This window comes from Artibeus jamaicensis, unplaced genomic scaffold, assembly GCF_021234435.1.
Source record: "Artibeus jamaicensis isolate MK-2021 breed Jamaican fruit bat unplaced genomic scaffold, CSHL_Jam_final scaffold_3307, whole genome shotgun sequence".
In the NCBI taxonomy this organism is placed as follows: Eukaryota; Metazoa; Chordata; class Mammalia; order Chiroptera; family Phyllostomidae; genus Artibeus; species Artibeus jamaicensis.
In genome coordinates this window covers 5581924-5870281 of record NW_026522040.1, presented here as the reverse complement: position 1 = coordinate 5870281, position 288358 = coordinate 5581924, and the positions used below count along the sequence as shown (strand labels likewise).

At 44.9% G+C, this 288358-nt stretch overlaps 4 protein-coding genes and 1 long non-coding RNA gene across 6 annotated transcripts in view; 2 read left to right on the top strand and 3 right to left on the bottom strand.

The window, feature by feature from the left end:
• Positions 1–3307, top strand: part of LOC128626148 (uncharacterized) — a 4042-nt gene extending 735 nt beyond the window's left edge. Inside the window, exons 2-3 of the long non-coding RNA XR_008390072.1 lie at positions 994–1124; positions 3291–3307. This is a non-coding gene — a long non-coding RNA (uncharacterized LOC128626148). The remainder of the gene's footprint in view (positions 1–993; positions 1125–3290) is intronic.
• Positions 3308–47635: 44328 nt separating this feature from the next.
• MEST (mesoderm specific transcript) lies at positions 47636–60556 on the top strand. Of its 2 annotated transcripts, XM_053657085.1 has the most exons (13): positions 47637–47874; positions 48812–48931; positions 51065–51219; positions 53242–53321; positions 53702–53779; positions 53905–54041; positions 54213–54271; positions 55276–55316; positions 55868–55938; positions 56182–56283; positions 57330–57406; positions 58208–58271; positions 59158–60556. In XM_053657085.1, the coding sequence occupies exons 3-13, from the start codon at positions 51066–51068 to the stop codon at positions 59273–59275; spliced, it is 981 nt and encodes a 326-aa protein (XP_053513060.1). In that variant the 5' UTR covers positions 47637–47874; positions 48812–48931; position 51065; the 3' UTR covers positions 59276–60556. The 2 variants fall into 2 exon arrangements, with proteins under 2 accessions (XP_037021775.1, XP_053513060.1); XM_037165880.2 differs by lacking the exon at positions 48812–48931 and having other exon boundaries at positions 47636–47874.
• Positions 60557–60834: 278 nt separating this feature from the next.
• COPG2 (COPI coat complex subunit gamma 2) lies at positions 60835–196307 on the bottom strand. The gene is made up of 24 exons (XM_037165878.2): positions 196205–196307; positions 195014–195066; positions 194363–194443; positions 191581–191652; positions 175692–175771; positions 162346–162421; positions 160478–160570; positions 159560–159646; positions 158159–158316; positions 139367–139500; positions 138586–138653; positions 135413–135601; positions 131819–131914; positions 131257–131500; positions 129083–129158; positions 127973–128076; positions 127352–127477; positions 126472–126534; positions 125889–126028; positions 125147–125318; positions 62828–62925; positions 61960–62098; positions 61584–61682; positions 60835–61110 (listed from the first exon to the last, which is right to left on the bottom strand). The coding sequence occupies exons 1-24, from the start codon at positions 196239–196241 to the stop codon at positions 60980–60982; spliced, it is 2616 nt and encodes an 871-aa protein (XP_037021773.1). The 5' UTR covers positions 196242–196307; the 3' UTR covers positions 60835–60979.
• A 367-nt stretch (positions 196308–196674) lies between these two features.
• Positions 196675–206989, bottom strand: TSGA13 (testis specific 13). Its single transcript, XM_037165799.2, has 6 exons — positions 206923–206989; positions 204651–204722; positions 203737–203943; positions 200493–200641; positions 199542–199669; positions 196675–196844 (listed from the first exon to the last, which is right to left on the bottom strand). The coding sequence occupies exons 1-6, from the start codon at positions 206950–206952 to the stop codon at positions 196675–196677; spliced, it is 756 nt and encodes a 251-aa protein (XP_037021694.2). The 5' UTR covers positions 206953–206989.
• A 35896-nt stretch (positions 206990–242885) lies between these two features.
• Positions 242886–244320, bottom strand: KLF14 (KLF transcription factor 14). Its single transcript, XM_037165796.2, has one exon. It carries the CDS (start codon positions 244318–244320, stop codon positions 243328–243330), a length of 993 nt encoding a protein of 330 aa, XP_037021691.2. The 3' UTR covers positions 242886–243327.
• Between the last annotated feature and the right edge of the window lie 44038 nt (positions 244321–288358).

The window sequence follows — 288358 nt, the reverse complement described above, 5'->3', positions numbered from 1 at the left end:
GTCCTGGGGTCCGTCCTCTGCACCCCAGAAATGGAGCAGCAGCTGAGGCAATGACCCACAGATCCACAGGTTCTGTCTTGTGATAAAGTGCCTGCGGTTCTGGTAACAACTGGGTGACTTTCTTCCTGGTGGTGGAATGTGGCCGAGGGAGGAGGACACCAGCCTGTGAGTAGAGGGCTGACCCTTGTCCACCTCTGGCTCAGGCCAGACTTCAAGTGCGCGGCCTGGGCCCGAAATCCCCCAACATCCCTGCAGTCCTTCCTAGGGGAATAATACCTCCCAGGATTTCTTTGGGACTATCACGGGGTACCCTGCTTTCTGGTGAAGCAAAGAATCAGCATCCTGGTTGCTTAGCTGATGGAATTGTAATGCCTACACATGCAGTTCTGCAGCCACTTTTCAGAGCCCCATGGGACTCCTAGCTATGGTAGAACAGACGTATGATGTTCCCTCCCAGGGAGATCAGAGGTCTCCTTCACCATCTGTGATCAAACCCATTCGGTTGTCACATGCCACGTTCTGCTTCGGGCACAGAACAGTGCTGTCACAGACCCAGTTTCAAGGGGACACTGAGTAGCCAACCCAGGTCCGCGCCGAGGGGAAGGAGGAGGAGTCAGGTTGGAAGGTAACTGTGTCACCCTGGGCACACTGGACATAGCTCGAGAGTCCTGGCCCCATGAAAAGGCCAGCGTGTGTGACTCAGTGTGGCAGATGTTCACTTCTCTCGAAATAATCTGGAAGTGTAGGTTTTCGCGTGAAATCTGTGGGCCTCTAACTCGCAACCTTTGTGCTACACTCTGCCACTATAGTTCCTGTCCTCCGTGGTTTTTAAATAATCAAGACCACATCCATGGTAAAAAAAAAAAAAAAAAAAAAATCTACGGGAGCTCTGCTTCCCCTGGGGATGTAGAGAGCTGCAAGGGATATTACTCCCATCCTGCCTGTAAGAAGAAGTGAACAATCTATAAAATCATGTTTTCTTGAATCCTTCAGAGAGCTGAGATCACGAGACAACCACATAACCAAGTGGCAAAAAGAGACAAGCCGGCTGAGGGGAACAGACACACAGAAGCTGTTTTGCATTTGGCAGAGCAAGGAAGAAAAAGTGACCACCATAGAAGTGGGTAAGAAAAAATCAGCTAAAGTTCACTAATTCCTGAAGGCTGAGTTTGGGTGAGTGGATCAACTTAGAATAAGTGGGAACCTGTGATGCTTAATTTTATGAGTCAATTTGGATAGGCACAGTATCCAGATCTTTGGTCAAACAATATTCTAGATGTTTCTGTGAAGGTATTTTTTAAATGAGAGGAATAATACTTTAATCAGTAGACTTGGAATACAAAGCAGGTTATCATGTGGGTGGGACGTATCCAATCAGTTGACGACTTTAGAGAAAAAGACTGGGGTCCCCCAAAGAGGACAGAACTCTGCCAGCAGACTACTCCTAGACTTGAGCTGCAGTGTCAGCTCTTCCCTGGGTCTCAGCCTACTGGTCTACCCTGCAGATTTTTGGACTTGGCAGCCTCCGTAATTGCATAATTGCATGAGCCAATTCTTTAAAATAAATTATAGATAGATGATAGATCATTGATAGATAGATAGATAGATACATAGATAGGTAGATAATGTCCATCTATATCTATAGCCATTTATATTGGTTCTGTTTTTCTGGAGAACCCTGACCAACACAGAATCCTAGACACAAGGGAAGTTTATGTTCACTTGCAAGTTCTTCTCCATGGGTATCGACTTGGTGCTCAAAAGAAAGATTAGAGGTAGGACTGGAGACCAGGGGAGCCCCTCCCCCACACTTAGTGGTATGGGTTTGCAGGAGGTGACCAGCTGGGACAGATACAAATCACCACCCCCATCATCTGGCCCTTCTCTTATGAAAGCAAAACAGCCTTAAGCCAGGAAGGGGAGGGCAGCAGACCTTCTTGCTCTGGGGGTCATCAGGGGAGGGGTAGAAGCAAAACCTGTTTGCATCTGGGCGAGAACGGGAACCCAGAAAACGTCTATTGCTTCAGGGGGAAGGGTAGAAGCAAAAGCTATTTGCTCTTGGTGAAGGGGCCACAGGGTGGAGAGGTCATGGAAACCTCCTGGGTCCACAAACCTGCACCAACACAAAGCAGAGGCAGACTACCACTGGAGGAGAGTCGGGCATCTCTCTTCTGCCCAAGGCCCACCAAAGGTACAAGGCAGAGTTCGGCTATCATGAGGGAGAAAGGGGAGGAGGGTAGAAACATTGAGAAGGTCCCACTTCTCAGGTCCAGATACACAGGTCTCCTGCCCAAGACCGAGGCTGGACGGGGAGAAGCAGGACTAACATATGGCTCCAACCACAGCCTTGCAGCAAGGCGAGAAGACGGTGGAGAGAAATCCTACTTGATGATGCAAGTGTACAGGTACTTCTGAAAAGCCAATGGCAGAGTAGGAACACCGAGAAAAGCTCCCTGGGACCCATTCCTCACACTAAGTGCAAGGTAGTGGCGCTTGCTGGTAAAGAGAGGGTAATGATAGTAATGACTAATGTCAGCTCGACTACTGACTAGATTAACTGAACATCCCCCCTGCACAGTAATAGCCTAGCAGAAGAAGAGGCATGACTGTTTCCAGGTATAATACTGTTTACCTCAATCTCCATCGGCTTCTACTCAGAATATCCAGCATTGACTAAAAAATTATGACAATAAAGAAAGAAAAGAAAAATGAGAGGGAGTGGGGGTGGCTTATCACCAAGAGACAAAGCAATTAACAGGACCATAGCTAAGCAATAAGGACCTGTCAGGAACATCTAAATAGCCATGACTAATATATTAAGATCCAGTACAATGGTAGGCAGGAACATATGGGATATTTTGGAAGATAGATGGGAAACTATAAAAAGGTGATTTCCAAAATACAGTATCAAAGAAGAAGAATCCTTGTAATAGGATCACCAGCAAACTAGCTTCTGCTAACAAAAGTATCTGGGAAATTGGAGAAAGTACACTAGACATTATCCAAAATGAAACCCAAAGGGAAAAGGGTGCAGGAGAAGGGAACAGAAGCTAGAATTTTAAACCATGGGAAAATATTAAGGAGAAGATAGAGAAGGGGCAGAAGAAACATTTGAAAGATAATGACCAAGAATTTTCCAAAATTAATGAACGACAGCAAACCACAGATCTGATAAGTTCAGAGAACCTCAAACAGCTTAAATAAGCAAATGCAAACAAAGTAAAAATAAAACACACCTATACGCTCATCATAGTCAGTCTGCTGAAAACTGACAATTTCTCCTTTTTAAGAAAAATTAAGAAAGCAGCCTAAGAAAAAAGAAATATGACATACACAAGAAGAAAGATAAAATCACAGCAAACTTTTTGTCAATAACTGTATGAAACAGAAGACAATGAAGAGGCACTTCTTAAGCGTGGAAAGGAAAGAAAAAGTCACCCTAGAATTCTATAGTCAGGGTAAGTGAGTATCTTTTTCTCTTTTTATATATTTTTTAATTTTTTTATTGATTATGCTGTTACAGTTGTTCTATTCCCCCTATATTCCCCTCCACCCTACCCCTCATCCCCACCATTACTCCCCTTTAGTTTATGACCATGTGTCTCAAGTCCTTTAGATTCTATATTTCCCATGCTATTCTTGCCCCCCCCATCTATTTTCTATCTACTGTCTATGCTACTTATTTTCTGTACCTTCTTCCCCCCTTCTCCTCCTCCCACTCCCCTGTTGCTAACCCTCCTTGAGATCTTCATTTCTATGTTTCCACTCCTGATCTAGCTGTCCTTTTAGTTTGCTTTCGTTTTAGGTGTGGTTGTTAATAACTGTGAGTTTGTTGTCCTTTCACTGTTCATGTTTCTTTTTTTCTTAGATAAGTCCCTTTAACATTTCATATAATAAGGGCTTGGTGATGATGAACTCCTTGAATTTGATCTTATCTGAGAAGCACTTTATCTGTCCTTCCATTCTAAATGAAAGTTTTGCTGGATAGAGCAATCTTGGTTGTAGGTCTTTGGATTTCATGACTTGGAATACCTCTTTCCAGTCCCTTCTTGCCTGTAAGGTCTCTTTTGAGAAATCCACTGACAGTCTGATGGGGACTCCTTTGTAGGTGACTGTCCCCTTAGCTCTTGCTGCTTCTAGGATTCTCTCCTTCATTTTAATTTTGGCTAATGTAATGATGATGTGCCTTGGTGTGTTCCTTCTTGGGTCCAACTTCTTTGGGACTCTCTGAGCTTCCTGGATTTCCTGGAAGTCTATTTCCTTTGCCAGATTGGGGAAATTCTCCTTTATTATTTGTTCAGATAAGTTTTCCACTGGTGGCTGTGCCTTTCCCCCTTCTGGTACCCCTATAATTCGGATGTTGGAGCGTTTCAAGATGTCCTGGAGGTTCCTAAGACTCTCCTCATTTCTTTGAATTCTTGCTTCTTGACTCTTTTCTGTTTGGCCATTATTTGCTTTCTTCTGGTCCACTCCATTGATTTGAGTCCCAGTTTCCTTTTCATTGCTATTGGTGTCCTGTGCAATTCCATTCATTTCAATTAGTTTTGCCTTCATATATTTGTCTAATTTGTCGGTATAATCAACCAGTTCTGTGAGGATCCTGATCACCAATGTTTTAAACTGTGCGTCTGTGAGTTTTGCTATTTCTTCATCGCTTAGATTTATTGGCTCTGGGGCTCTTAGATCCTCCTGGGCCATTCTTGGTCTGTTCGGGCCCTTTAAGTGTGAGAAGCGGCGCCTTGGATTCCCAGGTCGCTGGGTTGTGATGCTGTATGTGGGGGCATGGTCAGAGTGGGGAAATGGCGGCCCCCTCTGCTGTTTCTCACAGCTGGGTGCGGAGGAGCAGTGCCTTAGGTGGTTCACCTGGGCGGGGCCACTCAGAGTCGCTGGGTTATGACGCTGTATGTGGAGGTGGGGTCAGAGCAGGGAAATGGCGGCGCCCTCCACTGCCGCTTGCCGTGGGGACCTGCCGGCCCGGTCCAACCGCCCACTCCCTCGCCTGTCCACCTGTGCACAAATGTGCGGCCTCAGTCAACACGCAGCCCCGCTGCCCCACTGTCTCCCCCGTGGTCGCTCGCCTGGTCGCTCGCTGGGTCGCTCACTAGGTCCGACCCTGCGCCTGGATTCTGCAGGCCTGAGTCCGTCTGACCGAGACCTCCTGTGCAACCCCGCTCCGCCAGCCGCTGGTTTCGCCCCTTACCGGTCAGGCTGAAGAATTTGTTGTTAACGGACTTCCGAAAAGTTCAATTTTCCGTGTTCTGGCTGTGTTTTCTGTTGCTAATATTTAGTTTTCTCTAATCTTGGTTGTGTGAGAAGGCGCGGCACATCCACCTATGCCTCCATCTTGGCGGAAGTCTTTTTCCATTTCTTAAAGTGGAAACTTGGTCATGATATTTTTTTAGCTGTATGCATCCCAGCAACTTAGTTGTATTTTATTATCATTGGTTCAAATAGTGTGGCGCTCTTGGGGAAGTACCTCTTTTTATATTTTATTTAAACTTTTTTCTACATTATTTTAAAAATATTTATTTATTTGTTCTAAGAGAGGGGGGAGGGAGTGAGAGGGAGAGGGAGAGATACATTGATGTGAGAGAGAAACATCAATTGGTTGGCTGTCCTGTGTGCTCTGATGGGGACTCGACCGGCAACCAGGCCTGTGCCCTGACCAGGAATCGGGAATCGAACCAGCAACCTTTTGCTCTGCGGGGTGATGCCCAACCTACTGAGCCATGTCAGCCAGAGTTACATTATTTTTTAATTGCATTTGTTTCCATCGCCATTTATCCCCCCATACCCTCTTCCACCTCCACCCACTCCCCTCCAGTCACCACACTCTTGTTCCTGTCCTGAGTTCTTTCCCTCTCTCTCTCTCTCTTTTTTGCTGGATCCCTCCACCCTCCTACCCCACCCCTAGAGTATAAATATCTTTTTAAAATGATGACTATACAGACTTTTTCAGACAAACAAAAATGGGAGGAATTCCTTGCCAATAAACCCATATTACACAGAATGTTAAAGGAAGTTCTTCAGCAGAAAAAGTATGATACTAGGGGAAGTTTTGACTTATACAAATGAAGAGCAATGGAAATGATAAAGTGATGGCAAATATAAAAGACACTTTTTAAAAATTTTTATTGTCTTTAAAAGTAAATTTACTGTGTCACTACAAACAGTAATACTGTATTATGGAATTTATACCATATAGAATTAAAATGCCTGACGACAGGAGTGCAAAGGTGAGGAGTGGAAATGGAGGTGCACTGTTCTGAGGTTCTGAGACCATATAGGGAGTGGGAAATTATTTCAAGGTAGACTATAATACATTTAGTATGTATATTATAAACCCTAGAGCAACCTGTTTAAGGAGTCATAACTAATGAGCCAATAGTGGAGATAAAATGGGTTAATAGAAATACTCAGTTATTCCAAAGAAGGCAGGGGAAAAAAGAATAAAGACTGAATAGGACAAATAGAAAATGAAAAGCAAGATGTTCCGATTCAATGAAACCATATCAATAGTTAAATATAAACCATCTAAACCAGGGGCATAAATTATGGCTCTCAGCTCAGATCTAGCCTGCAGTCTCTTTTTCTACAGTATTTTTTTTTAATTTTATTTATTTATCTTTAGAGGGGAAGGGAAGGAGAGAGGGAGAGAAACATCAATGTATGGTTGCCTTTCATGCATCCCCTGCTGGGAAGTGGCCTGCAGGGAACTGGCCTGCAACCCCGGCATGTGCCCTGACTGGGAATCGAACCGCGATTGTCTGGTTCGCAGGCCCGTGCTCAATCCACTGAGCTACACCAGCCAGGGCTCTACAGTAGTTTTGATTGGAATCAAATTATTATGTATACATATGACACTAATATAATGTTATATATCAATTATATCTCAATTTTAGAAAAAGAAAAATAAGAAAAAACAAAAAAAATGAAGAAGCATCCAGGTGAGTTTCAATCAACTTTTCAATTGTGAAAAATGATGAAATAGTTTGTTTGTCTTTTTAAATCCTCACCCAAGGACTTTTTAAAATTGTATTTCTAGAGAGAGAGGAAGGGAGAGAGAGAAACATCAACACGAGAGAGAAGTGTCATTTGGTTGCCTCCAGTGCTCACCCCAACGAGGGAATCAAACCTGCAACTTTTGGTTACAGTATGACACTCCAACCACACTGGCCAGGGCTATAATAGTTGTTTTAAGGTAAAAAAAGTTCTACTGGAACACAGGCACACCCATTCATTTATGTGTGGTCCACGGCTTCCTCACTGCAGTGGAGGAGCTGAGTGTTCCACAGAAGCTGGGTGGCTTGCAAAGCCTAAAATATTGACTCTCTGTTCCTTTGCAGAAAAATTTTGCCAGCTTCTAATATAAACACCTGAATTAAAAGGCAAAGACTGTCAGACTGGATAAAGAAAAAAACAAGTATTTTCCCTGGCTGATGCGGCTCAGTGGATTGAGTGCTGGCCTGGGAATCAAAGGGTCACTGGTTCCATTCCCAATCAGGACACATGCCTGGGTTGTGGGCCAGGTCCCCAGTAGGGGGCACACAAGAGGCAACCACACACTGATGCTTCTCTCCTTCTCTTTCTCCCTCCCTTCCCTCTTTCTAAAAATTAAATAAATAAAAATCTTAAAAAAAATAAAACCCCAAATATTTGTTATCTATAAGAAATATATTTTAAACATAAAAATACTGATTGGTTCAAAGTAAATGAATGTTAAGAGCTATGGACACTAAATGAAAGAAAGCTGAATGAGGGAAAGTCTGTTCGGCAAATGAGAAAACCGAATATACACATGAAATGATGAGGTTGAACTTTACCCTAAGGGAAAAAAAAAAAGAAGCAGCATCCAGGTGAGTTTCAAACTTTATGTACAAAAATGAACTCAAAGTGGATCTAAAACCTAACTGTAAGAGGTAAAACTATAAAACTCTTAGAAGAAACACGGGGAAATCCTCATGATATTAGATTGGCAATTATTTCTCTTTTTTGCAATTATCAAGGCAATTTATTAATATGATCTCTCAAGAAAATCTCATGGTCCAGTGCAAATCAGAAAAACAATGGCAGCATTCAGATACCTCTGTACTCCCAGAGACCAGCAGTCTCCGAATTCTCGCCTCTATGGCTCATTTATCTCAGGGTTCTGCAGTCATCAGCCGGGCTCCCCCCATACAATTTGCTTCCTCTTGATTATTTTACGAAATCTAGTGTTTTATTAGTTGCTTTTGCTCACAACCCTGTCAGCTGACCAAATACTATTTTTTTTAAATGCGTGTGAGTTTCTTACCCAAAGCCCAGAACTAAGTGGAGAGATGACAAGCACCTTGACAACTGCGGATCAACATGAAATCTCTGATTACATTACAAATCCCTTGAATTTTAAGTCTAAGGTACAACTCTTGATATAGCCCACAGGAAGTTTGGCGAGATAGGAAACTGAAATCATGTGGCTCGTATAAAGAATGCGTAATGGTTTAAATTGGGCAGTTCATTATACTACTGCCCCGGGGAATCGACTACGTGGTCTGGTACACAGCAAACTGTCTGTCTGGAAATAATGGACTGACCTGAGGTGAAAGGCCATTGACAATGGAGGGGTTCATGGGGTTGGGGGGCCCAGACGGAGGCACAAAGCTGTCTGTATAGCTGGAAAATCCATGCCTAGTGCTGGAGAGGCAGTGGGCAGAGCTGCTGTCTGGTTGAAAGAAGGAGTTCAGGGCTGGGAGGGGAGGGGAAGCGGCTGAGGTCTGTGAAGGGCGCTGCTGGGATCTGACTCCACCACAAGGAAGGAGATGGTCAGCCCTCAACTCCCTGGTCAACCAGCGCCAGAAGTTCAGCGCAAAAGTTCCCTATCACCAAGCCATCGGGAGTATCTGCTGGTCAGACCAAATGTTCGTTTCCAACTGTGTGCAAATATGTCCCTTATTTATACACTTTCATGGCAAACTCACCCAAAACAGAAATTTAGAAATCACGTTAACAACACAATCAGACCTATGTGGGTAGTGAATGCTATTCGCGAACAGAAGAATTGATCGATGTGAGAGTTGCAGGTCTCAAATTTCTTTAGCAAATATCCTTTCAAAGCACCTAAGTACCAGCGCAGTGCAATAGTTTCGAAGGGCTGGAACGCAGTCTTTCGTAGTCCAAAATAATTTGTCTTATTTATCCCATCACCTCCCTGTGCCAAGCAACGGTGACTCTATCAGAGTTTACCTTCCCCCATTATCACTGCACTTAGCATCTGTCATAGGACTTCAGTTAGTTGTACACTGGGCTGCAAATGTGGCGGTAAGATTTTAACAGAAGAAAAGCCAATTGCATGTCTTTTTTAAAAATAAAGGTTGTTTGGTTTCGTCGTTTCGTTTCCAAATCCTGAAACAAGATCATATTACAACACAACTTACCTAGAGAGATCAGATATGTCCCAGAACAAACTGTGTGTCTGGACTGTCACTGGTGTACTCAGTACAACCTGATGTCACGTCACGAACGTACAAGCAGCAACGTCATCACGGCTTTCTTGGAATCACAGCAGCAGGGAAAGCTATTGGGAGTCACCTTTGGCACAGTGTGACTCCTTTCCTCCAGACCTTGGAGACTAGTGGTGAGTTGCTACCATGTCTCCAACAGCCGGTGTGTTGGCGAGGTGGGCCTGGCAGTAAGTGGAGCAGCCCAGAGTGAGTGTATGTCAACTAAAGAGACTTAAAGGGGAAGGAAACGTGACCTGAACAAACCTCTGGGAGCAGACATCCTGCTCGGCACTTGTTTCTTAAATGCAACACTAAAGCTCAAAAAATAATAAATCGGACTTCATCAAAATTAAAAATGTTTGTGTTTTGAGGGACATCATTGGGAGAGTGAAAAGATCTGCTATGGAATTGATATCAAGACTAGCTATAGAACTAAAACTCAACAACAACAACAAAACACCTATTCAAAAAAGTAGCAAAGGACTCGAATAGTAATTTTTCCAAAGAAGATACACAAATGGCCGATTGGCCCATGAATAGATACTCATTAGAGAAACGCCATCAATAAGCTCCCACTTCATACACAGTAGAATGGCCGTTACATAAAAACAGCAATAGCCTCCACCAGAAATAAAAGTACTGGCGAAGATGTGGACAAATTGGAACCTTTGCACATTGCTAGTAGGAATGTAAATGGTATATCAAAAAATGTACACGCAGAATTACCACTCCTAGATATACGAGCATGTCCATGAAAACAGAAAACAGGACCTCAAGTGGGTGCTTGGATACCAATATTCACAGCAGCATCATTCTTACCAGCTAAAAGGCAGAATAACCCCAGTGTTCACCAGCTGATGAAGGGATAAACAAAATATGGTATATACATACTTAGAAATGTTTGAAGTGGTAAACTTCGTGTTATGTATGTTTTACCACAGTAAAAACCAAGCAAAAGCTGGACTGGCTATATTAATGTTAGACAAAGTACTTTTGAACTCTCCAGTGATTCTCCATAGACTTACGGTCAAAATCTGTATCTGTTAGCACGACACACAAAACCTTTGCGACTCTGTTCTCTGCCCACCGTTCCTGCTCGGTCTCGCCACACAGCAAGTGCGCGGGCCGCTCCGAAGGACAGAGCGGACGCCCCGTTGTCTCTTGCCTCTGTGCCTGCTCTTCTTTCTATGAGGGAAGCTGTCTTCCCACCCTTCACCTGGCTGCCTTCCACTCACCCTCTGAGGTAAAGATGGAAATCACTTTGTTTCGGGAGCCTTGCCTAGCTAACTCCCACTCCCACCCTGGACTTCTGCAGCTGTTTTCTCTATATGTGTCCACAGCACCCTGTGTCCATAGCACCCTGTGTCCACCATGCTGTACGGTGATGGCTGGTTTCCTCACCTGCTTCATCCATGACAGTATCTTCATGCTGTATGTTCCTAGTGCCTGGTATAGTGCCTGGCGTATGGTATGCACACAGTAAATATTTGTCAAATGTCACAGTTTCTGTGACAGTGCCCATGAAGGCACACGGGAGGCCAAAGTCATGGAAATTTGCCCTGGCTGGTGTAGCTCAGTGGGTTGAGCACAGGCCTGTGAAGCAAAGGGTCACTGGTTCGATTCCCAGTCAGGGCACATGCCTGGGTTGCAGGCCAGGTCCTCAGTAGGGGACACATGAGAGGCAACACGTTGATGTTTCTCTCCCACTCTTTCTCCTCCCCTTCCCCTCTCTCTAAAAATAAATAAATAAAATATATTTTAAAATAATGGCAATCTTCCCCTGTATTACACTGGCCATTTCAATGATTTCCCTGCCCCTGCTGTCTAGGGCAGCAGAACATAGGGTGTTATGGTGAGGTATCCCTCAAAATGCTAAAGAAATATTACCCTGTGATGGTGAAACTAGTGAATTCTACACACAATGCATGCGATTAAATGCCTGCAAATGTCGTCCTAAGAAACAGGATGTAGCAGTGCCTGGAAATGTAATCAGGGCGTGACGGAATGTGGAGGAAAGCTGTAACCGAATCGATGGCCTTAACAGCTGAAGAAAGAATATGTGAGCAGAAGGGGGGGGGTGGTCTGCAGGGAGTGCTGGAAAGGGGAGCCAAGGAACAAACATTTGTCATTATGTCTCCAGGCCTGTCGAGGGAGAGAGTTGTTTTTTTTGACCATCGACACAAATATGCGGTCCACCCTATATCCCTATGGATGCCACAGAGCTCATCCAATTCCCTCCCTTTGTTCTCATTTCATGCTCGCAAACAACCTCTTGATTATAATTTGGCTTTCCATGTAGATTTTCCAACAGGAGAGAATGCGCTGACCAGTCAACACGAACATCTGGTCCATTTGGCAAGGAGTGTCCTCTTTGTATATGAATACATTGGTGTTCTGGTTTATACATCAGTCAGCTCGTATGCCCCAGGGGCTGCTGAGGTGCTCACTCTCCCAGCTCTCCCTGAGCCTGCCCTGAGGTTCTCATCCCCTTTGTTTGCACCCTCCCTCAGCAGGGGCTGAGGACAAAGAATCAGGAGTCCGCCCCAGCTCCCCCAGATTTGAGCCCCTGTGGCTGTGGACTTCCATCTTCCTCACAGAGGAAGAGGGTAATGGCCCACAACTGGCGCTGCCCTGTAGGTCGTTCCTGGGGACCTACCTTCCTTTTCAGAAATTTGGTCTCTGCTCCTGACGCAGTTCTCGTCTTCCCACACCATGATTCCTTGTTGACGTGTTTACTTACCTCTGTAATCACGTCCAAAGATCAGACAAGAGGAATGTTACTTTCAGAGAACAAGGTGGCAGTGGAGATGAGTCTGGCAAAGGCTTGGCTTCAATTAGAATAGAAGGAGGAGGAGGCCGGCATGTACCTGGTTGAGTGAGTCTTGTTGAAACAATTGCTTAGACAATGTTTGTAGGCTCTAAGTTCTCGGCTAATGATTTTGGTGGTCCTGTGAGTGTTCTGTGGGGTGCCTTGTCTTAACGGGCTGTTTTCCAGTTCTAGAAAAAGTTAGGGGCTGAGTTCATGGGAATGGATCAATCCTGGGCTGCAAAAGAAGCCTAGAACACATTGAGGCTGCAAGGAAGATCCACAGAAAGTGGAGAGAAAGAAGATGAGGTTGGTGAACCCTAATTTAATTTAAAAAAAAAAAACCTGAAAATTTGTTATTAAACAAACGGAATTTTTAATCTTCCCCTTATAGTAGGAACTATGTTTCAGGGGCAACAACTAGCCCTGGTTGGTGAGGAAGAGCTCTGCCAGAAGAATGCCAGCAAGTAGAGGCAGGAAGGGATTGCACAAGGAAAACAATCATTTGGAAATGAAGGAAAGTATTTGTCCAGACAAGGTGCCTCAGCGGGTTTAAAAGCTGTTTGATGAACGGTGGTCGGGGAGCTGATACCCGATAGTGCCAGAGCGGCTCGTCCCAGGTAGCTTTCCAGGGGCAAGCTGGAGAGCGGGGCGTGGTGCGCTGCCATCTCACGCCCTGGGACCCATCTTTGTCTCACTCAGGGAGGGTCAACCAGCTCTTATGTGTCCTCTACTGTGGCCCAATATAGTATAAACAGTGTAACCTATGACATGCTCTAGCCAAATAGATTTAACTCGAATACATATTTGATCGTTTAGATATAATTTTCTTTGATAGGAAAAGCAAGAGATAGAGGAGCAAGCTGAACAGTATCCCAAGGAAGTGACCAAATTCACAGGATAGCATATTTTGTGAGACAGCTGACCCGGCTTCTTTGAAAGTCAGTATTATGGAAAAGGGAAAAACAAAGAAAAGAAAAACAGGTTCGTAGACACAGAGACCAAAGGGACGGTTGCCAGTGAAGGGGGATGTAGTCGGTGATACTATGTAGGTAAGTGTGCACGGTGACAGATAATTACTAGAACTGGTGGAGTGATCACATTGTAAGGCATTAAAACATTTATCACTGTATTGTACACCTGGAAGTAATATAACTAATACAAGATTGTATACCAACTATGCTTGAATTAAAAATGAGACGTAAGGGACATCAAAACAAGATGTTTACTAGGCTTGCAGTGGTGATCACATTGTAATATGTAAATGTCAAATCACTAATTTGTACATCTGAAACTACTCTAATATTGTACGTCAGCTACACACTAATTTTTAAAAAAGAAAGAGAAAATAAGCAAGAAAAACTCCAACAGCAGCGGAAAACAAGACGTAATGTATGATCCTGGATCAGGTATTGATTTGGGCAAAATAAGTGTAAAAAACATTGTGAACAAATAGGGAAATTTGAATGCGGATTGAGTATTAGATGAACTGAAACTTATAGAAATGGTAACGTGACTCAAAAATAAAGTTTCAAAGAGTATGGTTAGTAATATATCATTTTAGTTAAGACATTACATATATACATAAATGTAGAGAGATCCAAAAGGGTATTAATGTGAGTCTTATCAGTGGTGTATCTTTCTTGAGGTGTGATTCATATACCATAAAATTCATTTTAGAGTGTACAACGCAGAGGATTTTAGTATAATCACAAGGTTGGGCCACTATTACTATATAGTTCTAAACATTTCATCACCCCAGAAAGAAGTCCCATATGCATTAGTGGTCGCTCCCCATATCCCCCTTTCCCCGTGCCTGGCAAGCAAAAATCCACTTAGTGTCTTTATAAATTTGCCTATTGTGAATACTGCATATACATGGAATCATACCATGTGTGGCCTTTTGTGTCTAGATTCATTCACTTAACATGATGTTTTCAAAGTTCATCCACACTGTGGCATGCATCAGTATTTCACCTTCCCTATATGGCTGAATAGTATTCCATCGCATGGGTACAACCCATTTTGTTGATCTGTTCATCAGTGGATAAATACTTGGGGTTTTAAAAGCCTTTTTAACTGTTGTTGATAATGCTGCTATGAACATTGGGGCACATGTTTTTTGTGAACATGTTTTCAATTATTTTTGGTATATACCTAGGAGTAGAATGGTTGGTAACACAGTAACTTTATGTTTAACTTCTTGAGGAACTGCCAACTGTTTTCCAAAGGGGCTGCACCATTTCGCATTCCCACCAGCAGTGCAGGAGGGATCCACCGTCTCCACATCCCGCCAATGCTAGTTACTGTATGTTTCTTATTAAGGCTACTCTACTGTGTGTGAAATGGGGTTTCATTGTGGTTGTTGATTTTCATTTCCCTGCCAGCTAATGACGTTGAAGCTCTTTTCATGTGCTCATCGGTCATTTGCAAGTCTTTATAGAAGTATGTACTGAAGTTCCTTGCCAACTTAAAAATTAGGTTGTCTTTTTATTGCTGGGCTGCACGCGTTGTTTTCTTTATTGTGGATGCTAGGCCCTTGTCATACAGGTGATTTGCGAATTCTTTCTCCCTTTCTGTCGGTTGATTTTTTACTCTCTTAAGAAATAATGTGCTGTGAAGCATCAAATCTTTTAACTGTGATGAAGCTCAACTTAGCTAGTTTTCCTTTGGTTGCTTTCTTTTCTTTGGTGTTCTGTCTAAGAAACCATGCCTAATCTAAATTTATGAAAATTCACACCTATATTTTCTTATAAGTGTTTTATAATTTTAGTTAACACAGTGAGGCTTTTGGTCCATTTTGTATATAGTGTGCAATATGTATGTGAGTGTGTATATTGTATAAAGTAAGGGCCTAACTTCACTCTTTTGCAGGGGAGGGTATACAGTTATCCCACCGACATTAGTTGGAACATTAGTTGAAAGGACTATTTTTCTTTCACCTAATTGCCTTGCCACAGTTGTCAAAAATCAGTTAATCACAATTGATTTTTCTGTACTTTCAGTTCCATTTTATTAATTTATGTGTCTGTATTTTTGGCCGAGTGACACAGTCTGAAATATGGTAGTGCTAGAGTAAGTTTTGAAGTTAGGCAGTGTGAGTCCTCCAACTTTGTTCACTTTTTCAAGATTGTTTGGTTCTTCTGGGTTCCTTGCATTTCCATTTGAATTTCAGGATCACCTTGTCCATTGGCGCAAAAAAAGAAATTACACTGAACCTTCAAGGACACCTTGTACATTAGGCCATAGTACCAAGACATGGAGTCAAATCAGCCCTACCTAACACGTAGAAACAAACACAGGGAAGCTGCCAAAATGAGAAGACAAAGAAACATGGTCCAAATGAAAGATCAAAACTCCAGAAAAAGAACTAAATGAAATGGAGATAAGCAATCTATCAGATGCAGAGTTCAAAACTCTGGTTATGAATCAACCAGAGTTTTGCTCAAGGAACATAGTGAGGACCTCAGCAGCATAAAAAAGATCCAGTCAGAAGCGAAGGATACATTAATTAAAATAAAGAACAATTTACAAGGAAACAACAGTACAATGGAGGAAGCCAAGAATCAAATCAATGATTTGGAACATAAGGAAGTAAATACATAAAGAAATAAAGAAAGAAATAACCAATCAGAACAAGAAGAAGAAAAAGGAATCCAAAAAAATGAGGAGAGTGTAAGCAGACTGTGGTACAACTTCGAGAGGTCCAACATTCACATCATAGGGGTACCAGAAGGAGAAGAGAGAGAACAAGAAATTGGAAATTTATTTCAATAAATAATGAAAGAAAACTTCCCTAATTTGGTGAAGGAAATAGACATGCAAATCTAGGAAGCACAGAGAGTCCCAAACAAGATTGATGAAAAGAGGCCCACTCCAAGACACATCATAATTAAAATGCCAAAGGTTAAAGATAAAGAGACTCTTAAAAGTAGCAAGAGTGAAGAAGTTAGTTACCTACAGGGGAGTTCCCCTAAGACCGTCAGCTGATTTCTCAAATGAAACTTTGCAGGCTAGAAGGGACTGGCCAGAAATACTCAAAGTCATGAGAAGCAGGTACCTATAGCCAAGGCTGCTCTACCCAGAAAAGCCATCGTTTAGAATCAAAGGACAGGTAAAGAGTTTTCCAGACAAGAAAAAACTAAAGGAGTCCATCATCACCAAATCATTATTATATGAAATGTTAAAGGGACTTATTTAAGAAAAAGGAGATAACAACTATGAACAATAAAATGGCAATAAATATACATCAATCAACAATTGAATCTAAAAAACTAAGCAAACAAGAAGAATAGAGATAGAACCATGGATATGGAGAGCATTTTGATAGTTGCCAGATTGGAGGGGGATGTGTGGGAATGGGTGAAGAGGTGAGGGGATTAAGAAGTACAAATAGGTAGTTACAGAATAGCCACGGGTGGGTTTGTGTATGTTCTAGGACCCTCTGGGTCTCTCCAATGAACTCTTCTGTGAGGCCCGGAGTTTCTCTCACCGCTTCAACCCTCACAAGGTATATTTCAGTCAGAGGCTTTGAGGCTTTATTTCGCCAAGCTGGAACCCTGGGTTGTGCAGTCTGTCTTGCTCCCCCAGTTGTTCCTCCCGGTTTATCTGCAGTTGAATGTGGTACCGCCCCATCTGCAAGCCACCACCTTACTGGGAGTCCTCTCTGCCCTGCTGTCCATCTCTGCGCCTCCTTACAGGCCTGAATGAATGTTTCTTTAACTCCTTGGTTGTTGGACCTCCATACGGTTCAATTTTCTGGCAGTTCTGGTTATTTTTTGTTTTTAAATTTGTGATCCTTTTGGTTGTGCAAAGAGGCACCGTGTGTCTACCTGCGCCCCCATCTCGGCTGGAAGTGTTTTATTTTTCTATGTATTTTCTTTTCTTTCTATTTTTCTAACTGGATACACTCAACTGAACCATTTTTGCGTTTGAAAATTCTTCTGCCTGCTCAGGTCTGTTTTAGAGACCCTCTAGTGAATTTTAAATACCCAGAATAGTACTTTTCAACTACAGAATTCTTGTTTAGATCTGTTTTAAAAATATAATGTCTGCCTCTTTATGAATATTTTCTTTTTGATGAGACCTTGTTCTCATACCTTCCTTTAGTTGTTTTTAGACTGGTTTCCCTTGATTCATTGAACATATTTATGCAGAGAATTTGAATCTGTCCTTTCAGTCCAACATCCGGACCTTTCTCAGCAGGTTTCTATTGATTGCTCCCCACTTCCACCCATATATTGACCATATTGTATTTCTTATTTCTTTTCACATGTCATCATTTTTTTTTTTTTGCTGAAAACCGAACACTTTAAATAATATAATATGGTAATCTAGAATTTAGATGGGCAGTCTGGAATATAATCTGTAAACCAGACCCTCTCTTCCTCCTAGGGTTTGTCATTGCTCTTGTTGTTGCTGTGTGTTTAGTGACTTTTCTAAACAAATGCTGTAAATTTTGCACTCTTTTTTGTAGATGGCCATTGAAGACTCTGTTCTTTTAGCTTTGTGGTCCGCTAATGACAGAAGAGAGATTCCCTTAAATGCTTGGAACCAACAAGTCTCCCAGTCTTTGGAGAGCAGTCCAGGGTACATGTTGAGGCAAACCTTCAACGCTCAGCCACGTGGTTGAAAATTCTTCCTTAACCTTTACTTCCTGCTTGTGCAACGGCTCAAGGTCTGTGACGTGAGCTCTGGAGGTCTCTGCTGATGACGCACACAGCCCTGGTCATGACTGCAGCCCACGTGTGCGATGGCCTTTGAGATTTGCAGGAAAATGCAGATCTTTATAAAGCCACCATGGACATTTCATCCTCAGGTTTTTCTTGTAAATGTTTTGACAGGTCTATGATTTGCCTCAACTACTTTCCAAGGACTCAGACAGCTGTGAGGTTAAACAATTACCTCTAATTCACAGGTGGCAAACACAAGGCCCGAGGCTGAATCCAGCCCTCCACCTTGTTTTATCCAGCCCCACACCTGTTTCTACCCGGCAGCAGCACCAAGCTCTCGCTTAACTGTTAAGGAGTAGTTACCTTTATACAGTCCTAAAATTACGTTTGGCCTTTGAAGGCAACTGGAAGGCTGATGTGGCCCCTGGTGAACATGAGTTGGACACTCTAATGGTTTCAGACAAATGTTTTGGGGGACAGGTCTCTGCATGGCGTGAGTCCTGAGTCAGTAGAATAAAGCCAGCCTTGCAAATGGGGTCTCCCAGGGAACCGCCAGAGAGGTCAAATAATGACAACTTTTTATGGATAAGGCTTTGAAGGCGCTCCAGTTCCATTCTGTCCTCTCTGGTGGCTGCCAGACGCTGGTTGTCACTGTAATTGTGGGCTGTTTTCGAGGCTGCCATGCAGCTGGAAATAGGTACTTGGAAATAGGGCAAGTTAAATTTCACAAAACACATAGTTCTCACTGAGATTCAGATTGTTTTTGAATAAATGATCTTTGGATTGCTGTAAGCCTTTATTTAATTTTCAGAGTTCTGGTAAAGTTGATTCTGATGATATTTGCTATTTTTTTCATTGCTTTTATGGAGGGAAGCATTTGGGAGTTCTTAGCTCACTCTTTTTGCTAACATCATGCAGTGATAACTTGGTGATGAGTCTTGGTGAAGGGGAGGTAATATATTATTTTCTAGTTTTGATTTGCCTACATTTTCTAACTTTTCACAATATAAATGGCTATGTCCGCAATAAATGTTCATTTCCATAAAGAAAAGAATAAAATCTAAAATAAAGTACATGAAATTTTAGTTTGCCCTCTCAGTGAACACGACTATTCAGACCAGGAAGCTTCAGTTAGGAACTTCATATTCTTTTAACTTTTCTTATTGTTTTTTTCAGTTATCATTGTCATTTGAGCTCTATTGGCTGGACACAGAGGCTTTAAAATGAAAAAACCTGCCTGCATTTTGGTGAAGGCCACAAAGAGAATGGCGCGGGAACTGTGGCCCTTTAGTTAGTATTGAGAGAGAGAGAACTCCTTGGGATGAAGGGGTCACTGTAAGAGCGACCCCAGGTCCTGGTTTTCATGGGACAACCCCCATTGGTACCTGCTGTAACAGTGTGATCATGAATAGCACCCAGTTTCCACTCTCAAAAGTGTCCCAGTTGGGATGACAAACACGGCCATCCTAACTACTGACAGCAGCAGGAGATGAGGAAGCCAGCCACTGACTCCGGGGCTGCTATGAGAAGAGAAAACCTGGGGAGTCAGCCTGCTCCCAGAAACGGACCTGGGAGTGAACAGCTGAAGGGCTTCAACGCAGCTCCCCACCTAAGGCAGAGAGATTCGCACCATCATTTCTCGGGTACTTCTTAAACCCCGTCTTGGGTGAGTCCTTGGTTCAAGCTGACTCCTCCAGCATTACTACAAGGCAATCACTAGATCCTTCCCCCACCTGCTGGGGCCAGCAAGGGAATTCGGGCCCACCCCCGGCTTTTGTGGAAATTTCCCAGGTATCACTGGTGGGAGCTGCTATGTGATAGTCTTTCTCCAGGCTCCTGGAGCCAAGATACGACTCGGGATTTGTGGTCCTGAAACATTCTTCCATAATGTTCTTCCTGGTGTCTGGCTTCATGGAAGTTTCTTTAGAAGTACAAGGAAAAAGAAGCCTCACTTTGACTGCAAGGACCCAGGTAAGTGCCCAGGTTGGGAAGCACAGGAGCTGAGTCCCTCGGCCCTGGGATTCAGGGGCGCTATTCAAAGCAAAATTTGGGTATGGGGAAGAGTATCCTTTGGGTGCCTCTGGGCTGAAGGCAGGGCAGCACCTTGCACCAGCTTCTCAAGTTTTTGGAGGATAGGAGCGCCAGGCAGGAATTCTTGTCTGGGACAAACTTCTGGATGTTGCTTGCTGAGAAAATACAATGCAACAAATTCCAGAACCCAGTTTGATTGCCACAGCAATGCAAGCCCATCTATGGAAGGAATCTTTCACCGAGTGCTCAGGATCACGGCTGATGTTGTCTTTGCGCCTGTGGGAGCCTCAGGCACAGTCATGCAGGTGTGGGCCTGGGGCGCTGAGAATGCTGAGTTTTCCAAATCAGAGCTGGTGATTAGGTGTGGGGCGAACTGGCAGGTGGGGGTCATTCCACTCACACGATGTTACTAGGGTTACTGTTATGCCACATGCCACCATATCTGACACGATTCAGCTGCAGAAAAACTGTTTAAAAGATATTATTACAGTATCTACAAAATTGTCCAATTGATACATATTTTACTCATCTTTATTGAGTTCTAATTTACATTCACTAAAATGCACCCATGTTAAGCATACAATTCAGTGAATGTTGACAATGTATATATCCAGATAACCACACCTGCAAGCAATTCCGTTAACCCTAGTGATTCTCGCCCGCCTGGGACTAGGGAATACACCTTGCCCTTGTCTTAGGCCACCGCTGATCTGCTTTCTTTCACTATAGACTAGAGTTGCATTTTGTAGAATTTCATTTAATGGAATCATACGGCATGGTTCTTGTTCATCACACTGGGTTTTGTTTTGTTTTGTGTTTGAGATTTATTCATGTTGCTGTTTGTACCAGTACTTAGTTCCTTTTTACTGCTGAGTGTGAATGCACCACGATCTGTGTGTTTGTTCACCTGCTACTTGACATGTGGGTTGTTTTCAGATTTAAGCAATTATGAATAAAGCTGCTAAGAATATTCATGTAGAAGCCTTTGTAAGAACATATGTTTTTATTTTTCTTGGGTAAATAGGAGTCGAGTTGCTGGGTTGTATGGTAAGTGTGTGTTTAACTTTATAAGGAACTGTGAAACTGTCTTTGTAAAGTGGTCGTACCATTTTACAGTCTCACCCCCAATACGTGAGTTCCAATTTCGCCACATCTTTAATACTTAGAATTATCACTTTTTAAAGTTATAATGATTCTAGTCAGTGTGTAGTGGCAAATTATTGCAGTTTTAGTTTGCAATTCTCTGATGACTAATTACATTGTATATACTTATGTGCTTATTAGCTAATTATACATATTTTTGTGAAGATCTCTTTAAATCCTTTGCCCATTTCATACTGGGTAATTTGTTTTCTTATTAATGAGTTGTAAAATTATATATATTTATTTTCTCCTTTTCTGGATACAAGTCCTTTTCCTGATATATGTGATACTTGCTTTTCTGGGATATTGATCATTATTAATTGTATTTTTCCAGAATTTTCTACATTTCATCTAGGTTGTCAAATTTGTTGGCATAAAATTACTCAAAATATTATTTTATTATCCTTTCAATGTCTATAGGATCTGTGGTGATGATGCCTGTCACATCTAACATTGATGATTTATGTTCTTCATTCCTGGTTCAGTCTAGCTGAGGGCTTGTCAGTTTTGTTAAAACTTACAAAGAAGTTACTTTGTTAATCTTTCCATCGTCTGTCTCTTTTTTTTGTTAACTTCTGCTCTTTATTAATTCTTTCCTTTCATGAGCTATGGACTTATTTTGCTCCATTATTTCCATTTCTTTTTTTTTTCTTTTTCTTTTTATTGATTATGCTGTTACAGTTGTTCTATTCCCCCTTTATTCCCCTCCACCCTACCCCCCATCCCCACCATCACCCCCCCTTTAGTTTATGACCATGTGTCTCAAGTCCTTTAGATTCTATATTTCCCATGCTTTTCTTGCCCCCCCCATCTATTTTCTATCTACTGTCTATGCTACTTATTTTCTGTACCTTCTCCCCCCTTCTCCTCCTCCCACTCCCCTGTTGCTAACCCTCCTTGAGATCTTCATTTCTATGTTTCCACTCCTGATCTAGCTGTCCTTTTAGTTTGCTTTCGTTTTAGGTGTGGTTGTTAATAACTGTGAGTTTGTTGTCCTTTCACTGTTCATGTTTCTTTTTCTTAGATAAGTCCCTTTAACATTTCATATAATAAGGGCTTGGTGATGATGAACTCCTTGAATTTGGTCTTATCTGAGAAGCACCTTATCTGTCCTTCCATTTTAAATGAAAGTTTTGCTGGATAGAGCAATCTTGGTTGTAGATCTTTAGATTTCATGACTTGGAATACCTCTTTCCAGCCCCTTCTTGCCTGTAAGGTCTCTTTTGAGAAATCTGCTGACAGTCTGATGGGGACTCCTTTGTAGGTGACTGTCCCCTTAGCTCTTGCTGCTTCTAGGATTCTCTCCTTCATTTTAATCTTGGCTAATATAATGATAATGTGCCTTGGTGTGTTCCTTCTTGGGTCCAACTTCTTTGGGACTCTCTGAGCTTCCTGGATTTCCTGGAAGTCTATTTCCTTTGCCAGATTGGGGAAATTCTCCTTTATTATTTGTTCAAATAAGTTTTCCACTGGTGGCTGTGCCTTTCCCCCTTCTGGTACCCCTATAATTCGGATGTTGGAACGTTTAAAGATGTCCTGGAGGTTCCTAAGCCTCTCCTCATTTCTTTGAATTCTTGCTTCTTGACTCTTTTCTGTTTGGCCATTATTTGCTTTCTTCTGGTCCACTCCATTGATTTGAGTCCCAGTTTCCTTTTCATTGCTATTGGTTTCCTGTGCAATTCCATTCATTTCAATTAGTTTTGCCTTCATATATTTGTCTAATTTGTTGGTATAATCAACCAGTTCTGTGAGGATCCTGATCACCAATGTTTTAAACTGTGCGTCTGTGAGTTTTGCTATTTCTTCATCGCTTAGATTTATTGGCTCTGGGGCTCTGAGATCCTCCTGCGCCATTCTTGGTCTGTTCGGGCCTTTTAAGTGTGAGAAGCGGCGCCTTGGATTCCCAGGTCGCTGGGTTGTGATGCTGTATGTGGGGGCGTGGTCAGAGCGGGGAAATGGCGACCCCCTCTTCTGCTTCTCACAGCTGGGTGCGGAGGAGCAGTGCCTTAGGTGGTTCACCTGGGCGGGGCCACTCAGAGTCGCTGGGTTATGACGCTGTATGTGGAGGTGGGGTCAGAGCAGGGAAATGGCGGCGCCCTCCACTGCCGCTTGCCGTGGGGACCTGCCGGCCCGGTCCAACCGCCCACTCCCTTGCCTGTCCACCCGCGCACAAATGCGCGACCTCAGTCAACATGCAGCCCCAGGCCCGGCTGTCTCCCCCGTGGTCGCTCGCCTGGTTGCTCGCTGGGTCGCTCACTAGGTCTGACCCTGCGCCTGGATTCCGTCGGCCTGAGTGTGTCTGGCCGAGTCCTCCTGTGCAACCCTGCTCTGCCAGCCGCTGGTTTCGCCCCTTACCGGTCAGGATGAAGAATTTGTTGTTAACGGACTTCCGAAAAGTTCAATTTTCTGTGTTCTGGCTGTGTTTTCTGTTGCTAATATTTAGTTTTCTCTAATCTTGGTTGTGTGAGAAGGCATGGCACATCCACCTACGCCTCCATCTTGGCGGAAGTCCCATTATTTCCATTTCTTAAGGTGGAAACTTAGGTCATTGATTTCATTCAGGTCTTTTTCTCTCAGCCCCATGTCAGCTGCATCCCAGCAACTTTATGTTGTATTTTCATTATCATCTGGTTCAAAATATCTACCCATTTCTCCTGTGATTTCATCTTTGGCCTGTAAATTATTTGTAAGCTTATCGTTTAATTTTCTTTAATTTGGGGTCATAAAAATATGGCCATCAAGTTATTTTTAAAACTCCCATCGACATTTGATTTGGTGCTAGACACCTATAAGCCTTAATACCTGCCCGTGTGTGTTCCCGCCTGTGGCACCTGGCGAGGCCTGCCTACCCATGGGCCCCCCCCACACACGTGCCCTCTTGCTGTCTGGAGTTGCACGCTGAACACAACCCCTTTCATATCTCGTACCGGCAGGACATTCCGTTTATAAGGGATTGTACACTCACTCTTCACTTTATTTTGGACTTTCTCCAAAGAAAGCAGTCCTTCCCACCACTCGCCTTGGGCCTTTCACTTTTATGTGAGTAATTAACGTTTCTCTGGTCATACCAAAGGACCACTGTCACACCCACATTCACAGATACAGTTGGAGTGGCCCTGTGTCACGGCAGAGTGGCTCTAGCAGGGGTTTTGTTGAGTTGTAATTTAATGCCTTTGCACTCAGAGATTACAGTCTGTATGGTTTCTATCCTTTTCCATCCTTTCGTTGAAACTTGTTCTATGGTTCAACATATAATTTATAGTGGTGACTGTATCACAGGAACTTGGAAAGAATGTCCACGCTAAGATCATTGGGAGCAGTGCCCTACACATGCTAATGAGGTCAATTTGGTTAATAGTGTTGGGCAAGTCTTTTGCACCTTTACTAATTTTCTGTCCATTTGCTCTAACAATTACTAAGAAAGAAAGGTGGAAATTTCAAGCCATAACTGCAAACTTGTACATAACCCTTCTTTTAGTTCCATTAATGTATACTTTGTATATCCCAAAGCTTTGTTATTGGATGTGAATGTATCTAGTTCTGCTGTGCCTAGGTGAATTGATTGTTTTATTGTTATGAGATGTTCTTGTGGCAGGGAGAGTTCCAAGGTGACCTACACCATTTTTTTCTCCCCTCTTGTATGTGTAACAGACCTGAATAATCTCCAGGACTGTTAATATGTTGGATTCTACTCCCAGGCTTAGGTGGTGTTGTATTGGCACCATTAACCTTAAACCGGAGGCATTATCTGGGTCAGCCCGACCTAATCACGCGAAAACAGAGTTCTCTACAGCTGGTCACGGAAGGGGAGTCAGAAATTTGAAGCATGAAGATTCAATGTGCTGACAGCCAGCAATGAAACGGGGAACTCAGTTATTCAATCAAAAGGAACTATTCTTCCAACAAGAGTGGGCTTGAAAGCAGATTATTTTCCCAGAGCTTCCATGAAAACTCAGCCTGGCTGATTTCAGTCGTGTGATACCCTGCCGAGAGAACCCAGTCACGCCGCGCCAGACTTCTTATACTCGGATGCAAACTAGTCCATGGGTACTGTGTTGAGCCGTCAGGCTTGTGGTAATTTGTGATGCAGCTACAGAAAACTGATACAGCACTTCTTTGTCTCTGCCAACCTTCCTCGTTTGGAAGTCTACCTTCTCTGATATTATACTGCCAGTCACTCCAGATTTCTTATGGTTGGGGTTTGCATGTTATGTCTCATTCCATATTTATATTTCAGTCTGTTTCTTTATGTAGCAAGTGTGGTCCTTGTACTCATTGTATAGTTGGGTGTTATTTTGTAATTCATTCTGACGATCTCTGCCTTGTAATCGAGTATTTTCATTTTATTTAATTACATATATGGTCTGGCTTATATCTACCATCTTGCTATTTTCTATTTTTTTATCTGAATTTTTTTCTTCTCTCTCTTTTCCTGCTGCCTTTTGCTTCAATTATGTGTGGGGTGTTTTTTTTTTTTAGCATTTCATTTCACTTCCTCTATTACATTGCTAATTATGGCTCTTTGTTTGAGTTTTCTTAATTTGTTCTATATTTCTAATATCCATCTTTGAGTTATTGTATTGTACTTTCAAATAATATTATATCTAATATTAAGTATGTAATTGCACACTTCTATAGAACCTGCTGGTCATTTGTGTTCTTGTCATAATTTTACACTCTATATAAATTTCACCATACATTCTTAATTTTTTAATTTAAAAAATCAATTATACTTCAAAGCAATTACAAAGGTGAGAAAATTTATTTTTGTTAACCCACATCCTTGCCATTATGATGTCTGTGTGTGTGTGTGTGTGTGTGTGTGTGTGTGTGTCTGAGGTTCTTTCAAGAAGGAATAATTTTCCTTCGGGTAACAGTTTTCCTCAGAGTGAAAAATTTCATTAACCTTCCTTGTAGTATAGTAGTGTCAGGGGCAAATTATTTCAGCTTTGTGTTTGTCTGAAAATGTCTTTATTTCACCTTCATTTAAAGCAACCTTTTTTATGTGGGAATAAATTTAGATGCATAGAATAGTTGCAAAGATAACACAGAATTCTCATAAGTCTTTCAGCATTTCCTCTATTATTGTACATTTGTCAAAACCAAGAAACCAACGTCAGCTTGTTTTTTACTAACCAAACTCCAGAACTTTTTCCACGAGCGTCTTCATTCCATCCTCGGATCCTAGTCAGGGTACCACATGGCACTTAGCCATCAAGCATCCTTTGTCTCCTCTGGTCTGTGATAGTTTATCATACTTTCCTAGTTTTTCATGACCATGACAGTTTCGAAGAGTACTGGTCAGGTATTTTATACAGTGTTCTTCAATCTTTCTGATGTTTTTCTTAGTTAGGCTGGAGTTCTGGGCTTTTGGAAGGAAGGCCACAGAAGTCAGATGCCCTTCTCATCACCTCCTATTATGAGGCACATGATGTAACTGGTGGTGGTGGCCATGACCATGTAGTTAACATGGGGTTTTGCCAGGTTTCTCCATGGTGTAGCTAATATTTCTCCCTTTCCATACCTGATACTACAAATTAGAGTAGGTCAAGGGAGGAAGGAATTAGATTTCACCTGTTGGAGTGGCGAGTCTCTCCATATTATTTGGAATTCTTATCTAGAGAAGATGTTCTTCACTTTAATTTCATTCGTTAATTCAAGGAATCATTTATTTATATAAGTATGGACTCGTGTATATTTATTTTGTATTTTGGGTTGTACTCCAATACTGGTATTTATTTCATTGCTCAAATTGTTGCAGGTTAGCAGTTGGGAAATTTTTCAGCTTGGTTCCCATGTCCCCTCAATGTGTCCCCATTTTTTTGAGCATTTTCTTACTTTCTGGTGCTACAAGATGCTTTTTTTTTTTCCTGGTATTTTCCTCACTGCAGTCTTAGAACCAGCCATTTCCCCAAGATGCCTGTTTTATTTTCATTTTAAAATGGTATATAGAAATGAAAACGTGGGCACAGGGTTTGTTCATTACCACTGGGATGCCATTGCTTTTAGGCCCTCTGACCGAGCTAGTAATATATGCACGTATACTGAGTCATAAATATACCTAACTCTTTCTGCATTTATGTATGTGTGTATATGCATATCACAGATATGAGTTTATATGTGCGTATATAGAATGCATACATAAGTTCAGTATCGATTCCTCTGACTCCAAACCAGTACCACAGGGCTGTTTTATCCTTCCTTCCTTCCCTCTCAACAGTGCGGAACCAGGCTCCCATCATCTGTCCTTCTGAAACCAACCCTGGTTTCAGAACACCTGTAGATTCTGTTGATGAAGAAGCTGAAGTTCAGGCACCAGGCAAGCTAGCCCTGTTGATCCTGCTGGGATCTCTGTATTGAGATGGATGGTGAATTCCTGCTCAAACATAATCCCTGATAATCTGACTTACTTTAGCTGTACCAGTGAGTGTCTTAGATAGGGGCCTGGAATGCTCTTGTGATAAGATGTTAATGTTTCAAGGTCCTGGAAAGTTGCTTAAGCGCACATTCTTTAAGATAGTTAAAAGCTGGTTCTCTGGGAACGTGGATAAGTCCATAGTCACACTGATCAGGAAAAAAGGAGAAGACACAGATGAACAATATCAGGATTAAACGAAGGACCTCACTACCGGCACACGTTAAAAGGATAACAAGATTTATGAAAAATGTACACCAGTAAATTTGACAACAAACAAGCTTCCAAAACTTTCTCTAAAAGAAATAGGCAAACTGAACTCTCCTTTCCCCCAGAAACTTACTAACAAAAAGCCCTCCAGGCTGAAATTGCTTTAGTTATAAATTCTTGTAATTCTTGTTTTAGTATAAAGTCAACAATTTAAAGGGGAAAAGTGCCAATTCTTTACAAAAATCTCCAGAAAACAGAAGAGAAAGAATCATTTCCCAACTCAACTTATTAGGCCAGTATTACCTGGATGCCAGAGCTGGACAAAGACATTCTAGGAAAAGAAAACCAGGCACCAACATCTTCCATGAACACAGTCACAGAAAATTAGCGAATTAAACCCAAATCAAGTAACACATCATCAGTGTTTACTTAAGAAATATGTCCATACAGAGCCTTGCACATGAATGTTCATAATAGCTTCATTTATAATATCCCCAAATGGAGACAATCCAAATGTCCTTCTACAGATAACATGATAAATTAATAAGTGAATCACTTGATAGTTGATGGCTACATAGTTGATTCCACATGATGAAATACTATTTAGCAATAAAAAGAAAGAAAGTATCAATGCATACAATAACTTGGATAGGTCACAAAATCATCATGGCGAGTGAAGAGGTCATCCAGGAAAAAGTATATGCGGCACAGTTCCATTTGTATAACATTCTAGAAAAGTCTAACTAACAGGAGTTAAGCGACGGGAATCAGATTGATTACTTGGGGATAAGAATGGCTGGGGGAGGTCGAGGAGGGGAGAGAGAAACGGATCACTAAGGGGCAGGATGTATACATATGTCATAATTCATAGAATCACATACTTCAAATGTCTGTGGTTTATTGTACATCAGTTATATTTCAATAACACTGTTACAACTTAAGCAAAGAACAAAACACAGCACGAGGGCCGAGGAGAGCTTTGAAGTGGGCTTGCCTGCCCGCCTAGTTCTCATTCTTGGATTTCCTCGTGCCTTGATCCTCCCTGTTCTGACTCTGTATCTTATCTTTTATTTCCTATTGCTCCATCCACAGCTTAGGAGTTAGAACTTGGCCAGGGTACCGGGTCTTATCATTCTTTCCCTTAATCCGCTGTTATGTCCCTAGTTTGCCTTCTATCTTTTCCGGAAGTAAGACAGTTTCCAGAGCCAGCATTTCGGTTCCCTCTGCACATCTTGGAGAGAGTCCCTGCCTCATAGTCTCAGGCCCTCCCACTGTCTCTCTGTGAAACCAAAAGTTACATGGTAGCAAGAACCGGCAGTCTCTTATTATTATTTTTTTTTATTCAGTGCCCTTGAGTTTTTAGCTTCAAAATCCCATCCTTGGATTTCAAAAACATGAAGGTAGTTTCACCTCTGAAGATGGTCCCTATATGCAGGGCTGTGGGCCCCATCTCTTTGGAAGGGTGAGAGAAGACCTCTTATCTGTCATATTCAATTTTCTTTCTTTTTCCAGGAATAATTCAAACCAATTCCACAGCCTCCAGCTGCTTCATCTTGAGAGCGGAGAGTGCTACACTAATAGCAGGCAGTCCTCCCAGCACAATTTATGGCTTCACAGCTCTGAAAATTACAGTCATTTACAGTCTTCTCCATTAGTGCCCTGACCCCATCTAGTTATTTCTGCATGTTTTTCTGTTCCTGGTGTCTAAAGCTCCTTGTTGCTTTTCTACCTGATCTCTCCAAGCTGGAAATGCCCCTCTCCCATCTCCTAGGGACCCTCTGATCTGCAGACCTGTTGGGTGTTAAGATCACGGGGTCATCCTGGTTTGTTTTCCGTTACTGGGCTCACTAATTTTTCTATTACAGACCTGTAGTTGTCCAGAGTGAGTTCTCCGATGGGGGAGAGATTAATCAGTGAGTTCTGTTTCTTTCCAAAGTCCTGTTACTTAAATTAATCTTGTCTATCCCTCTTCTAGAGCTGGGATTTTTGCTTCAACTCTCTCCCACCACCAGTCTAACACCGAGGTCAACAGTGGGCGTGGCTTCCCTTCGGTGAGTCCCGCCATTTACCCACCTGTCTGGGCTGACCTGAAGGTTCTAAGGGAGCCCTGCTCTCTGGCAAGTTTGTCCTCAGCAGCCATTACAGGCAAGTTGGAGCTGCCTGAATAGGATGGCTCTCAAATGGCACTATCACTTCGACAGTTTGCTGCAATACAGATTGCTAAGCCCCGTCACAAGAGATCCTGATTCAGGGGGGGCTAAGCATTTGCATTGTTTTGCCCAGTCCCAGGTGGGGCTGATGCTGCTGGTGGCGGGACCACACTTTCGAGAGCCACCATCTGAGTCAGTTCTCAGCAATCATCCAGGGCTCTCCTTGCTATAATACCCAGCTGTCCCCATTCCTTCTCTTGTTACTGGCTGCTGTTTTAACTCCGCATCTGTCCCCCACACTCCTCCTGGTTCTCCCCGTGTTCGCCTTATGCTGAACCCTCCGACCCATCTCACCGGCTTGTCCTGCTGCAGGTGACCAGGCGCGAGCCCCTTCTCTAGTCCTGCCCTTCACACTTCAAATTTAGTACCCAGACCCTCAGCCATCTTGCAGAAGGGTGTCCAGACCAACTTGTATCCATCCTAACCCGGAAACCACCTGGCCAGAGTTGCCCCGGCCATTTCCCCTTGCTGTGAAGCTAGCCGATTAGCACCTGTGGATTTCATACGAATAACTCTGGCCTTCCCCCTCTTAAATCTGCCACCTCAAGTGATTATCACAGACACCAAGAGGCAGTTCCCTGAACGGAGTTTTACTGTTATTTCTCCATCCATGGCTCTCCGAGAGCACATTTTGATCATACTCTCTGAGGCAGAGGCTAGGCAACAGGCAAGCGCACCCCAGCTTCTCCTCCTCAAAAATCTCCCTTTCCCTCTACTAAATCCCTTGAGTGTCTGATTACCCGCCGTAACCCAGACACAACTAAAACAGCGTCCTCCTTCCTATCGTTACTTTTCAAAACAGTTAAATCGTATTTGTGCTTTTAAATACATTTCTTTCACGTACTGGTCTGGCTTCTGAGATTTCAACTGTCCTAAGTAGGCCCCTTTTTCCTCCCTTCTCGCTTAAGCCCCTGTTATTTTCCTATTTGCCATTTCTAAGCTGAGACTGTCTCCAGGGCAACGGTGCTCTGTTCACTAGCAAGTCCTCGGGTCCGGCCCCCCTCTGCGAAGGCCCCTCCACTCTCTATGTGCAAATTGGATTTCCAGAACAGAATGCTCCAGGTTCAGGCTGATTGTTTGTTTCTTTTCTTTTGTTTGGCCTTTGGATTTGTAATTAATTTAATTTCTTCATCTTCCTCAGTCCAAGAATCTATATTGCCAGTTGAATTTCCCCATTTCACTTCACCCCTCCTTGTTCCCGGTCCACTACAATCTACCGTGAGAGTTGAGGCTTCCTGCTGAAGGTCTCAGAGGGCCCCGCCCAGGGGACACAGAAGTGCCAGTGTCCTCAGCTGTCCCACGGCCAGGGTGTCGATGGCCGTGAGCTGGTCTTCCCTCTCTCTCTTTTTTTTAAATGAGCTCTGTTTGACATATAACATTGCGCAAGGTAAGGTGTATAATGTGTAGGTTTTATAAATTTATATATCACAATATGACCGATACGGTAGCATTGGCTGATCTCTCTGTCTTTTCGTTAAGTCCCCCAGAGGCGACTGTCATGTCATCCAGAATGCATGAAAGCCAGGGCCCACCCTATTCTTCCCTGGTGCCCTGTCCCTCAGAATGTGATCTGCGACAAAGTTGTTTCTCTGCTTTGTGGTGAAGGGGGGGGGGCGGAAGGAGGAAGACCAGGTGCCAGCTTTTGGTTCTTTCCTGGGGAAGGGCTGTCATTTCCAGTTTGTCCTTTCTCCCTTTTCCAGTGTCCCGATGTCCTTTTATTTTTACGACCCTTTGTTGCTATCCCATTTTTTAATGAAACCTGTGAACTCAAACCCTCCAGGCTCCACCTCTCTCCTCCACCAGTTCTGAAGCTGAAAGCTGGCTCTCCAGAGCTTGTTGTTTTGAGACGAACTTCCCCTGACCCCAGAAATGAATCTGCTTCTCCAAGAACACCAGATTCCTGCTCCTATCAAGAGACACTAATCCCGACTCCAAGCCAATGCAGGATCCCATACTTTCCACATGAGATGTTACCCAGAAACGCAGCTGCTCTTAGGGTGTGTGTGAGCAGCCCCGAACCTCAGTCCCTAATGCATAGGCTTGTTCCAGGTCGGCCAGCCCCTCCAGATGTTAGCCTGTCTTCAAAATCCCATATCTTTCAACTCGAAATCCTTGCTTGGTTTGCTCTTCTGGCAAAGTGTCTGGATGTTGTAAAAACCCCAAGAACATCCCTTATTCCCAGCCCTTATTCCTTAAAGAAATACTCCAATTTCCATCAAAGTGTTTCTAATGGCAGAGGAGATGAATTTATGTGGAGAGAGGGAGAGGCAGCCGGCAGGAGTTATTGCAACCAAGAAATCTGTATTTAGTCTTTAAAATGCATGCAATTCTTGTATTCTACTTCATCATGCGTTAATATTTGTATTAATATAAATGGGCTTGAAATTATTTACCATCAAGCAAAACTGGCCCAACACTTCAGAAGTGCAGTCCCTTTATTCTGGAGCCCGAGTACACGTGGGGCGTGAAAATGAGTCCCGCCAGGACTCCAGCCGTCCCCATCCCCCAGAATGCTTGCATGGTGCAATCTAACCCACCCTCAGCTTGACTTGGAAAGCCTTTTTTTAATTCTTGGGCAATTTCCTATGCCATATTCCTCAAGGGACTATACCAACCCTCTCCAAGCTCAATCTTATCTCTACCTCTTGGGCAGTTTCTACAAATTGCCTCCTTGTTTTGTCCCTTTGGAGGGCATCTTCCTTAGCTCCTCTCCAATCTATCAGAGTGAGACAGCGTAGGAAGAAGCCGGGAAAATTATTTAGAAAATGGGTTGGGAAAACTGTGACAGCTAGCTGATTCAAACTGGCCCCATCCAGCACCCTGACTCACCTGCCTCCTTCTCCCTTGCATGTCTGTTCCCTTAAGCATTAAGCCCTCAGGACCATGAGGGTCTGAGCAGCACCAAATAATCTCAGGAATGAAGGCTCGTGTGTGTTGACCACAGAGACAGAGTTTTGGTCCAACTAGAGATAACATCCAGGCCTCAGTTGTGTTTCAGCTCCAGGCCCAGAAAAGCAGCAAAACCAGATGAAGTAATGCCGTGGCAGACATCAGGACAGGAGGCAATGACTAGTGACCCCCTGTACTAGTGTCAAATGACCGATCAATGGAGAGCATGACCTTGAGAGGATGCACCTGGAAAGCAGATGAATATTCTATCGAGATCCTCCCCTGAGCCTTCCCATAAAATTTCTGCCTTTAGAAAACAGATAAAACTCTTAACCTGGACTCACTGTGCACTCTCTCTAGAACATGCTCAGACCTCCCTTCTTCAGGCGTGTAGCTTTACTTTCTTTCTCCTATGGGTCCCCAGTGAGAATTGCACCCAGGGGAGCAGCAGGCAGTGGCAGTCTGTCTGGGGCTAACCCCATAAAGCTGTCTCCAAGGGCCCCCCTTTTACCTCTGTACCTTGTTTCCTGCGCCCATGCAGCCCAGTCGGCTCACTTCTTCTGCCTCTGTGACCTTGTTTCTAAAAGGCCGAGGCAGGTCTCTGAGCACCTGGTTTAAATCATCCCTTCAAGTGCACTTTCACTTTGCCTGCTAAACAAACTTCCTCTTGTGCTAGAGTCCTTGATTCTGAATTCTTTGTTTGCCAGACTAAAGAGCTGAGAGCCAATATCACTGGTAACAAAAGAATGCGGGTAAATGGGTGTCTTAGTCAACTCTGGATGCTATAACAAATAGTATAGATGAGGTGATTTCAACAACAAGCATTTATTTCTTTCAGTTCTGAAGGCTGGAAAGCCCAAGATCAAGATGCCAGTAGATTCAGTGTCTGGTGAGGACCGGTTTCTTGGCTTGTAGGTGGCTGCCTTCTCATTGTATTCACACACGGCGGAGAGAGAGAAAGCTCTGGTCTTTTCTTCTTATAAGGAAACTAATACCAACATGGAGCCTCCACTCCCAAGACCTCATCTATCCTAATCGTCTCCCAAAGGCCCTACCTCCTAATATCATCATGTTAGAGGTCAGGGTTTCAACCTATGAGTTTGGGGCATTCTGTTCATACCGATAGGCCAGGACACTCCTCTCTTCTCCTTTACCCCCTGCTCTGTTAGAAGAGCACCAGAGGATGTTCCCTCAGGCTCTGTTATTCTGAAGATTAAAAACAAAAAATGTTCTCCTTAATTCCCAAAGCTGTATGTTATAGTAGTTACCCACTGGGCTCACCCGCCAACCTGCCTTTATTCTGATATCAGATGCTCTTCTTTCCATCTACTTTTGGGAACCACTCTTCAGTGTGGGGGTGAGACGGCCCCACCCCTGCTCAGCCCGGAACATGGTCCCGTGACCTAGGCCTGGCCATCCGAGTCCCAGTGCCCTGGGAAGGGCATGCATCCCAAGCTGGGTCATTAAAAGTTGGCCCCGGACTCTTCCTGGTGTGTCTTCTCTCAGGAACTGCTGGGCTCACAGGCTGCTTTGTCAGTATCACAGTGAAATAGGCCATTTGAGAAGGAAGTCAATGCCAAGGAGGGAAGACCCAGTCGATGAGGAAAGCCTCGTTCTTGGCAAAGTCGCTGAACACCTGGGTTCAGCCCCCTCTGAATCTACGCCCAGATGCACCGGCCTGTGAGCCAATGCACCCCTCCTTCTCTTGAGTTAGTTTGAGTTGGGTTTCTTTTACTCACAATTGCAAGGATCCTGGCTAATACGTCTCCTTGCAAAAAGATGAAACATGATAAAAATATATAATGAAGTGAAATAGAAGGTAAAAGTGTTCTGTGATCTCGTCCCCATTTTCATCTCATACTATTTTCTGAAAACATCCTTTTACCACTGAATTGCTCTGGCAACTTCATTGAAAATCAAAACCATGACATACGTGCATCTATTCCTAGACTCTTATTCTGTTATGTTGTTGTACCTGTCTGTTTTTATACTTGTATCACCTTGGTATAGTAATACGATTACTATAGCTTTGTAAGAGGTCTTGAACTAAGATAGTATAAGTCCTCTAACTTTGTTCTTTATTAACGCATTTTTTTTTTGCAATTCTAGGTCCTTTGCCTTTCCATATAAACAGCAAAATCAGCTTGTTATTTTACACACACACACGCGCCTCTAGCTTTCTATTGTGAGTGTGTCAAATCTGTAGATCAATTTGGGGAGAACTGATATTTTAACAATATTGTGTTTTTTTAAATTCATGAACATGATTTCAATCTTGTTTAGATCTTTCTTAATTTTCCTCAGTAATGTTTTCAGTGTACAGGTCTTATAATATTTTATTTAATTTATCCCCAAGTAGTTCACATTTTGGATGTTACAGTAAATGCTGTTGTTTCAAAATTCAGTTTCTGAATGTTCATTGGTAGTAAGTAAACATATATTTGATTTTGTATATTAATCTTGTGTCCTACAGTCTTACTGAACTTCTTATTCTGATAGCTTTTTGGTAGGTTCTTTAGGATTTTCAACACGATCACGTTGTACATAAGTAGACTAGTTTTACTTTCTTCCGCAATATGTATAGTTTTTTTTCTTGCATTATTCCACTGGTTAGGGCCATCAGTACATGCTGAACAGGAGTGTGGAGAGGAGCTATCCTTGCCTTAGTCCCTATAACAGGAGAGAGGGGATTAGAGTAATGTTAGCTGTGTTTTTCTCACAGATGTCCATTGAATTGAGGGATCTCTTCTTCTAGTCTTAGTTTGCTAAGTGTTTTTAAGTGTGGGGTTTGAATATTGTCGAAAGGTTTCTGCATCCGATGAGATGGTTTTTCTTTTTCAGCCTGTTAATGTGGTGAGTTACAGCGATGGTTTTTGAATGTTGAAGCCATGTTCCATTCCTGGGATAAACCCCGTTTAGTCATTCATTTTATATATTGTCAGATTCAATTTGCCCAAAATGAGTTAAGAATTTTGGTATCTGTGTTCATGAAGATATTGGTATGTAGTTTTCTCTTCTTGTAAAGCCTGTGTTTGGTTTTGGACAGAGAGTACTGCTGGCATTATAAAATGATTTCAGAAGTGTCCCTTCTTCTTCTATTTCTAGGAGACTTTGTGAAATTGGGATTACTTCTTTCTGAAATATTTGGTAGAATTCATCAGTGAAGTAACCCAGGCTTGGAGTTTTCTTTGTGGAAAGGTGTTTAAGCATGAATCCAATTTATTGGGTAGATACAGGGATATTCAGTTTATCTTTTTCTCCTTGAGTGATTTTTGGCAAATTCAATTTTTCCAGGAATTTGTCGACTTCACTGAAGTTGTTGGATTTATTGGCAATAAACTTGCACATAATATTCTCTTTATATCCTTTTAATGTCTGAGGACCTGTATTCTCTTTTCTTTTATTCCAGATATTGGTAAGTTTTGTCTTTTTCTTTTCCCTGACTTGCCCGGCTAAAGTTTTACTAATTTTATTGATCTTTTCAAAGAATAAGCTTTTATTTTCATTAATTTCCTCTGTTGCTTCTCTGTTTTCTAGTTTACTGGTTCTGCTCTTTACTATTCCTCATACTTACTTGGATTTTCTTTGCTCTTTTTTTATAGTTTCCTAAAGCGGAAGATGAGATTTTTGATTAGAGACATTTCTTTTTGTTAAATATAAGCATTCATTGCTATAAATTTCCTTTTTAGTATAGCTTTAGCTGTAGCTCATAAATGTTATGTTGTGCTTTTATTTCCATTCTATTCAAATAGCTAATACTTTTGTGATTTATTATTTGACCCATAAATTATTTAGAAGTACCTTATTTTTCAGACTATAAGACACACTACCTACCTCCCCACCTCCCAATTTGGGAGGAATAATGGTTGTTAATGCTGCTGTTGAGTTCTGTTTACATTTACATTGGTGAAATATTATGTTATTTATGTTACTAAATATTTTACCACATTTTTTGCTTCAAGATTTTTTAAAATTTTCCTTCTCTAAAACCTAGGTGAGTCTTATAGCCCCAAAACTATTATATTGTTTAATTTCCAAATATTTGTGGATTTTCATATATTCTGTCATTGATTTAAAATTTAATTTCATTGTGGTTAGAGAGCATGTGCCATGTGAGTTCAGCCCTTTTAAATTTATTGAGACCTATTTTATGGTCCAGAATTTCATCTATCTTGGTGAATATTCTATGTTCAGTTGAAAAGTCTGTGTGTTCTACTTTTGTTGTGGGGACTTTTCTTTCTTTTTCCTTTTGAAAAGATTTTATTTGTTTCTTTTTAGAGAGAGGGCAAGGGAGGGAGGGGGAGAGAGAGAATCATTGATGTACGAGACAGACATCCATCGGTTGCCTCTCGAACACACCCCAACCCAGGATCAAATGAAGGGACCACGCCCAGCCAACTGAGCCACAGAGGTCGGGGCTGGAGTTTCCTTCAAATGGCAAAAGGTTCAAATTGATTGATAGTGTGGTTCAAGTGTTCTGTGTTCTCATTTCCTATTTATTTTGCCTATAAGTTATTGAGAGAGGAATATTAAAATTCCCAGTTATAATTATGGCTTTGTTTCTTCCCTAAATTCTGTCAGTTTTTGCTTCGGTTATTTTGAATCTGTTATCCTGTGCATACAGATTTAGAATTTAAAAAATTTTTTAATTTATTTATCTTTAGAGGGGAAGGGAAGGAGAGAAGGAGAGAAATATCAACATATGGTTGCTTCTGGTGCATCCCCTGCTGGGAACTGGCCCCTGCTGGGAACTGGCCTGCAACCCAGGCACGTGCCCTGATGGGGAATTGAACTGAGATCTTTTGGTTTGCAGGTCTGTGCTCAAACCACTGAGCTACACCAGCCAGGGCCAGATTTAGGATTTTTAAAAAAAATAAATTGATCCCCTTTTCATTGTGAAATTCTTCTTTATCCATAGTAATATTCCTTGTTCCCAAATCTTTTTTAATGTTACATTTCAGCTTTTTAAAATCAATGCTCTCTTGGTATATATCTTTCTTTCCTTTTATTTTTTAATAACAACTTTATAGAGCTATAATTAACATACCATATGTTTTGCCTATTAAAATTATACAATTCAGTGGTTGTTAGTTTATTTGCAGTAATGTAACTGTTACCACTCTCCATTTTAGAATTGAGATATTGAATTGACTATTCACCACCTTCCCCACCAAACCCAGCCCTCACCAGCAACCCCTGCGCTTCCCAAATTCCTTCCTTACCCATAGGCAACCAGGAATCTGCTTCCTGCCTCTATCAATTTGCCTATTCTGAACATTTTGTAGAAATGAAATTGTACGATATGTGGTCTTTTGTGTCTGCTTCATACACTTAGTATAATGTTTTCTGGGGTCATCTATGATGTATCATATATTAGAACCTCAATCCATTTTATTGCCAAATAATATTTTATTATACGCGTCTACCACATTTTATTTCTCTACTCATCAGTTGATGGAAATGTGATATACTTGTATGAACTCAATGGATTTGCGTGAAAAACGTGAACATTCTGTCAGGCATAAATAACGGTGTGGGCCAGAGAGAGCGGGAACAGGGCAGAGTGGGCTACAGATGGAAGTCATTCTCTCTCTCTCACCTGCCAGAGAGGTGAGTAAATCATGGGCCTGACTTTACTCATGACCTAATTTCCCCAATTTAGTTCCATGCTCCATTCCCCGCTGTTCAGATCACAGAAGAGGGAGCTCTGAAATACCAGCCTAAATTAAAAGAAACTTTTTTCAAATAAATAATTTCATTCAACTGAAGAATTTCCAGCAGATGAAAGAGCATAGTACAGCATCCAGGACTCACACCAGGCTCTTTCAGCTGCTGCCAAAAAAACAAGGAAATGTTTCTTTTGGAAGCTTTCCTTGTTCTTATTTTAAGGTAAAGCTTTACTCTTATTTGCGGACTGTAAGGTTTCTAATATTATCTCAAAGTGAGCTGCAGAAGCCGCTGATCCTACTACCAGGTAGATGGCAAAGGTCAGGACAGTCCTATCTGGTCGACTTTGTCCGGGGACCTCCAAGTTTCTGCTCTACCTTTGGTGCTGAAAACCCCTGTTTTCTGTACAGCTGGTGCCAACACAGTGAGGAAGGAAAAAACAAAACTTGCAGGCTGTGGGGAACGAGACTCTGCAGGAATGCTACGGGCAGAGTCGATTGCCACGGAGCACAGCGGAGCCCTGCCCAGTGAGCCGCCGCTGTGATAAACCAGAGGCCGCAGTTGCTCGTGATGGGGGAAGAGGAAGAGTCTGCACATTCTTTGAACTGCAGTGGATGATAAGGGCTTTACAGCGAAGCCTCCAATCTAGGTTTCGCAATTCGTCCTCGCTGTTACGGGCTGGTTCAGACTCTGCTTCCTCCTTATCTGGACGATAGCAACAGTGTCCAAATCGGTGCCTCTTCTTTCAAGATTCTTATTTATCCAGGCCTTCTTCTCTCCCACACTGAAAGATGTCAGTCCCCACCCTCCCTTAAGTCATAAAAGTCATGTTTGCTTATAGCACAGAGATGGAAAGTAAACACTGAAAACAGCCCTCCAGCTGCTCGCAGGCATCCATCTCTCTCCCCACTGGCATTCAGGGGCCAGCCAGGAAAGTCGGGGGGCAGAGCTGGTGTGAGCACTAGGGAGTAAACAGCGCTCTGAGGGCCCTTCCTGAAAGGCATTCAAACTCAAATTTAAAGCTAACAAGCAAACAAAGCACAATCAACAAATCTTCCTGTCGACCACATTTGTCCCTGAGGCAATGCGCTGTATCTGGATCTTCCCAGGCATTTTTAACACACACACAAATCTATCAATGCTGTAAACATAAATATAGAGGTTTAGCTATGTGGGCTTGGTGTGTTTTTACACAACTAGAATTATAATACACATCCTGTTCTGAATGTTGCTTTTTCATGTGCACCGAGAAGTTAAATTTCCAACCCCCCCCCCCAAAAAAAAATACAGCATTGTTCCTCCTCGGACATGTGGGAGGGAGTATTCATTTATATAAATACATTTGGCAAAGTGGAATCGTCTGGTCAATTTTGATAGCTAATACCAAAGGGGCCTCCAAAAAAGTTTGTTCTTCCAACAGTGTTCCTCTGTTTGATCTTTACCACTTTTTTCCTCTGTGTGTTTCATTAATTATTCCTATCAGAACGCTGCACTCGTTTCGCTGGTCCGGAATGAACTATCCATGGAAAGTTTCTTCAGTGTGTTTACTGAAGCACGGGAGGCGCGTGAATGTGTTTTGCCTACGTATAAAGTTAATGGCCTGTGGTAAAGAATGTGGCCGTTCCAGCAGCCTTCCATGTCACTTGGCTTGAGAAACACTGGGTCAGTGTGCTAGACACCTAGCACGGGCTCGGAGGGAAAAGGGGGGCCTTCGGGGGCAGCGCCCGCCACGCGGGATGATGGCCGCGCGGAGCCCTTCCCTCTGGCTCAGGGCACACACCTCACCCGTCTGTGCCCCACCGTCCTCCTCGGCGGCCTGGGGGAGGAGGGTGTATTTTCCCCGTCCAGAGTCTCTCTCATCCCAGATGGACTGCCGGGAGGAGCTGGAACTTCCTTTGAGTCCTGGGCCACAGCAGGACTAAGCTTCCTAAACACCAGTCACTTCCCCACCACCTCCACCCTCTCGTGTCGTCTTGGTGAAAGTCGTGCTCCTTCGCTCAATGGCCAAGACCCCATCGCTGTGCCAGAGGCAAACAAATGCTTGGAATAGTGAAGACTCTTTAAACATAGAGGAAGTACTAAGGAATAGAGCCCGGAGTGGTAAAACATTTGCCAACAAATAAAATGTTTCTGCAGAAGTTAGGTGGTGGTGCTCTGGTTTAATGAAATGCTCGTTCCTCGGTCATGCCATCTCTCGATGCTCTGTTTTTCCTGCACCCCTTATTCCCCGGCAGATGCCCCACCCCTCCCCCTCTGGGAACTCCCAGAGACTTTTGTCTAGCTGTGTTATTCATTTGTCACATTGCTTTCCAGCTTATGTGTTTATGTCTGCAACTGGATTGCGAGCTATTGAAGTTCTTAACAGCCACGACAACAGCATTAATGCGGTGCTTTGCCGTGTGCCGGGCGCTCTCCTAAGAAGTTTGCACGTGTCGGCTCACTCACACTCACAACACCCTGGTACCCCAATCTCTGGCAACTTTCCGAACATCCTGCGGTGATTTTTTTCAGTTAAGATTTCTTTTCCCCCACTTATCCAGAAGGGTTTTTTTTTTTAGAAAATCTACCTGTTATTGCTTTACAATATATCAGTTTCTGCATAAAAATATTCATAACATTCATATTATAAGAACATATTATAAGATAACAGGGTTGTTTTGTTTGGTCTTCTATACCATTCATTTAAATTAGAACATTCTATTTCCATCCAGTAGCGTAGAATAGCTATGAGTTTTTCCCTTTAAAAAAAAAATAAATGAACTCTGTAAGCATGAATGCTGTTAAAAATGATGTTATTTTTTTGAATATTTAATTCTGCAAACCTTTTTGATGACCAGCTACACGGACGGACACATCTGGGTCCCAGTCACGGCTGCACACTCTACCGGCTTGGCATCCGCGGGCGAGCTCCTTCGTCTTTCAGTGTCTTGTCATTGGTACAATTAGGATGATAATAGTCCTTCTTTTATAGAGTTATCAGAATTAAATCATGTAATGGACATAAGGAGTTTAATACAGAGCGATCAACGAATGTGTTTTATTCATTCTTATCACCATTATTACAACATGCAGGGTTGGCACAAGGGGCTCAGAGATGAAAAAGATGCAGTTTGTCCTCAAGGAGTTCGGCAGTGTGGCAGGAGAGCCCAGGCAGACACAATCGTCACCGCACTTCAGTGTGGTCAGTGAGGCCGTTGCATTGTGTACGAGGACAGAGACAGGACAGAGGGAGGGACTGTTTCTGGAGGAAGCTTTCAGGGAAGGCTTGCAAGAGGACAATGGTAACTAAGTCGAGTTTTGAGGAATGAATTTTTTAATAGCCAAAGTAGGGAAGAACGTATATTCGGTAGGGGAGAAGGACATGTGTAACAGCAGGGAAATGGGAAAATACATGGTGTTTGGGGAGGAATTACAAGCAGTCACGTTTGGTCAGATTATGAAGTTTTGGGGGGTGGCCCAGTTCAGGTGGTAAAAACAAAAATTCTAGGGGAAGGCAAGGACCAGATTTGGAAATGTTTTGCATGCCAAGCTAAAGAGCTTACAGTTAGTATTGGCAATAGAGGGTCAGTAAAGAGTTTCAAGAAGAAAGGGATGTGATCTATTTGCATTTTAGAAAAGGGCCCCAGCAGGGCAAAAAGTGCTGGGAATGGAGGGGAGCAAGATGTTTATTCTCATTATCCAAATTTTTTACTAAGACACTGCCTGCTGTTTCATGCCCTTTGCAATAGGTGGTGCTGATGCCCGGTGGGAGAAGGTGGCCTTGAGTGTTGGATTTGAGGGTGATAGACAGGTTGCAGAGCTGAGGTGACAACGTTCTAGCCTGGAGCCAGGTGTTTGGCGGCTTGGCTGGATCTTCCCTGGGCACTAAGGTCTCCTAAACATGGCGTCTGATACTCCAGATCCTACCTGAATCAGGTACCAGGTGGACTGGGAACGAATCACCCTGGCCACACCTGGGGCATGTGACCAGTGTGTGAGGAACACGCATCTCCTGGGGGCTATGTTTGGAGTGCTCAGGGCCGAGGAGGGCGCGAGTGTTAGCTGGGGCTGCAGGACAATGCCGTGTCCGTGGGTGGCTGCACAGGATGTGAATACCACGGGGGGGAGGGGAGGGGAGGTCCTGGGTCACTGTTTCCCAAACCTTGGGGTCAGATGAGAACCCAAAAGTCCCCAAACCCTCCCCCAAGACTTGACTTCCCCACAACTTTTAGCCATTCCATTGGCCGGCTTAATCACCTCTCCAGGGAATGGGGACTCGACTGCTGGGGCGGCTGTGCCTTCCCACGTGGGTTTAGCCGTGGGGTGGTTGGGAAGGTCTCAGGCACAAGGGTCTGGGCCAGTGTGGAAAAGCGGCCGCATAACACTGAGTGGGTGGTTTCTGTTGGGCGTTGGGGCAAAAAGCGTGGGTGCTGCCCCCCACTCCCCGCCCGCGAGCTGGGTAGTAATGAGATCCCGGACAGAGCGCTGCACTAGTGGTGTGGATGGGGGGTCCTGGGGGCACGGGCAGAGGACAGACAGCTGAGGAAGGTGTGAGGTGACGGTGATGGCAATCCAGCAAAAGCAAAACACCTGCTGCTGGGCTGATTCCTCTGGGGTGGAGGAATAACCGGGAAACCAGTTTAAAAACAGCAAACCAGAGTCGTGCGCCCCAGGAAGCGCGGGGAGGCGCTATTTCCTAGAGCGCCACGGTGAGCCCCAGAGATTACAGGCATGAAAGAACAAAGAGCTACAACGATACAAGACATGGTTGTTGTTGTTTTTTTCGGAACCTTTCAACTTGCTTCTTTGCGTGAGCATATAAAATGCACTCTAGACGTGGAGCAGTGAAACACCACCAGGTGGGGGGTTATGGGCTGTGCCCGTAAGGTAGAGCGTGCCCAATAACACCGTGATCTAGAGAAATGACTGTCATCGAGGTTCCTCCGAGCTGGTTGCTGGGCTGTCCCGCTCCGTGGCTGCGCTCCTCTTCCGCTCATCTTCGCGCTCTTTGCAGCCAAGACTTTAAACCAAAAAATGAACCTGAAGAGGAGGTAAGACACCAGTTTGGGGATATACTGGTTAAATTTGGTTGAGAGGGAGGTTGATGTGATGGTAGTAATAGTTTCTTCAATTTGTCTTGCCCTCAGCATGGAACAGCATGCTGTCCAGAGAGCTCTGAGCTGCGGGACAACCAGGGAAGACCTGAGTGTGGATTTGACCTTTCAGTAGAGGGGCTCACCCCGGCCAAGTTCCAGTTATTTCCCGGAGCCCTAGTTTCTATCAGATGAGAAGGGACCTTCAGGGTCATTCACGCACTCATCTGGAGCTTGCCTGTCATAGGGTTACCCAGCCCCAAAGTGACAGGGAACTTGTCATGTCCCCAAATGGCTGAGCCACCCAGTCTCTCTAGACAGCCCTGACTTGGAAAATTCTTTATGTTGAACCGACATCTGTTTGTCTGCAATCGGCACTCATTGGAGCCATACAGAATGAAATGTCTAACGCTGCTTCCACAAATATTTGAGGACTGCGAACACATTTCCTTCTTCCACTTACTCCACAAGGCTTCTTTTCTTCCAACTAAACATGCACGGTTATTTTAAACAGGGAGGCAGTGTGGGGCAGTGGAAAGAACGTGAGCTTCAAAGCCAGGCGCGCTGTGCTCAGTTCCCCGTCCCTCTGCAGACTACCAGTTAGTGCTGTGAGCTGCTGTATCCTCTCTGAAAAAGGTGGAAGTAATACTCATCTAACCAAGTTATTGTGAGAATCAGGGATAAATTGGATAACTCAGGGATAAATTAAGCTGTAGTAGCAGCTTAAAATATGAGGACTTTTACACATTCATTGACATAATTTGCAACGCATTTTAATTGATCTTCTCTGAACGAATTCCTGTTTGTTTATGTGTCTCTTTAATGTCTGCTCTGTAGAGCAGAATAAAATACTTATTATGAGGTCTAACCAGCAGAATAGAGTAGGATTAGTTTATGCTGGGTACCTCTCTAATTACAGTCCACAACCTACAATGGCTTTTTTGGAAACATATCACATATACCCACATCAACTGAAACCCTAAGTCTCTTTAACACGCGCTGCTGTTCAACCAAGTTGAAATTCCCATCTTGAATTTCTTTAGTTTATTTGAATTGGTAATTATGGCTCCTGAAAGTGGCAGTCCCAGTGCTGTCCTGTTGTCTCTGTCAGTTTCCTTGTGCTTATCAACATATGGGTCTCAAACAGGGCTTAGAAAAATATGATTCTTGAACCCATGGTCCCAGCCCCGCTGATTTCCTACTGCTGCGGTACATCGGTGAGCTAGTGAATGCCAAGCTCTCTTTGCTGATTTTTTGTCTTATTTTGTGGGACTGTCTTGGAACTGGAACATAACAGGAACCTACGATAAGCTACCGGTTGAGGGAATGCTGGTGCTTCTGAGGTCGGTCAAGTGTGACGTCAGTAGCCAACGTTTTGAAAGGGCGCGCTGAGAAGGAAGGAGTCGGGGGACTGGCTTTGGATTTGCATGCGGGTGCCTGTTTGCTCAGACGTTCGGAGGGTTTCGCCATTTGAGGAAGCTTGTCTTTGGAAGTTAGGCAGGCGCTCTTACAAAATTCATGACTCCTCCGGCTCCTGAGGCCTATCGCTAGCATTTTCTCTCTCGACTTTTTCAAAGCAAATTCCTGCCTTTAGCCAAGCTGATCTCTACCTGGTGTCCTCTGCCTGTTTTGGACTCCTAGTGTCTGCACCAGTGGTTCTTCTGGACAGGACTGTTTGGGGTCCGAGTCCTTGCCAACCTCCATCTCTCCTTTTCCAGGGAAGATCTTCCTAGCCATTTTGTCCAGGCGGGTTTTTCTTGAGCGTTAGACTTAGAATTCCCATTGTCTCCAAGAGGTTTTTTTGGCCCCCCTCTGCCCAGGTCTGCCCTCCTGTTCTGTGTGGATGGACATATTCCCTCTCTTTCAGAATCAGATCTTTTGTGAGCACTCAGTCCATTAAATACAAAATTGCCTTCATCTTGGATGCGGGTGCTTCTGGCGTGGGGCCAGTGAAAATGAAGAATTGTTTGTAGGATTCATACTTCCCATTGACAATAAATATGAAAAAGTGTAATGCAAATGTTGTTACTATTGTTGTCTTAGTTAAAATTGGGAAGCCTTTACTCTTTTGAAAGGACCGATTTAAATTTTTGCAAAGTAATTCAATCCTTTAAAGGTGGTGCTTAGTTAAAATAGGTAATCCTCCATTTGTACAGGGACTAATTTAAATTTTGTTAAGTAACCAATTAAGGGCATAAAGGGTTTAAACCCATCTGTGGCTTTTCATTTTCTTTAGGGCAAATTCCAAACTCCTTCAGATGAAACACTCTTTCTAGCCTAAATTTTTTTCGGTCAGCGCCCCAGCCCAAAGGAATGGCAGTTTTCCCCAAAGGTTGTGCGGTCCTGTGCCTCCCGTGCTTTGCGAAGGCGGTCCCCTCTGGTTGGAATGCTCTTTGTCTCTCTGGTAAATGTCTATTCATCATTCAAGACAACCCTTTCCCTTCCCCCCTCCCCTTAATTACTTCCTCCTCTGTGCACCCTCAAATTCTTGTACTTACTCATGCAGTATTTATTAGGGGCCTGCTTTGTGGCCGGCACTGTGGCGGGCTCTGGGGACACAAAAGTTGAATAATACTTGGGTTCAGCCTTTGAGGGCCTTACATATTTGGGGGAGGGGGCCAATCTGTCACAAGATGTGGCCAGGAAATTAAAGGGAAAATTTAACATCGGTTCTCGTGTGTCTTCCCCACCGAATGGTCAGCCTCTTGCTCTGGGGCAGGGGCCAATTCTCGTCCACATTTGTGTCCCTGCCTCTTAGCAGATTGTAGGTGCTAAGTAAGCATTCGTTTCATGACCCCCTTAATGGGACACCAGTAGAAGTGTACCTTGGATTGAGCCACACGTTTTGATGACATGCTCATAGATGGTGGTTTCTCCCAGGTGTGGATGGTGGCCCTCGCTCCCTGGTGCACTGTGAGGAGGGGTGAGCTCTGCTGGGCCGGCCTTTGACAGTAGCGCTGGTCTGCGCTCTGGCCTGAGTGGCAGGTAGGCGCGAGAGAAGAGAGACCTGCAGCGCCCCTGCTGGAGACAGCCAGCAGCGCTCAGGCTGCCTGGCTTGCTCGCAGCCTGCATGCGTTCCTCAGAATTTCAATTTACAGCCAGCAAATGAACACAGACACTGTGATTCTCTACGCTTTTATTTTCAAAGGCGTAATAGATGCCTTTTAAACGATTATGGATGAAGAAAAAAAAATCCTTCCCCCTTTTCTGTACCACTGGGGCCCTTGCATTGTGAATTTAATCTTACATAAAGGGGAACTTTGGTCTCATAACTGTGATGATCATTAATTCTGGAGCGGAACGGGTCTTTTTCTGGGAGCGGGTGCCACGGGAGGGCTGTGGCTGGGCTCTGGTACAAGGCCCATGTCGCGCTGCTGCAAAGGAAACGTGCCCAGTGGCAGAGCAAGAGACTTAAGCGTTCTGCTAGTTATGACCTTTTAGATCCGAAGCAGCCGTCCCAGTAATCAGGCGACTATTTTGGTGGTACCTTCAGCAAAGCTTGTCGTTCCCTACCCACTTGTTTGTGCCCTTACCCACAGTTAGGGATCTAGGAGAGGTGGGGCATTCATGGATCACTGCTTCGAATTGGGCACTCGCGTAGTTCAGAACCCACACCTTGGGATTGGAGCCGGAAGCGAGCAGGTGCCACACCTGAGGTCTAATCGCCCTTTTGGGGGCTGCGGGGTGGTGGGAGAGGGCATTGGGTGGTCTAAGGGGACGGTTAGGATTTCAGGGATCTGTTGTCTTTTCCGGTGGCATTAACTTGCCAGAAGAGCTTCTGCTATAGAACCTGGAGCCCAGGGTTGGGGGCCGCGAGGGAGCAGCAGGGCGCTAGCGGGGGTCAACGCCCTGAAGGTGCCCCCTAGAGGAGCTTCTGAGAGAGCAATACACTGTCTCCGCAGCAGCAGCAACGGGGGCTGTAGGGAGAGAGAGAGGGAGGGAGGGAGGGAGGGAGGGACGCCGCGGTGGGAGGGACACTGCGGCGCTGTGGGCGGGCCAGGGGCGGGGCGCGGGTGGTCTCTAAAAGACCGTGCCCACTGGCTCTGCGCTGCCGCGGCAACCAGCACAGCTCGGCGCCTCCTCTGCGGCAGTCGCGCCTCGCGCAGTGCCGCAGCACACGCCTGAGTGGCGGATCGCTGCTTGCCGCGGCCGGCGCCACCCTCGCGGGCTGTGGCTGCCCTGCGTGGCTGCGGGCGCCTCGGCGCCCCTGTGCTCCGAGTCGGTGCACGGTACGGCATGGGATAAGACGCAGCCATGGTGCGCCGAGATCGCCTCCGCAGGTGGGTGCGCGCTGCCGCTGCTAGGGGGTGTGGCCGGTTCTCGGCCGCCGTCCGGCACCGGGGTGCTGGCCGGTGGGTGGATACTCGCGTGTCCGAGCTTGGGGTGCCGGACCGCAATTCCCGCAGTGGAGGGAAAAACCCCATGGGGGCCTGGGCGGCGGGCCCTCGGGCTTTATCTCCTTGGGAGGGAATGTCATTTCTGCCCGCAGTAGAAGTCGGAATCTCCGATTTAGGATTTCTGGAACCCTGGCGCGTCACCCTGGCGCTATTTAACATTTTTTAGACCCCAGCAATATCCTAGCGCAACTAAGGATTTCTAGACCCTGGTTTCGCCTCTGATGCGCTCTAGGATTTTTAGACCCCAGCATCGTTCTGATGTAATTTGCGATTTCTAGACACCCACATTGCACTAGCGTGATTTAGGGTTTCTGAACCCTGGCTTCACTCAGATGCGATTTAGGATTTTTAGACCCCAGCGTCGCCCTGGCGCCATTTAGGATTTTTAGACCGCAGCGTCGCCCTGGTGCGATTTAGGATTTTTAGACCGCAGCGTCGCCCTGGTGCGATTTAGGATTTTTAGACCCTGGCGTCGCCGTGGCGCGGTTTAGAATTTTTAGACCCGGGCGTCACCCTGGCGCAATTTAGGGTTTTTAGACCCCGGCGGCGCGCAGCGCGGTTTAGGATTTTTAGACCGTGGTGTCGCCGTGGTGCGATCTCAGAATTGTAGACTCGGTTTTCATCTCCGTGCGATTTAAGATTTTAACACCGGTTATCACCTGGCACAATTGAGGATTTTCAGCCCCCCCTGTTGCCTTAGCGTGATTTAGAATTTCAAGACTCCGGTATTGCGGTGTTGTGACTAGGATTTCATGACCTAGGTATTGCTGTGGCGCAATTTAGGATTTCTAGACCTGGGTTTTACCTTGGCGCGATTTAGGATTTCAAGATTCCGGTATTGCTGTGGCGCAGTTTAGGATTTGAAGTCCCTGGTGTTGCCGTGGCGTGAGTTACTGCATAGGTGTGACTAGAACTTGCATTTCGCTTATTTTCACCGAGCGTAAGTATTTTTGAGATTTCAGTAACACAAAGTGAGAATGATGATGTGACCAGTCGTCACGTTACATATGAATCGTTGGTATTGGTTTACAAAGTAGTTCCTGGGCTCAAGAAATGCTGGAAGGTGGGCAGGTTTGGTGATACTAAACAGATTTTTCCCATTTACAAGCTGAAGAAATCAGGGCTGGGAAAGGTTAATTTCCAGAAGGTTCGTACTGGGGTTTGCCATATTCTCTTGACTCATTGCTCCTCAAATCATGGAGATTTTGGTCAAAAATGCTGAATCCATTTTGCTTACCAACGTCCCTATTAAAAAATCCTAAAACGCCCTTAGGGGTATTTTCCCTGAGATGATAAAGACAGAAAACGGCTCCCTAGGGGGTGGCCTCTGGCTTTCTTACCGTAAAGGGGAAGGTGTGAAAGGTAGGGTGTCCAGAAAGAGTATGGACGTCCCCCCGCCCCCAACACACACTGGGCGGGGGTGGTCCTGCTCGCTCCTTTAGTAACCCCTCCCTGGCTCTCTGCTGAGTCATTGCAGATAGGAGGCTGCTGGAACCTGAATGAAGAAAGGAGAAGCGGGGGATAAGGCGTGATGATATGCGACCCGAGAATGCATGAGCTGTAGTACACTGGACAGATAGCTCTGAGAAATCGACGATCTAAACCTAATGCTATTGTCACCTCAGCTTTCAAAGAGACAGTGCGGATGTCGCCTGGTACTATTGTGGGGTGAAAATTGAGATATAATCAGCACATCCCAGACATTTTTGGAATCACTTTCTAGTATTACTTTGAAAGGTAGAATCAAATCACCCACAGGTATGTCAGTGGGGAAGAAAGACCGCTGTAGTGGTACCTAAAAAAGAGGCAAAAGAGCTTATATTCTTTAAGGGATGTGGTTGTTTTAGCACTAAAATAATCACTTGGTGATGGGCAGGGACTGTGGCCAACTAGAGGGAATATGGTGGAAGGGGTGTGTTCAGACACAGAGCGGTTTCCACCAGGGCTTCGACCGTTCATTTCTTATAGATTTTTTCTTTTAATTTTAGTTTCAGATGGTATTTCAACTACTGGCTATTTGAGAGAACTTCCATTCTAATGCTGATTCTTTCCCTGGTGGCTATCAGGAGTGATAAGATAGAAGCTGGGGGAACTATTTCTAATCACCATGTAGCACTCATTGTTATTAAGGACAGATTAGCCTGGACCTTTGAAGTCCTGGTCACTGGAGGGTTGGCTGTGCAAACCATACTGTCCTTGCAATGGCAAAATCAATTCCCAGGTGTTGTACATGACCCCCGCCTTACTTTTTTTGGGGGGGGGTGAGAAGGGAGTCCTAAGAAATTAAATAAATGGCAGTTTCCTAAAGAGGCTGCTAAGAAAAGCAGAACTAAAACCTGCTGCCCTGACCTCTCCAGAGAATAGACATTCAGGGTCACAACAAGGCAACTTATGTTGGCAACAGAGCGCACCCAGCTTCCTACTTTCACGCACTGTGCACCCAGAGCGGTTTCTCAACACAGTCCAGGTAGTAGTACTGAAGGGGGCTTCAGGGGGGCCAGTGGGGGCGGAGGGATAGATGTGAAAAAATCGAGAGCGGATCTCTGCTGAAGGTCACGTGATGTTACTATGCCCTCACAGAGATACATGTACGTTTTAAAACATTAGTTAAAAGACACATAACACTTGCCTGGTGGTGGCAGAGCTTTCAGACTACGTGGGAGGGCAGTTATTTTTTTCCCCCCAGGAAGCCCTGGTCAAAGCCAGTGGAGGGGGCACCGCAGCCCCTCCCCAGTCCCCTTCCTTCCACTTCACAAGGAAACCTCTCCAGGTCTTAGGAACAGCGCGGGGGGAGGGGCTGAGGGTTAAAGTGGGGAGAAAGGGAGGAAGAGTATACATTAAAATGTTTTTTTTTTCCCCCTGAAAATTAGAATGGTGAGCAAATATGGCGATTGCTGTTGCCGTAACAGGTGGAGGTGCTCTTATGTTCTCCTTGGAACATTTTCGGCCCTGGTTTGTATCCTAGGAGGTCACCGCATGGCACAGCAATTTCCCGCCCTATTTCACCAGCTCAGGGCTTCTCGACATGTCCAGTGTCACCTGACTGCTTACCTGGTCTCTGATTTCCCCACAGGATGAGGGAGTGGTGGGTGCAGGTGGGGCTGTTGGCGGTGCCCCTGCTTGCCGCCTATCTCCATATCCCGCCGCCCCAGCTCTCCCCTGCTCTCCACTCCTGGAAGTCATCAGGCAAATTCTTCACCTATAAGGGACTGCGCATCTTCTACCAAGGTAAGGACAGGACAGTTGGAGCAGCCCGCATGTGTGGGCCCCCAGGGGCCCACTGCAGTGCGCATTCTGTGTCCATTGGTCTCTGTTGGCCCTCAGTGATGGAGGGAACACCCCCCTTTTCTGGGAAGGGGGCTTGAAAATACTAAACCCCTCTTAACAGATGGAAAACCCAAAGAAAACTTGCCCTTGCCGGACGACTCAGGTAGTTGGAGCATTGCCCCGTAACCAAAAGATCATGGGGTCATTGTCAGGGCACGTATGGGGCAGACAATTGATGCTTCTGTCTCTCTCCCTTCCCTTCTTTCTCAAATCACTAAGCATGTCCTCAGGTGAGGATTTAAAAAAAAAAAAAAACATCGAGAGGGAGGGGCTGGTGGAATTGAGAGTCCAGCCTGTAGAACTGACATGTTCAGCATCCATATTTTTGTAGCCCAATTTGTATTGGTGTTTTGTGCGGAGCAGCCTAGCGCTGAGCAGGGCAGACACTGTTTAAAGCTGCCATCGGTCCTGTTCCCCCCACAAATTCCTGATTTCATTTTTTTTGTTTTTTATAAAGATTGTTATATGCATAACCGTGATTGAAGTCTTTTCTGCCTTTGTATAAATTAATTTGCTAATGATAATTATTGTTATGACTGCTACTTATCAAGTAATTACCATGTGCTAGACATTGAATTATATTTTCAGTCTTTATCATTTCATGTAATCTCTCTAACAGTACTTGGAGATAGGTGCCATTAACCTCATTTTTACAGGTAAAGAACCTGAGAAAGGAATAGGAAAAGATTTCTTTTGGGCGGGAGTCAAGAGCAATAACGAAAAATGTTTGTCATAAAACCGTTTTTCATTATTGCTCCTGACCTCCTCTCATTTGCTATATTCAATTAAGTAAGTATATAATTTTCTTTATGTTGGCCATTTAGGTTGCTTCCAGTTTTTCAATGTTTTAGTTAATGTCAAAGTGAAATCTTTACATATGTTTATTTTATCCTTAAATTTTCAAACCATATTATTTGTAAATAGAACAATTTTATTTTAGTGGATTCTAAGAACAAGACTTGTAGGCAAAAATCTATAGAATTTTAAATTGCTTCTAAATTATTTTGCAAACCTTATTTTTGAATTCTCACACCATTTGCAGTATTTGAACATACCAGTTTTAATCTAGTAATTAGCAACACATTCTACTCTAGCCCCGATCAGTGTTGCTCAGGTAGTTGGGCGTTGTCCCACAAAGGGAAAAGTCGCCTGTTTGATTCCCAGTGATGGCACATGCCTGGGTTGCGGGTTCAGTCCCCTGTCGGGACATGTATGAGAGGTAACTGATCGATGTTTCTCTCCCTCTCTAAAAAAATAGTCTTAAAAAAAAGACATTCTACTATTTAACTGCTTGGATAATTTACAAGATGGTTTACCCATTAAAAAATGTTCATGTATGTATTGATTAATAATATCTTATAGTTGTTAGGATTTTTGCAGTAGTTTGAGCATGATGCTTTCAGTACTGGATTTTGATGCTTATCTCCTCTGTGGGAAATTACAGTGTGGGACAAACAGTATTAATTACAGTACTCACAAGGTTGAGGGAGAGTTGCTATATTTAAGAGAAGTTTTGTGAGGCCATTAATGATAAGGTGCAAAGAATCTGTAGTTTATATATATTATGATTGTATATACATTTAACTGTATAATTAAACTGAAAGTTTAATTTTAGTATGAAAAGCAATGTATATATTAATAATACACAATGGGAGAAATGCTTAAAAAAAAAAAACCTCAGTGAAATTAAGCAAACTCCCTTTAAGTATTTTCATAGAAAGTGTGCTATTTATAATTTTTTTTTGATATACAGATTTTTAAAAAATGCCTGTTTTATCTAAAGCAGTAAGCTTGAGTTTTGAAAAGAAACCTACTTTTAAATTTCACTAACTTGGGCAGGATTTCTTGTCCTTTACCTAGTTTTGGTATCATCGAGGCTGTTTCCGTAGGGCCTGGCTAATGGCTGTCTCTCCTTCTCCCCAGACTCCGTGGGTGTGGTTGGAAGTCCGGAGATAGTGGTGCTTCTGCATGGCTTCCCAACATCCAGCTACGACTGGTACAAGGTAATGAACTCAGACTTCCTAGGTCCTACTGTCTTTAAAAATCCCAAATCAAGGATTTCGTTGTGAGCAGCAAAAGGTTCTCGTACATTTGAACTGGTTTTCATTTATGGTAAGGGAGTGAGAAACTGGCAGTGTGGGAAGGGTCCTTGCCAAGCTGAAAATGCTGGCGTCTCTCCCTCAGTAGAGACGAATTACTAGGAACACAGCACTTTGCAAGGGGCTCATCTGCGGCCAGCAATGGTTTCCTGCGGAGCCCTCCCTGCCCCCCGCCCACTAGAGCCTATTTATTAGGCTGAGGAAGGGATGAAACCCATATGCTGTTGAGGTGGGAGGGGAAGGGCCGAATGAAAAAGTCCAAATCATCTCTTTCTTTCTTGTAGATTTGGGAAGGACTGACACTGAGGTTCCATCGAGTGATTGCCCTCGATTTCTTAGGCTTCGGCTTTAGTGACAAACCGGTAAGCAGCATCTGGACGGGACCAGGTCAACAAGGGCCGGGGGTGGACGAGACGGAGGGGTGAGGGCGGCAGGCAGACCTGCGCTCCTGACTGCATGCCCTGCACGTGCGCTCTCCTCCCCTCAGAGACCACACCACTACTCCATATTCGAGCAGGCCAGCATCGTGGAGGCCCTGCTGCGGCATCTGGGGCTTCAGAACCGCAGGGTCAACCTTTTGACTCACGATTATGGAGACATCGTCGCTCAGGAACTTCTCTATAGGTCAGTGAGGCCACGGACCTGTGTACTAGTCCCAGGGCTTGCTCATTTCAAGTGCCGGGACAAGTAAACTGTTCTGGGTTCTTCGTAGCCCTTTGCCTCTTGGAAGCTTGTCTTCAGCCGCCGCCCTGGTGCCGGTCCACTCAGTCAGACGCATTTGCCTCCTGTTTTTAGGTTCAAGCAGAATCGATCGGGTCGGCTCACCATAAAGAGTCTCTGTCTGTCAAATGGAGGTAATTGCCCTGGCGGTGGGTGGAAGGTGACATGGGCACGTTTAGGTATCAGTGACATCTACATGGTAATCTGATGGCACTGGGAACGGACACCGGTTAACCGGGGACCTTTACCTTTGTTGTGCCCCGAATAGCTCAGGTAGTCTGATGAGGTAATATTGACCCTTTCTCAAGATGTTTTTAAGTCTTAAAAAAAAAAAAAGAAAAAAAAGAAAAGGATTACAAAGTAAACTGACTAGAAGGAAATTTGGTTAATAAAAAGCTGTGTTACAAGCACAATACTGTGCTTTTTACACAGGTCTCGTAACAACGAGCAGCCGCACAGCGGTGAGGAGTGTAAATGCCCCACAACAACTGCAGTGGGTGTGAAAATCCAAGGTGAAGCCACAGGTGCTTCTAGTGCTGCTGTGGTTTTGTGATCTCTTAACTGATGGCCACGCCAAGTTTCAGTTAGAAATCAAGTGTTCACTTGACTACAAGACCGTTTGGAGCTGTTTCTTTCTCTTAGCCTGCCGTGGATCTTGACTTCTAAATCCAGGAACCTCTGAAGGTCCCCTGAATACACAAGGGCCGATGGGGAGAGAAGTCTGTGTCATTTACAAGCGTTGCTTATGGCTTTCTCCCGTTAAGTCTGGGAAAAAATGGCACAGGAAAAATCTAGGTTTGGAGGGGTGGTTTTTGGACCTACGTTTCCTGAAAAATCTCTGGTTTCTTTGGCTGCCTCAAAATCAGCACTGTCTGTTCCCGTAGACATTGTGTTTCCTGTTGCTCTACCTGTACAATCTGGAAAGTAATCCCAGTGGGATATGATTTGACCTGTTAAACACAGAATTGCACAGAGAAGGAATTAGATGACAGTACTCAGTTTTTATTTGCAATTTGTTTTTTAGCAGCGAAGGACCCAAAGGTGACAGTGAGTAGGGCGGATGGTTTCCAGTCACCAGCCTACATTTGCGGTAAAGGTGTCAGAAAATGACTAACATTAGTCTCTTCTTTTCCTACAGGTATATTTCCTGAGACTCATCGTCCTCTACTTCTCCAAAAGGTTGGCCACTCTACTGGCTAGATCATTAGTTCTTAAGATTTCTAATGACAGAAATAGTGCCAGGACCTTTCAAAGGGTCGTTTCTGCTGCAAAAGGCTGTAGTTAAAATCCTGCTCATCAGTCTATATTAATGAAGTTAGTTTTTTCCTTTTTATGCAAATAAAGCAGCAGCAGTGGCCCCCACCTAAAGCCTAATACTTTCTGAGAATGAGAGATCAACAAATGTTTGGAGAAATGCAGCTACGAGAAGGTTTGTGCCATCAGCTTGATGTTGGAACAAGCAGGGACCCTAGTCTAAAGCTGAATATACCAGCTAAAAATCTTAGGGATTTCGTGACGTGTAGCAATGTAATCTTAAAAGGAATTAGAAGTAGGTATGCTGTCCATCAGAGACGCATAGGCGTAGGCAAAACAAAAAAAGAAAAGCCAGTGACCGAACCTGTCAGTAGGAGACTCGGCTAAAGTGTTTTTCTTAGTTTTTGGCATAAAACTTCTTTTGCGGCTGGGTGTCTTTCTCTCTGGATTCCTGACTTTTACTTATTTACCTGTAGCTGCTCAAAGACGGAGGTGTGCTGTCGCCCATCCTCACACGGCTGATGAACTTCTTTGTGTTCTCTCGAGGGTAAGTCGTTGTCGGGGACTGATCTCCTGCCCGGGAACAGCGCAGTGAAAGGCTGCTGCCGTTAAAGTTCTGCGCAAAATCCTAGGGTTTGATATTTTAAAGCAAAGGTGTTGGCCACTTGCCAGGGAAGGAGTAGAAGGAGTTCATGAATCAGTTCAGGGTCCCACTGCGTGACCTGAGGTTCCAGTCACCTTCGACACTGCGTTCTTCTCACATGTCTCTCTGCGGTTTGGACTCTTTCAGCCTCACCCCGGTCTTCGGGCCGTACACCCGGCCGTCTGAGAGCGAGCTGTGGGACATGTGGGCAGGGATACGCAACAATGACGGGAACTTGGTTATCGACAGGTGAGAGAACTTCGCTTCAGTTTCCAGACAGGCTGTTTGTGGAAGCCGGGGAATGGGGGGGTTGCTTGCTCTGTTCTGGCTGGCTCTGCCATCTCATGGGAAGGTTGGTTATGACTCAGTGAAGGCGCACGAAAAAAAGCCACGCTCCGAGAGGAAAGACACGGCCAGTTGGTTCACATGCTGCTTTCACAGAGGGACCTAGACATGGTGACATCCATAAGGACTCGAGATGAGGCCCTGGCCTTTGCCAGCTGGGTCCCTGGAGCCTCCACTGCTGTCACGGATGGCTTTGCTGGAAACTGGGAGGGAGAGAGGGCCATCCCCCCCTCCCCCAACCCCCACGGGATCCCAGAGATTCATTTTAAAGTAAAAAATTACAAAACAAACCCTCTTTTAAAATTCCCACGTACTTTTCCAAAACACAAGCACCACTTCTAAGAGGTGCCAGTTGAGGTCTGTAACTCCCGGAGTTTCCAGGCAGAGTAACTAGACTATGTGAGTTCGAGTTCTAGAACGTGGCTGGGGCGTCTTAGCGCTGTGGGAGGAGAACTTCTCCACTTCATCTGTGATCAGACGAAGAGCAGAGACTATAGCTTTGTGCGTGTGCTCTTCTACAGCTAGAATTTTAGAAGTGGATGTCAAGTTAGAGATCATGTAGTTCAGTCCTCTTAAACAGGAAGAAGGTGGTCAAACGATGTGTTTAGACCTTTGAGTTACAGAGCTAATTACTGTGGGAGGCACAATTCGAACCTGGGCTTTTCGCTACACGTAACCCAAACTAATTTGCAGCCTTCCTAGATCTCATTTCCTGTTTCACAGGCACAGAGAAACATTAATTTTTATGTGGACAGCAGGCCGATCACTGCCGTAGGTACCTGGGGGTTAACAGAGATGGCTGAATGCAGAGGGCTAATCCCAGGAGCGCTGAGTTGCTTCTGGATTAAGAAAACGTATTGTGTTCCCTTGAAGCTCATGTCAGGCCTTTGCATCCCTCTCACAGTAAAGGTTTCCTGTTCTACTCCTGCTGACTTACCTGTGCGGTGTAGTCTCTTACAGTACATCAATCAGAGGAAGAAGTTCAGAAGACGCTGGGTGGGAGCTCTGGCCTCTGTAACTATTCCTAGTGAGTATTTCTATACTACATTTTGATAGAAAAACTGAGGGACTCTGGGGTTAAAATAATCGCCGGACTCAGCATCTAAAAATATAACAAAGACAGCAAGCTAAATTTGAATTTCAGAAACACAACATACTTTTGGGGGGTGGGCAAAGTATGTGCTGTGCAATATTCGGGGCATACTGATGGTAGGAAAAAAATCCTTTCAAATTGAACTGGTCAGCCTTCCTGGGAGCTGGCGAACCTCCCCACATCTGGCATGCCAGCGACATGCCCCAGAGTGAAGCCTACAGACCCCTGTGAAACTGCTCAGGTAGCCGCTCTCCGTGCTGGGCCCTGCCAGCGGCCATGGTGAATGCCCAATTCTGGGACGCGGGAGGCTGTTTAGATCAGTAGTCAAGAGGCTACAGGTGGTTTTTGCTCATTTGTCTCTTCATTCTTACAGATTGAAACGGGAAAAAAATTCAGTGCTATGTCTCATACATAATATTGTAGTTAGTACTGAGAAAATAGTTGACTTCAGGTGTGAAGGGCCAGTTATTACTGGAGAGAGAGACTTCAAGAGTGACAGCACCCTGGGTTTACAGAGAAAGCTGCAGGGCTGTTTATAGAAGAAAATGGCCCAAATGGACTCAGCTCTCAGCCTATTCTCAGAAGTTTCTTAGAACCTACTTATTGACAGAAGCTAAATTTTCTATCATAAAACAGTTTCTTTAAAGAAAACATTTTTTTTTTGGAGGGGTAATTTTAGCGTGGGGGTAGAGCAGGTAAGAGCTGTGAGTAATTTGTGCCTCTTCCCTTTCCTAGTTCATTTCATCTACGGGCCCCTGGACCCGGTGAACCCCTACCCGGAGTTTTTGGAGCTGTACAGGTGAGTCTCCCTCGGCTCTCGCCACTATCACTGGCCTCACTGGCTGTTCATCCAGTGAGGAAACACACAGTCAAGGATGAGCTGGGGAAACTTACTCTCACATGAATGTAAAGATCAGGAAATTGTTACACATTCTCTCCATTCATATAACCTGTTTCTCACTGTCACGGTTACTACGCATTCCTAGGTGCACAGGTAAGAAAACACTGTCATGTGAACTGAGGAGTGGGAGTGCGTTCAGGTCACAGGACATGCTGGCTCTGGTTGACTGGAAAGCCAGCTCTTCAGCCTCAGCTGAGCAACTGCAGGGAGAGCTGAGAACAGCTGAGCAACTGCAGGGAGAGCTGAGAAGAGCTCACTGTGGGAGGGGCCTCCTCATCGGTGGTTACTGTCTCTAGGTGTTTACTCGGAAGGTTGGAAATTGAAATCTTAACTGACTTTGTCACACGAGACTGTTCCACACCTTCATCTGGCCTAGTAGAAACAGCCCAGTAGTAAATAGCTGGCATTTCATGTTCCATAAGATACCCTTGCTCATCACCTCCCAGGGTTAAGGAAGATCTTTTGTTGTCTTTACTGGGACAGTGGTCCGCTTGTTTGATGCCTCATGCTTCTCTAAGGAGCTCGAAGTCACCCCACTCTGACATGTGTTTCAAGTTGTTGTCTGTTGGATTGTGGACATTTCAAACCCAGTGTGTATATGTCATACATGGGGCTGGCAAGCTCATCTGCCCAAGGTACAATTCCAAAGGAGAAGCTGAATAAGCTCTTGCTGGTCCCTCCAGTGTGGTATATCCACAGGGGCACTCACTGGGACTGCCCACTGGCTTACCTCCCCCCCTCCCTGCAGCCTCAAGTTCACCTCCATGCTGTTCTCTTCCACTAGGAAAACGCTGCCGCGGTCCACAGTGTCGATTCTGGATGACCACATTAGCCACTACCCACAGCTAGAGGATCCCATGGGCTTCTTGAATGCATATATGGGCTTCATCAACTCCTTCTGAGCTGGAGAGAGTAGCTTCCCTGTATTATCTCCCCCGTTCCCTTACCTGCTGTGTATTCCACTTAGAAAGAAATGCCCAAAAGAGGTCCTGGCCACCAAACACTCTTCTCTCACAAAGGTCCACCTGACGCACACTGGTGAACAGCACACAGTGAAAAGCCAGTAGACGCTCCGACCGAGCAAACAGTCCACCTCCCGTTCCTCTGACATCCGATCAATGTATGGACTTGCCTGTGCGTGGTTAGGAAATTCCATTGAGCACTCCTACTCACGGTTGCAGACAGACAGACAGTCTTTTGCACAAAAGTCTTGGCATTTCTGTGGACTTGGCTGAAGCATTTAGGAGTGCCAGTGTCTGGCCAAGGTCCAGTGTGAGTCTTACAGTAACAGTAAAGGACAAGGAGGCAGCGCCTGCCCACCTCTCCCTGGGCGGCTTTAAGGGCCCTCGCTTTCCTACGTTTCCTGAGCAGCACAGCTTCCAGGGAGCTGAGTCTCCCTTGTCCTAACTTTGAATTAGTTTCATCAGTTGCATCTAATTATAGACATTGTGTTAAGATAGATTATTGTTTAAATAATGCAGTATTCTAAGACTTTTGTTTAAATGATGCAGTATTCTAAGTGTACTTTGAAACTATGATTTACTTACATGTATTATGTATATTTTAGGAGGGTACTAAACCAGCAGACACTTACTCTGGCAGAATAGTGACCCTTTTTAAACACAGTTAACTTCTGAATAAGTTGAACTCAATCCAGACTATTTACAAAATTTCTTAAAAATCACAGGACATTAAAGACCAACAGCTGAATAAGTAGAACTCAATCCAAACTATTTACAAAATTTCTTAAAAATCACAGGACATTAAAGACCAACAGCATCTATGCCAGAGGTTTACTGTTGTTAGCCAATTTTAACAGCAAATAACAGTCTGACTCTCATACCTCAGTGCTTTGAAGCGTGTCCCTCCTGCACTAGCGTGGAGGGGAAGGGAGCGTCGCACAGTCCAAGTGACCGTGCTGAGTGGACACTGATTTCTGATCGCCCAGCTCCTCCCTGGTTGTCCCAGAGAGGCCGCCTCACGTAGCTCCTCAATTCCTGTACTTTACAGACAGGAAAGTTCCAGAAACTTTGAGAGCAATTCTGAAAGGCCTATGAACAAATGGTGCTGAATCCTTTTTTCTTTTTAAAGCCACAGTTTTCATTGTTTAGGTCCAAACAGTATTATTAAGTGATTATTTTAAATTCTTCTTTTTAAAATTAGCAACTTCAAGTATAACAACTGAAAGTGGAATAAGTGTTTATTTTCTATTAATAAAAATGAATTTTGACAAAAGCGGACTCTGCCTTCCCCTCCCCCCCCACCCCTCTGGGACAGAAGCTTTCCAACATTGCCAGGAGCTTTCAGACACATTAAATTAAAGAATATAATGAAATTAAGCAGCTGGGACACAGGGCAGTATCTGCCTCTTCAGTTCACCCAGAGACACACTGTCACACCAGGGCTGACCAGCATAATAAAAGGGAAACAGGACAAAGACATGCACGAGGACAGACGCTGGCTTGGTCTGCTGGCTCAGGGCCACACATTTAATTTGCTTCTCCAAAATCATAATCTTTGAAAGTATGATTCTGGGAAATGCATGCCACCAGCCCAAAAGCCCGCTGACGGCGGAGCGCATCAACGTCATCTTGCCCAGTAAAAACTTATCCAACAGAAGCCAGGATAACATCTACAGGTGTTTCCTCTGTGCTTCTGACAGTCACCTGCATGGTCACTCCGTCTGCTAAGGCCAGCCTGGACCTTACCAGTAAATCATAGCCACCTCTGTATACACCTTGGAGAAAAGAGTGAGGAAAACCATAGTAAGAACTCAAAACAAGCTGTGACTAGTGAACTTCATCGTGCTCTGCCTGTACTTCCTTTCTATTATTTTAGTTTAGCTACAGATTGGGGTTTACGGTGGGAATTGAGTCCCATGTAGAAATCTGAAGTAATCTTTTATATTCCCATGATACCAGGTACATAGAAGGCATTCAGGAGTACTGACTCGAAGTGGGGGAGGTGGCGGCACTGGTATTCGTGGGACAGATTTAAGTAAATGTGTTAGGCTGAATATATAGCTGAAGAGAACAATGTTAAGACAGCATGCCAATTAAGCAAACAGCTAAAACAAATTACTGCTTTCGACAGGGCTTCAAATTGTAGCTCATACAGAGGGACAATAGCAGGGCACGAGATACCTGCGTATATCCCTTCCTATCAGATTCTGCAGCGAAATAAAGGGGAAACCCAATGGCAGGTTCTTACCTGCCAGATAGAGCGAGTGGGAGTTCTTGTTCTCAGGTACTTTGTCTGACCTCTCACATGGCTGCATGCCCAGGAACGTGATGATGTTGTTGACAGCTTCTGTGTTGGCAACAGTGACGCAACAGGATGAGACAAGGCCAGCGGCCCCTGCACTGGTAGGGGCTGCGGTAGCGGGGCAGCATGTGGGCGAAAGCTGCTGGACTAGGAACTGAAGGACTCAGTTATGGGTGATAGTTACGAGTGAGGGTGACAGGGTCCTGGCCTTTTAAGTGAATTAGTTTATGCGGTATTTAAAGAGAAGTGTTCTCTGGAATAATAAGTATTCCCACTAGGTTTTTATAGTGCTATCAGGCAATACATTGATAATTGTCCTCACCTTCAAGAGTTTTGGTAGAACTGAGGGCAAAAGTCTCCTCTTTCTCATAAGTATCTCCCACTTCTTCCCAGGCAGCAGCAAAGTTAGGCTTCAGAACCTTCTGAATGTGGTCAGACAGATTCACTTCAAGGTCTTCCAGCTAGCGGATACAAGCAGAGGTCAGTAAACTGAAGTCCTTCAGTACAGAACAGAGATGGAAGGGGCTGATTTGTAGGGCTTTATCATTCTGTATTACATCCCGTGCAGCCTGGGAAAAGCTCAGTTACCAAACTAGGGGGACGTCCTGTAGTATCACTAGCTCTAATGATGCAGGCCTTAGCAAAGGAAAGCAAGAAATAGGGCAGGAGCCACATTCAGATCAACGCCTACACCCCGGGGCGTTGCCACACCTAAGCACGAAGTTCAGGCCATACAGGGCCTTCTGAACTTAGCATTCACTAAAAGGTCGATACTTCTTAAAATTTCCTTTGCGTTCTATGGAGACTTTTCAGTTCATGATGTAGCTCCACACTATAAGCCAACTAACTAAAAGCTGCTGATCAAAACCATCACCCCGATATTTTAAATAAAACTTGTTGACCTCAATGAAAATCATGTACTTATTTTCATCTTGTAACTGCCCCTATTATAAAGACATAAGAAAGGGTGAGTTTTATTTTGGTCAGGAAGTGGTGAGTCTCAGTTCTCGTAGGCACCGCACACTCCCATTACAGAGGAGGGTCAGTCCTGGCTCTCCTCAGCTGTGACCTGAGAAGACTGAAACTAAAACCCCTGAAGTTTGTGCCAGGTGTTCCCAGAAAAATGCTCTTTTCAGGCAGAGGACAGCGGTGCAGGTGTGTCGTGGGGTCCCCGCACAGGGGAGACTCACCACGTACTCATCTTCATACCCCTCCTCAGCCGGAGTCCCAGTGTCAGGGTCGCAGTCCCGGACTGTGAACTTCATGGTGCAGCTAAAGGTGCCTGCAGCTGGAGGGGGAAGAGGAGGCCGGCCTTGTCAGTGCACAGCGCAAGCCCGAGTTCCCGCCAGTGACTTGGGGAGCACTGCTCACCACACTGTGCTCTGAATTATCAAATGCAGCGTACGACACTCTGTTGTCTAGGGTAGTAGTTCTCAGAAGCAGCCTGTAGGCTGGTCAAAAGGCAGTCTCACAAAGGCTTATTTTAAATGCATGCCCCACAGTGGGTCAGAACTGTACAGAAGAGAGGAAGGACATCGGCACAACTCTGTTTTGTACTGGTGCAAAGAAAGCAGCAGGGGAGAAACTCTGGGGGGGTGGTTTCCAGCCATGCCCATCAAAGGGGGCTACATGTGGAAAAAATGTAAGAACCGCTACCTTAGATGCTAAAAAAGCAAAAAATGGGTGGTAAAAAGCACAGAGATCATTAAATTAACACTAAGCACAACAGAGTCTAAATTTCAAAAGGCAATACTGCCTGTAGACTGGGGACCCACAGTGGTCCTCAGAGCACCAGGATGAATTCACCTTATGCTGACTTTCAGCCGACAGGGAGTATGGCAGCAAGGAGGTGCTAGTACGGCCAGGTCAGCGCCGTTCATGGAACAGCAGAGCGGGCAGTCCCATGTTTTGAGATGACTGCTTGGAAGTAATAGCAAATGGAGGTAGGGGCACAGTTTTGGAAAGTGAACTTCATGAAGATAGGGATTTCAGAGCTTTCTCCAGGAGGGGATTTATTAACTGTGGGTGAAGTAAGGGTCTAACCCATGGTCTGGAAGAGGCTCACAGGTACGCAAATATTAGAAACTGGGGACTTCAAAAATTATTTGGGGCACAGGCAAGGACAGGAAAGAAGAGACTCAGATGCAAAGGCCATTATGACCATATGGGTAGTGAGACCTTTCACCTGCTCAGTTTTTATTTAAACTCCCTCCAAATGTGTAGTAAATGTCAGTACACGTTAACATTATGTGTAAAGATATAAACTATGGTGCTAGACACTAGCTTAGCTACAAAGATGACTGAGACGTGACATTTCTCTCCAATAGCTGTCTAGGAGTTAAATTGTGTGTGTGTGTGTGTGTGTGTGTGTGTGCATGTGTGTGTGAAAAAGAGATCCACTTATGTACCTATGACATCACAACTCAGTGCCATAGGCTCTTTAATATGACTTTTAATAGCCTGTGTGGGAGTGTAGGATTAACAGCCTGGGAACATCATTAAACATTTGAAAGGATGTAACAGTTTAATTGGATCTCCAAAGATGTGAGCATGCTTCGGTGTGCGGAGGAAGGTGCGTGAACTAAAGGAAAGAGGCCAGAAAGGCCACGGGTAGTTGGAAATAGTAGGAGATATGCAAATGGGTTTTCGTTCAGGAACAAATTTAAAATACTTTGTATTTCAAATGAAGGAGACTCCATCTTCCCCAGCAGGCTTTGGGGAGCTGAGGCAGTCCACCAGAGGCCAAGGTGTTAAGAGAGAATGAGGGTCTCTGGTGGGAGTCCTGTGAAGGAGGGGTCCGAGTTCAGAGAACAAATGAACTTAATGGAGCATGTTGAAACGGGTGATAGTGGGCTGACCCACAGAGAGAGTGACCTTTCCAGACTACAGAATCTGTTTTAATGTAGGAGGTGTTGACAGAAGTATGTTCATGGTTAAATTCAGCTAGGGTTTTCTGTGGAGGGGAAGAGGGATGAAGGTCAAGAAAAAAGTGGAAGTTAACACAGACCTGGAATGGGTCAGCTGAGGTATTTAAGACAATGAAGGGAGAGACACGGATTATGGTCGGGACAAAGGTCATAAGTAAGGAGGGGAGGCAGGACAGACGTTAGTAATACAAGGTTACAGGAACCCCTGCTGGGATCTGTTCAACAGGGAGGGCACCTGTAGCCAAGGAAGAGGAACAAGGAGTCAAGCAGGAACAATGGCCGAGTTTCTGTGCAAGTAAAGACAAAAGATGCTTATATCTAAGTAAGTGGTACAGAGACTGAATAAGGAAGCAAGTAGGAATGGTATTAGGAGAGATTATGTTCTTTAGTGCCAAGTTTTTAAGGATAGGGTGTGGCTGATACAGTGGGAAGTTTCAGGGAACCGAAGGTGAACTGCAGGAGAACCACTGTAGCGCTCTATCAGTATCGCCAGAAAGGATGGCTGACACGGGGGGATGAGAGGAAGGGGCAGGAGGGGTCCCTTCCGTGTGGGATTGTTCCAAGAGAACAATCCAGAGTCCCCTGCCATCACAGAAGGATGAGAGCTTCGGGAACAAAGGCAGGCCAGTGCCAGAAGGGAGTCAGAGAAGGGTGCCCTGAAGATCTACATTAACACTGTTTTCACAGGCCAGGCTTGTCCCGTGAGGACTGATTAAGGCGTGCGTAGGGAAGGGCACTACAGAGGCCAGAACGAGGACACCGGGACGTGGCAGAGCTGTGTATTAACTAGAGAGGTGAGCTAAGCTAGATGACGACCAAAGGAGGGAGAATGTGAGAAAGAAGTGACTACGTGGTGTTGGTGTTGGCAGGAGTGCTGTGTGGGGAATCTTATTGGAGCAACAAGTGTGACCAGCAGAGTGAAAGAATAAAGAGCCTAAAGGGATGGGTTTTGGTCACAGCCAGCGGCAGGAACCCCGTGAGGTCTGGAATGAACGGAGGGTGCAAATGTATTTAGAAGGGTATGGAGAGAACATGAAAGAAAAGACTTCTGAATCCATGAGAAAGGATATAAAAATGGTAGCTGAAAAAACAAGTGCCTGCGTAGGTAACGGAGTTTCTGTAGGGTCAGTCAAGGAGAAGAGTGGAAGAGTGTGAAGGAGTGGTGGTTTATTTTGAAGACTGGCAGGTTCTGATGGGAAGGATGTGGCACTGCACCTACACCAGAGATCAGGACTGGGTAGGGGAGAGATGAGGAACTACGTGAAGTGGGTGCTACATGGAAAGCGGTGAGGGTGGGTGGGCTGGAATGGGCAGTTAAGACGAGGAACAGAATTCCTGGATTGGGCAGCCCTGTAAGATTTTATAATGAGTCTCCAAATGTTGGGTCTTAGTGCCAGACTTTGAAAAGCAGCGCTGCATACAATGGGAGCCAGCTGAGGCCTGATCAATGACAGGCAGTTTAAATGGAAGATCTGGGGACAGATTACAGTGAACCCTGATGGAAAGTCGGGGCAGCAACCCGAAAGGCCCCAGGATAAATCTGAGTGGTTTGCCTGTAGCATGGAAGCCCAACATGGGAGATGAGTGGCTCGAGATCACGCTGGGAACCCAACTCCAGCATGAAGCTTCATCTCTTATTTCCACGTTCAGGTGATAGATGAAATTATACTTTAAGCAATTAAGATAGGGGAGGGCAAACCACCAAAGGGAGATACAAATGATTATCATGCAAATGGCACATTATAGTTACTCTTAGAATTTCTTGTGTCCTGTGAAGATTTTTGTGAAGTGAGGGGCAGTTTCGGGGGCAGACGACCCGACCAGGGAGTGCTGCTGGGAGCCTGAGCCTATTCAAAGGAAATGTGCCTGGAGCTGAAAGCAAGGGGCTGAAAACAAGGTAGCCTGTTTCCTTAGGGCAAGACAGGTAATGAGGGGAGTGGGAATGGGGCACTCCATGGCAGTTGCCCCCAGACTGAAAGGTCATTTGAAGAATGGGTACCAGGTAGAGGGAGAAGGCCCTACATGTGGGCCAAGAGATGGAGAGGTGAGGTTGAAGCTTAAAGGAGCATTAATGTTAGCTTTGCAGCTAATATCAGCATTAGCTGAGAAATAGAGAAGCCACTGAGGAGACTTGTAAGGAGGGATATAACTAATATAATATTGTTTACCAACTCTACTTAAATTTAAAAAAAAGAAAGAATAGTAGAAAAGGAGAAAATGGAGGCTTAAGGATAAAAAGGAGCCATATGAAGTGAGTTGGGCAGGGAGTTTTCAGGAGAGGAGCATGGCCAATGGGTAAGGGCGTCGAAGAGGGCTAGAATGAGGACCACAGGGCACAGGAGAGTAGGAACTTCAGTAGAATGATTTTATGTGAATTTAGCTTATGGAGAGGAAAGACGAAGGCAGATGAATAAGAACTGAGGCTGTGATGGAGAACTGTTCAGGAAGCTGTGGACGAGGGAGGGTAGAGAGCAGCCACAGTGACGGACCTAGAATCCAGTCCACACAGTCTGAGCACTGAACACGAGGTGTCTGTGAACCCAGGAGAGACCCCTGAGTCCAGGGGAGCAATGCGTGCACACCCCGTTCCTGAATGGGGGGGCGGCGCTGACTAAGATGGTGTTTCTACAGGCAAAACAAAGAGGAGTAAAACAGCAAAGGTAAAACCGGGGCCAGCTGAGGAAGTAGTACTTAATTCTGACGTAGAAAATGCCACTGATACTAACTGGAGGTAGCGGCACCACACCTGGGCCACAGAGCATGACGGGAAAGGAGACTGACAGGTTAGAAGCTATCTGAGGGGAAAGCTTGTCTCATGAGAATGGAATGGGGGAGAAAGTGAGGGTCAGGAGGGGAGGGACCCCCTCCAAATATGCATTCATCACTATGAAAAGTTAAGAAATGGAGAAATCTCCATAGGAAAGTTGTAAAAAACAGTGTCCTATGAGAGGGACATTAAAGATATACTCAGAAATTCAGGAAACATTAGGATTTGCAGAAAATGAGAGAAGCAACACAGGAAACTCGGATGAATAAATAGCAAAGAAGGACGGAGCAAAACATGGAGGTTGGAAACTACGGAGAAAGGATGGGTACAGAGCATTTGGTGTGGAAAGCTAACAAATGTGTGAGGGCATTAAAGAAGACTAAATGGGAACATGAGGAAAAAGGAGGTGGAAATCTGTCAGACTTATGTGTTACCTAGGAGAGAGGACGAGGTAAAAAGGAAGCAAAGTAACAGTCGGAGTAGGAGGTTTTGCCGTCCGGGAGGCAATGTTGGTAATACACTGGAAGTAACAGGCGTGGTCACCATGGTGGAAGGTCAGAAGCAGGCCGTGGACAGACATAAAGTACAGGCCGGGGCGGGGTCCCATGGAAGTTCAGGCTGAAGTAAGAGTTCACAAAGATGCAGGGAAAGGTGTTGGATGCAACAGGAGGGGGACGGCAGTGGGTTGAGTGGTGAGTGGCCACCATGAGGGGAGTCTATCCAGAAGAGCCCACTGTAGCTCATGACAATGATGTGTAGCTGAAAGGAGAGATGCAGAAAATAAGGCAGCACATTTCTCTAGGGGGAAAGGAAGAACAAGACGGAAAGGACTGGGCACAGCAAAATGGAGATTCCTACAGATGTGGAGGGATGATGACGGGTGGGTTATGGCACCACACTTAGACCAAGGGTATGATGGAATGGGCAGGAGAGAGTTTGTTAGCTGGATAAAGGACCACTGCATGCATCAGAGAGGACTTAAGAGTAAGTGGACTGGCAACAGTGCAGCTCAGGCATATGATAAAAAGACCTGGAGTGGTGACCTGGAAGGGAGTCAGATGGGATGGGAAAGGCCCCGTGGCAACGAGTGGTGTTTCTGACAGTTTCAGTGGCCTAGACAGCACTGGGGATTAGAGGGCAGACTGGCTATTGATGCCATGAGTAAAATATTTAGTTAAAACTTGGTTAATAGAGAAGTTTAAGGGAGTTTTATTAAGATGAGTTCTCCTAGAAAGACATTACTAGCAGCCTTAAAGTACATCAGGAACATGGACAAGTGGTCTGTCTGTAGAGAAGATGGTCTGTATGTCTTGAGGAATGGTGGGGAATCACGAGAGAAGTAAATCTCAGGAGAAAAATCCTCTCTCCACTGCTATGGCACAGTGATAGCAGCCGAGATGGATAGTTGAGACATGGCAGACGTAACAGGATATGAAAGAAGAGAGGAGTTTTAACCTAAGTAATAGGAGCATTGCATGAATCAGAGCAGGGCTCTCAGTTTGCAAGAGTGGCAAAAGGCAATTAAGATGTGGGTTAAAAACACCCCAAATGGAGAAATCTGTAAGATCTCGAAGAGGTTAACTGGTTGAAAAGTCTAGTGTTAAATAAAGACTGCAGTGCCTGGAGCACATAACGAGGGTGGAGTAAAGGCCTGCAGACAGAAAGCAGACAGGTCTGCACGTCTTGGTGAGGAAAAAAATGTTAAGGAATTTATATACATAGTATTTATGGATAATAAATATTTATTAAAATTGTAAAACATATGAGGATAAGTATCAAATCATATAGTGAGTTTCTTTTGGAAAGGAGAGAGGTACATGATTATGAATGAAGTGGTACAGAGGAAGTCTCAATTATACGTGCAATATTTTATGTCTTTAAAAACCCTCAAATAAGATTAAGGTATAAAGAAGTAGGATAGTGACTATGAATTTTGTGGGATGGCAAAATGTAATTAAGGGGCTTGGCTGACGGGAATAGTTGGGGAGGCAGCAATACAAATCTTGATGAAAAGCCACTGATAGCAACCTCGAAGGTGTCAGTCTGAGGAACTGGAGAGAGTGGGTGGGTAGTGTATTTGGTAACAGGATGATCTATATTTGGTAAGAAGTGGGCGAGTCTCATTAAGGAGTGTACCTCTGGAGTACACGCACCTCAAGAGAAAAATAATATAACTCTCATAATAATTAGAGAGGGAAGGTGGAAATATTATAGATGTCACTATTTGCGACAAATAACGTGAAATCAGGAAGAACTTGTAGGAAAGTGATGTTAAGTTTGCTCAGAAATTAAAATACGTGAGAGAAACTATTGAGACATGCATTTAAAAAGGAAAAAGTAGAGAAACTTTGAGGCCGAAATCTAATGAAGGAGGGAGAGTATGGTGCACAGTATAGAGTTTTGCAAAATGTTAAATAAGACAGGGCATTACAAAGGGCCAGGGTGAGGAGTGCTGAGATATCAGGGTGGGAAATGCAGTGAAGAGTTGGATGCTGAGCCAGATGTCAAGCAGCTGAGGAAACATGGCTGAGTAAGAATTGGAGTACGGTGTGTTGCTGCCCAGAAAACGTTGTTGGAAAAGATCTGAAACAGTCGGTGTCATCCGTGAGAGTGAGAGGTAAGAGAGACATTAAATGCGATGGACCTCAAATGGGTCGGAGCAGGAATCCTAGGAAAGTCCAGTCTGAATGGCAGGGGAGCAGATTCTGAGTGTAGGAAATAGGGCAGATGGAAGAAGACGGGACGGAGTGCTGAACAGCAGAGGTGTGCATAACCAGGAGGGAGGTAGCCCAGAGGAGGAGAATGTTGGAGGAAATGTGCGGAGTTTGCAGCAAAGGAGGAAGGGAGGGGAAGAGCTGCCCTCAAGTTGCTTGCAGATGAAAGACATTTGAATGGTCATATTGAGAGGGGGAATGTCCATTGCTTCATACTAAGGCCAAAGATCAGGATAGAATAAAAAGAAAGTAGAGAGGGTGGTAAGTAGAGGGGCACTGTATGAATTAGAGCAGTTTTGATCAGATGGTGTGGCGACAACACAGACAGGTGTGAAGGAAAGAAACACAGCTGTCAGAGCTCAGGACGAACGAGGAGAGGAGGGGAGAGGAGGCTGGTCTTCAGACAAGTGGTTGCTGGGAAAGGTTAGAAGGAGATGGGTTAAGATAAACTCTGATAAGAAGCATTGGTAGAAACTAAACACATCACCACTGACCTTTTAAGAACGTCTAGTTTGGATACTTTTTCTGTAGAATGAATGAATGCTGGTGGTTGAGGAATGGATGAGAATCACTTAAAGGTAAACCTCACAGGAATAATCCTGTATTCATGGAGATATAGAACCAGTGAGTAAAAGATACGTGGACCATTTAAGATCTGGCAGAACAAATATTCAGAAAGAGTCATGGAAGACCCACCTGTAAGTTTAATTTGCTGAGAATTTAAGGAATCACATTAGAACTGGGTGAAAGTGAGAGACACAACTGAAAAGATTTGTATTAAAAAAACATGGGGAAGGGGAAGGGAGACAAGATGCTGGTTGGAGAGAGGACATATGAATTAGGCCAGGTCTGCAATCTGCAGGGTGCCAAATAGCAAATATTGCTGAGACCAGAATGAGGAACGCAGGCAACCCCAGCCAGCAACTCACATCATCAAAGTGCTCCTTGACATCAAAAGTTCGTATCCACACATCACCCTCCCTGTGCTTGTCTGTATCCACACATCACCATGTGCTTGTTTGTACCCACACATCACCATGTGCTCAGGACATTCTCGTGCTTGCAAAAACCCTAAGTCTGTACACAAGACTGTCTGGGACGGTATACGTGTGCCGCAGTCATAGCTCTTCTCACGCCCTGGGCTCCAGGGCTCTGTGCCGTGCACTCTATATCTGTCCTCTTCCCTCCAACACGCTCGGAGCAACGCAAGCGATTCGCCAATTGGTAAGTAAGTGTTTTCACAAAGTTTCTTCATGAAATTGTTTTCAAATTTTCTGTATTTCACTTAAAAATGTGTATGCTTTATCTCGAAAAACCTACCACATTTCTTGCAGCGTAAAAGGAGAATGCAGTGGCAGCCTTACAGTGCAGGGTCACTTTGTAATGCACACAAACACGCACACCAATGGATGCATTATATGTCAAATCATTACGTAGCTGTCCTTTAAAATGGTTTATACGATATGAAATACATAAGTTTTTGTGATAGTATTTTTGTGATGGCTGAAAAAATATGTTGGAGTCTTTTAAAGGGAGATGGTTGAGGGCTTTTTCAAATTCAAGATATTGCAATATAAGCATTTACTAGCAAAAAATGCTATTGGACATACTGTAAACAAAGGGTAATGTTAATTGCTCATACGTATAAAGCAGTTAGTCAGTAAGAGAACTGTGTGGTAAGGCAGTTCTTGAAGGAACAAAAGGGCCAGATAAAATGTTAGGTGATAAAATGGAAGATGTGACTTAAGAGGCACAGTGTCTAGAAAAGTACTTCTGCGTGGAAAAGAGCAGTTAATAGAAAGTTTAGAGACAGGTTCGGTGACGTGGACATAAAAAAAAAAAGGTAAGCTACAAGGAATAACAGAAAATGAAAGCAATTCAGCAAAATATGTAGGATAGAAGAAATACAGAACTGGATTGAATGACTGATGTAGAACAAAAAAGAGCGCCCAGAGAGGAAGGTATTAGTTATCTTATGAGAATAATACATACCCACTATTTGGATGGTTAATAGAACAGAGAAGAGGGGAAAACAACAAAAATTGGGGAGAACAGCAAAATTTGCCTTTAGATGGGAAAGGCCATGTGAAGAATGAAAAACAAGGTTTGGCGCTGCCGTTACATCTCACAGAGCAAGGAAGGATACAGGGGACAGGAACTAAGTGACAACAGCACTGTAGGGACCAGGTATTTATTTCAAAGTAACTAGAATAAGTACAGGATAAAAGGGCTCCTGAGAAGGGCGACCTAGAAATACGAGGACAACAGGAGAAGCACGTAAAGCAAGGACATGGGTGCAGGACTGAAGATGGGACGCAGGTACTGAAGAAAGTAAAGGCAGATGGAAACAAGTCAGAAGGCAAGGACTGGCCCTGGAGCAGAGGCAAAGGCAAGGTGGAAAAGACAGACTGACCTGTACATTTACTCCAATTCCAAAAACGAGGGTGAAAAAGTTAAGCTATAGACCAAGAGGACTCGAGTTGACACGAGGGAAAGGGTACCATGCAGTAGAATTGAAAAGTGCACATCTGTAACAAGAAAGGACTTTCTAACTTCCTTAGGAAGATGGTACTGAACCAGTTATGGAATGGGGTGAGGCGAGGCAGGGGTTTAAATATGGCACAGAAGAGGGGCACAGAATGGGTGTGTGAAACCAGAGCTACACATAAGACTGCAGGAATCCCTGAGAAAGAATAACAGGGAGACAAAATGTCCTTACTTACAGTGGAAATAAAAGAGGGGAAAAAGGAGAGGTACTTCATACTACACAGACAGACGATTAAAAGCTCAGTGTACAGTAAACCCAATGTGTGATAGGGATAAGAGCAGAGGGTAAATTATGGTTGCTGGACAAAGGACCTTGCCAAACTTGTCACAGTACGTACACCTAAAACATGTGAAGTATTAATGAAAGGAGAAAACATTCTATGGGAAAGAGAAGGAACTCAGGCCAAGAATAAGGGGTTAAGAGTATATGTACCTTTTTATAGTTTAGTTCAGGGTGGTTCAAAATTTCAGCAGAATCCAGCAGAGAAAGAAATGACATGGGACTTGCAGTGAAAATGGAGGAGAGGAACGAGGGATGATAGGAAGAGGTGAGAGCGTGCCCGGGAAACAGTAACTATCAAAGGGTCAGTGCATCAGTGCGCAGGTTTCCAGAGTGCTATCAGACAGAGTCAACACCTGGCACTTTGAAGACAAGAAAAATTAAACACTGGAATGAATGAGGCATGCAATAAAAAGTTAAGTAAATAATAAGGTCATACTCAAAAATAATGATTCTTGATAGAGAAGAACAGACCCGAGAAAACAAAACATGTTAACAGAAAAGTGGACAGGCATTTCAGGGTGGAAAGAGTAAACACAGAGGGACATGGTGGCTGCTAGAGGACAGTGCGGGACAGTGTCAGAGTGGTGCCAACACTGGGGCCTTTCATGAGCAAGTGTCAAGGGCAACACATGAAGGAAAATGTTCCCTGGGGGTCAGGCTGAGCTTCCATACAGTGATTCTTCCCGTGGGGGGGGAAGGGTGAGTTTCACCTGAGGGCGGGTGGGCCTGCCTCCCAGGGGGGCCTATCACAGCATCTGAGGGGGAGCAGGACTCTGCTCAAAACAACAAAACAAAAAAGTTTCAAAACCAAAACCCAAAAACACACCCAAAAGATGTTGCTGATAGGCTACCTTGGGGGTCATGCACCCTCGGGTGAGAATCACTGGGTGGAAGGACAGAGGGGACAGACAGCTGGGCAGAGAGCTGAGGCAGGAGCAGGTGGGCCTCCGATTTGGGGTAGGTGGAGACATCAGACTCAAGACTGTCAGACATGGGGGGCAGAGGAGCCTGGACCAGGCAGACAGCGAGCAAATGGATGTAGCCAAGAAGGCACCTGCATGGACAGGGGGTGGGGGGTGCAGGGATTCACCTTCAGTGGGTAGGGAGTGGAGCACAAAGTTTCTGGAGCTGAGGACCTTGAGGGGTAGGGCTGAGGGAGCCAGGAGTGAAGAAGGGGGAATGTCAGGTTGTGTGGATGTGAGCAGAGCCCTGGATGGGATACCCACCCAGAGAGAAGAGCCACTGGGATGGAAGACAACACAGAAAAGGAGCATCTGGGAGAGAGATGACTGACTGGTAGGTGAGGACGGACAGAAGGAGAGGTGAATGGCAGGACCTAGGGCTCTGTACAGGTAGAGATGAAGTGCCACAGTGTTGGGTGTGACTAGCAGACACAGGGCAGGGGGAGGGCTGAAGGCAGAAGTCTCACAGTGATAAGGAAAAGGTAGGAGACTCAGAGGAAGAGAGTCCCCAAGAGCTGTGTCAGAAGAGAGAGCAGTAAGAGGTTTGATGCAAACATGAATGGTTCCAAGGAGTGACATTGTGGGTCCCAGCGGCAACCACTGTCGGGATCCACTGGCTGTGAGCAGGGGTGGGTGGAGAGGGTGCAGACTGAGTCCAGTGTGTGGAGGCAAAGGTGCCTGGATTTTGGTGTGATGAGGTGGGGGACCAAGAAAGGAGCGCACAGGGGTCTGCTGAATGCAGCCGTTAGATTCAGGGACTGTAGGCGCAGAGATGTCACACGGCCAAGGTAGGACAGTGCCTTGCTCTGTGTGCAACAGGGAAGCTGAGTGTGAAGGGTTTGAACCCCACACCAGTGGTGGGAGATCACATGAGCAGTCTGGAACTGTGGGAGCATGTGGCAGAGGGCATGTAGTCCATCGGGACAAACAGTGGGAAAGGGCAGTTGATGGCATCTCCCATCTAGAACAGGAGGGGAACGCCCTGCACTGAGAGTGATGGTAAAGAGCCCAAAGATGGGTGTGCACGGGGAGAACCCAGGAACTTTCCTCCTCTCAGTGGGACAAAGGTGTGCAAATGCCCACGCAGGGTGAGGATCACAGAGTGAGACAGATGAATGATGAATAGGGGGGAGGTGGGATGAGGCCCGAGGAGGTGGAGCTCAGAGAAGCCACCACCACTTCATAATGGTGGCCACGAAAAGGTAAGGACTAAAGGGGTGAGTGGGGAGAGCAGATGGATGGAGTGTAACACTCTTGGGGACAAAAAGCTGGCAAGAGATGGAGTATGAGTGCAAGTGAGAAAAGGAGCATAGATGAAGGAGATCAGTGAGTCCATCACATGACTGGAGGAGGTGGGAGAGTGGGATGGGGCATCGAAGATGAATCCAAGGGTCTCTTGGAGCATATTGGAGACAAGGTCAAGAGAGGCAAGCAAGGATTAGTGTTCTCCCCAGTGGACAGACAGATGGGGATCTCGGGCATCCACGAGAAGACTGTATGTGTGAGATGGGCCAGGGATCCACGGAAAAGGAAGTGGTGGGTGGCACCGAATAGGACACAGAGCTTCGGGAATGTGCGAGGACTCAGGGTTGGTACAGGAACAGTGGACAATGGGAAGGTGGCCCGAAGAGCTGCCAGTGTAGGGACATTGGCAGATCTCTGGGGCCAAGAGGTATGGCATGTGCTGAAGTGAGGTAGATGGTGGGAGCAGATGCTGAGACGCTATGTCCCAGGCATCTGATGACCTGGGACTTCAGGACAAGCAGGGGACTGGGCCACAATGACTGGGGTGCACAGGAAACAGGGCAGCGTTGTGCATTGAGGTGGACCCTGAACAGACACCATGGCAGGTCAACTCAAGAGGCCTCAGGTGAGCTTACGGGCACAGACTCTGCTGTGTGAGCAGTACATAGGCTTAGAAATAAATGGTGGGGGAGTGTGTGGGATCTAAAGAAGAGGTGACATTTCACAATGATCACTATACCCCACACTGCCATTTCACGGGGCCTGGAAAGGGTGGAGGTGCAGCAGGCGGCAGTGGGACTCCACAGCAGGGAAGGAGAGGAGGATGGTGGAACGTCCTAACCAGTGTGGTGTCAGAGGTCTAGTCCTAGAAGGTATTGGGCGCAGCAGAGGGTACACAGAACAGAGGGGGCGGTGGGATGGAGGGGCTACTTTTTTCTGAAAGGCTGGATCTGGCAGGAAATAGGACAAGGCAGAAGAGGACAGCCAGTGAGAGAAGGGCTCTGGAATCTACACAAGTGCTGTGAAAGGAGCATGGGTAAGAGGGAAGGATGACAGAACAGGGGCATCTACAGAGTCCATAGGGCTGGAAGTGCAAGGGTGATGGGCAGGGCAGTCACACAGATGGGAGCAGTGGATACAGGGAAGTAAGACCAAGTGATGGATGAACTGTATTGTTCTGTGGGCAAGGGCTTGATGAAAAGGGACCAGAGAAGATGAAGGAATGTGACGCTGGCCAGAGGTAAAAAATAAAGTGAACTGAAAGGTTGGCAGTGGCCTGTGGAAGGACCAAGTGACAGCAGATGTTCTCGGGAGAGAATACAGCCTGCTGAGGGGACAGAAAGAGTGTGAGCAGGGAGAACAGGTATCTAGAGGGGGCACAGCCCTGTGCAGAAGGGAGGACCCAATACAAGTGAGTGGCAGGTTTCGGGAGCTCAGGGAATGCACAGGGGACTGGAGAAGAGGCAGGATGGTTCCCCTGGTTGGGGATGGAAATGACACAATGCGCTGGTAAAGAAAGGTCTCAGGAAGGAGAGACCCAAGGGGGCCTCAGTGCACAGTCACAGGGTCACCCTCCAGAGACAGACAGAGTGCTGGGAGACACTCGGGAGGATGGAGACTGTAGTGCAGTGGCAGGGACAGGGCTGGACCCACAAAGGAGCAAGGAGAAAAGGTAGGAATCCAGGCTGATGTCAGAGGTACCAACAGAAGGTAGTTCCCATTTTGGGGACCAGGCAGCATATTCAATGTGATTTGGTGAAAGAGGAATGGAAAAGGGATGGTGAGCAGTGGATGTTCTTGTAGCCTTGATATATGTAACAAGGGCAGAACATTTCACCAGGATTTTATCAGAGATGGAGCAGGGAAGGAGTGTGAGGAGGGAAGGGACAGGATGTGAGTCAGGTCTGGCTGGCAGGGAGGGACAGGAGGGCAGGTTGGGATCAGTGAGGCTGTAGGTGGGGTTGGGGGACAGGAGCCAAGGTCCATGGACGGGTAGATCCATCTCCTCTATTGGAGATGTGCACTGATTCCATGTTCCGTGTTGAGGGGATGATGACTGGTTGAGGAGAAAGAGGAAGACCATGGAATGCACCCAGGAGGTCACAGGGGAGCGGCTGCAGGAAGGGGGCAGGGAAAGGTCTGGTGGATGGGAAACATCCAAAGGACTCCTGAGGATCACAGAGATTCTGCAGTGGGATGGTGACAGGTGTCTGTGAGGAGGAGTAAGGAACAGAGTGAGGACAATGGCAAGTGCTGAGAAGGACCAGATTTGGGCCAAAGCCATTTTCACAACACCTGAGAGTCAGAATGGGTAGGGGGGAAGTAGTGTATGTTGTGTGTGAAGGGTGGTGAGTGTGAATAAATGATGCTCCACTGGAGAATGAGGTTCAGCAAAGAGTAAATACAAAAGGGATTCGTGTGGCACAAAGAGGGCAGTCCCTGTACAGTGAGAGAATGTGGCGAATGCTGGGATGGTTCAGGAAAAGGTGTCCCTGGCAACCAGCACAAGGCTAGAGGCACAGGGAGAGCGCAGCCCAGGAGTCAGGTGGGCTTCCACAGCACTGATTCTTCCCGGGGTGTGGGGTAGGGGGTGAATTTCACCCAAGGGGGGGTGAAATTCACCAGAGGGTGGGTGGGCCTGCCCCCAGGGAGGCCTATCACAGCATCTGAGGGGGAGCAGGGCTCTGCTCAAAACAACAAAACCAAAAAAATTTTGAAAGAACAAAACCCAAAAACACACCCAAAAGATGTTGCTGATAGGCTACCTTGGGGATCACGCACCCTCGGGTGAGAATCAGTGGGTGGAAGGGCAGAGGGGATAGACAGCTGGGCAGAGAGGCGAGACAGAAGCAGGTGGGGCTCCGATTTGGGTAGGTGGAGGCATCAGACTCAAGACTGTCAGACATGGGGGGCAGAGGAACCTGGACCAGGCAGACAGCGAGCAAATGGATGTAGCCGAGAAGGCACCTGCATGGACAGGGGGTGGGGGGTGCAGGGATTCACCTTCAGTGGGTAGGGAGTGGAGCACAAAGTTTCTGGAGCTGAGGACCTTGAGGGGTAGGGCTGAGGGAGGTGGGAGTGAAGAAGGGGGAATGTCAGGTTGTGTGGATGTGAGCAGAGCCCTGGATGGGATACCCACCCAGAGAGAAGGGCCACTGGGATGGAAGACAACACAGAAAAGGAGCATCTGGGAGAGAGATGACTGACTGGTAGGTGAGGACAGACAGAAGGAGGGGTGAATGGCAGGACCTAGGGCTCTGTACAGGTAGAGATGAAGTGCCACAGTGTTGGGTGTGACTAGCAGACACAGGGCAGGGGGAGGGCTGAAGGCAGAAGTCTCACAGTGATAAGGAAAAGGTAGGAGACTCAGAGGAAGGGAGTCCCCAAGAGCTGTGTCAGAAGAGAGAGCAGTAAGGGGCCTGAATGCAAACATGAATGGTTCCAAGGAGTGACATTGTGGATCCCAGCAGCAACCACTGTCAGGATCCACTGGCTGTGAGCAGGGGTGGGTGGAGAGGGTGCAGACTGAGTCCAGTGTGTGGAGGCAAAGGTGCCTGGATTTTGGTGTGATGAGGTGGGGGACCAAGAAAGAAGTGCACAGAGGACTGCTGACTGTAGCCTTTAAATTCAGGGACTTTAGGTGCAGAGGTGTCACAGGGTACAGGTAGGACAGTTCCTTGCTCTGTGTGCAGTAGGGAAGCTAAATATGAAGGGTGTAGAACCAGTGGGAGATCAGTCTGGAACTGTGGGAGCACGTGGTAGAGGGCGTGTATTCCATTGGGACAAACAGTGGGAAAGGGCAGGAGATGGGGCCTGGCATCTAGGACAGGAGGGCAAGGCCCTGCACCGAGAGTGGTGGCAAAGAGCCCAAAGATGGGTGTGCACGTGGAGAGCCCAGGAACTTCCTCCTCTCAGTGGGACAAGGGTGAGCAGAAGCCTACGCGGTGTAAGGATCAGTGAGACAGACCAGTGAGGAAGGCGGGAGAGGTTGGAGGAAGCCCAAGGAGGAGGGGGAGAAGGAGGAGGAGAGAAGTGTCCCATAGAAACACTGGGGATACATCAGCCTGTCAGGGCAGGGCCTGGTGAGAGGAGCAGAGGTCACAGAGGGGCACAGGGAAGTCACCGCCATGTCATAATGGCAGGCCCGAAAAGGTAAGGACTAAGGGGTGAATGGGGAGAGCAGACTGAGTCTGTAAATTTTTTCAGGAAGAAAACCTGTCAACCAGGCAGTATGAGTGCAAGTCAGGAAAGGAGCACAAGTGAAGGAAAGATCAGGGAACCCATCCCACGACCAGCAGGTGGTGAGGAGAGGAGGCTAAGATGGAGTAAGCAGGGATCAGTCTCCGTCTTGGTGGACAGAGAGACAGTGGTACCTCCTGCAGCTACCAGAGTATGGTCCCCTGGATCTTGAGATGGTTTGGCCAGGTGTCACAGCACAGGAGACAGAACCTCAGCAATGTGCCAGGGACTCAGGCTGGTAAGGAATGGTGGACGGTGGGCTGGCGGCCTGAGGAGCTGCCGGTCTGGGCACACTGGCAATCTCAGGAGTTGGGAGAGGTGTGAACTGGTAGATGGAGGGAGCGGAGCAGGGCAGCACCAAGGCAGGGAGCCATGGCCCAGACACTGGATGACCTGGGGCTTCCGGACAAGCAGGGGACTGGGCCACAATGACTGGGGTGCACAGGAAACAGGGCAGCGGTGTGCATTAAGGTGGATCCTGAAGAGACAGCTTGGCAGGTAAACTCAGAGGCTTCAGGTGAGCTGATGTTCATGGAGTCCAGTGTGGGCAAGGCATGCTTAGAAAAGGTGGGAAGGTAGGTGGGACCCAAAGAAGAGGTACCATTTCACAAAGATCACTGTACCCCCGCTGTGCCATTTCACGGGGGCTGGTAAGGGAGGTGTGTCAGGTGGCAGAGGGACTCCACAGCAGGGAAGGAGAGGCCGATGGTGGAACTTCCTAACCAATGGGGTGTCGGAGGTCTAGTCCTAGTAGGTAGCAGAGGGTACACACGGAACAGAGCATTGCTCGGATGGAAGGGGCTGGGGGACTATTGTTTGTGAGGCTGCCTTGGTGAAAAACGAGACAAGACCTAACAGGACCTTCAACAAGTGGATAGTCCTAAAATGTGTGTGTGTGTTGTGAGGGGAGGGCGACCAGGGAAGAAGCACAGCAAAGTGGTGAAGAGGACAGGTCAGCGGGGTTGGAAGGGCAAGGGTGACAGGCAGGTGTGCACCACAGGATCTGATGGAGGGACAGATGGGAGTAGTGACAGCAGAGAAGGAAGAAGAAAAGAAAGTGACATCATGAGCCCTATTGTTTTGAGCAAGGACTAGATGAAAAGGGAACAGAGAGGATGAAGGAATGTGACACTGGCCACGGGTAAACAAAGGCAGCCTAAAGGTTGGCAGGGTCCAGTGGCAGGACCAAGTGACAGCAGATGTTCTCGGGAGAGAATGCAGCCTGCTGAGGGGACAGAAAGAGTGTGAGCAGGGAGAACAGGTATCTAGAGGGGGCACAGCCCTGTGCAGAAGGGAGGACCCAATACAAGTGAGTGGCAGGTTTAGGGAGCTCAGGAGATGCCGGGGAACTGGAGAAGAGGAGGGATGGTTCCCCTTGTTGGGGATGGAAGTGACACAATGAGCTGGTAAAGAAAGGTCTCAGGAAGGAGAGACCCAAGGGGGCCTCAGTGCACAGTCAGAGGAGGGTCACCCTCCAGAGACAGACAGAGTGCTGGGAGACACTCAGGGGAGGACAGAGACTGTAGTGCAGTGGCAGGGACAGGGCTGGACACCCACAAAAGGAGCAAGGAGAAGAGGGAGGTGGCAGGTAGGAATCCAGGCTGATCTTAGAGGTGACAAAGGGAGGGAAGTTCATATTGCTCGAACCAGCCAGTGTGAGCCCTACAGTGGACAAAGGGAGTTGGAAAAGGTTCGGTGAGCAGTGGGTGGAGGGCAGTGGATGATGCTGCAGCCTTGAAATTTGTGGCAAATGCAGAACGTTCCCCAGGCTCTTTATCAGAGATGGAGCAGGGACGGGGTGTGAGGAGGGAAGGGATGTCAAATCAGGAGTCAGGTCTGGCTTGCCAGGGCTGGAGAGGAGGGCAGATTGGGATCAGTGGGGCTGCAGGTAGATTGGGGGATAGGAGCCAAGGTGCATGGACAGGTAAATCCATCTCCTCTATTGGAGATGTGCACTGATTCCATGTTCCGTATTGAGGGGATGATGACTGGTTGAGGAGAAAGAGGAAGACCAGTGAATGCACCCAGGAGGTCACAGGGGAGCGGCTGCAGGAAGGGGGCAGGGAAAGGTCTGGTGGGTGGGAAACACCCAAGGACTCCTGAGGATCACAGAGACTGCAGTGGGATGGTGACAGGTGTCTGTGAGGAGGAGTAAGGAACAGAGTGGGGACAATGGCAAGTGCTGAGAAGGACCAGATTTGGGCCAAGGCCATTTTCACAACACCTAAGAGTCATGAAGAGTGGGGGGAAGTAGTGTGTGCTGTGTGTAAAGGGTGGTGAGTGTGAATAAATTATGTTCCACTGGAGAATGAGGTTCGGCAAAGAGTAAATACAAAAGGGATTTGTGTGGCACAAAGAGGGCAGTCCCTGTACAGTGTGAGAGCGAGGAGATGCTGGGATGGTTCAGGAAAAGGTGTCCGTGGCAACCAGCACAAGGCTAGAGGCACAGGGAGAGTGCAGCCCAGGAGTCAGGTGGGCTTCCACAGCAGTGATTCTTCCCCGGGGGGTGGGGGGGGTGAATTTCACCCAGGGGCGGGTGAAATTCACCAGAGGGTGGGTGGGCCTGCCCCCAGGGAGGCCTATAACAGCATCTGAGGGGGAGCAGGGCTCTGCTCAAAACAACAAAACCAAAAAAACTTTGAAAAAACAAAACCCAAAAACACACCCAAAAGATGTTGCTGATAGGCCGCCTTGGGGGTCATGCACCCTCGGGTGAGAATCAGTGGGTGGAAGGGCAGAGGGGACAGACAGCTGGGCAGAGAGGTGAGGCAGGAGCAGGTGGGCCCCCGATTTGGGTAGGAGGAGGCATCAGACTGAAGACTGTCAGACACGGGGGCAGAGGAGCCTGGACCAGGCAGACAATGAGCAAAGAATGTAGTTGAGGAGGCTGGTGGGCATGGCTGGGAGACACTACTGGTAGGGTTGGAGCACCGACATGGCAGAACCAAAGAAGGGTACGCTTGAGATGAAAGGCTGAGAGAGGTGGGAGTGGGAAGGAAGAAAGCTGGGTTATCTGGACGTGAGCAGAGAGCACCAGATGGGGCAGGTGGATGGGAGACTCACTGAAGGTCATCACCTGGGGGAGAGAGGACTGCCTGTAGAGAGGAGGTGAGAAGGGGCTGAGGAAGCACCCAGGGCTCTGTGGAAGGCGAGACTAGTGCTATGATGTCGGGTGTAGAGCGAGAGGGGGCACTCAATGCACATCTCTCATGGAGACAGGAAGAAGGTGTTTTCTGAATGGAAACATGGAAGGGCACAGGGACTGATGGCACAAGCTCCGCAGACCACAGGTGTGAGCAGAGCTTGGTAGGGCAGAGTGTGGGGATTTAGTTCAGTGTGTCGGAGGCAACGCTGATCGAATCAGGGCAAGTGGTGAGTGGGGGATCAGGAAGGGCACGTGCACAGCAGAGCAGACTGCTGAGTCCAGGAGGCAGACTCACAAATGGTAGCCACAAGATGGTCGCATGGCTCTGTTCCTGTGCTGTGTATGCAGTAAAGAAGCAAAGCAGGAGAGATGAGCCATCCAGACCCAGGAGGCTGAGATCCCATGAACAGTCTCAAACCCTGGGAGAGTGGGGCAGAGGAGACATGTTCCAACAAGCCAGAAGAGTGACAAAGGGCAGGCGACGACCTCTTGCAGCCTGGGCAGGATAGGCTTGTTGAGAGGTTCAGGGGACCACTGAGTCAGGAGAGGGATGGCTAAGAGCCCAGAAGAGGGAGCAGATGTGGAGAATCCAGGGATTTTGCCCACAAAAGTGGGCCAAGGGTGTGAGGAAGCCCATGCAGCGAAAAGAGCATGGCGCTGATAAAGCATGCGAGGCACAGAGAGGCAGGAGGGACCTGGGGATGAGACCCACAGAAAACGTGGGAACAACTCAGTTAGGGAGTGGCAGGGTGAGAAGATGAAAGGGAAGAGCGAAGGCTGCAGAAGCCATGACTGTCTCTGACTGGCAGACCTGATAAGGTAGAGTGCTTGGGAGTGACTTCGGATGGCAGACGGATTCAGCGCAGTACGCTGGGGCCAAAGAAGCTGGCAGCCCGGGCAGCACGAGCACGAGGAAAGAGGGGGACAGATGTCAGGAAAGGACCAGTGATTCATGCGATGACTGGCAGGTACAGGGGAGATGGTCAGGGAGTGAAAAGGAAGAGAGACAACAGAGATGAAGAACTTCACGGACATGGGAGGGGCTCGGCGTTCGGAAAGGGGACCCCGCGGAAAATGGGAAGGTGGCTCGAAGAGCTCCCAACCTGGGGACATCAGCAGATTCAGGGCAACAGTGGTGACATCTGAGGTGCGGAGGACAGACTGTAGGAACAGAGCAGAGCCGACATGTAATGGCCTGGGCACATGACGGCTGCATGCGGGGAGAGGGGACACGACTGGCGTGCGAGAGGAAACAGGCGGCGCTGCACAGGAGGACTGACCCTGCAGAGCAACTGCGGCAGGTGGCCGCAGGGAGTGAGATGGACTCGTGGACAGGACCCAGGGTGCAGGCAGCACGTATGTGTGGAAACGGGAGGGGAGTGGATGGGCACCACGGTGGAGATGACATTTCACAATGGTCACTGAATCCAAGCTCTGTCACTCCAGGGAGGCTGAGAGGGCTTGGCCTGGGATGTGGTGGAGAGCCTCCACAAGGGAAGTTAGGGAAGGATGGGGACCTTCAAAAACAGTGCAGTGTCATAGGGCTAGTGCGAGAAGGTGATGTCAGTAGCAAAGGGGCACAGAGGAACACAGCAAAAGGTGGATGTCGGGTTAGAGGATGGGGCTCTTGCTCAGGAGCTAGACTGGGTGAAAGACAGAGGGGCATTGCAGAATGGGACGGAGGACGAGGAGGGTCTTAAAACCTGCACAAAGGAGTCATGAGGGGAGTGTAGTCAAGAGGGAAAGAGGGCAAAGGGGGGGATGAGAACAGTGTCCATGGAGATTGGGAGGTCAAGTGCAAATGGCAGGGATGCATTCTGGGTCCTGATGGAGGAGAGATGGAAGCGGCAGAGGCGAGGGAAGGAAAAGAGTGGGAAGTGGTGGGATTGGCTGTATTGTTCTGTGGGCAAGGGCTTGATTCTAAGAGGAGAGAGAATAGGAAAGAAAAGTGAGATAGGGCAAGGCTAAGAAATAGCGAGTGCAAAAGGAAGGTGCTAAAAAAGTGAAAGGACCTGATGAGTGACAGCAGATGGTTTCGGAATGAACATGGTATGAGGAGGGGTGGAAAGACTTTAAACAGCGTTGGGGGTGGGGGTGGGGTGGGGAGCACAATGCTGTGGAGAAGGGATGACTCAATGTAGGTAAATGACAGCCATCAGGGAGCTATGAGATCCGTGGCCCTAGAGAGGCGCAGGGTGCATGCCCTGGGCCATTGTGGGAAAGAGAAGACATGCCTCCCAGGGCAGCAAGAAGGATCGTCCAAACAGGCTCTGCTACAGCAAGACGGGAGGGTCACCTTCCAGAGATAAAGTGATGGGAGGCACCTAAGGGGCAACGAAGGCTGGATTATAGTGGAAGGGAGAGTGCTGGACGCCAACAAGGGGAGCAAGCAGAAGAGGGAGGCGGCAGAGGCGGCATCCCAGCAGGTCTGAGTGGCGCGAACTGGAAGGAGTGCAGAACTCTGGGGCCAGTCGGTGTGAGCAATGGCACAGGGAAAGAGGAGCAAGGAAAAGGGCTCTGAATGCTGAGGCAAGGGTAGAACCTTCTAGCCAGGCTCTTTGGATCCGGTGGGGGAGGGTGGGAGAACGGGATGGGTGAAGAAAGGGGTCAGATCTGGATATAGGTCTGGTTTGACGGGAGGGCAGGGTTGGGACTGATGGGTTTTAGGGTGGGGACGGGGTACATGAGCCAAATGTCAGCATCTGAGACAAACATCTTTAACTGGGCTTGTGGACTGATTCCATGTCATGTTGGGGGTGATAACAGCAGGTGAAGGATGGAGTGGGGGAGACCAGAGCATCCACCCAAAGGGGACACAGGAGAGTGGCTGCAGGAAGGGGGAAGAGAAAGGTCTGGTGGGCAGGAAACACAGAAGGGTGTGAGGAGAACAGTGTCATGGATGCGAAGGGGGCAGTAACTTAGGGAAAGTGCTGAGGACAACTCAATTTAGACCAAAGATACCGTCACAATTCCTAAGACTCATAAAGGATGGGGGCAGGAGGGTATCAGTGTGTGTGTGTGTGTGTGTGTGTGCATGTGTGAAAAGAACAATGCCGCAATGCTGACTGGGGTTTGGGGCATGCTGGGTGACGAGGAGTAGTAGATGTGGAGAGGGGGGTGGTTCCAACAGGACAGTGCCAGGACAGTGCGAGAGTGGGGGGCGAATGACAGGAATTTGAAGAAAAGGTGTAGATGGCAACTGATGGAGGGGTAAGAGGCACGAAGGAGGAATGTTCATTCAGGGGGTCCGGTGGCTTCCACAGCACTGATTCTTCCCGGGGAGGGTGGGGGGGGTGAATTTCACCGGGGGGGGGGTGAAATTCACCAGAGGGGGGGGGGCCTGCCCCCAGGGGGGCCTATCACAGCATCTGAGGGGAGCAGGGCTCTGCTCAAAACAACAAAACCAAAAAAAATCGAAAAACAAAACCCAAAAACACACCCAAAGATGTTCCTGATAGGCCGCCTTGGGGGTCATGCACCCTCGGGTGAGAATCAGTGGGTGGAAGGGCAGAGGGGACAGACAGCTGGGCAGAGAGGTGAGGCAGGAGCAGGTGGGGCTCCGATTGGGGTAGGTGGAGGCATCAGAGTGAAGACTGTCAGACACGGGGGCAGAGGAGCCTGAACCAGGCAGACAGCGAGCAAATGGATGTAGCCGAGAAGGCACCTGGGGGGTGGGTTGGGATTAGGGATTAGAGTGCAGTATGGGGTCCCAAGAGCACTTGGGTAGGGCTGAGTCACCTGGTAGAGGTGAGTGACTAGAACTGGGGTTGTGTGGATGTGAGCACGGAGCAGTGGATGGGACATGCACTCTAAGGGAAAGGGTCGACAGAACAGGGGGATGACACGGGAGGAGAGAATCTGGGAGAGGGGTGCCTGCTACCTAGTGAGGAAGAGGAGGAGGGGTGGATGGCAGAGCTGACAGCAATACCCAGGGCTCTATGCAGCTTGAGACCTGGCGACTTGGTGTTAGGTGTGGGGATAGCAGGTGCTAGAGTAAGAGGAAGGGCTGAGGGCCAAAGTCCTTGGGGACAAGAAAAAAGTTAGGAGAGTCAGAGGAGGCTCCTAGGAGCTGTGTGAGAAGAGTGAGCAACAAAGGGGTCTGCGTGGAGACATGGAAGGTTACAGGGAGGGACGTGCGCAGGTCCCAGGAAGAACCCACAGCGGTCCCGCAGGGTGTGAGCAGGGGACGGTGAGCGAATGTGTGGATTCAGTGCAGTAAGTCTGAGGCAGTGCCGGCTGAACTGGGATGAGCAGTGCGTGGGGGGGGGGTCACAAAGGGAGCGCACTGCAGAGCAGGCTACTGAATCCAGCTGGAAGATTCACAGACAGTAGCTGACTGTCGTATGGATCAGGGAGGACAGTCCCTCTGCTATGTATGCAGTAGAGAAGCAAAGCAGGAAACCTTGAACCCAGGAGGTCGGAGATGAGTGAGCAGTCTGGTACAGAGTGTGGGAGAGGGGACGTGGTCCGATGGGCCAGGCCAGTGAGAAAGGGCAGGTGACGGTGCTTCTCTGCCAGGGCCAAAGAGGCTTGGAGAGAGGATCTGGGACCACTGTACCCAGAGAGAGATGGCAGAGAGCCCAAAGGAGGGAGTGGATGTGGAGAAAGTAGACATTTTGTCTCAGGGAATTGGGAGACTCAGGTGGGTGGAGAATAGTATTGTTTAGCAAATAGGCACAGAAATGGTGGAGGAGCCAGTGGAGAAGAAGGCAGGGCTGGCATTTCAAAACAAGCCCCTACTGTGTGCCTCTGCTGTGCTGGGGGCTGCAGAGTATGCGCTTGCAGCTCGGACTCCACACCCAAGGAAGAAAGAACGTGGAAGCTTCGAAAGCTGTGGGGAGTCCTAGGTCTGGTCTGAGAAGATGTGGATAGCCAACGGGCACAGAGACAGAGCCAGGGGTGGCAAGGGGGCGCTGGAGACAGGCTCTTCTTCAGGAGCCGGGGCCGGTGGACAACAAAGGGGCACATCTGCATGTGACAGAGAACGGGGGAAAGGTCTCGGTTCCCACCTGGACCTTGTGAGAGGGTCTTGGCCAAGAGAGAAACAGGGCACAGAGGTGCATTGGGGGCCTGATTTAGGAGAAATGGAAGTAGTGGTGGAGGCGAGGCAAGGAAGGGGGCGCACGGCAGAACTGACTGCAAAGCCCCGTGGGCAGTGCCTTTTTCAGAAGGGAGAGGGGAGAGGAGGCACAGTGAGACAGGGAGGCTAGAGAAGAGGGAGGGCAGTGCCCGGACCAGTGGAAGGACCACGACACAGGTGGTTTCAGGAGAGAACCAGGCCTGCAAGGGGATGGAAGAGAGTGACTGGTGGGAGCTCTTTGGGGGAGGGGCATGCCCCTGGTGAAGGAGCAACACAGTGCCCGTAAATGACGGGTACTACGGGTCTCTGAGATACGTGGGCCCTAAAAAAAGGCAGGGTGCGTTCCATGGACCTAGGACGGAAAGGGAAATGTGTTGTGTGAGGAATGTCCAATGGGGCCTTCGTGCTGTGCCAGTGAAGGGTCACGAACTCTCAGACACAAGTGGCGAGAGGCACCTAGGAGAGGAGGGAGAGTGGCAGGATGTGGGAGAAGAGGGAGCTGGCAGGGCAGGCACCCTGGAAGGTCTCAGAGGAGCCAACCAGAAGGATGTTCAGAGTACGGGGGCGGGGCAGAGCGGGCCAAAGCAAAGACCAGCAGGGGAAGGAAGGGCAGAAAGGGGTGGCCAAGAATGGGTGGGGAAAAGCAGCTGCTCCTATGACCTAAGATGTTGTGACATGGGCAGAACTTTTTGGCCAGGCTCTTTAATACGGATCCGCAGGGATGGGGTGGGGTGGGGTGGGGGGTGGGGGGAGTGGGAGTGGGGGAGGGGGTAGGGAGGGGGGGGGAGGCTGGGTGGGGGTGGGAGGCAGGGATGGGGGGTGGGAGGCTGGGTGGGAGCTAGGTCAGGGAGCAGGACAGGCTTTGGGTCTGGGTGAGGGTTGGGTTTCATGGGGTTGGAAGGGGGGCAGAGGTACATGGGAACTGGGGAGGGAATATGAGCCGAGCTTCAGGCTCTGAGAAACCATCTTTAACTGAGCTGTGGACTGATTCCACATCAGGTGTGGGGGTGATGACTACAGATTGAGGAGAGGGTGGGGAAGACCAGTGAATTCACCCAGAGAGAACATGGGAGAGCAGCTGCTGGCGAGGGGGGCGGAGGGGGGGAATGTTTGCTTGGAGGGAAAAAGGGGTGTGAAGACCATAGGGGCCAAGAATGACAAGATTTGGACCAAACATTGTCACAATTCCTGAGTCATAAAGGGTAAAGGGCAAGAGGGGCATTAGTGGGGTGGGGATGCAAAAAGAACAGCACTCTAATGCAGACTGGGGTTTGGGGCATGTTGGGCATGAAAGGGTAACTATAAAAGGGAGCAGGTAGTTCCAGAGGACAGTGCCTGAGCCAGTGTGAGAGCAAGGAGACGCTGAGATGGTTCAGGAAAAGGTGTCCCTGGCAACCAGCACAAGGCTAGAGGCACAGGGAGAGCGCAGCCCAGGAGTCAGGTGGGCTTCCACAGCAGTGATTCTTCCCGGAGGGGTGGGGTAGGGGGTGAATTTCACCCAAGGGGGGGTGAAATTCACCAGAGGGTGGGTGGGCCTGCCCCCAGGGGGGCCTATCACAGCATCTGAGGGGGAGCAGAGCTCTGCTCAAAACAACAAAACCAAAAAAATTTTGAAAAAACAAAACCCAAAAACACACCCAAAAGATGTTGCTGATAGGCCGCCTTGGGGGTCATGCACCCTCGGGTGAGAATCAGTGGGTGGAAGGGCAGAGGGGACAGACAGCTGGGCAGAGAGGTGAGGCAGGAGCAGGTGGGGCTCCGATTTGGGGTAGGTGGAGGCATCAGAGTGAAGACTGTCAGACACGGGGGCAGAGGAGCCTGGACCAGGCAGACAGCGAGCAAATGGATGTAGCCGAGAAGGCACCTGCATGGACGGGGTGGGGGTGTAGGGATTCATCTTCAGTGGGTAGGGAGTGGAGCACAAAGTTTCTGGAGCTGAGGACCTTGAGGGGTAGGGCTGGGGAGGTGGGAGTGAAGAAGGGGGAATGTCAGGTTGTGTGGATGTGAGCAGAGCCCTGGATGGGATACCCACCCAGAGAGAAGGGCCACTGGGATGGAAGACAACACAGAAAAGGAGCATCTGGGAGAGAGATGACTGACTGGTAGGTGAGGACGGACAGAAGGAGAGGTGAATGGCAGGACCTAGGGCTCTGTACAGGTAGAGATGAAGTGCCACAGTGTTGGGTGTGACTAGCAGACACAGGGCAGGGGGAGGGCTGAAGGCAAAAGTCTCACAGTGATAAGGAAAGGTAGAGAACTCAGAGGAAGGGAGTCCCCAAGAGCTGTGTCAGAAGAGAGAGCAGTAAGGGGCCTGAATGCAAACATGAATGGTTCCAAGGAGTGACATTGTGGGTCCCAGCGGCAACCACTGTCAGGATCCACTGGCTGTAAGCAGGGGTGGGTGGAGAGGGTGCAGATTGAGTCCAGTGTGTGGAGGCAAAGGTGACTGGAGTGCGGTGTGAATGAGGTGGGGGACCAAGAAAGGAGCACACAGAGGACTGCTGACTGCAGCCCTTAGATTCAGGGAGTGTAGGTGCAGAGATGTCACAGGGCACAGGTAGGGCAGTGCCTCGTGTGCAGTAGGGAAGCAAAGTAGGAAGGATTATGAAACCTGGCCCAAGAGGTGGGAGATCAGGTGAGCAGCCCCGATGTTGAGAGTGAGGTGGAGGGGCTGGGGGCCAATGGGCTGGCAGAGTGCGGAAGGCTGCAGTGCTGGTTCAGAGGGAGCACAGTGGACGCAGAGAGGCACGGTGACATGGCTGAAGTAGAGAGTGGCAGTGGGGAACCCAGGAGCGCTGCTCCTGACTGGACCCGGGTATGGAAAAGCCCACGCAGGAGGGGGAGAACAGTGTGGACTAATGAGAAACTCAGGAGAGGTGGGAGTGAGGGCAGGATGAGGTGTCGAGGCAGTGGCCCGCTGGAACCTTTAGGGACAACCCTGTCAGAGCATGGCATGGTGACACATGGAGGGTCAGAGAGGAGCTTAGAGAGGCCAGGACCTTCTCCAAAACGGTGGACCCAAAAAGCTAGGGTGCTTAGGGGTAAGATGGCCAACAGAGGGATTCAGCACAGCACAGTGCGGACTAAGCAGCTTGCAATGGAGGTAATGTTAAGGCAGGTCAGAAGGGAACAGATACCAAGAAAAAGACCATTGAATCTATCTCAGGACTGGCAGTAGTGGGGAAAGTAGGATGGGAAGGTGAAGATAACTCAGAGGGTCTATTGAAGACAAGACTGTCAGACAAGGCAGAGGATGTGTAAAGCAAGATGAAGTACACAGTGAAGGACAGAGAGAGACAGTGGATCTTGGGCAGCCATAAAAAGGAGGCGAGCAGAGCTAGTTATGCCAAGGTGGCTGATGGGAGGAGAAAGGGACAGGCACCTCAGAAGAGGGGGAGAGCCTTATGAACACACCAGGGGCTCAGGGCCATTAGTAGGGAGGCAGACAAGGAGACTGCAGACAAGGAGACAGCAGGCTGAAGAGCTCCCGACCTGGGCACGGTGGCAGGACTCACAGGGAAAGGAGAGAGGCATGTGTGGTATTGAGACCTGACGTGGGAGCCGAGCAGAGCAGACCAAGACCCCAGAACCTGAGCATTTGAAGATCCGGGGTCATCAGGAGTGGGTGGAGACGGGGCGCACTGCACGTTAAGGTGGGTTCAGCAGAAACCACAGCAGTTGACCTCAGGGACTTCCAATGGGCTCGTGTGCATGGAGTCCAGTATGTGGGTGGCAAACATGCTTAGAAATGGATGGGGAGCAGACAGGAACCAAGGATGCGGTGACATCTCAGCCATCATGGACTCCGTGCTGTGCCATGCCAGGGGGGCTGGAAAGGGCAGAACTGAGCATGGGGCGGAAAGCCAGTAGAGGTGGATGGGGGACCTTCAAACCAGTGCAGTGTCATAGGTCTAATTTGAGAACAGAATACAGGCAGCAAGGGGCACAGTGGGAGAAAGCAAGGGGTGGGGACTCTTGTTAAGGAGGCTGAGGGACAAGAGAGGACAATGCAGTATGAGATGAAGAGAGAGAGAGAGGAAGATTTCAATCTGCGTGTAGGTGTTGTGAGGGGAACGTGGCCTGGTGGTAAGGGGGCAAAGTGGGGGATCCAAACTTTGCCAGTGGGTAGGAGGTGAGCTAGGGTGTGGGGCAGAGCACATCCCAGAGCCCAGCGGAGGCAAGGAAAGGAAGAAGAGGGGGAAGTGCAGACCTGGTGTAAAGTCCTGTGGGCAGTACCTTGATTAAAGGGAGAGAGAAAAAGGAAGAAAAGTGAGACCGGCCAAGGTGAAGGCAGCACACAGGGAGGGCAGTGGAGGGAGCCAGTGGAAGGACCAGATGAGAGACCAGACAGTTCAGGAGAGTACATGGCCTGGCCAGGGGATGGAAAGGGTGTGAATGATGATGGCAGGTCCCAGGTCAGGATACACTCCTAAGGGGATACGATGATGAAAAAATGACTGAATGACACACGTTAGGAAGATGAAGGTGGCACGAGCCAAAGAGAACAGACAGGGCGACTTCCTGGGCTAAAAGGGAAATATGCATAACTAGAGGAAAGGTCATGAAAGCGATGTCCATTTGGGGGCCTTGATGTCACACCAATGAAGCATCACCTCTCAGAGACAGACAAGGTGATGTGAGACACCCAGGGGAGATGGAGAGTGCACCACAGTGGACAGGAGACGGGCTAGACTCTGACGGGGAAATGAGAAGAGGGAGATGGCAGAGTGGGCACCCACATGTCTCAGAGGGGCCAGCCAAAAGGAAGTTGAGATTTCTGGGCCACACAGTGGGAGCAGAGACATAGTGAGGAGGGTCAGGAAAAAGGCGGAGAACAGGGGAAGTTCCTGTAGCCTTGGAGGTCCTGGCAAGATTAGAAATTTGTGGCCAGGCTCTTCCCTATGGGTCTGGCAGGACCGAGGTGGGAAGCAGGAAAGAGGTGGGAGTCGGGGATGGGGGGAGGGGCATACTTGGGCTTTGGGATCAGGCGTTCACTGGGCAGGATAGGGTTGGACAGGAGGGCAGGGTTGGGACTGATGGGCTCTGGGATGCGGATAAGGGAAGGATATAGGAGCCATGCTCTAGGAACTGAGAAAATCAACTTCATGATCTGAGCCTGGGGACTGATTCAATGTTAAGTGTTGGGATGGTGATTACAGATGGAAAACAGGGTGGGGAAGAACAGTGAATGGATCCAAAGAGGGCGTGGGAGAGGTGGTGCAGGAAAAGGTCAGCTTGGCCAGAAACATGTGGTGATGTGAGGAACATTACACTCCAGAAGGACAATATTTGAGTGAAGATATTGTCACAATACCTGAGAGTCATGAAGGGTATGGGGTGGATGAGTAAACAACACTGATCTAAATCAGACTGGGGTCTGGGGACGACAAAATATGGAAGGGAGTGGATGGTTCCAGAGGACAGTGCTGGGACAGTGAGAGTGAGGAGATGCTGGGATGGTTCAGGAAAAGGTGTCCGTGGCAACCAGCACAAGGCTAGAGGCACAGGGAGAGCGCAGCCCAGGAGTCAGGTGGGCTTCCACAGCAGTGATTCTTCCCCGGGGGGTGGGGGGGTGAATTTCACCCAAGGGGGGGTGAAATTCACCAGAGGGTGGGTGGGCCTGCCCCCAGGGGGGCCTATCACAGCATCTGAGGGGGAGCAGGGCTCTGCTCAAAATAACAAAACCAAAAAAGTTTCAAAAACAAAACCCAAAAACACACCCAAAAGATGTTGCTGATAGGCCGCCTTGGGGGTCATGCACCCTCGGGTGAGAATCAGTGGGTGGAAGGGCAGAGGGGACAGACAGCTGGGCAGAGAGGTGAGGCAGGAGCAGGTGGGCCCCCAATTTGGGGTAGGTGGAGGCATCAGACTGAAGACTGTCAGACATGGGGGCAGAGGAGCCTGGACCCAGCAGACAGCTAGCAAACGGATGTAGCCGAGAAGGCACCTGGACAGATGAAGGCAGAAGGGGTCACCTTCAGTGAGTAAAGAGTGGAGCATGAGGTCTGGTCCTGCAGCTGAGCACTCTGAGGACCAGGTGTGAGGGAGAAGGAGGGATGCAGGGGACAGCTGGGTTGTGCACGTGGGAGCAGAGGGCAGCTGACAAGTTGTACATGCAGATGGAAGGGGCTGCTGGGATGGGAGACAACACAGAAATGGAGCATCTGGGAGAGAGATGACTGGTGGGTGAGGATGGACAGAAGGAGGGGTGGAAGGCAGGACCCAGGGCTCTGTGTGGGTAGAAATGAAGGGCCACGGTCTTAGGTGTAGCTAGCAGGCAGTCAGAGGGAGGGCTGAAGGCAAAAGTCTCACAGTGATAAGGAAAGGTAGAGAACTCAGAGGAAGGGAGTCCTCAAGAACTGTATCAGAAGAGAGAGCAGTAAGGGGCCTGAATGCAAACATGAATGGTTCCAAGGAATGACATTGTGGGTCCCAGCGGCAACCACTGTCGGGATCCACTGGCTGTGAGCAGGGGGCGGCAACAGTGAGGGTGTGGATTGAGTCCAGTGTGTGGAGGCAAAGGTGACTGGAGTGCGGTGTGAATGAGGTGGGGGACCAAGAAAGGAGCACACAGAAGACTGTGGACTGCAGCCCTTAGATTCACGGACTGTAGGCACAGAGGGGCCCCACGGCCCAGGTAGGGCAGTGCCTTGCTCTGTGTGCAGTAGGGAAGCTTAGTGTGAAAGATTATGAACCCAGACAAGAGGTAGGAAAGCAGGTGAGCAGTCCCGAGCTCTGGGAGAGTGAGTGGAGGGAACGTGTTCCAATGGGAGAGAACAGTAGGAAAGGGCAGGAGATGGGGCCTGGCATCTAGGACAGGAGGGCAAGGCCCTGCACCGAGAGTGGTGGCAAAGAGCCCAAAGATGGGTGTGCACGTGGAGAGCCCAGGAACTTCCTCCTCTCAGTGGGACAAGGACACGCAGAAGCCCACGCGGGTGAAGATCAGAGTGAGACAGACCAATGAGGAAGGCGGGAGAGGTGGGATGAGGCTGGAGGAGGAGGAGAGAAGTGTCCCATAGAAACACTGGTGATACATCAGCCTGTCAGGGCAGGGCCTGGTGGGAGGAGCAGAGGTCACAGAGGGGCACGGGGAAGTCACCACCATGTCATAATGGTGGGCCCGAAAAGGTAAGGACTAAGCGGTAAATGGGGAGAGCAGACAGATTGAGTGTAACACTCCTGGGGACAAAAAGCTGGTAAAAGGGTGAGTATGAGTGCAAGTCAGGAAAGAAGCACAGGTGAAGGAAAGATCAGTGAGTCCATCACATGACCAGGAGGTGGCAGGGAATTAGGATGGGATATTGAAGATGAATCAGAAGGCCTCTCGAAGAAAAGTGGGAGAGAACAGGTAAGCAATAATCAACCTCCCTGATGGACAGACAGACAGGGGAACTTTGGGCAGCCACGAGAGGACTGTCACTGGGCAGAAAGATGAACTGAAGGGAAAAGCAATGGCCAGGTGGCACCAAACAGGTCAGAGAACTGTGTGAATGTGTGGGAATGGAATGTTGGTAATGGAGCAGTGGACAATGGAAGGTGCCCTAAGGAACTCCCAATCTGGGATGCTGGAAGAATCTCAAGGGCCCAAAGAAGTGTCATGTGCTGAATGAAGGTCAGATGGTATGAGCTGAGCAGAGAAGAGCAGGGCAAAGCGGAGACCCCTGTGGCCCGGGCTTTTGAACCTTGGGCCCTTGGGACAAGCAGGGGAATGGGCCTCAATGACGGGTGCACAGGAAACAGGGTGGCATTGTGCATTAACAATGACCCTGAATAGACACCATGGCAGGTAAACTCAAGAGACTTCAGTATGGGCTCATGTGCATGGGCTTCAGTGCATGGGTAGCACATAGGCTTAGAAATGATAGGGGAGTGCGCCCAGAGAAGAGGTGACATTTCACAATGATTGCAGAATCCGTGCTGTGCTATTTCTGGGGGGTAGCAAGGGTGGAGGTGTAGCAGGTGGCAGAGAGACTGTGCGGTAGGGAACGAGAGGAGGATGGCAGAAGGTCCTAAGCAGTGGGGTGTCACAGGTGTAGTCCTGGAAGACAGCAGGAGTAGCAGAGGGCACATGGGCGCAGGGAGCAGGAAGTGGGGTTATAGGGCATGAGGGACTCTTTAGGAGGCTGGCACTGGTGGAGAATGGGCAACAAAGCAGAAGAGGACAGAGTGAGAGGAGGGGCTTAAAATGTGCAGTGACTGTTGTGAGTGGTGTGTGGGCAGGAGGGAAGGAGGACAAAGGGGTGATGAGGACAGTGTCAGTAAGGTTGATGGGCTGTGTGAATGACAGGGTCTGATGGAAGAGAGATGGAAGCAGCGATGGTGTGGGAGGAAAAGGAGGAGGAAGTAACGGGAGGAGCCATACTGTTCTGTGGTTATGGGTTTGATGTAAAGGGACCAGGGAGGATGAAGGAAGGTGACACTGACCAAGAGTGAAAAAAGTAAGCCAAAAGGTTGGCAGTGGCCATTGCGTGGACCATATGACAGTAGATGTTTTCAGGAGAGAATGTAGCCCTCTGAGGGGACAGAACAGGGGTCTGGAGGGAGCACAACCCTGTGGAGAAGGGAGGACCCAACATGAGTCAGTGACAGGCAATGTGGAGCTCAGGAGATGCAGAAGACAAGAGAAGAGGCAGAACAATGCCCTGGTGAAGAAAGGTCTCCTGGAGTGTCCATCTGGGGCCTCGATGCACAGTTCCGAGGGTGTTATCCTCCAGAGATGGGGTGATGAGAGACAGTCAGCAGAGGATGGACACCCACAGAAGGAGCAAGGAGAAGGGGGAGGTGGCAGGTGGGAGTCCAGTGTGATATTAGAGGAGCCAAACAAAAGGAGGCTCAAGTGCAGGCAGAGAGAGCCATGCTATGGAGGGAAAGCAGTGGAAAAGGGACAGTGAGCAGGCGGTGGAGCACAGTGGCGGCTGCAGTGGCTCTGGAATTTGGGGCAAAGGTGGAACATTTCACCAGGTTCTTTATCAGAGATAGGGCAGGGACAGGGTGGGAAGTGGGGGCAGGCATCAATCAGGAGTCGGGTCTGGTTTGCCGGGGCCGGAGTGGGGGGCAGGGTTGGGATCAGTGGGGTGTCCAGTGGGACTTCGAGTGTCCTTGAGGGAAGGGAGCCAAGCTCCATGACCAGGAAAAACCATCTTTTAATGGAGATTGTAGAATGATTCCACGTCAGTTTTGGGGGCGATGACAACCGGTTGAAGACCAAGGGGAGACCAGGGAGCCCGCCCGAAGAAGACACAGAGAAGCAGCTGGAGGCCAGGGGAAGGGAGAGGTCTGGTGGCGGAAACGCCCAAGGGCAGGTGCAGCGGGATGGCAGCAGGTGTCTGAGGAAGAGGAAGGTACAGAGCGGGGACACAGCAAGTGCTAGCAAGGACCAGATTTGGGTCAAAGCTATTATTTGCACACATCTGAGAGTCATAAAGGGTGTGGGAGAGGAGTAGTGTGTGTGTGTGTGTGCACGTGCATTAGTGAGGTGTGTGTAAAAAAAATGCCCCACTGCACACTGGGGTTCTGTGAAGAGAAATACGGAAGAGAGCGGGGTGGTTCCAAAGGACAGCATGAGAGTGAGGAGACGCCAGGATCTTTGAGGAAAAGGTGTCCGTGGCACCCAGTACAAGGCTAGAGGCACAGGGAGAGTGCAGCCCAGGAGTCAGGTGGGCTTCCACAGCAGTGATTCTTCCCCGGGGGGTGGGGGGGTGAATTTCACCCAAGGGGGGGGGTGAAATTCACCAGAGGGTGGGTGGGCCTGCCCCCGGGGGGGGCCTATCACAGCATCTGAGGGGGAGCAGGGCTCTGCTCAAAACAACAAAACCAAAAAAGTTTCAAAAACAAAACCCAAAAACACACCCAAAAGATGTTGCTGATAGGCCGCCTTGGGGGTCATGCACCCTCGGGTGAGAATCAGTGGGTGGAAGGGCAGAGGGGACAGACAGCTGGGCAGAGAGGTGAGGCAGGAGCATGTGGGCCCCCGATTTGGGGTAGGAGGAGGCATCAGACTGAAGACTGTCAGACACGGGGGCAGAGGACTGGGCCAGGCAGACAGCGAGTAAAATGGAAGTAGCTGAGAAGGCACCTGGACAGATGCGCAGAGAAAGGGTCACTTTCAGTGGACAGGGAGTGGAACATGAGGTCTGTCCTGGAGCTGAGCACTCTCGAAGACTTGGACTAAGGGAAATGGAGTGATGAGAAAGTTGGGTTATGTATGGGAGCAAGGACCAGCTGACTAGGTGTACACACAGATGGAAGGGACCGCTGGGATGGGAGACAACACAGAAGAGCAGCACCTGGGAGAGAGATGACTGGTAGGTTTGGACAGAGAGAAGGAGGGCTACGAGGCAGGACCCAGGGCTCTGTGCGGGATGAGACTAAGTGCCACCGTGTTGGGCGTGGGCTAGCAAGTGCAGGGGCCAGATGCAGGGATGGTGGCAAATATCCTATAGCGAAAAGGAAAAGGTAAAGGACTCAGTGGAAGGGACTCCCCGAGAGCTGTGTCAGAAGAGTGAGCAACAAATGTGTTTGAATGGTGACATGAATGGTCACTGAGAGTGACATCTGAGGGTCTGGCAGCAACCACTGTCCAGGCTCATGGGCTGTGAGCAGGCGTAGGTGGGTGAGGGTACAGATTCAGAACAGCGTGTTGAGGCAAAGGTGACTGAACTCGCGTGTGAAGGAGGTGGGGCACCGAGAGAGCTGCACACAGAGAAGTGCTGCCTGCAGTGCAGAGAGACGGGGGATCTCGGGCAGCCATGAGAAGACTGTATGTGTGAGATGGGCCAGGGATCCACGGAAAAGGAAGTGGTGGGTGGCACCGAATAGGACACAGAGCTTCGGGAATGTGCGAGGACTCAGGGTTGGTACAGGAACAGTGGACAATGGGAAGGTGGCCCGAAGAGCTGCCAGTGTAGGGACATTGGCAGATCTCTGGGGCCAAGAGGTATGGCATGTGCTGAAGTGAGGTAGATGGTGGGAGCAGATGCTGAGACGCTATGTCCCAGGCATCTGATGACCTGGGACTTCAGGACAAGCAGGGGACTGGGCCACAATGACTGGGGTGCACAGGAAACAGGGCAGCGTTGTGCATTAAGGTGGACCCTGAATGGACACCATGGCAGGTCAACTCAGATCAGGTGAGCTCCTGGGCATGGATGCTGGTATGTGGGCAGCACATAGCTTTAGAAATGAAGCAGGTGGGAGCAGGGGAAGAGAAAGGGGCAGACCAGGGGCAGGGGGAGCAGGTGGGACCCAAGGCAGTGGTGACACTTCACAACAATCACGGAATCTCCATTGTGTTCTTCCAGAAGGGCTAAAAAGGGTGCAGGTGGGGCACGTGTCAGAGACAGTAACTCGGCTGGACAGGACGAGGGCTGTTGGAGGTTTAGTCCTGGAAGAGCATGTGAGCAGAAGAGGGACAGAGAGAGGAAGGAATGGGATAGTAGGGGCTCGGGGACTCTTGTTCACAGGCTGGATCTGGTGAAAACGGGACAAGGCAGAACAGATAGCAAGAGGTGTGCCTTAAATCTACACATGACCGTTGTGAGGGGTGCCTGTGCTAGAGGGAAAGAGGACCAAGTGGTGAGGTGGGTAGTGTCATTGAGGATGAAAGAGCGAGGGCCATGGGCAGGTGTGCGTCACGGGGTCTGATGGCGGAGACTGGGAAGCAGCAGAGACGAGGAAAGAAAGAGGAGGAGGAAATGTTGGGATGGACCATATTGTTCTGTGGGCAAGGGCTTGATGAAAAGGGACCAGAGAAGACTAAGGAAGGGAACATTGGCCAAGGGTAAAAAAAGGAGCCAAAAGGTTAGGATGGCCAGTGGAAGCACCAAGTGGCAACAGATATTTTCAGGAGAGAATGGAAAGAGTGTGAGCAGGGAGAACAGGTATCTAGAGGGGGCACAGCCCTGTGCACAAGGGAGGACCCAATACAAGTGAGTGGCAGGTTTAGGGAGCTCAGGAGATGCCGGGGGCCTCAAGAAGAGGCAGGATGGTCCCCCTTGTTGGGGATGGAAGTGACACAAAGAGCCTGTAAAGAAAGGTCTCGGGAAGGAGAGACCCAAGGGGGCCTCAGTGCACAGTCAGAGGGTCACCCTCCAGACACAGTAGAGTGCTGGGAGACACTCAGGAAAGGACGGAGACTGTAGTGCAGTGGCAGGGAGAGGGCTGGACACCCACAAAAGGAGCAAGGAGAAGAGGGAGGTGGCAGGTAGGAATCCAGGCTGGTCTCAGAGGTGACAAAGGGAGGAAAGTTCACATTGTTCAGGCCAGCCAGTGTTCGATGTGCTATGAAGAATTAGGAATGGAAAAGGGAGGGTGAGCAGTGAGTGGCGAGCAGTGGATGTTCTTGTAGCCTTGACACATACAGCAAGGGTAGAATGGTTCATCAGGACTTTATCAGACATGCAGCAGGGATGGGGTGAGAGGAGGGAGGGATGTCACGTCAGGAGTCAGGCCTGGTTTGCCAGGATGGACTGGAGGGCAGGATTGGGATCAGTGGGGCTGCAGGTGCCTTTGGGGAACAGAAAACAAGGTCCATGAATGGTAGGTAACATGTCTCTTATTTGAGATTGTGTTCTGATTCCAAGTCTAGTTTTGGGGGTGATGGCAACCGGTTGAGTAGAAAGAGGGGACGACCAGGGAATGCACCCAGCGAGGTCACAGGAGAGCGGCTGCAGGAAGGGGGCAGGGAGAGGCCTGGTGGGTGGGAAACACCCAAGGACTCATGAGGATCACAGGGGCTCTGCAGTGGAATGGTGACAGGTGTCTGAGGAGAGTTAAGGAACAGATGGGGACAATGAATGGCAAGTGCTGAAAAGGACCACATTTGGGCCAAAGCCATTTTCAAAATGGGTGAGAGTCACGAACGGTGGGGGCTAGGAGCAGTGTGTGTGTGATTGCTTGTGGGGGAGCTGTGTGAAAAAAATAATGCCCTAGAGCACCCTGAGGTTCCATGAAGAGCAAATATGGAAGGGAGCTGGGTGGTTCCAAAGGACAGTCCCTGTACAGTGAGAGAGTGAGGAGATGCTGGGATGGTTCAGGAAAAGGTGTCCGTGGCAACCAGCACAAGGCTAGAGGCACAGGGAGAGCGCAGCCCAGGAGTCAGGTGGGCTTCCACAGCAGTGATTCTTCCGGGGGGGCGGGGGGGGTGAATTTCACCCAAGGGGGGGGTGAAATTCACCAGAGGGTGGGTGGGCCTGCCCCCAGGGGGGCCTATCACAGCATCTGAGGGGGAGCAGGGCTCTGCTCAAAACAACAAAACCAAAAAACTGAAAAACAAAACCCAAAAACACACCCAAAAGATGTTGCTGATAGGCCGCCTTGGGGGTCATGCACCCTCGGGTGAGAATCAGTGGGTGGAAGGGCAGAGGGGACAGACAGCTGGGCAGAGAGGTGAGGCAGGAGCAGGTGGGCCCCCAATCTGGGGTAGGTGGAGGCATCAGACTGTCAGACATGGGGGCAGAGGAGCCTGGACCCAGCAGACAGCGAGCAAATGGATGTAGCCAAGAAGGCACCTGGACAGATGAAGGCAGAAGGGGTCACCTTCAGTGGGCAGGGAGTGGAGCACGAGGTCTGGTCCTGCAGCTGAGCACTCTGAGGACCAGGTGTGAGGGAGAAGGAGGGATGCAGGGGACAGCTGGGTTGTGCACGTGGGAGCAGAGGGCAGCTGACAAGTTGTACATGCAGATGGAAGGGGCTGCTGGGATGGGAGACAACACAGAAATGGAGCATCTGGGAGAGAGATGACTGGTGGGTGAGGATGGACAGAAGGAGGGGTGGAAGGCAGGACCCAGGGCTCTGTGTGGGTAGAAATGAAGGGCCACGGTCTTAGGTGTAGCTAGCAGGCAGTCAGAGGGAGGGCTGAAGGCAAAAGTCTCACAGTGATAAGGAAAGGTAGAGAACTCAGAGGAAGGGAGTCCTCAAGAACTGTATCAGAAGAGAGAGCAGTAAGGGGCCTGAATGCAAACATGACTGGTTCCAAGGAGTGACATTGTGGGTCCCAGCGGCAACCACTGTCGGGATCCACTGGCTGTGAGCAGGGGGCGGCGACAGTGAGGGTGTGCTTGAGTCCAGTGTGTGGAGGCAAAGGTGACTGGAGTGCGGTGTGAATGAGGTGGGGGACCAAGAAAGGAGCACACAGAGGACTGCTGACTGCAGCCCTTAGGTTCGAGGACTGTACGCACAGAGGGGCCCCACGGCCCAGGTAGGGCAGTGCCTTGCTCTGTGTGCAGTAGGGAAGCTTAGTGTGAAAGATTATGAATCCAGACGAGAGGTAGGAAAGCAGGTGAGCAGTCCCGAGCTCTGGGAGAGTGAGTGGAGGGAACATGTTCCAATGGGAGAGAACAGTAGGAAAGGGCAGGAGATGGGGCCTGGCATCTAGGACAGGAGGGCAAGGCCCTGCACCGAGAGTGGTGGCAAAGAGCCCAAAGATGGGTGTGCACGTGGAGAACCCAGGAACTTCCTCCTCTCAGTGGGACAAGGGTGAGCAGAAGCCCAGCAGGGTGAAGACCAGACAGAGTGAGGAAGGCGGGAGAGGTTGAAGGACGCCCAAGGCGGGGGAGGGGGGGGGCAGCAGGAGAGAAGTGTCCCATAGAAACACTGGGGATACATCAGCCTGTCAGGGCAGGGCCTGGTGAGGAGAGGTCACAGAGGGGCACAGGGAAGTCACCGCCATGTCATAATGGCAGGCCCGAAAAGGTAAGGACTAAGGGGTGAATGGGGAGAGCAGACTGAGTCAGTGTAAATTTTTGAGGAAGAAAACCTGTCAACCAGGCAGTATGAGTGCAAGTCAGGAAAGGAGCACAAGTGAAGGAAAGATCAGGGAATCCTCCCACGACTAGGTGGTCTCAGGTGGAGTAGGATGGGATGTGGAAGATAGAGAACAAGGTCTATCTTGAAGAAGAGCAGGAGAGGAGGCCAGATGGATAAGAAAGGATCTCCTCTCTGGTGGATTAAGAAAGTAGAATCTTGGGCAGTCATGAGAAGACTGTCACTGTGATGCAAGATGGACCCGGAGTCAAAGGGACAGGATGTGGCCTCATGGCACAGAGTAGGAGAGCTTTCTGAAAGTGCAAGGAATCGGGGTTGGTAGAGGACAGTGGGAGAGCACCCTGAGGGGCTCCCAATCTGAGTAGCTGGCAGATCTCAGAGGTCAAGAGGGGTGGCATGAGCTGAACAGAGGTCAGATGGCAGGAGCAGAGCAGATCCAAGAGGTGCTTGCCTAGACCCTTGTTGACCTCCGGCCCTCAGGACAAGCAGGGAAATGAGCCTCAATGACTGGGCTACACGGACATCAGTGCAGCACAGACTTCTGTTTAAGACTGACCTTAAACAGAAAGTAAACCCTGAGACTTCAGGATGAGCTCATGTGCATGGGCTCCAGTCATGCATAGCAAATGTGCTTAGAAATGGTGGGGGAGCAGGTGGGACCCAAAGAAGCAGTGACATTTCACAATGATCACTGAATCTCTGCATTGCTCGTCTAGGGGGCCTGGGGAGGGTGGAGGTGTAGCAGGTGTCAGAGGGACTCTGAAACGGGAAAGGAGTGGAGGATGGCAGCATGTCATAAGCAGTGGGGTGTCAGAGGTCTAGTCTTGGAGGTCATGTGACCACCAGAGGGTACACAGAGACAGAGCAAGCGTTGGGATGGTGAAACTGCGGTGGTGTTTTGAAAAGCTGGATATGGTGGAAAAGAGGAAACAAGGACGACAAGGACAGACAGCAAGAGGAACACTTTGAAATGTACATGTGAGTCTTGTCTGGGGTACCGGGCAAGAGGGAAGGAAGGCAGAAGTGACGTGGATAGAGTCCATGGGGATGGAAGGGCAAGGGGCCTGACACAGGTTCGATGGAGGAGGGATGGAAGCGGTGCAGGCCAGGGAGGAAGAGGAGGAAGAAACGACGGATGAACTGCATTGTTCTGTGGGCAAGGGCTTGATGAAAAGGGATCAGAGAAGACAAAGGAAGGTCACACTGGCCAAGAGTAAAAAAAAAAAAGGAGGCAAATGTTGGGATGGCCACTGGAAGGATCAAGTGACAGTAGATGTTGCTGGGAGAGAATGTAGCCTGCTGAGGAGATAGTAAGAATGTGAGCAGGAAGAACAGGTTTGGGGAGGGCGCACAATCCTATGGAGAAGCGATGTCCCAATACAAGTAAATGACAGGCATTAGGTAGTTGGAGATGCAGGGGAACTAAAAAAAAAAAAAAAAAAGGCATGATGATTCTCCATGTTGAGGAGGGAAGGGAAAGAATGTCTGTAGAGAAGGGTCTCAGGAAGGATCGAGCCCAATGGGGCCTCGATGCCATTTAGAGAAGGGTCATCCTCCAGAGAAAGACCAAGTGCTGGGAGACACTCAGAGAAGGATACTCACTGGAGCACAGTAGAAGGGAGAGGTCTGGACACCCATAAAAGGAGCCACAAGAGGGAGGTGGCAGTGGGAATCTGGGCTGATGTCAGAGCTGCCAAATGGAAGGTAGTTTGCACTGTTGGGTCCAGAAAGATTGTGCTGTGGGGGAAGAGGAATGGGAAAGGAATGGCAAGTGTGGGGGGGGCGGCACAGTGGTGTTGCTGTGGACCTGAACTCTGTGGCAAGAGTAGAACGTTCCCTAGGCTCTTTATCAGAGATGGAGCAGGGACGGGGTGTGAGGAGGGAAGGGATGTCAAGTCAGGAGTCAGGTCTGGCTTGCCAGGGCTGGAGAGGAGGGCAGATTGGGATCAGTGGGGCTGCAGGTAGATTGGGGGATAGGAGCCAAGGTCCATGGACGGGTAAATCCATCTCCTCTATTGGAGATGTGCACTGATTCCATGTTCCGTATTGAGGGGATGATGACTGGTTGAGGAGAAAGAGGAAGACCAGGGAATGCACCCAGGAGGTCACAGGACAGTGGCTGCAGGAAGGGGGCAGGGAAAGGTCTGGTGGGCGGGAAACACCCAAGGACTCCTGAGGATCACAAAGACTCTGCACGGGGATGGTGACAGGTGTCTGTGAGGAGGAGTAAGGAACAGAGTGGGGACAATGACAAGTGTGGAAGAAATAATGCACTATTGCAGACTCAGGTTCTGTGAAGAGTAAATAAAGGGAGGTGGGTGATTCCAGAGGACAGTGCTGGGCCAGTGTGAGAGCGAGGAGATGCGGGGATGGTTCAGGAAAAGGTGTCCGTGGCAACCAGCACAAGGCTAGAGGCACAGGGAGAGTGCAGCCCAGGAGTCAGGTGGCTTCCACAGCAGTGATTCTTCCCGGAGGGGTGGGGGGGGTGAATTTCACCCAAGGGGGGGTGAAATTCACCAGAGGGTGGGTGGGCCTGCCCCCAGGGGGGCCTATCACAGCATCTGAGGGGGAGCAGGGCTCTGCTCAAAACAACAAAACCAAAAAAATTTTGAAAAAACAAAACCCAAAAACACACCCAAAAGATGTTGCTGATAGGCCGCCTTGGAGGTCATGCACCCTCGGGTGAGAATCAGTGGGTGGAAGGGCAGAGGGGACAGACAGCTGGGCAGAGAGGTGAGGCAGGAGCAGGTGGGGCTCTGATTTGGGGTAGGTGGAGGCATCAGAGTCAAGACTGTCAGACATGGGGGCAGAGGAGCCTGGGCCCAGCAGATAGTGAGCAAATGGCTGTGCCTGTAAGGTATCTGGAATTAGGGGATTCACTACCAATGTGTAGAAAGTGGAGCAGCACAGATTTGTTTTGGAGCTGAGAACTTGAGAAAGGCTGACAAGGGTGGGAGTGGCCAGTGAAAGGAAGGTAAGTTGTCCTGACATACACAGAGCACCTGTGGATGTCCACACTGAGTGATGGGCAATGGGATGAAGACAATGTGGAGAGAATTCACGTGAGGGAGAGGTGACTGTTAGGGGTGGGGGACATGGAAGGGCAGATGTGCTGGTGGCACGATCCGTGGGTCTCAGCAGCTGGAGACTGACTCTCGTGCTGGTGAGCACTGGGTTTGCAGGGTCAGGAGTGCAGGTCAAGGAGAAAAGTGCTGAAGCAAAAGGCAGAAGGTGAAAGAATCAGAGGACGAAGCTCCCCAGACCTGTGCCAGAGGAGTCTGTAAGGAAGTGGTCTGAATGGGGACCAGAAAGGCTACAGGGAGCAGCGTTTGCAGGTCCTGGGAAGAAAGCAGAGTCTGAGCCCACGGTGTGAGCGAACATGGGAACATGGGACTCGGTGCAGTATGTCTGAGCCAGTGGGGAGTAAACTGGGATGAGCAGTTGGCGGGGGGTCAAGACGGGAGCGCACAGCAGAGGAGTCTGTTGAATTCAGCTGATAAAGTCACAGACTCTGAGGGGCTGAAAGAATGTCACAATGCTCAAGTAGGACAGTCCCTCTGCTAAGAATGCAGTAGAGATGTAAAGGAGGAGAGACTTCTGCCAGCAGGCAGGAGATCAGGGGAGTAGTCTCGTGTATCAGGAGAGTATAGGAGAGAGCATGTGACCCCATGGCTCAGAAGAGAGAGAGTGCCTCTCGTGTGGGGGCAGGGCAGCTCTGCTGTGAGGAAATGGGAACACACTGGGCCAAGAAACACACTGTCCGAGGAGCTCTAAGGAACCAGGAAACACGTAGAATGTAGGAATTCTGTCCCTAAGGGTAGGCCAAGGTGGTGAGGAGTCCTGTGTAGGAGGAAGAGCACACAGCAGGTTGTGGAAGCAAGGAACTCGGGAGAGGTTGGAGGCAGCAGAGAAGAGTGAGGTGCAAAGACACCCAGGTCAGTAAAGGGTATGGCTGGGAACTGAAAGGCCACAGAGGGGACCAGACACACGCAATCGCTGTTCCAAAGTGGTGGACCCAACCGGTAGGGTACTTAGGGGTAAAATTGGGACAATAGGAAGATTTCGGATAAGGTAAAGTGTGTTGCACAGGAGCAGCCTGCAACAGGGAGGGCACGAGGGCAGGTAAAAAAGGGAGCACGTGATACAGAACGGGACTAGGAAACTTGACTAGCAGGTAGAAGGGAAATAGGACAGGATACTGAAGCTGACACTAGGGTCTCTCAAAGAGTAGTGAGGGAGGAAGGGTGGAGGATGGGGAGAGCTAGCTTCCTTCCCACTGGTGAGGATAAGAGACACTGCAGTATCAGGTGGCCTGCGACGGGGGCTGTATGCTGGGATCCTGGGTCAGGGGAGTCAATGGGGCCTGCAAGGTGCAGGGGGCCATGGAAGGGGAGAAAATCTCATCAGAGTATGATGGAACTGGTAAGTACAGGGGGCACCATGGAAGGGATGGTGGCCCAAATAGGTCCTAATCTGATGGCAAATCTCAAGTGGTAAGAGGGGTGACATGTACTGTACTGAGGCCAACTCTTAGAGCACCAGCAGAGCAAAGACACTAAAGCCTGGGCATTTGATGGCCCAAGGCCCTCAGAACAGCAGGGCCAGTGACTAGGGCAAAGCGGAGGAAGAGATGGACCTGACACCGCAGTCACAGCAGGTGACCTCAGGAACATCAGGATCAGGTAGATGGAGGGCAGTGTGTGGGCAGAAAATATGCTCAGAAATTATGGGGGGGAAGGCAGGAACCACATTTCAAAATGATCACAGATTCCATGCTTCTGCTACTCTGAGGGGCTGGAAGGGGCGGCGGTCCAGTGGGAACCAGAGAAAATCACCGAGGGAATTAGGCAAGGATGGGAGACCTCCAAAACTAGAGGTGTAGTCTGAGATGATACTGTGTACAGCAGAGGTTCACAAGGAGACAGCAAGGGACAGGGTGGTGGTGGCTTGGGGATGGGAAGCTATTTTCTGGAGCCTGGATCAAGTAGACAAGAAAGGGGTCAAGACAGAATGGGACAGAGAGAGAAGGGCCTTAATATCTGCACGTGGGTGTTGTGAGGGGCATGGGGTCAAGAAAGGGCAAAGCAGGAATCTGAACAGTGTCCATGGAGAATAGACGGTCAAGGGCAATAGGCAGATGTGCATAAAGGGGCCCAATGAAGGAGAAATGGAAGCAGTGAAGGTACAAAAAGGAAGAAGAGGGAAAAGTGTGGGCCCGGTATAATGTCTGTGGGCAAGAACTTCACTAAAAGGGATGACAGAAGAGGTGGGAAAGTGCTACAGGATGAGACTAAGGAGAAGGGAAGCTAAAGGGAAGGCGGTGCTGGAAGGACCAGGTGAGTGACAGCAGACGGTTTCGGAGACACTGCGACCTAGTGAGGGGATGGGAAGAGTGTGAACAGTGAGACCAAGGCACAGGAAGGAGAAAGGATGACTCAGTGGTACTTCATGACAGGTATCAGGGAGCTCTGAGATGCATGGGCCTTAGAGAAGATGCAGGTGCTTTCCTTGGCCAAGGATGAAAAAGGAAGAAACAGTCTTGGGAGAAAAGGTCAGGGGAAAGACCGTCCAAATGGGGTCTTGAGCAGGACAGTCACAGTGCAGAAAAGCTAGGTGGTGGGAGGTACCCAGCGGACAACGGAGAGTAGAAGGGAGAGCTGGACCCAATGAGGAGCAAGCAGAAAAGGGAGGTGGTACAGTAGGCATCCCAGCTGATCTCACAGGTGCCAACCACGTGGAAATGAAAACATCAGGGTTAGGGTCAGCTAATGTATTATGTCGTTGGGAAGGAGTAGTGGACACATCTGGTAGGAAACAGTGGCTACTATAGAGCCTTATATGTTGTGAAAAGAGTAGAACTTACTGGTGACACTCTTAACTACGGATTGTGGATCCAGCAGGACAGGATGGGAGGAAGGGTCAAGGTGGAAGATGAGGATTGGTCAGGCTGTGGGTCGAGAGTGATGGGACAGCAGCATACGGATCAATGAACATAGTGTTGGGGGTGGGTAATGAACCAAGATCCAAGCACTGAACAAAAACCATCTTTAACTGAGATTGTGGACTGATTCCAGATCAAGTGGAAGGGGTTGAGGAAAGTGAGGGAAAGAGAAAGGACACGAGAGTGGCTGCAGGAAAGGGGGAAAAAAGGTCTGGTTATGGGAAAACACAGATGGGAGAGCCACAGGTGCAGGCTCTGCAAGAGAACAAATCTCGAGGGGAGGGCTAGTTTAGGGGAAAGTGCTGAGGACCAGATTTGGATTAAAGATATTGTCACATTTCTGAATCATAAAAGATGGGAGCAGAAAGAGTACCTGGTTGGTGAGGGTTAAGAAAAAGAACAGGGCTCCAATGCAGACTGGGGGTTGGGGCTTGTTGGGCATGAAAGGGTAACTATGGAGGGAATGTGGCGGTACCAGAGGACAGTGCCGGGACAGTGTGAGAGTGAGGAGATGCTGGGATGGTTCAGGAAAAGGTGTCCATGGCAACCAGCACAAGGCTAGAGGCACAGGGAGAGTGCAGCCCAGGAGTCAGGTGGGCTTCCACAGCAGTGATTCTTCCCCGGGGGGGGGGGGGGGGGTGAATTTCACCCAAGGGCGGGTGAAATTCACCAGAGGGTGGGTGGGCCTGCCCCCAGGGGGGCCTATCACAGCATCTGAGGGGGAGCAGGGCTCTGCTCAAAACAACAAAACCAAAAAAGTTTCAAAAACAAAACCCAAAAACACACCCAAAAGATGTTGCTGATAGGCCGCCTTGGGGGTCATGCACCTCGGGTGAGAATCAGTGGGTGGAAGGGCAGAGGGGACAGACAGCTGGGCAGAGAGGTGAGGCAGGAGCAGGTGGGGCCCCCAATTTGGGGTAGGTGGAGGCATCAGACTGAAGACTGTCAGACATGGGGGCAGAGGAGCCTGGACCCAGCAGACAGCTAGCAAACGGATGTAGCCGAGAAGGCACCTGGACAGATGAAGGCAGAAGGGGTCACCTTCAGTGAGTAAAGAGTGGAGCACGAGGTCTGGTCCTGCAGCTGAGCACTCTGAGGACCAGGTGTGAGGGAGAAGGAGGGATGCAGGGGACAGCTGGGTTGTGCACATGGGAGCAGAGGGCAGCTGACAAGTTGTACATGCAGATGGAAGGGGCTGCTGGGATGGGAGACAACACAGAAATGGAGCATCTGGGAGAGAGATGACTGGTGGGTGAGGATGGACAGAAGGAGGGGTGGAAGGCAGGACCCAGGGCTCTGTGTGGGTAGAAATGAAGGGCCACGGTCTTAGGTGTAGCTAGCAGGCAGTCAGAGGGAGGGCTGAAGGCAAAAGTCTCACAGTGATAAGGAAAGGTAGAGAACTCAGAGGAAGGCAGTCCCCAAGAGCTGTGTCAGAAGAGAGAGCAGTAAGGGGCCTGAATGCAAACATGAATGGTTCCAAGGAATGACATTGTGGGTCCCAGCGGCAACCACTGTCGGGATCCACTGGCTGTGAGCAGGGGGCGGCGACAGTGAGGGTGTGCTTGAGTCCAGTGTGTGGAGGCAAAGGTGACTGGAGTGCGGTGTGAATGAGGTGGGGGACCAAGAAAGGAGCACACAGAAGACTATAGACTGCAGCCCTTAGGTTCATGGACTGTAGGCGCAGAGGGGCCCCACGGCCCAGGTAGGGCAGTGCCTTGCTCTGTGTGCAGCAGGGAAGCTAAGTGTGAAAGATTATGAATCCAGACGAGAGGTAGGAAAGCAGGTGAGCAGTCCCGAGCTCTGGGAGAGTGAGTGGAGGGAACGTGTTCCAATGGGAGAGAACAGTAGGAAAGGGCAGGAGATGGGGCCTGGCATCTAGGACAGGAGGGCAAGGCCCTGCACCGAGAGTGGTGGCAAAGAGCCCAAAGATGGGTGTGCACGTGGAGAGCCCAGGAACTTCCTCCTCTCAGTGGGACAAGGGTGAGCAGAAGCCCACGCGGTGTAAGGATCAGTGAGACAGACCAGTGAGGAAGGCGGGAGAGGTTGGAGGAAGCCCAAGGAGGAGGGGGAGAAGGAGGAGGAGAGAAGTGTCCCATAGAAACACTGGGGATACATCAGCCTGTCAGGGCAGGGCCTGGTGAGAGGAGCAGAGGTCACAGAGGGGCACAGGGAAGTCACCGCCATGTCATAATGGCAGGCCCGAAAAGGTAAGGACTAAGGGGTAAATGGGGAGAGCAGACTGAGTCAGTGTAAATTTTTTCAGGAAGAAAACCTGTCAACCAGGCAGTATGAGTGCAAGTCAGGAAAGGAGCACAAGTGAAGGAAAGATCAGGGAACCCATCCCACGACCAGTAGGTGGTGAGGAGAGGAGGACCAGAGATAATGGCTCGGGCTAAGATGGAGTAAGCAGGGATCAGTCTCCGTCTTGGTGGACAGAGAGACAGTGGTACCTCCCGCAGCTACCAGAGTATGGTCCCCTGGATCTTGAGATGGTTTGGCCAGGTGTCACAGCACAGGAGACAGAACCTCAGCAATGTGCCAGGGACTCAGGCTGGTAAGGAATGGTGGACGGTGGGCTGGCGGCCTGAGGAGCTGCCGGTCTGGGCACACTGGCAATCTCAGGAGTTGGGAGAGGTGTGAACTGGTAGATGGAGGGAGCGGAGCAGGGCAGCACCAAGGCAGGGAGCCATGGCCCAGACACTGGATGACCTGGGGCTTCCGGACAAGCAGGGGACTGGGCCACAATGACTGGGGTGCACAGGAAACAGGGCAGCGGTGTGCATTAAGGTGGATCCTGAAGAGACAGCTTGGCAGGTAAACTCAGAGGCTTCAGGTGAGCTGATGTTCATGGAGTCCAGTGTGGGCAAGGCATGCTTAGAAAAGGTGGGAAGGTAGGTGGGACCCAAAGAAGAGGTACCATTTCACAAAGATCACTGTACCCCCACTGTGCCATTTCAGGGGGGCTGGTAAGGGAGGTGTGTCAGGTGGCAGAGGGACTCCACAGCAGGGAAGGGGAGGCTGATGGTGGAACTTGCTAACCAATGGGGTGTCGGAGGTCTAGTCCTAGTAGGTTGCAGAGGGTACACACGGAACAGAGCATTGTTCGGATGGAAGGGGCTGGGGGACTATTGTTTGTGAGGCTGCCTTGGTGAAAAACGAGACAAGACCTAACAGGACCTTCAACAAGTGGATAGTCCTAAAATGTGTGTGTGTGTTGTGAGGGGAGGGTGGCCAGGGAAGAAGCACAGCAAAGTGGTGAAGAGGACAGGTCAGCGGGGTTGGAAGGGCAAGGGTGACAGGCAGGTGTGCACCAGAGGATCTGATGGACGGACAGATGGGAGTAGTGACAGCAGAGAAGGAAGAAGAAAAGAAAGTGACATCATGAGCCCTATTGTTTTGAGCAAGGACTAGATGAAAAGGGAACAGAGAGGATGAAGGAATGAGACACTGGCCACGGGTAAACAAAGGCAGCCTAAAGGTTGGCAGGGTCCAGTGGCACGATCAAGTGACAGTAGATGTTCTCGGGAGAGAATGCAGCCTGCTGAGGGGACAGAAAGAGTGTGAGCAGGGAGAACAGGTATCTAGAGGGGGCACAGCCCTGTGCAGAAGGGAGAACTCAATACAAGTGAGTGGCAGATTTCGGGAGCTCAGGGAATGCACAGGGGACTGGAGAAGAGGCAGGATGGTTCCCCTTGTTGGGGATGGAAGTGACACAATGAGCTGGTAAAGAAAGGTCTCAGGAAGGAGAGACCCAAGGGGGCCTCAGTGCACAGTCAGAGGAGGGTCACCCTCCAGAGACAGACAGAGTGCTAGGAGACACTCGGGAGGATGGAGACTGTAGTGCAGTGGCAGGGAGAAGGCTGGACCCACAAAGGAGCAAGGAGAAAAGGTAGGAATCCAGGCTGATGTCAGAGGTACCAACAGAAGGTAGTTCCCATTTTGGGGACCAGGCAGCATATTCAATGTGATTTGGTGAAAGAGGAATGGAAAAGGGATGGTGAGCAGTGGATGTTCTTGTAGCCTTGATATATGTAACAAGGGTAGAACATTTCACCAGGATTTATCAGAGATGGAGCAGGGAAGGAGTGTGAGGAGGGAAGGGACAGGATGTGAGTCAGGTCTGGCTGGCAGGGAGGGACAGGAGGGCAGGTTGGGATCAGTGAGGCTGCAGGGGGAGTTGGGGGACAGGAACCAAGGTCCATGGACGGGTAGATCCATCTCCTCTATTGGAGATGTGCACTGATTCCATGTTCCGTATTGAGGGGATGATGACTGGTTGAGGAGAAAGAGGAAGACCAGGGAATGCACCCAGGAGGTCACAGGGGAGCGGCTGCAGGAAGGGGGCAGGGAAAGGTCTGGTGGATGGGAAACACCCAAGGACTCCTGAGGATCACAGAGATTCTGCAGTGGGATGGTGACAGGTGTCTGTGAGGAGGAGTAAGGAACAGAGTGGGGACAATGGCAAGTGCTGAGAAGGACCACATTTGGGCCAAGGCCATTTTCACAACACCTGAGAGTCATGAAGAGTGGGGGGGAAGTAGTGTGTGTTGTGTGTGAAGGGTGGTGAGTGTGAATAAATGATGCTCCACTGGAGAATGAGGTTCAGCAAAGAGTAAATAGGAAAGGGATTTGTGTGGCACAAAGAGGACAGTCCCTGTACAGTAAGAGAATGTGGCAAATGCTGGGATGGTTCAGGAAAAGGTGTCCGTGGCAACCAGCACAAGGCTAGAGGCACAGGGAGAGTGCAGCCCAGGAGTCAGGTGGGCTTCCACAGCAGTGATTCTTCCCCGGGGGGGTGGGGGGGGGGGAATTTCACCCAGGGGCGGGTGAAATTCATCAGAGGGTGGGTGGGCCTGCCCCCAGGGGGGCCTATCACAGCATCTGAGGGGGAGCAGGGCTCTGCTCAAAACAACAAAACCAAAAAAGTTTTTCAAAAACAAAACCCAAAAACACACCCAAAAGATGTTGCTGATAGGCCGCCTTGGGGGTCATGCACCCTCGGGTGAGAATCAGTGGGTGGAAGGGCAGAGGGGACAGACAGCTGGGCAGAGAGGTGAGGCAGGAGCAGGTGGGCCCCCAATTTGGGGTAGGTGGAGGCATCAGACTGAAGACTGTCAGACATGGGGGCAGAGGAGCCTGGACCCAGCAGACAGCTAGCAAACGGATGTAGCCGAGAAGGCACCTGGACAGATGAAGGCAGAAGGGGTCACCTTCAGTGGGCAGGGAGTGGAGCACGAGGTCTGGTCCTGCAGCTGAGCACTCTGAGGACCAGGTGTGAGGGAGAAGGAGGGATGCAGGGGACAGCTGGGTTGTGCACGTGGGAGCAGAGGGCAGCTGACAAGTTGTACATGCAGATGGAAGGGGCTGCTGGGATGGGAGACAACACAGAAATGGAGCATCTGGGAGAGAGATGACTGGTGGGTGAGGATGGACAGAAGGAGGGGTGGAAGGCAGGACCCAGGGCTCTGTGTGGGTAGAAATGAAGGGCCACGGTCTTAGGTGTAGCTAGCAGGCAGTCAGAGGGAGGGCTGAAGGCAAAAGTCTCACAGTGATAAGGAAAGGTAGAGAACTCAGAGGAAGGGAGTCCTCAAGAACTGTGTCAGAGAGGGAGCAAAAAGGTGTCTTTGTGGTAATGTGAATGGTTCCAGCAAGGAACGTTTTGGGTCCCAGCAGCACCACTGTCGGGATCCACTGGCTGTCAGCAGGGGTGGGTGACGAGGGTGCGGATTCAGTCCAGTGTGTGGAGGCAAAGGTGCCTGGATTGTGGTGTGATGAGGTGGGGGACCAAGAAAGGAGCGCACAGGGGTCTGCTGAATGCAGCCGTTAGATTCAGGGACTGTAGGCGCAGAGATGTCACACGGCCAAGGTAGGACAGTGCCTTGCTCTGTGTGCAACAGGGAAGCTGAATGTGAAGGGTTTGAACCCCACAGCAGTGGTGGGAGATCACATGAGCAGTCTGGAACTGTGGGAGCATGTGGCAGAGGGCATGTAGTCCATCGGGACAAACAGTGGGAAAGGGCAGTTGATGGCATCTCCCATCTAGAACAGGAGGGGAACGCCCTGCACTGAGAGTGATGGTAAAGAGCCCAAAGATGGGTGTGCACGGGGAGAACCCAGGAACTTTCCTCCTCTCAGTGGGACAAAGGTGTGCAAATGCCCACGCAGGGTGAGGATCACAGAGTGAGACAGATGAATGATGAATAGGGGGGAGGTGGGATGAGGCCCGAGGAGGTGGAGCTCAGAGAAGCCACCACCACTTCATAATGGTGGCCACGAAAAGGTAAGGACTAAAGGGGTTGAGTGGGGAGAGCGGATGGATGGAGGGGCTACTTTTTTATGAAAGGCTGGATCTGGCGGGAAATAGGACAAGGCAGAAGAGGACAGCCAGTGAGAGAAGGGCTCTGGAATCTACACAAGTGCTGTGAAAGGAGCATGGGTAAGAGGGAAGGATGACAGAACAGGGGCATCTACAGAGTCCATAGGGCTGGAAGTGCAAGGGTGATGGGCAGGGCAGTCACACAGATGGGAGCAGTGGATACAGGGAAGTAAGACCAAGTGATGGATGAACTGTATTATTCTGTGGGCAAGGGCTTGATGAAAAGGGACCAGAGAAGATGAAGGAATGTGACGCTGGCCAGAGGTAAAAAATAAAGTGAACTGAAAGGTTGGCAGTGGCCTGTGGAAGGACCAAGTGACAGCAGATGTTCTCGGGAGAGAATGCAGCCTGCTGAGGGGACAGAAAGAGTGTGAGCAGGGAGAACAGGTATCTAGAGGGGGCACAGCCCTGTGCAGAAGGGAGGACCCAATACAAGTGAGTGGCAGGTTTCGGGAGCTCAGGGAATGCACAGGGGACTGGAGAAGAGGCAGGATGGTTCCCCTGGTTGGGGATGGAAATGACACAATGCGCTGGTAAAGAAAGGTCTCAAGAAGGAGAGACCCAAGGGGGCCTCAGTGCACAGTCAGAGGAGGGTCACCCTCCAGAGACAGAGTGCTAGGAGACACTCAGGGGAGGACAGAGACTGTAGTGCAGTGGCAGGGACAGGGCTGGACCCACAAAGGAGCAAGGAGAAAAGGTAGGAATCCAGGCTGATGTCAGAGGTACCAACAGAAGGTAGTTCCCATTTTGGGGACCAGGCAGCATATTCAATGTGATTTGGTGAAAGAGGAATGGAAAAGGGATGGTGAGCAGTGGATGTTCTTGTAGCCTTGATATATGTAACAAGGGTAGAACATTTCACCAGGATTTATCAGAGATGGAGCAGGGAAGGAGTGTGAGGAGGGAAGGGACAGGATGTGAGTCAGGTCTGGCTGGCAGGGAGGGACAGGAGGGCAGGTTGGGATCAGTGAGGCTGTAGGTGGGATTGGGGGACAGGAGCCAAGGTCCATGGACAGGTAAATCCATCTCCTCTATTGGAGATGTGCACTGATTCCATGTTCCGTATTGAGGGGATGATGACTGGTTGAGGAGAAAGAGGAAGACCGTGGAATGCACCCAGGAGGTCACAGGGGAGCGGCTGCAGGAAGGGGGCAGGGAACGGTCTGGTGGATGGGAAACACCCAAAGGACTCCTGAGGATCACAGAGACTCTGCAGTGGGATGGTGACAGGTGTCTGTGAGGAGGAGTAAGGAACAGAGTGGGGACAATGGCAAGTGCTGAGAAGGACCAGATTTGGGCCAAAGCCATTTTCACAACACCTGAGAGTCAGAATGGGTAGGGGGGAAGTAGTGTGTGTTGTGTGTGAAGGGTGGTGAGTGTGAATAAATGATGCTCCACTGGAGAATGAGGTTTGGCAAAGAGTAAATACAAAAGGGATTTGTGTGGTACAAAGAGGGCAGTCCCTGTACAGTGAGAGAGTGAGGAGATGCTGGGATGGTTCAGGAAAAGGTGTCCGTGGCAACCAGCACAAGGCTAGAGGCACAGGGAGAGTGCAGCCCAGGAGTCAGGTGGGCTTCCACAGCAGTGATTCTTCCCCGGGGGGTGGGGGGGTGAATTTCACCCAGGGGCGGGTGAAATTCACCAGAGGGTGGGTGGGCCTGCCCCCAGGGGGGCCTATCACAGCATCTGAGGGGGAGCAGGGCTCTGCTCAAAATAACAAAACCAAAAAACTGAAAAACAAAACCCAAAAACACACCCAAAAGATGTTGCTGATAGGCCGCCTTGGGGATCATGCACCCTCGGGGGAGAGTCAGTGGGTGGAGGGCAGAGGGGACAGACAGCTGGGCAGAGAGGTGAGGCAGGGCAGATGAGGCCTCTGATTCCGGGTAGGTGGAGACATCAGACTTAAGACTGTCAGACGGGGGCAGAGGAGCCTGGGCCCTGCAGACAGAGAGCAAATGGAAGTAGCTGAGAAGGCACCTGGACAGATGGTGGCTGGGGTGGGCACTCACCTACTGTGAGTAGGGAGTGAGGCACCAAGGTCTGGTCCTGGAGGTGAGCACTCTGAGGAGTAGGTATGAGGGAAATGGAGTGGTGCTGGGAGAAATTAGGGGTGAGGATGTGAGCAAACAGTAGCGGAGAAGACGCCCATGCAGACGGAAGGCACATGGGAGAGCAGACAGCAGTGAAGAAGAACATCGTGGAAGAGATGACTGGCAGGAGAGGACGGAGAGAAGGAGGTGAGGACAGCAGTATCCTGGGCTCTGTGAAGATCCAGACTCGGCTCCATGGTGTCAGACGTTAGACAGCAGACACAGGGCAGGGGGAGGGCTGAAGGCAAAAGTCTCACAGTGATAAGGAAAGGTAGAGAACTCAGAGGAAGGGAGTCCCCAAGAGCTGTGTCAGAAGAGAGAGCAGTAAGGGGCCTGAATGCAAACATGAATGGTTCTAAGGAGTGACATTGTGGGTCCCAGTGGCAACCACTGTCGGGATCCACTGGCTGTGAGCAGGGGGCGGTGACAGTGAGGGTGCGGATTGAGTCCAGTGTGTGGAGGCAAAGGTGACTGGAGTGCGGTGTGAATGAGGTGGGGGACCAAGAAAGGAGCACACAGAGGACTGGTGACTGCAGCCCTTAGGTTCACGGACTGTAGGTGCAGAGGAGCCACACGGCCCAGGTAGGGCAGTGCCTTGCTCTGTGTGCAGTAGGGAAGCTTAGTAGGAAGAAAGATGAACCCATGCCACTGCAAGGGCATGACAGTGAAAACCGAATCGTACTGGCACAAAAAGAGAGACATACATCAGTGGAGCGGAGTAGAGAGCCTAGAGGTAAACCCACGGCTTTAGAGTTGACAGTTGACAAAGGAGGCAAGAACGTACAATGGGATAAGGACAGCTCATTCAAAATTGGTTTTGGGAAGATTGGATAGTTGTGTAAAAAAAAAAAAAAGACAAAAAAAAAAAAGGAAACAGCACCTTCTTATGCCATACATAAGAAAGAAACTTAAAATAAACTTAAAATAGACAGCACCTTCTTATGCCATACATAAGAAAGAAACTTAAAATAAACTTAAAATAGACAGCACCTTCTTATGCCATACATAAGAAAGAAACTTAAACTTAAAATAGATTAAATACTCAAATGTTAGGCTTGAAACCATAAAAATCATATAAGAAAACACAGGCAGTCATACTTCAGACATTTCTCATAGCAAAGGTTTTTCTGATATATCCCCCCAGGCAAGAGAAGCGATAAAATAAACAAATGGGGCTACCTCAAACTAAAAAGTTTCTGTACAGCAAAGGAAACCATCAACAAAATGGAAAGACAACCCACTCAAAAGAACATATTTGCCAATACTCTGATAAGGGTTAATATCCAAAATTTATGAACCACTTATAAAACATCAAAAAAAAAAACCCCTCCCCAACAAACAAACCAAATAATTGGCAATGGACCTGAGTAAACACTTCTCCAAAGAGGACACAGAAATTGCCAAGACATATGAAAAGATGCCGAACAACAATAATTGTCAGAGAAGCGTAAACTAAAACCACAATGAGGTACCACCTCACACCTGTCAGATTGACCGTCATCAATAAATCAACAAAGAGCAAGTGTCGCTGAGGATGGGGAGAAGGGGGCCCCTTTTCCCCCCATTAGAATGGCTGGAGCAGCGGGGCAGGCTGGGAGTCACTGTCGGTGGGCGGGGCATAGAGCACAAAGCTGGAGGTCCCAGAGCAGGGGACACTTAAGCGAAGTACAGCTCAAAGAAATGGGAGCGGAAACAGAAGGAGAGGGACACACCACTACCCAGGGCGCTGTGCAGACTGAGCCTGGGTGTTACGGGTAAGGCACTATCCCTGGGCTGAGGAGGTTAAGAAAGTATGAGTTGGGTGAGGAAAGATTGCAGGAGGAAATGTCCACAAGCAGTGCAATGGGAGGTCGTCCACCAGGGTCAGGAGAGGTGGCAGGAGGCACCCAGGAAGGTTAGAGAGTGGAGCGTGGCAGAAGGGAAACAAATGGCCACCGACACAGGGAGCAAGAAGTGGGAGGTGGCAGAGGAAACATCCGGGGGAGTTCATAGGAGCCAACCAGAAGGAAGTTTGGAGTCAGGACCAGCCAAACTGAGCAGTGGTGTAGCAAAAGGGTAGAAAGGCAGCTAGTAGTAGTTGGTGGAAACAGTGGCTACTCCTACAGCCTTGAACTTGGTGGCAAGTATAGGACTTTTTTGGCCAGGCTCTTTACTATGGATCCGGTGGGGTGGGAGGTGGGAAAGGGAGGGAAATGGGAATGGGGTGGAGGGGAGAATAGGGTGGGAGGCCAGGAAGGGCTGGGATGCAGGAGATGGGGAGGGGGGTTGTTGAGTCGGAGTGCAAGACAGGGTTCGGGTCTGAGTGTGGATTGGGTTAATGGGTAGGATGAGAAGGCAGGGTCGGGATCACTGTGATGGTGGTGATGTGGGAGAACATGAGAAAACTCCAGGCTCTGGGAAAACTATCCTGTTTAGCTGAGCTTGTGGACTAATTCAACATCAGGCATTCAGGATGATGACTGCAGGTTGAGAAGAGGGTGGGGAAGACCAGTGAATCCACCAGAGAAGACACAGGAGAATTGCTACAAAGGAGAAAGAGAAAGGTCTAGTTGGTAGGAAACATGGAGGGGTGTGAGAACCATAGAGGCCAAGGAGGACAAGATATGAACCAAAGATATTGTCACAATAAAGGATAGAGGGTGGAAGGGGGTGGGGATAAAAAAGAACAGGGCTCCAATGCAGACTGGGGGTTGGGGCATGTTGGGCATGAAAGGGTAACTATGGAGGGAATGTGGCGGTACCAGAGGACAGTGCCGGGACAGTGTGAGAGTGAGGAGATGCTGGGATGGTTCAGGAAAAGGTGTCCATGGCAACCAGCACAAGGCTAGAGGCACAGGGAGAGTGCAGCCCAGGAGTCAGGTGGGCTTCCACAGCAGTGATTCTTCCCGGGGGGATGGGGGTGAATTTCACCCAAGGGGGGGGTGAAATTCACCAGAGGGTGGGTGGGCCTGCCCCCCAGGGGGGCCTATCACAGCATCTGAGGGGGAGCAGGGCTCTGCTCAAAACAACAAAACAAAAAAAAAATTTGAAGAAACAAAATCCAAAAACACACCCAAAAGATGTTGCTGATAGGCTGCCTTGGGGGTCATGCACCCTCGGGTGAGAATCAGTGGGTGGAAAGGTAGAGGGGACAGACAGCTGGGCAGAGAGGTGAGGCAGGAGCAGGTGGGCCCCTGATTCGGGGTAGGTGGAGGCATCAGAGTGAAGACTGTCAGACATGGGGGCAGAGGAGCCTGGGCCCAGCAGACAGTGAGCAAAAGGGTTAGCTGAGAAGGCAGGTGGGTGTGGGCTAGATTCACCACTGGTAGGGAATGAAGTGCCAACAGAGTTGTCCCAAGGAAGAGTATGGTTGAGGTGTAAGGCTGAGAGAGGTGGGAGTGGTGAAGGAAGTCGGTTTATGTGGATATGAGGGGAGAGCACCTGATCAGGCATGTCCACGCAGAAGGAAGGGGCAGGCGGCATGAGGGACAACACTGAAGGAGATGATCTGAGAGAGAGATGACTGCTAGGAGAGGAGGGAAAGTAGTCCCAGGACGTGAGAGATCAGTGAGCAGCCTCGAACACTAGGAGAGTGTGGGAGAGGAGAGCCGGTCCAATGGGCCAGGCCGGTGGGAAAGGGCAGGCGATGGCACCGTGCAGCTAGGGCAGGACAGGCTGTTGAGAGGATCAGGGAACCACCGAGCCAAGAGTGATGGTAAAGAAGCTAAAGATGGCAGTGGACATGAAGAAACTCTGCCCCCACCAGTGTCAGAAGGGTGTGGGCAAGCCCATGGTTGCTCGAAGCAGAAGAGCACGAAGCAGATGAGGCACACGAGGAATGCAGGAGAGGTGGGATGAGGCCGGAGGAGGATGGCGTGTAGAGACACAGACCCATCCAAATGTTGAGGACGACCCTGTCGGCGCACAACATGGTAAAATGATGAAAGGTCAGAGAGAAGCCTAGAGAAGCAATGACCTTTTCCAAAATGGCGGACCCAGAAAGGCAAGGTGCCGAGGATTGAATTGAGATGGCAGCTGGATTCCGTAACTGTGAGTTGGGGGACAATGAAACTGGCAACGGATGGATCTTGAGTGCCGGTCAAGAGGGGAGCAGATGTCAAGGAGGGAAACAGTGAACCTGCTGCACGGTGGCAGAGCTAGACGAAGTAGCACGCTGTGTTGGAGATGAAGCAGACGGTCGCTTGATGACGAGAAGGGGATGAAAATCAGAGGATGGACTGAGCAAAGTTTATTCTGCACCCAGCATGGAAAGACAGACAGCAGATCTTAGGCTTTATGCAAAGGAGCCTGAGTTCTGTCAGGCTTGGTGATGGGAAACACAAGGGATGACATGGAGGAGAAGGCCTTCTGATTGGGAGAGGGGCTCCAGTGGGCGCAGGGGCACAGCAAAGGGCCTGGTGGCCTGAAGAGCCATACAATAAATTGGTGGCTGCCCAAAATGTCTGTCAGATAATCACATCCAAGTGGGTTGTTCAGGAGAATAAGCACACGGTCATATGGAGGAAAATTCCTGAAGTGAGACCAGGAGGGAGCGGAGCAGCAGCGACCCTCAACACTGGCACTTCTGATAGCCAACGCTGAGGGGGTGTGTGGGGGGGGTTGGCACTGCTCCGAGTAGGAAGAGGAAGTGAAGGAGGTTTACACATGTTCACACACTGCTGGGTCCGTTCAAAGGCCAGAGAGGTTGGGCACCAAGCCTGGGTGGTTCAACAAGCAGAGGCTTTTTCTAAGCCCCAAAGAAGAAAGAGGAAATGAACGGATACGCCATGTTTACATTGCATTCTGGAGAGTTATCATTTAAGAAACAGCAATAAAGATTATGGATTTTGACGATGGCGATGTGGAAGAGGAACATGAAATAGGAAGACAGGTTGAATGTATGAAGGGAACGTTGGAAATTTCAGTGTCTGATGAAAGGCAGATTAGTTACAAGATGAATGAACAATGTGGAGGTTTCCAGCTGGGAATCCTGGACAATCTCATAATAGGCCAAACTGGAGGGATACTGACTTAAGGCTAGATCGATAAAACTTCTAGTGACAAAGGTGGGGGAAATGGTGATTGAACAGTAATGTTTCTATCCTGTTTTAATATTTGAGTAAAAACTCAAATTACATGCTTAGCTTGAAAGAATGCAAAGTTTCATCAAGGGTCATTAATATGGATCCCTGTGAGTGGATGTAGGTGAATCAAAGCAAAGAACTCAGATCAATTTTACTTAAGTTGTAGATTTAATACAGAATGTCAGGAGTTGATATGATTGAGACTGAACAACAAATAGTGGAATAGAGACTGCAGATTCAGAGAAGAGTCCGGCATCCATTCCTGTAATAGTGCGATTAATCTGGAGGTTCAAGAAGTGTAGGCAGAAGTCAAGAACTGAAGTATACATGAAAGAGTTATGAATTGTTATTTGGGAAGCAGTGTCCACAATGAAAAAGAGAAAAGTCACTCCTATACATGCATTGTTAAACTTGATCTTAGTATGGATATTTCCTTTTGAAGACTTGTTCTAAAAATTATAAAGGAGTAACCGCTGGATCCAGAATATACAGGAAGTAAGACTAATTGAATTGAGACACTTATTCCACAAATTTCCCGTAATTGGAGGGAAAGAGTTAAGATAGTATCTTGATGCTGGGTAAGGAGTTATGACAATATGTTGATGTTGGGTTATTAAAGTACATTTTTTCAGGTGGTGTCGTTTTCTGTACACTTACAAAGTTAGGGAGAGTGGGAAAGTTTAAAGATACAGCAAAGATAAGAACAACTGATGGAACAATTTTTTGGAGGAGATTAGAGGGCGTGTTGAGGGAGATTTGAACCATGGAAGACTTGATTTTTAGAGAGTAACAAATACTTGTCCATGACCACACAGTTATATGTAGCAGAATCAGAACTGAAATCCTAATCTGTCTGTCTCTAAAACCTATATTCATTTCTGTTATGAATTTAGACAATTTTCAAGTTGAAGGAAATCATGATCTATATAATTTCCCCCCCCCATGATTATAAGGAAAATATATTTTCTGAGATGAGACAAAGTAGAGGTGATACATAAATCTTCAGGTGACTGCTAAAATTTGGAATATTTAGGAAAATGCAAAAAAGAAGGGATGGGTAAAAGATTATTACCATCTATGTCCTGGTATTTCACTTCTATCCATTACACAGCAAAGAATTTGGCCATGGATTAAAATTTTTAGAATTTCTGACACAGGCAAAGGAATAGAAAGAAATTTGTTTTTAAGCAGGTAAATGATGTGTCAAACTACTAACAAAGTTTGAAAAGTCCAGGTCTTGAGACAAAATCCTATTTCTTTTCTCCAAGATGTAATGACAAGAGTTTATAACTGACTTTTAGCACCAATTGGCAAACTTTTGAGCTTAACAGATAAGAAAATTCTCCAAATGCCAAAATTTTATAAATAAAATACTAACAAACCATCAAGCAAGAGCCTACAGCCAGCAGAACAAAAGTTGAAACCTCTGGGCTAATCTGTAAGATCTGTGTTTTACAAAAGAAATTAACCCTTCTAAAGAGGGGTAAGAAAACCTCCCCTGTAACTCCTCTCTTTGTAGAAATGTTTTGTTGTTGTTTTCTCCTGAACTGTATGTAATTTCAATATTGTTGTTTTATGTATTTTGATATTGTAAAACTGTATTTATTGTATTCTATTGAGACATTCCCTGGGGTGTGTGGCACCTGAGTTATCAGTTAATCAAGTGAACCTGGGAAATGGGAAGAGCTAGTGTTCTCAGTTGGGAAAAGCTGGATTCTTCAATGGGTTCAGCATTCTGATTTTCTCTAAGATTAAGTGGCAACGCAATGGCATTACTTAAAAACCAGAAGCATGGTGGAGAAGTACCACAGGAGGAGGACTTATGAAACGAGGAGAGAAGGCCACTTGAAAAACTGATAAAAGTGCAGAGTATCCCAGGATGATGGTGGAAGCCACAGGGCTACATTAAGATTGGGCCCAGTTACTGGTTTGGAACAAGAGTTGATAAAAACTAACTTTACCTAAGAGTACGGCCAGCTAAATTTCTGGCTGGTGGACATACTTTAGATAATTCTAACTAGAGGGAAACAGACCAGGATAGAAAGTAAAGCTAAAAGGGAATGGAACGAGAGAAACCTCACAAAGGGATAAGGGAGGTAATGAAAGGTTAAAGTCAGATGGCCTCATGCTCAAAGGAGAAATCCCGGAGGCCAGAGTGGAAAGTGCCTTCCTAACCCAGCGGGTTATGGATCCGGGGTGGCTGCAGAGTACCAGTGCAGGTCCATCCAGGGTAAGAGGAAACAACCTAGGATTCAGACCCAGCAACAGTGCCAACTTGAATCTACCTCGTGCTAGAGTGAGTAGCCTGGTCTATCATCCGACGCAGATAAGATTGGGCAGGGCTCCCTAAACCAACATCTGAAAAGGGAGTTCAGTTCGGAGAGGGGCTCAAAGAAGGCAGGTTAAGCCCCGAATGTAACTGAATGATGACCAGGGATAACAATTTACTAGTACTTTTACAATTTCTTGTAACTCTGTATCTTCCCCTGTATTTGTTAACTTTTATCTGTTTTTTCTCCTGTACTTGTAGTAAAAATTGTTTTTACTGTATAAGTAGTAAAAATTGTTTTTTCCTGTACTGGTAATAAAAATTGCTTTTTCCTGTACTAGTAATAAAAGTTGTTCAAAACATAAATGCAATGTGTGTGTTTATTTCTGAGGGAACCGGGTAACGAATGTGAATACTGCACAGCGAGTGTGGGAAGAGAAGTACTCAGGTGGGAAAATGGGGAAAAGACACCAAGTACAACAAATACTGGCCATTCACAAGAGAAAACAGAAGACCTCAGATCCCCAAACCTGTGCATACTATTATTGGCACGAGACACTAACTCTTCCCCCGTTCACACTGCATACAGGTCAAGGAAAGAATGACAAAGTGTTCCTCAACTGTGGACACACCAGTGTTCCTTAGACACTCATTAGGCTGAGACGTACTCACAGACGCCAGACTTACCCTACAGGACCCTCAAAAACAATGTATTGTAAAATGCCATGGATCTACTAAATAAGAGGCCCTTAGCATGCCCTGGAAAGAAACATCAGGGAGAAGTAGGCCGGGCTCCTTCACAGGAGACATCAGGTATATGAACCCTCATCAGTGGTTACATTGTTCTACCAGAAAGCCTGAAGTCCTGTTTGGGCCACCCCTGTATGTAGTCAGCAACTTTTACTTAGAGATTTAGTTATCAATATTTCCACAGCACTAATTTTATAAATATATACAAATCTACCATCACTATCATAACATTATATTCTGGAAAAGAACCATATTCTTCAACCCCAAACGTGTGCACACATTTAAGCGCTCGCAGTAATGCACTGTTAATCGTATAAGCAACTCTTCTCTTCTGTGGGCCAGTACCTGCTGAAGAGTCATCATCGGGCAAACGGACAAGAGTGTAACATATTCCGGGTTGATTGTAAGTGAGGCTGGGGGCTGGGATACAACACAGTACTTCATAGGAATCTGATGGTTCCACCTGCACTGTCACTTTCTCCAGTAGCTGGTCATTGAGAGTGTTGGTACAGTCAAACTGAAAAGTCGACATACAGAAAAAAGTTATGAAGGACAAGAATTGTTTGCAAGCAAGCTGCTCCTTCCCCCCATAACCCACAGCTGAGCCCTGGAGCCCACTATTCCTTCCCTCTCTAAACAGCACTGCAAGTCTCCACCTCAGACTATTCTTCAGGCAACAGCGATGGCCTTATACTCCAGGCCTTCGGGTTTATATCACTCATTAGGTTTTTTCCTCTTCCCTGAAACTGAGTTCTACCCAACAAGATGGCAGATGTCTGATGGATTTCAATTTTATTCTCGGAAGCTAAGTTCTCAGAATATCCCCCTTCATTTACCCTGATGTGAAATGATGATCATTTTTTAACAGATTATACTTTATATTGTCCAACTTCTTCAGACATTTTGTTTTTAAGTCCTTTTCATCTATAACCCATCATATGAAGGCATCTTTGTAGCCATGGGAGTTAGGAAATGAAATAAAAAATGCTGCCAAGCTCCTTCTCTATAAAAGGAACCAGAATCCCAAACAAAAGGGTAGTTAATACTTGTCTCCAAGCACAAGAGCCAGTGAGGGCACTGATCTCACCTGGAACACAATGTGATTGGTAAATGTGTGCTTGATACAACGAACAAAATATTCTGTCTCTTCTTCTGTAAGTTGTACAGGCTCAGAAGACTTGAATAAGGGTCCTAGATTCATAAATTCAGGAATACCAGCCAATTGTTCTATCAAGAAAAAAAAGAAGGAAGTAAGCAAAATAAGAAGACAGGGAAAGACATTATTCTGGATGCTTATAATATTTTAAGTTCCCATAACCTTACTAATAGTTAAACACTCTAATATGCCCCCAAGCTTTAGTAAATAACCTTTTAAGAAGTTTATATACTCAAGTACTAACAGCAAAAAAACCCCATATTCCTAATTTCTTAGAATTTCAGTTCCCTGTTAACCAAGCTACAAAGTAAGAACATTCCCACTTAGCACATTAGCTTTGGTTATTGGAAAGTCCCATGGCTCCAGGTGGCCCCAGCAACTGCAACCTGTACATTTAGCCACACGATGATTTCCTGTCCTAAGAGTTCACCAGACTGAGTGAAAGTAGTGGACTTCGTTGGATTTACATTGTCTGGGGTGCCAACTATTAATTCTACCCATCAAATTATCATACCTTGGAAAATGTCTTGCCTGGAAGGAGCCAACTTCTCTGGTTTAGTGGCCATAAGTGCGATTTCTACAAAGGCAGATAAGAGGAATCAAGTGAGCCTCCCCGGCCACTACCAAGCTGAAAATGCAGACAGAAGGACGCCAGGGCAAGAACTTGCAGCAGGCATGAAAGGAGCCATTGCTAAATCTTGCCAGTAGGCTTCTGCCAGGTTTTTTAGAGGGACATTCAAATTAAAATGTATTTAGTCAACAAATTTTGTGATATATATAATAAAGTAAGTGCTAAAAATATAGGATTTGCTTTAAATGGGCCAGGATGTACAAAAAAATACTCTTAAAAGGAATAATCAATAAAACAAATCTCATGATTCAAACAGGAAAAATTACTTGTATAGTATCAACAGAAAAACTGAAAATGTTTAAAGTTAAGAATATTGTTCATTCTCAGTTCTGACCACTAAACATTTGATCCGTTCTTTTTCCTTTTTTTGAGTTTTAAAAGTTAGATATTCCTTGGGAATATTTTTTATGATCTTGTCTCATACATCTTTCAAGATAAACCTCTAGAGCAAAATTAAGAAATTACCAACTTCAGAAAATAAAAACAGGTGGCAGCGCAGCTACGGTCCTGAGACGCACAGTGACGGCAGCTTCCAGTGCTGTCCCATGGGCGATGAGACAGAAAAAACTTGCAATCTGGGTCACACTTCACATTTTAGTTTTTATGCAAAAACCAGGAAAGTATTTTTAAAAACCCAATAAAAAATCATCTTACTTCCAAAAGATTTAGAAATTTAGAGTGACAAACAGAGGAAGGATTAAAGAAAATATGTTAATAAAATAGGCTATACAGCGAAAAACTAACAGTCAAGTGTTCCCATTACCTGCTTTCTGTTCAAAGACGGGAGCCATAGCAAGAGGAACAGACTTCATGTCAAAGGGTTTCTCCGAGGGCTCCAGTGTGTACTGGTGTAAGGCTTTCTCCATCCCTGGTACGGACACTGTCAGACCTATGAAACAGAGAAGTCTCAGCATTGTAACTGCTAGGATCCAGAGAGGTCCACATTTATACTATTTGTCTATGCTTTCTGAAGGAAAAGAAATATAGCCACAGACTTTATAACCTAAATAATTAAAAGTAAAGGGTATTATATAATAACTTTCTTATAATTTCATCTAAGGAAGCATGGGAGCAGAGCATAAGCATTTTCAACAAAATGTAAACACCTTCCAGAAAAAAGTGCAACTTAGCCACCACATGGGAACAAATGGTAGCATGAGAAAAGGTAAACCCATCCAAAAAGGAGTTCGAGGAGAATCTGAAATAAGGAATATTCTTTGGGTTTTACATACTTTAGGTTTCTCTAAAAATGGAAATGCATTCAAAGACAAAAACCAAGCACTGTGCCTAGTGAAGTTGGCTCGTATGTAAATCATAAGATAGGCTTCCAAAATACCACCTGGGGAACAAAATATATTCGTCTATATCCTTGGCTCTCACTGACCATTGAAGATATACGTAGCATTCAGTGCCATCTGCCTCTGCTGCAGCACATTCAGATAGAAGGTAGCTCTGTCCCGTACCTCATCATCAGTATCCATCATACACCTGTCCGGGGGATACAAATAGGCATGTCACAGAGCCCTAAAGATTCCCAAGACCTTTACCACCATACCTAAAGGACACGATCAGGCCATCAGATACTACCTACTACCTCTACTATAAAAGAACTCCACAACAGTCAAGGGTGAATCCTAAAATCTCCATAAATCTTGGGCACTGCTATCAATTGGTAAAGAAATAGTGTTACTAAGAATCAGAAGCACGAAAAGGGGAAGGGTTTACAGGAACAAGTATAAAAGACACATGGACAAAAACTAAGGGGGGTGGAAATGGGAGGGAGGTGGGGAGCACTGGGGAATGGGCTGGGGTGGGAGTAAAAGACAGAAAACTGTACTTGAACAACAATTAATAGAAATAAATTTTTAAAAAAAGAATCAGAAGCACTATATAAGTAGGCATTAAAATAATTAGAAAGGACACAATAATGAGAGCAGTTTGTAGTCTTTTCTTAGATCTACAACCACAGGATTCTGGTAAAGATGCAGGCTTCTTTATCATTAAGAAGTGTGAATATTAGACTTTCTAAGGATACTAAAAAGCATTCAAAATCCAGGCATTGTTGCTATTCAAATGGCAATTTGTTTCATTTAAACCAGTCAGCCTTTGGCTTGTAATTTTTCGGCTTCAATCACAAGATGTAATCACAGTTTTTGCTAACACCAAGTCTTTTCCCCATCAAACAGGGAGTCATGGAGACGGTGAAAAGCTGACTCTACTTAATGAATCACTTTGAAGTTGGCCCCTATTATACAAATTGAGGCCCATGCTTTTAAGTCACTTTCTCAAAACCATACAAAGAGAAATTCAAAGTCAAATTTTATATGTATTGAGCATATAAAATTTGCTAGGACAGAACAAAAATGCCATTTGCTCCTCACTTGCTCCACTAGCTCTACTCCTAAGCCCTGCAATGCATTTGATATGGTACAATGAGGAACTCTCTACTCAGCAATATGGAGGTTCTTTTTAAAAAAGACATTCTTTTACTTACCTTTGTAAGAGTACAAGGATGCTTGGAAGAAGATTCTCATTCTGAGCCCCAAATTTAGCCAAAGCACTCACAGCAGCTATAATGAAGCATGAAATGAAACAACAGCAGTAAGTAACAATCATTCAAAAAATATTAAAGAAGCTTCCCCATGTTCAGTGGGAATAAACTCGCTTATTGTTCTATTGTTTCTTGATCTTATTTTGTTGACCCATTTAAGCATAAACAGAAATCTGCCAGCCTAAGAGCTCTGAATAGAAAATATTCAATGCATGGTAGAAAAATAATCATATATATTTATTTTATGAGCTATCCTCCACCCTAACCACAACCTCTTACATAATATACTGATATAATTAAGCTCTAATCTCAAACAACCAGCTCCAAGCATGAAAAGATGCTCTATTATTAAAGTTCACTTCACTCAAAGATTTATTACTCTCCTAACTTTTGTAAGAAACTGTGGTAGGTGCTAGGGGGGTAGAAACATAAAAGACCAAGCGCATGCCTTGAAGGAGTTGCACTCTAGTGGGAAAGATAGGGTAAGTAAAGGTATAATTACCACGCAGCATAGTAAGCCCATGATAAAGCTATCAGCAAGTTAAGTGAATACAGAGAAAGGAATTTAAATCAAAATCTGTGAAGGAAAAGTAAGACAGGAAGTTAACATATTACTTGAGCTAAACTTTGAGGAATAAGTAGAATTAGCCCAGAGGGAAAAGGGAGGGAAACAGTACTGAAGGCAGAGACAATGACCAGTGCAAAGGCCCTCAACCCAGAGAAGAAAGCATGGTGTAATACTGGACCTAGACTCAGAGGGGAAGGCTGAAGAAGAGAACCCGGGCTGGAGGGCAGGAGGAGACAAGTGACAGGCTAGAGATAAAACAAAAGCAGACTGCAGTTTAGCCTCGAAGTTATTATTAAAGGATGTTAAGTAAAGGACAAATCTCTATTTGCAGCAGAGTGTGCCACCCTAAATTTGGAAGCAGATTTTGTATGCAAAGACCATTTCTGTAGCAGAGTGTGGAGAGCAGACGGGATCTGTATGAGACTCGAAGCAGTCAGACTAGTTGGGCACTGGAAGTGAATGAGTGCCTAAAGTAGCACCCATGAAAACAGAGAAACAAGAATGAAGAAATATTGAGACAGAACTGACAGAATTTTGCCAAAGAACACATGAGAGTTATAAAACAGTGGAATAAATTTCTGCCTTTGCAACTGAGGAAATGATAGAGGTGAAAATTTCAGGTTGGGTGAGTTTGCACCTCAGGTTGAACTGCCTCACAAGTCACTGGACACACAAGTAAAGGAAAGAGACATGACTGCAATGTCATAGCCTATCAGTAGAGCTCTGAAAATAATCACCAGAAAAAAATGTGTATGTTAAGAAGACAAACCCCTAAGGAAAACTAACATTTTAAGGAATGGGAGAGAAGCTCTATAAATATTATTGACTGAGGAGCGATGGAAAGATGCTCCTGTGGAAACTGAGGGAGAGTTTCATGAAGTGTTTAGTCAACAGTACATTAAACTGACTGAGGGGAACAAAGACCAAAACATTACATTGTCTGACTTGATTTCCAACTAGCTTATAAGTAATATTTTTAAAAAACAGCTTCAGAGGATTTTTACAGGAGAGAGCTACATTATAGTGAGCTGAAGAAAATGGAAAATAAGTCCATGGTGGCAGCTAGTAATAGCTACTTCAAGGTTATCAGACAGGGGAAGTACAGGCAGTAGCTAAACAGAGACAACTGATCAAAGGAAGGTTTATGTTTTTAATAGAAGAGATCTGGACCCGTTCATATGCTAAAAGGAAGAAATGATTAGGGAGGAGAAAGTAAAGAATTCCTAAGACCTGCTTAAGATACACAGACACACATACACTTCACAGACATTCATTCACACTTATGGCCAGAGCTCTGAGAAAACGAATGATGCCAGCATAGTATTCCTGTCATACTGCAAACCAAGGTTACTTATCTCTAATGTGAGGCAGAAACCAGGATGGATACTGGAGTACAGAGAAAGAGTTGTAGACCTGGGGCTTAATTTACGCTTTAAGATCCCACCATGAAGACCCTGCAACTTCATTGTCCAATCTCATCACCACCCCCTTGAGTTAAGCGTTTCAAAAGATCAGCAGCTACATCATTCTCAGTGTTCCAATGACTCACCAGCTCTGACAGCCTCATTCTCCAGCACGACCCTGTTGAAAATGAAGCGGATATACTTGGAGGGAACAGGCGTCCTGGGGCCCTCTTTGCCCAACAGGTGTAGAATCTTTGTTGCCAGAACAGTGTGCTCACAGTCCTCAATGAATTCACAGAGGTGGGCTAGGCCTGCTTCTTTGCTCTCAGGGTTCTCTTCCACAATGCTGATGATACAGTCCACAATGGCCCGCTTATATTCGAAGCCTCCCTGGCAAAAGAGAAAAAAACTGCCGTTCGTGCTGAGGATGCTTTTTGGAGAAATGCTTATACTCCAAGGCTCATGCTTGTAATATTAAAATTTCATTTTCCTTCCTTTATGAAAGAAACAGAAGTGTTTTCTTCTGCAAGTGGGAAAGTCAAAGCAACAGCGTGTTTGGTAATCACCGGTCAGCAACCAGAAGCAGGCGCACTATCTGAGAGGCATGCTGAGATGGTAAAGAAAGCTACTTTAAATACCGTGGTATTTAATAGGAATCATAATTTAAGAGAACAACTTCCTCCTGTGATTAAAAAGTGGTCCACCTACATCATCTCGGAGCATGTTGGAGAGGAAAGTCATCATGACGCTGTGCTTTCGAGGGTATTTCTGACAGAGAGCACTAATTGCCTGCACAACCACCACCTGTAGAAAAACAAAGAAAATGGCCATTCGCTTTATGACTGTACAACTACCACCCACAAAAAACACAGAAAAAAGTTCATCTTTTAACTTTAGCTACTAAGCATATGTTCTTATGTACTGCAAGCTAAGGAGGCACTGTAGTTATTCAAAATGACAATGGTTTTTCATTAAAGTTAAGCAAGGAGACCTCAAGAGAAAATAGTTCATTCAAGAGACCCCATTCCTGACTTTGGCCAAGATGGGAAGTGTAGGTAGATACACTTTGCCTCCTTGCACAACCAAAAGAACAACAATTTAAAAACAAAAAATAACCACCAGAAAATCGAACCTACATCCAATATTACTAGAGTAATCTAGATCCAGCAAAGCTATCATTTAGAATAGGACAGATAAAGTGCTTCCCAGATAAGGTCAAGTTCAAGGAGTTCATCATCACCAAGCTCTTATTATATGAAATGTTAGAAGTACTTATCTAAGAAAAAGAAGATAAGCCCTGGTTGGTGTAGCTCAGTGGACTGAGAACCACACGATTGTGATTCAATTCCCAGTCAGGGCACATGCCTGGGTTGCAGGCCAGTTCCCAGCAGGGGACCCACGAGAGGCAACCATACATTGATATTTCTCTCCCTTTCTTCTTCCCTTCCCTTTTAAAAGTAAATAAATAAAATCTTAAAAAAAAAAAGATAAAAATACAAACAGTAAAATGACAACAAACTCACAGCTATCAACAACCGAGCCTAAGAAAGCAAAAACAAACAAAAATGAAATAAGCAAACAACTAGAACAAAAAAAGATTCACAGAAATAGAGATCACATGGAGGGTTATCACCAGGGAGAGGAATGGGGGAAGAATGGGGGAAAAGGTACAGGAAATAAGAAGCATAAATGGTAGGTATAAAATAGACAGGGAGAGGTTAAGAATAGCATGGAGATTGGAGAAGCCAAAGAATTTATATGTATGACCCATGGACATGAACTAAGGTGGGGGAAAGATGGTGGGAGGTGGGGTACAGGGTAGAGGGGAATAAAGGGGAAAAAATGGGACAACTATAATAGCATAATCAATAAAATGTATTTCAAAAGAAAACACGGGCAAATGCTTATTGGCCTATCCAGATTCTATAATCTGAAGGGGAAAGCTTTCTATTACTCAAAAGTCAAAGCAATTAAAGTGACAAATTTGACTATATCAAAATGAACTTCTGTACAACAAAAGACATCATAAAAAGTCAAAAGACAAATGACAGAGAAAATATAACATATTTCATAGATACAGAACTAATATCCTTAAGACACAAAAAACCTTCAATTAACTGAGGAAACAAAACACCAAAAATCCTATAGAAAATGGGGAAAGATATGAGCAGACAATATTGTGATCCTTAAAAATATGAAAACATGTTTAACTTTCCTCATGACAAAAAAAATTCCAAATTGAAACGACATTGAGATACACTTTCTCACCCGTCGGGTTGGCAAAACAACCAAACACAATACACCCCACTAGTGAGGCTATGGGGAAACCGACACTCGTATACACTGCTGCTGGATCTTAACATTCTCTGCAAAACCACATATTTATTTATCCTTCAACCTAGCACATGGACTTGTAGGGATTACCCTAAAGGTGTACCTCCCACATTTGAGGAAACATACGCACAAGGCTATCCACTGCAGCATTATTTGTAACTGCAAAGTATTATAAATTATCTAAATGTTCAAGCATAGATGATTCATTCAATAAACTATACTACAAAATGACCTTCATAGAAGATTCAAAATGTCTGCTTGAATATACAGGCTAAGTTTGTTTTCTAAAAGACTAGATATAGCCCTGGCTGGTGTGGCTCAGTGGACTGAGCACTGGCCTGCTAACCAAAGGGTCGCCGGATTGATTCCCAGTCAGGGCACAAGCCCAGGTTACAGGCCAGGTCCCCAGTGGGAGGCACACAAAAGGCAACCACACACTGATGTTTCTCTCCCTCTCTTTCTCACTACCTTCCCCTCTCTCTAAAAATAAATAAAATCTGTTTTGAAAAGTCTAGATATATACTATAAGAGAGTAAATATGGTCAATTATACTCTTTGAGAAGACAGAAAAAATAAAATCTATTTTAATTCTTCTAGCTGAAATGTATTGTTCTGATTATCTTAAACACATACTCAACAGTTCTATTCAGCACTGTACTGGTAGTCCTAGCCATTTTAATAAGGCAAGAAAATGCATTTGGATTGGAAGTGAAGAAGTAAAGCTGTCTCTATTAAGAGACAGCACGATTATTTACATACACAGTCCTAAGGAACATATACAGCAACTACTAGAACTAATGAGGATACTCAGCAAGGATATCAAGTTAGGGGCAAGTAAAAAAAAAGGGGGGGGGATATTTTTATATACTAATAGAAGACAATGAAATAGAAATTAATAAAGTAGAGTCACAAGCATAAAATATTCAGATGTAAATAAACAAAAGATGTGCAAGACCCTCTAGAATAAACACTATAAAACACTGCTCAGAGCCCTGGCCAGGTGGCTCAGTTGGTTGGAGCATCATCACATACACCAAAAGGCTGTGGGTTCAGTTTCTGGTCAGGTCACGATTTCTAGTTAGGTTGAGGGTTTGATGTCTAGTCAGAGTGCATATGAGAAGCAGTCATTCGATATTTCTCTTTCTCTCTCTCCCCCACCTCTCTCTCTCTCTAAAATCAATAAACATATCTTCGGTGATGATTAAAACAAAACAACAATCCTCAGAGTAAAGACCTAAATAAAGGAAAAGGTATACCATATTCATGAACTGGAAGAATACTGTTAAAATGTCAGTTCTCCGCAAACTGATTTACAGATTCAAAACAACCCCAATTGATAATATCCTAACAAGCTTTGTTTTATAGAAACTATAAGCTGGTTTGCAATTTTATATGGAAATGTAACGAACAAGAATATTAAAAAGGACAAAGCTGGAAGATGACTTATTGAAATTTGAGAGTTCCTATAAAACTATAATAATACAGACAGTGTGGTTCTGGCAGAGCACTGACAAACAGATAGATGGAATATGAGAAGGAGCCCAGGAATATACTCACAATTTTACGGTTATTTGCTTTTCAGACGACAATTCCCAAGCATACCACTTTGTCTTTTCAATAAATTATATTGGAATGACTAAAATAATTTACGACTAAATATTAGTATGGGAAAAAACTGAACTTACCACACACACTCCACAAATATTAACTCAAGTTGGATCGTAGACCAAAATATAAAAACTAAAACCATACAACATTTAGAATAAAACATAAGGAAATATCTTTAAGATGTGGAAATAGTCAAAAGTTTCTAAAAAAGTATAGGACACAGAAAGCCGTAACTGTGAAAGAAAAAATTTATAAATTAGACTTCATAAACATTTAAAACCCTTGCTCATCAAAAGACGCTGTAAGAAATAGGCAAGCCACAGAGAATGGAAGCAAATATGACCATATTTAAACTCTTACCTTGAACTCATCTGAGATTTCAGACACAAAAGAAGATATCTGCTTCATGAGTCTGTCCACACTGCTCTCACTGCCTGTTTTGAGGAGAGTAGTAATGGCCAGGGTGGCAATGCTTCTGTTTGAGTCTGTAATCAGGTTTTCTAAGTCCAGATTGCAGGCAGTAACAGCAGAGGGGTGCTTCATTGCCACCTTGTGGAAGGGCAAGAAAAATATTAAGCAATTGCTATTGATAAAGACCAGAATTATTTCTAAATTAAGGAAGAGGAACGTAGAAATTTTATTTTAAGGTAAGTGGCTTTTGTAAAATCTAAACAGAACAATGTAAGTTATAAGTAATTGTTTCAAGAATCAAAGGGTATGACAGCACTGGCCAGTGTGGCTCAGTTGGCTGGAGCGTCATCCTGTAGACCACGAGTCCCTGGTACGATTCCCAGTCAGGGCACACACCCAGGTTGCAGGTTTGTTTCCTGGTCAGGGTGCATACAAGTAGGCAACCAACTGATATTTCTCTCTCCCCTCCGCCCCCTCCCTTCCTTTCTAAAAAGCAATGGAAAAATGTCCTTGGGTAAGGATTAAAAAAGATTTAAAAAAAGAAGGTATGATATATCACTTGATAAATGATTAACAACCATTGTTATCATACAGTATAGCACTTTCTCTTCCCAGGCTTCTATAACCCTTCTTGTTGGAAACTGCTCTGCCTGGTTTCAGGAATTGTAACTGCCTCCCATGGCTAAGACTGAGTGAGCGACCTCCGGAATGCGAGCCACTTAGGAGACAAAGCTTGTCTCTGGCAGCAAGCGCTGCTTCTGCTTCTTCCCCTGCACCCAAAGCATGGTTGATAGACTCCTCACAGAGAGGGGCAACCTAAGCCAGACACGATCACTTGGGAGGCCATCATGGGAGAAACTGGGGGGCTGCAACAAAGTGGGAGTGATGGACCCTCGCCCCCCAGCTATTCTGATATAGCCCGAGTCCCCATTTCCATCTGGGAGAAGCGCTTCCAGGTTCTAATCCACTTAAGCCTAAAAACCTATGATATGGAAGGCGGTGCAGCCCTGTGCTGGAAAGGGTGGTCCTCACCCCCCCCCCCCCCCCAGTGACCAGGTCTAAAAAGAATATGTAAAAATCCAGCGAAACCTGCTTTGTTTAGAATGCTCTCACTTAAATGATAAAGTTCCAAGCAAGAAGTTTGTTCCTCAAAGTTTAGCTATCTGACCCTGAATGAGAATAAGCCCTCATGTTCTTTGAATGCTATCTATTGTTTGATCCTTATCTGTATTCTTGTGCAAACGAACTCAATAAAAGCCCCTTGAGGAAGGGGCTCTTGGCCCTTCTCCTTTGAGGGACTGGCCACCTTTCCTCCCCAGACAGATCAAATCTTGGTAGTTTCACTTTCATCCGTGGTGGACCGAGGGGCACTTTGCGGGCAGAGTTGCCCCCACACCTTCTAACAATATCACAGCCTGTTTTCCTTACAGTACATGGGTATAAGAATGTCTATTCGACTAGATGTTAGATCTCTGAAAATAGGACCTTGCATGGTAAAAACTGCTCAAAGACTGTTGATGTCTTATCACTCAGAAGACATCTGTATTTTGTCTTTAAATCTTCATCTGAGGATATGTTCATTGATTTTAAAGACAGAGGATGGAGAAAGAGAAAAACATAGATGTGAGGGAGAAACATTGATTGATTACCTTCCATACATGTCCCAACTGGGGACTGAACCCATAACTAGGTATGTGCCCTGACCAGGAATCAAACCTGCAACCTTTTGGTGTAGAGGACGATACTCCAACCAGCTGAGCCACCTGACTGTGGCAACACCTCTGGTATTAAAGCCACACTGGATTGCTGGTGGTCACAAAAACATGGCTGCAATTCTCCTGCTTCTGTTGGTGTTTACCTCTCAATAGGTAAAATTTGAAGACAGCAAAGTACTGGCATCGAAACTCAGTTTATTTGTTTTTTAAAAATTTTGTAATGTGTTTATTACAAAATTTGACTCAAAACAGAAAAATATGACTCAAACTAATGTAAAGCTAATTAAGTCTTAGTTTATTGCACTTAGTGAGGGGACAGTTATATGTACAGTGCAGAAATATTAAGGTGCTGCTCCAGGTGGGGTACTGCTCCAGGCCCAGCGGAGTTAGTATATATCATATAAGCTTTCTGAGTTTCACAAAATACAGAACTCTGAGACACACCTGGCTCCACGATCATAGATAAAGGCGTGTGGACCTGTATCAACTCCTTTAAATACAACTCACACTGTTCTATAAAATCCTTCCCATGGCTGCTCTAAACTTCTCTCTCCTCCAGCTGTTCAAACAACCTATAATCAATCACATACTGCCTTGTGACAAGTCTACTAAATTAAACTTTCACTTAAAATCTTTATGGCTGTTTAATGTATTCTGTGTGTCTGCACCGTATCCTCTAGACCCATGCTATATGGTAGCCAAAGGCCACACGTGACTACTTACTGAGCATCTCAAATGTGGCTAGTCTAAATTGATGTATGCTGTAAATATAAAATAAATAACAGACTCAGTATGAAAAAATAAAAGGCAAAATATATGCTTAAAAATGTTATATGGATTACATGTTAATACATTTTACACATACTAAGTAAAATAGATTACTAAAATTAATCTCAACTTTAAAAAATTTTTAATGTATTTATTATAAAATTAAAAATTTCATATGTGGCTCAGGTGTTGCTTCTGCTGGACAGTGCTACCCCAGACCAGCACTGTCCGCACATACTTCCTGCAATGCCAGTAATGTCCCACAGCTGCACCGTCCGATGTGACAGTCACTGACCTCCCACATAGCTCCTCAGCACTTGAATTGTGACTAGAGTGACTGAGGAACTGAATTTTAGTTTTATTTAATTCAAATGGAAAAAGCTACTTATGGCTAAAGGTCATCATATTGGACAGCGTGGTTTGTGACTATCATAAAGTGCTTAAAAGTCAGAAATAAATTATATTCCTTAATTGAATAGTAGTAAAAATGGCCAAACCTAAGGCCACAAATACAAGAGAGACGCTACAGAACTGAAGCCCATAAATCACATTTAGTAACATTGGAGGGAAAGCCAAGTGCTTCGCAATTAGTTTCTCAATCAAACATTGATATAAATGTCAATACAAAGGGACACCTACCTTGTTCAAGGTCCTCACAGCGGCATATCTCAAAGCTGGCTTAGGAGAACTACAGAACAACTGAAGAACTAGAAGAGAAAAAAGACCACTGTGCCTATAGCTCATTTCATCATATAACATGTATCTGAAAAGACGCTGCATGAAAAATCATTCAAAATAAGCATAAAGAAATGAAGTCACAGCATCAAAAATTCACATGAGAAATGTAACATGAAAAACAGAAGAAGCACTTTTTGTTGAGCTATAAAAACTTTAAAATATAGAATACAAAATTCATTCTTTTTCTAAAAGAACTTATATGTAGGAATACTTGTAAGAGCAAATGGGTTTTTTAAATATTAAGGAGAACCAAATGCATTAAAGTTACTTAAAAAAAAGATATTGTTTATTTTTAGAGAGGAGAAGGGAGGGAGGGAGGGAAAAAGGGAGGGAGGGAGGGAGAGAAACATCAATCAGTTGCCTCTATCATGCCGCCATCTGTGGGCCTGGCCTGTACCCAGGCATGTGCCCTGACTGAGAACTGAACCAGTGATCTTTTGGTTCTCAGGTCGGTGCTCAATCCACTGAGCCACATGCACCAGGTTATTTTTTAAATGTTTTATTTGGGAAATGGTAACTTTGGAAAAAGGAAGTAACAATATTGACATGTCAGAATGTAAAGGCTATATATACAGAGCTAAGATTAAAAAAAGTCATTCCTAATCCTTGTCCTGCAGACCTGTGGATCTTAAAACAAACCTAAGAATATAAACAAAAGCCAACTATCAAATATACAACCAACCTGAAACAGCAGGAGCCAACTCTCTTGCAGTACAGTTAGGAAGATGGATAATAGCTGAAGCGGCTTCATAAATAACCATTTCATGCTTATTTCGCAAGCAGCTCTCAATGAAATCAAAGAGTGGACTCTCGTGGCTGACAATAAATATACATACGTCATCATTAGATATGGAAAAAAAAACCAATGCCATATGCATAGTGGTTAGAAGCAGACAGATTGAGAAACACTTTTGGAATCACGGATGAAGGTCCTCTGAAAATCCACGCCTTCATAAAAAACAATGAGAAACTGGCATGAATTTTCAAAATCAACCTTTTCAGCACTTTAGAAATTGATCAAAGGCTTTGCAACAATCATGGGAACATTTACTCAAGAAAAACAGCTGAATATAAGAACAATAAGCTTTCTGGTGTTTTAACTTGCTCTATTTCCATCCCCTATTCCTAGTTTCAGGGTAGCCTCGGAAACCAGCAACCTCAGAACCACAGTGGCTATGGTAGGAAGCCTAGCAGCCATTGAAGGAGGTGAAGGTGTGTGGAGCTCCCTCATAAGCCTTGTCCCAGAGAACTGTGTGTGTCACTATCTGACCTGACTGGTGCTTACTACAGAAGTCCCATTCATGGAGCTAATCTTTATTTCATCTGATTTAGAGCCTCATTTAATGAGCAAAGCCCTATATCCCTAGGAAGTGTGTGTCCCCCCCAAATCAATAGCAATTGTGTAGCACTGCATTTGCCAGAGGCAAGGATTCCAGCTGGACTTTGACAATCTTTGACATATACCTGGGGATCTAAAAGGCCACACAGATGTAGAGGGCTGAGCCCAGGAAAAACCTGAGAGAGCCTTAATCGCTCACCTATGCTTGACTCTGAGGTTCTGCACAAAGAGCAAGTGAAGCCTAAGGCAGAACTGCGAGCTGCAAGGACATGGAAGGCATGCCCCAACACATAAAATGGCCATTGGAAAAAGATAGGACACATGACGGTTTAAAGCATTTAAGAAAATCTGTCACATCATTATCTGATGGCTCAGCTAACCAAGCAAAGACTTCAACGACTGCCCATGACAAAGAATAAGGGCTGTTGAATTAGCCCTGGAGAATCACTAAACAGCAACAGTAACAAACTCTAAGGACAGGCAAGAAGGAAATCCAATGACCAGAATTACCACATCATATTAAATAATATGATATTTAAACTATCCAGTTTTTGACAAAAACTTATGATACACACAAAGAAATAGTCAAGTACAGCCCATGTACACGGTGGGGGAGGCAGTCAATAGACATTATTCCTGAGGAAGCACAGATGTCAGGTTTATGAGGCAAAGACTTAGGTCAACTAACATAATATGTTCAAAAAACTAAAGGAAGCTATGTCTAAAGAATTAAAGACGTGACCATCTTGCCTCACCAAAGAAAATATTAATATAGAGACAGAAATGAGATTTTTTTAAAAAGAAACCAAACAGAAATTCTAGATTTGGAAAGTACAATGACTGGAATCAAAATTTAAATCTGAAGTTCAATGGCTGCTCTGCACTGGCAACAGAAAGAACCAGTCGACTTGAAGACAGATAACCTGTGATAATATAGCTGAGGGAAATGCAGAAAAAATAAAGAGAAAAGAACAAAGCTTTAGAGACTTGTGCAACATGACCAAGTGTAACAACATGTGCCAGATAGGAATCTCAGAAGGAAAGGAGAGAGAAAAGGGGGCAAAAGGAGTATCTGAGGAAATAATGGCTGAAAACTTCCTAAATTTGATGAAAAATAATCTGTGCACTTAAGAAGCTCAACTAACTCCAAGCAGCATAAATATAAAAGGATCTACATATTGACTCACCACAAAATGCTGAAAGCATAATACAAAGAAAATTTTGACAGCAGAAAGATAAAAACTATTGATCACATTAGAGGGGCACCAATACAATAAAAGGCTGACTTTTCACCTAAAACAATGGGAGAGGGCAGGGAAATGCCATATTCAAAGTGCTGAAATAAAAAGACAGAATTCTATATCCAGCAAAATTATCCTCCAAAACTGAGGGCTTGAAAAAGGACATTCCCAGAAAGCAATGACTGAGAGAATCCATTGTTAACAGATCTGATTTACTAAAAATACAAAGGAAGTTCTTTAGAGTGAAATATTGACTCTAAAGGGTTACATGAATAATCAAGGAGAAATAAAGAACACTAGAAATAGTACATATGTAAAATGATATAAAAGATAATATAGGGACTTCCAGCCAAGATGGAGGCATAGGTAGACACACTGTGTCTCCTCGCATAACCACAAGTAGGACAACAATTTAGAAACAAAAAACAACCAGTACTGACAGAAAATTGAACTGTAAGGAAGTCCAACAACCAATAAGTTAAAGTGGACACGTTCATTCAGACCAGTAGGAGGGGCAGAGAAAGGCAGCTGGGTGGAGAGGGGTCATGGCAAAGCAGCACAGGAGGACCCAGCGAGGTGGCAATTGTGGAGCGGGGTGCGGCACACAAGGCGGCTGGCTGACTGGGTGGTCCCACATTTGTACACAGATAAACCAGGTAAAACTGGGGAGCGAGACAGAGTGTGCAACCCAGGGTCCAGGCAACCCAGGGTCCAGGCAACCCAGGGTCCAGGCAACCCAGGGTCCAGGCAACCCAGGGTCCAGGCAACCCAGGGTCCAGGCGTGGGGAAAGAAAGCCTCAAAACACCAACTGAAAACACCTGTGGGGGTTGAAGCAGCAGGAGAGACTCCCAGCCTCACAGGAGAATTCAATGGAGAGACCCATAGGGTCCTAGAACGCACACAAACCCACCCACCCGAGAACCAGCACCAGAGGGGCCCAGTTTGCTTGAGGGAAGTGTGGAAAGAACTGAAATCTGACAGACAGCAGAGAAAGCGCCACTGTCCTCTCTCAGACCCTGCCCCCCCATCCAGTGTCACAACCCAGCAACCGGGTTGCCCCACCCTGGTGAACACTTAAGGCTCCACCCCTCACTACATAGCAAACATGTCAAGACAAAAAAAAGACTTCTGGCCAAGATGGAGGAGTAGGTGGAAACACTGTGCCTCCTCGCACAACCAAATTTAAAGACAACAAAATTTTAGTAACAAAAACGCAACCAAAACACAGAAAATTGAACTGTACATAAGTCCAGCAACAACGAACCATTCATCCAGACCAGTAAGAGGGGCGGAGTCAGCAGCTGGCAGAGTGGGTAGCGCAGGAAAGATCAGCCCGACCTACCCAGGAGTACAGGTGGCAGTTGGCAGATCCCAGGTGTGGGGTGGCAACAGACAGACCCAGTGGGGATGCAAGGTGGCTGGCTGAACGCGGTCACACATTTGCCCGCAGATAAACCAGGCAAAGGACTGAGCAGTGAGGCAGACTTCGCAAACCAGGGCCCCAGCAACGGGAATTAAAAGCCTAAAAGCACCAATTGAAAAAACTTTCGGGGTTGAGGTGCTAGGAGAAGCTCCCAGGCTCACAGAGAGTTCTTTGGAGAGACCCACAGGGTCCTCGAGGGTGCACAGGCCCACACTCCCAGGAACTAGCACCAGAAGGGCCCAATTTGCTTGCAGGAAGCAGCAGAGGGGACCGAAATCCAAGACAGAGCATGGAACAAGCACCATTGCCCCTCTCTGACCCCGCCCCCACATACAGCATCACAACCCAGAGACTGGGTCACCCCACACTGGTGAACACTTAAGGCTCCACCTCTCATATGTAACAGGCGCAAACAGACCAAAACGTTATGGCTTAAGAAGAACAGCTCAAAGCCCCAGAGCCAATACTTCAAAGAGACCAAGAGACAGCCAACCTATCGGATGCACAGTTTAAAACACGGGTGATCAGGATGCTCACAGAACTGGTTGATTTTAGTCACAAATTAGAGGAACAAATGAAGGCTAAACTAAGTGAAATGAAGGAAAATGCACAGGAAACCAATAGTGAGGGAAAGGAAACTGGGACTCAAGTCAAGGCAGTGACCAGAAGGAAGAAAAAAAATACCAAACAGAAAAGGATGAAGAAACAAGAATTCAAAAAAATGAGGAGAGGCTTAGGAATCTTCAGGACATCTTTAAATGTTCCAACGTTCGAATTATAGGGGTACCAGAAGGGGAAGAGGAATAGCCACGAGTGGAAACCTTATTTGAACAAATAATAAAGGAGAACTTCCCCAATCTGGCAAAGAAAACAGACTTCCAGGAAGTCCAGGAAGTTCAGAGAGTCCCAAAGAAGTTGGACCCAAGAAGGAACACACCAAGGCACATCATAATTACATTAGCCAAGATTAAAATGAAGGAGAGAATCCTAGAAGCAGCAAGAGATAAGGGGACAGTCACCTACAAAGGAGTTCCCATCAGACTGTGTCAGCTGATTTCTCAAAAGAGACCTTACATGCAAGAAAGGGCTGGAAAGAAGTATTCCAAGTCATGAAAGGCAAGGACCTCCATCCAAGATTGCTGTATCCAGCAAAGCTTTCATTTAGCATGGAAGGACAGATAAAGTGCTTCTCAGATAAGGTCAAATTCAAGGAGTTCATCATCACCAAGCTTCTATTATACGAAATGTTAAAGGGACTTATGTAAGAAAAAGAAGATAAAAAAGATGAACAGTGAAAGGACAGCGAACTCACAGTTATTAACAACCACACCTAAAACAAAAGCAAACTAAGCAAACAACTAGAATAGGAACAGAACCACAGAAATGGAGATCACATGGAGGGTTAGCAACAGGGAAGTGGGAGGAGATGGGGGGGAAAGGTACAGAGAGTAAGTAGCATAGATGGTGGGGAGAAAATAGACAGGGGGAAAGCAAGAATAGTATGGAAAATGTAGAAGCTTAAGAACTTATGACACATGGACATGAACTAAAGCGGGGAATGTGGGTGGGATGGGGTAGAGGGGAGTTAAGGGGAAAATGGGACAACTGTATTAGCATAATAAAACACTAGAAAAATAAAAATTTTAAAAAGATAATATAGGAATGTTATTTTCATTTCTCTTAACTATTTTAAGAGGACATAAAATTGTACAAAGCATTAATTATAACACTATTTTTTGGATTTATAAACATACACATATAGTATACATGACAAAAACAGCAAGCAGGAGCAAGGACAAAATGAAACTAGACTGGAGCAAAAATTCTCTATTTTACTAGAATTAGTTAGTATTAATCTGAAGTAGCTTGTGATAAATTAAAGCATATATTCTAATCCCCAGAGTAACAACTAAGAAAAATGGGGGGGAAGTAGAAATACTGACCGAGAAAATAAAATGATACACCGAACATGTTTATTTAACAAAAAGAAAGCAGTCAAAGATTAAGCAAGAAACAAACAAGACAGGAGACTTACACAGGATAAACAGAATAGTGACAAAGGTAAATCCAACCATATCAATAATATATTTAAGTGTGAGTGGTCTAACCACCCCAACCAAAAGATAGAGATTACCAGATGGACATAAAAGCAAAATCCAATTACATTCTGTCTAGAAATAACTCATGTTAGATTAAAAAATACAAATAGGATGAAAGGAAAAAGATGGGAGAAGATATGTCGTGCAAACAGTAATCACAAGAGATCAGGAGTGGTACATTAACATCGGACAGAATAGAATTACAAGAGACAGAGAGACATTTAAAATGAGAAACAGGTCCATGCACCAGGTTGATAGGACAGTGATAAACATACGCAACAACAGAGCATCAAAATACGTGAATCAAAAGGACAAAATGAAAGGAGAGAGATATAACAATAACAGCTGGAGGTATCTATACCTGTAGAACAACTCAGAAGATTATCGAGGCTATAGAAGACTTGAACAACACAATCAGCCAACACAACCTAGAACATTGAATCCAATGACTGTAAAATACACATTTTTCAAGTGCACATGGACGGTTCTCATGGATAGACTAAATGCCAATCATAAAACAAGTTTCAGTACATTTAGAAGAATAAAAATTATCAAAGTATGTTCCCCAATCACAACCAAATTAAATTATAAGTCAACAACAGGAAATAAATTGGGGAAATCCCCAAATATTTGGAAATCAATCAATGTATTTCTAAGTAACTCGAAGATCAGGAACACATCAATTAGAAAGTGATAGAATATTTGAGACTGAATGGAAAACAAAGCAACACTTCATAACTTATGAGATGTAGCTAAAGCAATGCTTGAAGGACATTTACAACTTTTTTAAAGCATTTTTTAAATTTAATTGTTGTTCAAGTACAGTTTTATGTCTTTTACTCCCATCCCCGCCCACCCCCTAGTGCTCCCCACCTCCCTTCAATTTCCATCCCCTTAGTTTTTGTCCATGTGTCCTTTATACTTGTTTCTGTGAATCCTTCCCCCTTTCCCCTGAAATTCTCTCCCCTCTCCCCTTTGGTCCCTGTCAGCCTGTTCTGTATTTCAGTGTCTTTGGTTATATTTTGCTTGCTTGTTTGTTTTGTTGTTTAGCTTCCTGTTAAAGGTGAGATCATATGGTATTTGTCTTTCACCACCTGGCTTATTTCACTCAGCATAATGCTTTCTAGTTCCATCCATGCTGTTGCAAAGGGTAGTAGCTCCTTTCTTTCTGCTGCATAGAATTCCATTGTATAAATGTTCCATAGTTTTTGGATCCACTCATTTACTGATGGGCACCTAGGTTGCTTCCAACTTTTGGCTATTGTAAATTGTGCTGCTATGAATGTTGGGGACATTTACAACCTTAAACACTCACACCAGAAAGAAGAAAGGTCTCAAATCAATAACCTAGGCTTCCACAAATTAAGAAATCAGAAAAAGATGAATGAACCAACCTCACAGCAGGTAGAAGAAACAATAAAGATCAGAGCACAATTATACCTTCCAAAGAAATAAAACAAACAAAAAAAAAACCCATCAAATTGTATGGAACCACAAAAGATCCAGAATGGCCAAAGCTATCCAGAGACAAAAGAACAAAGCCAGAGGTATCACACTTCCTGATGCAAATTACACTACGAAGTTACAATAATCAAAATAATATGGTATTGGCACAAAAACAGATACATGGACCAGAATTAATAGCCCAGAAAGAAACTCACATGTATATGGCAACTAACTTTGAACAAAGGAGCAAAAAACACACAATGGAGAAAAGAAAGCCTCTTCAATAACTGGCGTTGGGGAGATTGGAAAGCCACATGCGAAAGAATGAAACTACATTACTATATGACACCGTACACAAAAACTGACTCAAAATGGATTAAAGACTTAAATATAAGACCTCAAACAATAAAATACATAGAAAAAAACATGGGTATCAATGAACTTGACTCCAAAGGCAATGACAACAAAAGCAAAAAAAGTGAAAGGGACTACATCAAAATAAAAAGCTTTTGTACAGCAGGAAAAACTATCAACAAAACAAAAAGGCAACCAACTGAATGGGACTAGATATTTCCAAACAATGCCTCCAATAAGGGGATAATATCCACAATATATAAAGAACTCATACAACTAAACGACAAAAACCCAAACAATCTTGTTTTTAAAATGGGCAGAGGCCCTGAACACTTCTCCCCCAAAACATACAGATGTCCAACAGATATATGAAAAGGTGCTCAACTTCACTGGCTATAGGGATATCAAAACCACGACGAACACCACCTCATACCTGTTAGAATACCTACCACCAGTAAGACAAGACAACAGTTGTTGGAGAGGGTGAGGACAAAAAGGAGCCCTCACAAACTGCAGGGGGAATGTAAACTGGTACAGCCACTATGCGAAATAGTATGGAGGTTCCTCAGAATTTAAGAACAGAGATACCACATGACCCAGCAAACCCTCTTTTGGTTATCCCCCTGAAAAATTTGAAAACACTTATTTCTAAAGACATATGTGTATACCAGTAGCCAAGACATGGAAACATCCTAAGTGTTTTTGCATGGACAAGCGGATAAAGATTTGGTACAAATATACAATGGAATACTACTCAGCTATGAGAAACAATTAAATACTGCTACTTGGGAGAGCAGAGATGGACCCTCCAGAGTATCATACTAAGCAAAATAAGTTAGATAGGAGTCATATGGACCTTACACAGTTTCACTCCTGTGGCATATAAAACAGAAAGCAACAAACAAATGAAATAAAACAAATTCACAGACACACAACGGAAGGGTGGCTACCAGAAAAGAGAGAGGTTCGGGGAGAATGAAAAGGTAAAGGGGGTCTAACATGGTGACGGAGGGAGACCAGACTGTGGGTGGTGAGCATACAATGCAACGTACAGATGATATGTTATAGAACTGGACACTTAAAACATATGTTATTAACTAATGTTCCCCCCAATAAGTTTAATTATAAAAGATCAGTGTAGAGATCAATGAACTAGAATGAAAAAAATTTTTTAAATCAATGAAACCCAAAGTTAGTTCTTGAAAAGATCAACACAATTTACAAACTTTCAGGTAGACCAACAAAGAAAAAAGAGAGAGAGACCAACAAAGAAAAAAGAGAGAGAGAGAGAAGAAACACTCAAATTACTGACCTATAAGAAACTGAACTGATTATTAGAGAATATAATAAACTATACGTAATGAATTAAAGAACTTAGAGAAGATGGGTAAATCCCTAGAAATACCAAACTCCCAAAACTGACTCACAAAGAAATATAAACTCTAAATAGACCTATGAGTTAGTTATTTAAAATCTTCCCTCAAAGAAAAGCACAGGTCCCAATGACTTTATCGGTTAATTCTATTAAATATTTAAAGAAATAACACCAATCCTTCACAAACTCTTCCAGAAAACGAATGAGGTGGGTATACTATTTCCCAACTAATGATGTGATACCAGTATTACCAGGACAACAAAAACAAGTTTCCACAAGAAAACCACAGACATGAACACAAAAGTCCTTAACGAAATTATCAGCAAACTGAATCCAGAAATACATAAAAAGAATTATATACCATAATTAAGTAGTATTCATCCCCATAATACAACATGGGTTTAACAGAAAATCAATTCATGTTACATAAAAAAATTGAAAATATAAAGGACAGAGGACTTCCGCCAAGATGGAGGTTTAGGTGGATGTGCCATGCCTCCTCACACAACCAAGTTTAGGGACAACTAAATATTAGCATCAGAAAACACAACCAGAACACGGAAAACTGAACTTTTCGGAAGTCCGCTAACAACAAATTCTTCAGCCCGACCGGTAAGGGGCGAAACCGGCGTCTGGTGAGGAGCTGCAAGGGAGGGCTCGGTCAGACCCGGGCGCGGAATCCAGACGCGTGAATCCAGACGCACGGGTTCCAAACCCAGGATTGGACCTAGTGAGCGACCGAGCAACCCACCGGGTGAGCGACTGCAGAGGAGACAGTGGGGAGGCGGTGCAGCGAGTTGACTGCGGTTGCCTAATTGCGCGCGAGCGAGGGAGTGGGCGGTTGGACCGGCAGCGGCGGCGATAGAGGGCGCCGCCATTTCCCCGCTCTGACCACGCCCCCACATACAGCATCACAACCCAGCGACCTGGGAGTCCAAGGCGCAGTTTCTCACATTTAAAGGGCCAGAACAGACCAAAAATGTCGCAGGGAGACCTCAAAGCCCCAGAGATAAATCTAAGCGACGAAGAAATAGCAAAACTCTCAGACGCACAGTTTAAAACACTGGTCATCAGCTTCCTCACAGATCTGGTTGATTATAGCCACAAATTAGAGAAACATATGAAGGCTAAATTAAGGGAAATGAATGGAATTCCACAGGAAACCCATAGAGATGAAAAGGAAACTGGGACTCAAATCAATGGAGTGGACCAGAAGAAACCAAATAATGGCCAAACAGAAAAGAGTCAAGGAGCAAGAATTCAAAGATATGAGGAGAGTCTTAGGAACCCCCAGGACATCTTGAAACGCTCCAATATCCGAATTATAGGGGTACCAGAAGGGGGAAAGACACAACCACCAGTGGAAAAACTATTTGAACAAATAATAAAAGAAAATTTCCCCAATCTGGCAAAGGAAATAGACTTCCAAGAAATCCAAGAAGCCCAGAGAGTACCAAAAAAGTTGGACTCAAGAAGAAACACACCAAGGCATATCATAATTACATTAGCCAAAATTAAAATGAAGGAGAGAATCCTAGAAGCAGCAAGAGCTAAGGGGACAATCACCTACAAAGGAGTCCCCATCAGAACTGTCAGCAGATTTCTCAAAAGAGACCTTACAGGCAAGAAGGGGCTGGAAAGAAATATTCCAAATCATGAAATCTAAAGACCTACAACCAAGATTGCTCTATCCAGCAAAACTTTCATTTAGAATGGAAGGACAGATAAGGTGCTTCTCAGATAAGACCAAATTCAAGGAGTTCATCATCACCAAGCCCTTATTATATGAAATGTTAAAGGGACTTATCTAAGAAAAAGAAGTTAAAGAAACATGAACAGTGAAAGAACAACAAGCTCACAGTTATTAACAACCACACCTAAAACGAAAGCAAACTAAAAGAACAGCTAGATCAGGAGTGGAAATATAGAAATGAAGATCTCAAGGAGGGTTAGCAACAGGGGAGTGGGAGGAGGAGATGGGGGGAGAAGGTACAGAAAATAAGTAGCACAGACAGTAGATAGAAAATAGATGGGGGGGCAAGAATAGCATGGGAAATATAGAACCTAAAGGACTTGAGACACATGGACACAAACTAAAGGGGGGTAATGGTGGGGTTGGGGGGGCAGGGTGGAGGGGAATGAAGGGGGGAATAGAACAACTGTAACAGCATAATCAATTTTAAAAAATAAATTAATTAAAAAATATATATATAAAGGACAGAAACCACATAATCATTTTAATCGCTACAGAAAAAGCAACTGACAAAATCTAGAACACACTCATGATAAATACTCTTAAAAGAACTAGAGTTTGTTGAAGAGAATGTCCTCAACCTGATGAAGGAAGGGCATCTTCAGAAAATCCACATCATGCTTAACACTTTCCTCTTAAGATAAGGGATGAGGCAAGGAAGTCTGCTTTCACCACTTCTACTCAACATTGTGCTGAATTTTCAAGACAGTAGTTAGGAAGAAAAGAAGGGAGAGAGGGAGGAAAGGAAGCGAAGAAAGGGAAGGGAAGGGGAAAGAGGTGGGAGAACGGGAGGGAGGAAGGGAAGAAGGAAATTAAAGACAACCAGTTAGGAAAGGAAGAAGTAAAACTCTGTTCAAAGATGACATGATTCTGTACATAGAAAATCCCAAGACACACGCACACACACACACACTCACATACACATAGAACTAAATGACCATACCAAGATTATAACAGGATACAAAATCAACATGCAAAATTCAACTATATTTCTATATGTTGGCAACAATTAACCCAAAACAAAATTAATGAAACAATCCCATTCAGTATAGCATCAGAAAGAATAAATACTTTAGAAACAAATTTAATAAAAGTAATGCAGGACTTTTATACTTAACACTACAAAACCCTGCTGAGAAATCTAAATAAATTAAGAAACAGTCCCTGTTAATGGACTGGAACAACACTACAGATCAAATGGACCTAACACAGGCACACAGAAGATACCACTCTTAAGTGCACAAGAACATTCTCCAGGATAAATTGTAGGTTACAAAACAAGTCTTAATAAATTTAAATTTAAATCATATCAATTTGTTTAATCACAATGGAATGAAACTAGAAATTAATAGCAGAAAGAAAACTAAAAAATCTACAAATATGTGGGAATTAACCAACGCACTTGTTGAACCAACGGGTCAAAGAAGAAATCAAAACGGAAATTTCAAACTATCTTGAGACAAACAAAAACAGAACATACCAAAACTTACGGGATGAAGTAAAGGCTGTACTATAGACCAACAAGGAAGTTGATAGTAAAAAAAAAAACTGATTTCTTTGAGATGCCATCTACGATAACATACAAAATTAAATTGCAAGAGAAATTCTGAGAACTGATTGACAAGTGCATTTAACACCAACGCACTTGTCAAGCAAGGGAAAAGGGCAATTTTACACAAAACTGATCAGCTGGCTACCTAGAAAAGAAGTTGCAGTCCTATGAACCTCTGTAACAACCAGACGCAATTCTGGTCAACCACAAGGTCTGGAGTCGAGCTTCTTCCCACTACGTCAGCAGAGTTGCTGGGACTCCCCCACTCATGAAAGTGCACGTGGAGAAGGTGCACAGCTTCCTGCTGCTAGCATGCTATGTCCTACAGGACCAGGGTTTGGATCCCAGGTCCATTATGTCAGGGAAGGGCTGCTCCCCTCAAAACGAGCATGCAATGAAGCTGAGAGAAATCTGATGTAGAAGTATGGGTCAAATGTCTTTACTCTCACATAAGTTTTAGAATTTTCTCTTCATCCTGGATGTCTAAAATATTTAAGCTTTGCTATAATTTGCTTTGCAAAACTAGATAACTAATCGCAAGTGAATTATTGCAAACTTGCATGTGCAAATTATAAGTGAATTACTACAAACCTACCATGATTGAGAATGAATATTTCAAACATTTCAGAAAACGCCATATACCATCTTCCAAGTACTGTCCTCACGCTGCCCTAGAGATGAATACTATCCTTACTTTTAATACTATAGATTAGTTGTGCCTGTTAAGTCTGAAAATAGCTTAAATGGAAGTATACAAAATGTATTCATTTGTGTGACTTCTTAGTGAGATTCCTCTACATAGTTGCATTCCACAGTAACTTGCTCATTTCCATTGTTATATATAATTGACTGTATGACCATATCACTATTTTTTGATTCTAGCATTGAAGGACATTTAAGACTGCTTCCATTTCTGGGCTATTATGAAGAACAGTACTAAAGGTATACTTGTCCATCTTTTGACACACAAATGTACACATTTTTGTTTGGTACTTAAAAGCAGCCAATTGACATTCTGATTGGGGGTTCATTGGATCCACAAATCAAAATAAGATGTGACCTCTTTATGGTATTGAATATTCCAACGTAAGAACATTTATTCAGGTCACATTTTAAATTTAAACAACATTTTACAATTTGCCGTTGAGAGATGTACACGATTTTTGTAGATTTATTCCTAAGGATTTTATTTGAATACAGTGCCATCTTTTCAAAATTTTATCTTAGTGAAAGGTTGCTTGAATATAGAAATAAAATTGATTTTGCATAATGCCCAATCCAATAAACTAGTAAATTTATGTATCAACTTTAATAGATAATGTACAGATCAGTTTTACATTTTCTACATACAAAATCATGTTGCCTACAAATATTCTTTCTAATAATTAGATATTTAACTTTTTTCTTGGCTTATTGCACCAAGTAGGACTTCCAGTAAAATGTTACTTAAAAAGCAGGATTAGCAAACATCCTTGCCTCATTCACAGTCTCACAGGGAAAGCCCTCAACAGTTCACCAATAAGTATTCAAGTTTACTTGAGACAATCAAGAATTTATTGAGATTTATCAGGATAATAATGTCCCCTTCTGCTTTGAAAAGAGATTTTCAATGAAAAATTGCCATTAAATTTTATCAACTACTTTTCTTTTTTCATCCATTCAGATGTTAGATTTGCCCCCTTTGTTCTTTAAATGAGGAACAGTTGTGTTGTGCTTTGCCTGCCAGACTGACCTTGCCCTGCTAGAATAAATGAGGAAATGAGTACTGGGACATATCTCTTCATTAACCTCTTCAAGTATCTTTACTCCATTCTCTCACATCTTCCTCTGGAATTCCAATTATGTATCACCTGATATCACAGTCCTCTGAAGCTGTTTATTTTTCTTTCATTTGTTTTCTCTGTTTTTCAAATTAGTTCCTTCCTGTTGTTCTATCTTCAAATTCACTCACTTTAACTCATTCTTTCATCAGCCATCTCTAACCTGGTGTTAAGCCTAACCAACAAATTAATCTATTTCAGCGACTGAACTTGTATCAGGCAAAACAGGCCCACACCCTCCTCCATGGAACCTGTGAATATGTTAACCTCACATAGCCCAGACCAACCCCTGCCTGACAGCCAGCAAGGAAACAGGGCCCTACAATCTATGCCTACCGAGAAATGTTATCGGCCACCGACCTAAATGAGATTAGAAACGGATTTTTCCCCTTAGCCTCCAGTACACAACAGCACCCCGCCAACACCTTAACTTTAACTCATGAGACCTACGTCTAGCCCACAAACTTGTGAGATCACAGGCAGATGTTGTGGTAGGCCAACACAACGATGACAGCAATACAAAACCAACACAGGTGTTAGTATCTGCAAGTGAGGTGCTGCTACAAACACCTAAAGTTGTGGAAGTGCCTTGGAAATCAGGCAGTGGGCAAAGGCTGGAGGAATTTTGAGGAGCACGATAAAGGAAGCCTTAATTGCCTTGTCAAAAAGACTATGAGAAACCTGGTCTTTAAGGGCACAGCCAGTGAGGGCTCTCAGACTGCTTGTAGAAGTCTGCCATCAAGGATTCTGTGACGAGGGCTCAAAAGGGAGTGAGGGCCATCCATGTTCTTGTAAAGTGGAGCAGGTGGGTCCCTGTCAGAGTACTGGCAGAGTTTAGTGCCATTGTGTCCTGCAGTTAGGTAGAAAGCAGAACTTGTAAATGATGAACTTGGCTATTCACTTGAGGGAATTTCCAAGGAGTCTTGAAGGTATGGCCTGGTTTCATCTTGCTGCTTACAGTAAAATACGTGATGACAAATTCCACTAGTGGACAGCAGCTTCAGCTTCTGCCCACGAGTTCCAGGCTGCCTGTGCTCTTCTCTCCCTGACAGGCTGCCCTATAGACTGTAGACTTGCCTAGCAAGCCCCAAAACTGTGTATGTCAAGTCCCTGTAATAATCTCTGTATGTTTATCTCCTATGGGCTCTGCTCCTCTAGTGAATTCTGACCTTGAAGGTCTAGAATTCCTTCTTACGGTTTCCATTTTCTCTGCAGGCAGCTGTAACACAATGGTAAGCGTCTGTGTATGTAAACATACTGAAACACAGAAAAGGTACAGTAAAAACTTGGTATAAAAGGTTAAAAGGGTACAACTATATAATGTAGTCACCATGAATGGAGTTTGCAGGGCAGGAAGCTGCTCTGGGTGAGTGAGTGGTGAGTAAAAGTGAAGGTCTAGGACATTACTGTACATTTCTACAAACTTTATAAACACTGTACACTTAGGCTACACTGCATTTACTTAAATTTTTTTTCTTTCTTCAACGATAAATTTTAGCTCACTGAAACTTTCTTACTTTTTAAGTTTCTTTATAAACCTAATTTTTCAACTCTACTGTAGTAACACTTAGCTCAAAACACAAGCACATTGTACAGTTGTACAAAACAACTTCTTTCTTTATATCCTTATTCTGTAAGCTTTCTTCTGTTTCTATTTTTTAAACTTTTTCGTTAAAAACTAAGACACAAACACACACGTTAGCCTAGGCCTGAACAGGATCAGGACCACCCACGTTGCTGTCTTCCACCTGCACGCCTTGTCCCACGGGAAGGGCATCAGGGTCAGTGACATGCGTGGAACTGTCACCTCCTGTGACAGCGAAGCCTTCTAGGCCGCCTCAGGAAGGTCTGCCTGAGGCCCTTCTTCAGAGGTGTCACTCCCTTCAGAAGTACGTCCCTGGTGGTTTGCTCAGTTTCTTTCCGGCATCATATCACTGCCTGTAAGTAGATAATGCATCATGAACATTCTTCCTACTGATGAAAACCTTTTGTCATTGGGGTCCATGCTTTCAAACTTTTTGAGGAGCTTGAGGTGTACAAACACTTCTGCTAAACCTTTCACTGAGAATTTTCTTGAGGGGTTTTTTTCCCCGCAGTTTCCTCTTCTCTTGATTCTTCTTCAGCTGTGTGTTCCCGTTCCAACAATTCCTCATTAGTCAGCTCCTCAGGAACCACCTCTAGGAGCTCAACGTCACCTCGTCCACGCCCAAGTTAAAGATGTGTTCGACACCCACCACAACCTTGTTGGTTTTTGCAACTTCCTGCTCTCTGATGAACACCCTGAAGTCATTGACGAATCTCTTGAGTGTCTTCCTCCAGGTGCCATCCATAAATTCTTGATGTAGTCACAGATGTTGTAATACTTCCAGAACTGCATCAGTGTTTTCTCGGCTGCAGCAGGAGTCTGGGCAAAGGCCCTCCTCGGGCAGTAGGCCTTCAAAGCTGCTGTAACTCTTCGGTCCATTGGTTGGATCAAAGAGATGACGTTTACAGGGAGACACACCACTTTGATACTGAGATGAAGAGCACCAATATAAGGAGGCTCTCCAGGAGCGTTATCAAAAAGAAGCAAAATCTTGAAAGGGACATGTGCATTATTCTCCAAACTACACTTCTCCGTCTCACTGGCAGAGCAATCCAGGAGGGCGTCTTGAAAGAGGAGCTGGGTCACCCACGACCTGTCACTGCCCCTGCAGAGCATCGGCAGTGCATGCTTCCTGAGACCCTGCAAGGCCCTGGGGTTCTCACTGAGCCAGATCACAAAGGGCTTCAATCTGTAGCCTTGGCTACAAACAATGGGTATCCTATCCATTGCCTCGGTCTCCTTATAAATGCAAAGTCCTCTCAGGCATCTGTTTCCTGAACAGAGAGGTTTCATCTATATTGAATATTTGCTCTGTAAAATAATTTTCTTCCACAACCAGCTTATGTAGAGTTTCCAAAAATTCTTCAGTTGCCTTCGCATAGGCGCTCACAGATTCACCATGCCCTTTCACACTGTGGAATGAACTGTATGAACCACTCAGAGTTGGCAGCACACTCAACCTCACAGGTCTGGCCTCTTCTGTCAACATCACAGACTTTTGTTTTGGCCATGATTACCACGGTGCTGAGAGGAACGTGCTTCTATGTCTAGTCGTTACTCCAGGTCATTGGAACTTTCCCCATGTCTGACACGGACCCTTCAAGTTTTTGTCATTCTCATTGCCTCCGATAAAGCAGATCATTTCGCACCTTCCATCACTGTTCTTGTTTTTCCAGACCATTAGCGTGGGGTGGGGTGAGGTGGGGTAGGCCTGACTGGCTGAACGATCATCACTGACTTACCACCTCCATAGCCCTTAATCCCTTTCAATTTCATTTTCAGGTCAACCACTTAATGAGACCTCTTGCTGGCAACATTAGTGGTGAATTCTCTGTGCTTAGGGGCCACGATGAATGAAACAACATGATACTACATCCAGCACAAGACAATCAAGGGACCCAGTAAACATCAGATGTGTGAGGCTGCTGTCTGCGTAACACAACATACTGCTCACAGCAAATTTTGTTCTTTAAGACTATAAAGAGAACCTCTAAAAATAACAGCACCTACAGTGAATACATGACCCAGTAACACAGTTGTTTAGTATCATTATCAAGTGTTAGGTGTTGTACATAATTGTATGTGCCGTATTCTTTTACACGACTGGCAGTGCGGTAGGCTGGTTACACCAGCGTCACAACCATGTGAGTGACGTGTCCTGCCACTATGTTACGAGAGCTACAATGTAGGACAGCTACAGTGTCACTACACACTAAGAATTTTCAGCTCCGTCATAATCGCATGGGACTGCCATCGTTATCTACTGTCCATCACTGACCAAAACATCGTTATGTGGTATGAGATGATAGGCACTGTGAATGATATGAGGCAAAGACTCCAGAATTTATGATGCTCCTCTACCAGGCAGTTACGCTGGCTGGGTCCAATTCTAAGCTCCACCGCCTCCAAGGTGAGTTGCAGTCTATTTCCCCACTCAGTTCTTTTGGCTCACAGCTACAGTTTGCTGGGATTCCTGGAGCCTCCCCTTTTTGTGCACAGGTCAGGGAGGGACCAGCCAAGGTTTTGTAGTTTAAAACTGACTTTGAGGCTCGCTCCATTATAGCTCTCTCCTTTCCAGAATTTCCATCCTCAAATTGTGTTCTCACCCCTCTGGCCAGGAAATACTATGGCTTTCTATGATCCCACCTGGGTGTTGCTAGCTGACCTCAGGAGACTAGCCAGAAATGCCCAAATCTCACCCAGTGAAACTTCTGTCTTTCACGAGTTGACTTCACTCCAGTTTTTGCCTCCTTTTCACAACTCACCAGTACTGTCAAATAGTTATATGAGTTTTCTTGTTTGGGGGAGGTGTAGTTTTATACTAATAATATAATCATTATTTGCAGGAGGGCTTATATGACCCAGCTACTCCACCACTGTAGGAAGCTGAAGTGAATGTTTTTGAATATTCCATTTTATCTTCTCTGTTAACATTTACATTATATCTTTTAGGTTTTCCTAGTGGTTACTCAAAAGATCACAGTATTCATCCTTATATTATTGCAGTCTACCATCAAATGATATAATGCTATTTCATGAATAATGTAAGAACCTTACAAATGTGTAATTCTATTTTTCTCTCTCCTGCACTTTAATTTTAAATAATTTAAATAAATCATTAAATGCAGTACTTCAACAGTCTCTTTCATAAAAACAAAAAGGATAAACAAGATTCTTAATGTCACTTCCAGTTTTCACATTTAACTATTGTATACCTTAAGATTTACAAGTATGTTTTGTTTTATATCGGTTCGTCATTATATTATTAGCAATCATAATCTACTAAGAACATATACCAGAGCATACAGTAAAAATAAAAAATAAAAAGTTGTGTTACTTGGAGTCCCCCCTCCTTTTTTTTAATTTGGAAAACATGAAATCGATCTGCCAAGTCAGCACTGCCCAAAAAGTACTCGTCAAGGAAATAAATGCTGAGGTGCAGTAACCACAAAGGGAAAATGCCTGGGTTTGGGTAAAGACACTTACCCCTCCTCGCTTTCTTTCAGTAAACGACTGGCAATTCGGATCAGCATGCAGTAAGCAAACTGTGACTTGAGCCCAGACTTAGTGAACTTATTTAACATCTTAGAAACAGCAAGGCGATCGTTCTTTTTAAGGTGATACAGGACTCCCAATGCATGGTACTAAAGAAGAAGAAAAAGAATGGGACCAACAGAAAACTGAGTAAGAAGAGGACAAAATTTACATGAAAATAGAACTATATGGCAGTAGATTTTTTAAATGAAATTTCAGTAACTCATTTTTATCTATTGATTTAAGAGAGACATCTATTTGTTGTTCCATTTATTTATGCATTTAGTGGTTGATTCTCATGCGTGCCCTGGCCAGGGATCAAACCCACAACCCTGGTGTGTCGGGATGATGCCCAACTAAACTGCCTGGCCAGGGCCAGATTTTTAATAAGATATCCAGGTCAAAAGTATACAAAACAGAATAGCTTTTTTTACACTGAATCAAACACAGGCAAGACTGAAAGGACAGGCGTTTCTAATTCACCCCCAGAAGGTATAAATTCAGACTGCACAAGTATTAAGAGGGTGATATACTCCAAAGATACATCTAGCAAGTTCAGCATTGCCCCATACATCCTTAGTACAAAGGTTCTCAGGTTCAAGGCTTTACCAGTATTGCAGGTCTCTGAGTGGCTTTAAACCATCTGTAACCATGTTAGGAGTTAAAGGATTCGGCTCTTAAAGAAGGCTTCTGGGGTGTAAGTGTATTACCATGGTGCTTTGTATTTAAGCGCGATGATGGACTCAGGGGAGTGGGGATGTTTCCCAAGGGAGAGGTAACTACTGTGTTTCCTCGTGACTGAAGACGCTAACACCAACAGTTAATAAACATTGAAAGGGGATACACAAGTGCCCTCTCCAACATAAATGAGTACTTTACATGAAATTGCCAGTTAACAACTTAATCTTGTTCCTTTTAATCAGGAATAGCCTAATGAATATCCAAAGGAGATTTTTCCAACAAAATGGTTTAAAGTTTCACGAAGTAAAAATTACTCCTTACTGTTTTTATAATGTCTACTCTAATCAAGCCCTGAAAAGCTTGGAAGTGAACACCCTTCTTCACAAATTATTTTTCAAACAAATTCGAGAAGGATCTCTGGAATGGGCATCTCAAACTACCAATGAGGGTAAGAAGCTTTCTCCAATTGTGTTCTAGTCTCTACTAACACTAGTGGGACCTATGACAGTATCACAATTAGTGAGATACCCACTTGAGAATATGCACTAATGGGCTGCTTAATACCAGCCTTTAGTGAATACTCATTTGGGGAATCAATAAATTGCCCCTGTGATGTAAGGGCTAAAGAAAGCCGACCTCGAAACATAAGCTAAAATGATTCAATGACCGTACCTGGACCATAATATTATCACTTGAAGCAGCTTCTTGGGCTTCATTGACCCAGCGCTTGACCACATCGTAGCTTATCTTCATCATATGCTAAACACAGAAAAAAATAAGGATAGATAATACTTCGTCAGGAAGTTTAGAAACATGAGTTAACTTCCTTTCCAAAAGACATGTCCAAAAATAAAAAGAAACAACTTAGTAGCTTTTTAATCTATCTCAAGTCTCTATGCCTGAGGCAATAATGAACCAGAAACACTCTCCAAGACCCCTTTGCAAAGGTGAATACCTTATTACATGTTTATGGACCGGGAGAGATGTGTACAAGAAGTAATGAGAAAGGACAGGAAGGGATAATTAATGAAATGGGACTTAAATAATGTTAACAATAAAGGTCTTACTTCCAGGAAACTCTTATGAGCCAAAATGATCAAGGCCATTTACATATTAGTAATCGATTTTAATTCAATACAGTGTGATAGATTTCAAATAAATTTTGTTTTGATAAAAGAGAGAGGTGTTACTAAAACAGAGGCTACTTCCTGGGAGGAGATGCAGAGGCAGGAGAGGGGACTCTGGACTGAGGGACACTGTGGTACAGGCAGCAAGGAAAGCAGAGGACAATGAGGCAAGAGGTAAAAACGCAGGTCACAACTAATGTAAGATTTTAAAAAAAGACAGACCCTCAGTTTCTTCCCTGTCTTCCCCTCGCCCTCCCGTCTTTATTATGTGTACAGCGTAACCTTCTGATTGCCAAAACCTTTGAAGCATGTGAAAATGTCATGTTTTTAACTGCCCATTTTAATTGCCCAATGCTGCCCTGGCAGATGGAACGCTCTTGGATAAAGTAGTAGAGATGTCCACACAGTACTCAGATATTTCGTTTGTGAGAGAATCAGCACAGCCCCGTCCTCGTTTGCTTACTAAGGCAGACACCAACGCCGAGCTGGACACACTGGAGACTCGGTCCACAATGGCCTGCTTCATGTATCTTTCAATGGCCTGCAGCATTGTTCCCTAGTAACATTTGTAAAGAAAAAGCTGAAGCAGAACATGTTCACGTTACATTACCACTTCCAAATAACTTACAAATACCAGTCATACGTATTAGTTTCTATGTAAATATTTAGAATTCATTAAAAAGGATCAGCATATAACAGAGTAATCATATCCCATCGGGCAGAATCCAGACAACCTGAGAGGAAGGTTCAAGGAGGAACATTTATCCCTAAGGAAGACAACTGTTCAATGAAGAAATAAACCATTTCAAGGTGGAGAGCTCCCATTTAAGGAAATACATAAGTAGGGTTTGACCTACCAGGGATGCTGTAAAAAGAAATTCCTAAACAAGGAGGAAAGCTGCTTTTGAAATCCTGAAGATACCTCTACTCAAAGGGGATCTATTTTATATGGATCCCAGAGAGTCTCATAAGTCAAATGTAATCTGATTATTTTAGATACATAATTAAATGTTTGACATACCACTATAGTGAGCTCTTAATGTGAAATCCTCTGAGAATAAAGTTCTTTTTAATTTAACTGGAAGAAAGTTTAGCACTAGAAAGGTGGTGGCCATAAAGATATATAAACTGCAACCAATATTTGGAAAGAGTCTTGTTGTTTAGCACTGGCACTGTCAGGTCTTATGCCACTGATTTAATGCTAAAAACAAAAATAACCACAATAAAACAGCTGAGCAGCAAAAAACATTAAAGCATTTCTCTTACTCCTTCTAGAATCCAGATCTACTATTTAATCCTGCTCAACTTTTAAAACTTGAGGGGACTGCAAACGTACACAAAAAACATACCCCAGCATGAGTACAGCTGACATATTATTTAACTTGTTTGGCAATGCCCAGCGTGCCTTTCATTTTAACCATTCCCACTCACAGTCCCAAGAAAGGGGCAGCCCACCACACTGTACCATCGTGCGTCTCCCAGTGCAACAGAGTCAGTTCGACACCTGACACGGACCCACGGGGCTGGCTGATGGCCTGCCAGGTTCTCTCTCCGCACTATTTGAATAAGGAGTAAATGACGGGTCTTGTCGTAAATATCTGAGAAGTCTTGCTTCTGGCTCAGTTTCTTAGAGCTGCCTTCTTTCTTGCTCTGGCACCCGGTTCTAAGTTTTACCAAATTCTGAGAGCTCTATGTTCCATAAGAAAGTTTCTTTTTAGAGCTAAATTCAAATGGGTTTTTGTTTCCTACCAGCAGTGTGTCCTGACTATGACCAAAGTCTACGAGGCAAGCAGAGAGACAAATGGGCTGCTCTAAGTCGAAGGAAAAGCCAGTCTGAAAGAAAAGCTGGGAGCACATACGGCTTTCTGTGGCCACGTTTCTTTCACACGGACCTTCCTACAAGAGACAGCACGTGCCCTTCCAGACCACACAATAATGCAATTATAAACTCACAATTACAGACTCACAATAAAGCAATCTCATTAATTTGGGGGTTTTCCAGTGTATGTGAAAGTTATGTTTAAGTGGGCAAGAACAGCATTATGTCTACAAAACATACATACCTTTATTTAAAAATATTTTATTGCTAAAACATGCTAACCATGATCTGAGGCTTCAGCAAGCTGTCATCATCTTCTTGCTCGTGGAGAGTCTTACCTTCAATTTGTAAAAACCCAGCATCTGTGAAGCGCAGTAAAGCAAAGCACAACAGAACTAGGCCAGCCTCTACTGGAGATCCAACGTCATGCTGGGGAACCCTACTCAGTTCACACAGCCTCCCACAGAGAAACCGGTACCCTCCTTGACACCTCCGTACGACAGACAACTTACGTCAGTGATTCTGCAGAGAGCCCTGATGGCTGGGCCTCGGTACACGTCTTCCTTTCCTGTCATGTCCTTGGTCAGACTAAGAAAGATCAAATTAGTTACAGTGAGATCAAATAGTCGAGTCCTCTCTCTCTTGTACAGTTCAGCCCTGGTTCCACTTCCCCCTTAAATTATCTCAACACAGCTATTGATTCAACAAATACTTATTGTCTTCTTTGGATAAATATTAAAATCATTGGGTACACTTCTAAATCTTAAAAATACAGCAGTGAGCAAGACAAAGTCTTTGCCTTCATGGAGCTTATGTTCTAGTGATGAGAGAGGTGATAATCCCATGAATCATATCTTGGATACTGACAATTGGCATAAAAAAAAGAGATGATGATACACAGAGCCCCAGGCCAAACTCTCCCCAAACCCTAACAACCCATCAGACAAGACATAACTCTTTAAAAGGAACTGACTGAAATTATGGCCTCCCAATGAGGTGTCTCTCACAGCCATGGCTTTCTAAAATGACAGCTGTTGATGACTTTAGACCACAGGCAGCAAACACAAGGCCCTCAGGCCAAATCCAGCCTTGCACCTTGTTTTTTCCAGCCTGGTACCTTGTTTCTACCCAGTGGCAGCACTGAGCTCTCACTATTAAGGAGTAGTTACATTCATGCAGTCCTAACATTACATCCGGCCCTTTGAAGGCAACCATGAGGCTGATGTGGCCCCCTGAAAATGAGTTTGACACCCCTGCTTTAGACCTTTCTGCTGAGTTTCAAAAACAGGCAGAGGGGCATGAGCTACTACATTCCATGTCCAAACTTTAAAGACGTGTTTAGCCTTCACATGATTTGCCCTCTGACCCTCCATCCCCTTGTCCTTGCACACTGACAACCAGTTGGTCCTACGTGAGTGACTGCCCCACCTGCCTGCTCCCTTGCTCTGCACCCCTCCCATCACCAAACTCACTCCGTCAGGACACCAAAAGGAACAAGCTGTGAATAACTGTCAGGCCTTCTGCTTCTTTCTTTCTTTAGTTATAAAAGTGTTTCATTCGTGTAACAGGCACACTTTCAAAACATTCAGAAAGGTATAAAACATCAGGCCTAAGCCTCCCCTCACCCCCCTAGCCTGCAGCACCACTCAAGAGAGAAGCACGTGAACAGCTGCTTGTGTTTTTTTCAAGAAAGTTTAAAAAGTACATGGAAAACCAGAGACTTAATGTGTGCCAGTGGGCTGCCACTTTTCTGGAACCTTCCTTTTTCACTTAATAACTTGAGACTCTTTGCATACTGGCAGGTTTTTAAAACATTTTAGACATCTCTGTATTTTAAAATATCCAAATGTATCTATGGGTGACGGTCTCACACCCTGGCCGCAGGTCCCATCTGCAACCTGCTGCCTCGGCAAGCCCATCCCCGTACTCTGTCTGCTCCTAGAAGCAGACCGCGATGGAACCGCTGGATCTCCCAGTCAACAGCCCACGGTCACGCTGCTTTCGCCATGAAATGAGTGGCAACGTCATAGAGAATAAATACCATAGCACTAAATTAAGAATAACTGTTTGTACCACAGCCTGGACTACTGCAAACCCTGATTCATGCTCCATTTTAGGGTGGCTTTCCCATGAATTTTTTTAAAAATTATATAGTCAAATTTATCAATCTTTTCTTTCATCACCTCTGGAATTTTAGTCATAATTAATTAAACTTTTTCTTATATAACATTAAAAAGGAATACACTCATGTTTTCTCCTAGTACTGCATGGCTTTACTTTTTAATTTATATTCCTTACCCATTTAGAGCTTATTCATGTGTATGATGTGAAGCAGGGATCTAATTTTATCTCTTCCAAGGGGCTGCTTAGTTGTCCCAGCGCCGTGCACTAGAAAGCACATGTTTACCCCAGTGATTAGAGAGAGATGCCTCCTTTGCCATACACTGAACCTCCATGTGTATTTGGGTCTAATTCTGTACTTTCCATTTGCATCAGAGAATTCTGAAAGATGCAGATCACGGCGCAGAGGTGACACATTACAAAGTCACGGCACATTCTGTTCCACTGGTCTGCCTGTCTGTCCATGGGTGAGTGCCCTATACTGTTCTAACCTCACGGGCCTTAGCTTTTACAGACTGGGAGGGCAGGTCCTCCCTCACGGTCTTCCTTTCCTAGCACTTCTTACATGCTTGTTTTTCCACATGACCTTTAGTATCATATTTTCTAACTCCATAGTGGAGTCCATTAGGTTTTTCTAAAAATCAGGATCGTACTGAATTTATACATTCTTTTAGGAGGATTAAAATCTTTAAAATGCTGATTGGACCTGTTCGACAACAGTGGATATCTTTGAGTCTCTTGGGGCTTAAAGATTTTACTTTATATATAAGTTTTGTGCATTTACTGTTAAAATTACTCCCAAGTGTTTATTTAGTCTTATGTGTCATTGGAATGGGGTTTTTTTGCGCTGTATGTTTAGATGAAGGCTGCTGTTCGTTTTGTCTCCTGTGGGGAAACAGCCGTGTCACTGGGGTGCCTAAAGAAGAGGAGAAAGGGACTGGTTCCATAAATAAGTTTTTGAAGAAATAATGGTTGAAAGATATAACTATGGCTTCAAGCAGCTTAGTGAAACCTATACAAGACAAACTCAAAAGATTCCATACCCGGATGCATGACAAAACTGTTAAAAACAAAAATAAAGGAAAATTCTTGAAAGCAGTTTGAGAAAAATAACACATCCCATATAGGGGAACTTCAGTTGAAAAGACTGGATTTCTCACCAGAAAACACAGATGTCAGAAGACAATGAATGGAATGCCATCATTAAAACGCTAAAACAACAGAAACTGACAACCCAGAACTCCCTATCCACTAAAAATATCTCCCACGAGTAAAACTGAAGACTTCCTCAGATGACGGTAAACTAAGAATATTTATCACCATTAAATATCAAATGAAATATGTCTAAGGAAGAATTAAGTCAAGTGTTTCGGGCCAAAGGGAAATGATTCTAGGATGATCCCTAGGACGACCAACACAACATTTTTATATGACTGAAAGCAGACAGACCTGCCAGTCTCCAGCAAAAAGAGGAGGCTAATTTACTTTTTTCTCTTTGTTCTCAGTTCGGATTATTTCACTGAATTATCTTCCAGCTCACTGACCCTTTCCTCAGACAAAGCCATTCTGCTGTTGAGGCTATCCAATGAATTTTTACCATATTTTGCATATTGTACTCTGCCATTTCTAAAAATTTCATTTGGTTCTTTTTTTTTTTTTTTTAACACATAGCTCTTCACTAAAAATTTCTTTTATTTCAAAAGTGTTCACCTTTATGGAGCAGGGCTGCATTAGCTGCTTTAAAGTCTTTACCCCAAAACATAGGTAATGGCGGGGCTGGCATCTATTAATGATCCCTTCCCTTGAGAACGGATCGGACTCTCCTGGCTGACTTAGCACTGGACTGTATCCCGACATCTTTAACACTGTCATGAGGCTCTGGGTCCTGTTAGAAGCCTCTGAGGAATGTTGACTGCTTCAGCAAGCGTTCCGCCCTTCTTGCTTCAGACCACAAGTTCTGACTGGCCTTCTGTGCATGTCACTGCTCCCACGCTGCTTCTCCAGGTCCCCTTTCCCCAATTCTTCTGATCTGAAACACGGGACTCACTCAGTTTGAGCTCTTTGTGCAATCACACAATCCTGTGTGAGTGGGTCCTCAAGACGTAAAAGGAGACAAAAAGACAATGTGGGCTCCCCCCACAGCGTTCACAGAGAGGGGCCCCTTTTCACGGGGATGGGTTTCACCAGGAGTTTTAGGTGTCTGCAACACTAGTCCCACCACGGTAAAGCTGTTTCACAACTGAGGCTGGCCTCAGGGCAGGACTGGAAGTAAACAAAACGAGTAAAACACACCGGGATTCTCCCCATGCTCTCCAGCTCACAGGGCCCTTCTATTTAACCTGGTGCTCCAGCCACAGAGACGGGCTTCTTCTGAGTCTTTGTTTGGCCTGCCCTTGGGTCAGACCCGTGAAATGCACTGTTACCACATCGGTGAACACCATTAACTACCATTTTCTCTTCCCATTTCACCTGCTATTATTACTGTGTTCGCTTTTCAGAGGCCCTAGGTAGCTGCTTTTTCACTTGTTTTTGGAGGATTTATTGTGGTCACTGGGAAAGTTAGCCTGCAGTGGCTTTACTCAATCTTGGCTAAAATTAAGAAATCCTGGGCTTTCCCTCTTATGCATTGTTACTTCATTAGGCCTTGGAGGAGGAGTTTTAAGTCTTGGCATCCCATTCATCATCATTCCTCAAAAGTCTTCCACAATTTCATTTTAAAACAGAACAGTTATTAATACAAATAAATCAGGGCAGTCTCCTTGTCAGCTGGGAAGGAGAGGGGAGGGCAGAAGGACACAGGAAGGTTCTCAACGCCCAGGGAAAAGCCCACTGTGGTGGTTAACTTCATGTCTTGTCTTGAGGGGGCTCAGGGATGCCCAGAAAGCTAGTAAAACAATTCTGGGGTGTGTTCCTACGGGTGTTTCCAGAAGAGGCTGGCATTTGAATCAGACCGAGTAAAGAAGACTGTCCTCGCCGATGCCAGTGGGCATCCTCCAATCCACTGAGGGTCTGAACAGAATGAAAAGAGGAGAGAATCTGCTTCCTGTCTAAGCTGGGACACCATATTCTCCTGCCCTCACACATCTGCATTCCTGGTTCTCAGGCCTTCAGGTGAGAACAGGAACTACCCCACTGGCTTTCCTGGGCCTCCCACTGGCAGAGAGCAGAGTGTGGGACTTAGCCTCCATAATTATGTGAGCCAATGCTTCCCAATCAATCAATCATCAATCAATCTCTCTCTCGCCCCCGCTCTCCCTATCCCTATCTCCATATAGCCATATATATATATATATAATCTCCATATATGTGTTGGCAATGAGACTGGTACCGGGTGTCATGCTTCAGCACAGCAACCTTGGTACCTGCGTTCTGGCTAAGGAAGAATTCAGAGCCAAGACTCAAACCATAAGAGGAAGTTTATTTAGAAAGTCACAGGGGTAGAAGAAATGAGTGGTAGAAGAATGGGCTTAGGAAGCAAGTTACAGAGGCAAAAGCAGCAGCCCTTGGAGCTCAGGAGAAAGAAGGGTAGCAGTGAAGTGCGTGGTGGGGGAAGAGCAGGGATACTGAAAAGGCTCCGGCTGGGTCCCCCATCCTTAGGGCTTTTACGGGTGGGAGTTTTGGGGGAGGTCCCAGGGGAGGATATGAACAGAATATTCATCAGCTTCCCAGCTGTGCCCTTCCAGGGTCATGGTCTCCGCTGATTGGTTGGCACCAGGGCAAGGGGTCATTAGTCACTGCAGCTTGTCCCAAAAGAAGCCATGGTGTTCCTTGTCTGGTTTTGCTGCTTTTCTGGGCCTGTGGCTGAAACACAACTGAGCCCAGATGTATTTGATATGGGTCAGAACCTCACTGTCCTGGGGGCTTAATGCTTAAGGGCTATTCTTCATCCCCCTTGTTCATTCCCCCTCTGAGGGTCATGTTGCATGACTAGCAACATGCCAGGGAGGACAAGTATGGGGAGGGTCTGAACTACACGTCCAGCAATATGAAAGGTCAGAGGGTCTAAATTGAATGACCAGAGACATTCTAGGGATGGAAAGATAACCCTGCAGGTCCTTGTTTTTCCAGTTTTGCCCCTTGGTAGGCACACAGGATTTTCAATCCGTGACCTTCTGTACCTGGCCCATGGTCCCCACTCTGCTCATGTCTGACTGCCTACCACATATCTATAGATTTATATATCTATGGCTACATGGAAAGATTTATAGATATGTATGTACCTATATCCTATTAGTTCTGCTCTGTGCAGAAAGATGACTAATACACCCACATTTCTCTCCTTCTTCCGATGTGTGACTGCTTTCTTCAGACATAGGGGGGAGAGAAACAATTTTTGTTTCTAGCCCCTTGACTGAAGAGAAAAAGTGGATTATCCTTTTCCTACTTCGTGCCACAAACTTTTAATGAATGTCTAAACCACACAGGGACACACTCCAGCGACTGATGACACAAAGTTCCATGAGACAAGGTCCCTGTTCTCAAGGAGCTAACAGTAGAGAAGGCAGAGAAACACAAACCAACCATTCCCACACAATCGATGCATTGCCTACCAGAACAGAAGTTAAAAACACAAGTGCTGTAAGAGCCACAGGGGAGACAATGACTGATCTGTCGAGAACAGGGAAGCCTGAGTGTACAGTGATGTTTTAAGCTATTGAAGAAGGAAACAGGGTAAAACTGCAGGCACAGGGAGATGCGTGTACGCAGAAACAGGGTATCAAATAGAAGGATGAGTATGGGAAATGGCCACAGCACTGAAATGAAGCCCGGGGAACGCCAATGTCTAGGTGGCCGGCAGAAAATAAGCAGTGACTTCAGAAAAGGGAGCACTCAGAGATGGGAGGGAATGTAGGACCACCCTTCTGAAAGCCAAGGGTGGCAGGACTTCAGGGAGCATCTAACCACATGAAAACAGAGGCCGAGTAAAATGTGGACTGAAAATTGGCTTTTGGATTTTGCAATTAAGAGGTTACCAGAGATGTGTGGGAGAGAAGTGCCACTACAGCAGTGGCTAAATCAAATCACAGTAGTTATCTCATTTCCTTTATTGCTCTAAGCCAAGTCCTGGCAGTGACCGCTCAGAAGTGATACTGAGACAGCAGCGCCACTCAAGCAGAAAAGCTGTTTCGGGCTGGAATCTCTCTCACCAAGGAAGTGGATGAATGTAGCTTCTTAGTCCCTCCAGGAACCTCCAAGTATTGTCTTCCCCCTACCCAAATCCTTACATTATCCCCACAACTGACTTCAAACTGCCAGCCAGATAACAGTTTCTATGACCTCTTTATTTCTTCCTAAATCACAGTCTGTGAACTGTCCCTGTGATTTTCTGAGGCCAGGGATGTTGCTTATCACATACTGATGGCCAACCCCACCACACCGCCACTGCTACCTCTGACTCGAGGGACAGATCACGCTCAGGACTCATTCTAGATTCAAAACAATTCTCAGATGCATACGTTCTCACCGGGCTGTCTCATCAGACCGGGGTAACAGCACTATGATCAAACTGTCCATGTACTTGACCGTCCTTAACTGACTAAAATATCTTCACGTTTGGGGTTTTTTAAAAAACTGAGTTGTACCTTATGAACAGCTTAAGTGTTCAGTTAGAGGACTTTTAGCAACTGTGATCACCCATGTAACCTCCACTCAAAATAAAATACTGAAGGTTTCCATCGTCCTGAAGTCCTCTCATGCCTACTCCCAGGCAATGCCCCCAACCCAGCAGACTTCTGGTTTCTATCACCACAGCGGAGTTGTGGCTGGTCTTAAAATTGCATAAAGAGAATCACCTGTTTCCTTCTGTGCCAACGTAACGATTTAGAAATGCATTCCTCTTGTTGCCTGAAACAGCAGTTTTTCCTTTTTATTGCTGAGGAGTGGTCTATGGTATTAACATACCACAATCTGTTTATCCATTCACCTGTAGATGAACTTCTGGGCTGTTTTCGGTTTAGGGCTATAACAAAGCTGCTATGAAAAATCCCTGTAATCCTTTTTGTGGCCATATATTTTTATTTTTCTTGGGTAGATATCTAGCAGTGGAATTACTTACTGGTCACAGAGCAACTGTATGTTTAACTCAAAGAAAACGACAAGTATTTCTAAGGCGAATGTACTATTCTACTACGCACGGAAAAGGGGTTCTGTGGAAAGTAACCTTAAGGGGTGATCAGGTCATAAATTCCTAACTGGGCAGGTCATGGTGGGCAGCCACACCCCAGGCATGTAACTTTTTAATGAAAGGTTTACCTTTGCTTTCAGCGAGCCCTGGCCCTTCTTCTGTGCATCTAGGTTAACACACCTTTGATAGAAGCCTAACCACCCTCAAGGGAGCACATAATCTTGTTAACTATCCCATAATCCAATCCCCACCTGCTCTCTCCAGCCTTCACATAATCAGGCCGAACACATAAAGGAAACTGCAAGACTATGATTCTCCAGGGCAGTGATTTTCGACCACTGTGCCACTGGAGACACTCTGGTGTGCCGCTAGAACTTTTAAAACCTCCAACACCTGACCATTTAGTAAAGGGGGCTGAATTCTTTTCCCTTAGATTGTCAAGAAATGACAACAGCCACACAATAACTGTCTGGTGTGAATGAATCAAAATTTTACCTATATTTTTGTCATGCAAAAAACCCCACATATTTTTTGGTATGTTGCTGGTTTAGGCATGTATGGGTGCCGTGAGGTGAAAACGGCCGACTGCCGCTGCTCCAGAGGGTCTGAGACCGTGCTCCCCTGCACCTGCCGGCTGCTTGGCTCAAACTGCCAGAAACTCCACAGGGTTGAACATTACACCCCCCCCCCCCTACAATGCACACAGGTTTCAACTGTTCCGTATGCGGGATAGTGAAGCAGGCTTTTTGGTTTGGGTATAGCCAGGCTTCGTCATTTTCACCATTCCAGTGAGTATGGAATAGTATCTCGGTGAGGTTTTAATCCACATTTCCCTGATAACTAATCACGATAAGTACACTTCCACGTGCTCACTGGCCACCCCTATAGATTCGGTTAGGAAGTGCCTGCCTTCACGTTTTCTAAGAATCTCCTCATTTCTTACTGAGCTAACACAATTATCTATGTAGGCAGAACGGTTACCTGCTATATTAGTTTTTTCAGCCTCCTCTAGTAAGTGACCACAATTAATGTCTTAAAACACAAAAATGAGTTATTTTTTAGTTCTTTGGGTTAGAAGTCCAACAGAGGCCTCGGGGGCTAAAATAAACCCATCGTGCCAGCAGGTCTACATCCCTCTCACAGGCAAAACTGGCCCCCACGTATTCATCCCATCCTTCCCCAGAACCCCCCAAATCTCACATATTACCATCAGTGCAAAGCGCCCAAGAACTCGTCTAAATTTCACTCCAAAGTCCTAATAGTGTCATCAAAATCAACCAAATGAGGTGTGGGTGAGGCTCTGGGTTTCATTCATCGATCCTGAATCCCTGCAAAACCCCTCTGCACCTGTGGACCTGGGCCAGGAGAAGTCCTCGACTCCCAAAATGCGAGGGTGGGACTGCCACAGGGCAACAGCTATGATCATTTCTGTTCAAAAAACAGAAATGGAAGGAAGGGGAGAGTGACTGGTCCCACGCAAACCTGACATCCAGGCAGGCAAACTGGAAAAGGGTTCAAGTCCTGAGGAAAATTCTCTATGGTTCTCAGCTCCACCCTCTGGGCCTGCACCTCTGCTCCCCAAGCCACCTTCCTGTGGGTCAAGGGCAGCTTGTTTCCTGCCTGCGGAGTTCGGGCTGTGACAGCCTTCCTTCCCCTCACCCTCTCTGTCCCTCTCGGCCCAAACTGGCAGTGCTGCTGCTGCTACAGGATTCTCAAGAGCCCGCGGGACCACCGTGCGTGCACAGGAATTCAGCCCACGAGACACGAGGCTCCTCCAGAGATCTCGCCTAGATAATCCGGCCTCTATTTTTGGCTTCTGCTTAGAAACTGAGGGAATCTATGAGTCACAACCTTGATCTCTTCAGAGTGTTTTGTATGAGCGAATACTCTGACCTTTGAATCTTTCTAAGGTTTTAGCAAAATGCTGCGGAGTAACTCCTTTGACTTTTTCTCCAGAGCTCGGTTTCTAACCTGATCTCTTGTTTTTAGCATTTTTTGCCATTTTAGTAGGCTGAAAATTTCCAAAATCAAGAATTTCTGGCCCCTTTCCTCGCCTCTTTTTATTTTTAATTTTTAAGGTACGACTGACATACAACACTGTATTAGTTTCAGGTGTACGACATGACTGGATTTTTGTAAAGAACTCCTGGTTCTTGTTTAACAGGTCTCTCTTCGATTTGTTTCTGTACTCTCCAATTCTACTCTAAGTCACTAAAAGAAACCAGGTCACACCTCAACACTCTGTTTGGAAATCTCAGTTAAATACCCAAATTCGTTGCCACGTAACTGCAGGACACAATTCCACTAAGCTTCCTGTCCCTGTATAACAAGAGCCCCGTCTCCTCCAGCTTCTAGCACCCTCCTCACTTACTGCGGAGCTCTCACTGCAGGGCCTGTGAGGCCCATATTTACACTGACAGTCTGTTCACACGGACTTGCGTATTCTCTGGGGTGATAAACGTTTTCTTCCTTCTGCTCCTCACTTCTTTCTCAGTCTAGCAGAGTCATTAACATCCATATTTCTACTAACGGCCTGTTCAAGTTAAGACAGGTTTTTCCTATGATGCTCCTCGAAATTCTTCCAGCAGCTCGCTGCTCACTGCCCAATTCCAAAGCAACTCCCACATTTTAGATATTTGTTACAGCAGCATCCCAGTTCCAGGTCTGAACATCTCTATGAGGTTTTCCCCTCTAGCTTTGAGATATAATTGACACAGGACATTGTGTAAGTGTAAGGCATATAACATATTGATACACTTCTTGATACACTTCTATGCTGCAAATACACTTCTATTAGTTTTTCTATTGCTGCTGTAACAAGTTACCAGAAACTTAAAGGCTCAAGACCACATTCATTTCTTTATCTTACAGTTCTGTGTGTTCCAAGTCCAGCACAGGTCTTGTTGGCTTATCAAGGAGTCGGCAGGGCTACACTCCTTTCGGGAGGCTTCAGGGGTGAATCCATTTTCTTGCCTTTTCCACCCAAAACAAAAGTCCTCAGCTCCAAGCCCCCTTGCCCATCTCCAAATCCAGAGGTACCGCAACACTGACCCAGCTCCCCTCACCATCTCTCTTCACGGACCCTCTCCCCCGCCTCCCTCTTCCACTTTTCCTTATATTGTCCTTATATTGGGCCCACCTGGCTAATCCAGGCCACTCCCCCATCTGCTGATCAGCAACTTTATTTCCCTTTTGTTGTGTAATGGAACCCACGCACAGGTCTTAGGAATCAAGGCAGGGATATCTGGGAGGCGGATTATTCTGCCTACTACATTTACTAATTACTTAAAATGAACTAGAGACCAACCATGATTCTAGGCAGCCAAAAAAGACCCAGGGAAGTATTCACAGCTAAATAAACAAATAACCCCCATCCATGGTTGACTTGTCTATTTTTAATTTTTCCAGTATTTAGTGAAGCTAGCAATCTAAGTGAAGACTTTCTGTTTCTTTCTTGCAGCAGACACTGTTCACTGGCTAATCCAATGCCTATTTTCAACCCCTTCCTCCTTGCCTGCCCCTAATACTTGGACTATAAAAGCTAAATACTCACCTTCCTTGACTCCTAAGGATAGTCATACAAAACAGCTGTGCCAAATGACATCTAAAAATTGCCTTGGGAGAAGCCACTGCATACGTGATAAAAGAGGCAGGTGGTGCTGCCCTCCCCGGCCCCTCCCCGGTACCCCTCCCACTAACAGTAATTCAGGCCTCCGTTTTGCAACCACGGGAGAACATCCACACGAATTCAAGAGACACCAGCCCAACCACGGTCAAACTCCTGAACCGACATGAGCTCCTCCGTGTCTACTTTGCTTCAGTGACTACTCCCATCTGCCTTTCTGTTATTTTCTGCTGAAAGCTTTGTTAATAGACACTGCATCAGCACACAAGCAGCCCCTCCAAAATGTATTGTTTTACAAAAACCATATTCACTCAGATGAGTAATAATTAAGAAGGCAATTATTTTTTAAATAACATTTGTCCTATATTTTAGAACTCTATATACTCATTCTAGGACATTTAAAAATTATCAAAAGTTTAAAGAAAACAAAAACTACAACTCCCAAATATCCAGAAATCACCTCCTGGTAACACCAATGTATTCCCACCCAACTGTTTTTATGTACATACATAAAACACTTTAAAGTGAGACGATACTGAACGTACAGACTTGGGTCCAACTCCTGCTCAGCACTTTATTGAGGACTTACTTCCCCACATCGTTAAAGATGTTTCAAAATTATTTTCAACAAATAGAAAATCAGATTATGAAATATGATTAATGAAGTAATTTTTAACAATGGCAGACATTTAACCCGCGCCATCCTTTTTGCCGTGGTAAACGAAGCTGCAGTGAACGGCGCCGCGAACAAGTCCCCCCTGTGCTCTCGGGCCAGTTCCAGGGCACTGCCGCCCAGGTGCAGTGTCACTGGGGTGAAGGGATGTAACCTTTCAAACACTCGGCTGAAGCTGCCAAACTGCTTTCTAGAAAAACTGAATCAATTTATCATCCTACCTTCTTTCTATATGCAGAACATCTGTCTCCCTCCCATGTACCGACTGCCTTTTGTCTTTTTTGCCAATTTGATGGGTAAAAAATGTAACTCATTCTCAAGTTAATTGATATTTTCTGGTTACTAGTGGAAATGACTATTTAAAAATATATAGATCCCTTGGTTATTTTATGAATTATCACTTGGAATTTTTTGAAGTATGAGTGCATTCTATTATTTATATTTTATATTCATATTTTATGTCCGTGTATCACTTACTCTTTAGTTTTGTTGATATATTTTTTATAAACATTTAAAATGCAATCATATTTATTAGCATTATCCTTTGCGACTTCTTTCTTTGCATTACCTGACAGGGATGGTTTTTACACAATGACACCATATTTCAGAAAAGAATGCTTTCTTTAAGCGAATATACTCTTTTAAATTCCTACTGGCTTTCTTATAGTCAGGTAAAATTAGTATCAAGAGAATAACAAATATTCCACTTTTGGGGACGGCTTTGTGTGGTATGGAGACTGTAGCCCCGGGCGAGCAAGGCCTTGAAAGAGGCCTGGAGTCTCCGAGGCAGGAAAGCTGGAGGCAGGCAGGACCGGATACTAGCACCGGGGTTCCACGGGAGAGCAGGCCTAAAGAATGCATTACACCCCTTGAGGCTTCCTCTGCTTTGTAGCCCCCTTGAGGCAAATCAGACATTTAAAGTCCAAAAGTAGCGAACTCCTTATCTCATGAAGCACACCTTAACTACCACCTGGCGTCAGCATGTCTAACAGACCCTGACCTGAGGCAAATCTCTGGGTCCCTTCAATTGTTACCTACAGATAATCTCCAGTTTCTATAACTATAGCCTTTGGGCATTGATTGAGGAGCGTTGCATGCATACTGAATACCCTTGCAGATACCAATCCCAATAAAAGCTGCTTCAGCAAAGGGCCCTGGGCATTCTCCACTAGAGGGAATCACCACCCTGTTTCCCAATGGAACACCAGATTGTGTCCAGGACGACTTATTTCTCGTCCGAGGTGGCCAGGACAGGGCATCCCACATTCCACTAAATACATAAGCATCCCACCCTGGGGTTTGAGTGCTCACATACCTGCTTGTGACGATGATCACATCCTCAGAGATGTTAGCCATTTCTTTGATGGTAAGGTAGCACATCCGTCTCAATATTTGCTGAAATTATTTATAAAAGGCAACAGGTTATTTCTAAGAAAACAGTTTTTTAAACTGTTTGAAGTGAGGTCCCCGAGTAGATATATTTAGAAAGTTACTCTTAAGAAAATTCTCAAGCCCTGGCCGGGTAGTTCAGTTGGTTAAGCATCTTTGCAATGCGTCAACATTGCAGGTTTGATCCCTAGTCAGGGCCTGTACAAGAACCAGTGAGTGCATGACTAAGTGGAACAATGCTGTGACATTTCTCCCTCTCTCAAATCAATGCATTAAGAAAAAAAGATTCTCATCCACCCAAAAAGTCCTTTCAAAAATATCTGGATGAGAAAATATTTAGAATACTACTATTTGCTAAATATGAATAATTAAGACACTGACACTGAGGAGCATCCAGATGAAAATTGAAAAGTTCAGCTAATTATATGGGTTTTTATGCAGAGACATCCGAAATTAGACTCTGATAGTATGAGTCCAAAGACTTAAGATTTTCAAAGTGTTAAAAGACTTGTCCTGAAAAGTGTACTTTTAAAATTCTTTAAAAATATATATGGAGAGATGGGCAGACTCTGCATTTTCCTCAGTTCAGCATGTACAGATGTTTTTCCGTAACGTATTTGTGGAGCTGTATAACCAACTCCCATTTTCAATTATCAAGATTTCTAGGTGGATACCTGAATCTAAAATAAGTGCTAACTTTTCCTCCTCACTTGGATCTCTGATTTATTCGTACACTATGAGCACTGGTTCCTTTAGCCTGTCTAGCCTCATTCCAATGTCTTAAAGTAGTGAAATTCAAATACATCAGACCCATCTTCAGAGTCCAGGCTGTAGAAAGAATCTGGTGGAGACTCCTGAGCCCCTTGAGGAAAGAGAATAAGGGAGTGAGGATTCTCATAGTAATGAAACACACACACATACACAAATCACTTCTAGAAAGAGAAAGCCGGTACCAGGGCAGATATACCTGTACGACACTCCAATGAGAAGGAAAAAGAAAATAAGAATCAAAACATCAGAGCTGAAGATAATCCCACCCCGCAGCACACACATCTACCACAAAGCAGAATAAAACTGAACATAGAAAAATGAGCATTGTACCTGCCTTGTACCCGCCAAAATGATTAAAAGTGACAATAGAAATGTTGAAAAAGATGGGCTCCTAAGTACCAAAATATATTGCCTAAACAAATAACACAGAGATGCTAAATAAAACAGAAACGAAAATGTAAATATGTAGTCAAGGATAAAATGAAGTGCACTGCATAGGTGCCAAAAACGGAAAAACAAACAACTCTTAGCCACAGAAGTACAAGGCCAGGTTCTTACTGGCATAGGATAAAGTACCTAAAATCTAGGAGGGATGAAATTCTAAAAGGTATATTCTTCAGACACAGGGAAAATTAGTCTGGATAATAATAACTCAGAAACATAGCAAGGAATGAAGAGTAAAAAGGAACAAAGTGGTAAATAGTAACAAGACAGTGTGGGTACTGGCACAAGAATAGACAACTAGATCAATGGAATAAAGTGGACCACCCAGAAATACACTCACATAAACAGAGTCAACTGATCCTTGACTAAAGAGAAAAGGCCCTACAATGCGCTGGAACTACGACATCCACAGGCAAAAAACAAATCTAGACAAAGACCTTACATTCTTCACAAAAATTAACTCAGAGTGGGTCGCAGATCTAAGTGTAAAGTGCAAAACTGTAAAACTTTCTTCTAAAAACCAAATAACCCGGGTATGGTGATGACTTTTCTATCCTCACTCAAGGACACTTTTCATGGCTTTTTAGAGAGGGTCGGAAGAGAGACGGAGAGAGAAAGAGAAAAGAGAAAAACATCGATGTGAGAGAGAAAGACCAATTGGCTGCCTCTCAGACATCCCCAAACCTGGGTTTAAACCCACAATCTAGCCACGTGCCCTGACCGGGAATCAAACCTGCAATCCTTCAGTGTATGCAAGGATGCTCCAACCGACTGAGCCACACCATCTAGGCCATGGCGATGACTTTTTATATACAGTACCACAGGCATGGTCATGATAGAAATAACTGATAAGCTAGTCTTTATTAAAATTAGTAACTTCTCTGCAAAAGACAGTGTCAAGAGGATGACAAGACCAGCCACAGATTGGGAGAACATATTTTCAGAACACATATCTGAAAAAGTACTGTTATGTAAAATATAAAAAAAAACTCTTAAAAGTCAAAAATAAAAAGAAAATAAACCTGATTTAAAAATGGACCAAAAAGCCCTGGCTGGGTAGCTCCACTGGTTAGAGTATCATTCCAATACATCCAGTTTGACAGTTCATTCTCCAGTCAGGGCGCATACAAGAAACCGATGAATGTATAAACAATTAGAACGACAAATAGATGTTTCTCTCTCTCCTTCTCCGCCACCCCCCTCCATTCTCTAAAAATCAACTAAAAAAATTAAAATTAAAAACAGGGAGCCAAAGACCTAAACAGAAACCTCACTTAATAAGTGTCAGGATAGGCGGGGTAGGACAAAATGGCGGCTGAACTACAACCCGGAAAGACTGCCGGCGTCACCCAAGGAGCCGAAAGGGCGGGCTTTATCCGCATAGCAACCTGAACCCGAGGAGACCCACCAATGATATATTGCCGCTTTGTTCAAAGGGGACCAATCCCCAGCTCCCAGGAAGAGAGCTAAGCAAAATGAAACCCTGCCACATTCCCTGCTTGGGCGCGACTCCCCTGGGCCCATAGGGCCCCACTCTGTGGGCCAGGGAACCTCGCCCAGCTGCGCAAACTCCAATAAAGCTCTGTACTGCTAACTTTGTGGCTGATTGGTATTTCTTCCTCGGCGGAGCCTAAGAAAACCTTTCAATAAGATACAAAGATGCCCTGGCTGGTATGGCTCAGTCAGTTGGAACATTATCCTGTATACCAAAAGGCTGTGGGTTCAATTCCCAGAGCACATACCTAGGTTGTGGGTTCAATACCCAGTAGGGGCTTATATGAGAGGCAAAAGATCAATGTTTCTCTCAAATCAATGAACATATTTTTAAAAATAAACAAAAAAGAAAATACACAGATGGCAAGTGAGTATGTAAAAAGATTGTCCACATATGTCATCAGAGAAAGGCAAATTAAAATGAGACACCACTATGTCCTAATAGAATAAATAAAAGTTCTGGCCAAATCCAGAACTCTCGTTCCTTGCTGGTGGAGATAAAAACGGTACAGTCACTTTGGAAGGTGTTCTGGTGATTTCTTACAAACTGAACATACTATTATGTTACAGTACAGTCATGCCCCTTGGTATTCACCCAAAGGAGATGAAAACTTATGTTCACACAAAAATCTCACCAGAGTGTTTACAGCAGCTTTATTCACAACTGCCAAAAGCTGGAGGGAACCGAGATGTCCTTTAGCAGGTGAATGGATGACGTGTGGTCTGTCCAGACAACAGATTATGACTCAGCACCAGAAATGAATGAGCAATCAAGCCATGAAAAGACATGGAGGAAACTAAAATGCCTATTAATTAGCGAGTGAAAGCAGTTGACTGAATAGGCTGTACGCTGTATGAGTCCAACCACATGGCATTCTCAAAAAGCCAAAACTATGGAGACAGTGAAAAGGATCCATGGTTGCCAGGGATTACAGGGGAGGGGATGGAGTAGAAAGGATTTTGAGGGTAGTGAAAATACTCTGTATATTTTAATAATGGATGCCTGTCATTATATGTTTGTCCAAACCCACAGAACCTACAAACACCAGGACTGAACACCAGGGTGAACTATGGACTCTGGGTGACTGAGAAGTATCACAGAGGTTCATCAGTTGTAACCAATGCACCACTTTGGGGGATGTTGATAAGGGGAGGCTGTGTATGTCAGGGAGTCGTGGTCGGGGAGGGTATGGAAAATCTCATTTCATCAAATCGCCTTCCTCTTAATTTGGCTGTGAACCTAAAACTGCTCTTAAAAAATCCTGTAAAAAAAAAGTGGTAAAAGCATGGGTAAATCTGCATGAATAACAAAAACCAATGTTATGATATATAAATATGTACATTTATATACTCACATACATATAGGTAACAAATATCCTAAGGTCCTCAGGTTTCCACGAACAGATAAAAGACAAGAGGAATGTCAGATTTTGATAAATCAAAAATTCATGTTGTAATTTCTAGGCTAACCACTAACAAAACTTTGAAACTATTATCCCACGTGTTGCTGCCGCTGCTCTGCTCATTTTTATTCAGTCTGTTTTCTGTTTCATTCTGGAAGGTTTCTGTCTGGCTTCAAATTCACTGATTTTTTTCCCCCCGTGCAGTTTTTAATCTTCTATTAACTCCATGCAATGTATTTTCATGACAGAAAGACAGATAGAGAGATAGTTTCTGTCTTTCTATTTTTTAATAAATTTCTGGGTCTCTCTGGATGTCTTATTTTGTCCCTCATTCTTATTATGTCTTTCTATACATTGTTAAGCATCTAGACCACATCTATAATAGCTGTTTCAATGTCATTACCAGCTCATCCATCATCTTTATCATTTCTGAGTTTGTGTCTGTTGATCCATTTTTCTCCTGATTATGGATAATTTTTTATTGCATGCAGTACACAGTTGTTACGTGCTGGATTTTCTTTTTTTTTTTTCCACGGTATTTTATGTATTGTTCACTCTGTCATGAAATAGTTACCTGGCATCAGTTTTTCACTTTTCAGGCTTGCTTTTAAGTGTTTAAAGCTTTAGTCTAAGGCTAACACATACCCATTATGGAGGCGATGGCTGACTGAGGACTGCACTATGACAGGTCTTTTTTTTCCGTTCTCACTAATTGGAATATAAACTATTCTCAGCCTGGTGTTCTGGTGTTTCTGTGGCCCTGGCTAGTTTCCCTTTACACATACATGGGTCAATTCTTATCCCAAGATTCAAGGGGAGCTCTAGCAGATGGCTGGAACCACCTCCGGCCTTTCTCTCTCCCCTCCCCTCTCCTCTCCACCACTCCCTCTCCTCCCACCTCCTTTCCCCCTTACTCCGCCCTTCCAATTGGAGCATTCTTAGCCTCCCCAAACTCCACGAGTTTTCTCAACTCAGAGAGATACCTAGGTTCCTTTTCAGTCTGCCCTTCTTGACCTGAGGCCTGTGATCTGCCTCCAGGCAATAAGGTACTGGAATCCTAGGGCTCACCTTGTTCTTCTTTTTCATCAAATCACAGCCCTGGGATGCCCACTAATCTAACGTCCGAAAACTACTGTGAAATATATTTTGCTTGATTTTCCAGTTATTAATAGTAGAGGATAAATCTAGCCCCTTCATGACTGGAAGCAGAACAGAAATGTGTTCCTAATATCAAAACATACGATAAAAACACCATGTGGTGAATTACCTAGTTTCTCCTTTATTATTCATTTCCAACACTAATCCATTGTAATTAAAGTCTATACAATTTCATTCCTTTGAAATTTGTTGTCTTGCTTAATGACTCAATATCGTCCATTCCTGTAAATATTCTTTGTGTTCTTCATTTATATTTAACGTAAAATTTAATTTAAATGTAATGTAAATTTTAATTTAAAAAATCAATTTACATTTAACAGAGATAATTATCTGTATCTACCACCTATTTTATATAACTTATGCTCATCCTGCTTGATTTATGTTTCTTTCCTTTTTTTTAATCCCTTATTCTGGTTTGGTTTTTTAGCATTCTAGTTTAGGTTTTGTTTTGTTTTGTTTTACTTTTCGTATAACTAGTTTGGAAGAAAAAAACAATAAAGAATAATCAATGAAACAAAAAACTGGTTCTGTTAAGAGATCAGTAAGTTTATAAGCCTCTAGACAAATCTTCCAGGAATAAAAGAGAGAAGATACAATTTACCAACATCAGAATACAAGAAGGGACATCAGTATAAATCCTACAAACATTAAAAGGGTAAGGGAGTACATGCCATAAACAATTTTATGCCAACAATGTTCAGCAACTAGATGAAATACACAAATTCCTTGAAAGACACAAACCACCGAAGCTCACTCAGGAAGACAAATAACCTGAATAGCACCTTATTTCTTTTCATTTAATGAGTTAACTATCAAAAACCTTCTCACAAAGATGACGGCTTCAATAGTGAACCCCTTCAAACATTTCATGAAAAATTAATGATTCTACAAAAACTTTTAGGAAGCAGAATAGAAAGAAACCTTCCCAGTTCATTTTATAAAGCCAGCATTTTCCAATTACAAAACCCAAACAAAAACATCATAAGAAAAAACTACTGATCAATGTATTTCATGGCCAGAGACTCAAAATCTTTAACCAATATTATTAACAAATAGAAACCAAAGGTTTTATATCTTTCAGGAAAATAAATAAATGCATCTCACCATATCAATATTCTAAAAAAGAAAAGCATTTGACAAAATTCAATATCCATTCATGAGAAAAATCTTTCAGCAAACCAGGAATAGAAAGGAACTTCCTCAACCTGATAAAGGTCACCTATGAAAACCTTCGAGCTAACAACACACTTAACAGTGAAAGACTAAATACCAACCCCCTGAAGATCAGGAACAAAGCAAGGATGTCCCTGAGACCAGCACTTCCATTCATACTGGCAACAGTGCAAGAAGACAGTAAGGTAAGATAAACAAATAAAAAGCATACAGATTGAAAAGGAAAAAGTAAATTCTCAGGAGTCTCCCATAATACTCCCAGAACAAATAATTCAATTGAACAAGATCACAAGACACAGGGCAATATACAAAAATCAATTTAATTTCTATAGACTATCTACCAACAGCAGAAATAAAACAGCATAAAAATATTAACTACTTTAGGGTAAGTTTCACAAAATATGGGTAAGACCTCCGTGCTACAAGCTGCAATACTGCTGAGAGAAATCAAAGAAGGGAGACACACACCATGTTTGTGGAGTAAAGTCCACAACGATGCAATGTTAATTCTCCTCCAATTGACTTTTAGATTCAATGCAGTCCACAACAAAGTTTCAGCAGGCTTTCCCCCACCCTTTTCTAAAAATTAAATGTACTAGGGTGACACTGGTTAACAAGATTATACAGATTTCAAATGTACTCTTCCATGAGACGTGACCCACTTGTGTGCCCACCACCAAAGTCCAATCACCTTCTGTCACCACGTACCTGGCCCCCTGTATCCTTTACTACCCGACTAACTGCCCACACACTTCCCTCTGGTAACCACCGTACTGTTGTCTGTGTTTATGAGGGTTTGTTTGTTTTTCTTGTTTGTTCACTTGTTATTTTCAGTTATAGCCCACATATGAGGGAACTCCTATGATTCTTAACTTCCTGACTGATACAGATTTCACTTAGCACAATATTCTCAGGATCCATCCATGCTGTCACAAATGGCAGTACTTCATCCTTTCTTGTGGCTGAGTAGTACTCCATTGTATACAGAGACCACATCTTTAGCCAACCATCTATCAAAGGACGCTTTGGTTGTCTCCATGTCTTGGCCACTGTGAGTGATGCTGCAATGAACACAGGGGTGCGTGTATCTTTGTGAACAAATATTTTCAAATTTTTCAGGGAGATACCCAGAAAAGGGACTATTAGCTCACAATGGTAACACTTCTTAATTTTTGAGGAACTTCCACACTGTTTTTAATGGTGGCTGTACATGTTCACTTGCCCACCAGCAGTGGATGAGGGTTCCTCTTCCTCCACAACCTCTTCAACTTACTACTTTTCTTGATAACAGAATCTCTTGTAGTTTTGCTTTGCATTTCCCTAATAGCCAGTGAAGTTGAGCATCTCTTCGTATGTATGTCTTCTTGGGGAAAAGTGTCTGCTCAGGTTCTCTGCCCATTTTTGAATTGGATTGCTTGTTTGTCTGGTATTGAGTTATATCGGTTCTTTATAAATCTTGGATATTAATGCCTTGTTGAAGCTTTTCTTTGCAAATATCTTCTCCCCTTGATTGGTTGTCTTTTTGTTTTGTTGGCAGTTTCTTCTGCTGTATAGAAGCATTTTAGTTTAACACAGTTCCATTCATTTCTTTTTGCTTTTACTTCCCTTGCCCTTGGGGTCAAGTTCGTAAAATCTTCTCTAAGACCAAGGTTCAAAAGTTTAGTACCTATGCTTTCTTCTATGTAACTTACTCTTTTAGATCTTGTATTTAGGTCTTTGATCCACTTAGAGTTAATTTTAGTATGTAGAAACAAACTATATGGTCCAGTTTCATTCTCCTGCATGTGACTTTCCAATTTTCCCACCACCATTTATTTGAAGAGGCTTTCTTTTCTCCATTGTATGTTTTTGGCTCCTGTATCAAAAATTATTCGCCCACATACATGTGAGTTTATTTCTGGCCTCTCAATTCCATTCCATTGGTCTCTGTGTCTGTTTTTCTGCCAGTCCCACGCTGTGTTGATTATTATTACTTTGCAGTATATTTGAAGTCAGGGTTCACCTTTGTTCTTTTTTCTCAGGGTTGCTTTGGCTACTCAGGGTCTTTTGTTGTTCCATGCAAATCTGATTATTTTTTGTTCTATTTGTCAAAACAAAACACAAAAAACATCACTGGGCCCTGGCCAGCGTGGCTGTTGGTGGAGCGTCACCCTGCAAACTAAAGGGTCTCTGGTGTGACTGCCAGTCAGGGCACATGCCTGGGTTGTGGGTTCAGTCCCCAGTCAGGGTGTGTACAAGAGGCAACCAATCGATGCCACTGTCTCACATCAATGTTTCTTTCCCTCTCTTTTCCCCTTACCCTCTCTCTCTAGAAGCACTAAAAGAAAAAAAGTTTAACAGAAAGTCATTGGGATTTCGATGGAAGTTGCGTTAAACCTGCATATTGCTCTGGGTAATATGGACATTTTAACTATGTTGATTCTTCCAATCCATGAACATGAAATATCTTTCCATTTTATTCTTTTTCAATCTGTTCTAATAATGCTTTGTAGTTTTCAGTATATAGGTACTTCACATCCTTTTTTAAGTTTATTCCTAGGTATTTTATTTTTTGTTGCAATTGCAAAATAAAAACTTCTTTTTTTACTCTTGTTTATTCTGTTACAGTTGTCCCAATTTTTCTCCCTTTGCCCTCCTCCATCCCACCCCACCCTGTTCCCACAGTCCATCTCCATGGGTCATTCATACATGTTCTTTGACTAATCACTTCCCCTTCTTTCCACCATTTTCCCTCTCCTCTATTCCTTGCTTCCATGTCTCTGGTTCTGTTTTGCTCATTGATTTATTTTGTTCATTAGATTTCTTCTATAAATGAGGTGATATGGTATTCGTCTTTCACCAACTAGTTTATTTCACTTAGCATAATAGTCCCCACTTCCTACCATGCTGTTGCAAAGGGTAGGAAATCCTTCTTCTTTCTGCTGCATAGTATTCCACTGTGTAAATGTAACACAGTTTTTTATTCCACTCAACTACTGATGGGCAGTTAGGCTGTTTCCAGCACTTGGCTATAGTAAATAGCACTGCTATAAACATTGGGGTGCATAAGTTCTTTTGAATTGGTGTTTCAGGATTCTTAGGGTATAATCCCAGCAGAGGAACCATTGGGTCAAAAGGCAGTTCCATTTTTAATTTTTTGAGGAAATTCCATACTGTTTCCCACAGTGGCTGTACCAGTCTGCATTCTCACCAACAGTGCAGTAGGGTTCCCTTTCCTCCACATCCTCACCAGGACTTATTTGTTGACTTATTAATGACACCCATTCTGACAGGTATGAGGTGGTATCTCATTGTGGTTTTAATTTGCATGTCTCTGATGACTAGTGATGCATTTTTTCATATATCTATGGGCATCTGCATGTCCTCCTTGGAGAAGTGTCTGTTCAGGTCCTTTGCCCATTTCTTTCCTTTTCTTTTTATTGTTGTTCAGTTACAGTTGTCCCACCTTTTTCCTCATTGCTCCCCCCTGCCCTGCCCCTCCAACTCCCACAGTCAATAACCCCCACTGTCCACACCCAATAGGATTGTTTGTCTCCCTGGCGTTAGGTCGTGTGAGTTCTTCATATATTTTGGAGATCAAACCCTTGTCTAATATATTATTGGCAAATATATATTCCCCCATACTGTCAGTTTTCTTTTCATTCTGATGGTTTCTTTAGCTGTGCAGAAGCTTTTAATTTGATGTAGTCCCATCTGTTTATTTTTTCCTTTATTTCCCTCGCCCTAGGAGATATGTCATCAAAAATATTACTATATTTTTATAGGGGATAGCTGAAATTTTACTGCGTATGTTTCCCTCTGGGACTTGAATGGTATCATGACTTATATTTAATTAAATCTTTTATCCATTTTGAGTTTATTCTGGTGTATGGTATAAGTTGGTCTAGTTTCATTTTTTTTGCAGGTACCAGTCCAGTTTTCCCAACACCATTTATTAAAGAGACTGTATTTTACCCCATTAATGCTCGTGTCCCCTTTGTCAAATATTAATTGACCATAGAGACATGGGTTTATTTCTGGGCTCTCTATTCTGTTCCACTGATCCATGTGTCTGTTCTTATGCCAATACCAGGCTGTTCTGATTACAGTGGCCTTGAAGTATAGTTTTATATCAAGTATTGTGATCCTCCAACTTTATTCTTCTTTCTCCAGATTGCTGAGGTTACCCTGGGTCTTTTTTTGGTTCTGTATAAATTTTTGGAGTATTCGTTCTAGATTAGTGAAATATGCCACTAGTATTTTAATAGGGAGTGTGTTGAATCTATAGATTGCTTTGGGTAATATGGACAGTCTAATGATGTTAATTCTTCCAATCCTTGAACAGGGTATATGTTTCAATTTATTTGTATCTTCCTCAATTTCTTTCCTCAGTGTTCTCTAGTTTTCTGAGTACAGGTCTTTTACCTCCTTGGTTAAATATATTCCCAGGTACAGTATTTTTTGTTGTTGTTGCTATAGTAAATGGGCTTTTTTCTCAGTTTCTCTTTCTGATAGCCCATTGTTGGTATACAAATACCACTGACTCCTGAATATTGACTTTTTATCACATGATTTTGCTGAATTCACTTCTTAGGCTAAGCAGTTTTTTGGTGGAGCCTATAGGGTTTTCTATGTACACTATCATGTCGGCTACAAAATGTCAGTTTTACTTCCTCTTTTCCAATTTGGATGCTTTTTATTTCTTCTTGTCTGATCACTATGGCCAGGACCTCTAGTACTATGTTGAATAAGAGTGGTATGAGTGGTAAGAGTTGTCTTATGTCTGATCTTAAGGGGCACACTTTTAGTTTTTGCCTATTGCGTATGATGTTGGCAGTAGGTTTTTGTATATGGCCTTTAATATGTTGAGGTCCCTCTATTCCCACTTTGCTGAGTGTTTTTATCATAAATGGGTACTGGATTTTTATCAAATCATTTTTCTGCCATCTACTGATACGATCATGTGATTTTTGTCTCATTTTGTTTATGTGATGTGTCACATTTATTGATTTGTGAATAGTATACCATCCTTGCATCTCTGGAATAAATCCCACTTGGTCATGATGTATAATCTTTTAAACTTTTTTAATGTATTGTTGGATCCAGTTTGCTAGTATTTTGTTGAAGATTTTCACATCTATGTTCATCAGATATACTGGCCTGTAATTTTCTCTCTCTGTTGTATCTTTACCAGGTTTTGGTATTTTTTTCCCATTACAATTTAGTCCCTTTATACCCACCTCTCCCAGCAATCACCCCACTGGTGTCCCTGTCTGTGAGTCCTTTTTCCTTTTTGCTTGATCCCTCCACCCTCTAACCTGAAATTTCATAGTTAGTGTACAGGAATGCAGTGGATTTCTGTACACTGATTCTGTATCCTGCAACTTTACTGTATTTGTTTGTTTACTGCTTTTTCAATAATCATTTTTTATTGATTGATTTTAGAGAAAGAAAGGAAGGAGGAGAAAGAGAGAGAGAAATATCACCCTGTTGCCCCACCCATCATGCATTCATTGGTATGTGCCCTGATGGGGATGAAACGTGCAACCCTGGCATGCCGTGTCGACAGCCCAACCCACTGAGATACCCAGCCAAGGCTGTTTATTGTTTCTAATAGTTTTTTGGTGGAGCCTTGAGGGTTTTCTATTTAAAGAATCATGTCATCTGCAAAAAGTGATACATTTCTTTATTCCCAATTTGAATGACTTATTTCTTTCTCTGTCCTGACTGCTCTGAATAGAACTTCCAATACCATGTTTAATAAGACTGGTGAGAGGGGACATTCTTATCTTGTGCCTGATCTTAGAGGAAAGGCTTTTAGTTTCTGACCATTGATTATGCTATTAGCTAATGGTCTGTCATATATGGTCTGCATTATGTTGAGGTTCTTTCCTTCTATACCCATTTTTTTATGTGTTTTAATTATAAATCAATGTTGCATCCTATCAAATGCTTTTTAAATAGAAATGAGCAGGCTGATTATAAGATTCACATGGAAATGCAAAGAACCTAGAAGATCCAAAACAATTTTGAAAATAAAATAAAATGGGAAGACATACATTACCTGATTTAACACTTACTATAAAGCTACAGTAATCAAGATGGTGTGGTACTGGAATAAGAGCAGATATATACATCAAAGAAACAAAACAGAATGTTCCGATGTGCCCATATAACTCAAACACCATCATTTCATCTTCTCCTCTTCCTTCCATAATGATATGCAATTATTCCAGTACCATTTGTTCAGGAAAGGAGGAAAAGGAGGAGATGTTACAGGGAGGAGAGAAAGGAAATGAAGAGAAATCCAACCCTTAATTTATATTCATATGTATATGATAATAAAGTTCATTCAAAACGAATCATAAAGTGCCCTGGCCAGGTGTCTCAGCCAGTTGGAGCACTGTCCCATACACCACAAGGTTGCAGGTTTGATCCCCATCAGGGGCACACATCCCCGTCAGGTTGTGGGTTTGATTCCCAGTCAGGGAGCAAATGGGACACAACAGATTGTTCTTTCTCTTTCCCATCAGTGTCTCCATCTCTCTTTCCTCCCCCTCTCCTCTAAAAAAGAAATCAATAAACACACCTTCAGATGAGGACTTTAAAAGATGACTCAAAGTAATTGTAAGAAATAAAAACTACTAAATGCCTAAGAAAAAAAAACATTAGAAAATCCTTGTGACCTTGGATTAGGCAAAGATTTCTATTATACAATTCATAAGAGAAAAAAATTGATAAACTGGACTTCATCAAAATTTAAAACTTCTGCTATCTGAAAGACTAAGAAAATGAAAAACAAGCCACGGACTAGGAGAAACTATTTAGGAAACATATCTGATAAAGGATTTGTATCCAGAATGCATAAAGATCTCTCAAAACTCAATCATAAGATAATACACAACCAGACTTATGATCAAGATGGTCGCGTTGATACACACAGCTCTCCTACACACACAACCACATCAAAATTACAACTGAACTATAAAACAACCATCATTTCAAGCTGAATGGAAGTCCCATCTACAACTGCAGAATTCAAGAAGAAGCCACATCGAGACTAATAGGAGGGGTACAGACACTGATTGGGCTGGTCCCACACCCACTGTGTGGTGGATAAAAACTGGTGATTTTAATACCCATAAGACAATATTAAAACTCTGCCCACCCTGTGGAAGTGGCCTCTTCTTCTCCAATGAGCTTTCCTACTTCCTACTGCAATCACCCACTTTCACTGTCACGACCTTTATCACTAACTATATCCCTTTCTTAATTTCATTTCTAAGCATTTCACTCTCCGACCACCACTCCTGACTCCAAGAACTCTTTTCCCTCCACCATGACCTACATCTATTGATCCTATCACCTTTTTCTGTCTTGACTGGCCCCTGTTCTTACTTGCCCCCTAACCAAACATAGATTCCAAAGTCAGTATCTCAGTTACTCAACTTGCTCCTCTCTTTGTTAATTAACTTGGCAAAATCCCAACCCTCTAGGTCTTAACCTGAATCCTGTAGCTGGAGAAAAACATTCGCCATGCTTCCTGGTTAATACTTGAAACTCATGCCCACTGACTTCAAGGGGCCATTTATCCTGTCCAATACGACTGCATTTCTGCAATTCATTTCTTAGAAAGCAAATTCATGCCTTTTTAAAAATACAACTCTTGCTAGAGGCTTCAAGTTTGTCCTACTTCTTCCCTGCTCCATGTTCAGCTCCTTCCCCCAACTGCCAGCTGTCCAAGCAAGAGCAACCGCAGGCCCAGCACCAGACACCTGCACGGCAAGCTCACCGAGCCACAAAGAAGCAACAGCCCTCCCTAACTTTTATAAATAGGCCCTCCCCTCGGCCCCACTCCAGCAGCTTGAAATGCCTAGCACTCTAATCTAATTCCTTTAATTCTATAATAATCATAGTGATTCCACTTCCCTGATTAAACCCTGAATTTTTGGTGCAGGGAGTGATTAAAGGGAAATAGGACCTTAGGGACAGGAATCTGAAATAGCTTCTCTGAGTTGATAAAATTACCCTGTTTCCAGTGGTAAAGCGGACAATACTAGTCCATGGCATGCAGTGGCAAAATACTTAAATTACCACCTACAGACAAGTATGATCAAGAACCCATAGAAGACAAGGCTTCAGGTAACCCAGTAGTTGCTGCCATAGAACACTTTTGTAAAAATGAGTTGTGCAGTAAGTTCATTGCTTCTAAGTACACTGGAGAACTTGATAAAGAAAACAATGAGCTCAGAGTTTTGGTCACAGCTCAAGGTCTGGGCAAGTGACTAGAAATCTTCTATATTGCCTTAATAGGAAACCTATGTCATATGGACACAAGGCTGAGATTGCTGAAAAGCATACCCTGCTGGCTGAATTACATGTAAATTCAGTTCATACCCTTATGGGGCATCTTAGGTTAAAGTTAGGACCTTGACTGGTGAGGAGCTGAGGACCTGAAAATTACAACGGGGACATATGGGCAGATTCTAATGAAGCTGAGTCCCCTGAAGCCCTAAATTCCGCCAAGGCCCCTTTGCAAGTAGTAGTTCTTCCCCTGCTGTCTGAGGCAAGTCGTCTCCCTTTGCCTGAAGAATGCGTAACAGTCTCCCCTGGGGCAGCTGCCCTACAAGAGACTGCTGATGCTGCCGAGGACCCACTCCCACAACTTCTCATTGTCTAGACATATGAGCAGGCTCAAAGCCCAGAAGGACCTGCAGGTCAGGCAAAAACTGTGGCCTATGATGATAAGCAATAGGTACCAAATGGACTGCAAGGTCTCAACAATTTATGTCAACAGAAAGGTGGAAAATATATATTCCGGAATCCCCTTCCCTGTATGGTTCTGAACCAGCGCCGGCCACAGTGGAAGAGAGGGGGAAAGCAGCAGCCACTGTTCTCTGAAAGTCAGGGTGGTCTAAGGTAATGAGAGACAGATGCAGAGGTCTGGCAGCTTGAGTCTGTCCTCACCCTTCTTTCCCCCCACTCCACATCCTCCTTCCAACTCTGCCTCCAGCTCTCCTTCTCAACTGCCGGCCCTGCTAACCAACAGCAACCCCAGGCCCACCAGAACCTTGACTAAGAACCTGAAGGTGCGATAACTTTGGCCACTGACTTCCACAACGGTCCACTTCTGCAGCATCAGGCCAGAAGCTGCACAGTATTAACAGTTTTTATGAGTATATAAAAGATCTGTCTATGAACAGCTTCATACTATATACTTTCCTTCTTTTATTTTCATATATCTTTTAATAAACATTTTATGAAAAGAAACAACTTTTCAGTAGTTTTACACATTTCAAACAGCCTTCTCGAACTTGGAACACCCTCGGTTCCCCCAAAGAAAACAAATAAAAGCAACTTTTTCAGCCTAAAATTTAAAAGAAAAAAACTTACATCATTAGATTGAAACAATCGAGTCATTGCAAAGAAGGCTTCTGTGGCTTCTGTAGTTCCGAAGTGTTCACCCTAAGTATAATTTAAAACAATAATTAGGATTTTCTCTATATTTCTGCAAAACTCTTTCAGAATGCAGGGGAAAAAATCTATTTGTAAACATTCTGCCTTTTTGCTATTTTCCTGGCACAGCCATTATCCTGCTCCTTATTTAAAACAATTCAGTAGCACACACCTGCTATGAACGTTCTAGAATAGTGGCCTCTAACTTTACTGCAGGTACTATTTTAATTTTCCTGAAGAACTATGATTTATAAGGAGGTAGAAAATAATACCAAGTTGAGTTCCTAATCAGATTGCAATGGTATCAAGACACTGCCTACAAGCACAGATCATAATGAATAGGAACATCATAAATATTAAACTGTAAAGAACGACTAGGACTCCAGAAAACATAACTTAAAGAGACCCACTAAAAGGGCAGAAACCAGATTATTTATATAAAAGGCTTAAGGGGCTGCTAACAGATCTCAAAATACTGGCTCAAGCCCCTAAAAACATGCTTTGGATCAGAACTTCAGTGTGCTCAATAAATCAGCTGCGGATCTTGCCAAAACGCAGCTTCTGACTCAAGGGCTCTGAGGGGCTCCCAGTAATGAGAATGCTGCCGATCTGAGAAACACTTTTTGTGGAACAAGACGTTAAATAACCTATTTCACTTATAGAGTCCAGGCAATGCAGATCACAAGCCACCTGAAGCATTACCATTTCAATATTCGGTCTCTTCATTCAATCCTATAAAACCTGATAGGCCCAATCACTTTCGGAACTTCAGATTTTACACAGAATATTTACAGTCTTCACTCCGTCTGTCACGGCACTAACAATAAGCCAATTTTGATGGAAAAACTTTGAAAGTTTAGGATGAAAAACAAAGTATAATAGTTTCCAATTGCTTCAATCAGAATATCCAGATTGCTCACCAGCAGATTTCCCTCCTTCCTTCATAACTATTTCCTGAATACCTAGAAATCCATGTACATTTCACTCACATTGGTAAAACTTTAGTCCCTACTTGACTTAAAACTCAGAGAATATATGGCTATGTCAACTCTGGTAGAAATTTAAAAGTATTTTTCCATAAAGCTCTCCCAGGATCTAGGCAAAAGAAAAAACACAGGTTCCCAAACCTGTTTATGCACCAGATTGTGCTTGGTAATTTCCTTATCAAGATAATTAAATGTTTCAACATGAGTTGCGCCCATCAAAGAGCTATTGGCCAATACAAAAGTATATGCTTCTCTAAACTAACGCTAACCACTCAAAACCCTGCTTATATGATGGGTTTAGCTAAGCTGGACCCATGCCTTCAATGTTTCCAATATGCTACCACAGAGGAATATGAACTTTGTGAACTTTATTTAAAAGTATGTACTTGTTGCTCAATATCCATTTGCAAACTACAAAATTTTATTATGCCTCTGGATGAGGTCTTCAGTCATGAAACATAGTAAAGATAAAATATTCTCATGGAGTTCAAATTGGAAACCATAGTCTTCTTAGCACCACATGTAAACCATCTGAGGGTGTGTGTTGGGGGGTGTGCACACGTATGTGTCTAAGAAACAAACTCACATTTTCAGAGGGCCTAGACATTTCATGAGATTTTAAGTCAAAAACAACAAAAAATAAAAATTAAATTACTAATAACTGCAAATAGAACCTATTTCATTTAGAGCAAAAATTTTTGTTGGTTTTTGTGTTATACTCTCAGTGTCTAAAACAGTGTATATAGTACAGCAGATGTGTAGTAAATATTTGCTGAATCACTGAATGAAAACTATTCCTGAATGCTCTCTATGTATCCAGGACTATTCTCAATGCTTTACATTTATTATCTCATTTAATCACTACAACTTCATAAAACAAATATGATGATCATGATTCCCATTTATAGAAAAGGGCATTAAGGCACTAAATGGTTAAGCCTAGAACCATATTGTTGTAAGATGGAGTAAGGATAATAAATATAAAACCTGAATATTAAAAGCAAAGATTTAAAACATCACTATATACCCACCCACACTCCCAAAAGGGTAAAACATCTATTCAGAACATGTTTAAGGCTTTGTACTATATGTCTGGAGGAACAATGACTTCTGAACAATTCTAAACAATATGTTTTAACATTAACTGATACCTGTTAAATTCAAATCAATATTGAGAATCTACTATGTGCTTAACTGCTTTAGTAGCTCATGAATAAAAAAATATTTTGCAGTGTATAATGCTCATTTTGCCCAAATTTTTAAGGAAAAATAAAGATGCGTATTATACACACATAGCACTATTTCTGTATCTGTTTTTAATTCTTTAAAAAATTTCTGTACCTTGTATCTGTTCTTGTGTTTTGTAATTATTTGTTACATAAAACTTCTTGTACCATAATATGTTCAGAAATAATGCTAAAATTCCTTTATAATGCAAAAGGCAAATATCTATAAATAAATAAATAACTGAATTAAAAATTAAAATGAAAGATTATTTTTCCTGAAAGTTTGGGCCGAAAACATGGGTGAGCCTTACACACAGCAAAATATGGTATATGTCACAGTCCTCATCCTCAAGAAGTTTCATATATTATGTTAAGTAACATTGTAGGTTTTTTTAAAAGAAGTGAATTTTTAAAAAAATGATTCTACTTTCCAGAAAGTACTTTACTACACCTTACATGTTTCTATTCCAAGACACAAAAAATCTGAGGAAAATCAAAATAATTTACCTGGTTCAGTAAGTAGAGAATCTTTGTAAGAATATGCAAACATCTTCTTGGATTGATGGGCGTTTCATTGAACAGACGAGCCTGGAAACAAAAAAGTTACACATAGTATATTTTCTACTTTTTCCATCTCGGATTACAGATAATCAACTTTAATAAAATAAAGACTATTATGTATATTAATTACAATATCCAAATAATGTTAGCTACCTATAGTTTTCAACTTAGTATATGGTATATGACACATTATTAGATGTGGCCATCTAATGGAAAATTATTGATTTTCCATTCTATACTCTCTCTTTCCCTTAAGTCTAATACTTCACTTCAACTTTGTAGGCTCTATCTGTTAAATAAGAATCATAATATTTATCTACATCACTGAATACAGTGAGTCTAATATCTGTAACTTCCTTCAATAACCTTACACTAAACACCTGGCATTTTATTGAAAACTCTCAACATGTGGCACAGCCCGCATGTTTTTGCATTTCTCTCTCCTTTGACCAGCAACGCTTCATCCTTTTCCCTCAAGTGTATGTTCTCTGAACTCAATTATACTCCACAACTCTTATTTTGGATATCAACATTCCAGGGGCTCTCTGCCCCCCATTCTAAAATGGAACTGAAACACAATGGACCTCCAAACCATACCTCCTGTAAGACCGCGCTCTTCTCCAGATGCCGAAAAGGATTGGAGCCACTACCTACAGTATAAAACAAAACATATCTTTAATAGCTGTCCTACACAAACTTATTTTCTATAGAAGGGTACTACTGAACGCTTGGGATAGCTCACCTAAGACAAGTGGCCACTTGGACATCTATGTCTATAAATTAATCATTTTGATTCTGAAACGATTTCTGTCATTGCTTCCCTGTAAGATTTTGTACTTTTGCAGGAACCTTTGCCTGAAATGATTGTCTTCTTTCTCCTGTCCATTTTTACATGAAGGTTACAAATATGTCATGTCCACACAACCAAGATTAGTAAGACTGTGGTAGGGACCTTTGGGGTTCCCTAAAGGCAAGCACGATTTTATGTGTTTTTAACATTTACTATGAAGCGAAGAGTTTAGCAGATAATCATATAAACTGAAAGGGGGAAGGGACCATGGAGCTTTTACTAACCCAACCTTCTACAGCTCTTTATGAGAGCAGCTATCAAACGCTGAGTTCTGTTTTGTTTGTAAGGTGGCTTGATATCTTCCCCTTTTGCTCTGGACCAAAGTATCAAGACGCCACTATGGGATTCACTGAATCACCTATGTACCATGAGAGAGTATTTATTGCCCCGTGGGAAGCAAGTAGTGTAAAGGTCCCCGGGAAAACTGTTAAGGTACAAGACACCTCAAAGTTCATATACACGCACACAACACGGTCTCGTGGACTTGAGACCCACTCTGGGCCCCACGCTACCAGCACCCCTCGCCTCTGACACGCGCACACCCATTCCTTCCGCCACCTGCCCAGCGCCCGCCGCCAACGCGAGCAGCCCACCCGGGGCGAGCGGGAAGGAGACGGCTAGGAAGAGAAACGCCGGGAGAAGGGGGAGGCAGTGGGGAAGGAGAAAGGGTAGAGGGAAGGGGCGGGGCCGCCAAGCAAGCTGATGAGGCGCGTGGTGGGGAGGGCCGGAGGGGGGGGGCTGGGCTGGAGCGCGCGACAGGGTGGGGGCGAGCGCTGCGGCGCCGGGGGAGGGGCTAGGGGCAGGCCCCCTGCTGGAACCGGCCCCCTGGCACACCGGCGCCCACGCCCCCCGGTCCGCATCCCCGAGAGCAGGTGGCGGCTGGAGGGGAAGGGACCCCCCCCATGGCGGAGGGTGGGCGTCAGAAGCCCAGCGCGTACCAGACTCCTCGTCCTTCTTGTCGAATTTTTTAATCATCTTGGACCACTTCCCAGCGCCCAGACCCACTGCAACCTTCCCAGGCACCTCAGCCGGCGAGCGGAAGAGGCTGCAGGAAGGCCGGCCCCGGGCTCTGGCGCGGGTTGGGCCGCCCGCCCGTCACTCGGAGAGAAGGCCCGCCCTCCCCGGCAGTCGCGGCTGCTCCGGTCCCCTGGGGGCGCGGCCACGCCCTCCCGTGTACCCCTAACCAGCCAAGGCGGGGGCAGGTGTTGGGTCTGGGGCTCCGCTTCTGAGCTCCTGCCGCAACTGGTCCGTACCGGAGGCTCGCCCTGGCGCGCCCTGCGAGCGATTGGACCGCACGTGCCCGGAGCGGACAGAATGCAATTTTATTTGGTTGACATGCCCTGGATGGAGACTGATGCTGGCTTCGCAGTCTTTGAAGACCTAGGCTAGAGTCCTGAAGTGTTTGATTTTACTTAATGACAGTGGTATTTTTAATGAACCAATGCTGGGCCCTTCCAAAGCGGAAGTCTTTCTCCCCAGGCGCGATCCTGGTGGGCTTCTCCTTTAGAAGCGATGCAAGGGTTAGTGGTTCCCAATTCATCTTCGAAGTCGCCGTGTAACTTTCTGACTTCTTGGAGACTGCAACAAAACACAGTGCACCTTGGTGAATGCGGCCTTCCAGAGGGGCTAGAACACAACGTGGGGCATGAAATTGACCTACTTGGTGAGACAGGAAAAGTGGTCTTTACTCTTAGCAAGGAGAAAGAGTTTGGACTACCGGACTACCATTCCCAGCATTCTTTATAGGAATTCTGGATTCTCTACCTTCTTCAAAACCCCGTTTAACACACTGCCAGTTTAGTCTTCCCTGTTTAATCTCACCCCTTTCCAATGATCCATCCAAAATCATATTGACATTCATGTAACTTACTAAGTTAAGGTGCATTCACTTGTACATTCTTATCCCTCAGCCTTTTCCTAAAGTGCATGTTGGTTTTCAGTCTCCTGCCTGAGAATGTAACTAAGAAACTACATTTGGCTTCAGTGTCATCACTGATCCAGATTCTCTTTCCTCTCTGTTTTTGGAAGCGTCCCTCCCGACTCTTTTTGATGCATTATGCCTTGTAACTATCCCTTGAATATGTTTCTTTAGTCCTACTGACAACACCTTAATTCGGATCCTATCATCTGCCTCTTGGACAGGCTCCTCACCAGCCTTCATGGGCCCCATCCAAGCATTTTTTATCTTTCTTCATTTGGATGCCTGGTAAATATGGGACATTATTGGCGGAAGGAAGTGGTTTCCAGCAATGGAGCTTTTACTTGAAGTGGAGACATGTTTTCGACTTCACAGTACATTGTCTTTGCTAAGGAAAAGCATCATAATGGGCCCTTTTAGATACATAAGTTAAGTCAGTACCACCCTCCCCCTTTTTAGGGAAACTGTAAAGTCACTGTAATTGTAATAAAATGCTGCAGACTGGGATATTAAGTATTCTGGTTAGAAATATAAATTGGGCATATCCTTGATAGAATCGTGCCCTTGAAAAATTAGAGAAATTCTCATCTACATTAGATTACAGATTAAACTGAACTGTGATATCCAACATATGGTATCATTTAAGATTTAACTACGACTTTACTAAAAGTACTATTAGCAATTATGTTTGCCTTATCTGGCCTATAAAGCTCAAACTTTACTTTCCAGGTAGAGTTTCCCCTGAAGGAAATACAAATGGTTCTCAACTTACAATGGGGTTGTGCCCTGATCACCCATTGTCAACTGAAAATATCTAAGTTGAAAATTCAACCTACCTATCATCATAGCTTAGCCTAGCCAGTTTTAACTAAATGCATATTGTTTTTTCACCACTGTAAAGTCAGAAAATCATAAGTCAAACTGTCATTAAGTCAGGGGCCATCTGTAAATGTTCCTACTTGTTTCTTCTTGGGCTGAAATTTAAACAGGTTTTGGGGAAAGAGTGATTCTCTTCCCTTTCTTTCCTCGGGCCAAGGTTATTGTGGCCTAGGCAGAAAGAGCATAGATAAGCCAGGGGATTCCCAAGATTGATTCATGTGCTGGGGACTATGAAGGAACTGAGCCCATTTTAAAGCAAGTAGCCTTTTTTTAAAGCAAGAAAAAAATATTCTCTGTTGTTCTTTAACTTCTCTCCCCATCTACAAAGTATTGTTAACTATCACAGCTTGGTTTTAGTTGAATATGGGGAGTTAAGAGAGCACCTATGGGAAGTAGGTGGGCATGGGTGGGGGTGGCAAATGGGTGCAGGAGGAGCAGAGAAGCCATTAAAGGGATGGTAAAATATGACCACAGAGCTCTGGAAAGTGAATATTTAGATAGGACAATTGGCAAAGGTGTTAAGCCATCAGTGGGATGGCCTTGTGGAACAGCTAAACATACTTGAGGGAGCTCCAGAAGCTGCTTGAGGAAATCTCATAGGAGAAAACAACCTTATCTTGAAGCCATAGCTGGTGGAGTCTGGGGACCCATCAATTATACTCCTAATACACAAATGTCCACTGGGTGCTCTGAAATTCTTCAGTGGGTCCCGACTGCTTAGTGGAGAAAACCCAAGCCCTCAATCGAATAACCCCAGCCCCTGATGGTCTGGCCCATCTATCGATCTCATATATTGGACGTGTTCAATAAGTGTTCAACACTTACTAGGCCCCCTATAAATGTTCTTAAATGAACGATCATTTTTGTAAGGAGCGTTTTCATTATACCTTCTTCCATTCCATACAAACTTATCCCAAACCCCTTCGAGCCCAGGTCCTGCCTCCTTCCCACAGAGATTTGTGTATCTCTGAGACACACAGATTTATCCTTGGGCCCTTGTAGGACAGTTTTCCTCAAGTGTGATATGTATACCACTGCACAGTTTTAGGAGATAATTTTAAATTTTAGAAAATGTTTTAAATTTTAATTATTACAAATTTGATGAAATGCACGTCAGAAAAAAAACATGTAATTAGCATATCAAACCCATGTTAATGATATAGTGTTAATTAGGACAAGAACAAAAACGGTAAGAAAATAACAGGGCAAAGAACACACTGATATACCAAAGCTATTAGAGTGCTAGGTGATACAGTCTGGGAAGCGCCATACGATGGCTTCTTGAAATTTGAGGATTTAAACAGAATCCAAAGCCTAGCCCCACCTGAGCCTCTATCAGTTCTTAGCTTCTGTGCTACAAGGAAAAAGAGTCCCCAGAACCTCCACAAGAGACATCGATTTGCCCTTATCTCTTGTCCCCATAGGCTGTCCCCACATCTCTGTCCTGTAAGCTGCTGTTTTGCAAGAGAGGAGCTTACCATCTTTTATCGTGTCTCTGTTACAGACTTGAGCAAAGGTGAGCTGCGGGTACATTTTTTTCTGCTTCCTCAAAGTACAGAGCATCGAATATTTCCCTTCACTCTTAAAATCATTCTCGGTGGAAAACCTTAACAAAGAAAGCTCATTTAGTAAACCCTAGGGTTGGGGGCTCACGGAACCAGTCACCACACTCGGGTTAGCAGGTGTTCCTTGGCACAGAGTGGGCATACTGTTCAGTGAAAGGGATGCTTTTAGATCCCAGCCTTGTAAACCTGTGAAGGAAGTTCAGGATCTCCTCTCTCCTCTCCACACTAGATACAGGCTGCTCCTAGGACTCCTTTCCAATGAAAACTCATAGCACGTTCTTCCATGCGAGAGCCCTTATCATGCACTGAGGGCAAAAATGTTTCTATTTCCCCAACTCATAGACTTCTGAATATTTTCTCTTCACTCTTGAAAATGCTTCTCAGTGAAAAACCTTAGCTGTGCATTACTGTTTCTCTCTCATTGGAGTGTAAATAATGTTGGGAATGATCTAGGGGAGCCATGACTTATTTTTTTATCTTCACCCAAGGACATTTTTCCCATTGCTTTTTAGAGAAAGAGGAAGGGGGAGAGAGAGAAGCATCCACGCGAGGGAAAAGCGTTGACCAGTTGCTCCTGTAAGTGCCCAGACTGGGAACCACATGCGTCCAGACTGGGGATTGACCCCACAAGCTGGGTATGTGCTCTAACCAGGAATCATACCCATGACCCTTCAGTCTACAGGATGATGCTCCAACTAACTGAACCACATCAGCCTGAGCAGTAAGCTGTGTCTTTGTGTCTTATTAATATACATGTGTACCTATCCCCTACAGGCAAAAAATATTCGATCATATTTAAAAGAAATCGTAGCATGAATAAGGAAATGATAGGAAAGAAAATGACAAGAGCAGCCAAGACTTCACCTAAACCATTGTTCTTGCTTGGATGTTCTTGTAGGACCCTTCCACAGTGTCACAGGGAAGACTGATTTCAGCTCAGGTCTGAACGTTTTTTTCTGAGGCCTTGAGAGTAGGCAGATGTTCTCAGTAGGTTTATGCTGTTGATGCCGTTCCTGCAGCAGAGGGAAGGAAAGTGAGGGAGTCAAGCGCAGACCTTGGGACTTAGAGGCTGAACTAAGTTCTTGAACTAAGTTCCAATTTCCCAAATGATGCAACCACACCTATCAGAGAAGGAAGTGGGGACTCAGAATTTAAGAGGAGGAAGTGGTTCTGAGTGGGCTAATACATGTTTGTTTCCCTGACAGATGACTTGTCAGTTTCCTGTGTAATTGATTGACATGCCCACTGGCCCTTTGAAGAGAGCCAGAGAAAAATTCACCCCATTTTGAGGAGGATTCCATTATTGAATTGCTAAGTAGACCAAACATTTGGTAATAAATGTTTAATCTCATAGCAGAAAAACAGGAATGGAAAAGTTATTTGGAATCCAAGACAGCACTAGCTAAGGACCACCACTGCATGAGTTTGCATATCTTGATTCTCTATCATATCATTAATATTCCTCCTACTTTTTCCTACCTGCTTCCTCTTCTCTTCGTTCACTGCTTACCTTACCCTGTATACCTTTTTTCTATTATAGCTTCTGTTTATTCATTTATATTTATTTCTCTGTAACTTCAACCTGCCCCTCTCCTGTTCTCATGGTCCCTACACTACTTTCTTTTTGGCCTCTCTGTGCCCTTTCCGCATTCATTCCCACTGCCTATATCTTCCTTTCCCAATTCAGACGCCTGGAAGCAAGAAATCTGATTAGGTCACAGACCGGGTTGTGGATAAAGTGGCTGGTTTCATTTTTGGTCAGTTTGGGTATGATGGCAGCCACCACAGGTCACTAACTGACCTATGGATTTTCCTTCACTGGGTCTGGTGTGCTTCTCTGGTCTCAGCTAGGAATAGAGGATCGAGGCTAGTTATACAAAATAGGACCTTATAGGGCACCCTTTCTTTCACAAACTGTGGTATGGTCCACTTCACTTAGAAGGGGCTCTGAGTATAACCATCACAGTGGCAGTATAACCATCTATTCCATTCTCCATGTTGCCAGCTGGAACCCACAATCTTCTAATGCACATGCCTGGGCAAAAGAATGCTTCTTTAGTGGAAGATCTTAGGCTCTCAAAAGATGGTCACATTTTCTGGCAAGAGAAAGAAGGGATGCAGCATAAACACTAAAGAAGCATTCTAAATACTTCCATCTTCTCGGCATTTCCATCTTCTCGGACTGGTTTCAGAGAGCCGCACAAACAAAATTACCATAGTGCTAGCCTTTGACAAGCAGAGCCTTAGCTCTACTAATACAATCTGGCTGGTACCACAATTTGCTCATAAGTATGTTCAGGTCCTGCATGTGTTCTGGAAGACTCTCAAGTACCAGCTGTTGGAAGAGAGCTCTTCTTGTGCCAAGGTTACATGACAGTCCTGGATTTCCATCTCTACCTTGAGCAGCACAGTCCTGGCCTGGGATTTGTCCCTCTCTCAGGGTGTATTACCTTACCCTGAGAAACAGCCACTGAGTGTACACTCAGAGGCACAAATTCTAGACCAAAGAGACCACAGGCAGGAAATTCTTTAACTCCTTTGACAGCATATACCTTTGGATACTAGCATCTTATCTTCCGTTCACAAAGGAATCTCTCACTGCTGTTCATGTAGCAACTAAGGAGATACTAATTCCAAATTCACCACACTCTATTACAAAAATCTGTCTTGGGTAATTCCATTCCCAACTTCAAATCTCCATTATAATTATATTCTTTCTTTGTACTTTTACTCATCTCATTTAATTTCTTCTTGCTATATTAGGTTCTTTCTCAAGACTATCGAAATATTTTTTTTATTTTCTTATTGATTGATTTGAGAAAGAGAGAGAAAGTGGAAGGGGGAGGAGAGAGAAAGAGAGAGATAAAGAGAGAGAGATGGATAAAAACATTGATTGGTTGTTTCACTTATTGATGCACCCATTGGTTGATTCTTGTATGTCTTCTCAGCAGGCATCGAACCCCCAACCTTGGCATATTTGGATGATGCTCTAACCAACTGAACTACCTGGACAGGGGTATCGAGATTGTTTTTAGATCCTGATTCCTAAATATCTCTTAAATTGATTTTTTCACTTCCTCTGCTGTTGATTTAGTTCAATTTCTCAGCATAGCTTACCTTGATGACTGTAGTAACATCACAATTAATCTCTGATTTCTGTCTCTTTCACAAATAATGCAACTTTTTCCCAACCTCCAAGAAAAGGTCTTTTCTAAATTAATGCAAATTTGATTATATCCTTTTATCTGCCGCTCTTTACTTTCTCACAACTCCCTAAATGTACCTCAGTGTCTCATGTCTTTGCCCTTCCCTCTGATTGGAATGTCCTCCTTTTCTCTTGTCAGGGGTTATCTCTTCTGGAAAGCATCACTGGTTACTCCCTTTCTCCCAAAAGAAATACTGTTCTTCATTGTGTATTAGTTCTCTAGCTTGCATATTCTTTTATAACTCATATATCCTACTATATTATAATCACTTTTATAGTTCTCACTTATTGATCTGTCTCTCCTGTTAGACCCCAAGGTACAAACTGTCCTGTAATCATCTTTATATTTTATTTCTTAGATTAGTGTATTTTTAGTAATTGGTTATCAAATTGACTTTGAACTTTTTTTAGTATATAACAGAGTCCAAAATGTCTGGATGCTGTGATAGTAAATTCCCGGCTCTGTTCCTCTCCCCTTAACATCCAAAAGCAACAGGTATAAAGTATAACCTGTTACTCCTTTCCCATTGAGGTATTCACTTCTGTTCCTTATTCTTCATTTCTCAATTCATCCTTTACTACTTTATACTCAACTAGAAAGGCATTGGGGTAGTTTATCCTTTGTTAATTACAAACTAAATATCTTCGTCCAGGGACAAACAATTTCAGGTGAAGATTCTGTTTTCTCTGTGCAATGAAGTTTCATGACCCAAGCTCATCCAACTCTTTCTCTGAGTATTTCCCAGGCTCTCCAGATTCTGTTTGGTGAAGCATATGGCAAAGAATTAGAGGGAAAAGTTGACTCCTGAATACCATGTTAAGTTAGCTTCCTTCTTCAAGCTAACTCCAAATTCTTCAGGGTCCTTACTTAGGGTGCTGGGAGACTTCCCCAGGAGCCATTACCTTGAGCAGGAAATCCTTGGGAAAGTATTTTGGCGGGAGGTCCTTTCCGTGCTGGTCCATCGGGGAGGGAGGTGGGTTGTTGGTCAGTATCAGTAAGGTCTTATCCTGATCATACTCCGTGACTTTGAGCATGAAGCTTAAGACTTTCTCGTTCCGAGCCATGAGTTTCTGCAGTGCGGTGGGTTTCAACGGCTCATAGTATTGACCCTGAGCAGACAGACAGAAAGGTATCCAGGAGACAAACGGATGGTGTCAAGAGAAGATGAACAAATCAGTGGGCTAGTCTTCTGCCTCTGTGGGGTAGGGACCGAGGCTGGACGGGGACTGGACAAATCTGCTCTGATGCATGAAGCTCACTGGTCCTCTCTTCCCTCAGAGCATACCCCACAAATAGACTGAGGGGCTGGGGAAATAGCATGGAGAGATGTCTACATTAAAGGAAGAAAGATGACTTAATTCTCCTGAAAGAGTGTAACAGAATTTGTTCAGCCCAGTGAGTCAAACAGCGAGGTTTCCATGCTAAACCTCATAGGCCTTCTTCTCCACGACTCTCCAAGGCAGAGGGTGGAAGGGCCAGTGCCCCGATCTCTTCGCTCAGGGAATTTTAACAGTGGAGGTGACACCAATGTTCCCACCCACCAACATTTTCCCACAGGCGTGACCACATTGCCATGCATAATAAGTGAAAGGTTAAAAAGGACAAGCAGTCACAAAAGACAGCATGTCACTTAAGATGTGGGTTGGAGGAAGGGGCAGTCCCACTAAATTTGTTTTTCTGTCAACAGAAGGAAAGCAGAGGCTTGGAGAGGGAGTCACTGAAGTGGCAGTAGCTGGAGGACACTCTGCAGCAGGCCTCTGCCCCACCTCTGCAACTTGCTTTTAGGGCTTTTGGGGGAAATCCTTTATCCACCTACCAATTGAGGATGGACTGTGTAATGCTGAAGGTTCTTGAGAACGAATTTGGATTGCCCGCCTGGATCAAAAATCTAGAGACAATTATAATCACAATTAGTGGTTTTTGAGCTGCACCTATCCTAAACTGTATCCCATTCCTTCCTCTCTCTAAGATGTGGTCCCTGCTTTACATCAAGTACAGGGAACCACGTGCTTCGTGGTTGGCACCCAGTGTCGAGCCGTTAGGAGGGGAAGTAGACAAGGGCAGTGTCAAAGTTCAGACAGACAGGGGAGGATCTCTCCAAGAGATCACACCTCCTTCTTCTGCCTTTTCAGTCCTGTAGGAGTGAAACCAGGAGGACGACATGGAGGACAACCTTCAAGGAGAAAAGCAAGTCACAAGAAAGGGCAATAACTTAAGGGTTGTGAGCGAAGGCAGCCCTGGGGATAACTGCCGCTGACCTGGGAGAAGGCAGGCTCGCAGAGGAAGGGAGAAACAACATTTCGCATTTTTGAATGGTTCTGCGGTGTACGAGTCATCCCAAAATGTTACCAAAATAATTGAATTTTGCTAACACTCCTGTCCACCACTTTGCATTTTTATGCTGGTGGTAGTGCTGATGATTGACCAGCGGAGTGTCCTATCTGGTGGGAAAGGGGCCGGGCCACCTGCCTCTCCCTCTGCTGACCTCAGCATGTTGCCCAGCCTCAAGGCCAGCCCTAGGTTCCCTGAGGATGAGTAAGTCACAGGGATGAGGACCGAGATCGAAAAAGCTGAGCTACCTCCTTCGGGCTTGGCAAAATCAGAAAACGGAGGGGCACAAAATCCTGCACTGGGATCTGCATTTCTAGACATTGCCATGTCCCCACCGGGGTGATATGTATGGTAAGGTGGGACACGGAAGAAAGGGGACATGCACTTGAAAGAGTGGGTGAAGCAAGCAGGTGAGGAGGGGAAGTAGTAGGAAAGAGGGAGAACTGCGGGTGAGGGCAGGCCGTGGTCCTGCCCCCAAGTCCAGCAAAGTGACTCCGAGCATTCCTTTGGGAGGGGGACATGATACGCGGAGCAAATCCAAAGATGCGATCGTTTAACTTTGATTACCTTTTAGAAAACTAAAGTCTCTCTGTTCAAACTGAAAACATATTGTGAAAAACCTGCCTCACAGATTCGACCTATAAAATACATATTTAGAATCATATGTATAGAAATCTAAAGAAAATTTTGTGGGAGGAAAGGTGTAAAGATGGTCATAGGTTTGTTTGTTTTTAATGAATTATAGTGGGGAAGTTCTCTGGGCAAAATGTTTTTACTCCTGAATATTTCCGAGGTAGTGCCTCTCTGCTCCAAATCTGTCTCCAGCAGATGATGAAACCCACAAAAGTGTCCAAATTGGAGTATGTTTTATCTTTGTTATGTGGAATAGCAGTCCCTCCGGCTGATAAAAGTTGGCCTGGAAAATTCACTTAAAGTTAATAAACCTGGGGAAGTAACCAAGCTTTTGCTGCTAGAAGTGGCCAGGAGTCCTAGTAAGTCAGGGTTGAGTGCTCACTCACGCCCTGAGATCCAGCCCCTGGTCCCTGGGTTTTGTGCCCTGATTTATTTCTCTCCTGTGGATTCCCTGTCTCTCCTTTCTTCTGCGTCTGTTTCCCGCTCAAAAGACTGGATCAACTGACCTTGCTTTCTATATAAATCTTGACCCTTTTCTGCTTCTCAACAGAAAGTTTGGAAGACATGGCTTATAATATAAGTAACTCCAGTAGCCAAGAGTTGGAAGCAACCTAGGTGCCCATCAGTAAATGAATGGATCAAAAAATTGTGGTACATATACACAATGGAATTCTATGCAGCAGAGAGAAAGAAGGAGCTCCTACCCTTTGCAACAACATGGATGGAACTGGAAAGCATTATGCCGAGTGAAATAAGCCAGGTGTTAAAAGACAAATACCATATGATCTCACTTTTAACAGGAAGCTGAACAACAAAACAAACAAGCAAACGGAATAAAAACAAAGACACTGAAATAGAGAACAAGTGGGCAGTGACCAGAGGGGAGAGGGAAGGGAATTTAAGGGGAAAAAAGGGGAGGGATTTTGAGGAACAAGTATGAAAGACACAGGGATGAGGACTGGGGGGGAGGAAATGGGAGGGAGGTGGGGAGCACGGGGCAGGGGGGCTGGGATGGAAGAAATAGACAAAAAAATGTACTTGAAAATAAATAAAATTTTTTAAAAAATATATAAGCAACTCCAAGGAAAGATTACAAATAAGCATCTGCTAATTCTCTTCCTTACCTCATCACTGTCCACAATTCCTCTCTCCATTTTAAATGCATTAGTTATAGAAGTCTTCGGTTTACCAAATGGGGACCTGAAAAAAAGGCAGAACATCCAGTTGCTCAGCGGCCTGTTCTTCTGCATACTCTCAATCTCTTCCAACGAAGTTGGGGAGCCTGACTTAGAATTCGAAAAGCACCATTTAAGTGGTCACTAAGTGAAACATGTACGGGTAGTAAAGAATATGATGCATTATTCAGCCTGTGTGTCAGGGGAAAACAAAACCTCAGACTGAAGAATTAAGCAAGTTGGACCTCTTAGAGACATCTGATGAGTCAATTTCTTCTAAACTAGGGGTTTCAGACCACCAAAGGAAGTGCTTAAGTAGAATGCTTCAGGGACTTCTTTTAGACAGCTGGACACTCACTACCCTTGAACATGGCCTATAGTTTTGAATGCCTGTCTCTCCAGGTGGATATGGTTCTGTGTGCACCATGATTAGCCAATGATTCCACAGAAGAAATATAGTTAGTGGAACCTCACAAGTAAATTTCCAGGGTTTTTTTTTTTTATGATCAACCTTGTATTACTGGCTCCCTGGTACTCCTAACCACCTATAATTTTCTCTTCATAGAAGTGGGGTAGTACAAATAATAGTCAATGACAAATATTCTCATACTCTGCTCTTTCACTTTCCTTCCCACCCTCCACCAAGATACCAGCTCCCTTTGTGGGAAAGAAGGCAAGGGGCAGAAGTTGCAATCTTCAGTAATAAAGTATTTTGGATTCCTCGACTGATTCTTACTAAACTCATCTACCTCCGAACACAGTAGAGGGTGCTCAGCAGTAAGGTTGGGTTCATGACTAAAATAAGTGGCCTTCTTCCTCCTTGGAGATAATTTCATTTGTGAGGTTAAACTAGCTCAAATTAAGTAGGATTCTATGACTATCTCAACAAGACCTCTCTCCTTTAAAAATGAGGCTACCAGAGTAAGGACCAAACTAAGAAAAGTAGAAATAGCCAAGCTGTGCCATGGGTGGGTCAATTTGCTATAGCATGGTGCAAATAATTTCAAACCCAGGATCAGATCACACTCAAGGATTGGCCATTTCAGGCCCAAGGTCTTAAAAATAGCCCCAAGGGGAGCAGGTAACACATTGTGGATGAAGCAAAATAAAGTTTGTATCCTTTGGAGGTGTGCTACTACCTTAAGTTATCTGATAACAAAGATTCCATTTTTATTGTACCACTTTCAAAGTATTTCTTTGGCATCTAAAAGGCAGCACCAGATTCCAGATACGTTTCCTCAAGGCCAATGTAAGGCGTTGAAGCCAAACAAGAAGCGCTTCCTTGGCCCTGCAGTGCCTCTCTCGGAAAGAAAAGCTACTCCAGCTGCTGCCTGAAACATGGACCGAGATCTGGTTTTCGATCCGAGAGCAGTCTATCAGTTGAAATGTTTTAAATGAGGCTTTACTCTGCGACCAGCACTGTTCCGAGTGCTATGGGCTACAAGATACGTTCCTACAAGATGGCATTTATGACATAGTCGGACAAACAAGACTACACACGTGATAGGTGTCCTTGGTTCCATTGCTGTTCACTGCTCAGTGGGCCAGCCCGAAGCAATTATTCACGCAGAGGCCAAACTCAGTGCCTCTAAATGGTCCTCATTGTGGAGGGGTTCAATTCAATCCAAACATGGTTTCCTTAGCACACGGCGTGTGCTCAGGCGCGTTCACCGTCCTATATGGAAAGCAAGAGGAGACGGAGAGGTGTAATTCCGGATGGAGACAATGCACCAGACCTGGTGACCCTTGCCCTCAAGAACTTCAGTTCAGTTGACTAATGGGAGCAGGGAGGAGGAAGTGATGTTAAATCTGAAACAAGGAAAACTCTTTTGGGGCCTCAGTTTCCTCATCTGTAAAAGTGGAGAGAGTTCTCCTAGTGAGTTAAAGGTGACCTTCTAATTCCATGCTGTTGGTGAGGTTTACCTACATAAAGACCTAAAATAAAATTAATTCATGGGTCAGTAATGGGAGAGAGTAGGAGGAGCAAACATCCCCTCTCAATAGGACCGTGTTCGTCTGTAGATTAGGCCTGAGAAGCTGAGAAAAGTGTGTGTGTGTATCAGTAGGGAGCCCCAGGGAGTTGCTGCATTTTACTTATTAGAAATGGAAGAAAAGAGTTGGGGATTTAGAACCCACCAATCAGAGAAAAGAGAGGTTAGTGGTGCTTGAGGGGGAGACGTTTCCCAAAGGATGCGAAGATTGAACTGGGCCTTGCAGGACTGTTTGTGAAACAGCCTAATTGGAAGATTATTTGTTTTTGTTGTTGTATTAAGTAGCTACCATCAAAGACATAACAGTAGATAGGTAGGGTGGGATCAAATTCGGGTGCTCTTGAACAATTAAGTAGAACTTTCGTAAGGCCGATCAGCTGAAGCTCTTATGAAGTCCATGGGCTTGGGGGAAAGATCTATGTTAGTGTTGATGGTATCACTAGGTGATTGTTTAGGGCTAGTTTAATTGTCTAGACAGAAACCCTAAAGATAATTGTCTAAAGTTTATGACTAGACTGAGTTAAATTCTGAAAGTTCCCTTTGAGGATAATAGACTAGTGAGCTTTTCACTCTTTTCTCCCATATAGTTTTTTCCAGTTCATGGATATATTAAAATGAAAACAAGTAGGAGCCAGTAACCTGGAAGGTAGAAATCTGGTGCTGCTTGCCTGGGTAGAAAAACAAATCACGCAAACACAAAAACCACTTCAGAAACAAGAATAGAAATAGCTGGTGTACGATACCTGAAATGACAGCAGGAAATCTTAACTTCAGGGAGAGAGGTGAAATTCCTTGATATGGAAACTCTACCTTTTGGAAATATCTTAATTATTCTTCCCTTGATTCTGAAGGAGACACAGGGAATTTGTGATGAACAGGCAATCTAGAATGCTGAGGCGTTCTATGTCCGAGTCAGAGAATGGAAGGTGCGTCTGCCCCATTTTGTGCCCTAACCTGTGACTTTCCTACACACACACACACACACACACACACACATGCCTTTTCACCATATTTTAATCAACCTCTCTCTTGGCCAATGTTTCCACTCTGTTCCTCAAACATAATGAGCCTTTTTCTCTCACTTCCTATACTTAAAACACTGTCCCACCCTCTTCAAACCATTTAAATCTTGTTTATGTTACTGCTCAAGTGTTTCCTCTTCAGAGAAGAATTGCCAGATCAATTCGATCTCTAATTCTAGCCTCTGGTCAGTTTTTTTTGTGTGCCTGAAGTTGTACAGTATTTTGTAGTTCTACCTACACTTTAAATTTGCGTAAGTATTGTTTACCTCCTAGGTAGTAAGGGCACTGAATGTAGAAATGTATATATAGTTTCACATTGTAGAAATGTGAAAATATATATATTTTTTTCCCCACAATTTCTACATAGTTTCACAATGTAGATATGTGAAACTATATGTGTGTATTTCTTTCCCCCAGGGTGCTTTGTTAATAGGCATTCAAAACCAATAGTTGTTTATTTCAATATATTTACCAAACATTTATGACATGTAGCTACTGGGAGCCAAACATAAGTCGGACATTTGGCCAGGAAGAGGGACAAGGTAAGAGACAAACGGGACAGGCTGCAGTGTCTATATTAGACATAAGTTCAGGATGCAATCAGAGCACAGAGGAAGAGCACTTAGCCCAGGTGGGAAGAGACTAGGAAAGATCCAATACCTAACGTGAGCCTGGAAAGAGGAGTGTGAGTTAACCAGGTGAAGCAAAGAGAGTGTGGGTACTTGAGAAAGAGGGAAAAACACGAAGCCAGAACAAAGCATGACTTGTCTATGGGAATTGCCAATAACTGCGGGATGCTTGAAACAGAAGATTTAACAGAAAAGTAGCAACAGATGAAACTAGAAAGGCAGCCAGGGTCCAAACCCTAGAGTGAAGTCCCTGATAGAAGCTTGTAGGTTGTTCTCTGAGTAATGAAGAACTATCAAGGAATTTTAACTAAGGAGATACATTGAATGGTATATTTTTTAGAACTATAAAAATGGTGGCAGTGTGAACTATAGATTTTAAAGATGCACGAAGCATAGACTGGAAAAGTGCCGAGGCCTTCAAGGAGGCTACCTGCAGTTCTGAGAAAGGGCTGAGGGATTTTAAGGATGCGCTCACAGATTTGTGCTGCTCCTCCGTCTTCTAGCTCTGAGTGGCTTATGAAACATGATCGACTAGATTCTCTCTACTAGGAATCTGAAAGTCTGATAAAGACACGCAAAGATGAAAGACGACTGTGCCCGAGTTACCACATGCAGTGTCCCAGACTGAAAGACTGAGCTGTACCCACTGAGCTCTCCAGAGTCGCCCTAGATCTAGCCCACCCTGAAGTATGCTTACTCGGTTTTCCCTTCAGTCCTGTGAGCTTTCCCAACATCCTTTCAAATACATCCACCCCCCCCCTTTTTTTTTTGTTTAACTTAGAGTTCATTTCTGTTGCTTGCAACCAAAAGACTTAAACTGATACAAGCTCCAAAGCGAGGTGTTGGCAGTAAAGAGGGATTTAAAAAAGGGATATTGGAAAGCTAGCCTAATTAATAAGAATTGACTCTATGGGCTAATGCATAGAACCACTTCTTTAGCTTGGTTACATGAAAGGATGGAAGTGCAATTTACCAAATTGGACAATAAAATGACGGACCAAGTTTGGGGGATAAAAGAGGATTTTGGGTTTGGGCAGTTGAGTATGAGGTGCAGATGGGGACCCTGCCTCATAAATGGGTTAAAATATGGGTCTGGAGCTCAAGAGAGAGAGGTTCGGGACAGAATTATGCATCGCGAGTCAGCCTCAAGCATACATGCTGGTCGAAGCGGTTGGAGTAGATGAGATGGAGCAGGAGAGGCGCCAAGGCACAGGACGGAGCCCCAGAGGTTGCGGACTCCAGAGGCAGAGCATCGCACTGAGAAAAAGCGTCTGGAGGATGGAGGCGACCCCGGAGAAAGGAGCCACAGAAGTTACAGGAAGGGGCAGTAGCACACAGGAGGGAGCAGAGCCTCTACCTCAAAGCGTCTAAACCGAAACTTTTGAAGATACTGAAAAAGATTTTTAAAAAACTCACAAAGATTACCAAAGCTTAATAAACAATCCAGTGCAACCAAGTATAAGGCAGATGCATCTAGATTGAAAAAAACCTACTAGACTTGAGTTCATGGCAGAGCCAAGATTTGCTTCAAAAGAGACCGTCTGATAAGAGCCATCACCCGTTCCCTCCATGGTCGTCTTCTTTTTCAGACGAGGGGTGGGGGTGGGGGTGGGGGTGGGGGGCGCTACCTCAACCAAACCTCGAGCTGATCATTCCTTTCTACTAGCCCCTGAACTTCGATCTATGATAGGACTTAAGGAATGGTTTCCCCTCCTGCCTTCACCTGGAGACCTCACACCCGAGTTAAGGAACAGCTGGGCAGCAGGGATGGGGTGCCTGCGGTGGCGGCACGGCGCAGGCTGGGAACTGTGGCCTTCGCAGCAGGGAGCAGAAGGTGAGGGCGCGAGGCGGGGAGAACTCTTCGTGGAACCATCTTCTTCCTTTCCTCCGACTTCTGAAATAGAAACCTCCATATGAACTAGAAACGTCTACCCTTTTGACTGCACTGGTATCTGCCCTTCTTCCCTTCTGCAGAGAAAGAGTAGTGGCGTAGAGAGCTGGGCAAGGCAGCTTGCCCCGTTTCGGCTGGCTCTTTTTTTCTTAAAAAGCCTGCCAGCAACATTCGGTCGTGGTAAGGTCTGGGGGGGGGGGGGGGCTCTTCCTTTGTCAGGGGGAGGGCTGTCATTTACCAGTGACTCGGGGGAGGCACTACGAAGCCAAATTTGTATTCAGACCCCCTCCACACTCTCCAAACCAACTTCTAACAACAACAACAACAACAACAAAAAATCCCTGATATTGGGAACTTATCTGATTCCTGAATGTTTTTATTAATTGCTTCAGAACCTGTAGGGGGAGGAGATCTGTCTGATGCCTCAAGCCCTTCAACGTGCTGGCTGCTGCTGTAGTTTTACTGTTCTGTGCTGGTCCAGACGCCAGAGAACCAGGAAAGAGGGGTTTCAGAAAGTCGCCTCCTTAGCGAAGCAAAGAGGAAAGCTTGCCACGAACGGGAGACTGAGAAGAGAGCTCTGCCCAGCAACCTGCCTGTCACCCGCAGGCAGCGTGGGACCAGGGTTTATAAATCCATTTCTCCCGTCCGATGACCAACACAGAGTCTGAACAGAACTAGCATTATTCAGCGATGAATGAATGGAAATTGATTTTCAGAGCTAATGACCTTTATGAGGAAGAAAATGTAGCAGAAGTAATAACTACTCTGGCACAAATAGGGAGCTAAGAAAGACTGCCAGATAGAGAAATGTAAAGAAAAGCAGGGTATTGGGAATCTGGGAGGTTCAAGGCCACGAAATTTGTTTGTAGATCTGTCGGTTAAAAATATGGGGATCTGTGCTCCCGGGAAAGAATGGAAGCTGTCTCGCAACGCAGAACTTAGCCACCCTAGCATGGGAGTGTCAGAAATATGGGAACTGAAAAGGAAAGAAATTAAGGTTTTTAAACATACCAGAAGGACAGTAAGGAATGGAAGGCAGTCACAAGAAAAACCAGGGGACCAGAGATGCCCCCCATGGCAAATTTCTAAACGTCTGGAATATGGTGGAGTGACGCATAAAGGGGGAGGATGTGCGTTTCTGATGGGGCCCCTCCCTAGCCCTGCCGGCACGTTTCATTCCAGAGCCTTCCTCCTGATCTGGTGTAAGGGAACTGGAGAACAAAGGTCACCAACTCTCAGCTTCAAAGTCCAAGCATTGCAGACCCTATTATAAGACAATGGTTCAGGAAACAGAAGTGATTAATTTGGCTACCTCTCTAGAAGAGTGGGTTTGTCAGCGTCACAGAATTCTACCCTGAGGCGGGAGACATAGTGTCCCACGTGAGTCCACCCACCAAAGGTGGGCCTGGGGCATCTAGCACCAATTTACTGATGTCTCGGTGATGCTGAACCAAGAAACCTCCCCTCACTCTCTCACTTTTTAAATTTTCTCAATCCTTCCATTTCTTCTAAGTCACATCAATCTTCGCCCGGCGTGACAGCCGGCAGCAGCGACACAGGATAATGCATGATCATACCAACCTATACATATTTTTTTTATACATTACATTTTTCTACGACACCACATTTTGAATTTCGATACTAGCAAAAGCTTTAAACACATCAGTATTCGGACGCTCAGGGGGATGGGGACTGAGGGTGGACCACTTCTTTCTCCCTTTCCCACTTTGCTTTCCCTCAGGAAGGAAACATCTCACTCTTTGGGTTTCCTTCGTTCTTTGGGGAGATCCTAGAAATGAAAAGATTGCAGAAGTGGGTTTGCCTCACTCCCCTGTTCGGACGCTGGCCCTCTGTTGTCTTTGTTCTCCTTTCTTCCACATGGCAGGCCTATCTAGAAGGTCGGGCTTGAGCTCTGACAGGGGGAAGATACTCCTTGAACTCTGCTTTCTCTTAGTATTGCAGGCAGTAATAAATGGGGTTTTTTGCCACAGTCTGTTTTTTATCATTCTGCTTAGCCAGGGCTGCAGGCCAGGACTTCCAACAATAGCCTCAGGCTCATTTTTATCATTTATTTCTTCATTCACTCAGCAAATATTTACTACACACCTACCAGGCCTCTTCTAGGTTCCAAGGACACAGATGTAAACAAAACAGATAGGAGGTCCTGTCCTCTGGGAGCTTACACTGGGGTGGGAGAGAGACATGGTTGTGGTCTTTATCTGCTTCAGGATGTCCAACGGGCATCTCAGACTTGAGGAGTCCCAAATAATTCTCGATTCTTCCTCTCCTCCGAGCCTGTTCCTCCTTCAGTCTTTCCTATCTCAGTAAGTGGAATCGCCATTAATGCTGTTGTTCAGGCAAAAAACAAACAAACAAAAAAAAACTTAGGACATCATCCTTGATGTCTCCCGTTCCGTCAACTGCACATCCAACCTGCCCATCATCAAGTCCTAGAGATACCATCTGCCAAATATTTTTCAAATGTGACTGCTTTTCAACCGCCCTGGCCCACCCCAAACTCCCTTTCCCTCCAGGCTGCCTGAACACGAGGAGGACTTGCTTTGAGATGAGTCATCTTTGTGCGGAGGGGAAAAGGGGAAGTGATGTTAGGGAAGGAACAATGTAAGTAACAATCTCAGACAGAGATCAGACTGCACATTGGCAGTTCTTATCAGCTCCATTTCCCTTAAAAGTCACAGGCGTTTTATGAGAAAGAATTCTAAGTGATCTTTCTGCAGCCCTTTGGAAGAGTTATGAACTATAAGTGTGCTGTTTCCCCGAGTTTGCGGACAGGGCCTGCTTCTCCTATGTCCTCGTGAGCCCAGAGATAGTGAAAAAGTCCCACAGGAAGGGAGAAAGAAGTGAATGTATTTCTGTAGATAAATATTTTTAATGTAAAAAAAAAAAACCCACAGAATTTTTCTGCTCAAAGCCTGTCAATATCTTCCTGTATCATTTAGAATAAGATTCAAACTCCTTAGCAGCTTACGCAGAGCCTGTGTGATTCTCCTTCCCCTCCCTGACTTCACTGCCTGCCAGTGTCTCCAACGTGCCAGCGCCAGCGGCTCTTGCCATCTTGGCCTCTCGCTACTCCTTGAACACACTAAGGTTCAGGGCACGGCAAGAAGCTTTCTCAGGGCTTTTGTTAGTTCCGTTCTCTGGAACACTCCTCACCAAGAATTCCTATGGCTTGCTCCCTCGCTTTGTTCATTTTTCTGGGCCACTGTCGCCTTTTCAGCGAGAGCTTCCTAAGGATGGCACTCTCCAAATAGGCATTCTCTCCCAGTCACATTCTGTCTCTTTACTATACCTGGTCATTCTTCAAAGCCCCTTAGATTTACCTGAATTTATATATTTGTTCACTTATTAGCCAACTCCTTCATGAGAATATGTGTGCCAACGTGGCAAGGATTTCCCATGCTTGCCTCACTACCGTATCCCCCGTGCCAGGAACAGCAGCACCTGGCACGGAGCAGACACTCAGCAAATGTTTGTTGATCGAATGAATAACTGAAAACTCAGCTGAAAAGTTCCATGTAGACTACATGAGATTTGGGGGCTTAGTAGGACAGGCACTGTTGGTGACACCAGATAGCCATCCCAGGCTTTCTTCCTTTGTTATCTTATTCTTTTTTCTTAACCCTCACCTGAGGATGGTATGTCTACTGATTTTGTGAGAGACAAAAACATCGATTCGTTGCCTACCATAGGTGACCTGACCGGGGATCAAATCCACAGCCTCGGTGTGTGCCCTGACTGGGGAGTGAACCTGCAACCTTTTGGGGCACAGGATGATGCTCTAAGCAACTGAGCCATCCAGCCAGGGCTTATTTTATGCTTAAAGAAGAAACACCAGGTACAAGGAAAAATCAGTGTGGAACCAATACCAAGGGATTTCAATGGCTTCCACAGCCTGTCTCAGGTCTGCGCCTACTTACCCACCCTCCACTCTGTGCTCTCGGTTTGGCCCCAGTATGTCCGTTAGTTGGGACCCAATCAGGTCTGTGAATACCACAGCAATGACGACAGGACGGGAAAGAGGCCTCTGCTTATAAGAAGAACGAAACAATACCATCCCAAAGGCTGAGCGCTCTCTATGAGAACCTGCATCTGGGATGCCTCTACTTAGGGAGTCAGGCTGGCCCCCAAACTGTGGGAGGGCCCCCATCAGCAGGCAGGGTCTGCTGGGTATCTCAAATGAAGAAATAACTAGGGCTTGAGAATGTTAGCTTTACAAATGACAGAAGGCAAACTAGGGATGTATCACAGATGAATGAAGAGAGATCGATCCTCGGGGGAAGATACGAGAGCTGAAATGTCAAAACTCGACTTCTATGAAAGCAAAGAAGAATGCCCCTCTGATTTTCTGCCTGGACCGAACTGCTTTTAAATTTGGGAACTGAGCGAGGAAAGGGTTGGGGAGATGTTTTGATGACGGTAGATTTGGGGAAATGACGGGGTCCCAGAGAGATTTAATGGAAGAGGAAAAGAATGACGTTAGGGAGCAATTTGAAATTACACCCCAAGAGGGAGCCTAGACCCAGGAAATTACTGAAAGTCGCCCTCTGATGGTAACAGATAGAAAGTCCCTAATTGGAACAATTGGGGGACTTCTCTTCCACGAGTCCTAGGAATAAAAGTTTTGGCAAAGGGTAACTCAGGAATCCAGAAGCAGATACAGAGAAATTTGGGGTTTTAGGGAAAGTTTACATCTGAGCCAAGGAAAAAATATATTGACTTGGATTTGAGGGAACCAATATAGATAGCTAAATAGGTATTGGAAAGCCGATCAACATAATAGTAATTACATTATTACATATATTTTGGATGTTAAAATACGTAACTTGGAAAGCGAAAAATAACCTCTAAGTAGTGAGTAAATCAACATTTGAGCTTTGTGTAATTGGATCTACAGGGAATCCGGTCCATTTCCCCAGCACTTGCCGCTGCACCCCGTTAGTGACTCCACACCTTCGGGTGGTCGCTGATACGCTAGAAGTTGGGGGCGGGAGTAGCCCTCCTTCTTCTCTCTCACTGTATAGCCTTAGGCAGCTCCTCAGCACGTGCAGACTCTACTCTTTACCTGAGACTTTGTCCTCTTGGGAGACAGTCCCTTTGACAAGTTGCTACAGTTGGCCTGCAAATACCCCTCAGGAGATGCATAAGAGGTTTTATGTTGGTCTATAAACACTTTGGAAATTCTCCCAGGAAGTTTCATAATTCAATTTATAAAATGAAAAAATTATAGACATGCAGTATATCAGATTAAATCCTTAACCTAATCAAAACTTCTTTTAATATTTGGAAGCCTTTGCACACCTTTTCATGACCTCATTTAGTGAGTCTAACCTGTTTTACAGAAAAAAAATACAATATCTAATTTCACTGAAGGGCTAAACAAAATAGACACTAAGGAAGAAAACGAGTAATATTTTGACGTAACAAAAGAACCTATCCAAACTGAAGCATAAAGAGAAAAAGGGTGGTCAAAATGGACAAAGCCGCAGTGACCTGTAGGGCAAAATGAAACGGTCTAACCTATGTGTAATTGGAGGCTGTGGTTAAGGGGGAGGATGGATATTTAAAGACACAATGGCCCCCATGTTTCCAAGTTTGAAGAAGACTATCAATCAACAGATTCAAGAGTCTCAACAAACCCAAAGTAGAATGAACGAACAACAACAACAAAACAATACTGAAGTATACATATCATGTTCAAATTTCTGAAAATCAGTGGTAAAGCAAATGGGGCAAAATGTACACAATTTTTTAGTCTGGGTTCGGGGTAAATACTATTCTTGCAACTTTTCCCTAAGTTTTAAGTTCTATCAAAATGAACAGTTACCAAGGAAACAAGATGGAACAAAAATACTGGTCAATAGTAGAGAAAATGGTAGGGGAGAACTCAGAGGTAATTAGTCTTCCTTTTTAACTCCATCTATTCAGGAGGAGGATGTATTTTTTAACTTTATAAAAGTGGCATGTTAAAAGTTGAAGGGTGATTTTCAGAGGAATAAATAGATCTATCCAATACAATATCTTGTTTATTAACATTGTTAATGTCTCCTAGCTTTTAAATACCAGTTTTACAGAAGTATGTCTTTCAATACAAATGTTTTCCATCTATTGTTTATCTAAGAAAAAATTGTATTCAGAGCCACAAAACCCAATACAACTTTAAAAAATATGTATTTTAAAGATATGCAAGTAATGATGTGGCTTACATTCCAAGTACAATTAGCAGAATGCTGAAATCCTATGTAGCCTTTTTATAAAGCAGGAACATTGGCAAAGGAATATGCATTTCAGATGTTGCTGGTGCTGAGAGACCAAATTATTACATCAAACCAACTGCTAACAATTATATTGATTACCTCTGATCAGAAAGCAATTTTTAAGCATTTTCTTCCTAACATAATGATTTGTTTATGATAGGTATTTTAGTTATGTTTTAAGACCTTGATTGAGAGAGTTTTGTTGACATGTAACTCATTGCAATATTTCCATTTATAATTATAGGAAATATTCCTGCTTAGCATTTTTATACAGACCATCTGGTTTTCACGAGTTATTGACTTAAGTGAGAGATGCCTGAAAATAAATTTATAATTTTCAAATAAAAAATGAATAAAATTGGTGCAATATAAGTCAATAAAGGAAAGAGAATAAAAGACAAGAACAAGGTAAATTGAAAATACAAAATACGATAGTAGAAGTAAGTCCAAATAAATCAATATTCAGAATAAACAAGAATAGAGGAAGCTTATGTATAAGATAGACAATCTCAGGTTAGATTTTAAAAATCCAGCCACTTACTGTTTACCTAGACACGTTAAAATATAAAAACACAGAATGTGTTTGTTCTTAATGTATAAAAATAAACAGCAGAACTGCCATTCTCTGGAGCATTTTCTCAATCCATTGAGATTTTGCTTTCTAGCAATTGTCATCAGCTTGGCTCAAATAAACTCATAAAAAGCCTCTATGGGTTTGGATGTTTCTTACGTCAAAATCTTAACGTGGTCCAGACTAAGGTGTGATTTCCTCGACCCCCCCCCCCCGCAGGATCAGGCTGATGCGAGGACACTGTCTGAAATACTTCCTCGTTAGGTTTCTTCGCTTTTTCTGTCCTGTGTCCCTGTCCCCTTACCACTTAACCCTGGATGACTTCCTGAATAAGTCACTTGCAAGTAAATCCGTATATCAAGGGAACATGACCTAAGACACATCACATCCCCCCAGTCGCACTTAGTTAGCATCATTTATCTTTTTACTGATTTCCTCCTAATAGATGTACATGAATACCTTGCTATTGTTTTCATTTGAATTTCCCTGATTATTAATGAGCATGAGCATTTCTTTATATCTATATCAACTTCTGGTTTCCTCTACAAATTCTGGTTTGTACCTTGCCCATTGTTTTATTGCTATCTTTTTCTTGCAAATTTGCCAATATTTTTTGTATATTCCAGATATCGCCTCTCAGTTTCAAATTGCACAAGTAATCTTCTTTAATTCTATTGTTTATTAATTTTTTCTCTGGATAGAAAGTGTTTTAGTACCTCCACCAAGACTTTTTTATTAATCATTTTAAAGGGAACAATTCAGTTTATTCTCAGTGTTGTATTGTACAACCACTACTCTGCCCAGTTCCAAGGCATCTCCATCACTTCAGAGTAAAACCCCTCTTGCATGAAGCACTTTCTCTCCAGCCTCCCTACCCTCCAGCCCCTGACAACCATCAATCTATTCTACCTCTGTGGATCTTTCTATTCTCAATATGTATTTCATTTAAATGCAATAATAAAATATGTGACCTTTTGTGTCTGCCTTCTTTCACTTAGCATAATGTTTTGGAGGTTCAACCCTGTTAATAGCATCTGTCACTACTTCATTTTTATGGCTGAATAATATTCCATTGTTTGGGTATACCACTATTTGTTTATTCTTTCTTCCACTGATGGACATTTGTGCTATTTCCACCTTTGGCTATTATGAACAGTGTTGCTATAAACGTGTGCAGATGCATCTGTTTGAGGAGCTGTTTTTAAATCTTTAAGGTACATCCCCATGAGTGGAATTGTGGGGTCATAGGGTAATCCTATGTTGAACTTTTCAAAGAACAGCCAGACTATTTTCCACAGCAGCTGAACCACCTGCCATGTACAAGGGTTTCAATGCTCCCCGCATCCTTGCCGATACTGGTTAAAACGGCAGCCACTCCCGTGGGTGTGATGTAGTACCTCACTGAGGTTTTAGAAATATTTCATTTTGATATACTCAAATTCACCAACATTTTGCCTTATGTTTCCTAAGCTTTTTTCCTTTTAAGTCCATTTCTACTCTTTGGACATAAAGATATTCTCCAAATTTTCCTTCTGTAACTTTTCCCCCAACATTTAAGTTTTAACTCATCTAGAATTGCCCTTAGTATTTGATGTTAGGTAAGGACCCAGTTTGCATTTCTCAATACAGTAATGATGTTAGACAATAATCCAGTTTATGCTCCTCCACAAAGTAAGCCATTTCCTCGATGTCCTCTACTGATCAATCAACCAATCAATTTCCATTGCTCACTGCATTTTGGGTACCTTCTTTAGTATATGTTAAGTGCTGATACATAAATAATTGTCTCTAACTTCTCTATACTATTTCACTGGTCTATTTGCTTGTTCTTGAGCCAAAACTTACTCATATCAGATATAAAGAGCCAATATTGTGGTAATATTAGGCAGGGCAAAATCCATCTTTATACTCTTATTTGTTTGAAGGTTTAGTGATTTTTTTAAAGTTGACTCTTACTCATATGTAAAAGTCAAGTTATCATCTTCCTCAAAATATCCAACTGGAATTTTCAGTTGGATTACTAAAAATTATAGTGGAATTTAGGGAAACATTATTATAATGTAAAGTTGTACCATACAAAGCAGGAAATTGTATTTACTTAAAGATAGTTATATTTTTATAAGTTTTTTTCCAAAGTAAGTATTATGCTACTAAGCTGCATCCCTTAAGAGGATAAAATTCTGTTTATTTAAATTTTCTTTATATCCTTATTAGAATTTAAAATTTTCTTCATAGAAGTCTTATGCCCATTGAATTAAATTTGAACTGGTTACTTCACAGTTTTGTTGTTACTGTGAATGGTGTTTCATCTGTATTACATCTCCTAGTTGGTTATTATTGGTTTAGAGAAATTAGTTCTAATGGTGTGTGGTTGGTTGAGTCTGTTGGCTTTTCTAGATCAATAATCATGTCTGCAGATAATAGCAATTTTATCTCTTTTTTCATCTACTTTTTCCTTCCTTTAATTTTTTTCTTTATTTATTGCTGAGGGAGAAAGAGGTTTGTTGTTCCACTTACTTATGCATTCATTGGTTGATTCTTGTATGTGCCTGGGCTGGGAATGGAACCCACGACCTTGGTGTATCTAGATGATGCTCTAGCCAACTGAGCTACCCAGCCAGGGCCACCTATTTTTTCCTTAGAAAGTTGCCCAGGATATTGAGTATAAATAGCAGAAGAGGTAGGGGCATCTTAATCTTGCTCCTGATCTAAAGTTTCTCTTGTAATTGTGTTTGCTGCTAGTTTTTGACATATAAACTTTAGCAAAGATGAGAATTTTCTTCTATTACTAGCTTTCTGAAAGGTTTCTGAAAGGTTCATCATAAATGGGTGTTTATTTTAAAAATCATATGTTTCCACTGCCTAGTTTTATAAGGTTTTTTCCCCGGTATTTTCCCTTTAGTCTATTGATGTTGTGAACTTTGCTGATAGATTTTCTTATATAGACTCACACCTCAATTTCTGAGATACATTTTAATTGTTCAAGTTTGAAGGATTGGAAACAATGAGGTTTGGGAAAAGATTTTTGGTTTTTTCTGTCTTGATTTTTTTTTTTATCCACCTCAAAGGACATTTTTTTTCCCATTGCTTTTAGAGAGAGAGGAAGGAAGAGAGGGAGGGAGAGAGAAGCATGGATTGGTTGTACCCAAACCAGGAATCATATGTGCCCAGACTGGGGATTGAACCTGCAACCCCGTCATGTGCCCTGACTGGGAATTGAGCAAACAACCCTTCGGTTATGGGAAGACTTTCTAATCAACTGAGCCACACTGGCCAGGGCAGTTTCTTCTGTCTTTAAAAACCTTATTGTGACACCACTTTCCTCTGTTTTCTTTCATAGCAAAATCCCTTGAAAGGTTTGTCTATGCTTAAATCTCCTATTTTCTCCTCCCATTTTTCCCGATCCCACTTCATAACACCTTACATCCCAACACTTTCTAAAACTGCTCTTACAAATGTCACCTGCATTGCTTCTTCCAATGGTAATTTTAGGTAATATCTCATTTAAACTATCAGTAGCACTTGCCCTGGCTGATCACCGCCCCCTGGTTTCCAGGGCACCATGCTGTCAAATGCATATTTAGATCTCTCTCCTAAAATCCTGACTCATATGTCCACCTATCACTTCCTCATCTGCACTTGAATGTCAAACATGTTCAAAACTGAGCTCCTAATGTCCACCCAAACTTAGACTTCTTGCAGTCTGTCCTATCTCAGTGAATAGCAATTCCATTTCCCCTCCCCCAGTAGCCAAAAACCCTTGCTATCTGCCTTCTCCCTTTCTCTCACACCCACGTCCAATCCTTCAGCAAACCCTGCCACCTTTGCCACCCACTATCCCTGCCACCATCATGGTTTAAGCCACCACCATCCCTTGGCTGGATTGTTGCAATACCCTCTAACTGGTGTCCTCTTCTTAACCTGGATCCTTCCTTCCATGTCAGTCTATCTCTAAACAAAAGCCAGAATGATGGTGCAAGAACATGTCAGGTCATGCTCCTCTGCCTCGCTGTTCAACTCTCCCAGTGGTTTCCCCTCTCGCTCCGACTAAAAGCCGAATTTCAGAAACATTCTCCAGGTCCTTAGAGGGTGGACTGGCTCCCACCCTGCCTCCCCTTCTCCTTCACCCCTTGGATATTATCTCTTAATACTGTCCCTCTTGCTCAGCCTACTTCAGCCAACAGCCTTCTCTCCATTCCTCAGATACACTGCATATTCACGTCTCGGTGCCTTTCCACTCGGGCCTCCCTGTGCAGGGCTGGCTGTTCCCAGATATCTACAGGCTCACTCCCTGACCTCCGTCAGGTTTTCTTTGAAGCCCTGGCTGTCATCTTATTTCAGATTGTGATGTCCTCCTCGGCCAATATTTTCTATATCTCTTCCCTGCTTTATCTTCTCATTGTAAATATCCAATATAAAATATATGCATATTTTATGTATGTATTTTATTAGCTGCATGAAGTAAGCATTTTTGGGTGTGTCTGTGTGTTTTTTTACTGCTCTGTCCCCAACATCAGGAATAGTGTTTGTCACATAGTAGGTAACTTGATGAATAATTTTTACTGGGCCCTGGCTGGGCAGCTCAGTTGGTGAGAGCATCGTCCAGATACTCCAGGGTTTCGGGTTCCATCCCCAGTCAGGACACATACAAGAATCAATCAATGAATGCATCAATAAGTAGAGCAACAGATTGATGTTTCCCTTTTCTTCCCTTCTTCTCTCTTTCTAAAGTCAATCTTTTAAAAAAAGAAAGAAAGAAAGAAAGAAAGAAAGAAAGAAAGAAAGAAAGAAAGAAAGAAAGAAAGAAAGAAAGAAAGAAAGAAAGAAAGAAAGAAAGAAAGAAAGAAAGAAAGAAAGAGAAAGAGAGAAAGATGTGCTGGGATAACCCTTGTGTGCCTCTTTGGGTCCATTCTTCACTTGTTTCCAGCTGTGAAACAGCTGTGTGTGTGCCCATTTCCTGCTCTCAGCCTTGGTCCACATCCCTTGTCTTCTGGCATCTGGCTGGGTTGGGTAAATAGAACTCCAGCAGATGAGAAGGAAGGAGACTGAAGAACAGTCATTTATCCCCCTGACTGGGTTATCACAAATGAAGGCTACAGCTTTCCTCTGGGTGGCCTTCTCTACGTGACCTTGCCCTTCGGGGTCCTGGTGTGCTCACGGCACTAGAGCCTTAGAACCATCCTTAGAACTATCCTCGGTGGCTTCCCTAGATGCTGCCCGCACTTTTGTAAACAGCCGTCTTTACCTTCTTGAACTACCTTACTTTGTGTGTGCCTTTTGTTTCTGCTGGGACCCTGAGTGAGGGGAAAGGAATGAATGAATCCCTTAGAATAAACCCAGAGTGTAAGAATGTGTGTCCTCTCTGGCCGCTCACCAAAAGTTTCCTACTGCAGAGAAGGCTGAAATACCAGGTATATAGTGAGATCTGTCCTGCAGATGCGAACTGGTCCCTTTCCCGGAATTGCTTATTTCATGGGCCCATAAACAAAGTGAAACAGTGATAGATTTGGAGTCTATACACAGATTCAATAACATGGATTTTTTTTTCCTCAGGTTATCAACCTGTGAGCAGTAATGACCCCTAAACCCCCACAGTTGGGCGAATGTTGGCAGATGAGTGAGTGATCCCAAGTCCCTTCAATAACACGGATGGACTGCTTTTATCCCACCTGGAATAAACACTCAGATATGAGTTCATTTTCCTCCCTGCCTTTTCTCAGCCATGAGTATCATTTTTTACTTAGTGTTGTTTCACTAATACAATATCTCATATAACTCTGTTTTGGACCGAGACATTCACTCTTTCATAAAAGAAGCAGAGCAAAAGGTTACGTCCATGGGACCCACTGGTTTTGTCCTACACTGCGTCATCCAGAAGTTGCTCGGTAGGAGGGTGTTTGAAGACTCAATTCTGGTGTCAGCAGGGAGGCAACACTTGCAAGATGTGATGCTTAATAGGGCCCGTACACCAAACCAGAGCTATGCATGTGCTCCTTCCAGTGCCACATGGCTCAGGGTAAATGTTCTAGGGGGATTCTTTTATAATTTTTTACCATTTTTTAAAAATCCTCACCTAAGGATGTTTACTGACTTGAGAGAGAGAGTCAGAAACAGAGAGAAACAATAATGTGAGAAAGAAACATTGATCGGTTGCCTCCCATATGTGCCTACAGTCAAACCCACGACCTATGTGTGTGCCCTGACCTGGTATCAAACCTGAAGCCCTTTGGTGTGTGGGATAATGCTCCAACCAACTCAGCCCAGCCAGGGCTGAAGCAGGATTCTTCTATCACTTGTGAAGTTCTTATGTCCCTCTCCACTGCTTTGTGTTTTGCTTATTTAAAGCTCCTGATACCAAAGGAAGGAATGTTTCCCCCAGAGACCCACAGTGGTCTCATTGAATTAAAAGCCGAGACCACCTGCCAGCCATTTTGGGCTCCTTGGGCCACTAGGAAAATAGATTTACAAGGAGGATGTGCTATTATTGGTTGCTGTGCATTTAATCCTTGACCAGCTTACTGCTGTACTGAGAGGACAGAAACGGAGAGAGACCTACGGATAGAACCTAGGGGTCTTAGGAAGGAGAGGAGATGAATGTTTGAGTCTAATGTAATTATCTAGAGAGGAATCTCAACTATTGGGTATAAAATGAAAATTTTTCTTCAGTGACTGCTATTATCTGTCCTTGTTTGAGGCTTCCTTTCCTAGCGATGTCTAGCAATTCATCTATCCGAACAGTCATTTTCAGTTCTCGTGACTCCTTGTCGTTCATTCCAGATTTTAAATCTTATATTTGATTTTAAAATCTCCCCTAAACCCTCTACTCACCTTAGTTTCTACTGGCTTAGAGTGGAGGGGGGCAGCCTCTCTCCCTGATGATGGAGGAGAGAGCGGGGATAGCCAAGGTAGAAACCTTCTGTGTTGCCCATGAAGAAAGGGTCTCTGTCTCGCTTTGCTCCTTGTCTGTGAGCACAGTGTGGAACAGGTGGTAGTTTCATGGTTTATGGACACGGCGAGGACCAGGCGCTGTCCCTACAAGACTATGGTCCCCAATCTCACCCACCCTCTGCAGCTAACTCTTGGGACCACAGGCATTTGGAGGATCCCCTTGTTATTCCTCCTAGGAACTGTGCACTTGGTGAAGGAGTCATGTTGGCTTCCTCTCTTCCTTGTTAACCCTTACTCATCCATCTCTCCTCCATTTCCCCCCTTGATCTCAAAGCACAGGGCAGATCCCTTGGAGATGCTCAGGTTACGAAGACATTCACTGGAGTAACAACAGCCAGCTTCTCTTATAGGACATTGGAGAGATCCCCAAGAAAATCACTCTGTGAGGAATCACTGTGTTAAAATGGTTTCTCTCTTTTTGGTCAGGAGGCAGTCTCCTAAATTGATGGAAACCTGTAAGCCTCCGTTTATAAGGAAAATAATGCAACTTCTCTTTTAGAACAAGTCTGGAGAGGTGCGCCTTGCTCCTTGACAAGTCTGAGTAGGACTTTCTTGGCTCCTGTCTACTGCCGTCTAGCTCAGCATTGCTCTGTAGTGCTTGACCCTGTTGCTAAGCCCCTTGCTGTTCAGCTTTCAGAAGCGAGGACAATCTGATATTCTCAGTTGTGCACCTCAGGGGAAGAGGCCCAACTTGGAAAACAATCTAGGAAGGCATTTTAGCATCTGGCTCTATTTTATGCCAAGACTCACGGTGATGTGCTTGCCGGAAAAAGAATTAAATCCAGCCCAATACATTATTCTGCTGAAATCAGGACCTGACAAGTGACAGAAGGCCTTAATTTCTCTTCGTTCCCTAGAGATTGCTGATAACTCTGGCCGGGATTACTAATTCTACATCTCCTATACTAAGCATTTACAACTGGACACCTGGAATTGACTTCTCCACAATAATAGGCTACACTGTAAATGAGACAGGATGCTAAGCAAGAATATCTTTGGATTGGAGCATCAGTTGCCTAGCTGCCCATGGTCTGGCTCAGTGCTTCTGGACATCCCCTCTTAGGTGACTTTCTGAGCCCTCTCATGACCACCTGATCTCCTAGGCTAGCCCAGTTTAATCAGTCTCATACCCATAAGTAGAATCATGATTAGGCATTCGTCACCTAGGACACTTCGCAGCACCCCTGGGGATTGCAATAAGCCCCCAGGGTATTTGCAAAGGTCTGAGGGTGATCAGTTGCTAGCCAAGTCTGTTCTGGTCTGATAGAAATTCTGTTATCATTTTTATTCTCTTATTCTTAATTTTGAGAATTTCATATTATACTTGGGAATATTAATAATTTAGAGGTTCCTAGCCTAACTTGGTCTCTTAAAATTTGAAAGTTGAGGACCATCAAATGGTTCAGGTAAAAGATATGTGTGTATAGATTATATTTGTGTATGTACATATATGTGTGTGTGGGCATACATGTGTGCATAGAGAGAGAAATATGAATAAAGCAAACGTGGTGGAAAGTTAACATTTGGAGGGTCACCATGATGGGTATGTGGTAGGTTTGTGTACGGTCTAAAATTATGAGAAAATAAAAAGTTCCAATGTGTGCAAATACATATGCAAGGTATGATTAAGAAACTTAATATATATATTCCACAATAGTAGCAGTGATTAGCACTAGAATATGGCATTACAAGACAATTTTATTCTCTCCTTTTGGTTTCTCTATGTTTTTAAATGTTCTATAGTGGAAATGTATCACTCTTGCTCTGTAATAAGGATAAAAAAGCATTAAAATTATAAATCGATCTTATTGGCCATGCTAACCCCACAACACTTACTGCTCTTCCAGGGCAATGTAAATTAAATATAGAGTTACATTCTATATAGTCTCTTGTTTTGAGTGAATAGCTGATATCTTGTTCTGTCATCTGAAAATTAAAAAAAACTATTTTTAAAATAAAGATGGATAATTGGCATTCCTCCAGACTTCCAAAGTTATTGATATTTTGCTGAGTATCTTCTGATATCCCTCAATATCCACTCTCTACCTTTCTCTGCTCTTCTTCATCCTCAGAAGTCTGACCCCGTCAAAATACACTCTTGTTCTCTGGCTTCCAGTTGGGTTTGGCCAATGGTGAGCAAAGAGGAAAAAATGCGAGAGGGAGGAGAATAAGATATGGGTAATTTTTTCTCAATTCTTTCCTGGTGGGCTGCCACAAGCTGGCTTCATCCCTTAACTAAAGAACATTGCACTTGTCATCTTCTCCACATGGCTCCCCCTTCAGGTGCTGGAGACCTGTTGCTAAGCCCCTCTCTGTGCTCCATCAAGTCCAGGAATGGTAATGGCACCCCAAGTGACTAGCTGCAGGATACTGAAATATGCCTTGCTCCATCTCCACTCACACTTTGGAGGATAGTGCCTTCTTTAAGTTCTCCTCTATTTACCCAATTTGAGAGCCATCTGTGTCTTGCTAGGATCCTAAATGACATGGCAATGTTGGCTGCCTTGTGGCTCTGAAGGAAAATCCATCAACGATACCTGATAGCCTTCAGCAGAGGTCAATTTCCCTACCATGTATCACCTTAATTCTCCCACACGTCCTCTTAAAAAAGATTGGCCACAGATGACTCATAGAGATCATTGTGCGGGTCTTTAACTTGTCTCAGATTTAACATCTATTATCTTATTGGCTGCCATTGATACGGCCAGTGCTTCCCTTTAGCTCTGTCCACTCTAACCAGCAGCCTTTACTGGTGATGCTAAACAGCACACTCTCAGCGTACTTAACTCTGGTTGCTTGAATTCTCCTGGCTTGTAACACTTTGTGGTGTGGCAAGACCTTTTTCTTGGTGTTCGCTTCTCCCTCAAAATTCTTGCAGGGTTGTATCAGTGGCATTCTTACCTAGAGCCAATTTAGAGGTATTTGTACATATCCAAGCTCCAGGGTCTCAGTTTCTTTCTGACTTCTGAGCATTAAACATCTTTTGTCACATGGATTTCTCTCTGAAGGTGCCTTTTTCCAAGAAGGAGAATCAGTACATTGTCAACATGATTAGTTACCCGCATCTCGAATTCCAGTTTATGGACTTAGTCACCCATCAGCCTTCTACCTTGGGACCTCCTCAAGTAGGGAACCCAAGAAGTAGAAGGACTAAAGTCAGTACACAGGAAAAGTACTGTCATTCTGGACTTGAAGTCCCCATTACTCTGACTGTCCCCTGTCCCCTGAGGCTTGTTAGGTAATGTGCCTTCTAGAGCTACAGCAGGAAAAAAAAAGTTGTCTCTGAACTTCTGGTTGTGTATATTGCCACTGTGAGCTCCTAATTACAGCCCTGGAGAAAATCAACTTTTAGCTCTTGTTCAACTGGATTTGATATTCTGGGCGACATCAGGAAGGTTGACCTACCAGTCCTTAGTCAGTAAAGTGCTTTATGTCTCTACCAAATATAAAGAGTAGATGCTGCTACCCTTTCATCCTAGACCTAAAACAACTACAGTGAAGGGCTAAGGAGGAATCTCATAAATATTCCAGGGAATATCACTGCGACATTGTCTGTGACCCCAAATCCGTTAAGCAGATGGATGTCTGAGAAAAGTGTTTGTGTTAGCTGTGTAAATAGCTGGGGAGAGAGGAAGGTAGTTCTGTTTTCTAGGACTCGAGAACAAAACTACCTGGCTAGTCGAGGAAGTACATCAGGACAGGCCAGACTCTGAACACGGTCACAGTGGTCCTCTGACTGGGACTGAACACGAAGTGTTCAGAGCCCCTGGGGCAACAACAAGATTACCTGCTACAAGGACATTACTATAGAGCTGATGGTCAACACGTCACCAAAATGGATGAGAAGACCCTATTTGTATCAGTCATTCCAGTTAGAAAGGAGATAAAATGCCCCATTCAGCCTTAAAAATGGTGCTGGGATGAGGAATTGTGAGATTTTAGCAATCCGAGGAAAAAGGTGTGTATGATCTGAAACTCAGAATTTAATACCTCAGAACTCTTACTGAATGTTTCTTTTTCACTGCCCAACCTAGAAATTCATCAGGGAAGCGAATGTTCCATCATAGATTTTGTGATAGTAATTCAGTAACTAAGGGGTCATTATAACTCGGAACAGACCTTAAAGGGAAGGAGACCCGAGTCGCCAGCTGCTTCACAGAGGAAACAGCCATACTCCTGGCTCAAAGTCAATCTCCTCTTCCGTACTAGATCCTGCTGCTCTCGCCCCCTCAAGAATCTCACTCCTGAAGCTCCCTCACAGCTCTGTCTTGCTTTAGCAACTTTTTACTCCCTCTTGGGACATTTTCATGAGCAGATAATCAGGCTGGTTCATGCCCCCACCATCTTAAAAAAAAAAAATCCCTTTTCTTGACCCCATGTTTTCCCTACAAATTTCCTTTTCTCTTCCTTTCTTTCTTTCTTTCTTTCTTTCTTTCTTTCTTTCTTTCTTTCTTTCTTTCTTTCTTTCTTTCTTTCTTTCTTTCTTTCTTTCTTTCTTTCTTTCCTTCCTTCCTTCTCTTTTTCTTTCTTTCTTTCTTTCTTTCTTTCTTTCTTTCTTTCTTTCTTTCTTTCTTTCTTTCTTTCTTTCTTTCTTTCTTTCTTCCTTCCTTCTTCTTCTTCTTCTTCCTTCTTCCTTCCTTCCTTTCTTTCTTTCTTTCTTTCTTTCTTTCTTTCTTTCTTTCTTTCTTTCTTTCTTTCTTTCTTTCTTTCTTTCTTTCTTTCTTTCTCCTTCTCCTTCTCCTCCTCCTCCTCTTTCTTCTTCTTCTTCCTCCCATTTGCAGACAAATATCCCAAAATAGTGCTCAATACTTATGGACTCCAGGTTCTTTCCTACTGTTCTTTCCTAAATCCATTGCAATTTGGCAATCACTGCTGTCACTCCACCATGACAGCTCTTAACGATGGCAGCAATGGCCACTGAGTGGCTAGTGCTAATGGCTATCTTCCCAGCCTTCATCCTACTTGACTTAGCCTGAGCTTCTGACAAAGTGGACCACTCCCTTTTTGGATACTTTCCTAACTGGGCTTCTAGGACATCATACTTTTCATTTTCTTCCTACCTTACTTAGCCACACCTTCTCAATTTCCTTTTCTGGTTCCTCCTCAGTTCCCTCAGTCCTTCATGCTGGAGTGTCCCAAGGATCACTGGCCTTTCTTCTCTTCTTCCTCTCCAGTCACTCTCTTGTTGATCTGATTCAGACTTAGAGATTTAAATATACTCTTAACTCCCACATTTTTTTTTTTAATCTCTAGCCCAGACCTCTCTCCCAAACTTAAGACCCATTTCATTGCCTATTCAAATTTTCCACTGGGATGGCTAACATATATCTAAAACTCAACATGTCCAAAATTGGACACTTGATCTTCCCCTGCACACCTGCCCCTACTTATAGAATTCCTTGTCTCTTCCTTACGGAGCTGATGGCAACTCCATCCTCCCAGCTGCTCATGGCAAAGAGCTCTGAGTCACTCTGACTCTTCTCAATCTCTTACTCCCTGGAGCTAACCCTTCTCATCACCTCCCTCCCCTACAATCAATCTGGTCCAAGTCACCACCATCTCTTACCTACTTGAATAAAACTACCTCCTAACATAGCTTCTTGTTTAAACCTCCCAAACACAGCAGTGAGAACTTTTCAAAGTAAGGCAGATCATATCATGCTTCTGCTCAAAATCCTCAGTGACTCTGCATTTTACCCAGGTAAGAGCCAACGTCATTACAATGGCCTACGAGGTCCACATAATCTAGCAAACCCCATTCCTTCTGATCATAATTCTGCTCCAGCCATGGTGGTCTCCTTTTTGTTTCTTGATCTCATCTACTAGGGTTGTTTCTTGGCTGCTTGTTCCCTCTGCCTGAACACTTTCCCCCCACATATTGCCTGGCTAACTTCCTCACCTCCTTCAAGTTTTTTTTCCATATCTTATTGCACAATGAAGCCGATCCAGATTACCCTACTTATTACCTCATTGTAACCCATACTCCCTCCCAGCCTTCCTGATCCCACTGAGCCTGCTCTAGTTTTAATTAATTCCACCTTCGACTACCTAACATCCTATGCAATGTGTTTAGTATTTTTTATATCTCTTCTGTTGGAATATAAAATCATAAGGGCAGGAATCTTTGTTTTATTCACTTATGTATCCCAAGTGCCAATAACAGTGCCTGACACATTGTAAATGCTCAATAAATGTTTGTTGAAATCTACGTCCTGGCCCATGAAACCTGGATCTTACAGGTAAAAGCCATGAGGGCACGGAGCCCTAGAGGGAAAACCTCTAGCACCACCTCTGGGCTGCTGGATGCACTTCAGTCCAATCTATTGCTGACCCCTGCTGGAACCCATTGGCTGAGTTGCTGCCCCTCCCTGGGCTGAATGAAGGGACCTAGAACTCCCTGGGGACTAGCAGGGCGACAAAATGCTGTCCCTCTCTGCCATCCTCTTACGCCTGTCTGGAGCAATAGTAACTGTAATCTTTCCTTTTCCTCGGGATTTTCCTGACTCTAGGGGTATGCAAAAATTCCCTTTTGTTTTAATCTTATCTGATGAATATGTTCTCTTTTAGGGACCTAATTAGTAAGAGAGCAGGAAAGAGACCCTGCTTTTAGTTTTACCTTCAGACTAATAATTTAATCTTTCAGCAGACTAAAAATTGGTGTGAGGGAGACATGTTTTGGAAAACATTAAAGCAATTCTCTCCCTTATCTTCCTCCGAGTGACTACTCCCTCTTTGACCAGAGGCCCTTGTCCACTTCAGAGTTCACCACGATCGCTAAGGCAGAAATGCAAAGGCAACTAATGACTCCAGTTCCGCTTTGGAAACCTAGGACTAAATAACCATCTCCAAAGCTTTGCTGGGAAAGCAAAGGAAGCTCTAAATTCCAAACACTCTTAAACAGTAAGAGCAAAGCATGTAGCCTGGAGAAAAGGTTTTGCCCTCATCAATTGACAGAGCAAACTTGGAGAGGATGGTAGGAAGTTGCCACCTCCTGAGAGAGGAAGTCAAGTGTTCTTTCCATTGGAAAAGCCAAGGATAGGGGCAATGTCAGGAGGGACATATTAACCCCCTCATTGTTTGGGCCTGACCCAGAATGGGTATGATGGACACGACATCAGGGACCCCAGGTAAGTTGAAGTAGAATCTGGAACTTTCTCTTCCACTCCCTGTTCAGCATGGTGCTGGGGCAACCTGGTGCTTCTGGAAAAGTAATTCTGAAGTGAATGGGAGGGACCTTTCTCTGTGCACAGTTCCCTTGGCCTTGGTGTGGCATGGAGGGGAACCAAAGATTTTTCATACCTTGGTGAGAGGGTGCAGAAATGCCAAGGGAACCAAACTGTCCAGGATAGGTCTGGGTTTGAGATGAGAAAGTCACATTCAGCAGAGACCTCACAATGAGAGTCCAAGGTAGGACCACGAGCTCCAGCAATGGGCACAAGAAAGGCAGGCCACAGAAGCAGACAGGACCTGCGGCATCTCACTGGGCACAGCAGTACTTGCTGAGAGATCCCCAGAACAGCCGCACAGTGTGGGAAATGAATGAGGACTCAGGGAACAGCACTGCACACAGCCCCGAGAGTGTTTCCCTTTCTGCCACCACAAAGACACAAAAGTTCTTGGCACTCAGGAACCATGGTGGGAAGGAGGAAGCCCACGGAGAGAGTTTGACAGATTGAAATTTTCCCTCTGTCATTACCAGGAGTGGGAGCTCGTTAGTAAGATGCCATGAGGAACCTTGGTTCTCAACTTCATTCATTGTGGAAAACTGTTCGAGTTTGTTCAAAAGCTGAATCTTCTTAGTTTGTCCCCTGAGAGACACATGACTGATCATACAGGTATCAGCATAAAAGGGTTGTCAGGTCAAGAATTGAGACCCAAAGTTTTGTTAGGCCACTGAAACATTTTTTTCCCCATGAACAACTTGGTCAAGAACCAAATTGGTCAAGAACCAAGACATTCAAGAACCGAAGTTTGACTGTAGATGATCCCAAAAATGTTCATAGGCTTCTGACAGTTGTTCTCTTCCCCTGTAGTAAGTGGGAATATTTTGGAAGGGGAACTAGCATGCTGGGTTAAACTCTGGCTCATCAAGAGTTATTGTGTAAAAGAGAGTATTCTGAAGAAGGAGGAAGGACTTTGAAGGGTGGGGCGCAGGTTTTCCTGAGGGAATTTAGATGGGCTAGATTCCCGTGTGATTTAATCTCTGTTGGCACCCCACGCCCACCTCCTGCAATGAGCTTAGAGAATAGGAATCAGTCTCTGAATTCCTAGCAAGGGATGGGCGAAGAGACCCCAGCCCGAGTCCAGGAAGAGGCACCAGAGCTCCCGAGCTCACAGCTGAAATACAAGGGGGGGTGGAGGGGCAACAATAGGCTTACAGTCGTTCGGATGGAAAAGAATATTATAATTAACAAGTAGTAACGCAAAAATAAACTTTGTCTCACAACTATAAACCTGCTTTTGCCCACCCTGTATATGGGCAGAAAGGTTCTTGATCACTTTAGATTCTTTGTGTCCTCTATGTTTTCTCCGTATAAAATAATCTCCCTTTGACCCCTCGGTGTTTAGTACTTTGAATTTATCTTTACTCTGATAGTAATCTTGTCACACCTGCTTGCTTTTATTAACATTTGCTTTGGCCCTGGCTGGTGTAGCTCAGTGGCTTGAACGCGGGGCCTGCGAACCACACGATTGCGGTTTGAGTCTCAGTCAGGGCAGATGCCTGGGTTGCAGGCCAGTTCCCAGCAGGGGACACATGAGAGGCAACCATACATTGATATTTCTCTCCTTCCCTTCCCCTCTAAAGATAAGTGAATAAAATATTTAAAAAAAAACAACATTTGCTTTGTATAGCATTTCCTACCCTGCCATCTGCTCTTGTTTTCTGCATTTCCCCCTCCTTTAAAATATTTTTAAATTATTTTTAATGTATGCCAGCAATACATGAAGATATTCATAAACACATTATGTATGTGTAAATATCCACTGTCTCTCAGTCCTGGTTCTTTTTTTTAATTGCCTGTTACTATCATTTGATTACTTTTCTTTTTAATCCTCACCTCTTAAATTTTTGGTTCTCTATATATTCTTGATATTAACCTCCTGCCTGTTAAGTATTTTTTTTCACTTAATTTTGTTTACATTTTCAGATGTGGAACACTTTAGAGTTTTGATGCAGTCTTTTCCATCTTTAAGTTTTTATTTCAAAAATATTTGTGTCCTAAATAAGAATGTCTCCCTCAGCCAGTGATGACAGATATTCTCCATCCTTTTTTTTTTTTTTTTTTTTACTATTTACAGCTTAAAAATGTTTAGGTATTCACTCTCTAGAATTTATTTTTTCTGAAAAATTTGAGAGAGAAATGCTGTTTTATTTTGTTGTTCTATTTTTTGTTGAAAAGCCAGTGTCTCAAGAGCATTTCTTTGCCAGTCTGTCGTTTCCCCACTGAGGTGAGGTGCCATCTCTCTTCTATGCCCGATTCTTCTGTATTCACAGGTCTAGTTCTCAGTTTTGTTTTTTTTTCTCAATTCCACTTGCCTTTTTGGCTACCTCTGCACTGTGCCACACAGTTTTAATGACAATAGCTTTGTTAATATTTTGCTATCTGGTAAAGCAATTCTCCCTTCCTCCCTCTCCTCCTGCTTCTCCCCTAACCCCATAATCTTCCATAATATTTGGAAAAGTTTCATGAGAAAAATTTGGAGGGCTTTATTGGAAAATTTAGGGGATTTTCATGGTTTTCATTTCATTCAATATATAAATTTGAGTAAAGGACTGACGTCTTTATAGTATTGGGTTTTACCATCCACAGGCACATTATTGATCTCTACTTAATCATATTTTCTTTATGTCATTCTGTAAAAGTTTTATAGACCTGTCTATACAGTTACTTTGCTATTCATTACTACTCTATGTGTAATCACTTAGTCTACTATAATTTCTGATTGATGATTGCTGGTATATAAGAAAGTAATTGATTTTCTCCTTTCTTTGGTTAATGTAGTGAATTATATCAACAGAGCTCTGCTACTGAATTAATCTCGCATTCCTGAGATAAACTTTACATGATCATGATAAATTCCTCTTCTCATTTGCTGCTGAATTAACATTTCTAGTATTTTAATTGGGATTTTTGAAACCATCTTTATAAATAAAATTGTTGTATTTTTTGTTTGTCTTATTTGGGGATTAAGTTTAAGTATATAAATTGGTTAATTTTCTATAGTATTTGTGATTTGATACAAGTTATAAAAGATAAATGTTATCTGTTTCTTGGAAATTTCAAGAATTTGTCTATAAAACCACCAGACATAGAGCCTTTTTTGAGGATAGATCTTTGACTACCATTTCAGTTCAGATTTTCTACATTTTCTTAAACCATTTTGGAATTTTATATTTTTCTCTAAAGTTATTTCTATCTTTTTCAACTTTAGGGATATAAAGTTGTATTATTCTCTTATAATTTAAAGAACTGCTTGTGTTATGATTTTATATCCTTTTTTATTCCTGATTAAATCATGTTTGCCAAAGAAATCTGTTTTGATTAGGCTTTTAAAAGGAGTTTGGGCTAACTTCTCTTTTTTTTTTCCTGTTTCACTAATTTCTTCTCTCATCTATGTCAGTATATTTCAATCTTTTTTCATTATCATCCCTTCAGGGGCATTTTTAGACCCTTTTCCAGCTAATCACTAGCCCCCTCCCACCAAAATGTTAAACCACACATACAAGTGCATATCTGTTTATGTTGCATAGTCTTTTTGAATGGTTGCTGCACAACCATTGTGATACCTAACATGTTTTTTAATCATTAAGAATTTTCACTCCCTAGGCAATGTTTTCCCTATTGAAAATGCATGGTCTGTGGTAATACCTCTTTCTGCTTTCTTCTGGTTTGTTTTCCTTTTCTTCTGGAGTTGAAGATTTAGTTTAACTATAAACTGCACCTCCTTCCCCAATACCATGTGCTTGCATCACAGAAATTTTGCTATGTAGTGCTTTTGGTTCTCATTCAGTTCTAAACTTTTGTAATTGCCCTTTTCATCTGAATTATGTAGAAGTTTGCTTTTACATTACCCCATACATGAATTTCAGGTTCTGTTTTTGTCTTATTTTTTATGTGACTATCTGCCTGGAGTTTGTGGAGACTGTCTTTCTATTTTATCATATGGTCAACAGGAATGTCTGCAATCTTTCAACATTCTCATGTTCACTGTAGGCTTCTGGTGAATACTGCTTGTCAATCGATGAGATTTTTGGTTTTTTAGTCGTTTGCTAAGGTGGCTTTAAGTTAAATCACAAATTGGTGTTGAGTTTTAACAAATACAGGTGGTCCCTGACTTACAGTGGTTCTATTTATGATTTTTTTACTTTATGATGATGCAAAAGCAATGCAGATTAAATAGAAACTGTCCATTGAATTTTGAATGCTGATCTTTTGGGGGCTAGCAACATGCAGTACAGTATTCTCTCATAACGTTGGGTCAGCCACGTGAGCATGAGGGTAAACCGCCAATACTCTACATATACAAGGCTGCCGGCACATTTTGGATATTATGTTTTGTGCTTTTGCCTCCCATGTCTACAAAATGACCATCTGTGTCTCCTGCTTCTGGTGAGAAAAAGAGGAAGACAATTACTCTTGAAATTAAACTCAGCGTAATTGCCCAGCATGAAGGCAGCAAGCCATAATTACATAAATTACATGATATTCAACACTTTATTATAAAATAGGCCTTGTTAAATGATTTTGCCCAACTTTAGATTAATTTAAGTGTTCCTAGAAAAATCGAAGTTAGGCTGGGCTAAGCTTTGATGTTTGGGAAGTTGGGTATATTATTGCATTTTTGAGTTATAATATTTTCGAGTCATGATGGGTTTATTGGGATATAACCTCATCATAAGTAGAGGAGCATCTGGACTTATTTTGAAACCAATAGAGGTGATCATGATTTCTTCCTAACATCTATTAATTTGATCAATTACCCCAATATATTTCACATGTCTCATCTATCTTATGCTTTCCCTTAGAGACATAACTCTGTACATTCTCCAAGCCCTTTCTGTATGCCCATTTACAATGGTTATATCACTGAGACTAAGCCAAGATGTCGGAGGTATGTATACATTTTCTGTAACCTTCAAGTTTACCTATCTCATTGGTGAAAGGGATGATTTCCCACTGTGTTCTATGCAGATGCAAGTAGGTACCTCCCAGTATTTCCTTGGATCTGAGGTCCCTGGTGAAGATGAGCATTTGTTTTCTATATGAGAGCTTGCTCCCATTCTCCTGCTGTTTATCTCTTTGGGTTTCAACATGTCCTCTTTGTAATGACTACACTACCACCCTCTTTTATAATCCCAACTTTAAGGTTAGTTGGCTCCTGGCCTTTTTTATTTTTCCATTTGTATTGTCAATTCTGTCTTTTAAGAAGAACACAACCTTTCTTCTAAGAAATCCTCTTCCTCCAGCTTAATCAGCCTGTCTTCCTTTATTCATTTTTTTTTTTTACCTTCCCACTGCTTCCGTTTCGACTTCAAAATTTAAATATATATTTGGAACAAATAAGGCTGCTACTTGATTTCCTGAATAGGCCTGATTCCTAGAGAAAGGAGAATCCATACTCTTTTTAATACCCTTCCTGGTTTTGAGGATTATAATAGTATATAACTTCTCTCTACCCCAACCCCCAATATAACAGACATTTGTATTCCTCTTTTTCTATTTAGAATTAAAATCTACCATTCCTCTGTAATTGGACACACAACATGAGTCCCTGAAATTCCACTGGCAGGTCTCATATAGTCAATATGTGTGACACCACCTTGGAACATAAATAGGTGACTCTGGATACCCCATGTGAATTAAAGAACTTAGCCCCTCCCCTAGGTCTCTCACTGGCCCTATAAAAGAATACAATTCAAATGAAGATAAAAGAAAACCAATTGGGTGAGCTTATCTAATGCCACCTGCTCATCCCCCAGCACAATATAAGGGCTAGAGTCTCCCGAATGTGTGTTTTGAAGTCCACGTGAAACTTGGGCCATTACCCCTTAAAAGCCCTCATCTGCAATTCTGGCTGAGAATAAAGCACAAATTGTTCCATTCACTAGCACCCTTCTCTTCTGCAGCAAGCCTGTCTCAACTCAATTTATATGAACCACAATCAATCATTCAGAGTAGTGTATGTAGCCTACTTTTGCAAAGCCCCATATCCAGTACCTCTAAAAGAATACCGACTTGCCTATGGACACTAGCTATCATTAGAGGCTATAACTTGGAAAGATAAAAGGACTAAAAGGCTCAAGATCACTAAAGCACAAAAGCCCTGTGTCCTGGTATACCAGATGTCTCATCGCCACACATCTTATCTTGGTCTCGTAATTCTAGTCAGAGTGCCTATTTCCTCAAGATTTAAGTGTCAATGCATATTTGTATGTGTTGGGGCTTATGAGAGAAAATTAGTCATATCCCTTTCCCTTTTAGGGGCAAACAACTGAGTAATAGGTCCTCAACCAACTGAGTAATAGGTAGGGGAATCAGTCAAGTCAGTATCAACATACAGTATTTTGTTGATAAATCCGTATCTATGGACAAAATTGGGCTTTCTAATACCATTCCTCCACTGCCTCTCCTTCCCCTCCCAATTCCTGGTACTGGGATTACCCACCCAAAGGAAAATATACAAAGAAAACACTTACCTGGAAAGCTTCAAAGGAGTGTGGCTGCTCCAAAAGTGGAGCCAGAGAGGTGCTCTTCACACCTGCCTGTGGAGGTGGGCCTGGGCCTCAGCAGGGGCACGTGAAAACTGGATCTGAGTGGGATGCAGCTACATACGGGCAATGGGGTGCAGAAGAGAGAGGAGAGCTACGTGTGTGTCTGTGTGTGTGTGTGTACATAGTGAGTCTCCTATGTGTCCACCGGAGAACACAATCTTCCTTTTGGAGAAGTAAGAGGTACTGACAGAGATCAAAAGTGATATTCCAATATGGTCCCCTACTTGTAGAAGAAATGGGAAATAAGGACAAATGGCAGATTCTTGTCTCCATGGGTGGGGAAAAGGCCTGTACTTTTCACCCTGTCCCAGCAGAGGGGTAGGGGAACCAATTCCCTCCCCCCTCTAGGTATGACCTGTAATTCATTCCCAGCTTCCAACCCAGATGTCAGGAAGAGTGTTCTAGATTTTGTTAGTAGATCATTACTACATTAGAACTCAGGATGGTGGGGGTAGGGTAATGGCCCAGAGGTTCAGGCTGACCCCAACCAATCCCCGGCTACTCTCACTTACTGAGCTCCATCTGCTTAACAAAAAGAAGCAATGGAAACACCAAGGAAACTAGGAAACCCCGTCCAGGGCACTTCACTAATAACTGCTCCTCTAGAACTATCTGGCTGCTGGGTTAAAAGGGGTAACAGCAATATCCAAGAGTAAGAAATACCAGCCTACAAATCTTGCCTCCATTATGTGGCCACTCTAGTGTTCTGGGTGTTTTCCTCCCCATCAGTGCAAGCCCAAGGAGGAGTCCCTGGAAGACATGCCGCATGGAGATGAGACTGGGTGTGTTCAGGGTGGTATGGCCGCAGACGTCCCGCATTTAGATTGTGAGAAGCCATCCCCAGACAAAAGTCCCCAAAGCAGACACCCCCCAAAAAAGGACACTACTTGGGAGCTTAAGAGTGAAAAGTTATTTATCAATGGATGATTGGAAAAGCCAAGCTTTTTGGAGCCAAATCCAGAACGGTCGGTCAGTGGGAGTCTCTCTCCTGTTAGCTTCGTTGGTCCGCCTACCCAACGGTAGATCTTCTACCGAAAGGCAAAGTCACAGTCCTCAAGAGGGCCCGGAGCCCCCTTCCTATCCAGTTCCAGCTGAGGAGACAAAGCACAGGGAGGACTCTTCCCACCACAAACCCACCCTCCACGATTGGCAGACTCCTCTTCCCATCTGTAACTCAAGGAGAGACCCACCTGCCCTACTCAGTTCACATCAGAAAACAATGAACCTGTTTGGGGCCATGGGCTGTACCCGTTGGGTCCCCCCTCAGCACTCTTCCCTCACTCAGCGCAGGAGCACTTCGGACAGTCCCAATGTCAAGTTCGTACCACTCCTTCTCTAGAGGAAGCTAGAATGCCCAGAACCAGCAAAAGAAGAGAGCTGGCATTGAAAGTTACTTTACCAGGTTAACAGATACAATCAATCTCTCCCAAAGTGCCAAAGACGCATTTCCACTGTAAGTCCACATGACATGGAAGGAATGGACTCACCCTGCCAAGAAAAGGGCTTTCCAATTAAACACAATAGGCAAAGGCTTCAGTGGGAACCAAACATTTGAAGGGACACAGAAGTGACAGAGAATAGGGAGTGGGGGGATTTCTGACGGCAGGAAGGGAAGTGGGGTCCTCTGACTAAGGACCTAGGAGAAAGCAGGTGGGACAATCAAGCGTGGGGTAGTCACTTAGAAAGCCGGGTACCTAAGATCTAGTCATGGCTTTGGCCAGCAATTTAGCACGTGACTTTGAGCTTATCTAGACTTCAGTGTCTTCATCTGCAAAATAGCGGAAAGCGGTTTGTTCAACTACATGCCTGTTGCAGTCCTTTGAGATTACAGCATCCTCCACAAGCGCGACTGACAGACTATTACAAGATACTCACAAGGGGGCCAAGGAGAACCTTAGCAGGGCAGGGAGTGCCTTTTAGCCCCACCTCTAATAACAGGGTCACACGTATACACATTCACACATACATAAGCAAAGTGGCCGACAATTTCATCCATAGCAGCGGAGATACACATAGAACAAAATAAATACTGCTGATGCTCAAGTCCTGCACTAGGGGAGAGGGGTCCTGAGGGTGGAACTTGGAGGGACTCCAAGGGCAGGGGAGAAGGGTCCTTTTATCTGATAACAGCTTTCACCTGGCTCTTCCTCCCCTCCCCCCCCCCCAAACCCAGGGCAGCCAACTCTTTGGAAGAAGCCATTCTCACCTTACCCTCCTCAAACCACCAACTCACCTGTTGCTGAAACAAAACTGCACAGATCCCAAAAGAAATCATCCCCTAGTTAGCCATTAAGACATGAACAGAATCTACCACACCTGAGATTACTTTTAGTGGGCAGCTGGAACCACATGCCCGATTTCCCTGAATCTTGTTTTTGGACCTATCTCACCCAAAGTCACTTGGGCTCACCCTCTGGGTGAAGGGGGAAACTCGCCTGGACCATCCCTTTATTTTCTGGTTGTTTCAAATTTTTAAATCAATCTCATCGTGCGAGTGAGCCAAGAAGTTACCCTCCCCGGGTAGGAATCCAAATAGGAAGAAAGGCTACCACGCAAGTGCAGGGCTCCACCCCGCCAACAAGACCTGCAGAGCAGACCCGCACCCTCCCCCAGACAGCAAGACGCGTCTCCCAGCCAGACGGAATCCACGTGGACTCTTACACGGTCTCTCCTAGCAGAGGTAGCTGGGGCTATTGGGGAGTGGAGAACTGCGACCTCCCATCAACCTGGGATCCCTGTTTAAAAGATACTAAAAATAAATTAGTAAACATTGCTGTTTACAGAAATAGAAATCATTTCTGTTTCCAAAGGCCTCTCACCAATCCAGTCCTGGTCATTTCCAAGACTGCCTCCCCTGATACCCTCTTCGAGGTCCACCCAGGTGGGTGGGTAAGACACCAGCGTCCTTTGAGACTGGGGGCTCCTCAGGCACCTGAGCATTCCAGTTTCACATCTCTTCGTCCAGGGAAGGGATCATCTTCGGGACTCCGGGGAGCACCGGGGTTCATCCCTTCTCACCAGTTCCTGGGGGCTGTCCTGAGGCAACCCTCCCCCTTTTAGGATGACATTCGTTTTTGAAAGAATTCCTGCTGTTTTCGGGTCCCCAGTCCCTCCCCAGAATCCAACAGTCCTGCCTGGACGCACCCTCAGAGCGCAGGAACCAGTCTGTGCCTTGTTCTAGCGACACCGGGAAAGAGGGACGGGCAGAGAAGGCAGGGAAAACGGCCTGGGGGGATCGTCCTCGGGTGGACGACTAGCAGCAGTGACTGTCAGACGGGCTGGCGGTAAGGCTGGGCGCCTGGCCGGGGACGGAGCCGGAGCTGTCCACCAGGCTGGCGGGTTGCGCGTGGACGTGGACGCGGGGCGTGCGACGACGCCCCCGGTACTCGATCATGTCGGGATGATAGGCTGGGTGGCGACGGGCGTGCTTGGTCAAGTGGTCGCTCCGGGAGAACTGCTTGGGGCACAGGGGGCAGGAGAAGCGCTTTTCGCCCGTGTGCGTCCTGTAGTGACGTGCCAGCTCGTCGGAGCGCGTGAACTTCTTGTCGCAGTCGAGCCAGTCGCAGGAGAAAGGGCGCTCGCCCGTGTGGGTGCGCTGGTGGGACTTCAGATGCGACGACTTGTAATAGGCCTTGTTGCAGCCCGGGAAGGGGCATCGATGGCGCTTGGCAGCAGGTGTGACTGGCCTCCGACGGGCACCTGGAGCCGTTGCGGGGGCGGGGCCCACGCCAGGGGCCACGCCGGACACCCCGCCGGGGGCCGCAGGCGCTCCGGAGGCGGCGGGCGCGCCCGGGACCTCGAGCGCGCGGGACGAGTGCGCGGGCCAGGAGACTTCGGCCGCGCTGGAGGCCGGGGCCGGCTCTGGGCGCAGGGTGGGCGCGGAGCACGGGCTGGGGCCGGAGGAGCCGGACGAGGCGCGCGGAGCTTCTCCCGAGTTCTCCGCGAAGCCCTCCCCGGAGCCGCCGCGCAAGTCAGCCAAGACGCTTGCAGCCAGCAGGTGGGGCGCGGCGCCGCCCGCGCCAGGGCTGGGGGCGGGGACCTGGGAGAGCAGGGGGACCGACGCGGGCCCCGGTGGCCCCGGACCCGGCAGAGCGGACTCCGGCGGCGCCGCCGCACCCACCTCCGAGCCTGCGGCTCCGCCCGCGCCCTCGGGGTCCTGCGGGCGGCGGTGGACCACGGCGCCCGCGGACATGGACACCAGGCACTCGGCGGCGAAGTAGTCCAGACACGCCACGGCGGCTGACATGCTGGCGCGGCCGGGCCGCCGGCGAGCGCGGTCCGAGCGCGGCCGGCCGCGAGCGAGAGAGTTCTCGGGAGCGTCCGTCCCGCAGCCTCGGAGCGAGAAGCAAGAGGCCCGGCGCGCGCCGCCAGCCGCCCGCCGCTGCTGCCGCCGCCCGCGCGGAGCCCGCCCCGCTTGACGCGCCCCTGACGCACCGGAGCCCGCGGGGGCGGCGGGACCCGCCCCGGGCCGCAGGACACCCCCCGGAACGCGCGGCCCGCCGGCCTAAGTCCTTGTTAACAGCCTAAGAAATTATCTTGTCTTCGCGTTCTTGCCTCTGCTGGCGAGCCAGGTAATTTTAATAAAGAGAAAACTCTCCGATCGTAACTTCTGGGCAGCCTGCCGGCTTCGCCCCCCCGCGCCCGCTGGTCCTCCGCCAGCTGGGTGTCCGGCGGAGTCCGAGAAAGTTTTTTTTATTTTTTTAAGGGTAAAAAAAATGTTAATACCTGACCTGTCTTTCGCTTCCTAATGACGATCGCTAGTTAAGCGGGCTGGAATTGCATTGCACTCGTGTCCACCGCTGTCAGACCGAATTAAAAATCTCCCTCAGTCTGCATCAAAAAAAGTTTTCTCATTTAGCAGTTCCGCTGTTAATCCCGGGTCGGTGCCGATTCCCTAAGCAGATCCACTACGTGTCCATTAATTAATAGCGTTTCGAATCAGAAACATTTTTAACCTTGAAAAAGCAGAGAATCCTCCTCTCTCGTGGCTGAAATTGAAACTTAAAATCCTTTGAATAACGATTTAACTCCTCAGCCAACGAAAGGAAAATGCATGTTTAAACTGCATTAACCTGTCCCAGGCATGCGAACAAATTTCCACGCTGGAATATAAATTACAGACTAGTAGCGAGATAAACACATTAAAATGGACTCCCACAATTTTGTTAATAGAAAGTCACGTTTCTAATTAGACAACATCTTTTATTTTTCTTCTGGCAAAAATTAAAAATAAGAAAATGCAGCAGATGATATAGAATTGCTCATATGATGTTTTGTGATTGTGGAGGGTTTCTAGGTATATATATATATATTTATATTTCTTTATTGCTTTCATTTTTCCCTCATTTGATATTTCAACAATTGAAAACATAGAAAAGCAAACAGGATTTTTTCTAAAAAGGGTCCTAGCAGGGTTTTTGATGTACACAAGCCTCACTGATATACTGAATTATGTGCATTTTGTTTGTGGTTCTTCTCTGCTTTCTCTTTTCAAAATTAAAAATACATCCACATCAAGAATAACACACCTTTATGTATTTACTTCCTAGAATAATCAAATGTGATACATTTGTTATATTTGCCTCAAGTTTTTATTTATATTAAAGATGACAGAGTTGAATGGCACTTACCTTTCTCCCTCCTCACTTCTCTAGGTAATCAGTGTTAAAATGTGTGTATTCTTGCAGCATTTGTTATTATACTTTTATTACCTAATTACTTACATATTTACAAGTAAATATACATCTATGCTTGTGTGTTTGAATTTTCTTTATAAATGGTAGGGTAATGTACATATCATTTTGTAACTTACTTTTTCTTCTCAGTATGATTTTGAGAACTATCTATACTGATAACTATAGAATCTATTCATTTCAGTACTTTTATAATATTGTCAGCTTTGTGATTTTTTTGTGGAGATCCCATTTTAAAACAGATAGTTATTGTAAAGTTGCTTGCTACAAAAATCTAGACAGTTAACTCTTATTTTACACATTAAAATTCTGTTAGAGATAGAATTCTTTACTAGCTGTTTCTAGTTTTGTTATTTAGAAAAACTGGAAAGAGATTTTAAAATGCAGACAGGATATATCACAAGCACCATTTACCTATCTCATAAAATTGGTCAGTGTTAACATTTTGCCAAATCTGCTTCAGGTCTATTTTTAAAATGGACTATTTAACATTTCTGATAAAATTAAAATCCCTTTATACTCCTCTCCAAAACCATTCCCCACCCTTTCCTCCAAAGGCAAACACTATTAGGAATTTGGAATGTAACTTTACAATCTAGGCTTTGCAACAAATTAACCCCTAAAAACACTGAGCATTGCTTTGATTTTTTAAAAATGTACACGTGTGTTGTTAAGCTGTCCCTATTGTGACTTTTTTTTTCCCTTCATGGTATGTTTCTATTCTTTCTCTCCATGGTGATAAATACACATCCAGTTCACTCACTTTAATTGCTGTATTGTAAATCCACGCATATGAATGTGCTGTGTTTGTTCATTCCCCTATTGATGAAGGTTTTAAGTGGCTGGTACCATGATACCAATATCTAGGCATCATGGGCAGTGCTGGTATGAATATATATGTACTTGTATCCCATGTACATATGGGAGAATTTCTCCCTGGGGAGCCGAGATGGGGAACTGCTAGCCTGCACACACATGTGCAGTTTCATTAGAGACTGCCAAATGGTGTTCGACTTCACACACCCATCAGCAGCATGTGACAGTTGTCCCCTCACGCGACCCTCGACACTTTCTACATTCAGACTTTCCGTTCTTCTGACAGTTTGACTTGTTAAAAACCCAGCACTTCATCATTTTATTTGAATCTCCCTCACTGCTAGTGCAGTTGAGCATTTTATTGGCTATTACAGTTTCTGAGGCTGTGATTTGTTTTTTCGCAGTCACCCAATTTTCCAGTAGGTTGTAAACACTTTCATCTTTGTTCCTCTTGGTTTGTAGGAGTTCGTGCGCACGAACCTGCTCTCTCAGCCTGCGACTCCTCTTCTAACTGCTTTCGGTGCCTTTTGTACTACAGAAAATTGGAAACGTGGTCATGTGCCTTGATCTCTTTCTTTATAGTTAGTGTCACTTGTGTATCTTATTTAAAAAACGGGACAAAACTCTCTCCATACCTGATGCCATGAAGACAGCATCCTATGTTTTTCTTCCCCTTAACATTGTAAAGTTTTGTTTGCTCTACTTGTAAAGTTGATCCATCTGGGACTTGCTTTGTTCCAAGGGTGGAAAGTAGGAGTTTAATTTTACTCCCCGTCTCCCCCACGTGGAAAGAAAACCTATTGTTCTGCCCTGGTCTGCAGAACAGCTTCTCACCTCCCCACCCCCCACCCCCCATTAGTGTGCAGTGCCCCCGTGGCTGCAAACTCAACTTCCATACGTTCATCAGTATGATCCTGCTTTGTCTTTTCCCACTGATCAAACCAATTCGGAGCCAGTACCACACTGTTTTAATTATTATGGCTTTATAATAAGTCTTCGTGTCTGGAAGGTCATTTCCCCCCTTTGTTCCTTTTAAAAATTGCACTGGCTGCTTTAGAACTTCTGCTCTTCCACACTAACTCCAGCATCAGCTTGTCAACTTCCATCGAGAAACCTCTTGGTATTTTGCTGAGTTAAATTTATAGGTTAAATCTGGGGAGCTGTGACATGGTTATAAAATTGAGTCGTCCAACACACGAGTAGTATTCTGATTTCTTCATGTCTTTCAGTAACACTTGATGACTTCTTTATGAAACTCTTATACCTGTTACATTTAGTCCTAGGTACCTTACAGTTTTTGCTGCTATTGGAAGTTGGAGTCTTTTAAAAGTTTTTAGTCAGTTATTGTGGCTGTTTGGACATTTTATTGGTTTTTGGAATAATCTTGGTTTAGCAAGCATGCTGCACCTTCTTATTAAGTAGTTGATTTGCAGATTCTCTTGTATTTCTGTGTAGATAATCATACTATGTGTAAATAACACTCAGGGTACTTTCCCCCTTCCTCATCTCAGTGGATGGACCGGGACCTCCACTGGAACATCAGATGTTAAGGGTGAGAACAAGCATTGTTCTCCTCTTTCTGGTGGGTGGAGAATGTTTCTAGTGTGTTATTGTTTATAATGTTTGTTATCATTATTTATGATTATTTATAGAAACCTTTTTCAGGTTAAGGGGTTCCCTTCTATTCCAGTTGAGTGTAAAGTAAAAATATTTTAAAACCATGAAATGAATATTGAATTTAATTAAGTGCTTTTTCTAAAACTATTGAGATGATTATAGGTTTTTTCTCTGGTATATTAATGGAACAGGTCACTTTGATAGATTTTTCTAATGTGAACTAACCCTTGGGTTCTGAGATAAACCTTGTTTTGCCGTATGTACTTTTATTTTTAATACACTGCTTCATGTAGTTTGTGAATGCTTTCTAATTTTAGCATCTATGTTCATAAGTGATATTGGCTTATAATTTTCTTCCCTTGCACTGCTTTTGTCCATGTTTAGTATCAAGGTTATCGTTGTTGTTGTTGTGTGCCCTTGAGTAGACTCCGGCCCCTGGCCACACCATGAATGAGCGATGTCCACAGTGGCCTGTCCCGGCCAGCCCTGCTTGGCTCCTGCGGGCACATGCCTGTGGCTTCTTTGAGGCAATCAGTCCATCTCATATTTGGTCCTCCTCTTTTCCTGCTGCCTTCTATTACCCCTGCCTCTCACGATGTGCCCAAAGTAGGACAGCTTCAGTTTTGTCATTTTTGCCCCCAGTGGTGTTTCAGGGTCGTTTTTCTGGCGGTCCCGAGTACCTGGAGAGCTGTCCCCCGAGACCGTATTTGAAATGAACCCATTTTCTTCTCTTAGCAGCTTTCTTCCCCGTCCAGCTCTCTCATCGGTGTGTAGTAACTGGGAACACCAGGGTGTGGATGATCTCAGCCCCTGCCTCTAATGACCCATCTTTGCTCTTGACGATCTTTCTTAATTTTCACCCTTCTGGGTCTCAGCCTCCTGGATATTTCTTGGTTGCAATCACCATGTGAATTGATGACTGAGCCAGGGTAAACAAGATCTGTAACAATTTCAGTGCCTTTGTTTCATGATTCTTGTGTTCTTGATGTTCAAATGCAGCCCTGCTTTGGTACTTTCTTCTTTTCACTTTCATCAGAAATTGTTTCAAATCATTGCTACTTTCTGCCAGTGAGATGGGACCATCTGCATTATCTTAAGTTACTGCTATTTCTTCCACCAATTTTCCCTCCTCTTCCCTCCGAGTTGAGCCCCGCTTTTTGAGTGGTATTCTACCCTCACAGAATACATTTGGAAATTTCCCTTTTAAAATTTTCTATAACAGGTTACGTGAGATAGGCATGTTTTGTTTCTTCATGTTGGTAAAAATCATATGTGAAGTCATCGTATTTTGAAAATTCAATTCAGTTTCTCTTATTGCTGTTAGTTTATTTGGGTTTTTTTTTTAGTTTTTGAGTCAATTTTGGTCATTAATATTTTTCTTTAAAAAGTAATATAAATATATTGAACCCTTTAAAATTTTGGTGTGTGGTTCATAGCATTCTCTTCCTATTAGAAACTCTCTCTAGCATCTGTAGCCACATCCCACTTTTCATTCTGGATATTGTCTGCGTGATTCCTCGCTTGTGTCTTTTTTGTTTTAACAGCAATTTGTCTGTAGCCTTTTCAAGTACCAGCTTTTGTAGATCCTGTTTCTTTTAAACATATATGTTTCATTTCTGTCTTTATTTTTATTCATCTCTTCTTTGTACTTTTGTTGAGAAACTTCATTAAGAAAACTTTTCAAGTGAAATACTTACCACATTAGTTTCCAGTCCTTCTTATTTAAAACAAATATAATTTAGGGTTTCAAATGCATTTTGAAGAGTAATTCCCCTTGCTTCTCTGTACCCCACAGTTTTCAAAATGGTACTTTCGTTGTCGTTCAGTTCTAAGTACTTCATAATTCCACTGTGACTCCTTAAACACTGAACTTCCAGACGGTTTTTCTCTGGATGATGGGGTCCTTCCTATCAACTGCTCAGAAGGTGGTAATACTTACTTTTGTGTCTTTTTCATGTCGATGATTATCTAAGGGAAGCATCTTCTGAAGTAAGGGATGTTTAAGGTGCATGGTACCAAGAAACACAAACAATTTTGAGGCAGCACTATTAGGATCTGGAAACATTATTTTGCTAGGAAGTGTCCTGCCATAGTCTTGGCAAATGGCTCTAAATGTTTCATTCCTTCAGCCCGTTCACACTGGTGGCCTTCCTTCTTTACAGCAAGCATTCTTCTGGGCAACAGGAAGTATGTTATCTCGAGTTTATATTGCAGTGTAGCATTTGCTTATGTTTTTCTTAATTTGTGGACATGGTGCTGATATTGCAAATTGTCCAGAGGATCCTCTTGAATTTTGGAAAAGCCGCACACAGGAGGGGCTTGAGGTTGGAACACTGGTACTGGCCTGGAGGTTGTGGAAGGAGCTGTTCCTGTGCCCGTGAAGACACCCGTCTTACTCAGAGAAGGGGCCCCCTGAGAGACCTCTCCCGTGGAGAAGCAGAACTGAAGGGAATTGCAGAAGAGAGGTCTTGTATGTAGGTAGTTTCCCTGGAAAGGGAGGGGAGTTTTCTTAGCGTTTATTACTTCTTGTGACCAAGGGGTGCACTGGGTCCCAGACAGGGCATTGGTTGGTTGTTCAAAGCGATGAGACGATTTCAGGTCTCTGGACAGCAGGTGTTCCATCGCCGGGGCTGTTCTGAAACCAATGCCCCTCGTGCGTAACCTCCCGGGACTCAGCCCTGGAGGTGCAGTCAGGGGGTTGTTGGGAATGGAAAGTAGAGAACCGGCAATTTCTCACTGTAGTGTATACTGTGACCTTGAAGTCAGTGTTACAGGAAAAATCTCTCTCCCAAGCCCATCCAAAAGCTTACAGAGCCACATCAAAGAGGTGTCCCTAAAGGCCTTGAGAGGCTGACCTGTCCATTCCTTTGGTCACAAGTGGTTCAAAGGGGGCATATGGTAGGCACTATATATATATATATATATATATATATATATATATATATATATATATATATATATATATATATAGAGAGAGAGAGAGAGAGAGAGAATGAGAATAAATGGATAGGAATATAAGCTGGCAGATTAGTATCACCATTCATTCAGGATTACCAGTCTCAAAGAGACAGACATTCAGCCTGTTTGCCTCTGTGCCAGTCTCTCTGCCAGCTTTTGGCAAAGGCCAGTCCATTCTTGTGAGTTCTGGCCCCGTTACCTGCTGCTTTCACGGGGTGCACGATCCATAATGTGCCTCCTCTCTCTCCTTCTCTGTAGAATAACTTGATCAACATTCAGTAATGGACTCATATCGCCAATATTTAAAAAGCCCCTCTGTTTCTGTGGGCTGTACATTCTCCTCTAGCTCCCGACACGTAGCCATATCCCCTTCAAAGCCCAGTTTCGCAAGAGCTGAGTATATTCTGTATTCTGTGGTACCACTTTTCTGCCCCCAATGCATTATTGAAATCGCTCCAGAATTTAGCTCACACTCAAATTCTTCTCGTTGAGATCACCGCGGATGCACACAGTGTGAAAGTGCTTAATACCACTGAACTGTCCACCCAAGAAATGGTTAAAATGCTAACTTTTATGTTATGTATAGTTTGCCCAAAAAGTTTCTTCAAAAGGAAAAAAAAAAAAAGATCAATATTGATCATGTTGCTACGTCCAACCCTCCAATTACTAGCACTCCCAAAGCAGTTGAGTAATCCCTGAATCAGTCTCTTTTCTTGGCTTCCATAATACTGCATTCTTTGGGGATTTCTTTTGTCTTTCTGATTGTTCCTTCTGGGTCTTCATTGCTCATTTTTCTTCCTTTAACCTTTAAAATGTGAAGTTCGCCCTGGCTGCTGTGACTCAGTGGATTGTGCACTGGCCTGGGAATCAAAAGGTTGCTGGTCTGATTCTTGCGCGGGGCCCACGCCTGGGTTGCCGGCCAGGTCCCTGGTCGGGGGCGTGCGGGAGGCGCAGGGATCCATGTTTCTTTCCCACTCTTTCTCCCCCCTTTCCCTCTCTCTGACAGGAAATAAATAAAACTTTTGAAATGTAAACTTCTACAGAATTCTATACAATACCCTCTTCTCTCAGTTCTACCGTGTTTCTAGGTAATTTGTGACTTTTTCCAGGGCTTTGATACACCACTATACTAACAGTTTATGAAATGATCATCTTTTGACCAGATTTATTTTCCAGAGATGCCAGGTCGTCTTAACACCATCTGACTACTTGGTCACTCCCCACTCTTCCTGTGATGTCTCCTAGATATCTCAAACTTATTCTATTCAGAAGCTGAATTTGTGGTGCTGAGCCCCAAATCTGCTTTTCCTGCACCCCTTCCACCTCAGTAAATAATGCTTTCATCCATTCTGCGGCTCAAGCCAGGACACAGGGCGTCCTTCTTGAGAGTGACTTCTCCTCCGGCCCCTACACTGAATTCAGCTCCATGGTTGGTTAATTCTACCTTTAAAGTCTATCGTTAAAAAAATAATTAAAAAAATAAGGCATATCTCGATCATTCACTTTTCTTACTTTCCTGCTCATGCCCTAATCCAAACCACCATCATCTTGTGGTCGAACCACCGGAATAATGTAACCTTTTCATTAGTTCTGTGTATTAGGAGGTGGACGTCTTTGGCGAGCCATTATCCTGCCAACACAAGGCTACAGTGGAGTGCACAAAGGGAAAGAGAAGGTAAGAGCATGGTAGGAGATGAACGGGTTCAGGGACCCCGGCCAGTGGGAGGCCGACCCTGCAGGGCCTTGTGAACCAATGTAAAGAGGGAGATGGGAAGCGTTGGGGAGCATTTGGAGCAGTGGCATGATCTGAATTACTTTTTAGAGGTTCACCCTGGTGGCTGTGTGGTGGATAGACTAGGGTGCCAGCAAGAACAGAGGCAGGAGACAGGCTAGTCAGCCACTGCAGAAATTCAAGCCAAGGACCATGGTGCTCTGGACCACTGTGGACGCAGTGACGGCGTCTGCACGTCGTTTGTAGGTACAGTGAGAGATGCCTGCTGGCTGGTATGGGGCACGCAGGGCAGAAGAGAAGGTGAGGACTCACGACCGACTCCGAGAGTTTCAGCCCAGCAAGTGGAAGAACGCACCTTTTATTTTGAAACAAGAAAGCCATGCGCTTTTATGCGTCTGTTCCTGGAGGACAAGAATTCTAACTCTTGGTAGAATTGCTCACAGTGTTATATACAGTTACTTGTCTAATACTTTTTAGTATAATTATAATAAGGTATCTAAGTATTTTAAACACTAGTAGTTTATATTAAACTATAAAATCTATTTTTCTCTTTTATATAATCTAATAATTTAAATCTAATGCTTTAGACCCAATTATTGATAAAACCCCAGCATTCGTAGTGGTCAGGTTTCCTTTAGATCCAGCGGAACTTCTTGCACGTTACATTCAGCCTCCTGTTAATTTCTAAGGCTAAGTAAACTGACCTTGTGAAAAACCGGGGAGCCTTGACCTGGCTAACTTCACCTACTTTTCAGGGCCTGTAGTGTTGTAGCTTTTACAAAAAAATAACCATTGACAGGAAGAATAAGCACCTAATAAATAATCAGTAAACACTTTTACATAATGAGACTGAGGGCAAGGCCCCACTGAGGTGTCTGTATGAGGGCAGAAAAGAAGAGGGTGATGGGAAGTTCTGCAGCATCATGGCCCAGGAGTCCCACACCATGCGTGGAGGCCAGCAAGCCAGAGTCACATTCTAGCATGAGACGGGAGCCCCTCACCTTTCATGTGGAGGGAATCTAAATTGGTGCAGCAATCCGAGTTACGTGCAAAGATCATATACATACCCTGTGACTTGGAAATCTCACACCTTAGTATAAACCTTTGAGAAACTCTTGTCCTTGGCCCCAGGGGACAGCTGCGAATATGTTCAGTACAACATTTGCTGCAAAGTCTTAAAGCAATCTAAATATTCATGAAAACACAAGGCACTACTATCCAGTAGTAAAAATAAAGGGTGAACCATAACCAGCTAGACCACAGAGGTCTTCTGCTCTGTAAAATTGAACAGGGAAAAAAAAAAAAAGCCCAGGATTTTAGAAGAATCTGTCAAATAAGATACCATTTCCACAGAGTTCAGACACATGGGAATTATCACTGAATTAGCATGTTGCAGTTGTTAATGAGACAGACCATGCAGCCAGGCTGCCGGGTTTGGGGTGCCATCACCTTAGTGGGTCACCAGCTACGCGATGCTGATTAAGTTACTTCTCATTTGTAAGAAGGGAATCGTGACAGTGTCTACCTCACTGGGTTGTAGTGAGAGCCAGTCAGTGTGCAGTGTGATTAGACCGCACGCAGGCACAGAGTAGGCACTATATTAATTATTCTACATTGCTTTTCCATATAGTATTCATCCATATATATCCATGCATTAAGAGTACAACCCACGAGTGAGTGTGATATGCACCGTGTTCTGTTCAGCACTTATCTCTGGAATGGGAGGGGAAGGAATGGGGTTTCAGCAGATTCTTTCGTGTTTTACTTCTTTTTAAAAATTCCGAAGCAATTAAGGCAAAAGATAAGATTTGTCGACATGGGTGGTGGGTCCACTCCTGCATTCTGTTATTCTCTACACTTTTCTACGTGTATGCAATTTTTTTCTTTAAAAAAAAAAAAATCCCAGTCCAGAGCCTGGAACATTCCATGCACACACCAACGTATTGATGAAGTGAACGTGTGACTGAGAAGTGGCGCGGCCCGAGGAGGCAGCCCTCCAAGGTCCAGCCGGCGCCCGGGGGTCCTGCCCCTGGGCCCGAGGGCCGCAGCGGCGGGGGCGCGGGCCTGCGGAGGGGGGCTTCCCTCCACCGCCCCGGATTCAGGGAGACAATGTAGCACGCACAGCTTTCAAGGTTCCGAGGGAAAATGATTCTGAACTCAGAATTCTATGCCCAGGCGAACACCTCATTCAAGTGTGGGCGCAAAATAAAAACACTTTCAGCAGTATTAGGGTTCAGAAAATATCCCATTCAAGCACCCTCTCAGGAAGAGTACCTCAACAATGCATTCCGGGAAAATGGAAAATGAATCAAAGAGGAAGGGGCGAGGGTCGCAAAATCTGGTGACAAAGCGACAGAACTCGTGAAATTTAAAATTGTTATTGACTGAGCAGAGTGGAGAAAGAGAGGGAGAGAAAGCAGGGGGAGAACAATTTGGAACTGAAGTCCCCAGAGATCGTTCCTTGCGGGGGTAGCGGGGGCCCGAGGAGAACAGCACAAGCAAAGAGAAGTGTGTGGGGGAGAAGGGTCTCAGGAAGCTGGCTCTACTCAGCAAGTGGAGATGCTGATTCTACAGGACAGGTTTGAGCCTGTGCTTAAAATGAGAGGAAGCACGGGGAAAATCGAAGTAGGGTGTGTAACGACCTAACCATTAAAAGGAAAAAGTTAAATAGGAAAAGCTCATTAATGCAACAAAAGGGGGGAGGAGAAACAGTAATAAAGTAAAGGGAATACACAAAATATGGTTGGTCCAAGTGTCAGGAGTCACAATGTGAGGTGACTGACTAGCCCTGTGAAAAGACAGCCCCTCAGGTTGGAAAAGAAAGACCCACACCATAAAGAGCTCCACGCTGTTTACTCGAAACACTTAAAATGACTTAGGAGTTTACAAGTAAGTCATAGAAACAGATGCAATGAAGAAAACCGAATTAACATTGTAAGTGCAAAACAAAAAGAACATGGAACGTTTGGTTAGTGTTGTTAAGCTTTACTCTCAAGCAATAATGGATATCACATACATGTATATATGTTTTACATTTATGTGGCATATTTACAAAGAAAAATTCAATAGATTCTGTACAGTAGAAAGTATACAATTTCCATTCACTGGCCACATACATAAAGTTATTGTTTAACCACAAAAAAGCAGTAAAAATGACAGACAAACAAAATCTTGATCCTTTTGAAAATGAGAAAGCACGCTCCTAATTAACTTGGATTCAAGAGGAATTAAAATTAAAATTACAAGCTCCTTGGAAATGTACAAATGAGTGCGTTTCAAGATCTGTGAGCCCTGCCAAAGTGCTCCAAATGGAAAGATTTACAGCTTTAAGTGCTTGTAAAAAACAGAAATTGTGAAAATAAACAAACTAAGCATTTGGCATAGAGGTAGAAAAAGAACCGGAAGAATAAACCCAGAGTAATAAAGGGAAGCAGTGTAAGAATAAAAGTAGAAATCAGTGAAATAAACAAAAAAAAATTGGATTTCATTACTAAAACCAATTACCCTTTGTCAAAACCAATAAAACAGATAAATTCTTTGTGAATCACATTAAGAAAAAAAAGATATAAAGAATGCAAAGAACAAGAAAAGAGGGAAAAGGTGAATGATTGCTAAGTACAACTTCAAATAAATACAATTAAAATTTAAGATGAAATGTTTGATCCATAAAAGCACAAATCACCAGAGTTGATTCAATAAGAAGGAGAAAAACTAGGGGCCATCACCTAAAAATAAATGGAGAAATAATTTTAAATCTACTGAAAAAAAAAAAAAAGCTCCCAAGTAGTTTTGCAATCTAGAGCCACCAAAATGAAGGAATAGATATTTTGCATATTATATCAATGGTTTCTAGCCTATAAAACAGATCGAAAGCTTTCTGGTTCATCTAAGCAGTAGCTATTCCTCTAGTTCTGAAATTAGATGATATAGTACTCAAAAAAGGTTAATTTCACTTATGAGTATAAATACACAATTTCTAAATAAACTGTTAGCCTATCAAATCTAGCAGGGTTATTACAAAAAAACTGCATCATGACCAAACTGAGTTTATCCCCGGAAAGGATGAGTAGTTGGGAAGCAGAAAAGTACCATTAATAGAATTCATTGTATTCTCTGAAGAGAAAAAAGATGATGATCTCAACAAGTGCCAAAAAAAGTAGTTGATAAAATGCAACGTGCATTCCTAGTTTAGAAAGGAAATCTTAGTAAACGGGTCATAGAAGAAAGCGTCACATTAGAAAAGAGGTCCCCATCAAAAGCCTACAATAAACATAGTGCTTAATCATGGCAGATTGGAAGCATTCCCATTAGAATGAGGAACAGGACTGGTACAGACTCTACCACCAGCATTCAGCACTGATATAGATGTCCCATGCAATGCAATAGTGAAAAAAAGGGCAAGAAATAAGATATGTAAATATTGAAAAGAAAGATAAAAAACTGCCACTTGGGGCAGATGGTATTTCCATTTTCCTGGACAAAATCCAGGAAAAGTGTCTGAGAAACCTTCGAACTAGTGCAGTGTTGGTGAGGTGACTACATAAAGATTGTTGTGGGTGGAGTCCAACAGAAGCAAAGTTCACAAGTAAAGGCCTGGAATACAGGAAGAAATATTGACCATTTTCTAATACAAAAGCTCGGTGCTCTAAAATGACAATTATTCCCCCAAACAATGTATCGACAGCTTTCTGTATGGGATTCGTCAAGCTGACTGAAATTCATCTAGAAGAGAAAAATGGCAGGAATACTCTTTAGCAGATTAAAATGTATCATTAAGCTTTACTAATTGATTCAGTGTAGACGGGCATAAAGACTAGACCAGGGAGGTCAAACTCATTTTCACCAGGGGCCACATCAGCCTCACGGTTGCCTTCGAAGGGTTGAAATAATTTTAGGACGGTATAAATGGAACTACTCCTTAACAGTTAAGGAGTTAAAATTACATTCAACCCTTTGAAGGCAACTGTGGGATTGATGTGGTCCCCGATGAAAATGGGTTTGACACCCCTGGACTAGACCAGTGAATTGATGGAACAAAAGAGATGGCCCAGAAACAGATGTATATTTGTGAGAATTCAAAATATGACAGAAGTGACATTTCAAATCAGTGGGGAAGTGAGTTTATTGAAGGGTTTCAACAATTAATCATTCTGGGGGGGATCATTTCATCACTTCCACATACAACATAAAGGATAAATTCTAGGTGGATTAGAACTCTAGGCAGAAAAATAAAATGAAAAGTACTGGGATAATCATCTCAATAGATGTTGAATAAGTATGTGATAAAATTCAAGATCCATTCATGATTAAACGCACTTAGACAACTAGCAATAGAAAAGGAATGTCCTTAATTTGATAACAGGCGTGTATCTACAAAAGAAAAAAAAAAGAGGAAAAAGCCTTCATTGTGCTTAATGATGAAAGATGAAATAAATGATTTTCCTCAGACTGGAAATAAGCTAAGGATGCTCACTGTCCCACTTCTGTTGGACATTATGTTATCCACACAGCTGAGGAAGGAGGGAATAAGTCTGTCTATTCTCAGACAAGATGGTCTATGTAGAAAATTCCAAGGAATTCACCAAAATGTTACTAGAACTACAGAGTACATTTAGTAAGGTTGCAGGATATAATAATCAACAGTACTTCTGTATACTAACAATGAAAAAATAACAACTGAAAATGTAGAAACAGTATCATCGCCCTGGCTGGGCGGCTCACGTGGTGGGAGCATCATCTTATGCACCAAAAAAGTTCAGGGTTTGATCCCAAGTCAGGGCACATATGGGAGGCGACCGATCAATGTTTCTCTTTCACATCGATGTTCCTCTCTCTCCCCGAGCCCCACCTCCCTCCCTCCCCAGTTCCTCTCTCTTAAATCAGTAAACATATCCTTGGGTGAGGATTAAGAAAAACAGCTTTATTTACCACCAAAAACAGTACCTTTTTAGTACCACCCCCCCAAATGAAATAGTGTAATTTTAACAAAATATGCATTTTCTTGGTACTTAGAATGATAAATCCCCGAGGAAAGACATCAAACACCTAAATAAATGGACCGACTGTCTCCATGGATTGGAAGACTCAGTACCGGGATGGCGTCAGTTTTCCCAAAACTGACACGTGAATTCAATGCAATCCAAGTCAGAATCTCAGTAGGATTATCATTGTTTATTAGACCTCATACCTCAAACTGATATGAGAAGATCCAGGAAGTAAAATAACCAGAATAGTTTTGGAAAGAAGTACAAAGACAGTCCTACTATCTGATTTCAAGGGTTAAAAGAACTATTGATAAGAACAGTGCAGTAAAGATAAAACACAGACACAGGATTAGTGCAACAGAAGAGGGATTCAAGAAACAGATCAAAATAGCAAACCGGTTTTTAACAAAGTTGCGAACACAATTCCGTGGGGGAAGGAGAGTATTTTCTATGGACGGCACTCAAACAGCTGGATGCCTGTTTAGAAAAAATTGAACCTCAATTTATACCTTTCATCTTCACTCAAAATGTATCATAGACCTAAATGTAAAATCTAAAACTATAAAACTTCCAGGAAAAAAAAACCTTTGTGAACTTGGGCTAGGCAAAGGTTTCTTAGATATGATATCGACAGCATGATCCATAACAGAAAATTGTGAGTTGAGCTTCATAAAAAAATTTATTTTCTGCAAATGACACTGTTAAAAGACAAGAAACTGAGGTGTCAGGTGGGTAGTGGAGGAGTCGGGGGATCGCTTCGTGAGCTGTGCGAATGTCTAACACCAGGCTGTGCTCCCGAAACCAGTGGGACACTGTGTGTGAACTGTAACTGAAAAATCTTTAAAGAATGAGAAGACCAGCACACCGACTAGGAGATATATTTGCATATTACATATCTGACAAAGGGCTCCCATTGAAATAAAGAGCTTTACAAATTCAATACTGCAAAAATAAATAACCCAATTTAAAAAACAGACAAAAGATTTGAACAGCCATTTTACCAAAGGAGAAAAAATGATGCCAAATATGTCCAGCAAAAGATGCTCAACATCATTAGTTGCTAGACATTAGTTGTAGTATTAAATGCAAATTAATACTACAATGTGCTACCACTATGCACTTAGTAGAATTTTTTTTAAAAAACCTGACAATACTGAGTGTAGAGCAGCTGGGACTCTGTGCACTGCTGGTAGGAAAGCAAAATAGTACAATCAGTTGTATGGCAGTTGTATCAGTTGTACAAGACAGACCGACAGCTTACCGAGCTACACACACACATGCGCACACACACATACTATATGATTCAGCATTCCCTCACTAGGTAGTTAGCCCAGAGAGAGGAGAACTTAAATTCATCTTCATGTTGAGTGTTCATAATGGTTTTATTCATAACAGCCCAAAATCAGAAACAATCCAAATGCCCTGTGGCTGGTGAGTGACTCGGCACGCTGGGGCCTCCCTGCACTGGAATACCACACAGCGGTGAAAAGGACGGCCAGCTCACACAGCATGGAGCAGTCCTGTGTGCCTTGTGATGAGTGAAGGAGCCAGATAGAAGGCTGCGTACTTACGATTCCATTGATATGAGAGGCCCTTGCAAACAGGTCAGTGGGGGTCAGGGGTTGGTGAGGGGAGAAGGGCGTGAATGGATTTGGGGCTTCATAAACCTGTTTTGTGTCTTGTTGGTGCCAGGGGTTACGTGGCTGCCTGAGTTTGCTAAAACACACAGTGGTGCACTGTAAGGAGAGAATTTTGATCTGTGTAAATATTAAATGTGAATTAAAAATAACTGTAAAAAGTGTAGGCTATCTTTATAATGGTGCAGCAGGGGAAGAAAGACATGAGACCCAGAAACTATGGATTTAAAGATATGATAACTACAAAATACTAAATGTCTACAGGACAAACATTGCCTTAAACAAATTTAAAATCAGGGCACAGATTTGGTGAATATGTATTTTCAGCATATATAACAGACCAAGGATTAAGACCCATAATGCAGAACGCCTGCAAAAGAATGTGCAAACAGATAACTAATAAAATAAACAAACTGGCAAAGTACTTGAAAGTGCAGGATGAAGTACAGGGAATTCACGGAAACAACCAAATGATCAGCAAACATGAAAAAACCCGCAGCCTCACTGCCATCTGGTGAGCTATAAATTAAAGCCATGCTGTACCATCATCTTCAGCCGTCAGCTGGGCAAAAATACTACAGATTGTTAAAGCCCAGCATTAGTAAAAATCAGGAGGCTACAGGTCCCCAACTGAGTTTTGAAAGTGTATAACGATACGACTTTTAAGAGGACCATTTGGTCACAGCTATCGAAAACTGAAATGTACATCTTTTTTTTTGGACTCAGTAATTTCACTCCTAGGCATTCATACAACAGCGGTACTTGCACAAGTGCACAAATATGTGCATAAAGTAATTTTTATTAGAACATTGCATCTAGTCATGAGTGATAGGAACCAATTTCAACATGTATGAGCAGAAGATGAGTTAAGTAGGTGAGTCCGCATCACGGCCTCTTAGGACAGATGACGCAGGTGTAAGTAGGGACAGAATACTGCATCTGTTTGTTTACAAGGAAATGCATGATTAAGTGAAGGGAGCGAGGAGGCATGCATATTGATCCTATTTGTTTTCCAAATCTGGAAACACACGCACGCGTGCGCATGCGCAGGCCTGGATGGACGCACAGTGGCCCCGGGCACCGTCCGGTGCAGACACCAAGCTCTAGGAAACTGTCACTTTTTGTTTTGCATACTTTGACCTGGCCTTATCTAAACTTTTGAAATAGAAACATATCTGTGTTTTACTTGTATAATCTTTAAAATGAGAGAAATGGAGAAGTGTAGTTTAAGCGGAGCTATACATTTGAAATGAGGTAGACCCAAGCAGAAAACGAAAATGTAATTTCCTAATCACAAATGGGAGGAAGAGTATCGCTACACCTTGACAGCTGTAGTGAGGGGGGAAAGCAGGCAAATGGAATTAAAAATAGGAACCGTAAATCGACAAAACCAAGACGAGGTGTGATTTTTGTCATGATAGAAGTAAATGGCTTTAATGTCACTATCAAAGACGGAAAAATCTCTGGTTACAAGAAACAAAATTTAGCCGTAATCTGTTTATAAAACGAATGTGTGTGTGTGTAAAACATGCAATGAAGGTGACAGAGAAGGTTGAAAAGCGGTAAGAAAGGCAGAAATCTCAGAGACAAATACACCCACATGTGCTGGTATTAAAGTTAAACAAATTGGATTCAGGACCAGAATATGAAATGAAACAAATATATAATTGTTTTATATCGAGAAAAGATAGAACATAAATACCTCCAAATAGAGAATTGGTTGGTTATATTAATTATGGTACCTATTTATTTACTATGAACCCCCACATGGCAATACATTGCTAAATGTAAACAAATATACATGGACTTGAAAATACGTTATCAATCATGAAGGGAAAAATATTATATACAATAAATATGATGTGGCCTCAATTTTGTTTTAAAATTTCATACTGAGAAAGTTCCTAGAAAGATCACAGATCATAGAGCCAGACCACAGAGTGTGGGGTGGAGGAGGAACAGCCAGGCTGAAGCAGCCCTGAAACGAGACACTGACCACATGCAAGGACATGGGCCCGGGCATTCGGCCTGGCTCTACCTTTGAACCGGCTTTGGCTGGTGGATCTCCTCCCTCATCACCTTCTAATGGCTCGGGCATCCTGATGCCCTTGACAGAGCTGCTTGCCAGTAGCTCGTCATCACCTTCCTAGAGACTAGCATCTACCCCAGAGACAGTGAGCCCTCACTCTGCCCTTGGGATTTATGGTTGCAGTGTTTAGCTGCAGTATGGGCGTTGTGAGGTCTCCCTCAAGGAGTTCCGAGATACCAGCAGGACCCTCGACCGACCTAGAAGCATTTAGGTGGTCATGGGAGAGTCCTGTATGTCACAGGGTGGTCAAGTCCAGTGAGAGGAACAAGATGGTGGTGGATCCCTTTGAGGACAAATGTCCGTACTGGTCTTGGAGGTCCCCGGGGAAGGCTTACTCTTTCTGTCTCTCTGAGAACATCATAGTTTCTCATGGGGACTGGGCTGTTCTCATGCCAGGAAGGGACAAAACGGGGAGGACATCGGGAAGTGTCGCAGTGAGGAGTGGCTCACTGTAGAGAAGCTCGGGTGGCTGCGTGCTCATTTGGACCACGCTCGAGGCAGATCTTTGCCTCCTCCACAGCCCTGGGTGGCATTGTGCGGTCAGGCAATGTCCTTAGGTCCCTCTCTAAATGAACTTGAAGCCCTGGAGTTTAAGAGGTGTCCTAGAACCTCACCAGCAAAGACAAGAGTGGTCAAGGAAGAAACTGGACACTGGCTGACCGATGCCATCATACCTTCAGAGGCAATAGCCAGGGAAGACTAAACCAGAGTCAGGGTTGACTCTGTGGAAACAGGAAAAATCAGTCTTTACCACAGCGGCATAATTCCGGGTGCAGAGTGTAGAAATCTATTGCTCTGGAGTGCAGACGCAGGGTTAATTGGAATGAAACATTAGTACTCAGCGCATAAAGGCAGGAAACGAGCAAGTCCCAGCAGACACGTTTGAATGCGACGTGAAGACATGTGGGCTGGGAGTCTTCTCTTGGCTCTCGCACTGTGACTTTGAGCAAAGCCCACAGAGTGAGACGGCTCTCGGAGTTGACCCTGCAAAAGAAGGACCTAGAGGGCTCCTTAAAATACTGATTGCTCCCCCAACCCCCATTTCTGACCCCGTGGGTGTGGGTGTGGCTTTATAATTAGCATTTTAACAAGTTCCCAGGTTGATGCTGCTGCTGCTGGTCTGGGCAGTACTTGGAAAACCTCTGGCTTAGAGCCCCCGTGGGCAGGTATATAAAGTGGGAGGAGGCTCTCAAAAGACACTTTTTAAAATCCCAGAACCTTAGGATCCATGTACTGAAGGATTGTCTGATGCAAAGGTTGTTAGATTATGGAGCCCTTTCTATATTTAAATGGAAGAAGTTGGCCAGCTGCTCTGGCCTGGGAGGCGCTGTCCCTGCCCTGTCCCCTGTGTCAGGTCTGGTCCTCAACCATCCAGGGTCAGCGGAACCACAGACTGAGATGAAGTGAGGGACATAAGAGACAATCAAGATGTTTCCTAAACATCTAGGGGTTGAAGCCCCTTCCCGCATCCTGGGGAAATTCTAATGACCTGAGATTCACGTGAATTTCTAGGGGCACATTTCTCAGGGTCCCCTTTTGGCTCTGAGCTGTCTCCACTGAGCTGTCGTCTTCCATAACTGTTCTCTTCCCTCTACTGCACAGACCCCAAGGTGGGGCCCTGCCCCTTCCCCCACTCCCCAGTACCGCTCACAGGATGTGCGGTGTGCAGCTGGGGGAGTGGACATCTGTGGTTTTGCCTGTCCAACTGTCCCCTTGTCTTGGTCACATTCCCCTGATCTGCTTTGGGGAGCTAACCCTCCCCTAATGGAAACAGATGCAGTAGAAGTGTTAAGGTGTCCTACCTTAATACTTCTACCTTAACACCCTACCACAGGGTGGCCCGTGGCCAAGCCAGCCAATCAGAGGGCGGCATCTGGGGTGGAGGGGCTGCCCCTGGGGGCAGGAGGGGTGGGCTGGTGGCCACACCACAGGGCTGCTCTCCCAGACTAGCTCCTCAGCATCCCCTGACCTGGCTGACCTAGTCCTGTCCTCCAGAATGCTGCTGCTTCAAGTTATCCAGTCCCACTGCTGGAGAAAAGAAGAGAAAGCCAGAAACAGGAGTTTCGGCATTTAGAAGGGGTTTATGTTACGGCAAGACGAATAAGTAAAAACGGAACATTAGAAAGCTTTGTCGGCGTTTTTTAAAGGCCCCTCCGCCACAGGACTGTGTCTCTGCTCACAGCGCCTAAGGCTGCAGCCACCCAGCGTCACGTCCGAATTCGCCCTCCACTCCCCGGCCCATCTACTCTTCCCCGTGTCCACTGACGTTCATTTGCTCATTATAAGGTCACCTGTGGAGCAGTGTCACTCTCTGGGCTCCCTCCCGGCCACGACGCCCCTGGGGCGTCACCCCCTCTCCAAGGGACTCTACCTGGGCCTTCTCAAGCAGCATGTTTCCTTCCTGGAGAGCGGCTGGGTGTCTGCCCTTTGAATAATGCATATTTTTTTCACCCGGCAGCAAATTGAATGCCTACTATGCATTAGGTCTTACAAATGATACAGTGTCTGATGCCGTGGATAACTGTGTCCCATTAATGCTAAATGAACCAATAGAAGACTGATTTATAAACCATGAGCACTCGTATGAATTTTAATGTCATAACTGACAAACCGAATGGAATGAAGAGTCACCAGACTATGACCTGTGGCCTGTTTTCGTTCAGCCCACAAGTGAGGAACTTTTTAAAAAGATGTTTTAACAGGTTGCAAAACAAAAGACGACCGTGGGACAGAAAGTGTGGCTGGCAAACCCAGAGTATTCCTAACTGGCCCTGTGCAGAAACAGCTGCCTGACCTCTGGGTCAGAATCCCCTTGTGTTCTGGAAGGTGCCTGTGGCCGAGAGGGAATCCGCAGATGTTCGGAATGGGGTCGGGGTTGGGCTGTTGTGTTTGGAGTCTGTCTGTGTGGCCCGTGGAGACCTCTCTGCCATTTAGGAAGCAGCTAATTCTGTGGTTGGCAACGGGGGTGGAATGGGGATCTTCTGTGACTGTGGGCCCCACTCAGAGGTTTGGGGAGACCAGAGAGGCTGTGCGGGACTCCTGGACACCCGGGTTCAGAGAATGAATGCACCACACGTGAAAGAGGGGGCCAGCCGCAGGAGCGATGGCCCGGGGTGAGCGACTGTGGAGACTGACCGGACTGGGGAGCATTTGAATCCCCAAAGTCACGGCGGATGAGTCACAAGGTTAAGGAGCTCCTAGACCAAAAGGTCTGCTCTCACCTGCTCCAGGGATGGACTTCCGTGGCTTCTCTGTCTAAAGTTATCACCCCTCGCCACTGTGAAAGGCAGTATGGAGACTCCTCAAAAAACTACAACTGCAGCTGCCTATGACCCCACAATTCCACTTCTGGGTACGTGTCTGAAGAAAACAAAAATCCTAATTTGGAAAGATATCTGTGCCCCGTGGTCACTGCAACATTCCTAGGACCAGCCAGGGTGCGGAAGCAGCCTAGATGTCTGTCGGTGGCTGAATGAGTGATGAAGATGTAGTGTACACACAATGGAATATTTTCAGCAAAAAAAGGGAAAGAAAAGAATGAATTCTCACTGTTTGCAATGACATGGGTGGATCTAGAAGGTATTAGGTACGATACATGAAATAAGTTAGAGGAAGACAAATATGATCTCACTCATAAGTAGACGCTAAAAGAAACTAAAATAAATGAATAAACAAAACAGAAACAGGCCCATAAGTATAGAGAACAAGCTAATAGTGCCACAGGGGAAGGGTGGGGTGGGAGAATTTATATTTATATACACTCACACACAGGTGTATATCAGTAAAGTTACACCCCTCCACTCCCACCTCCCCACAGATCCCTCACCTGCTCTATTTTTCTCTTTAGTATTTATCGCTACGCAGCTCTGATAGTATTTATCTCCTTAATTATCATTCGTGCCCTTCACTAGAATGGAAGCCCTCGGAGAGCAGATCGGTGGGGGGCTGTTCTGCTCCTGCTTTAACTACAACGCCTCGAACAGTGCTCAGCACACAGCAGATGTCGGATAAATACTTGTTCATTAAACTGAATGAATCCTGTTTCCTTAAGAATATTTATGAGGTGAGAGACCCCAGGAAAGCCTGAATTTCTATTGATTTGTTCAGGAAGGAGCTTCCATCGAAACTGAACATTAAAGGAAATATGACCTTGTTTTGTACCCTGAACTCATACAGCATGGCATATTGGTGGTAAGAGTGCCACCTCGCCAGGACATTCTCTCTGTGGCAAAACATTTACACAGAACGCTTACTGTCAACGGGGGCGTATTGAAGTGAACCAGGACAGAGAACCATCGCTTCTCGGGCTTTTGGCAAAGGCTGAGCGTAGGAACAGTAATCACCTGACTGCACACCTGTGATGGGAACTTACCTTCCAGGGGGAGCAAGAAAAAAAAAAAGCATGGACGGTCTGGGGCTCTTCTCTCACGTAATAGCAGCATCCTACACCTACAGAATGACGACCCTGTGCCAGTCACAATGCATTGAGGCTTTCCTGCGTAATTTGTTGAACGAGCTTATGAGTGATAGTAAATATCTTACCCATGTGTCGTGCACCAGGTGCTACCCAAGCATTTGTCACATCGTGTCCCGTAAGAGTCCTGTGCAGTAGGTTCTAATTACCACCCCCATTTTGCACGTGGAGCGACAGAGGCACTCAGGCTGAGTAACAGAATCAGGGTCGCGCAAGCAGCAAGCAGGGGAGCTGGGGTTGGAGCTCCACGCCCCCCCTCCCCGCGCCTCTCGTGGACACTGCTGGAGAGTTACCGGGAGGCTGCTGCTGCCCATTCCCACCTTCCTTCCCACCCTGCATGTGTGAGACCCTATAACCCAGGGGCTCAGCAACCAGACAGGTCCCCCCTCCCCCCTTACATAACATCAAACACATTCCAGTCGCACCTCCCTCGGGAAGCCCCTCAAGTCTCATCAGCAAGAGCCTGTCACTACTTAAACCCTAACCGTAACAGTCCCTTGTCAAAGGGGCTACCACCTGAATTCTGAAAACGAGACGTATTTTCGGTGTAGCACGAGAGGCTTTGAACTGTAACTTTGTGTTGAAACCTTCTGTAAATCAGAGAGTGTTCTTACAATGATCACATAATTTTTGTGTCTGTACACTTGGAATTTTGCTTATTAGGTTTTCTTAGGGCGGCACCTGATTCATGGGAGAACGTTAAGCTTTTAATTCAATTAGATAAATATTTTTGTACACCTTTGCTGATTAGAGCTGAGCTGGCTAATGAGAGAGAAATGAGCTTAAACATGACTTACTCTCTGGTGAAGGCGGGACGCGGGATCCAATCTGACAGCCAGTGGAATTGCTCTGGGTCAGTGCCAGACTGGATGGAGCAGATAGTAAACACAGTGACTTTGGATAAGGTGGGATATCTTGGGATAGCATAAAATAGACATCTCACCCTTAGGAATGCTTTACATTTGATAATGCCTCTTAGAAGATTTCTCAGCTTCGAAAAGCCTTGTGAAATTAAAAAAAAAAAAATCCGTTGAACTCCAGACGTATCTTGGTGGGGATATAGTACCCTCTAGTGGTGCTGGAAGGAGTTGCAAGTTCTTATGCCAGTCAAAAAGACATTGCGGACTTTAATTAGAAATGCAGAGATTTCTTTGGATATATTTCAAGAAGTGGGGTCGCTGGGTCAAAAGATAGTTTCATTTTTAATTTTTGAGGTGTCTCCATACTGCTTCCCACAGTGGCTGTACCAATCTGCATTTCCACAACAGTGCCCAAAACACTAACTTGAAAGAACATAAACACCCCTATGTTCATTGCAGCATTATTTAGTCACAAAGACACAGAAGCAACCCAAGTGTCCATCAGTAGATGAGTGGACAAAACAACTTTGGGACATTTATGCAATGGAGTACTACTCGGCTGCAAAAAAAAAAAAAAAGAAGAAGATAATTTTTCCCTTTGCAATAGCATGGTTGGACCTGGAGAACATAATGCTAAGTGAAATAAGCCAGTCAGAAAGAGGAAGACCGTATGATCTCACTCATATGTGGAATCTAATGAACAAACTGAACTGACAACCAAAACAGAGACAGACTCATAGGCAGAGGGCAAGTCGAAGCTCTGGGAGGGGTGGAGGGATTGAGGAAAAGGGACTCCTGGGCATGGACATCGGTGTGGGGAGAGGGGGTCCAAGGGGAATCCATGGTAATGGAAAAATACAATGAAAAAGAAATGCAGAGATAAAAGACAGTCTCATTCACAATAAACCCACAAGCGAAACCCCAACAGTTATGAGATAGTATATCTGCAATAATAAAAATGACAAAGTGTAACCTTCTAGTCCCAGTCAGGGGGGATGGGGTTAAGTAACGGAAGACTTCTGGAAGAAGAAAAGATGTGGTCTGAGTTTTTATAAAATAAATTTTGCTTTTTTCTCTTTATAGTATCAGTATGTGTTTATTGTAGTAAACTTATGAAGTGAAGATGAGCTAAAAAGAATCACCCATCATTCCATCACCCAGAGGCAACCACTTACAATATTTCCCTGTAGCTACTCCAAGCCCCTTTTAATGCACGATTTATTTTTTTGAGATTGTAATCTGCCACATTGCAAAAGCAATTGCCATTTGCAGTCTGCCATTAAACAAGTTAATACATTTTGAAATTTTTCTTACTAAATATATTAATGCAACATTACTTTTTTTCAAAATAGTATTGGCTATTTTCCCACTTTTTCTTCAGATGAACTCTAGATAATTTTGTTGAGTTTTAAAAATCCCATTGGTATTTAGATTGTGGGAAATACAGGAAATTTGGGGAGAGTTTATACCTTTATAATATAAAATTAAGTTTTTCCATTTAGGAATATTGTTAAGTCTCCCCATTTGTTTGGATCTTCTTTTATATCCCCTCAATTGTTATAATTTTCCTTTGAGTCCAGCACTTCAGTTTAGAGGTTTATTTCTAGGTATTTTATAGTTTCACTGCATGGCGATTGGATCTTTCTCAACTCATTATTTTCCTAATGAATTATTATGTGTAGGTAGGCATAGGAATGCAACTGATTTTTAAATATTTTACAACCTTACTGATGTCTGAATTTTTATCTTTTTTTTAAATTGATTCTTTTGGGTTTATACATGGACCATCACATCTGAAATCATGGCTATTTTACCAATAAATAATTCTCTTTTAATATTACAATTGCATTGGGAGGAACATCCTTAGCTGTGTTCAATAATATAGGGCCCTTGTCTTGTTTTTACTTTATTCATGTTTCACCCTCAAGTGTAGCATGTCTGATTTTTTTCCCCAAATATCTGATGGTACGCTTTGTTTCCTCAAACCACTTCAGTTAGACACTCTAACCAGTGAGCCTTTTGCTAATTGAATGATTTAGCTTTTGTTTCCCGCTTTTTTGTTGTGGTAAAGTGCACATAACATTTTCCATCGTAACCATTTTTCAGTGCACACCATGGGGTATCAAATGCATTCCTAGTGTAAAGCCTTCCTCGCGGTCCGTCTCCATCACTGTTCACCTCGGAAAACCGAATCTCTGCATCGGGCTTCCGCGCCTGTTCCCGGGACCTTAGCGGGAAAGCCTTCAGTCTTCACCATTGACTGAGACGTCGTCTATAGGTTTGGGGGGTGTGGGGGGGGGGAGATTTGGTGAATGATCTTTATCAAGTCAAGGAAATTTTTCCCTATTTCTAGCTTTCTGAGAGTTTTTACCATGGGTGGCTGTTGAATTTTGTCAAGTATTTTTTTCTGAATCAATTGATATGATTATGTGAATTTCCTTCTTTAGCCTATGGAGGGTTACACTGATCAACTTTCGACTATTAAATCAGCCTGTTGGTTGATTTATTTCAAGTGCAGAATAAACTGCACTTGGTTATGATCTATAATTCTCTTTATATAAATAATATTGAATTCTGTTTGCTATTACTTTGTTTGAAATTTTGCACTATGTTCATGAGTGATATCAGTGTGTAGTTTTCTGTTTATGTGTCTGTGAATGTGCTGCCCGCCAGGTTTTGACAACAGGGTAACAGTGGCTTCGTAATTTGCATTGAGAAAAAACTTCCTCCTCTCCCATTTTCTGGAAGAGATTATATGGAACTAGTATCAGTTCTTTTTTAAGCATTTGGTAGAAATCTGTTTCAGTTTCACTGATTTTCCCCTCTTTTTCCTCCATTCTGATATTCAGCCCATCCACTGAGTTTTAAAATTTAGGTGATCCTGATTTCAAAACCACATAAAGACACTAGAAAGAAAGAAAATTAATTATAGGCCAGTATCCCTGATGAAGTTAGATTCTAAAATCCTCAACAAAATATTGGCAAATCAGATCCACCAAAACATTATAAAGCTCATACATCATGAGCAAGTGGGATTTATTCCAGGGATGCAAGGTTGGTATCATATCCACAGATCAATAAATGTGATACAGCACACGAACAGAACGAAGGATGGAAACCACACGGATCCACAGAACTTACTCCAGTTTCCTCAGTTTTATAAGCATGCAAGGGTGTGTGTGTGTGGTTTATGTCATTGTGTCACATGTGTAGATTTTCTAATCACCACCACAATCAAGACACAGATTACAGTTCCATCGCCACCAAGACCCTTGGGGACCCCTGGTGACCCCCAGTAACCCCCTTTATAGTCATACCTGTTCATTTTTTATATTTTATTGATTATGCCACTACAGTTGTTCTATTCCCCCCCTTCATTCCCCTCCACCCTGCACACCCCTCCCCCACCATTCCCCCCCCTTTAGTTTATGACCATGTGTCTCAAGTTCTTTAGATTCTATATTTCCCATACTATTCTTGCCCTCCCCCTATTTTCTACCTATTGTCTATGCTACTTATTTTCTGTACCTTCTCCCCCCTTCTCCTTCTCCCACTCCCCTGTTGCTAACCCTCCTTGAGATATTCATTTCTATGGTTTGCTCCTGATCTAGCTGTCCTCTTAGTTTGCTTTTAAGTGTGGTTGTTAATAACTGTGAGTTTGCTGTCCTTTCACTGTTCATAATTTTTACCTTCTTTTTCTTGGATAAGTCCCTTTAACCTTTCATATAATAAGGGCTTGGTGATGATGAACTCCTTGAATTTGATCTTATCTGAGAAGCACTTTATCTGCCCTTCCATTCTAAATGAAAGCTGTGCTGGATAGAGCAAAGCTTTCATTTAGAAAGACCTACAATCTTGGTTCTAGGTCTTTGGATTTCATGACTTAGAATACTTCTTTCCAGCCCCTTCTTGCCTGTAAGGTCTCTTTTGAGAAATCCACTGACAGTCTGATGGGAACTCCTTTGTAGGTGACTGTCCCCTTATCTCTTGCTGCTTTTAGGATTCTCTCCTTTACTTTAATCTTGGCTAATGTAATTGTGATGTGCCTTGGTGTGTTCCTTCTTGGGTCCAACTTCTTTGGGACTCTCTGAGCTTCCTGGATTTCCTGGAAATCTATTTCCTTTGCCAGATTGGGGAAGTTCTCCTTTATTATTTGTTCTAATAAATTTTCCACACATGGCTGTTCCTTTTCCTCTTCTGGTACCCCTATAATTCGGATGTTGGAACATTTAAAGATGTCCTGGAGGTTCCTAAGCCTCTCCTCATGTTTTTGAATTCTTGTTTCTTCATCCTTTTTTGTCTGATCATTTTTTCTTCCTTCTGGTCCACTCCCTTGATTTGAGTCCCAGCATCCTTTCCATTACTATTGGTTTCCTGTGCATTACCATTCATTTCAATTAGTTTAGCCTTCATATGTTCCTCTAATTTGTGACTAAAATCAACCAGTTCTGTGAGCATCCTGATGACCAGTGTTTTGAACTGTGCATCTGAGAGTTTGGCTATTTCTTCATCGCTTAGAGTTATTGGCTCTGGGGTTTGAGCTGTTCTTGAGCCATAATGTTTTGCTCTGTTTGCGCCTGTTAGGTATGAGGAGCGGAGCCTTAGGTGTTCACTAGGGCAGGGCCTCCAGGGCAGGGTCGCTGGGTTCTGACGCAGTATGTGGGGGCGGGGTCAGAGAGGGACAATAGCGGTCCCCTCTGCTGCTTCCTGCTGGGGCCTGCAAGGTCTGGTCCGTCTCACTGCTCGCTCCTTCACCAGTTTATCTGCATACAAATGTGTGACCGCAGTCAGCCCTCAGTGAGTCCACCCGTTGCTATTCTACACCTGGGATCTGCCCACAGCTGCCTGTGGGCCTGGGTCGCATGCCCAGGTTGGTCCGGTCGATCTTTCCTGCCTGACCCAGCTCTGCTGCTGGCTCTGTCCCTCTTACGGGTTTGGCTGAAGGGTTCGTTGTTGTCAGACTTCTATATAGTTCAATTTTCTGTGGTTTGGCTGCATTTTTGTTGCTAAAACTTTGTTGTTTTTAAACTTGGTTGTGAGAGAAGGCACAGTGCTTCCACCTACGCCTCCATCTTGGCAGAAGTCCTCTGATTTTTAAAATAAAAATTTTAAATGATTTTATTTATTTTTAGAGAGGGGGGAAGGGAAGGAGAAATGGAGAAAAACATCAATGTGTGATTGCCTCTCACATGCTCCCTACTGGGAACCTGGCCTGCAACCCAGGCATGTGCGCTGATTAGGAATTGAACCCCAGACCCTTTGGTTTGCAAGCAGGTGCTCAGTCCACTGAGCCACAACAGTCGGGGCTAAGATAAACATTTTAATGTCCTCTACTCAACAGTATGTTTTTTGAGATCCAGCCCTATTAGTACATGTACTGAATTTTGTTTAAATGCTGAACAGCACTTCATAAATATATTTCATTCACTGCATAAACGTACCTTGACATGTTTTCCCCACCTCCCACCGACGGACTTTACATCTCCATTCCGCACTATTTTAGACCCCGCTGCGGTGAGCGCCCTGAGACACGTTTCCTGAGCACAGGTGCAGGCATTTCTCCAGGCCAGAGACACAGGAGTGTCATTACTGCGCCTAAGGCCGGCCCGGCTTCTATTTCAAAACTCAGCACCAGTCGTCTCCGCAAGTGACCATACCGATTTATAATCCCGCCCGCAGATAGGGGACGGTCAGCACAGTGAGGAGGAGTAAGCGATGTCCGGGACAGAGAAAGGGTGAGATTTCCAATAGGATTGCCCGGTGTGGGGTGCTTCTGAGACGGCGGAGTTGGAGCACTGAACCGAGGAGAGGCGGGCGCACCGGGCCTCTCTCGGGGAGAGCACTCCAGGCAGAGGGAACAGCCCGGCGTGAGTGGGCCGGAGGACTGCGGGGGCGCGCGGAGGCGGCCACGGTGATCCTGGGCTGGTGGCTGTGGTTCCTGGGCTGAGCCCACAGTGACAGGGGGAGGCGGGGAGCTTGGAGGCCGGAGCAAGGCTTCCACTCTGCGTAGAATGGAGATCACGGCAAGGTTTTGAGTGGAGAGATGTGATTTGACTTCCTTTCCCTTTTAAATACAAATACAATAAAATAAACTTTACCGAGACAGAGTTTACGTTTTGACTGTGCAGTTTATGAGTTTTGACCAAGTTCAGGGATCAAGAACTTTGCCCAAATTTAACACACTGAGGACAGGGCAGCCACAGTGTTTGGGCCTTGGTGCGCCTGCTGCTGGAGGCCCCAGACTGCGGGTTCCGTCCCAGCGCAGCGGGAGGCCCCAGGGCGCAGCCTGCAGGGCCAGGAGGGCTCCGGCGGAGGAGGGCTCCGGGTGGGCCCCTTGCCCCGCCCTGTGTGCCGGCCACTGACGCAGCCGGTAGTTCCAGAGACACCCACTGGGTTCACCTCATACTCTTAATTTCTAGAGCAAATTTAGAGAGAAAAATAAAGATCTTTCTAAATTCCCTTTTGCTACTCATTATTGTTTTGATTATAGGAGAAATGCTTTCCATACTATAAAGATCAGATATTATCACAACTATAATGTAAAGAGAAATGGTTCCTGTAATTCTCTCCCGAAGATAACCATCACCGGCTGTGACGCCCGGGCCTCTTCTTTTGCCCTTATTTACTCAAGTGCTAACATGTATTTGAATCACTCATTTATTTTTACAGAAATAAGGTCATGCACAGCATTGTCACTTTCCCTCCACTTTGGACGTGCTTGTGCCCATTTGTGTCAGTTTGCACCGGGCTGACTTTGTCTTTGCAAACAGATGCGTGACATAGTATCGAGTGTTCCAGAAACGACGTATCTGGTGAGAAATCTTATCCCTCTCCCTCATGGTTCTGGAGGGAATTCCCACCCCTGCCATGCAGCTGCATGAATGTGCCATCCCCGCGGTGGGAGTGACTTCTCCGGCTGATGGAGGAGACGCTTAGCTCAAGTGGCTCCACCCCTCTGGGCTTCGATCAGCGTGGCAGGCCCAGGGGGCGCCAGCTCTGGGCCCGCCTGCCCCAGTGAACCCACACTGGCGCCTTTGCTCCTGTCTGCGGGGGGCAGGAGTCCTTGGTGGGCCACTGGGAGAGCAGAGGGAGGAGGTAGAAAGCCCACCTGTGGCCTCACGTTTCCGTCACACCCTCCAAGGAGGCTCCATGTGGACTCTGAATTTGTGACTTTTCCAAAGGAAGGAGGGAGGGAGGGAAGGAAGGAAGGAGGGAGAAGGGAGTGAGGGAGGAAGGAAGAAAAGAAAGAATCCCATCTCACGAGAGCAGTATTTTTTTTTTTTCCATATCAAGTTCCTACGTTTCTCCTCTCTCCATTGAGGAGCACTTCTGTTGGTCACAGCACATGTTTCTTTTGCTGACTTCACTTTTCATACCGGCGCTAACATGGTGACAGCAGGAGCGTGTCCTTTGAGGGGAGCCCCCTTTGGGAGCTCGTGAACGTCAGCCGAGGACTGTCGACATCAACTGCACAGTCTCGGCAGGCGCAAGGTGTCATTCTTCCGTTCATGGATTGATTCACTCACTCATTCCCGTCCTTGTTCGTTTGTTCAACACTAACAGTGCGCCTCCAGTGTGCTCGGTGTGGCTTCAGGGGATGGGAATTGTGAGATGGACCAAGTCCGGCTTCTGTGGAACTGACAACCACACAGGAGGAAACAAGCAATAGTAGAAAATGTCCGAGAGTAGTAACTGCTATGCAGCGTGAAGGGTGAGGGGTTTCCGTAACAGTGCCTTCTGAGAACATCTCTTTTGCAGGAGTCCGCTTGCTGTGGAAAAGTTGAAAAGGAGCCACAGGCTTTCCTTCCGACACGCCTGGTTCTCGAGCCTCCATCCCAGTAGCTGGTGTGTGGGTAAGCGATGGGCTGTCCGTGGTGCTTCCCTCCACGTGACTACCTCCCCACAGCGCGTCTGAATTGTGGCCACATAGGCCCCTGGTTCTGTTCCCACCCCTCTGCACGTCTCACGGCACTCTGTCTATTCACCTACCTATCGATTCTCTCTCTTCATTATGCATTTGCTTAGAGTTCTTTTCCGAAAGAAACTGAAATAATCTCACAATGTCTCAAAGGTGTCTTTCAGTGGAGCAGCACGAGAGTGTTGGTATATTTGAACATATTCTTTTTTTAAAAGATTTTATTTATTTATCTTCAAAGGGGAAGGGAAGGAGAGAGGGAGATAAATATCAATGTATGCTTGCCTCTCATGTGTCCTCTGCTAGGAACTGGCCTGCAACCCAGGCATGTGCCCTGGCTGGGAATCGAACCATGATCCTTCGGTTTGCAGGCCCTTGCTCAATCCACTGGGCTACATCAGCCAGGGCTGAAAATATTTTCTTATTGTTAGCTTTTCTGTGTGCAGTGGGAGACTATTTTGAAGACCCAGAGAGGCCGTGGAATCTGGGCAGGAGGGACAGGGTAGGGGAGGCCAATGTATTTATTTAATTTTTTCAAGTATAGTTGACATTTAATGTTATACCAGTACCAAGTGTACAGGATAGTGGTTAGATAAGTTATTTCTATAACTTATCGTGATCCCTGGTGCATTTAGGACGCATCTGGCACCACAAAGTTATGACGACATCATTGATTGCACAACCCAACGGGATACCAGTTTGGATGAATGACCAGGGACGGCCCAGGACCGGGGCCTGTTTTGGCAGTAAACACATGGGCACTTGGCGAGCCCTTCCAGTGTGAAGCCCGGTATCCTTCTGTCCTGACAAGTTGCTTCCCATTTTGTTTGGGGGCTTTTAAGAATTTCCTTCCTTCCCTCTTCTCTGGTCTCTCGCGTTTAGATAGAACACCGTTCATATGAGTTGGACCTCCCTAGTCCATTTCAGTGCCTTTGACTGGTTTTCCGCTCACATGTTCAAAGTCACTGACTTTTTTTTTACTTTTGTTTAGAAGCCTTTAAATGCATTTTTCTGGTGATTGTTCTCCCTATTTTCACAGTCACATTTTTACTAATACTCTCGATTTTCTCTGATGTCCCTTTCTGGTGGGATATCATTTTTGTTTTATGCATTAAATATCCCCTACATTTCTCTGAAGATGTTAGGTTTTCTTGTCCAGTTTCTAGACCGGTTTGCTCTTGTTTCTTCTGGGGACCCTTTTTTCTTGTTAATTCTGGTCTTTCTCTTGCATGTTGTGTATTCTCCTCAAAGCTGGCGATGCTGGTCTGGTTTTCCATTTTGTCCTGAAAACTTCTGTCTCTCAAAGTAAAAACTCTTAACATGTGGCACTGACAGCCAAAGATGTTTGTGTGAATTCTTCATCCTTATAGAGCACTGTACTTTTGTGACTGACGGTGATGCATTTAATAACTCTCTGGAATCTTCTCACCAAATCCTCTCTGGCTCTTGTAAATAACCCCAGATAACACATCTGCACGTCGACTGCAGTCTGGACTGTGGCAGCTGGCCCTGTGCGTGATCACCACACACCCATGGCCAGCAGTTAAACCTCCGTTTGCGTCAGCCAGCCAGAGATGCGAGCCCTGCACCACGGCGTCCATCCAGACCCTACAAGCCTGGTCACTGTCAGTCTCTGCTGGCTCTGAAAAGCGCACCAGGCATTGTGTACAACAGGTCCCTCTGCTTCAGGTAGGCCTTGCTGCTTCAGATAACCCAGCAAGATGGTCTCTATAGGCTTCAGATAGGTTTGTGTGAATCAGAATTTCCCAAGAGTGTCAGTTCTTTCTAGGAACAAGAATTGTGACATGGTGACTTTGTAGTCCTGTCTTCATGGTAAAGCGAGGATGCTGTCCCCCGGCTTTATATTCTAATCACGCTCCAGCTGAGGATTTATTCTTAATGGCATTCGATTTGGGGTGAAGAAAGATTAGGGAGAAAGGTGGGTGAATAAGAGTCTTAAGTTATGAGATGCCAGCACAATTGCATTGCCATTTTTACTTGGCCAACTGGTATTTCTTTGGCCAGGATCATCCTAAATTATAGTCACCCTCACCTGGATTGTTAGGTCCCCGGCAAGCCTGTTTATACCCGACAGGCTTAGGGAGTACAAACCGATCCGCACCTCAATGCATTACTCACAATGGAAACACCCAGGAACCAGTAATCCTCATTTGAGCTTTAAAACAGCAAAGGGTCTAAAGTGATTAAGACTCCTAATCTCAGAAGTGAAATAGGATGAATGCCAAGGTTTTCGATCAGAGGATGAGCTGCTAAAGGTGAGAAGCACCCTGGGCCTTAATGATACGGATCTCCCTGTTGGGATGGAAAGATTCCAAGTCGTGGCATTAACCCTTGTATAGCCAGCGCTGGCATCCGCGCATGCGTCTGTTCGGCAGTGATGGTGCTGCTCTTCACCCATTCTCAGGGGGCTGTAAAACATTTACAAGAATCCAATGCAGCAGGTCTGAAAAATTTAAGTTGCAATCAACACATAAGTGTCTGAGGAAATTCTCCTTTTAATATTCATTTGTTTTTTAATTTCTTGCACAGTGAATAAATCTCTAGAGGAATTTTAAATATTTACAACACGCCACGCTAGGTTTTGCCGGGTAGTGAAATGGATGTTGGACGAAGAGTTACTAATAGCCGCGGTCCTCGGTGAGCGAGACACCCTTCCCTGCTTGGATAGTTCGCTCTGAGCACCCCGGACCCGTGACATCGTTCTGCTGTAAGAAAAGGGGGCCGTTCCACAGAGGCAGGGCAAGGCCACCGCCTGAGTGACAAGCTGTGTTTCATTTAAAACCCTTCCCGGGGCTGTTTCTCTCCATCCCACCTTGGCCCCACGAGCTTCCCCTGACTTTTCAGAGGGAAGCGTCTTCAACAGGTTTGGAACTCTGCCGGGAAAAGCAGACCGGAGAGTGGGCAAAAGCACCTCTGGACAGTCCTGCAGACTCTGCACCAAACAGTAATACGAAAAGAGATTTACTGTTAATAAACTAGGTTGTCCCTGTACATTACCTTTCTTCACGAAAGTAAAAAAAGAATCCAGACTAGCATAGGTAGAAAATGTTTTAAAGGAGATTAATACCTGAGTTTGACTTCGAACTTGGGGGAATTTACTTACTCACAGTTTAACGTCCTCAAAGTCCGTTAAAACCGTGATGAGGGAGATGCCAGGGCTGCCGCACGACCACGAACGAGGCTGGTTACTGACGGTGTGGACGCCCGCTCTGGGAAAGCCTGACTTAGGGGTCCACCCCGGGCCTCGGTGGGTGAGCGCCTCTGTGGTCCCCACTTTGCCACCAGGGAAACTGACCTGCAGACAAGGTGCGTGCGTGTTCACACCGACACAGGTGCAGACCTTCTGCTCAGGTGCACAGGAAGTAATTCAGTCTTTAAACTTCGACGTGCCTGTTCTCTGAGTCTGTAAAACAGCCTAATGTTGGGGTTGAATGTGAATTAGAAAGTATCGAATACAAACGTCACGTTTCTCCACGTTCTCCCAGCTACCAAGGACAGTCGGGTACAGTGGCCTAAAGAAAATGTCACTCCTGAATGAAAGAGCGCACTTCCCTATTTCAGGCACAATTTTATTTACTCGAAGACAGCCTTTATTGCCTGGGATAACAAGCAGCTGGCATTATGCCCAGAACTTGCCAGGGCTTCACGTATTAGGAGAAAAATTATGGCGCAGGTTAATTTGAGGTCTCGGCTGGTTGCTACCCATTTGTATAGCTTCTGAACGGAGTGGATTTTGTTCCACCTCCTTCTTTTAGTAAAAGGCCCGTGTGAGAGGAAGAGCAGAGACGCACCACCGGAGACCAGAACTGAGATCTTCCTCACCCTCGCAGTCCCAATTACTACATGCGGGTGCGGAGGGTGGACAGTGAGGAAGACGGGGTTCTCTTGAAGTGTGGCGTTGGGGGAGAGCTCGGTGGGTGCCCTGACCCACCAGGTCGTCGGACACGCAGGTCCCAGAGCAAACTGAACCTGAAACAGCGCTGGAAGCAAAAAACAAAACCGAAGTTGTGCTGCTTTGGGCACAACATGAGAAGGCAGGGTCTTTGGAAAGACGGCGGGGCAGGAAACACAGAAGTCAGCAGGAGAAGAGGGAGACCAGATACGAGGTGGACTGACTCTGTGGAAGAAGCCCAGGCCCGAGTCTGCAGGAGCCGGGCCGGGCTGGTGAGGACGGGACGTTGTGGACGTCACGCATCCATAGGAATCAGAGCCGACCCAATGGTGTGTAAGACAGAGGAGGAGGTGGGAAAGATATAATAATAATCAAAGAAAAAGTACATATCAGGACCCTGGGCCCCAGGACCCTGCAGAGGCCTAAGCAAACTTTAAGGGATGCTTAAAGAGACAGGGAGAAGGTGGTGAAACAGTTGTGCCCAAGACTCAGGGGACAAGGGCCAGGAGCTGGCTCAGCTCCACTCCTGAGCAGCCTGGAAGGGAGGCAGGGTCCTCCCGACAGGACAGTTCAAGGCCACGGGGCGGAGCGCCCCAGAAAGGCCAGAAGGAGCTATCCTCCACCACAAGGCAGGTGCTGACTGCCTATCCAAGACAAAGCTTCCAGGATTATGTGCCCTAAACAAAGAGTTGACTGGAAACAGTTGCAGCCGGAGAACCCTGGGGGGAGGGCCATCCCGGGCAAATCACAGACAGCAAAGCCTGAATCACCGGCCCCAACCAGGCCCAAGCCAGCAGCTCAGACCTCAGCGTCTTCTCAAATAAATATGGAAATAGAGGGAGGAGGGGAGGACCAGTAGGAGGGACAGAGGAGAGAGGGGAGGAGGGGAGAGAGGGGAGGAGGGAGCCCTTATGTGTACTCCTGTCGGTTTTGGTGGTGTAAATGCTCCCATCGGGCCGACTTCCAGTGGTTGGTGTGAAGCCACAGCGCGTGCAGTTGGGAGGTTGCACAGAACAGGCTGTCGTGATCAGTGTGAGCCAGTCAGCGTGAGCCATCCACAGCTTGCCATCGGTCCCCATCTGCAAAGCCAAGGTCACCGTAATAAGGTGACTTTGTGTCCCTCCTTCTCCACTGATTCTGAATTCACCACAGGATCCAAAACTGGAGCTTAACGTGCTGTAGAAAGTTGGATATTTACACAAAACTTCCTATAAACGTTGCTAAAGTCTTTGGTTGTTTTATATCAAATCAAATCCTCTGGGCAGAGTTTCAAATGTCTCTGAAAATTAATTGTAAAACTATTAGGAGAATAACAAAATGTAATTGAAATATAATTATGCTACTAAAATATGTTAATTAAAATATGCTAATGACTCTTGAATGTTCTTGTGAGATATAAACAATGTTTTAAATCCGTTTACCTCCCTAAATTATTCCAATGACATTACTGGATTGAAAGTTCTAAAAAATCTCTGAAAATTGTGGTTATTAGTTTGGTCATAGTTCCTGATATTTTTATAGTTAACACAATGTTGAGACAATAAATATTTCTGTAAAGACCTTATAAACACTGGGGTTCAACACCGAGATTACCTACATGAAAGAGAAATAACGTACCAATTCCCAGAGAGTTAAACAGGAGTCTGTGCCCTAACCCGTCTGTTATTCTCATTATTCCGTCACCTCCGCCCGCCCATTTGTTCTCACTGTCCTCTGCTTTGGCCATGACCTGAATTAGACAGGGGTTCACATCACCAAGCTCCTTTTTGGTGTGTGTTTGGCATGTGAGAGGCAGGAGATTGGTGGGTAGGAGAGAGAAATCCTTCATGCTTTGGAGTAAAAAAGAAAAATAACAGGCCAAAATGGAGTCACTTTTGCTAAGCCACGTCAACAAATTAAAACTTAACTAACCTTATTGTAGTTTCAGCCTCTCCCAGGAGTGAACTTTAAACTACTCGGTCAGGGTCCTGGCCGGTGTGACTCCATTGCTTGAAGCATGGTCCCATATACCAAAAGGTTGGGGGTTCGATTCCCAGTCAGGGCACATACTTAGGTTGCGGGTTCAATCCCTGGACAGGGCATGTACGGGGAAGCAAACAACGGGTGCTTCTCTCTCTTTCTCTCTCACCAATAAGTATATTTTACAAAGTGTAAACCACTCAGTCTGGAGTTTGCTGATCAATACTCGTGAGGTAGTCTGCGTGATATAGCTCCTGCCACCCTTTTCCCCCTGAAAGATGACCTGGCCTAAAAAAATCATCCTTTTTCTTTTGCTAGTAAATCACCTGCCACATCCTTCTGCCTGTGAGAAAACCTTCCGTTGTGTACAACTCTTTGGAGCGTCTTATAGTGGCTGGATGGGATACTGCCTGATTTATGAATCATTTAAGAAAACCATTAGATGTTCAGATTTGTTTTCTGTTAAATTCTGTTCCTTAAAAAATTATATATTTTGTATTGATTTTGAGAGAGGGAGGGAGAGACAGACATCGATGTGAGGGAGAAACACGGATTGACTGCCTTCCCCTACACTCCCTGGCCAGGGGTTGAAACTGCAACCCAGGTATGTGCCCCGACTGGGGATTGAACCCACAAAATTTTGGTGTATGGAACGATGCTCCAATCAACCGAACCACTCAGCCAAGGTCCTGTTCTTGATCAGTAGCTCTAGATCCCTCCCTTAAAAACCATTCTCGCCGGGGGCACTTCTTCCCCAGTGACACTGTTGTCTCCCTTCAGTGGCCCCACATGGGGGCTCATTTCTGAGTCCCTTCCCCGCGCTGCCTTGGTTTGCCCAACTCCGCCCAAACCTCTAAAACCACCCCCTCACTAAAGTCTCTTCATTTGAACCATCCGGAGTGGATTCTTCTCTCCGCTGGGGCCCTGCCCTGGTGCCCTCACACTGTATCTTGCAACTGTATTTTGCATGAACTGTGAGTGACCCTCTAAAGTGGCAGTCGCTCCACACGTTGTGTTCTCTGCCATGGCTCCGGGGGAGACGGGGTTGGTGGTGGGGGGTGTGTGTGTAAAGCCTTGCACAGCACGGCACCAGCCCGTCAGCCCAGATCCCGGCTGTGTTGTTCTATTGCATTCTGGGTGCCTATTAGCCCTTTTTCGCACAATGAAATCTAATTCCGTGATATTGGGATTGAAAGGAAGAAATAAAAAATAACTGATGAGATCTAAAAATAAAGTGCATTAGCTGATTCTGTAGCCAAGGCGATGGCCTTCAGTTCTTTATTCCTCCTGTTATGTCCTCTGTTTAAATGGTTTTCTTATTGAAGCTCATTTTCCCACTGCTCTCTGAGATGTGGCAAATTTACAAAGCCTGGCCCCAGAATCAGCAAAATAAACATCATAAAGCAGTGGTACCCAAACCTTAATGTGTATCACGGTTGCCTAGAGACCTTGTTAGGACTGGGCCTGCTGGGCCCCGTCCCCAGAGTTTCTGATTCACTGTGTATTATGAGAAATACATTCAGTTCCTGGCGCAATGCCTCTCCAAACCTTGATATTCCCCCAGGGGTAGCAGCATCCTTTGCTGTTCAAAAGGAGCCCCTTTTAAGCGCACCAGAGGTTCTGCTAATGAGGTGACAGGATGGAGCCCCTACAGAACCTCAGAAAGGCGCTGGTCCCCAGGACAACCAAGAGATTAGAGGGTTGGGACAGCCGTGCCCACCACCCACCTCTGGGAAATGGGGGAGCTGGAGACGAAGCTCCATACAAAGTTCAAGAAGATTTGACGAGCTTCCAGGTTGGTGAATTCATCCACACGCTGGGAGGGTGGTGCACCCCAGCTCCATGTGGGGCAGGAGAGGAGGCAGCTGGGAACATTCCCTGGCAAGTGGGATGGGGAAATGGAGACATAGGGCTGGTCGAACTGGCGCCGCCCAGCACCCCACTCACCCGCCTCCTCCGCCACACGCCGCACACTGTCACCCCTAAGCGTTAAGACAATGACCTCCAATCAGCATCAGATAATCTTAGAGACAAAGCCTCGGGCCTGATGACCTGAGAGACAGAGTTTTGGTCAAAGGAGAGAGAACATCTAGGGCTTGGTTGTGCTTCAGCTGCGGGCCCAGAACCACTGCTGCTGTCAGGACCAGCTTCACGGACTAACGACCCCTTGCCATCCTTCTCACCCAAGTCAGCAGAGACCACAGCCCTGGAAGGACACGCGGGGAAAGCTGGTGAGTATTCTCTTGAGATCCCAAAGCCTTCCCCCTCCTTCCTTCCTAAGGAACATGACTACTTGCTTTCTCCAAGGGCTCTTCTCTTGTCTTGGCCATTTGTTTCCCGAGCCCATACAGCTCGTGGGCTCACTTCTTCTGCCTCTGCGCTAACTAAACTTCTCCTTGCTCTGGGGTTGCTGGCTCTGAATTCTTTCTTTGCCAAACTTAAGAGCTGAGGTTGCTGAACCAAGAGCCCTCACTGTCGCGGACACACAGGGGTAGAAGCTGCTCCACAGCCCTGCATACATGCCACTTCATCCGGCCATTCATCTCTACCCTTTATAACATCCTTCACAATAAAGTAGTAAACATCTGTAAAGGTTTCCCTCAGCTTTGTGAGCCATTTTAGCAAATATCAGACCTAAGGAGGGGTTGTGGGGACCCTGATTAAGAGCCAGGTGGTCAGAAGTACAGGTAACAACTTGGACCCGTGAGTGGTACCTGAAATGGGGACGGTCTTACAGGATTGAACTCTTAACCTCTGAGGAGATGGTGTCAGAACTGAGTTAAAGCCAACAACACACAGTCGGAGTGCACTGAGAATTTGAGAATTGTTTGTTGGCATCAGAAAACACACCAGAAGTAGGTGTGAGATGGGGCCTGAGAAGGCACATTTCTGACAGGTTCCAAAAACCATGCTGTGAAGACCGAGGGAGCAGATGATCTGGTTGCAGGACAGAGGACGGCCTGGTGGCCCTTCAGATTCTTCTCCTCCTTCTCCATCTCATTCGGGCGCCCTTGGTGCTGGTGCCCTACATTTTAAGCACCTTTCTCAAGACTTTTATCTCTCGTGTTTTATTCTGTGTTCACAGTGCAAAGAACCCTGGGAAGGTGAGGGTAGGAAAGTCTTGGATCCTTTCCTAAACTTTCTAATGGGTTTTACTCAATTTCCAAAAGCAGTGATTATATGTATTTTCCAGCTATATAGATACGAATCCTTATAAAAGAGCAGATTCCTTTGCGCCTGCAAAGACATATTTGAATAACTCGGTTCTTTGCTGGAGGTGGTCTGCTTCCACTGCCAGAGAGGATGAGTCGGGCGGGAAATCAGATACACACACGTGCGTGTTTAACAATGTTGGCACTTCCTTACCACTCTTGAAGTGCCGGAGGAACTGAGAAAAGACATAATATTTCAGAGAAAACAGCGGCTAGGCTGTTATAACACTAGATAGACTTAGGTCAAAGCAGAGCGCCCATAAACCTGGAGGCCTCTCTTTTGTTGGGAAAAGAATGTTCTGATATAAGTGGGGTTGATACCACATTACAGCTATTCTTAAGCATACTAGGAATATTAAGGGATCAATTCGAGGCACAAAAATTACTCATAAACTTTCCATCAATCATAAACCCTGAAGGGGTTCCCATGCTCAAAGTCAGCTCACAGCTCAGGGAGCCCCGAGGCTGACCAGGTTCATTCACCACGTGACCCCGATTGCCACCATCTTGGAAAGGGGCCACGTGTCCATCTCTGGGCCCTGACCACCCTGGACAAATTAGGGCATGTTTCTCAGAGGCCTTCTAGTCAGACTGCTTGGGACTAGAGTTATTTGAGCTACTGTAAAAATGGTGCTTTAAATTGCCATCCCCTCCGAAGAACTCATGATGGCCATGAGCAGGTGGAGAGGCCGTGCTGAAGTCGAAGCACATCCATGGCACACAGGTGAGCCAGGTATGGGGCAGCATCAACACCGCTGGGTCTTTGTTATTCTAGGACAGGTGCCTAAGGCACTTTTATTCATTTAATCCTCTTCCAAGGACATTTTTTTCATTGCTTTGAGAGAGAGGAAGGGAGAAAGAGAAACATCAACTGGTTGCCCCCCCCCCCCCCCCCCCCCCGTGTGCTGGGACTGGGGACCAAACCCACAACCTAGGTATGTGCCCCAATGGAAACAAACCCACAACCCTTGGGTTATGAGACTGCTCCCACCAACTGAGCCACACCAGCCAGGGCTCTAACGCACTTTTAAACTGGAAACAATACTCCTCCAAATTGTTTCCCCTACAACTTGATTTGAGATAATGAGATTTTCTTCTTACCAGTTAAGAGCCCTGGTGCTTTTAACGCAGCCACTGGGCTCACAGTCAGTCCAGACACACCTACCCAGACTCTCCTCCTTGATGTGATTATTAGCTAGTTCCTTCCTGTACCTACAAAAGCATCTGCTTGCCTGTTTAACACATACTCCCTTCTGGTAGTGAGCGCTGCCCCTGCTGAGCACACACTCGCAAACACATGCCTGCATGGGGGGAAAGATGCTTCTCTCTGCAAATGGAACATAAAGAGGGAAAATACTGTGGAAATTTTGCTGCTGCCTGATGTTCTGTTTATATCCAGGCAGGGCAGGTCAATGAAACACATGGACCTGCTGGATTCAAGGTTGAGCTGGAATCGCTGCAACCTGAATGCGGGCGCTCGGCTGGTAGGGAGCAGTCACAACTGCATCACCCAGCTCTGCTGTCTGGAAAGGCTGATGTGGTGTTTGGACCTTAATGTACACCATTGTTGACATTCAGAAAAACAGAGGATTGTGCAAGAAGCCTATCTTCAGAACCTTCTTGCTAAAGGAAGGCATTTCCCAGACCTTTTCAGGAAATTCTTAATAACGTATCTGTAAATCTGAGGACAGTCTGGTTCCTGTTATATCAGTGCCAGGCCAACTCTTAAATTCCTCAGTGCTCGGGTCCAGGAGTTCTCCCCACCACAAATGTCAGCCGGAAGTACGGAGATAAAGAGATGCCTTCTCGGAACGGTCCAAATGGGCCTGCTGAAAAGAACTTAGCTATTGTGATAACCTTTCAAACTATGCAGTCCCTTTCTTTTTAAGTCATTCCTTTTTTTTTTTTTTTTTTAAGTCACATACTTGTTTTGTGTTTGAAGTAGTTCTGGTAGTGTCTGGTAAGCATGGTCACTCCATCTGGGTGCTGGATATGAAAGACTTATTGAAATGGTACATTATTAGTGACGTGTGGGTGTCTGTGTGTGTTTTGGGGAAGAGACGTTTGTTATGAGAAATTTATGATGAGAAAGCAGCTCACTCAGTGATGGAGGCCGAGGAGTTCTGCAGCGGGCCGTCTGCAAGCTGGAGGCCCGGGAAAGCCAATGGTGCAGCCCCGTCTGAATCCAGAGGCCCGAGAACCAGGGGGGGCTGCTGGGTCAGTCCCTGTCCCAGGGCAGGAGGCCAGCGTCCCGGTTCGGCGGGCAGGCAGAAAACGGGGTGCATTCTTCGTTGCTCTGCCTTGCGTTCTCTTCAGGCTCTTAGTAGACTGGGTGATGCCCTTGTGCACTGGGGAGGGGAGTGGACGTTACTGATTCTTCACATTCAAATGCTGATCTCACCTAGAAACACCCTCACAGACAGACCCAGGAACAGTGTCCGATGTGGGCACACCATGGCACCGTCAGGTCAACGCAAACTTAACCATCACACTGTCCTTCACAAATGAAAATGAAACACAGTGATTCCCAGGAAAACACAGGTTAAGAGAATTTATCTTAGACCACCCTTGCACAAATATTAAAAGAAGTCCTTCATGCTACAAAGAAATGATCTGAGATAGAAATTCAAATCTAGAGGAGGGAATGAAGACCACAGAAAGTGATAGATAAACCTGTGGGTAAATATAAATAATCGTGTGAATTCTTTTCTTCTCTGATTTAAAAGACAGAGGACTATTTAAAGCAATAATTAGGGACCACTGCATTGTTGGGTGTAGGACATATAGAGATGCCGCTGTGCATTTACACGCTGTCTGTGTAAACTGTATAAACAGATTGAATATAACCACGTAAATAGCATCTGTAGATGTGTGGATGTGAGAAGGGAAAAGCAAATGGAGCGGCAGCGTTGGAAACTCCCCGTGTCCCACCAGAGTCCTGAGAGTATCCACCCGAGGGAGGCTGTGAGCAGCGCAGATGAACGTCGTGAACCCTGGAGGAAATGCTATGAAGCTGATTAAAAATGCATGGTTAAGAAAATCAGCAGAGGAATTTGAATGGTGCCCTAAAATTTTTGTTTAACATTAAAGAAGACGCTAAGGAACAGAGTAACCAAAAAGATGTAGACATACAGAAAACAAATAGGAGATTGTCAGGTGTACAGCCAACCACATCGATGATCAGGCTGAGTGTAAATGAACTAAACGCTCCCATCAAAAGGCGGGCAATTGTCAGAATGGATGAAAAAGCAAGATGCGTTTGTGTTCTGTCCACAAAACCACATTTCAAGATCCAAAGACACAAACGGGTTTAAAGTAAAATAATAGGAAAAGATAAACAGCAGTACCCCCTCACCCAGTTCTACTTTCTGCAGATTTCAGCTACCGGCAGTCATTTGGGGTCTGAAATATTAAATGGAAAACTC

Bases quoted from the DNA above. Each gene is read 5' to 3' on its own strand.
- KLF14 (XM_037165796.2), bottom strand. From the start codon at position 244,320: ATGTCAGCCGCCGTGGCGTGTCTGGACTACTTCGCCGCCGAGTGCCTG.
- TSGA13 (XM_037165799.2), bottom strand. From the start codon at position 206,952: ATGGAGAGAGGAATTGTGGACAGTGATGAG. The intron at 204,723-206,922 runs GTAAGGAAGAGA...AATTGTCTCTAG, and splicing joins GAATTGTGGACAGTGATGAG to ATTTTTGATCCAGGCGGGCA. The intron at 196,845-199,541 runs GTAAGCTCCTCT...GTTTTGTTGCAG, and splicing joins CAGAGACACGATAAAAGATG to TCTCCAAGAAGTCAGAAAGT.
- MEST (XM_037165880.2), top strand. From the start codon at position 47,849: ATGGTGCGCCGAGATCGCCTCCGCAG. The intron at 55,317-55,867 runs GTTGGCCACTCT...ATTTACCTGTAG, and splicing joins GTCCTCTACTTCTCCAAAAG to CTGCTCAAAGACGGAGGTGT. The intron at 55,939-56,181 runs GTAAGTCGTTGT...GGACTCTTTCAG, and splicing joins TTCTTTGTGTTCTCTCGAGG to CCTCACCCCGGTCTTCGGGC.
- COPG2 (XM_037165878.2), bottom strand. From the start codon at position 196,241: ATGATTAAAAAATTCGACAAGAAGGACGAGGAGTCTG. The intron at 126,029-126,471 runs GTATGATAATTT...TTTTCTTGATAG, and splicing joins CAGGCAAGACATTTTCCAAG to AACAATTGGCTGGTATTCCT. The intron at 62,099-62,827 runs GTGAGTCTCCCC...TGTATCCGCTAG, and splicing joins GGTATGAAGATGAGTACGTG to CTGGAAGACCTTGAAGTGAA.